Source organism: Phalacrocorax carbo (assembly GCF_963921805.1).
Source record: "Phalacrocorax carbo chromosome W unlocalized genomic scaffold, bPhaCar2.1 SUPER_W_unloc_4, whole genome shotgun sequence".
Lineage (NCBI taxonomy): Eukaryota > Metazoa > Chordata > Aves > Suliformes > Phalacrocoracidae > Phalacrocorax > Phalacrocorax carbo.
The window spans coordinates 341,926-630,283 of NW_026990255.1; the positions used below are offsets into that span (position 1 = coordinate 341,926).

Genomic DNA, 288,358 nt, shown 5'->3' on the forward strand with positions numbered 1-288,358 from the left:
ACAGTCTTGTAACCAGCAATTTTATCATCGGTAATCCAAAGAACCTGTGTATCTGTTGCTTTAATAAATTGCACTATTCATTAATCTAGCCATGATAGTTCTCATTGAACACGAGCAGCCTTATAATGTTAAATTGGGCATCTGCCAACTTAGTTACTACCAACAAATACTCTGATGAGTGGTTACTTTTACAACCCTTAGAAAATAAACCGTTGACCAAGTCTGAGACTAAGACTGGAGTTAGCTGCACCTAGACTCCTCTCAGAGAAGTTTAGAAAGCAAGGGGGTCCTGTCTGAACCTCGTGACTCAATGGTAAGATCTCCCCCAGCCACTCCTCAGACTCTTACTATTAATGCAACACTACGACAGGGAAAGAAACCAAGCTCCTGCTTCCCATATCCCATCATGCACCTGTTCAACATCACCACAGATCAGCTGTTGAGGGAAACCAGTGAATCTCACCTAATACTTCAAGGTGGTATGTGTGCCTAATATTGCCGTATTTGTTCTCCACAGCACAGGTGTCATTTCCTCAGTCTGATGGCACAACATCCTCCATCACCAAGCTCCACCGCTGGTATTGCAACTAGAAGAAATCAAACCATCAAGCCTGTGGTCAAGTGCCATTATCACCAGACCATTCAAACCAGTGAACAATCAGTAAACTTCTACACACTCTTGAATTAATACATAAAGCAATCAACACTAACAAAGATGACTTCAGGATGCATAGCATATGAAAGCGCTCCAAATCTCTGGATATTAATTTGATGCCTTCTACTGCCCAGAGCAGAAAATTTAACTTTATTAAACATTTTGAAGGTGACTCCAATGACACGGAAGCAGGAGTGAGCAGGAGAGAGAAGGGACAATAAGGCTGCACTACAGAATGTCAAGGGCTGATGGAAAAAACAAGGGCATAACTGCTCCTGGAGGTTTCTTGCTGCAGCAGGTGAACTCAAATATGAAGTCATTTAACACATAAATTGCATCCACATGTTTTCCTTTAAAGGGCCAAGTTGCAATTAAAGCCAGAATTTTGCAAAGAGAAGGTTTAAAGTCTTATGATTGTACGAGAACAATCCCTCCTTGGAAAGAACAGGTATTGTATATGTTTAATTAGCATGAATCTAGACTCCTTTAATATTTAACCTAAGCTTAGGGATGGGATATCTTGGCCATCAGCAATTATCCATTTAATCAAGGACAAGCATTCTTTTTAGAAGAAAATTATGGAAAGTTGGCAAGACAAAATAGCCTTAAATTGTCCTTGCGTAACATGTGACCGTATATGGGTAAAAAGGGTTAGGGTACTTCATCTGTAAAGACCACCAAAGACCCCAGAAGAGAGGAAGGCATGAGCAGAAGGATCTGAAGCAGAGCTATAAAAGGCGAAACCAGTGGAGACCAGCAGGAAGGGAAGGGAGGGGGAGGGGGAGGGGGAGGGGGAGGGGGAGGGGGAGGGGGAGGGGGAGGGGGAGGGGGAGGGGGAGGGGGAGGGGGAGGGGGAGGGATGAAGCAGAAAGCTGAATGCTCTTCCACCAGATTCAAAGATACATCAGACTGATGGGATGCTGCAGATCCGTGGTGGTAGCTATCACAGCTCTCTCCCTTTCTCCCTCTTTTCTCTCTTTCTCTCCTTTTCTCTTGCATACTTGTTGTTGGCCAAATAAAGTGACTTGGCACTTGACTCCATTTTGGGTCTTAATTCTGTTTCTGAGAATGTAAAAGAAACCTAGTCACAATAAAACATTTGAGTTAATCAGAAGTTAAGCCCAGCTGCCCCCAACCACCCAGAGCTACCTGAGGTTGGATGGAAAGCAAGGGGGTTTAACCTCTGCCAAATAGTTCAACCCAAGAGTGGGTCATGACAATACCCAGGCTCGTGCAACCCTTAAATAAATTAGCAATGTCTCCACTGAGTGTGTGATTATTGACTCATTGCACACTGGGGAACAAATCCACTTTTTGGATGACATGACTAGACAGCTTAGTTGCAAGATAAGCAAGCGAAAGCCATTTTAACAAAGCCCCTTACTTTGTAGATCTCTGCATCCCCAGGAACAGCACTGTTGAGCACCCTACTTTTCAGAGACTGCTGAATATAGCATTTCCTTTCATTTCAGGTTATAGGTAATAGGAGGCTGTGACTAAACAGTCTGTACAGAAATCTCGGTTGTTGCAGATGTCTGGTCAGGTCTGACTGCACCCTCTGCCCACCCAGGACAGCACAGATGCAGAACCAACACTACACCTTTTGTAAAGCAACATCCCACTCGGTGCATCTCTGTAATAGCGTGGCAATTATAGGTTAAGAGATGCTGTGAGAACAGAGAGCCTGGACCCTGAGTTCACAGCTGAACATACCAGACTGTCAAGGAAATTTCAGTGCGAATTTCTGGCTGCTCAGTGGCTTATTTCCATACTGGCTTGTCTCACAGTTTTGTCTAAAGACTTCATTAAATCCACTTTTCAGCACTGCAAAGCATTTGCCTCTGGAACCCCTCAGAGCTACTTCCAAGGAAATGGGGCTCTAGATACATGGACAACTCCCTAGTCAGACCTATATTATAAAATCAGGTCCAAATTAGGTGTTTTACTTAGGATGTACTTTCAAAGACACTTTCATGACACCTTCAAAGAACTTCTCTTCATCAGGTTTGTGATGGGGACTTTGGACTCTGAACGGAGAGGAAAACCCGGGGGGGCAGAACTCCCAGGGGGAGAACCTCATGGGGCAGAACTTGTTTGGCAACTCTTCTAGAAGCAACAAGATATTTTTTTTAGGTTGAGACCAGTGTCTAGATTTAAAGGATAATAAAAAGGGACATTCCCAAGTTAGGATAGTTACCATACGCAATAAAACGCTAGAAACACAAAGTGACTTAGTGCAGGCATTAATCAAGTGGGTGAGATACTGGAAATCCCTCTGGTTTATTTGGTGTTGTCATTCTTGGCTCCTTGTGAAACAAATATTTGCAGACACACTTGGAACCTCAGTCCATGTTTGCCAGAGTGGTATGCAAGTCAGTGCAACGGTCTGGGGAAGGAATAATCCTCTATCTCCCCTCCCCCTCCATCTTCCCTTCTAAGGTCATTTAACACACACAGGCTTACAATATTAGAGATTCCAACAAGGATTTAACCATTAATGCTCTTTGGGAAATTTCATATGGTAAGTCATATGATTTCCTTTTCTTTACCAGTTAAGGATGAACTGTAACAAAACTAGGTTACCCTGTGACGGAAAACCAGCGGGAGACAGGCACCATCCGATGATGATCATCAAGTCTCGTTTATTGGCAATCAGCAAACATCTTTTATACCGTTCGTTAATTAGCACATACATATTGCAAAAGCACAGCTCATCATTGGCTGGGAGGTAAATGCCAACTCCTCCCATGCTTATGTCTTGTGTTCAGCCTTGCAATTAGCAGTTACTTGTTTCTCACATTCTTTTACCGATCAGCAACAGCTGGGCTCACACTCCTTTGTAAAACACCAGCTGGCCTCACATTCTTCTGTTGACCAACAGCTGGGCCCAAGGTCGCTTCCGACCTGGAGCCTGTTTTTCTACTTCAATGCCCTCTTTCTGCTAGCCATTCCCAGGCTAGAGTTTCCCACAACCCTGGACTTCATGCTTTCAACACTTGCCCTTCCCTCTTGCAAACTTAACACCAGGCAATCACAGGATCTAAATGCCATTTGCAAGAGGCAGAAGTGGAAGAGTGGTCAGCTTTCATCTGCTGACCACAGACCTTTCACAATCAACATTTAAACTCTTCCACATGCTGAAAACAAATGAGAACATTCCCAGCTTAAGGATTTCTGGGTTAAGACCAGATCTCGAGATGAAGTTAGCCAACCAAACTGTGCCAGATCTGGATCTTGCCTGTTCCTTCTTTTCAAGCTGCCTAATCCTGTTATAAAGCTAAGTTGTAACAGGGAATTTAATTCAATACATGAACTACTGAGCAGGTTTTCAGTCTCTTTGTTTTGGTTCAAATCTTAGCTGATATCTATCAGTATATTTATATTGGATGAGATTTACATTAGACTACTTACATCTAACTACGGCTCAAGAGCAAAAGCAAGCAAATATGGGAAGGAAAACTGCAGAGAGAGAAAGATATCTTTACATCAAGAAAGGGACAAAGAAATACACTGTCCTGGTTTCAGCTGGGATAGAGTTAAATTTCTTTGTAGTAGCTAGTATGGGGCTGTGTTTTGGAGTTTTGCTGGAAGCAGTGGTGATCATGTGGAGATGTTTTAGTTGTTGCTAAGTAGCACTTACACTGGTCAAGGAATTTTTCAGCTGCCCATGCTCTGCCGGGTGAACAAGAAGCTGGGAGGGGACACAGCCAGGACAGCAGACCCAAACTGACTGTTATAATTAATTTAGTCTTAAACGGAATTTCAATCAAAGTTTACAATTTATTGAATAGAGACAAGCAAGCAGCGCTGGATGCACGGGGGATCCTTCCGCCTAACGTGCATACCGTCATACAAAATTACAGGGTTTATATTCAGTTACTTAATTAATAACAATTAGTAAAAACACGCCTAAGTTTACACTCATTGGTCAGTGATAAGCATCCCACTTGCCGTTGGTCAGCCGTAGTTAAATTAGTCACGCTTGCCATGTAGATTAGCCCACATGCTCTTTACGGGTGTGGGGGGCAAGTCTTTTTGGTCACTCCCCTTTGCAGCAGGGTGCCTCCACTGGTAGTCCCTGAAGGTCAACTGAATTGTATCTTTTTAGGAGGACGCCCTCCCGACTGGCCCAAGCACCATCTCAGGCGCCAGCCCCCCCCAGTTATCTGATCAATTTTGGGTCACGCTTTTGTCTTCACCATCAACCCAAATCGCCAATCAACATTCCAACCATTAAGACAGTTAACAAGTCAATTGAACGGCCCTCGGTTACACAAGCACAAACAGAACGGTCAAATGCTAGAAGGTCACACTTCACCGTGTGACTCTAGCATTGTTCCATATTGACACGAATCAGATGAACACATTTTACACTGACCAATGGGATACTCCATACCATATGACATCATGCTCAGTATATAAAGCTGGGGAAGAAGAAGGAAGGGGGGGATGACATTGGGAGTAATGGCGTTTGTCTTCCCAAGTAACTGTTATGCGTGATGGAGCCCTGCTTTCCTGGAGATGGCTGAACACCTGCCTGCCCATGGGAAGTAGTGAATGAATTCCTTGTTTTGCTTTGCTTCCACTTGCAGTTTCTGCTTTACCCATTAAACTGTCTTTATCTCAAACCATGAGTTACCTCGCTTTTACTCTTCCGATTCTCTCCCCGTCCCACCACGGGGGAGTGAGAGAGCGGCTGTGTAGTGCTTGGTTGCTGACTGGGGCTAAACCACGACAGTCCATTTTGGCGCCCAATGTGGGGCATGAAAGGTTTGAGATAACGACAGGTTTGATTGGAATGTGCTAGATGGAATTTATAGCGGTTATTGCTGTTAAGCTATTAATTGGCAGGCTTCTGTGCTTGCTATGGGGCTTGCCTGACTTACTGTATGCCTTAAATCTAGTGCTCATTAGTGGTACTTTTTGCTTTCACTGCTTGCTGTACTGCTTATCACCTTACCATGCTGGGCCTGGGAACATTCTGATAACAGCCATGGCAATGCGCCTGGGCTGGCAGATGGCCAGGGCCCAGCTGCTGTTTCTGTGCTGCTGTACTGGACAGGCTGGAACTGCAGTGTGAACTCAAGTCAAAGGGACTGTGACCTGTGGATGAGTCCATGTGGGAGCAGGACACCCCAAAGCATCTGTGGCTGTGTATAAGCCCGTGCCAGAGCAGGTATATCTCAAAGCATCTGTGGCCTTGGTTATGTCTGTGCCACAGCAGGTATACCTCTGAGGCAATTGTGGCCCAAGGATATATCCATCTTGGAAGAGGTACACCTCGAAGTGTCTGTGGCTGTAGATAAGTCTGTGCTGCAGCAGGTACACCTTGAAGCATCAGTGGCTGTGCATGAGGTCATGCCAGAGCACCTCAAAGTGCGTGGCCACGGATAAACCCACAACGGAGCAGGCTTACTTCTGGAGGGACTGAAGCCATGGGGCAAAGCCATGTTGGAGCAGGCTTTGGAGGGACTACAGCCATGGCCAAGTCTGTGTTGGAGAAAGTTTACTTCTGGAGGGACTGCAGCTGTGGGTAAGGCCATGCTGGAGCAGGTATAGCTCGGAAAGCATTGAGGCCCATGCAGATGGCCACGCTGGAACAGGCGCACCTCGAAGCGACTGTGGCTCTGGATAAGTCTACGCTGCAGCAGGTGTGTCCCTGGAGAGACTGTGGCTCCTGGGTAAGGCTCCGCTTGGAGCAGGTACAACCCTAAAGGACTACAGTCTGTGGATAAGTCCAAACCAGAGCAGGGGCAAGGGGAGGAGTTCATTACAATGTTAAACCTGATGGTCTGATCCAAATGGACCAGGGGTGGAGATTGTAATGGAAATACCTTTAAATTGTTGTAACCCAGGATTTGAGTTACATATTATGGAAATTACTATAGCAGAAACACCTTGTTGCTAGCCAGGCTGGGAGCAAGGGGAGGAGTTCATTGCAACGTAATGTTAAAACCTATAACCTGGCCCAGAGGGGCCAGGGGTGGAGATTGTAATGGCTATACCTTTAAATTGTTGTAACCTGTGATTTGAGTTGCATGTTATAGGAATTGCTACAGCAGGAACCACCCGAACCAATGGAGGACAAGCCTTTCAAGAAGCAGTGCAAGTGCATCAGTGACCCGACCTGAGCTGGCTTTGAGGCCCAGTAACTCCACACAACACACCACCTCTCCTGATCTGAGTGACCACAAGAACAGATGGAGACCAAAGCCGTGAACTAAAGGATATCTGCGTAGTTTATCAAAGGATGGGATGGGAAGGAGGGGGTGGAGGTTAATGAGGTAATACTGGATAGTGTGGAACCTGAGCATGATGTAAATGGTATGGAATAAGGGGTGGAGAATGTGCTGGTTTTGGCTGAGAAGGGGTTAATTCTCCTCACTGTGGGGGTCAGCTACCTTTCCAGCTTCCCTCGCTCTGCTGTGTGGGCGGGGGGGGGGGGCTGGGAGGGGCAGAGCCATGGTGGGGGCGGCTGACCCCGACTGGCCAATGGCATGTTCATTCCATACCATGTGACACCATGACCAGTATCTGCGCTTCTACTCCTCTGTCTGGGGACTTGCTCACTGGAAATTGGAGCAGCAGCTTTCCCGGAAGAGCCTCCCTGAGTGACTGTTCTTCCTTGCAGTTCACGTACTCGTGCCTCTAGGGTCGAGGTAGGCTTGCCATCCCACCTCATCATGTCCTCTCCGTGGTCATGCAGGTAGAACCATCGGGTGGCCCGTGGTGTGTATCCCCTTCTTTGAGCCAACGGACGCTTATTCCTAACAGCTGAGACACTACTCTGTAGAGGTGGGGAGCAGGACATATCTTCTTTGAGTTGCTGGACCTCTTGGGATAGTTTCTCCACAGCAGAGACGAGCGAGGAAGAGCTATTTGTTTCGTAATCCCAGAGTCTATCAATCACCTCTGCCACCGTTGGTGTCTCGTCATCTTTCCAGGACATTACTGCCAATGAATTTGCATGCGAAGATGGTGCGCTCCGTACAAACTTCCGCCACATGGGTCGTGTGCACTCGACTTCATCTGGATCTTTGGATGACCGTTGATCGTCCAGGTCACCATTAATCACCTCAAGCACAGCTAATTCCCTTAGATACTGGATGCCTTTCTCCATAGTTGTCCATTTTCCTGGGCGATATGTAACATCTTCTTTAAAGGGATACCTTTCCTTCACTCCAGACAGGAGACGCCTCCAGAGGCTGAGGGCTTGTGGTTTTTTCCCAATTCCTTTGTCAACGCCCCCTTCCCCACAAAAGTATCCCAGTTGTTTGGCTTCTATTCCCTCCAATTCCAGGCTACTGGCCCCATTATCCCAGCATCAGAGCAGCCAGGTGACAATGTGTTCACCTGAAGGAGGGCTATAATCTTTTCGCATATCTTGCAACTCGGTTAAGGACAGGGATCGGGTGGTCTCTATTTCATTTATTACTTCTCCCTCCTCTCCCCATGATGGCCCCGGTTCTTCATCATCCCGTTCTAAACGAGTTGATGTCCGCTTCCAATATTTTGTCTTGTGTATGGGGGCATCTGATACTGGTACGGGTTTATTTTCTGAGCTAGCTCCGGTACTTGTTGTGGGGGTTTGAGTGGCTGCAGTGCCTGTCCTCAGGGCTGGATTGTCTACAGTGCCAGTCACTTTGCATTTCAATCCAGAGACCTTCTCTTCCCCTTGGGGGCATTGAATGCTGTTGAGCAGGGCTCGGTATGCATGGGCCAAGCCCCAGCATGTTGCAGTTATCTGTGTCTCTCTGGAGTTCCCAGCGGAACAACATAATTTCTCCAAATATTCTACTAGTTTTTCAGGATTCTGCACTTGTTCGGGGGTGAAACTCCAAAACACTGGGGGTGCCCACTGCCCTAGGTATTTGCCCATGCTATCCCACATGCCCTGCCACTCATAACTATCAAGCCTTGGGGCAGATTTCTTAGTTGCTTAGTCAAAACCAAAACAACATGCCCAAAAACTAACAATAAGTGCACCTTAACCACCCAAGGATGTTCAAGATACAAAAAGGTTGTTGTAACAAAGGCACAGACATCATAGAACAAAGTTGCAAAGGTACTATTCTGTATTTCCTCCATATAAAATCTCTCAGAGGAGGAGGTATAATTACTAATTGCCTCAACAAGGTGGTATCCGAAGTACAGTAACGGTTTCAGCAAAAACCCCAAATACCAGATAAAGCTGAAAACGAGTGTTTGTATAACAAATCTTGTAGGCAAAACATTACTAATCACAGCAGACTCAACAAACCAACACCGATCTTTAACACCAACTGCAAAAAGGAAAACATGGTGCTGTGACCAGCAGCTGTTATTATCTCCAACCCTTGAGCCCCACGTTGGGCACCAAAAAGACTGTCGTGGTTTAGCGGCAGCTCAGCCCCACACAGTCGCTCACTCACTCCCCCACCGGTAGATGGGGGAGAGAATCAGAAGGGTAACGCTCGTGGGTTGGGATAAGAACAGTTTAATAATGAAGATTAAAAGAAACAACAATAGAAATGCAATGTAAAGGAGAACAAAGAGAGGCGCAAAGCCCCGGGGGAGAGGGGAAGGGAGGGGAGAGGGGAAACGAACCGCTGGAACAAGCCTCATGCGCCGCAGCCGCCCGCCGACTCGACACCGCACCACTCCCAAGCTGCAACCTGCCCCCCCAATATACTGGTCATGGTGTCACATGGTATGGAATGAACCTGCCATTGGCCAGTCGGGGTCAGCCGTCCCCACCACGGCCCTGCCCCTCCCAGCCCTCTGCCACGAGGCAGAGGGAGGGAAGCTGGAAATGTAGCCGACCCCCACAGTGAGGTGAATTAACCCCTTCTCAGCCAAAACCAGCACACCCTATCACTCCAGCAGTACTGATGGGTTCTGCCCCTATATAGTTTGATGGCATTAGGGTACACTGTGCATCAGTGTCCACTAAAGCTTTATACTCCTGTGGGTCGGACGTGCCAGGCCATCGGATCCACACAGTCCAATAAGCCCGGTTATCCCTTTCCTCCACCTGGATGGAGGCAGGTCCCCCCTAGTCCTGATCATAGTATTCGTCACTCACTTCTTGTAAATACAAATCACAAGCGTCTCTGTTATATCAAAAAGAAAATCAGTGCTTCTACTCTTCTTTCTGGGGAATTGCTTACTGGAAACTGGAGCAGCAGCTTTCCTGGAAGAACCTCCCTGAGTTCTTGTTCTTCCTTGCAGCTCACGTACCTGTGCTTCTAGGGCCGAGGTAGGTTTTCCATCCCACTTCCTCATGTCCTCTCTGTGGTCACGCAGGTAAAACCATAGGGGGCCCCATTGTGTGTATCCCTTCTCTTGAGCAAAGGGACGCTTACTCCTAATGGCTAAGATACTGGTCCATACTGGTGGGGAGTAGGACATATCTTCTTTGAGTTGCTAGACCTCTCCGGACAGTTTCTCAAAAAGCCGAGATGAGGGAGGAAGAGAGATTTGCTTTGTAATACTGGAGTCTGTCAATCAATCACCTCTGCCACTGTTGGTGCCTCGTCATCTTTCCAGGACATTACTGCCAATGATTTTCCATGCGTTGATGAGTACGCTCCGTACAAACTTCCACCACATGGGTTGTGTGCACTGGGCTTTGTCTGGATCTTTGGATGGCTGTTGATCGTCCAGGTCACCATAAATCACCTCAAGCACGGCTAATTCCCTCAGGTACTGGATACCTTTCTCCATGGTCATCCATTTTCCTTGGCGAAATACAATATCTTCCTTGAAGGGATACCTTTCTCTCACTGCGGACAGGAGTTGCCTCCAGAGGGTGAGGGCTTGTGTTCCTTTTCCAATTGCTTTATCAATGCCCCCTTCCCTAGAGAGGGATTCCACTTGTTTGGCTTCCTTCCCCTCTAATTCCAGACTACTGGCCCCATTATCCCAGCATCGGAGCAGCCAGGTGATAATGTGCTCACCTGAATGACGCCCGAAATCTTTCCATATATCCCGCTACTCACTCAAGGATAGCGATCGGGTATTTTCCGTTTCTTGTACACATTCTTCCTCTTCCTCCTCCTCTTCTTGTGATGGCCCTGGTTCCTCATAATCTCTTTCTAAATGAGTTGACCTTCAATTCCAAGATTTCTTCCTGCGTATAGGGGTGACTGATACTGGCATGGGTTGGTCCTCTGATTCAGCTGCAATGCTTGTCGTGGGGGTTGGAATAGCTGCAGTGTCTGTCGTGGGTGTTTGAGTGGCCGCAGGGCTTGTCGCTTTCCTTGTCTTTGTCTTTTGAGATCCAGAGGCCTTCTCTTCCCCTTGGGGGTAATGAATAGTGTTAAACAGGGCTCAATAGGCATGGGCCAGGCCCTAGCACATTGCAGTGATTTGTATCTCTCTGGAATTGCCTGGGTGACAACATATTTCCTCCAAATATTCTACTAGCTTTTCAGGATTCTGCACTTGTTCAGGGGTGAAGGCCCACAACACTGGGGGCACCCACCGTCTCAGGCATTTGCCCATACCATCCCACATACCCTGCCACCCATATCTGTCAAGCCTTGGGGCAGATCTCTGGATGATATTCTTTACTTGCTTATTAACCTTAGTCAGAACTGACACCGTCTGCCAAAGCAATATCAACAGATATATCTTACCTACCCAAGGTTGTTCAAGATACTGAAAAGTTGCTGTAATGAAGGAGGAGACATTATAGAAGATGGTAGCTAAGGTGCCATTCTGTATTTCCTCCATAAAAAAAACTCTCAGAGGAGGAGGTATAATTGCTAATTGTATCCATGAGTTGGTACCCAATGTACAGTAACGGCTTCAATATAAACTTCAAATACCAAATAAAACTCAAGGCCAATGTTTTAAAGACAACTCTCCCAGGCAAAATATCACTAATCACTGCAGAGCACAGCAGACCACAAAACCCAGCACCAATCTTTAAAAGACACAGCAAACACAAGAGCATGGTGCAGATTGGGTAAACTAATACTGAGAACAGAGTCTATGCTATGACCAGCAACTGTTATTATCTCAACCCTTCAAGCCCCATGTTGGGTGCCAAAATGGACTGTCATGGTTCAGCCCCAGTCAGCCAACTAAATACAATGCAGCCACTCGCTTACTCCCCCCACCCCTGTGGGATCAGGAGAGAATCTGAAGAGCAAAAGCAGAAATAACTTGTGGGTTGAGATAAGAACAGTTTAATAATTAAAATAAAAATAAAATTAAAATAATATTGATTATGATAATAATACCAATAATGAAAATATAATAAAAAGGAAAATGGAAAAAGGAAAAAAACCAGAAACACAATACAACCACTCACCACCTGCCGACCGACGCTGCCTGTCCCCGAGCCACGATTGCTGCCTCCCTCCCCCGGCCAGCTCCTCCCAGTTAACATAGTGGGCATGATGCTACATGATATGGAATATCCCTTTGGCCAGTTTGAATCCACTCTCTTAGCTGTGCCCCCTCCCCTCCCAGCTTCTTGTGCAGAGCATGGGAAGCTAGAGAAGCCCTTGACTAGTATAAGCACTACCCAGCAACAACCAAAATATCTGTGTGTTATCAACATTGTTTTCATACGAAGTCCAAAGCACAGCACTATGCCAGCTGCAGTGAAGAAAATTAACTCTATCCCAGCTAAAACCATGACAATGTGATATCTTTGTGTACTGGATTTAGGTCCTACGCTAATGGATAGCTCCAGTCAGATTTCTATGGGCAAGTGCTCCTGAAATGCATCTGCCTATGTTTGATGTTGTTCATAGAGACTGTGTAGCAAAATCAAGCCTTAACAGCCTCTTCTTTTTCCAGATTCACATCCTCAAAGTATAGCTATCTTATAACCTTAATAAAGTATTCTGTCTTGCTGTTTCTTACATCATTTAATGTCCCAGTACACTAAGTAAGCACACTGGGGGGACATCAACATTTAGCATAAATATTCCATTATAACTATTTTCCTTTACATTTTTATGCATTGTCAAAAAATCTTCTCCCAAAGGAAATAATTTATGTTTGCTTGATTCCTGCTTTTCTAATAGATTTTAATAAGAAATGGATCTCCTTCCAACCATCCTTGTTTTGTTAAGCACTTCTGCTTTCTGAGTGTATATGTCCTAGTATTAATCATTTCAGGCAGGAGCTAGTTAACAGTACATGTTCACAACTTGTATTCAAAATAACCTTATGATAGCTGTTCTAACATTGTTCTAGATATGTTACCCAATGGGTTTTTTTGATAATTAGAAATAAGATTTGCATCCCATCAGATATATACTGGTATAAAGGAAATTTAATATCTATGTTTTAGTCTCTAGTTTTGTGATTTTAAATTTTTCCTGCAGTATATCAAAGAGGAAAAAAGCATGTGCATAAAATGTGTTTAAAAAAAGCCTTCAAAACCAAGACTTCAGTATTCCCATTGACATTTATACGAGGGTCCTATAGTGCTTAAATGGGAGTTTATTTTTGAAATTTTTTTTTAGCTGCTGTGGTGAGGAAATCTCTCCTCCCTTTTGTGGGACTTTATGATGCCAACCAAGAAGTGCCACTTGACTCACCAGATTTCCATGAGTAAGGAGTGGGAGAGAGTTGCTCATAGGCATCCAGTCAGGGGGTACCCAGCTGTTACCTGAGTAACGCTGATAGGATACAAACCACCTCAAAGTGATGTGCAATGGCAGCTTTGGATTGTACAGATACACTTACTTGGGTGAGTATCTCCAGACAGGCAGCTTTTTGTATTTGCTGCCTGTTTGTGTGCAAGTGCTTACCTACATAAGATCCTGGCCCCAGTTGCTTCTGAACAGAGAGGAGTAAGTGGCTTTGAAAGAGGCTGTTGTTGGGTCCCACCCAGCTGGTGGGAATATGAGGGGAATCTCAATGTAGGGGTCCAGATTTGAGGCTGAAGAGGATATGTCATAGGTAGGGAAACAAGAGCCGGGCCTACAGCTGGGAGATGCTGCTATTTGCTGGTGGTACATGAGGTGGTGCTGTATTGGTGCTGGTCCCTGCGTTTTAGGCCTCCAGGATCAAAACAAGGATTAGACATGAAAGAGAGGTTTTTATGAATGAATGTGAAGTGCATTGAGCCATTGCAAAGATCTGAAGAGCATGTTAAATTGTCCATGATTTGAGCTGAAGAATCTCTGCCCTAGATCGGCCACCTCTATCTTGGCACATAAGGGGCAGCCAGAAGAGAGAGAATCTGCTTCAGGAGCCTTCAATAGATGGTGCAAGTTTTTCTGGGCATCAGCAGTAACTTAAGATATATTTTCCCAGTAGGACATTTTAGTATGATCAATCACTGATCAGGGAGTCTGGTTTTCTTCTTTTTCCCTCTCCAGGGTATGGATTGTGCTTTTTTCTGGAGTCCTGTCTTTGGTGGTGCAAGTACAGTGATGACAGACTCTCTTTAGATCTACTAGATCATTGGCTTTTGCTCCCTTGTTATGTTTTCTTTCGTCATTTCAGGGTTGGTGACACATAATTTTTTTTTCCATTCATATCATGTCTGATGGTTACTAAGTTTGTGAAGATGAGTTCTAGACTCATGCCTGGAGTGCTGCTTAGTTTGAGCATTTTCTTTAAACAGTTGTGAACAGTTAAATTTCTCCTTAATATCTTCAGCAGGGTTTTGATATGTTAATCAACGTGAACGATACAGAAATTGTGATCTAGGGCTCAGAATAGTAGTTCCCATTGCCTTCTAAAGCCCTGCAGCATCTGAGACAGCCCACAGAGGGAATTTTCTTGTGTGTGATGGCTGTCTACCTTCATGGAAAGAGGTTTAGCTCTGACTTGTTTCACATGGGTAACAGTATTGGCTTCACGGATCAGCAAATTGTACTGAGATGAGGTGTAGCAGCATTCAACCTCCTAAGGTTCTGCTGTTTCATTGTTGTTTGAGAAAATGGAGCCCATGGCACTAACCTGTAAGGTTTGCTCATATTCAAGGCTTTGGGAGTTTACCATTGACTACTTGTTGTTTCTTCTTATAGTATAAATAGAGCTAAGCAAATGGAAGTAGATAAATAGTTTTATGGATAGTGCAGTGGTAGCTTTAAAAACAAAAAAGGGCTTTATAGTATGACCTTTCTAGGTCTGAAAATACATTAATATTTTTGCAGAACCACTGTGGGATGTGATCTTTTTGAAGCTACGTTGTCCTTTCCAATTCTACCTCAAATGTCATCTTCCAAAAGGGTCCCCCGAGCCCTCCTCTTACTTCCATGCCACCACCACATCAGCCTTAAACACCCCAGCTTTTAAAAGTTATTTTGTATTAAAGCCAAAAACCTGAAAATCTCCTTTGGATGGGGAAAAATCAAAATCTAGAAATAGTGGCAGCACCTAAGGACATCAAGCATGGACTAGGGCCCATTTGTGCTGGGCAACATCCAGACAAATAGCAGTGGTGCTCTCAGTGGCAATTTGTAGCTACATCTGTTTGCAACTAGAGTTGCAAAAGATTATGGTAATGATTTAGCATGGTGTGCCTGTCCCCAGGAGCTGTTACTTCACTACAGAAATTGATTTCCTTGATCTGCAGGAAGAAAGATTCTTTCTATTGTTTCATGTCCTTTCTTGAAGCAATAGGACCATGAGATCTGTATCTGATTGTGCTTAGGGTGTAGCTCTAATTTCTAAGCAGCCGCAAGCTCAGAATGACACTGGTGTTGGTAAAGTGCCACAGCCTCCTCGCCTTGTGACCTTCTTCGGCTCATTTCTTTCACTGTGATGGGGAAGAACTGAAGGACATTGAGAGCACCACTGCTCGTGGGAGTCTTAGGCCTCATCTTCCATATGCTGGAGGGAGTTGCTGTTTAGTTTCAGGTTTTTAAATCAAGATGTTAGGAAAGGGTTAGTTGCCTTAGTTTCATGGCTATTTATCTTCAATTCCTTCTGGGCTAGAAATCTAGATGGCAGAAACAAGTGGACAAACCATCCCTTGTACACGTGGGCTAAACTGGCTAAGGGGAAATTACCTCAGAGGTAACTGATGTGAAATCTAGAGCAGGCATTGTATTGCAGGGATGACTACAGGTACAGCTACTGCTTACCGAAAAACCCATCGAAAGAAGGCAAGGGAGTAGTCTATAAATCTGGAATGATCAAGAACGTAAGCTGGTCTTTCCTGTTGTAGAAGGGGAAAGAAGTCATAGTCATGTGTCCTGGTTTCAGCTGGGATAGAGTTAATTTTCTTCGTAGTAGCTAGTATGGGGCTATGTTTTAGATTTGTGCAAAAACCAGTGTTGATAATGTGGAGATGTTTTAGTTGTTGCTAAGTAGCACTTACACTGGTCAAGGAATTTTTCAGCTGCCCATGCTCTGCCGGGTGCACAAGAAGCCAGGGAGGGGGCACAGCCAAGACAGCTGACCCAAACTGGCCAAAGGGATATTCCATACCATATGACATCATGCTCAGCATATAAAGCTGGGGGAAGAAGAAGGAAGGGGGGGTGTTCAGAGTGATGGCGTTTGTCTTCCCAAGTAACTGTTACACATGATGGAGCCCTGCTTTCCTGGAGATGGCTGAACACCTGCCTGCCCATGGGAAGTAGTGAATTAATTTCTTGTTTTGCTTTGTTTGCGTGCGCAGCTTTTGCTTTACCTATTAAACTGCCTTTATCTCAACCCATGAGTTTCCTCACTTTTACCCTTCTGATTCTCTCCCCCATCCCACCACAGGGGAGTGGGTGAGCGGCTGTGTGGTGCTTGGTTGCTGGATGGGGTGAAAACACAACATCATGGAAGGCATCAGAACATAGCTGGGTAGACATCAGAGAATAATGATTTAACAAGAAAGCCTTTGTAAGGCACTGGAGGTCATGGCCTGACAATTAAGGAACCTTAATCACTGGAGGCTCTTAGAGGCAGATCAGAAATGCTTTGCTTAAGTGTTTATAATTCTAGGGAGCACTGATCATGCTTTGGGATAGAAAGATAGATTAGATGAGGGCTTGAGGATGCTACCAGCCCTGCTTTTCAATGAGAGCCTCGAGACTTACTTGGCTAACATTAGATGAAGGCTTTTTATTGCTGATAGAGTTAGAGCTGTTGTGACTAAAACATGTTGCTTTGGGAGAGTCAGAAAGGCTTCAAGACAAGAAGCGCCTAAACAAAAATTTACGACGACAACATTTGACCTTAGAAAAGCAGATGTACAGAACCATAAAGATAAGGAACTGCAGAGCAAACACTAAACCAGAACAGACTATCCCTCAAGGACAGTATATACATGATCTCAGAACTGAGTTTGCACAAAAGCAAAAGTTAACTAGCGGACACAGTGAGGAAGAGCATATCCTTCATCCAGAGACCCCTGACGACCACCCGGAGACACCAACAGGCATGTGCAAAGGACATTTGCATATGATAATGAGTTCTTGGAAAATTAATGAATATGTATGTAAAGCTTGTAGAAGTTATGCAACTAACCCTGTGCAGGCATGAACGTTAGGAGGAGTGATCCCCTGTGCATCCAGTGCTGCAATAAAGAATACCTGCTTAATAGTCGTTCAGACTATTGAGTCCTGATTTTGGCTTTTCACGGCATCATTGCACATGTGTAACCATGACTCAAAGCTTGGGAGGATTTCCTGGGATTGTGACACTCCCTTAGTACCACTTCATCACATAACACTGCACCAGTTGTGAAACCTGGGGGGGCGTTCTTCCCCCTGTGCCCACAGGGCAGCCGCCCTGCTCCCATCTGCTGTGTCCCATTCATTGGCAAAGAGTCCGAATATAGATAGCAGGAGGGCCAGACTCTGGCTCAAGGGCTGGCCAAAGATCACCATGTGTTGCTTCCTATCATTGGAAATGCAAGGAGAAAAAAAATACCCAGCAGCTGTATTCAAGCTGTGTGCCACACCTGAGCCATCTGCAACACACACAACATTAAATCAGCAGCCAGTTGTCAGGTCTGACAGTTCAGCTTCTGATATAAATGAGAAAAGTCAAATAAATGAGATTTATGCAGCCAATGGACTGTCAGTAAGATTTCTCAGCTCTTTGGTTATGCGTTTGCACGGGCAGCATGCTTTGCAGGGCAAGCGGAGATGTCCTTCCTTGCTATTGGTATTTTGGGGCGGTCCAGCTTTTCCAGCGTGGGGATGGGATGCTGATGCAGGAATGCCTCACAGAGGTCCTGCCAAGACAGGAGCAGGCCAGCCTGAGTGCTTGGCTGAGAAAATGTTTGATTTTGGGCTTCACCCTCTGCCCTGGCAGCTGTTGAGTGTTTCCATGGAGGTCACAGCAGGTGGTGAGGAGCTGTGCGGCAGCCTGGAAGGAGGCTGCCAGCTGGACCTGTTGTATGACTGGCTGTTGTATGTTATGAAATAATGACCCAACTGAGAATGACACGAATGCCTGGAGAGGCTTCTGCTGCTTCAGCCTCACTTCAGGTTACATCAGGTTACCACCTCTTGCCTTTCCTCCCCCCCTTCCTAATCTTTCAGCCCATCCCCCTGAAAATTCAGAATGAGTCCCCTGGTATTTCTCCTAATCTGGCATTTAAAATCTCAGGCAATAAAGCTTTCACCACTTCCCTTAGGGAGAAAATTTTCCAGCCTATGGTTCTCCATTCAAAAGCTTTCCTCCCTGGTTCTCAGCTTAAACATGCCCTTCCTTAATTTCACCCCATTAAAATCATTAATGTATCACCAGTCTTCTCCCTTCATGCCACTTCACTCAAATATTTACAGATTTACATCAGCTGCTCCACTTTGAACTCCCAGCCTGATTTTTGGAGACACTGGTTGTCATGGTTTCAGCTGGGATAGAGTTAATTTTCTTCACTCTAGCTGGTATAGTGCTGTGCTTTGAAATTAGCATGGAAAAAAAAACCTGTTGAGATAACACACAGATGTTTAGGCTGTTGCTGGGCAGCGCTTATACTAGTCAAGGACATGTCTAGCCTCCCATGCTCTGCTGGGTGCACAAGAAGCTGGGAGGGGAGGGGGCACAGCTAAGAGAGCTGATTCAAACTGACCAAAGGGATATTCCATATCATGTAACGTCATGCCCAGTATGCGACCTGGGAGGGGCTGGCTGGGGGAGGGAGGGAGGAATCGCGGCTCGGGGACGGGCAGCGTCGGTCAGCGGGTGGTGAGCGGTTGTATCATTCGTGTTTCTGCGTTTTTTTTTTCCTGTTTTCCCTTTCCTTCCTTTTCCCTTTTTATTATATTAACATTATTGTCATTATTATCATAATCATTTATCATCATCATTTTATTGTAGTTATTAAACTGTGCTTATCTCAACCCACAAGTTCTTTTGCTCGTCTGATTCTCTTCCCCATCCCACAGTGGTGGGGGGGGTGTGAGCGAGTGGCTGCGTGGTGTTCAGTTGCCAGCTGAGGCTGAACCACAACACCGGTCTATTAACACCTGCAAGCCAAGAGCAGTTGTGCTTGTTGGGAGCTTCGCATGGGGCTCCTGCAGTTCCAGGAAAGCTGCCCACAGTGTGGGATGCTGCGGGGCTGGAGCTGGAGCCAGGCTGAGCTGCGGATCCCTTGGTTTTACAGACGAAGTGCAAAAGATGTGCATGCTTTGTCACCGTGTGCTCAGTTCCTCCTCCTGGAAAATGTGAGGATGCAAATTCCACCGGAAAAAAAAAAATATAAAAAATTATGCACTAGACATGAAAATCAGTGGTCAACCTCAAGTGTAAACTTGCATACATTTTACCACAAAGTGACATGCTGTTCTTTTCAGGCCAATATGCAAAATAATAATTTCTTTAGGAAAAAACCATATAATTAATCCCCAAATTAGATAGGGGATAGGGTTTTATTTAAACGAAAACATTTAGGTACTAAAACAGTAATAACAATAAAATGCTAGAGAAATGCAAAACACATGAGGCAAATTTAAGGCTACTGTGCTGAAACATATATCTATTTACTCAAAATGCATTGAATCAAATGGTGGAATCTCTTTTGGCTATATATTTCAGCTAGTACTACAGAAATACTCTATTTGTTGCAAACATTTCATTGTGGTTGCTTTTCAATCTTCCTTTGAAAGTATTCAAAATTTTTCTTCATTCATATCAATCCTCTACTAGATATAGAATATTAATTTGGGACTTTGTAATTAAATACAATTTAAAAATATTTTAAAATATTAAAATAGTTTCAAGATTTATTTTAGAAGTAAGGTGTTCGCATTTTGTACTGTCCCCAGTAAAATACTCCAAATATTCTTTTGATACTCAATTCTGGTTTGGGTATTTATAAGCAAAAAATGTGATATGTCAAATTGTAAGTGTACTTAAGATTTTTTTAATTACATCTAGTACTGAATAGGCCTTACAGGGCTGGGAAAGATTTTGTATTTCTGAGCTATTTGAATTTTTAAATTACAGGGTCAGCAGTGAAACAATAGTAATCCTGGTCCGTGCGGCCTTGCATGCTGCAGGAAATCCTTTGGTTTGTCTCTGAGTACACAGTTGCTGTTAGTAACTTCAAGCGGCTTTAGAAACATTTTTCATTTTCTTATACGCTCACTTCATTAAAATTTCAGCACCAGGCTGGAAGGATTTCTGCTTCTCCAATTCAGAAATATTTCTTCTGCATAAAAACCCCACCACCGAGTAAGCAGAGGCTTTACTAATAAGCATCTGTTTAAAGTAAAACTTGTGGTTTCTTCTCTCTTCACCAGGTACCAACTACATGGGAGGATACAGCACTGCCTCCATCTGCCTTGAAATCATTCAGCATTACACCACCCTTCCTGAAGCATGTAATCTCTGGTAAAAAAAAACCACAAAAACTCCAAAACTAGGACCTAATCTAATAAATGCTTCCTCTAGCTGCTTGCTAAAGATGCCTTTAATGCTAATTAAGCAGCACAGCTTCTTAATTAGCCAATATTGGCTGGTAAAACCCAGCAGTAATGAAAGATTTTATCTCTCTCCCTTCCCCAGGAGCTGTGGCTCTGAGGTGGGTGAACCCCTAGGTGTCCAGAGGACCTTTCCCGTGTTCCCCATTCGGCTGCCGCTGGTGGCTGAGGAGGAGCCTGGGTGACTTTGAGAAGGAGCAGGAATGCAGTGAGGGTAAAACTTGGCTGGGTTTCAGTGGGGTATTTGTGATTTCAGATGCTTGGCAGCCCACAGCCCAGCTTGGAAAATGGGCATTGTTTAAATGTTACTTGGAAGGTGAAGTTTCTATATGTTCCTTCTGCAGAGGATGCTTTAGTCATGTGCCTATGGATACCACCATCGGATGCATGAGGACAAGCTCTTGAAAAGTCATTCTCCCAGTCTGGAGCTGGAGGGAAACTTTTGGCTTGGGGCTGGTTGCAAGATGGGAGCAGGGACAGAGGAGCTCCACTCCCCCTGCAAAGAGCCGGGTAGAGGGAAACCGGTCTGGAAACCCTCATGAGCCAAAGTACTCTCAGCCAGCTTTTACTTTGACACAGGAGTGTGGCTTGGAGTCATTCCTGCTGTCTGCTCCAGCGCTGAGCTAATTTCCTCCCATTGTCTTTGGGGAAGTGCAAGTGCTGCAGAGGAGAAGTGGCAGTGGTAGTGGTGATGGTCCCCTGGAAGCCCAGGTGCAGGGCTGCACCTCTGGGCCCCTCCGCAGCTGAAGGACCCTCTGACACTCCCTTCCCCTGTGAACCTTTCTAGAGATGTCCCACCAATACTCCCATTTCTCAACAGCATTTCTTCGTGGCAGAGGAGCTCTTATTGCTTCCTCATGGAGGTAACTAATGCTGAAATAATTTCACTCTTGGCAGAGGTGATTGAAGAGGGATAAAACGGAGCCAAAGGAGCATAGAAGAGGTGCTGGGCTGTACTCCCTAAATTCCTGTAGCCAGCACCACCTCTTGCCTTTCCTCCCCCCTTCCTAATCTTTCAGCCCATCCCCCTGAAAATTCAGAATGAGTCCCCTGGTATTTCTCCTAATCTGGCATTTAAAATCTCAGGCAATAAAGCTTTCACCACTTCCCTTAGGGAGAAAATTTTCCAGCCTATGGTTCTCCATTCAAAAGCTTTCCTCCCTGGTTCTCAGCTTAAACATGCCCTTCCTTAATTTCACCCCATTAAAATCATTAATGTATCACCAGTCTTCTCCCTTCATGCCACTTCACTCAAATATTTACAGATCACTAATGTCTCCCTGCTTAGTTTACTAATTCCGTTGTACCTATGATAGTCAGAATTCCTTTTTTCTTTCATAATGCCTCCAGGCTGCCAATTCCTTCAGCCATGGCTCTTTGAGCTCCTTTCTATTTACCACTCTTCTTGCAAATGTGAGGCAGATGCTCACTGCCCTTGCCTGTGTTGTTATGCTTTTCTGTATGCCATCCAAAACTGCATTGCCTGTTCCTTGCTGCTGTGTCCTAACACCTGTGCAACAGTGTGCCATCCTCTGGGTGTCTTTCAGAGTCATACCTCCAAAGCACATCCTTCCCTGTAAATACAGATTCTGGATTATTTTCACAGAAGTAGCTGGCCAGGTTGTGGAGGTTGATTTTAGTTGTTGGCAGGGCAAGGCTAGAACTGTGTAGGAAATCAGAGCAGACTCTGGATTAGAGCCCCCTGCAGCCCCATGCGGGGCAGGTTTTATCTTTTCCTAAGTACGGATTTCGTTAGCGCCCTGCTTGTTCCCTCTTATGCTGACACCACCAATATTGGATGCACCAAGGTGGCTGGTGCTCTTGCAAAGGAAGTTTTTTACATGCTTGGTGAGAAATATCTTGCAAAGTACTGTTTTAAAAGAGAATAAGAAATTCCTGAAGATGTAGCTCTACTTCTACCTGAATCTCTCTCTTATTCTTATTTCTCCTCAATGTGATAAATGCTCCTGAGGTAGTATGTGATATCTGTCTTTGTTTCCCAAGTCCATGTACATGATTTGGGTGGGGGTGGGGGTAGATGCATACACATGTTTCTATACTACCAACCCTATAACTGATTCTGTGCCATGAGCGGTGGCTATGGAGGAGCAGGATCCTCCAAGGGTGCCTCTGCTGTATGATGCATGTTTAACACTTGGATTTCCCAGGTATTTGTAAGCCCTGATCAGGATTTAGGGACTATACTGAAATGATTGCTGCCACATGTTTTCAAGTTGTAGAGCACTACCTACAATGAATTGTGCAGTTGTGCAGCATATATACCCCAGGGCTGCAAAGTTAAATACTCTGCTTAAGAAACATCAGAATGATGTTTAATGTATGCATTATAATGTTGCCCTAATTGCACATCATGCCTCCCCCACCCAGCCCCCAGGTCTCTGACCTCAGAGAGTGCAGAGGCAGGATCACCAGGATCAGCGTTGGAGAGAGAACGAGCATTGGCCAAGAGACTGGTGAGAGGTGCTTGCAGTGCTGGGCTCCTGCTGCCTTTGCCTCTCCCAAGCTTGGGTCTCCTCGTCATCCAGCCCCTGCGCCAGGGAAACACATTTCTTTCTTCTCGTTTCCTGGTTTCCTTCTACTTCCTCATCTGCTCTTTTCCTCCTGTGAGTCAGCTCCAACTGCAGTGCTTGGTTTGCATGCTTCTGCTTCGCTGCTGGGAAACCAAAGCAAACGGTGTACCATTAGCCCGCAGACAGGTCTCCCTCCTGGCTGATTTACCAGCTGTTGGCTGCCTCAGCTTTCCTCTGTAATGGGTGACCCACAGCTCCAGCCAGCGTGAACTGGCTCTGGTGGCGACTGCCTACCACCGTGCCCCTCATGCCGTGTCGGCCACCCACACCTCTGCCCCGCTGCCATGGGCACCTGCACCTTGACATGCCGCAGTCTGACCGAGGCTAGGTGTGTCCCCTCAGGTGATGCCCTGCAGGGGCTTCACTGGGTCTGGGGCTGCTCAGGGGCCTCTCCTGTGGGTGTCGGCGGGGAGAGGTGTGCGTGTCACTGGTAAGCACGCCTGCAGGTGTCAGGCTGCGTGTGACAGCTCGCCCGCCCACCGGCCGCTCTCCTCAGGGCGCCACGGGGGCGGAGGGAGAAGAAGGGGGCGGAGCCTGCCGGCCCTGGCCCTGCCCCCGGCGCCGCTCTGCGCCGCGGGGTGGCGCTGGCGGGCATGGGCCGTTCTGCGCGGCGCTCGGCTGCTCTGGCGGCGGTGGAGGGGGGAAGTGACGCCATGCAGCGGCCGCTCTGCGGCTTCCGGTGGTGTTTTCTCTGGTGTTGGGGGCGGTGGCGTGGCTGAGATCTGGTTCTTCCCGGCCACCCGTGTCCTAGCTGCTGCTCTTCGGCGGGGAGGCCAGGAGGGGCCCTGCGTTCTTCAGGTGAGTGGCTGGGCCGCGCCGCCTCGTCGTAGCCGCGGGGGTGCCGGGCGGGCGGCGGAACCGTTGCCGTTAGCCCAGCTGCGCGTGGGCGGGAGATGGCGGGGCGCTATGGAGGGACGGGTACTGTCGTCCCCCTCCCCCCGGGGCCGGCGATGTTCCGGAGCGGGCGGGCACGGTCCTACGGCGTCTCGGTGGGCCTGGTCCCATCCAGGGTTGCGGAGGCGTCCCTGCCCGCGCCGGCCATCCTCTGCGGCGGCCGAGGAGTTTCAGGAAACGGTGGGTGGCTCTGAGCGCTGACCGTCTCGGTGAGGGGTGATCTCTATCGGGGCCCGACATGGTGCCTGAAACGCAGGAGTTCAGCCTTGCCGCCGCGTTTTTTGTCCTAACCTTGTACGGAGTTAGCGGATGAAAACCTTGCCGCAGCTCCTGGAAGCAACTTCTGTACATCTTGTGTTTCCTACGACTTCTATACTGTGTTGTGGGATCGTCTTAACTGTTTGGAGAAAAACCCTTTGAAAAACAAGGCGTGTAACTGCTGCGGGTTTGTGCTTCTCTAGGTTTTTTTGCGTCTTTGTTTACCTTGGATGATGTGGGAATATATATTTTATGTGGAAAAAAAGTTCAAGTTCAACGCTTATCTAGCCTGAGTTCCCCTTGAGCTCCTAACATTGAATGGGTTGCAGATGTGGCTTTCAGCGACACAGCTATCTGAGAATATAAAATTTAACTGTGCCTTTTTCCTTTTTAAAAACAACAAGTAGCAGTTTGAGCAGACTTGTAATATTTTAACTACTTCCTCAATTCCAGCATTGTACTTTCTTTGCCTTGAGGTTATTGGACAACTACTTAAAAGGTCACTTTTTGAAAGACTTGGTGGGGTTTTTTGGTTTGTGTTTTGGGGTTTTTTGGTTTGTGTTTTGGGGTTTTTTGGTTTGTGTTTTGGGGTTTTTTGGTTTGTGTTTTGGGGTTTTTTGGTTTGTGTTTTGGGGTTTTTTGGTTTGTGTTTTGGGGTTTTTTGGTTTGTGTTTTGGGGTTTTTTGGTTTGTGTTTTGGGGTTTTTTGGTTTGTGTTTTGGGGTTTTTTGGTTTGTGTTTTGGGGTTTTTTGGTTTGTTGTTGTTTTACATTGTGTAGCTGGTAGGGAAAGTTTCCACCTTTGTTAAGTAGCATCTAATTGTATTAGGTTGTTAATAGTGGAACTAGACTACTTGTATTAAAGTTTGTAGGTACCTTTATGAATCCATAACTGCAATAAGTTAGTTACACAAAGTCTTGTTTGTAACTAGTTACATACTTTAAACTAGTACAAAGCACCTAACAGCACTTCGAAGGCTGAAAAAACTTGTGTGTAGAGGTGCTATGTCATAAGTGTAAATCTTGTTTGGTTTTGGTTGTTTTTTTACTGGCAAGTAATTCTAGCTTTTTAAAAATGAATGAGTAGCAAATCTTTGAACCCTTTAGCATCTCTTTAAAACTGTAAAATTTCTCTTAATTCCACCCCCAAAGACTTTATTTGGTTTTAAGTCTTCTCTGGTACTTGTCAAGCATCAGACCAAATAATAGTTTCACTTATAGGCAAGCACTAGCCTTTTTCCTGTTTTCAAGCTAAAATTTTTAAGTACAAACAGTAATAGCTCTCCCCTTAGAACAGCCAACAAATGTTACATTTTAAATGTTTTTCTTCAAGTATCTTATGTTGCTTAAGTCTAATAAAAAACTTAATGTTTGACCTTGAGGTGGAAACTGGGTATGGTGCTCTGAGGTTTTAATCTTGTGGTTCTCCTCCTGCCCTAGTTAACACCTGTAATTGCTGTTTCTGTGACATAAGAGCTGAAAGTCAGGCAGTTGCAACAGTGCAGCTTCTCCTGTTGCCCTGGAGGAGGAAAACATTGCCTTTGCAGAGTGAATAGGTTTGTAATAAGCAACTTAGTCTTCTCAGTACTTGTTATGTGTTTGCTAAACCCAAACGTTCCTCTCATGTGTACAACACAGAAGCAGTGAGATGAAGTATGGAGAACTCAGTTGTCCAACAGAAATCATTAAGAATAATTTTCTGAGTATTTTTTACATCTGGGGATCTAGAGGAATCTGGTGCTGGCAAAAGAAGCTCCAAAGGGGGTGGTTATGTGGCTACTGAAAGCTAATAAAATACTGCTTTCAGTGGTTCTGGTTATACCAGTAATGCTGGTGTTTTGTCTAGGGGATTAGGAGGAGGGAAGGTGGTATGTGGGTGGGCAGCTGGTATTTATGCTCAAGTATGAGGATAGTGGTTCTGACTCATTTTTAAACACTTGAATTTTTAATTATAATGTGTCGGCTATTCCTGTTTACTCTTCAGCCTAATTGTTAGTTGGCATCATGAAGAGGTGTGATGAGAAATTCCTGAGAAATCAGAAAGAGGAAAGGACTGTGTTCTTACACATTCAAGCATGTGATGTGTATTGCAGTACAGCCTGGCTATCTATGCTTGCACTTGATAAGTGCACGAAGGCTGCCTGCCTGGTAGAAATTGAAGTGCAGAAACAAGTTGGGAAATGAGTGGATACATTAAACTGGGTACTGTGGGAGGGTGGGGAAAAGGGAAGGAACCTGAAGCCACCCACAAGGCAGTTGAGAACGGTTCATATGGAGCGGTCACAACACACACAAACCAAGCACTGATCTAACTGATGAGAGAGAGGTAGGAAGGATGTTTGTGTGAGTTTGACAAATCGGCAGATCACGCTGGCAGCAGTGTGGAGGAGGTGGGGATTAATGACGTAAGATAAGATTGGATGAACAAAGAGTAAATATAGAGTATCACAAAGGGTTTTGAACACTAAGCATTAGGGAGATAAGTTGGTGTAACTTGATCAGAGCAATGAGAAATAATTGCCTTGGTTGTCTTGACCCCTCATCTTCTTGATGTGTATTTATCTTTAAAATGCAGGCTTCTTTGCCTTGCCTTGATTTTGTTCACTTTCTTTGCTATCTCTTGTATATTATCACATCAACTCCCTGCTCCACCAAGGATGTATGTGTTATCTATGACCCACCTGTATATCAATATCTCACTTAAACATCTGTTAATGAGATGGGAGTTGCTACGTACCACACTGTGAAAGGGACTTTAGACTGAGCATTCGCAACTGTCTTGTTACTCTCTGACTGAAATGTCACCACTAGATATTTGAAGTTTCCAAAGCTTTAACATGAGTAAATAGTTTCAAACAACCTGTATTTTATTTTCTATAACATTTCAAAGTTAGTGTGTTGAAGGTACTTTTTGACAGAATTGGGTCTATGGTCAGTCTCAGCTTCTGTGTTTTTAACTGTACTTGACTAAATGACTTAGAAAACTGTAGACATTGACAGAAACTGAGCAGCAGATTTAATAACACACTAGATCAGAGTGAAAGATTTAAATACCATAGTTGCAAATGTATAACTTGCACCAGAGAACAAGCACTCTGGAAAAGAAGTACCAAGACTTGAAAATCTTTGCTGGCTTGAACATTATCAGTAGCAATGGGGAACCAAAAATGAAGCAGCAGTGGGAGACAGGTGTAATGCTGGGAAAGAGCTCTGGTATAAAGTTGTGTAGTACACTGTACGTCACTGCACAGTTACAGCTCTAAGAGAACCTGAGGCTTACGTGGCAAGGAAACCACTTTTATCTAGGTTTTCCAGTATGTGAATTGAAGTTCAGCAGAGGACTGGCACTAGTGCCTTTAACTTGAGCACTGTAACTCAGGAGTAGCTGAAATGTTATGACAGCAGAATCTGTGGCAGCAAATATTATTGCAGGGAACTTAGCATGATTTTCATGGTGATTTGTGTTGTCTTTCTGTCACACCTTTGTTCTAGGTTTTTAATGCATAATGCAGTTCTGAGTCTGTGACTTGAGGTCTAGAATGCAACATCTACAAACATGCAATTTTGAGCAAAAAGAAGACTGGATGAAAGAGACTGTAAATGAAAATGTGCATATAGTGTAAATACAAGCCTCTGCAGTTGCTTTATCATAACAGAGTACATCTCTGAGCTAGACTGGAGTGACTGATACCATGTCACTTATTCAGTGTTACTGCTAAGGGTTAGAATTTAAATTTGTGGTTGCCTATTCCCACTTGTTAGTGTTTCCTCTTCACATGTCTGATCAGCATGAATAGAGCCTGTATAGTATAGCGATTTATTCACAGGTATGACTTACTTTCTGTAGTTGGGGCACACATCGATTACTCATTTGGGACTGAAAATGAGATGTGGATCAGTCACTGAGGTATTGCTGTTACAGCATTGCAGATGTATTACTGAATGCACAAGGAGGACAAGTAACATGTCCGTGGTTGTGTGGTGAGTCAGCTTTAGATTCAGAATGATCTGACCTACTGTCCCTTTTTATTTAAGAAGGTATTTCGGGTTTTATATAAATTTGACCATGTAGTCTGTCTCTTGAATGCTCAGAAATTGATTTAAGCAGCAGAACAGTGTACAGGCTTCAGCCATATCATGCCTGACAGCTTTTTAATCATAAACAAAACAGGTAGTCAAGTTTTAGTTAAATGCAAGTATTTAAGGCTCTTTCAAGCTAGCATTTTTGTTAAAAGCTATGTGAATCATGGATTTGACTTTATAGTGAGACTTCTGTAGTGTCTTGCACAATTCTCTTCTGCTTTGATGCTTCAAAATTTCCTGGAAATGAGCAGGAAGAGCCAGACCATGACTGGATAAGTGGGGTTCCTGCTATGTTTCTGCTGTAATATCTTGCTTCACAGTGCTTGGTCATTAGTCTTTCAAGACTTACTTTAGAGAAGGCAGATTTCACTTTCATTCATCCAAAATGGGTAGAGACCAAGTGACTCGCAGTAGCAGAGCTGGGAATAACTAAGAGCCAGACAATACCAGTTGTCTGTCTGATAATGCAGTTATTACCATTTCAGTAATTTGCTTTTCATTGGGAGTTTTACATTTCCATTATACCAGTTTGAGGTTGGTACTGTATGCTTCAATAGTATTGTCAAACTTTCTGAAGTGAAAAGGAGCAACTTAACGTGATAGCCAGGTAAGGTTAAGACAGTACTGTTCTCTTGTACTGTGGCTTTCTCATCAGCTGATAATCTCCTGATTCCTCAGCTCACTGTCCCAGTTCTTGTTCTCTGGGAATGCCAGCTCTTGCTGGAGAGAGAGTTCTAAGTAATCTGGCAAAATAAAAATTTTTGGGGAAAAGGTTGGTAAACAGTAGGTCAGGAAGCTGTCTGCTAATTCCTTGTGGTTGTGGTTGGAAATAGAATGTAAGGTAAGGGGGGTTTAGAGGCTGTCTCCTCATGAAGTAAGTTGGATGAAATGCTGGTAGCCTGAGGCTTCATCATGTTTAATAAGACATCTTTTGAAACTGAAGTTGTCATTGTGGGAAAGAATGGGCTTGTGAGTAGCAGTGCCCATGAGCTGAATTACTGAAAAATACAATTTGAGTTGCCAATAGGTATGGTTCCTCCAGATCTGATAATACCTTTTAGTCAGCACTGTGTAGAATCTGTGAGGAGCTATTAAAAAAAGCATTTCTTTGAATATTGTTTTAAAAAATCCTTTAAGGTGAAGCTTTATTGTCCATTATTACAGTTACTGATATTAATAAGTCATCTTAAAGGCACTTCACAGGCTCTGTAATAAAGAAAATACAGAAAATGTTGAATACAATAAAACTAAGCTAGGGAAATTTAGTGAGTATATTGCCAGAGTTAGCTAATTATTGAGAGCTTATGCAGTTATAGACCTTACCTCAATTTAAAGTTGGTTTGACAACAAACACTTGAGTTCCCTTTTTTGTTTTACAAGATCAAAATGGTTTTTCCACTTTAACACCTGTAGTGGGTTTTACTGTTTGTCTGTATGGAACTCATCAAGCTATGGCAATAATAATACTGTGTTGAATGAACAGAATGGGGTTGAATTAATGCTTCAGACTTGACAGTCTGGATTGTTGGGCCGGAGCCAATGGTATGAGATTCAACAAGGCTAAGTACCGGGTCCTGCACTTGGGTCACAACAACCCCATGCAACGGTACAGGCTTGGGGAGGAGTGGCTGGAGAGCTGCCTGGAGGAAAAGGACCTGGGGGTGTTGGTTGACAGCCAGCTGAACATGAGCCAGCAGTGTGCCCAGGTGGCCAATGGCATCCTGGCTTGTATCAGGAATAGTGTGGCCAGCAGGACCAGGGAAGTGATAGTGCCCCTGTACTCGGCACTGGTGAGGCCACACCTCGAGTACTGTGTGCAGGTTTGGGCCCCTCACTACAAGAAGGACATCGAGGTGCTGGAGTGTGTCCAAAGAAGGGCAACAAATTTGGTGAAGGGTCTAGAGAAAAAGTCTTATGAGGAGTGGCTGAGGGAGCTGGGGTTGTTTAACAAGTCTGGAGAAGAGGAGGCTGAGGGGAGACCTTATCGCTCTCTACAACTACCTGAAAGGAACTTGTAGCGAGGCGGGGGTCGGTCTCTTCTCCCTAGTAACAAGCGATAGGACAAGAGGAAATGGCTTCAAGCTGCGCCGGGGAAGTTTAGTTTGAATATTAGGAAAAACTTCTTCACCGAAAGGGTTGTCAGGCATTGGAACAGGCTGCCCAGGGAGGTGGCTGAGTCTCCGTCCTTGGAGGTATTTAAAAGAAGGGTAGACGTAGTGCTTGAGGATATGGCTTAGTGGTGGACTTGGCAGTGATAGGTTAGCGGTTGGACTCGATGATCTTAAGGGTCTCTTCTAACCGTAACGATTCTTAGATTCGATGATGCTCTTTTTTCTTCTGTCTTCCCTTTTGCTGAGGAAGGTATATACATTAAGTCTCCTGTTGCTAGCCATTAGTTTTATTCTTAAGCTCTGCCAGCTGAGCCTCTTTTTCCTAAATCAAGAACAATAATGCAGCAAATAATTTTGGGGTAAGTTTTTTTGGGGGTTTTGGGTTTGGGGTTCCCCCCCCATCAGTACTTGCATGGTACTGATGAAAACTACCTTTTAATTTTCTTTTGCTCTTTTTATAGCTGGTGACTTGGTATCCTCTTACATGCTGCTGTTTAATTTCTGTAGTCAAATATATGCAAAGTTTTCTGTATGTTGTGGGAAAGAAATGCCTGTTATCCTCTGAAAGTAGAGGTCAAATTTCTTCACCTCTGCCAACTGGGAGTAAATACTGTAGGAAGTATCTGATAGTAAAACCCGTGTTAGAGGCATTATGAATAATGCCTATGTAACTGGCTTTTGCCCTGGTCAATTCTGTTTATTGAAATACCCAGAGTAGCTTTTGTTCATTTGTAGAACCAACCTGTGTTTACTTAATACTATTTTTTCATCTGTTGTTTGTCAAAAGCTTATTCTAAATTAACCATCTCCTGCACTGTCATTTTTCTTTACCAGGCTTCATTCTCCTTCCATAACAGGCTGTGCCACAGTCCCTCTAATTCTACCAGCGTCCACGGACGTTGGTCTATGGCTGTGGCATCCTACAAGAATTTAACTTTTTTTGTTGCATTAGTTTTTTAGGAAAGCTCAACTAAGGAGAGTGTTAGGATTTATAAAGATACAAAATCAAAAGGTTAGCCATCTTGAGTTATCTGTGCTCTTGAGTATTGTTCAGTGGCATGGGTGAGCTTTCTTGGTGAGAATGTAGTAGGTTGTTTCCAGTGAAGCTATACCTGTTGTTTACTGAGTCCTAATTAGGTTATGACAGACCAGTGTCATGAGTGCTCTCTTCTTTAAGAGCACTTGGGACATGTAAAGACTACAGTACCGATTGTTAGCAATCTAGTGGATGCTGAAATCAATTGGCACCTTCTTATTACTGGTCAAAAAAGGATCAAGAGTTTGGTGTCAAAAACAGCCTGACGGTAGTTGGTATCTTACTGCTACTAAAATTTTCATAATTTGAATGCAATGTAATTTTGTCTTTAGTGTAATGATACCATTTATTTTTCAGTAACATATTTACTGAAAGTTCATGTTGCAATATTTAGATTTTATACTATGACTTAATTATTAAAACAACATATGAATAATCTTAGTAGCTTGTGGACAAGAAAATTATTAGAGATTAGGGTTTGGCTTACAGTCCAGTGCAGCTGGTGAATGTTTCTGGAGGCCTGTGTGCAGGCTTGTGAACTAACCTATAGCTGGTAGTTACCTTTCATTTAAAAGAGGTGGAATATGTGCATTAAGCATTACAATGCAAAAAATCTGTATTTAAATGTAAAGCCTTGCTTATTTATGATGAAAAATACTGCTTTTCAAGGCTGCAAAAGATGCTTTGCAAACCTTTGTTTTAACACACATACTTGTAATTTTTTATTGTCTTGGATAATTTGTATATGCAGCCTGTTCAGCGCTCATTAGGAGCAGCCTATTTTTAACCTTCATTTGTTAATGCAAAGCCAGTTGAAATACAGCATTAGTTTAATCCTTTTGTTTCATGCTGAAATTCTTTTACCAATTCTCTTACCATGTGTGTTGCGAAGGGTCCTATTCTTTAGGATCACTACTGGGCCTGAGTTGTGAATCATCTGATAAAGAGCCAGCTCCACTCCCAGAAATGTAGGTGGAGTCGTATGCCAGTGAGTCAGCTTTAGGGCAGCATTTTCAAAGGGACATTATATAAACTACACAGTATCCATGTGGGGGTGGCTCTCGAGCATCATGCACACACATCCACACAGAGCGGAGTCAACTGTCTTGAGTTAAATAGTGCTGGTCACACTTCTTTTGTTTTAAGTGCATGGCTATGTGTGACACTTGTAAGAAAATAAAAAAGAATGTATGGTATCTTGGGGAGATGAACAAGTCCGAAAGACAGCAGTTGGGAAGTGCAGAAAGCACTGGTAGTTCTGTGTTCGTCTAGATGCAGATTAGGTTTTCTGGTGATAGAGGTCTAATTATTTGGATTGATTATTTTTTAGTCACTTAGACATTTTGTTGTTGGGCATGTCCCTATATGGTGTTTGTGCTAGAACGTCACTGGTGAGTTTGCCAAATTAAGCACGTTGGCTTTTAATGGAAAGGAAGGTGATTGGAGTAGAAAAAAAGCATGACCAACATGCAGATACACCTACAAAGGTTTTTGGTGAAGTTTTAGAAGCAGCCAGAGTCACATATTCACGTCTTCAGAGTTATGTGGCTCTCTGTCAGAAGAGGACATAACTTCGGTCTTTGTCAAAAGTTTTGCCTGTATTAGGAAGTAGACTTGTGCACCACAGTCAACTTGTCGGTACCCAGGTCATGTGCTGCTTCTGTCCTTTCCCAACCTTAGACACATAGTCTATCAAGTGTTTGATTCAGAGTTCTTCATGGGCTTGCCTGAGTGTTTACATTAAAAAGTCAACTGTTTTCCATAATTTTATTAGCCTCAGTTATATACGTTTGTCATTACCTCTCTCACACATCTGATTTATTCCATCTATGCTCAGTTACGTTGGGTAAATGTGAGATAATATAATCCACTGGTGATGGAAATAATTGTTTATGTAAGTACGAGCCACTATTAGTCTTTAGTTCTGTATAAATATGAAAATGTATTCAGATTTAGATGAAAATACTGACTTCTGTGACGCTGGGGCTGTAAGATAGTAGATGCTCTGGAAGGATTTCTGTAGTTAGCTATGTATTCTGAACAAGTAACTCCTATGCAGCAGTGCAGTTTAACTCTCCATTTACATATTCACAAAAGCTTAAAGACCATACTGATGTTAATTTTCTGCAAAAATGTAGGTATGGGTGTTTTGGTTTTTTTTTTAAATTACAGCTTGCGAATGAGTGGCTAGTGATGTGAGGAAGTAGGTTATTCAACCTGTTTTCTTTCAGTGCTAAAATGGCATTAAAAGACAGGGTTCTAGATATTTTTTTTTTTTTTTCATTTAAACAATTGCTAGAACTGGCATAAGAAGGTGATACAGTTGTAAGGGAAAAGTAGTGGTCTGTTGGACTCTGAATAAGAGGAAATGTGTCAGTAATAAACTAAAGTGACTTCTAATAGCAAGCTGCTGTGGAAAAACTTTTGAAGTAAGAATCTGCCATATCCACAGCTGCTAAGTAAGAGCTGGTTAGCTTCATGTAAGCTAGGCATTCTTTATCATGAATCAGTTCAATAACACCTAAAATGATAATGTACAGTTACGGTTAAGGGTATTATTATTTCAGGCATTATCGTTTGAGTGAAATTAATTTCCTTCTGACATTGCAGGATATATGTTTACAAAGAACATTTACTGAGAGCAAACCAAACAAAAATGAGTGGCCAGTTATTGATAAAGGGCATGCATTCCATCTTCAATATAACTTTGTGCAGTAGTATTTATTACTTAATAGCATGCATTCCATGAGACGAAACAGCAGATAGCTTTTCATCAGTTGTTTTTTTTTTTCTAAAGGGATGGTTTGTTGCTTGCTCTCCTTCCCCTTGTCTTCCTGCTAGCTCTGGCAGAAAAATTCACTTATTTTCTGATTTTTGTTTTCTGCTGGCTTAGTCAAGTGAATATACTCAAGAAAAGATAAGCCAGTTCTGGTGCAAAGGAGGGAATATAACTGCACAGCCATGATTAGGTGGTAAAAGAGTACGGGGTAAAACCTATCCCTGTTAGTGGCAGTGAGCTGTTAGGCTGGCTGGTTTGTCTCTGATAATTTGACCTTCAGAATCATTCTGGATTTCATCACTAAAGTGCAGGTTTCATAGTGTACAAATTATGTGCCTTTACAAATGAGTCCATAATTTGAAAATATTTCCCAGGTAAAGGTAAACACACCAGTATGCAGAGGCTATTAAATATCTATGCGTGGCTGGAAAATAATTTCTGTTGGAAAAATCTAGCACAGAAGTCCACAGAATTGCCTTTTAAAATCATCAGTGTAGTATCTGTGCATCAGAAAAAGGAGAATGATATTTCTGAGCAATATACCCATCTGTGCCTGTAAGCATCACAGCTTATTCTTCAGTGCTGTGATCTCATTTAAGTAAGAAACTGGTATTTCCATAGCATCACCTTGAGATTACCTTTTCTAGTACTGTTACTAGAAAAGTGGCACGAAAGGAATGAGAATTTTTCACTATAGTCTCTTCCTCTCTCTGATCTATACATTTCTCAAGTAGAATTAAATTGGTACATTTTTTTTCTTCGAGACAAGGAATATACTTTCCCCTGAACTGTCTGTATTCTTTCCTGCAGCAAAGTCTGTTTGAGTCATGACAGAGACTTTTTTTACACTGAGATAAATATCAAGTTCTTTTTTATATACATACTAGTACTAGAATTGTTGACTTCTTAAATAGCCAGTTCAAGGGACCTGGAGAGTACAAATCTCATCAGAGGAAGTATTTCCCCCCCCCCCCCCCCCCCCCCAACAGAAACGCATATCAACGATTACTAGATATACTTCTCATAGAATCATAGAATGTCCTGAGTTGGAAGGGACCCGCAAGGATCATCGAGTCCAGCTCCTGTCCCTGCACAGGACAAACCCAAATTTGCACCATATCTCTGAGGGTGTTGTCCAGGTGCTTCTTGACTATCATCAGGCTTGGTGCTGTGACTGACTTCCCTGGGGAGCCTGTTCCAGCATTCCACCACCTTCCAGGTGAAGAACCTTTTCCTAATATCCAGCCTAAATCTCCCCTGGTGCATCGTCCTGCCATTCCCTCAGGTCCTATCATTGGTCACCAGAGAGAAGAGATCAGCACCTTCCCCTCCTCCTCCCCTTGTGAGGAAGCTGTAGACCGCGATGAGGTCTCCCCTTAGTCTCCTCTTCTCCAGGCTGAATAAACCAAGTGACTTTAGCCACTCCTCATATGGCTTCTCCTCTAAACCCTTCACCAACTTCGTGGCCCTTCTGTGGACACTCTCTAGTAGCTTTATATCCTTAATGTACTGTGGTGCCCCAAACTGCACACAGTACTCGAGGTGAGGCCGCACCAGTGCGGAGTAGAGTGGGACGATCACCTCCCTCTACTAGCTAGCAATGCAGTGCTTGATGCACCCCAGGATATGGTTGCCAGGGCATGCTGTTGGCTCATGTTCAACTTGCCGTCAACCAGAACCCCCAGGTCCCTCTCTGCAGAGCTGCTCTCCAGCCTCTTGTTTCCCAGGCTGTATGTACATCCAGGGTTGCATTGACCCAGGTATAAAATCCAGCACTTGCACTTGTTAAACTTCATATGGTTAGTGATTGCCCAGCTTTCCAGTCTGTCCAGATCTCTCTGCCCTCGAGAGTGTCAACAGCTCCTTGCAATTTTGTGTCATCAGCAAACTTAATTAGTATTCCTTCCAGTCCTGCATCCAAGTCATTAACAAAGAGATTAAAAAGTAGTGGCCCCAAGATGGATCCCTGCAGAATCCTGCTAGTGACTGGCCACCAGCCCGATATAACCCCATTTACCCTTTGAGCCCAACCTGTCAGCCATTCGCTCACCTATTGTATTACGTGTTTATCTGGCTGTATGCTGGACATCTTGTCCAGGAGGATGCTGTCAGAGACAGTATCGAAAGCTTTACTGAAATCCAAAGAGATCACATCGGCTGGCTTCCCTTGGTCAACTAGGTGGGTAACCTTGTCATAGAAGAAAATCAAATTTGTTAAGCAGGACTTTCCCCTCGTGAACCCCTGCTGGCTAGGACCAATGACTGCATTGTCTTTCAGGTGTTTCTCAGTAACTCCCAGAATAATCTTCTCCATAATTTTGCCAGGCACAGAAATGAGACTGATGGGCCTGTAGTTACCAGGGTCATCCCTGTTGCCCTTCTTGAAGATTGGGACAACGTTTGCCAGCTTCCAGTCAACTGGGACCTCTCCAGATTCCCAAGAGCATTGAAAAATCATTGAGAGAGTTCTTGCTATGACATCAGCCAGCTCTTTTAAGTACCCTTGGATGCATCCCATCAGGCCCCATCAACTTATACGGATCTAGCTGGAGCAGCAAGTCCTGCACAAGTTCAGGGTTTATTAGGAGTTTATCATTCCCACAATCATGGTTCTCTAGCCCAGGGCTCTGGGGGTCCCGGAGCCTACCATCAGTGTTGAAGACAAGGCGAAGAAAGCATTGCCTTGTCTATGTCCCTGCTTGTGAGGTGATCGTTCTCATCAAGCAACGGGCCAATGTTATTTCTGGCCTGTCTTTTGCCATTAATATATTTTATAAAAAAAAAAAAAAGCCCTTCTTATTGTGCTTCATGGTACTGGCCAGCTTCAACTCTAATTGAACTTTGGCCGCACATATTTCCTCCCTGCAGTGGCAAACAGCATCCCTAGAGTCCTCCCATGTTGCCTGACCTTGCTTCCACTGGCCATATACTTTCTTTTTTCTTATTATTTCTAGAAGAATATCCCTGGTCAGCCAAGCCAGCATTTTGCCCCGCCTGCTTGACTTCCTACACTTTGGGATTGCCTGCTCCTGTGCTTTTAGGAGGTGGTGCTTAAAAAGCAACCAGCACTGATGGACCCCAGCACCTTCAAAAGCTTTTTCCCAGGGGACCTTACTAAGCAGTTCCCTGAGCAACCTGAAGTCTGCTCTCCTCATGTCCAGAGCTGAGGTCTTGCCAGCAGATTTCTTCCTGTCACCATAGATTTTAAACTTGACTGATTCATGGTCACTGTGGCCAAGGCAGCCCCTGATCTCCGCTCAACCCACGAGGCCCTCTCTGTTAATATGCAACAAGTCAAGGAAGGCACCCTTCCTGGTCGATTCCCTTAGTACCTGTACCAAGAAGTTGTCATCCAGATGGTTTAGGAACCTTCTGGACCTGTTTGTTTCAGCCGTGTGGTATTCCCAGTTGGCATCTGGCAAGTTGAAGTCCCCCATAAGGATAAGGGCAGATGACTTAGAGGCATCCCTTAGTTCCTTAAAGAATAGCTCATCGGTGTCATCCTCCTGGCTGGGTGGCCTATAGTAGACTCCCACAACAGCATCTGCTTTATTTGTCTGTCCCTTAATCCTTAACCAGAGGCTCTCAACTGTGCCATCGCTGACTGCAAGCTCTGTGCATTTCTGCTCCTCCACTACGTACAGTGCCACTCCCCGTCTCGCCTGCTCTGCCTATCCCTCCTAAAGAGCTTTTAACCACCCATCACGGCACACCAGTCACAGGACTTGTCCCACCAGGTTTCACTTATGCCAATGATGTCGTATCTCTGGGATTGGGCCAAGGCTTCCAGCTCCTCTTACTCAGTCCTCATGCTGCACGCATTTGTGTAAAAACACTTCAAGTGTGGCTCCTTGTACCCATTGCCACGTGTAGCAGTCTGAAGAGTCTCACTAGCATGCAGCTCCTCAAACCTTGGCATGCCATCCTGTTGCTGACTAGCCTGGTATTGCCCCTTTCCAATCTATCTTAAAGCTCTGTCAGTCAGCCCTGCTAGCTCTTGAGCAAAAACCCCTTTCTGAGAAAGCTGCATCCCACTGAATGTCAGCAGATCTGCTGTTGAATAGACCATACCGTGATCGGAAAAAGCCAAAGTTGTCAATGATACCAGCCTTGGAGCCACTTGTTGATCAACTGGGCCTGCCTGTTCCATTCAGTATTCTTCCCTGCTACTGAAAGGGTCAAAGAAACTACTATTTGAGCACCTGATCCTTCAACCATCCATCCCAAGGTTCTGAAATCCCTTTTGATAGCCTTTGGGCTTCTCCTTGCTACCTCTTCTCTGCTGACATGGAGAGCAAATAGTGGGTAATAGTCTGAGGACCATACCAGATTAGGGAGTTTCCTAGTGATATCTCTTACCCTGGCCCCAAGGAGGCAGCAGACTTCCCTGTGGGTTGCATCCAGTTGGCATATAGGACTATCTGTTCACCTCAGAAGGGAGTCACCTATGACAACTACCCTTCTTCTTTTCTTAACGTGAGTGGTTATGATGCGGGGGGTGGGCTGCCTAGACGACCCCTCCATCCCAGAAGGACCTTTGTCTACATCATCAGCTGTCTGACCTTCCAATTCCAGGGCCTTATACCTGTTGTGTACAGGCACCTGGGAAGGTGATGAGTGTGGATTTGCCTGCCACCCCGAGCAGTAACCTGCTTCCTTTCTCCCCCGTCTCCTGGGTTTCCTCCTCCTTTCGTGAAGTTACTAGTCCCTGTGCTGCCTTCTCACTGAAAATATAATTCACTGATCCCTGTGTTGAGGGATTAAACCAGCATGGTTTCAGTAGTTAAGGTAAGATCTTACTTAAGAGGAGGGTTTTTTTTTAATAATTAAGTCATTGAATAGACTGTTAGCAAGGTGGTACCATGTAGATGAAACTTTTTTTTTCTGGCAGATAGGCCAGAGAGATGGAAAGGCAAGTACAGGTGATCTTATAGTCTCTTCAGGAGCTGTGAGGTAGATGATGTTCCCAAGTAGGACAGTTGTGAAAAGAGATTCTCTAGTTCAGTTTGGCTGCCCTTTAGCTTTGTGTCAAGCTCTGTCCTTTGTGCTCCCTAGGCTAAAAGGATGAATAGTGCAGGAGCTGTTCTGCAGTTATTAGTATGAACGTTTAAATACATTTCTTTTAGCCAGGCTAATATTCTTCTTGTATTTGTTTGAACAACTAAATTTTTCCTTGCACGTACACTTCAAAACTCTTAGAAAAGATATTTTTCTTTATGAAGTGCATGACCAGAGCAAAGCTGGGAGTTGCACTAGCAGGTACAATACATATCCCACTGTGTATAACTCTTGGCCAGTCATTCAATCATCAAATATGTGTTTTACTTACCTGCATAATAGGAGAATTCATAATGTAGATTTGCAGATGAAATATGTAGAAATACTGATATTATTACATTATTGGGATGTGGTTTTGTCTCATAAGATGTGTAGTCATCATTTGGGTTTGTTGATGCTGTGCTGTGGCCTTGGAAGTAAATTGGTTCTTATGTGATATTTATTGCCTACATTAAATTACCATATACAGAAATTCTTTTAAGTTGCGTTCAAGAGTTTTACTCAGTGCAAGTATTGGCAAACCTTTTTCTTTATATATAATGTTCCTGTGTTTTACAGTATGTTTGGGTTTTTTTTTATAAGTAAAATGCTTGGTTTACTACTTGTTTGGTTTTGGGGGTTTGTTGGGTTGGGTTTTCTTATATTTAGCAGACCTAGAGTTGTCACCTCTGTCTTTCTTGTGTTGCCTGATATTAACTAAGCTTTCTTTCCTTAACTGGTGTTTCTCTCCCATAAATGTTTTAATAACTTCCTTGCACTGTCTAGCATTTCATTCATTAGCCTGAAGGAAGCATGAACTCTATTTTTAATATTATTTGAAAATTAATTTTCAAAGTGGGTTAGGGTAGATAGGACAACACTGAGCTCTTCACAGCACCTTTTAGAAGCAGGGAAGTAGCCTTATTCTGTGCTGCATATGGAGGGGGGTAAGCAACATACATTTGTATACTATTGCATACAAACAAATGCACCTTGGGATGGAGCAGGAAACTGAAGAAGGATTGTCAGGGTACAGAAAAATCTCTGAACCATCTATGCTTTCTCAGGCTACTCAAGTGCTAATTGCTCTTGTCTGCAGAAATGCATTTTTTAAAAAACAGTAGATTACATCTTACTGCTGCTTTTTCTTGTCTCTGCTTTTTTTGAAGGGCCATAAACTTATTGTTTACTATACTTCTAAACTCAGAAATTACTTGTTCCATACCATTCATCTGCAAGCGAATGTGGTAATTGAAAGATCTTTATTCTATGTTGAATTTCAAGTGAAGATTTAGGTACAAGGCAAAGTGTGAATAATGAAGATAAAATGATAAATATTGATATCTAAAAAAATTTCCCTGAAGGTGCTTCAGGTACTTTTGGGTTTATAACATGCAAGTTATCAATCAGATAAATAGCTTGGATTTTGTATTTGCACTGAAGCAACGCAATTTATTAAATCATAACTTGAAGTAAAATGTAGAATGCTGGTGTGGGTGGATACTGTTTCTTGCTTGCAGCCCATACTGTTTGATGCTGTTTACCTGTCAGATTTGAGAGAAACTAGGTCAGCCTGTAGGTTCTCATACAACCAGGACTTGTATGGGAGACACTTGAAGACCACTTGAATGGTGTATGAGATATTACTAAAAAGTCTCTACATGACTAACCAGCATGGTGGCTCTCTACTGAGAACAAATCTGTGTTACACATAGCCAATGTTAGACCCTGTCTGTAGGTGTCGTAGACCCCGTGTCCCTGACAATTTAGTATCACTTCATGGCACTTTTTGTAAATGTGTCTTTTGGTATGTGAGATTTGCTGGCAGAGTGGTTCCACTGGAAAAAGGTGGTGTTTGCAGTCTTGTTCTGTAATGTTCAGCAGCTGCTTGGGTTCTGTTCAAAGTGACTGGATTTCTCCTAGGTCATCTTTGTACTGTAAGCTTGTAAATTACCATAAAAACATTGTAATTTTATAAGGTTGAGGTCCTGTTCAGCTGAAAGTAGATTTCTCATAGCTATGGAAACTGAACTATATTCTGGTCTGTCCAGGTAGATGACCACCAAGTCTGGGAACTTTCAGGCTGGCATTTTTCATAAGGGCTAAAAATCTCCATTAAAATAAGTTTAAAGTTCTAGGTAAAGAAGTTTAGCATGTGTTGCTTATAACATATTGATTTAAATCTTCCAAAGTAAGAGGTCAGAAATATTCTTATTATTTTCTGATCTGGTTTGATTATTCTAGTGAGGTGAGCCAAGTTGTGCTGCTTTTGGCTGAGACAGAGTTAATTTTCTTCACTGTAGCTGGTAAAGTGCCTAGGGCACATTGATGCTTTAGTAGTTAAGTAGCGGCTAAGTATCGCGTTGTAGTGGTTTAGCCGGCAGCTCAGCCCCACACAGTCACTCGCTCACTCCCCCACCGGTAGATGGGGGAGAGAATCAGAAGGGTAACGCTCGTGGGTTGGGATAAGAACAGTTTAGTAATTAAAATTAAAAGAAACAACAACAGAAATGCAATGTAAAGGAGAACAACGAGAGGCGCAAAATCCCGGGGGGGGAGGGAGGGGGGAGGGGAACGAACCGCTGAAACAAACGGCACGCGACGCAGCTGCTCACTACCCGCCGACCCGAAACTGCGCCACTCCCGAGCCGCACACTGCCCTCCCTTAATATACTGGTCACGGTGTCACATGGTATGGAATTAACATGCCATTGGCCAGTTGGGGTCAGCTGCCCCCACCATTGCCCTGCCCCTCCCAGCCCCCCCCCCCCACGGGGCAGAGCGCGGGAAGCTGGAAAGGTAGCCGACCCCCCACAGTGAGGAGAATTAACCCCTTCTCAGCCAAAACCAGCACATGCCTGTAGTAGTTAGGGATCTTTCCAGCTTTCCATCTTTGCCATGTGGGCAAGAGGCTGGGAGGGGCGGGGCCACAGCCAAGACAGCTGACCCCAGCTGGCCAATGGGATATTCCATACCATGTGATGCTATGGCCAGTATATTAACCGGGGGAGTTGGTGTGTGGGTGAGGCGGTTGTGGCTCAGGGACTGGTGGTGTTGGGTTGGTGGATGGTAAGTGGTTGTGTCATGTGTTGTTTGCTTTGGTTCTTCATTCCCCCCCCCGGTTTGTTTTGCCTCTCATTATTCTCCTTTTTGCATCATTATTATTGTTATGGTTATTGTTTTAATTATTAAACTGTTCTTATCTCAACCCATGAGCTTTCTCACTTTTGCCCTTCGGACTCTCTCCCCCATCCTGCTGGTGGGGGAGTGAGTGAGCAGCTGTGTAGGGCTGAGTTGCTGGCTAAACCACAAAACAAGTTTAATGTGATTCCAGTACCATTTTCATGGGTGTGTAAAAGGAATAGTTTGTAACAGGATGAGTTCACTAGGAAAAAGTAAATGAAGAAAACAAATATGATGCTGAACCATACTGTCTGTAATTGAAAGCAACGAGTTCTTTAGGTAATACTGTGAAGAGCAGGACTCAGTTATTTGAGTAAATTATTCCTACTGTTCTGTTCTTGTGCAGGCTGCTGTATTGCTGAAGGCCATCTCTAGTTCACCCAGTCTTCCAGACTGCGTGCTCCATGCTTTGAGACCAGGAGGACCTTGGTGTTCTGAAATGAAAATGGAGGCAGTGGGAAAAGCAGAACAACTTGTTGATTCAGAAGTTCCACCAGAGACTTCTGAAAAGCAGGAGACTGCTCCTGATGAAGACAGACCTATAAAACTGGAGACACAAACTCGGAAAGATAATGTGCCCACTGCAGCAGACTCTGTGGTGCTCTCTTCAATGCCTTGCTTACTGATGGAACTGAGGCGAGACTCCTCAGAGTCTCGACTAGCATCTACAGAGAGCGATAAGCCAACGGGTAGTCGAGTTTATGAGAGTGACTCTTCTAATCATTGCATGCTTTCCCCTTCTTCAAGTGGGCATTTGGCTGACTCAGATACGTTGTCTTCCACAGAAGAGAATGAGCCCTGTCAAGTTGAAGCTGCTGTAGAGGGAGACCCTTCTGTGGTGTCTGGGGCTGCAGTTGGGAGGAAATCCAGGCGATCCAGGTCCGAAAGTGAAACATCAACAATGGCTGCCAAGAAAAACCGACAGTCTAGTGACAAGCAGAATGGTCGAGTTATCAAGGTAAAAGGTCATAGAAGCCAAAAGCACAAAGAAAGAATCCGGCTGTTAAGACAGAAACGGGAGGCAGCTGCTCGCAAGAAGTACAATCTGCTGCAGGACAGCAGTACCAGTGATAGTGATCTGACGTGTGACTCGAGCACGAGTTCATCAGATGATGATGAAGAGGTTTCAGGGAGCAGCAAGACAATCACTGCAGAGATACCAGGTAGAGGATGTTTTTTAAACTGAACTGTAACACATCTGACAGTTTCTCAACTGTCATACTAAGTTAAATGAGTGACACTTGAGAAAAACCAGGAGAACTGCAGTTCTGTGTAAATTTGAAGACTGCAGTATGTTAACAAGACGTGGGCAAATTTTAAAAAATCTGTTCTGAGGTTTCAGTGCACTTTTGCACACCAACAAAGCATAGAAATGTTAAATTGGAGGAAGGATTACCTTTGAATTCTGGAATTTTCAGATCTTTTCCTTTGTAAGCTTATATGAACTCTTGTCAGTGCTGTCAAATCCCATTAGGTTATGATGATCTAAAATACATTAAGATAAGTGGCCAGCTTTGCTTTAATATATTAAGACCACAGCTCAGTAGCCATGTTAGAAATAACATGGCATACCTCTTGCCTCTGTTACAGTAAGGCCCTGTTCATTATTGCACTTATGCTGTGCTTTCAGCTCTTAAGTTTCAGTGCATGACAAACCTACTTAGCCTTATTGTAAACTCTTGGGGATTGCAGCTGGTCACCTATTTTAGGACATAAATATGAATTTGTTTACACAGGTGCCCAAGCTATATCCACAGATAAATTTTCAACATTTTAGACAACACTGTTACCATTTTCCTATGTCATAAGGATCTATAATTTCTATACTTTTAATTTTTCTGACACGTTAGTGTTAAGATTGGAGGCAGCAAATTATAGGGGCCTTCTCATGAATTTATTAGCAAAAGAAAGATGAATTCTTCAAACTTTGTCTGATGAGTCTTTATTTTATTAGCCCAAGTGCTGTGGACAGGATTTTGTGTGAATTATTCTTGCAGCATATTATAGTATAAAACCGTCGTCATATGGCAATCAAAATAAAATCACATCAAAATAAACTTTTTGACTTGCCAAGTTTTACTGGGTTGCATGCCTTTTTGTCTCTTGTGCTAGAAGATTTTTTTGAGATAAATATCGGCGTACATAGGGTAAGAACATTTATAGGAAAACTGCAATAGTCAGTCTGAAGTTGCTAACTAATGTTTGCTAGATGAATTAAAAATATTTGCAATGGATTTTACAAATAACTGTTTTAACTGACTTGATTATGGCGAATGATTCGGTCACCATGAGAACTGGCATTTTCCCCCACATATTGTTAGGAAGCAGGTTGCACAAAGGAAGATAATGTTTTTTATTAGAAAGTCTGGGAGAGGCATAGTCCTTCTGTAATTATTTTGTAGTCAACTTTTAATAGAAATTCCAATATTTTTACCAATTTAGTAGTTAGTCAAACTTCTGGCTTTCATAGTTTTGTGCCTTTTTATTTATATTTATGCTTTGCTGGGCAATTAAAGCCTGATTTATAGTCATCTCTGATGGGCTTTTTCATTGAGTTTTGGGACAGGTTCCTTCCCACCCCTTAAGAAAAGAAAAACCACCCCCAAAAAAACCCAAAACACACACAATAAATCCCCCCCGGTTATATTCTTTTTTACATCATAAAAGTACCTTGTGACCCAGAGAGGTATCACATGGTATCTTCAGATCTGCCTGGATTTCTGATTTCCATTGCAGAGACCTGAAACCACTCTAGGCTACTTTTCCTGTGTCACTAGGCTCTTCTGTATTTGAACTCTCGGTCTTAACCGTGAGATGCTTGCAGTGAAAAGGTCCCATTGCAGTGCACAAAAGAGCTTGTTGATTTAGTGATGATTATCACCAAGGCCCAATTTTACCTGCAAAGCAAAATGTGGGAATACAAAAACCATCCTGAGGAACAGTGACCTTTTTTTATTTCATAGCCTGTATTATCTGCTTGATACTAAATGACATTTAAGATGTTAAAACTTTTGAGCTGTCCTTTTGGAATTAGGTGCAATGCATATCTGCCATGTTGCGGTTTTCTTTTAAATAGACATTACTTTGGTTTGTGGGAAACAGTCTCCAAGTTCAAAAGAAAAATAATCTCTATAGATATAAGGATGAGGTTGGCCAAAAATGTATCCTGTGATACTTGTGGGTTAATGAAACATTGTGGTCTTAACAGATACAGTGTAGCTGTGAGTCCGAATTAGGACTCCCAGCTCTCCATCGCAGTGGTAGGTTCACATGCCATCTGTGATCCCTCTTCTTGGAACTGGCAAAGTGTGTGCTTAACTTGAATTTTTTTATTTTTTTTTTTTTTTCTCAGAAGCCATTTTACTGCACTTACCATTACACTGTGAATATCCTCAAAATTTAGGGAATGAACATGTAGTTAGAAAATAATACAGGGTATCAAAAAGCATTACTGGAAATTCAGGCCATGAGTGTCTTCTGCACACATGCAATAGCTAAGACTTGAACTAAAAGCTTGATACTTGAACTTGAGTGTCAAGAAACTACATGCTTACGCCCTTCTGACAGGTGCACTGGAAAAACTTTTGCCTTACTTTTGAAAAAAAGTCTGTACATATTGATGCAGAAGAGTTACAGGTAGCCTGTGTTCCCCTTACTGTATTTGGACACTTCAGCTGTAGTGTTGGTTACTGTCTCAATATAGCTTATTATTGGGACTTATTTTCAAATGTCTGTCTGAAAAATAGCTTTGCCAGCAGAGAGGCTTTAAAATTTTTAGTGACTGTTATTTTAATATGGTCTTCATGTACAAAGGTTGTACGTACTCTGGCTCTTAACCTTCTATTGACATGTGTAGTGTTACAGAAGACAGTTCACTTGTGTATGGTCTGAAAATTAAGTGCTACGTTTGAGAATACAGTAGCAGTCTTTCATGTCATGTTACTAAACCTCTTCTACTTCGATAATGCAGGTTTTTTCAAACCATCCACATGACTGGCTCTGAAATAAGTTTGTCAAAATTAGTATGGTAAGGAAAATGTTCAGTGAAATACATAATGCTGTGAACATCTGTAGTGTTATTAGCTTCATTTTGTGCATGCACCCAAGTTGTCAACTGAGCAGTTATGCAATAGTCAGTTCTCTCTGCTGAACTCAAATGTAATGTGCATTAAAATAGTGGCAGTCTTGTTTTTCTTCTCCACAAAAATATTGAAGAGTAAAGAATTGAGATCTTACTGGTGATACTTCAATACAAATATTGTGAGCTCATTAGGAGCTAGGCATAATATGATGTGTTATTCTGAATATATTATATAGTGTTAATTTATACATGAAAATACAGGTTCAATGTAAACTTCATGGATGCTACTGAGAGTCCTGTCACTGACCTGAGCAGTCATAAGCTTGGCCTCTTTAATTCAGGGAATGCCATCATTTTTTAATTATTGGAAATGAGGAGCAATTTCTTATCTTTTAATGATTGAGCCTCTCTGTTGGCATTTAGGATTTTACCAGCCTTAAACACTAGATAGCATTCACAGCATAAGAGGATGATCTTTGAGTCCTGAAATAGGTTCTGCTAGACCTGCTGCTGTTGAAAGTTTTTTCTTTTAAATGATTACAAATTTGACCATGCAAATTAACTCTGAATTAAATTGGCAGGAGACAGAGTCTGGGAATCAATATTTATTTCTGTGTAAACACTTTTCTTTGAAAGAAGGAAGGGGGTTTTAAAAATTCAAATATATGAAAAAATTGGCGTTTCACCACTGTTGTGCTTTCTACAACTCAAAAATCTGAATTGAAATAGGGGTGACTCGTTTTAGGATTTTAAAAAAAACTGTTAAAGTTTGAGTATTGATGTTAAAAAAGGTGTTGCAGGTCACCTTTTTAAAAAAAAGGGGGGTTTTAATATGTAGAAATTCAAAGAAAGGAGAGCAATGTGCATGAGGGATACTCAGCCGGGTCACTTCCTCATAGGAATTGTGCATAGACCTTGGATGAAGCATCTTGCAAGAGATGAATTTGGTTGAAGTAACTCAGAATGACAATTATATAAGAATGGGGGGGGAAGGGAATCTGTTAAGAGTGATTTGCAGTAAAATACTCATTTGGAAATGTCGGGTAGCATGACACAGGGGGATCCACCACTGTTAATTAGAATGAAGATGCAGCATATCTTCTTAAATTGTTATGTTGTCAGACTTCCTAAACTAAATAACTGGTTATTATTTAGATAGTACTTAATAGATCCCATAGAGATACAGCATTGGGACATTTCTTAGGTGCTATTTTGCAAGAGGTATTGTCTTGAAAATAAGATACGAGTCTTGGATTCTGACCCCTTCGTGATTGCAAATTTTTTCGCCTTTTAACTTGGTGTAACTTCAAAAACTATAGAGCTGTAAGTTTACAGATAGCAAAGGGACCAATTAAATAAATGCTTGCATTTTTAATAAAAATGCATTTTTAAGCTTGGTTTCCTTTTTAACCCTGAATGCCTCCAGTAAAGAAAAGATTGAATAAGGCTTGTTATAAGAACTGCAAGGGAAGCATTTGAAACATTGATTTGCTGCTATGGTAAATTGTAGATATACTATGAATGGTGCCTTTTAAAAATAGTATTGCAGGGTAATATCTATTTCAATAGTCTCTTTGGTTTATAAAACCATTTTGTCAACTTTGACCATGCTAGTTCATTCTTAATTTTAAAATCCTAGCTACATTGTCTCACATATCACCATATTTTTTATTTAAATGGCAATTAAAACTTACTCAATATTACTTAAAGGTGTCTGATCGTAAGCCTGTGGAGATTGGAAAGACTGCCATTTAGTTACTTGATCTTAGGATAAGATTCCCTGACTAAAGATGAATAAACAGAATCATATTGGATGTTCAACACTAGGAGTATATGAACAGAAGTAATATTTATTTTCAGGGAGGAAAAAGGATATTGACTGTACAAAAGGAGCAACATTTTAGGAAAAAGGTACCATTTTACTTAATTACTTTTAGTTAAAATGCAGTTGGAGGGATGTAAATTAGTTGCTATAAAGTAATTTATTTTTGAGCAGAGGACCTGAATGCTGAATTTCCAGCCTGTCTGATAAGTAAACAGATGGGAGAGAAGACTTTAAAAGTCAGGTTTTTAATAGAATGTTTTTGATCCTTGACAGGTGTCACTGCTACTGCTCAGAAATAAGAGAATAATCCTGGGCTTTATTTAGCTGTTACTGAAGGACTTATACCTCATTTAAATAGCTCCCAAAAAGAATGTATTGATAAAGTAATACTGTAACTTCATGTACACAGTGAAATACCAATAAAGATTTAGTGCCTTATGTTTGTGTAGTAAATATTTGCTTAGGCTGTGCAATGATTTCTCTCATTCTTAGGGTATTTTCTATTATTCTTAAGCTAGAGGATCCCACAAGTTTTACATTTATATATTAAGTTGTCAGGTTCTGTAGCTGCTTTGTGTCGTTTAATGTGATGCTTGTCTTGTTTTGGAATTACCTTTAGGTAATGTTTGTGTGTTCAGACAGTATGCATGTATTATTTATTATTCCTCAAACAGGTACAGAGCTACATTTTCTTAGGGTTTTATTGCTTCCTAGAGGATTCCTGAGTGAACTCTAAACTTACAGATAATGATAGAAAAATTCGCGGATACTATCCTTCAAAGTCCGAACTTCCCCATAAGAGGAAGCGGAGTATCCAGAAAGTTCCCGAAATAAAACTCAATAGCAACAAAGTCACTATTAAGCAGGCATCCTTTATTACAGCACTGGGCAGCACTGGGGATTGATCCACCATGAGTGCTCCAGTGATTCAGTAAACTGCCAAAGATTATATACTATAAAGTCATACATATTAATAAGATTCACGAGGATTCATTAACATATGTAAAAGCTCAAGCTGCATGCATAGTTGTCCTTTTAGTGGTCTTTGGGAGTCCTCCAGTGGTCTCTGATGGTCTTCCTCACCTATCCGCTGGTTGAACTTTGGGTTTCCTTTGCCCATATATAGTCATTGAATTAGCTCACCAGTCCTTTGGCCGTCGACTATCACAAGGGGCTGATTTAAACTAGTTCCTCGAGTGCTTATCTCGGCACTGATGTCCTGAGTCTCTGTTATCAATGAATTTACAAGCTTATGCACCATCTTTTTAATCCCATCTGGCACCAATTTGCATTCTTCAAATCCCTGAAACTATCTTTGCAAGGGAGGAAACCACAAGAGAACAAGGATGTTTACAATAAGGATTAAGTCAAGGACTGTCAGGGGTTTAGTTCTATCATTCCCCCCTTTTCTTTAAGCTTTGTAAATTCCTTTACAAAGGTTCTAAATTTTCATATTTCATTATCTTAGGCAAAGCCCAAACTCTTATGGCCAATTTCTTTAGCTTATACCACAAACAGTAATTGACGACTGTTAGTATAATAACAAATGCTTATATATGCAAATATATTATACTAACAAATGTTAGTATAATAACAAATATCAAAAGCGGGTGAACTAAAATATTCAAAGTTTTCTCTGCAGAGGGTGAGTACCCCGAAAAGATATCCCACCAATGATGGGCAGTATCAGATCCAATTTGACTAGACAGTCCGACAAGCTTGTCTCCAGTTATTATTGTTTTAATAATAGATTCAGCTAATGTTTTGTTTTGTTTTCCTAAATGTTCTTGAAGGTTCTGTGATTGATTCAAGATTTCATTTAATTTCTTCAGAGATAAACTTGCATGACTTAAATTTAAGCTCTCATAATGCCAAAACATTGCTACTTGTTCTTCTGTATATGCAAAAAATGAATAGGTTTGTCCATGCCAAGTTAAATGGGTTATGTTCTTGAGACATCCTATGAATGGGGTAGTTACATTGTATTGTTCAACTACTGATCGATTGTTAGTTACTAAACACACATATCTGGCATTAACTTCTACAAACATTTCGAACACATTAGGAGACAGGATCGTCCATTTACAATTGTTAACAGAGTGTTCTGATAAGCAGGGTTCATATACTCGAGATTGTTGTCCACACAAGATTCCATCAGAGGTGGTTTCACAAAGATCTAAATCGTATGTTTTGTTATTGTTCCCAATATACTTCCCTTGGAATTCTGGTAACCAATATTCTGGGTTCCCTTGACTCAAAAAGAGGGTTGGCAGAATTAAATATTTACACATTACTTCGGGGTCAGTTATATTATAGTATACTAATTTTCCTGCACACCATCTATCATAACACTGCACAAATTGTGAATAGGCTTTTATCCAGTGTCTAGGTAAAACCCATTGTCCAAATAATTTTCTCCACATAAACTCATTATTACTCATCAAGTAGGACTGCACCTTATTCTTTTGTTCCAATTGCCATGTGACTTGTAGGGTACAGACAGTCCAGTTCACAAATTTTGTCAAATTCTTAAGTGATTGTATCTGGGCAATTATACTCTTATTAAAGAGATATAAGGATTCCTTATCATATTTTAAATTCTGTATCTGAGGGTTAAAGGTGGTTGGCATCCATTCAGCCTGAATCTTGATTGCTTGAGCTACATCAAATCCTGTGGTTCCAACTTTACTCCTTAAAGTTTCTAGATCTACTGAATTTAGCAGTCCTAACCCAGTTCCTGCACCTCCAAGTAAAATGTCGTACCAAGCTCGTTTTACTTTGCAGGGAGGGGTGGCTGGAAAGGATATGTTAAAGAACAACATATGCTTTTGCCTTATCTTTGCCACATTCCTACAAGTGGATGATAATCTAATTAGTTGGTCCTGATTCACTGCAGGTCGTGGATTCAACAATGTTAAGGAGGCTGCCACCCCAGCAGTTCTATTAATGCTTCCATTTGGACACATTAGTGTATCCCAGTTACCAGTTTTCCAAGTATGTGTCTCATTTATGGGGGTATCATTTTGAAGAAAGCACTTCTTCATCTGCAGTGGAGGCCCTATCCCTTTGATTGTACAACATTTTAAGGCAACATTTGTTATTAAGGTGACATTTGTCAAATTGGAACATAATACAAAGGTCATTCCATGCCATCCTGTCAATTTATCACTCCTGGTATAGGGTTCCCACAAAGAGCAGTTTTCAGCAAACTGAACTAATGTATTGGTGTTATTTCCCCAAATCCACCATAGACTATCAACAGATTCGCTTTTTTCCTCAGGGGCCAACTGGGAGTAAATGCACTTATTAATTCAAGACAAAAACATAGCAATATTAATGTTAGTTTCGGGTCAGCTTTATAGATGTGGGTCCTACGGGTTGGGACTTCCATGGTCCATCAGGTGCCTTTTTAATTCTTGAGTAGTGGATCCAAGCAGCGTGCCTCTCAAGCTTGACTGCAGTGTAAGTCGTGAGCAGAACTTGAAAAGGGCCACTCCACTTCTCTTCGAGAGGATCACCTGAACTGTTTTTAACATAAACCCAATCTCCAGGTTTGAACAAATGCACTGGGGAATCTAACCCCCATGTTCTGGTAGGCATCACTAATCCATTTACTTCTTGTAATTGTTTTCCCAATGCAATCAGATATTGTTGTAGATTAATCTCTCCTACCTGGGTGGGATCTTGTCCTTGATATCTAGTTTGAAAGGGTCTCCCATATAGAATTTCAAAAGGACTCAGTTTTTCCTTAGTTCTTGGCTTGACTCCGAGCCTTAGTAACGCAATAGGGAGGGCTTGATCCCACCTTAAATTCATCTCCTGGCAGATTTTACTCAATTGTGTCTTTATTAAATGATTCATCTTTTCTACTTGCCCACTTGCTTGCGGGTGATAAGTTGTATGTAATTTCCAATTAATTTCTAAAAATTTACTAACTAGTTGAACTACTTGTGACACAAAGTGTGGTCCCCTATCAGAGGAGGTCACTTCTGGCACGCCAAATCTGGGAATAATTTCTCTCAATAGGACTTTTGTTACTTCTCGGGCTTTATTTGTTCTGCAGGGGAAAGCTTCAGGCCATCCGGAAAAGGTATCAGTTAATACTAATAGATATCTGTAAACCCCTTTTCTAGGGAGTTCCATGAAGTCTATCTGCCAGTTCTGGCTTGGAACATTCCCTTTACCAATACTTCCAAATCTCACCCGATTCTCTACCTTTGGATTATTCTTTAAGCATATTTCACATCTATCAACTATAGTTTTTATAATTTGAAACAAATTACTAGCTATCATTTGCTTGGTGAGGGAATTGTACAAAGCTTCAGTTCCCCAATGAGTTTTGTCATGTTCTGTTTTTATTAATTTCCATAATATTCTAAAGGGAACTACTATTTTGTTATCTTTTAACATTGCCCATCCTGTCGGGCCAATTTCAGCCTTTAAATTGGTAATTAACTTCTGATCTTTTTCATCATATTCAGCTATCTCAGGTAGTGGCAAAGATTTTTCAGGAATTAGGCTCAATACCTCACCTTGTTCCACAGCTTGCCTTGCCTCATGATCAGCCAATTTATTTCCCACTTCCCTGTCAGTGTTACCTTTCTGATGTCCTTTGCAGTGCATAATCGCTACTGCTGACGGGAGTTGTGCAGCATCTAGAAGTCGCAAAGTTATATCAGCATGTTTTATGACTTTCCCTTGAGCGGTTAAAAGTCTTCGCTCTTTCCAAATTGCCCCATGGGCATGAACTACACCAAAGGCATATTTTGAGTCTGTCCAGATATTTACTCGCAAACCTTCAGCAAGCTCTAATGCTCTTATTAAAGCAATTCTTTCGGCCCGTTGTGCAGATGTGCCCTTAGAGAGTGACTTTGCTTCCACTACTTGGTCTGTGGTGGTCACAGCATATCCTGCCATTCGAACTCCATTTTTTACAAAACTGCTCCTATCAATATACCAAGTGTGATCAGCTTCTTCCAGCGGCTCCTCCTTCAAGTCGGGTCTACTCGCATGCACAGTCTCAATGGTTTCTATGCAGTCATGTGCGACAGTCTCCATTTCCGTGGTCGGTTCTGGAGTCCTGCAAATGGCTTCTTTCCGGTCATTCCCGAGTTGTCTCTGTCCCTTAGAAATCACAAATCCCAAGTATATTACTTCTTTCTTCAAGATCTGGGCTTTCTGTAATGAGACTCGATAACCACTTAGTCCAAGAAAGTTTAACAAACTCACAGTCCATTCTTTACATTCTTCATCCTTTTTGGTGGCTATCAAAATATTATCTACATATTGTAAAAGAGTACAGTTTCCTGGAGGTCTTTCCCAGGCCGCTAATTCTTTAGCTAATTGATTTCCAAAGATCGTGGGGCTGTTTTTAAATCCTTGAGGTAACACTGTCCAGGTTAGTTGGGTTTTTCATCCCGAATCAGGGTTTTCCCATTCAAAGGCAAATAAATTGCGGCTTTCAGGGGCCAAGGTGAGGCAAAAGAATGCATCTTTCAGATCTAATACTGTGAACCATTCATAAGTTTCTTTTAAATTAGTTAGTAAGGTGTATGGGTTTGCCACTACCGGGTATAAATCTTCAACTATCTTATTTATTGCCCGGAGGTCTTGTACCAATTGATATATTTTGCCATCAGGCTTTTTGATAGGCAAAATAGGAGTGTTATACTCTGAAGAGCATTCAATCAATAATCCAAATCTTATGAATTCTTCTACAATACTTTTCACTCCTCGCCTATCCTCTAATTTCAGGGGATATTGCTTTACCTTGACAGGCTGTGCCCCTTCTTTGAGTTTAACAACAACCAATTCTGCATTTTTGGCCTTTCCAGGCATTCCTGAGGCCCATACTCCTGGATATACCTGGTCTTTTATTTCTTGTATAATTTCCTCTCCCTTAACCTGTGGTTCAGTGAGGGTCAAACTTAAAATTCCAATGTGGTTTTCTTCTGGTATTTTAAATTCAATTTCCCCTTCATTAAATTTTATTTCAGCATTCAATTGTTCTAGTAAGTCTCTTCCCAAAAGTGGTCTAGGAGCTTCAGGCAGGTAGAGAAATTTGTGAATCCCTACACTTTTCCCAATTTTGAATTTCAAGGGTTTCAAAAAGAAAGCTTTCTCGACCTGTCCGGTTGCTCCCACAATATTAACATTTTGTTTACTTATAGGCAATAACTCCTGATTTAATACTGAAAACGTGGCACCTGTATCTACTAGAAATTCTACAGGTTTTTCTTCTTTCCCTAGCTGTATTTTTACCAAGGGTTCCGCTAGGGAAGATTTCCCTGGTCTCCGTCAACTTTCTTCCGTGCTGGCAACTGTCACCGGTTTGCTCAATCTCGGGCAATCGTTCTTCCAATGCCCCATTTGCTTACAGTAAGAACATTGATCTCTCAAGAGGGGTTGATTTCTTCTGGGTGGGGCACTTACACCACTTCTCATAGCTCCTCTCCCCTCATTAGTGTTGTTTATCTGACCCCCTGTGGTGCGCAAGGCAGCCACTGTAGCATTAGCAATTGTTCTGCCCATCATTCTCTCTTTCTGACTGTCTCTGTTCCAGTATACTTGCCAAGCAGTCTCCAGCATTTTTTCTAAATCTCTTGCATCTGTTCCTTGCACTTTCTGTAACTTTCTCCTGATATCATCCGCCGACTGTCCCAAAAACAGGAATATCAACTGACCCTTTCCCTCCTGGGAGGTAGGGTCTAAAGGAGTATGTTTCTGCATTCCTTCTTTTAACCGATTCAAAAAATCAGTACGAGATTCCTTTTTATCTTGTTTTATCTCGTACAATTTAGACCAATTTACTGGTTTTGGGACAGCATTTCTTATTCCATAAGCGATCCATTCCCTGTACCTCACTAATAAATCCCTGGCTCCTGTTTGGTTGGGGTCCCAGCCAGGATTGGTAACTGGAACATGATTATCCACTGTTCCTGGCAGGGTTCCAGCCAAAACCAGAGCCTGTACCTGGGCTCTGGCTGCTCTCACAACCATCTGCTTCTCTGACTCACTAAACACCACATCCAACATTGCATCCACATCCTCCCAATCAGGGTCCTGAGTTTTCACAATCAATTCAAATCCTTTAGCAACCTTTTCAGGATCGTCCCGATAATTCCCTGCAGTAATTCGCCAGCCGTCCAAGTCTGCTAAAGTAAAAGGCACTTTGATTCTAACAGGTCCTCCCACTCCCATCGCCTGCCTTAGAGGGGCCTGTATAATAGGTCCCATTTTACTCCGAGTTCTGGCAGTGATGGGAGAAAATCCGATATCAGTTTCTTCCCTGACTCCTGCCTCCGATTCTTTAACCCCGACTGCACCAGCATCTCCTTCCCTATCACCTTCTCTCTCTGGCGGAGGCAAATAGTCCTCCAGCCTTTCATTCTGTGAGCCAACTTTTAAACATCTCTGTCCAATGCTACACGCCGAACAACACCTCTTTAATTTTGTCTTTTGCTTATTTTTATCTTTTTCTATCGCCAGAACCATAGGGTCCTGGGGCGTTAAATTGATTCCACATTCTTTTTGTCATTCAGGGTGGTTCCGCAGGGTGAAAAACATATCTGCATAACCCACTTCATCCCATTTTCCTTCGCGGCGTAGAAATGAGTTGTAACAAAGTATTATACTTTAAAGTTCCATTAAAAGGCCATTTCTCTCCTTCATCTAGCTTATATAAAGGCCACCACTGATTACAATATTTTATCAAGGTTTTACGATCCACACTCCCTCCAGGTGTTTCCCCGATATCTTTCCAGTGGGCCAAAATGCAGCCCAAAGGGCTCTTTTTCAGAACTCCACCCTGTTGGTTCCCCATTCTGAAACTTATACAACACAAAGACAAAGACAGGGCATAAACACCACACACAATTTAACAGTTACTAGCACAGACACAATAACCACTACTACCTCCCACTGATAACAAATGCCAGCATAGGCTGATCAGAAACTTTCAAATACGTGTATACCAAACATATAGCGTATATCACATATGCATATGTAAACCAAAATCAGATACAAATGCACAAACAAACGACCATACCAATCAATTGATCAATACAACCATGCAACGTAGTAACCAAGTGATTAATACAAATCGTACATGCAATTGTATGCTACCCTGCGGGGTTCTCATGAACTGCGACTGATGGGTAGCTTCAAATGACCGGTCCCCAAAACCTAAAAGAATGCCTTATTCTTACCAGAGGTCCTTGTCTGCCCCTGCACGGATCCGCCGAATCGGGGAGTCCCTCCAGAGAATTCTCCGGGGCCGGCCAAGGGAGTCTCCGGCTCAGGGGTCCTGCAGCCGGACAGAGATGGTCCCACCTAGGTCGCCAAAACTGATACAAAAATTCGCGGATACTATCCTTCAAAGTCCGAACTTCCCCATAAGAGGAAGCGGAGTATCCAGAAAGTTCCCGAAATAAAACTCAATAGCAACAAAGTCACTATTAAGCAGGCATCCTTTATTACAGCGCTGGGCAGCACTGGGGATTGATCCACCATGAGTGCTCCAGTGATTCAGTAAACTTCCAAAGATTATATACTATAAAGTCATACATATTAATAAGATTCACGAGGATTCATTAACATATGTAAAAGCTCAAGCTGCATGCATAGTTGTCCTTTTAGTGGTCTTTGGGAGTCCTCCAGTGGTCTCTGATGGTCTTCCTCACCTATCTGCTGGTTGAACTTTGGGTTTCCTTTGCCCATATATAGTCATTGAATTAGCTCACCAGTCCTTTGGCCGTCGACTATCACAAGGGGCTGATTTAAACTAGTTCCTCGAGTGCTTATCTCGGCACTGATGTCCTGAGTCTCTGTTATCAATGAATTTACAAGCTTATGCACCATCTTTTTAATCCCATCTGGCACCAATTTGCATTCTTCAAATCCCTGAAACTATCTTTGCAAGGGAGGAAACCACAAGAGAACAAGGATGTTTACAATAAGGATTAAGTCAAGGACTGTCAGGGGTTTAGTTCTATCAATACCACTGCTTTTTGTTATTGTTATGTAGAGGAGAACAATTTCCTTCCAACTGTGCTCTGTTTTCTGCCTTGGCTAGAAGTAATGCTAGAGATGATGTACAGCTGGTGGCTCGTGCGATGAAGGGCATGCTTATAGTTGGTGTGAAGTTGATCCCTCCTACGTGTTATGTAGATTACCCCTGTGATGTAGCTGTGTCCATCAGACCTAACAGAGGTTGATTTCACCTCATGTATTAGCATAGCATTCACATATCATTTTGTGTTTGTATGTATGTGTTTTGTGTATTCCCTTCATTGGTGTTTTGTGTGTTTTCCAAAATTAGACCAAGAGCTTTGGGGTTGGTTACTTTAGACGCTGCAATCACTATATCTGCCTTTAGCTCTGTTGTCTTGTGTACAATTTTGTGTATGTTTAACAGTCCATTATAAAAGGGTTCAAGTATGTAAGTAAAATATGCATAATTATTCAGGTTTATCAGTTAAACCGTAGTATTTTGCATCGCAGCTTAACAGAGCTAAACATGTTACTGTATGATGTTTTTGACACCTTCAGTTAAATTCAAAACAGAAATTGCAAGGGAATTGGACTAACTTGGTTTACTTTAAAAAAAACCAAACCTTTGTGACAACATAGTCTGAGAATTCTAGAATAAAAATTACTTTGAAGCCAAAATTTCTATTATAACCTCAGTGAGTGTAAAATGTGTTGTGTTTTTTTGATGGTAATACTGTTGGTTAATATTTGCTAATTCCTTCTCTGTTGTCATATCCAAGGGACACAATTAGAAAAGCTTGTTTTCTTGAATTAATGTGTCTTAATAAACAATATTATGTTCTTGCTTAATGATGTCTTATCAAATGGCCTCAATGTCTTTAAAGCTGGCTTCAGTCGTGCTGGGGGATCTGGAGGAGCGACCAGGGAAATTCCAGGATTGCTTGACAGGGGCACCGTGTGGGATAGGAACTGCATAGGCAATGTCCTAGAAGAGGCCATGAACTGCTTTGCCAAGATGCAGAGGCAGACAGAGGAGAAATTTCGCATGTGGATAGAAAAGCTAACCCGTCTTGACACAGATGAAGAAAGCAAACAACAACTGGAGCCCAGGGAACCTAAAATTCAACTAGTTGGCCAAAGAATCCCCACTACCACACAGTCAGGGGCTTTCATACAGATGCCTGATAGCCAAGTACTTCCACAGCAGTCATTTAATTCTTATGTGGGCTATCAAAATGTTGATGCTACGCTAGAGTTTCCATCAACTCTTAATAACAGTTTTCCACCTATCTTTCCAGAGAATGGGAATATTGCAGAGCCTGATCTGAATCAATCATAAACGTAAAAAAATCCGATCTTTGCAATCTTAATGTTACTTTGGATTATGCTGAACACAGGGTTTGCTTTTCTTTTGTATAAGTTCTTGTTTTTCTCTTTTGGGTTTTATTACCATGGGTTGTTTTTTAATTTATAGAGAATATATATGTAGCTTAAAAACCCCGCATGTGCCAGCACACACATATGATTACCTTTAAAGATGTGGGGTGGAACCACCCTAAGCTTTCATCACCAAACTTGGGAAAATATAACTTAGAATCCTTGTTTAGATACCCCAAAATCAGTAGAGCTCTTTGTTACAATAGGAGCATTCAGAGTATTAATCCAAATGCTCTTTTTGCATGTTAAAACATTTATATAAGGAAATAAGTTTTATATTTAAAGATGTAAAGTACCCTAGAGAACCAGACCCGTACCATTCTTTATCTGTTTACTCCCAAGTTTTGCAGCTTGAACATGTCACACATTAGTTTTTCTTCTTCCTTTTTAGGCAGAAGTAATAAATAAGTTTATACTAAAGATTTAGCTATATATAACAAATGTGCACAATATTTTTTTTGTCTCCCGTTTAGTACTTTTTCTGTCTGGAGTGTTTATTAATATCACTGCTATGTTGCACATGGCATACTTATGGAAGCAGCTGTCTTACATTTTGTGCACAAATACACACATGTATACATATATGTGTGTTTGGTTTGGGTGGAAGTCATCTCTAATTTTAGGTGTCTAGTTTGCTGTGCTGTGGATCTCCTGAGTCAATGGGAAGAGATAAGCACCTACAGAGGATACCGCCTAGCAGTGTCTTTCTCTTCAATTAGTTGTCTAAACCTCCATTAAACAGTTTAGAATAGATGACCTTTGGCTAAAGTTAAGTGAGATGAATCACACCCAACTGCATGTGCATGCATGACCTGTGCACACAAAGCACTGCTGCTTCCTTCTGTATATATGATCAAACTGCATCCATCATGCTGGAATAAAAATAGTTGTGTCACTCTTAAGATAAGCAGCTGTAGGTGGATGGATTGAGTCTTGGCACAGGAATTTAAAGGAAGGCTTGACAGTCAGATTAGTAAACACTCTGGTGGTCTGAAGGTATGGGTTGCTGATCTGGGTGAGACAGCAAGAACCTCTTCTGAACCATGTCTGAATGCTACTGAAATAATTACTTGTGATGGAGAATGCCAGATCATGAGTTGCATTTAAATAAAACAATAACTTGCTACTGTTTGGATTTTTTTTAATACTGATAGTTATCCTGAATAGGCAGGCTTGAAACGGTTATGATGGAAGTAGGATTAATTTAAACTATATAATAGAAATATATATTTAATTCTTACTATTATCACTATACACAGGGATTTTTTTGTCACCTCTCCATTAAGGCAGTTCTTCATGTGAAGTAACTTCTCTAGCTACCAAAAACGTATATTTATCATCAGTTAGAACTTGCTGAAAGAATTTTAATTTGAATTAGAAACTAATAATAGAAATTGAAAGTCTTTGCATAAACATAGTTTAAGTTAAGAGAACACTATAGGTCTTTAGCTCTGTTATTTTGCTTTTTAAACCAGTCACCTTTTTTTTCTGAATTATTTTAGTGTAATTCCTTTTCTTCCTGTTGGAAAGAACCACTGTATCTTCTGTAGGTCTGATTTTTTTTCTTTTCCTTCCCTGAAGTCAGTGGGAGGTTTTTATCAATTTACATGGGGGATCAAACCTGTAACAGGAACTCAAGAAATGCTTTTTCTTATCAATGTAATACTAACACTGGTGTTTTTTAAAAAAAAAAACAAAAACAAAAAGTAAGCCTGGCCCAAGAATAATGTATGTGATGCCTTCATTAAAGAAAGAAAAATGAGGTTAGAGAGCTGTGTTACTTTCAGAATAATTGTTTGAGAGACTATGCAGGACAGTTCTTAAGTACTGGAATAAATTCTTTACAGAACATCTTCATGCATAATTTTGATACAAAGATTTTGATATGAACTTGCAAGAAAACTCCCTTGTCTGACATTGTGTACATTTTAACTATAGGTAAAAGTTAAATTAGTTATTTTATGTTTGATTACAATTTAATAAACTTGTCCTCATCTGTGTAAAGTTTAAGATCCTTCAGGTAAGATTAAGGTATTAAAAAATTACATCCTTCTGGTGTTCATATATATATAAAACTTTATGATGATAAGAGCAGCATATTTTAAAGCATGACAACTTTACAAGTCTTCCCATGCATGCTGAAGCAGCTTTTTGCAGTGACTGGTTTCTTTTAATGTGTAAGAGTCCCTTAACTCAGTATGTCTGTAAGCATGCTGGATGGCAGTGCAGCCTTCTGGTGTATCAGCCACTCCTCCCAGCTTGGTATCATCAGCAAACTTGCTGAGGTTACACTCTATCCCATCATCCAGGTCATTGATGAATATGTTGAACAGGACTGGACCCAGCACAGACCCCTGGGGAACACCACTAGTGATAGGCCTCCATCCAAACTCTGCCCCGTTGATCAAGACCCTCTGAGTTCTGTTGTTGAGCCAGTTCTCAATCCACCTCACTGTCCTCTCATCCAACCCACGCTTCCTTAGCTTGCCTGTGAGGGTGCTATGGGAGACCATGTCAAATGCCTTACTGAAGTCAAGACAGACAACATCCACTGCTCTCCCTTTGTCGACCCAGCCAGTCATGCCATCATAGAAGGCTATCAGGTTGGTCAAGCATGATCTCCCCTTGGTGCATTCATGTTGACTACTTCTGATAACCTTCTTGTCCTCTACATGCCTGGAGATGACCTCCAGGATGAACTGTTCCATCACCTTTCTGGGGACGGAGGTGAGGCTGACTGGCCTATAGTTTCCCGGGTCCTCCTTCTTGCCCTTTTTGAAGACTGGAGTGACATTGTCTTCCAGTCCTCGGGCACCTCTCCTGTCCTCCACGACCTTTCAAAGATGATGGAGAGTGGCTCAGCAAGAACATCCGCCAACTCCCTCAGCACCCATGGGGGCGCGTCCCATCGGGGCCCAAGGATTTGCGAGGATCCAGTTTGCCTAGGTGATCTCTGACCCGGTCCTTCTCAACCGATGTTAAGTCTTCCTTTGTCTTTGGCCTGAGGGCCAGCCTTAGCAGTAAAGACAGAGGCAAAGAAGGCATTCAGTAACTCTGCCTTCTCTGCATCCTGCTTTACCAGGGCCCCTTCCTTGTTCAGCAGTGGGCCCACTGTGTCTGCAGTCTTCCTTTTACTGCTGATGTATTTAAAGAAGCCATTCTTGTTATCTTTGACATGCATTGCCAGATTTGATTCCAAGTGGGCCTTGGCCTTCCTCGTTGCATCTCTGCATACTCTGACAACATTCCTATATTCCTCCCAAGTGGCCAGTCCCTTTTTCCACATACTGTGTACCTCCCTCTTCCATTTGAGTTTCTCTAGAAGCTCTTTGCTCATCCATGCAGGTCTCCTGGCTCCTCTGCTTGATGACTTCCTCCTGGGGATGCACCGATCTTGAGCTCAGAGGAAGTGGTCCTTGAATAGCCACCAGCTCTCTTGAACCCCCCTGCCTTCCAGAGCCCTAGCCTATGGGATTTCTCCAAGCAGGTCTTTGAAGAGGCCAAAGTTGGCCCTCTTGAAGTCCAAGGTTGTAACTGGACTCATAGCCCTGCTTCTACCTCGCAGTATCCTAAACTTGACCATCTTGTGGTCACTGCAGACAAGGCTACCCCCAACTCTCACACCCTCAACCAGCCCTTCCTTGTTAGGATAAGGTTGAGCAGCACATCTCGCCTCGTTGGCTTCTCCACCACTTGCATCAAAAAAATGTCCTTGATGCTCTGCAGGAACCTCCTGGATCATGCACACCTTGCCATGTTGCTTTTCCAGCAAATATCAGGGTGGTTGAAGTCCCCCAGGAGGACCAGGGCCTGTGATTATGAGGCTACTTCCAGCTGTCTGTAGAAGGCTTCATCAACTTCCTCTTCTTGGTCAGGTGGCCTGTAGCAAACGCCCACAACAGTGACGCCCATATTTGGCTGTCCCTTAATTTTTACCCACAAGCTTTCAACTTGTTCTCCTTCCACTTCAAGGCAGAGCTTGATGCATTCCATATGTTCCATAAAATATTTTCTCTTCCTGTATTCACATACTGTAAATCTTTAAGTAATATTTCAAGGGCATTAAGAAATTAAATCCTAGCCCTATTAAAACCAGTAGAAAATTTCTACTAATTTCAGTGGGGCTAGCATTTCACCTCATTAGAAATTGAACTTATTCTGTAGTTTTTGGTCGGAGAATCGTTCAGCTGACTTTAAGGGGAATCTTTGCCTGATGAGTGTGTGTACATCAGGCCAGTTGAGTAGATGTTTTTAAAATAATCAAGGTCTGCACTGTGACTGCTGCAGTTCCATTTAGAAGTATTAAAATAAATGTGCTGTGTAATTTGTACTGTAGAAGCTAAAATATTCAGGTTGATTGATAGAGATGGATAGTACTTTGCAAAATATGCAGCTAGAAACTGGTCTTTCTCACAAAATTTTATTAGTCTTATAGTGTTAGTTCAGCAAAATGAAGGCACATGGATAATAGGCTTATTAAGTAGAAGCAATTTCAAGTGCTCTGTTAAATCTTGCAGGTTGAAGGAGCAGGGGGTTAGTCTGGACCATCAGAAGTTTTGCATTGAGACTGTACCAGTCTTTCCATGGGAAGATGCAGTTTGTACTTGCAAAAAGTGTGATGTTTTCTGGAGGGGTGTGCATGGGGTGCGTGTTTATCTGCCTTTTCCTAATGTACATTGTATTTATATAGGGATATTTTTTTTTAACTGTGATAGCTATGTAAGAGTAGGGTGTGATGGTTTCTAAAACTCTCCTGATACACTTTTGCAAGTAAAACTGAGGAAGAGATCTAATACATCTGCTTTCATAATTAATGAATCATTAGGTGGCATCAGCAAAAATAAATCCTATAATGAGATATAAAGTGCACAACACCTGATATTTTCAATACTCAGCCATGTTCGATGTGGCTTTGCTTAATGCACAATGAAAAAGACTTTATTATGTCTTAGATATAATTTGGTAAAACAAATCCAAGATATTTTCCATCTAGTCATCAGAGTCTGAAAGAATGCATGTTGATCAGCAAGACTTGAATTTTTGAGATTTCTTTTGATGTGATATATTTAAAATGATCCAGTCTAGAGAACAGGTATTCCTTTGATCATGTTTTGACTTTATTATTTTGTTATGGTAAAAAAAAAAAACGAACACCCAAACACAAAAGCTTTATTGTGTGAAATTAAGGAAAATGTGAGGAAAGTGGATTAATCGATAACATTTTGTTTACTTTATTATTTTTAGAATGTTGTTACATTACTATTGGGTTTTTTATTGTATTTACAATGTATTCTTTGCCTAACCCTGTAAATTTTGAAATGTAAATACTGTAATCTGGAATAAATAAATAAAAATAGTAATGAAGTGTTTCATGTTGCTAAACAACATAAAAAAGCACAGATCTCCTGCCCCCCAGCCCTCTTTGGGAATTATTTTATGGTTCAGCTTGTTTATGCCATTTGATCTGCTCATACTTTGTGAAACTGCAGTTCTGGATCATGTTTTAAATACCAGGTTTGTATTGTTTATGTAAAACAAAGACTGTCACTTCAGCCTGTAGTCTTGTATATGAAGCCTTTCCATTTGAATCAAAGCTACTGATATGTCTACTATAAAACTATTTTGGCAAGTCACTTAAGATGAATATTCTAGGTTTTGGCACACAAAATAAGATTATTTCAAGTACTATAATCATCTGACCTTAAAACTTATATATGTATTGAAGTCTAGTCTATGTTTTGCTTAACCTTGAAGTAAACGGAGTTTGTCTTAAATTTAAGTGTCAAGTGTAAATGAGGGCATTCTAGCATCTTTTATTATTTTAAAATGTCTCACTATTCTCTTTTGTTATATAAAAATAAGTGCAATTTAGTTCAGAGTACTGAGATTGAGGCAAAGCAGTGCCTTTGTTCAAGTGAAGATGCAGAGGTGAGGCTGGAAGAAGTCGTGTCTCCTTGGACTTGCAATTATCTGGGTGCCTCTGTATGTTGCCTTTTTATCTTTTGTATGTTTCATGAAAGAATTCCTAAACACTATTTTTTAACTCCTCAATAATTTACCAGTTAAAAATAGCTCAGTAATTTCAGGGGAGTGTTGTTTTCAGCAAAGCTGAGCTCCTCTACTTGTTAGCCTTGAGCAAGCTGCAAATCTTTGACGACTCCAGAGGGCAATTCAGACCACCAAAATTAGGCTTTTAATTTTGAAATTACTTCAGTCAGGATAGTCCTCTGGAGATTTCAGTCTTTTTCCACTAGTTGTAGAGAAAATATAGTAAAGTTTAAATCCCATCCTGAAGGCTAGAATTCATCTTGCTGAACTTCAGCAGTGTAAAATTTAGGTGCCTTGTCTAAGGTGGTTGTCTAAGCTCTTTCTGTGTGCTGGGGAAAGAGGGGAGATGATGATGCTCCAGGCTGCAATTTCCAGGCTGAAATTCCTCAGTGAACTTGCTGAGGGTACACTGTCCCTTTGTCCAGGTCATTGATGAATATGTTGAACAGGACTTGAGCCAGTACAGACCCCCGGGAACACCACTGGTGACAGGCCTCCAACCAGACTCTGCCCCGTTGATCATGACCCTCTGAGTTCTGTTGTTGTGCCACTTCTCTATCCACCCTACTGTCCAGTCATCTAATCCACGCTTCCAGTCCCCATAATGTTGTCTCCATAATGACCTCTGCTTCTGAATTCTTTAAAAAAAAAAAAAAAAAAAAAAGGCAGTCTCTCTCTCCCCCTGTTAACATTAAATGTCAACAGCTGTATTTTGCTGCTGGTACTTATTAACTTTCAGCCTTGTCTTTTTCAAGCATTTATTGTTTTATAAATGAATTAAAGCTTATCACCAGGGAAATGTAAGTCTTCCAGCTACCTTGGCTTCTCAGAAGATGTGGTTTTTCTTAAATAGATTGTTTAAATTACTGACCAGGGAACCTCCTAATTGTGCTACATTAAATTTTGAGTCTGGCATGGTTTGTGTTGGTGTCTGTTTTTCTATCTGTTGAAATCCTGTTACAGTCAGTAATTACAGGGAGTGGCCCTGTTGTAAAGAAGAGATAAGTTACAGGTATGGTTGTAGTTCATCCTTTTATCTTTTCAATCTGAAAGCATTTTTTCATTTATCTCTTAGCTGAAGCCACATTTACTTTGTATCACATCATTAGATGATCACGTAGTTGGCTAGGGAAGTATTATTTATTTCCAAATTTAACTTCTGTCCTTGTAGCACTGAAAAAGAAACAGGCTTTTGAGAATGAAGGATTTTTAGAGGATTTTTTAAATATGCCTTCACTGCAAATTTCATCTAGTTGTAGTTGTAGACAACTTATATTGGTTTATTGGGTTGGGTTTTGGTTTTGTTTTTTTTTTTTTAAGCACACGTATGCATTTGCTGCTTATTTCTTCTCTTATACATACTGGGAATCCTAGGATTTGTTGCAGCATTGTTGTTATCTTGGCCTCGTTGGTCACTTACTGGTATGGATAACCCTGGTATCGGGGACCTTCCATTTCCAAATCTGATCCTGAAAGGCAAGGCTGAGAAAAACAAAAATAGATCTCTGCTGTGACTGCTTTGTAAAGAGGCAGCTTGGTTTTTCCAGATTGTTAAATTGGTGGCTATTACACTGACAAATATAAATACAGTATGTATTGAAAATATTTTTGTCTGTTTGATGTATACTAAATTTAAGCTAAGTTATAAGGTGTGCTGTTTGGAAGTGTGGAAGATACAAGTGGAGCTACAGATAACAAGTTTATGCTTGTATTTCCTACTGATGAAGACTTTCACACAAGTTATTTCTATGGGTAGGTGATGAGAATATCACTCTGCATGTATATACATTTATTATACATTTTTTGCATGATTATACATGTAGGAGTGGTACAATTTTGACTTGAGACTATTGATGCCTTTTGTCCAAATATAATTTTACTTCTATTTAAATTTTACATCTATTTAAAATCAAATTTTGCTTCTGCTTTTGGAGAGCTTGGTAAGAAGCGAGAGAAACAAAGACCTGAAGGAACAGTACATAGTTCCTGAAACTTTAGATAACCTATTAAAAAAAATGGTCAAATAGTCAATATTGTACTTGACCCTCGTATCTTCTGCACTTGACTAGTTATTTTTATAGATCACATTCTATATGTTCACGCTGAACTCTGATAAGACTGAAAGAAAACATGCCTCTCATAATTCAGTCCAGTTGTAACTTCTGCATGTAATTTAATCATTGGCTTTCACTAATAATTAACTGAACATCAGCCAGCTTAATTTTGAACTTGGTATTCCATTATTTTGTAATTGCCTTTTTAAAAGACAAAGATTGCCTTTCAGTTAATTATCAGGACTTCTTCTCCAGTCATAATCATCAGTGTTTCATGTTGCAAACAGTTTGGTCTTGAATACATTGGCATTTAATTACACATTTACTTTTGTCTGGTCTGCTTTATTGAAATTGTTGTTTTGGAGGCAGTTCTGATTAGAAATATTTTGTGAATATCTTCATACCTTGTTGCAAAACTGATCTTTAGTACGACTTAAGCAATATGGTCACTCTTTAATGAAGTGTGTTGCTAATCACAAAATAGGTGTTTCTTAAAATAGTGGGTTGAATTATATTTCAGGGACCAAGTTACAAAAGAAAAAAATCAACCAAACAAACAAAAAAACCACCCAACCACTAACAAAAAAACCCCACCCTAAAAACCTCAGTAGAAGCAGCTTTTCAGAGAACTAAATTTGAAACTCTTAGTTCATCATGTTCTTTCTGTCTTCAACAGGCACGTAACACTCCTAAAAGAAACCAGTCTCTCCTGAAAAGTCTTTTCATTTTATTCTTTGTAACTTCTAAGGATTTCTTTAGTAATTTTGTAATTCTGAATATCCTCTCTTCCTAAACACATTATTAGTTTATGATTATTTTATATTATCCCATACAAATTATACCCTCTATGTATCATACCCACAACAGAAAAGTCCTGCAGACACTTAGCTGCCAGAACTTCCTTGGAGTTAAAGAACTGCAGTGGCAAAGCAGCTGAGCTTTGGCCCAACCTGTTTTTCTATTTCATACTCGTTTTTGTGGATGAAGTCTTGGTGCAAAGAAAGTTTTGATTCTGCCATTTGGGGAGTAGGAACTCCAGCCACTTTCATCCACTCTGAGTCGATAAGCTATAGCTGAGACAAGGCATTTGAGTTAAAATGTGCATCATTTCAAAATTACAGTATTTATCCATTCTGTCTTGGCTTCCACATTAATCCTTGTCTTGAATTTGACCTTTTTTTTTTTTCTGAGCCTCCTCTGTTTCTAGCATGCTTTCCAACTATAAGTGATTTTCATTCCTCACAAACAAAATAGACTAAAACCAGCTTTTTGTTATTCTTCAAGAATAGATTTCAGAATCATGTAAGCAATTTTCTCTCCCTCTTTCCCCCTTCACTTTGATGGCCAAAAATGCATATGGTGATCATACTGAATTAAAAGCATATTTACCACTGCACATTATAGTTTTGTGTCTTCTTATTCTTGATCTTAAAAAAACAACGCCAAAAACATTGCCATTTTGAAAAATACCCCTGTCCTTGACAGGTAAATGTTATGAAATGAAAGTTGCCTAATGTTAAATTTATTGTCACTGGATCAATAATATAAAAATTTTAGTTCTATTCAATCAACCCTAAAGTAATGTAAGCTGTCACTTGAGTTTTGTAAAGTTTTCTCTAGATAAATGTCTTGCTAAATTTAATGTCCTGTAACTTATTATTTTTTATTTTAAACTGAAGGTTTTATCCTTTCAAGATTGTAAATGTAACATTGTCAGATATGGAGATGTTTGTGTTAATGTAAAAGATAATACACAAATAACTGATACATTGATAAACGTGTTTTTCTTACATTTGTTGTCTGTGTATGTAAAGGTTAAAATGTCTGTAATCTCAGACTGTGTTCGTTAACTGAAGTTTAAGAATTAATATAATTTATAGTTCTTTAAGAGCTTCATGTAGATTACATTAATCCTTAAACAAATTATTTGTACTTTCAAAGGTGTCTTTCACAGTATGCTGACTTCTAATATGTGTTGCTTTTCTTTTCTTCTGCAGATGGACCTCCAGTTGTAGCTCATTATGATATATCAGACACAAATTCAGACCCAGAAGTGGTAAATGTGGACAATCTGTTGGCGGCTGCAGTAGTTCAAGAGCACAATAATTCTTTAGGAAATCAAGACTCGGGATCTACCTGGAGAACCAGAGGGCTGCTAGATGAACTAAATGCTGATACAGGTTTGTTTAAATTATCTTCCTCTGACATTTGTTCCAGCATCTCAGTTGGTGTCTCTCCCTTTCTTGCTTTCAGTATTTTTGTAGTTTATACAGTTAAAAGCTCCCTGTGTGGATTTTGCAATAAAACAGTACAGGTGCTTATTAAAAAGGTCTGATATTTATTCCAAAATACAACTGATAAAAATTGACAGATTCCTGTAATGTATTTTTGACACTAATTTTCTTAATTATTTGTTCTCCTCCTTTTCCCTCTAATTACTTTTTGGAACTTAGGTCTGGGGTTTTGGTGTTTGGTGTTTTTTTTTATTTTTATTTAAAAAAAAAAGTGAGCTAAGCTTGTTACTGAATGGTTGATTATGACACCCCATGCCACCAGCTAGTAAACCCATCATAATCTCATTTTAAGTATTGTAATTGTCTGTGTATGTCTTCTTTGTCTCTATTTCTTTAAAATACAAGCATTAATTCTTCCCATATTCCATCTGCATTTCTAACATACCTTAGAAAATTGGACAGACCAGCATCAGATAAAGACGAAGGGTGAAAAGGTGCTGGTAAGTGGGCTTAGCATCAAGAGACAGCAAAGAAATTTCCTTCAAGAAAGCAAGAGCAGGAATACTGTGGAAGAAATCAGAGTTCATGTAGCTCATAAAAATTGTTTAGCTTCACTAAGTGCTTGCAGCTCTTCACTAACAAGAGAGTTAAACAAATGAAATGCTACTGTGTTGTGGATGCAGAGAGCTAACACGGAATATTTCTTATTGACTTCATCCCATAGCCTTGTATGCCAACATATTGCCTTCCTTTCCACTCATGTTTTCAATGTCTATAAGGCTTAAAGAAATACAAGTATGTGGCAGATTTTGAAAGAAATGTTTCATTATTCTATAGTGGACAAGTCCATTATTTGAATATGAGAATCTCTGTTGCATTGTTTTCATTGTGGTCTGTGGCTGGATGTTGTTCCAGCCTTTTTGCAGCTAGCCAGTGTTTTCCAAGCTTGTTTGTAGGATAGCAGCTGACTGGATAGTTAGCTATTTGACCCTAACAAGCCCCCTCCTTTATAAAAGTGATTTATTAAACAGTTAGAACAGCTGAAATTAACTTTATTATACAGCACTAATGGATTGGTACTTCAAAGGACTGTAAGGAAATAACAAGTAATGTTTCTTACCAAGCTTTCTTCTACTGTCTGCTTATGAATTACCTTCTGTCATGCAGGTAGAAATTTGTCTTCCTTCCTCCACCTATATCCAAGGGGACTTGCAAGGGAGAGGTTGCCAGGCAGAAGAAAACTAGAAAACTTCAAGAAATGTCTTCATTCCTGACCCTATGGGAACGTGTCCAGACAAATTTGCTCCCGGTGCTACAGCCATTTCAACACCTGAAAGGATAAATCTCTTTTTCTTCCCGCATATACCTTGCCCCAGAGCCCTGTAGCCTCCATACACCTCTGACTGCACATTTTTCAGTACTGGCCTTTTCTTACTACGTCTGGGATTGCGCATTTGGAAAGCAGAATTTTCAAATCTTACATCTTGTTCCCAAATTTAATCTTCAGCCTGTATCTAGTTTAACAGACATTAAATGAGGTGTTTCCATGGAAAAATAACAACATAAGCTTTATCTAAGTGAAAAATCTTACTAGGACACGCTATCATATCTTTGTGCATGGGCAAATATTTTGGGCTATTTTGCAAGCCCTGATGTTATAGGGCAAACAAAACATCTCCTTTGTGCGTCATTCTAATGTTCATGCAAAGAAATTAAGTGAGGCATGTTATTAGGCATGAAATTTGTATGGCCAGAGGCTGTAAATCTATCTGTATGCTGTAATCCTGATTTACACTCAGCTACTGTTGCAATATTTACTCTGCTAATCATGGTTTCTCTACTGCTAATTATCTTTTTGTTGTCTGAACTTAAAGCTATGATATACATGAAAGCCCTTTTGGGGTGCTCATTTATACCTCTGGGGATTCATTTGGGGGCTGTTTAAGAGGTGGTCTGCTTTGCCCCTCTGCCAGACATTAACCTGTCTAGCAAAGTGTGCAGGATGGTGGTACGTCATTAACAAATTAATACAAAATATTAAAGCAGGTTGATATCCATACCAGTTTGTGTGAATCAACAACCAAGGATTATGTTGCTGTTCTGCTGCCTGTGCTGTAGCAGCAGTAACGTTCAGGAGCGGGGTGATGTGAATTGCCGGGGCAGTGGTCACATAAAGCTCCTGGTTTGCATCGCCAGCACATGAATCAAAGCCTCTGAGCTCTTCCATTTCATGTTTCACAGTGTGCCCAGCCACTTCTAGTAAAGAAATACCCGTGACCTATTTTGGGACTTTCTGGCAGTCAGTGATGTTTGCCAAGAAATGTTTGGCTGAAGTGTAATGTTAGGAAAAGTCTGCCTGGGCTATTAATTAATTTTAAGTTCAGCTGACAAATCTTTTTTTTCTTGTGAGGTGGAAATTCCTCCTTCGGGTACATAACAGCACACAGGTTTCCTTCCCTTGCTAACCCTGATCAGATGTTGCACCAAGGGTCTTTGCTTTCCAAAAACTGAATATACAGTATGGTCTCTGCCCCTCTATTTGCTTGCATCTTTTCAAAGTACTTTAAGCAGTCATTAGAAGGTTTCCCTAGCACTTGTTTCAAGTTTCATTTCTTCTCTCCGTGTCCTCTTGATCTACCTGGGAGTATAATCAGTTCTGCATGTGCACGCACCTTTGAAATTCAGTGGATTGTTATTGCATCATCCTCCTCTCATCTTTGAAGAGGTGTCCAGTCAGACTAGATATATGTAATATATTCCTCTAATCTCAAATTTCCTGCTTGATAAATGATTCTTCCCCTGTGTAATACAGCTGAGCGAGTGGTTTCCAAGAAGTAGGTAAAGTAGGTACTCTCATCTGCTTCAGGGTTGCCCAGCGCCCCCAGGTTACTGCTGAAGAGAGACAGAAGTAATATTTTTTTTAAGAAAAAAAAAAAAGTAGAAGTTACCTCTTTTTATTGAAATATTTTTAAATTGATTTTTAAAAAACATTTATTTTCTGTAAAACAAATAATAATTTTTGCTGGTTTGTTTTCCATGCAAATATTATTTAATATGTCACAACACAGCGTCACTAATTGTGGTGAAGAACCTTCTTAGCAGTACTTGGCAGAAAAGACAAAACCTGCCACACTTGTGAGTATTTAGAAAGGACTTGTTTGACAGACTGATGAACTGGATAGCATTGAGGAACTGTAATAAAAAAGCAACGCTGCTGTATATGGAACTTATGACAAACAGATTTTTTTTTTTCAAGTAATTGTAATAATGTTAGAGCAGATGTGTGAAGCAGTGCAACCAGAAACTGATGGGTTTGTTGGTTTTTTTCATTGACCAGCTTCTGCTGTTGTTCTATTTTTGTTTGTTGTTTTTTTAAAAAGAAAATTAATTTTCTTTGGTGTACATGATGTTTCTGTCCAGCCTATAGGCTTTGTTTGCCACAATATCATCAAGTTTGATTTATTGACAATAGATTGTTGTGTTTCTTTATTTCAAAGAGGTTTAGGCACAGTCTGACTCTTAGCATTGTTGTAAAATAACAGCTGGAAAGCCTAATTACATCAAGTGTTCTTGATGCAATAGTCAGGCTTTGTTCACATTTGTGTGATAACACCATCACTAGAGCTGTTGAGACTGGATAAATCCAGTGGTCATCCTGTATCAGGTGATGAAGTGAAAGTTGGATAGCTTAATCTAATAAGACTTTTCCAATCTCAGTGTTTTGGTCTTTTGTTAGCTTGGGAAATTCCTTTTCCAGCTGATTTCTGCATTGTGTAAACTGTAAAACATTGGCTGTATTTGCGTTTTCCCCATCTGTAGGTCATTTGGATCCAGGCTTCCTTGCAAGTGACAAAACCTCTTCCGGTAATGCCCAGATCAGTGAAGAAATTAATATTGCCTCTTCTGATAGTGAAGTAGAGATTGTTGGAATTCAGGAACGTGCCAGGTATGAATTCCTTTTTCTTGCTCTAATATTTCTTTCATTTTATCAGAATATCTGTGTTGCCAAAATGAATACAGAAAAAACCTGCTGACTTCCACTTCTGTTGTTATCCATCCATGACTGATGCCCAAAAGGTAGCAAACATTGCACTTGTTTTTTCTATGCTGCTGGTCATGGTGATCTCTGAATGTGTTCTTTTATCAAGTTGGTAACATTCTAGTATTCAGCTTAAGCTTGTGATTCGATATCAAACATTAACAGGCTAAACATATGTAGTATTAAAATACCGAATATTGAGATACCAAATTTGTATACATCAGGAATTCAGATTTTAAGGGTGTAGTGTGAATATGCAAATACATAAACAAAAATATTTATGTGGGTTGTTTCCTTTCAAAATATTCACTTTAAGCATTTAATCAGCTTCCAGTTTATTTCATTAATCAGTAGTTGTAAAAAATACTATCAGTTTTTCAATGGCTAATGTCATAAGATAGCCCCTTTAGATTAAAAATCGGATCCTTATGAATCTTGGTTTTATTTCAAGATACAAGAGACTTCAAATCTCCAAAGTAGATGAGGATAAGGAAGCCAGAGGTTTCTCTCAAGCTCAGATAGAAAGCTGTCCAGCTGTGCTTCAGCTGTTAGTCTTGATAGGCAGTTTTTGATGTTACTCTTCATCTTTAGTCTATGATCTTTCCTTGGCTTGAGGTATTATGAAGTAGTTGAACTGGCATTTTCATATAGTATGGAAGGTTAATTTGGTGGAATAAAAGCAAGTTAAAACGGTATATAGATAAGCTGTTTCTAAAACTAGTCTGCTGCCTGGTGGATGCTTGGAGGCGGAAAAGGGGCATGAGGAACAATGAACAGAGCTGTTCCTCATTGTCCCTTCACTGCATCTTTCTTGAGAAAAGGAAGAAGGAAGGTGTGCAGGACCTGATCTCTCAGGTAGGGAACTGTACAGATAGTGTAGGCATAATCCAGTACTGTTGGATGTGAAAAAATGAAATTTTAAGGTGCTGAAGGAAGAGAGATTTAGTCTTTGCTTTTAGAATACTGAAAGTCCTTGCATGGCTAAATATTTTGGAAGATACTAATTCATTAGGAAATAGCTCTCCTGGCTGTTTATCCAGCAGACCAGGGCTTAGGGGATCTTTGTCCAATGATAAGCAGTGTGGACTTGTCTTCCACTACTAATTCATGTAAATCTGTCTAGCACTATGTGCACATAACCCTTCTGCTTGAGGTCTCCTGTCCAAAAGCATGTACAAGAATGGAAATGGTAAGTAAATATGGAGTTGCTGTTTAAAATCTGTTTATTTGCCATCTCCTGAAGACTAGTTCTTACTGGCTCCATTGAATACTCACACATTTCACTTGTTCGAATCCTATTTAGAGTTTTATTTCTCTTGCAGGTCTAGGCTTGCAGTTATGAAATATTGATGGGCTTCTGACAGCGTGGTTGTTTGGAAAAGGCTTAGGGTTTTGATCAGTATTTTTTCAATGCTTAGTTGGTATGGTGTTTGGATTCAGTTCTTTTGCTCACACTGTATTTTATTATGCTGCATATTCCATGTTGTTATTGGACTGGTGTGAGTCGTGACACCCTAGAGTTTGTCCATCATTTGTAGTTTTTCAGATTGCCAGTGGTGTTACTCATCACTGGAATATTACTTGGCATCTACTTAGGATACCACATCATGTTTTTCAGTTCGTTTAATTTTTGTTCAATAGATGTTTTTTTCAATCATGCATGTTTATATAACAGTCTTCCTCGGGGTTTTTTTCTGTTTTTGGTTTTGGGGGTTTTTTTTTCCTTTTTTTGGTTACCTTTACTTGGTATCTTCCCCTTAGCTACAGACAGGAAAGCATGTTCCCTAAGCTGTTTGATTGAACGTTTTGCTATTGGCTGCTTGTGTGACTTGTCTGAGGATAAACACTTACATTTTTGTGAGGTATCATTTCTATGAAATAATTTATAGCTTGCTTTTTGTCATCTTCAGGGAGAAAAGTTAGTATTGTCTTTGCCTAAGCACTGAGGACTGTTCTGTATCAGAACAATGGACCATAGTCCCCGAGACCGAATATCATATTTAGTTTGCTTTGGCTATGAGCTTTTCTTGTCAGTTATGCTTAAAAATATTTCTTCTTAAAAGAAAGCTTTGTAAAAGAAAAAAAATCCCCTATGTATGTTAGAGTTCCAGTCTCTTATTCCTAATTTTTTGTAGATATGTACTTTAAGTACGTATTTTTAAGACTGAAGTAGTAATAAAAAAGTCATTCTGAACATCACATCCAAAATGAAATTTTTTTCATTCTATTTCATGAAACTCTAACCAAAACTAAGAGAGATGAGTATAACCTAAGTGGTTCATGAGAAAATAAATTGCATTACCTTAAATTAAAACAAATAAAATGTAAATGTCAGGGATGTCACTAGTAAACTTCCTAGTCTGGTACAGCCCTCAGACTATTACCCATTACTGCTCTTCCATGTGGGAGGTGATGAAGCTGCAATGTGTAGTCCAAGGGTCATCAAAAGAGACTTCAGGGCCTTGGGACGGTTGGTGAGAGAATCTGGAGCACGGGTTATTTTTTCTTCTCTCATTCCAGTTACAGGCAGCGAAATTGGAAGAGACAGAGGCACCCAGTCTATTAATACATGGCTCCTGGCTCCATCACTGGTGTCACCGCCACAATTTTGGGTTTTTTGATAATGGGATGGCCTACACGGCACCAGGCTTGCTGGCATCAGATGGGATTCACCTTTCTCAAAGGGGAAAGGGGGTCTTGGCTCACAAGCTACTGGGGTTCATTGACAGAGCTTTAAACTAGGCTTGAAGGAGGAGGGGGATAATATCAGGCTTGCCTGTGACAAGCTGTGGGATAACATGCCAAAGTTAGAGGAACAGGGTGCTAGTGAGGGCGCTCAGCCTGTTGCTCTGAGACATGCTGGCTACAGTGGAGAACACTTGAAGTCTTATGGATATTAGCCAGGGGCTCCTGAGGTAAAAGGAGCCAACAGGGAAACACCAGTGAAATACCTCAAAGGAATTAAGGGGTGTTCCTCTAAGAAGATGACACGGCTGACAGCCCAGCTGAAGTGTCTCTACACCCATGCACACAGAATGGGCAACAAACAGCGGGAGTTGGAAGCCACCATGCTGCTAGAAAGCTACGACCTAGTTGCCATTACTGAAACTTGGTGAGACAAATCCCATGACTGCAGTGGGGCTATCGATGGCTACAGGCTGTTTAGAAGGGACAGGTGAGGAATGGGGCAGAGGGATTGCCCTCTACATCAAGAAATGGATAGAGTGTGAAGAGCTGTCCCTGAAGAATAACCACCAGCAGGTCAAAAGCTTATGGGTAAGAATCGGAGACCAAGGCAACAAAGGGAACCTTGTGGTCGGTGTCTACTACAGGCCGCCTGATCAAGGGGAGCCTACTAACGAAGCCTTCTTCCTCCAACTCCAGGAGGCTTCGCACTCACAGGCTCTCATCCTACTGGGGGACTTCAACCACCCCGACATCTGCTGGAAAAGTAGCATGGTGAGCATTAGGCAATCCAGGAGATTCCTAGAATGCATTGAGGATAACTTCTTGAGCCAGGTAATAGACAGCCCTACCTGAGGGGATGCAATACTAGACCTGATGGTCACCAATGCAAGTGAGCTCATCAGTGACGTCAAGATAGGAGGCAGCCTGGGCTGCAGTGATCACGCATTGGTGGGGTTCACACTCCTGAGGGATATGGGTAAAGCTAGGAATATAGTCAAGACCCTAAATTTTAGGAAAGTGGACTTCCAGCTCTTCAAGGAGTTAGTCAGCAGGACACCGTGGGAAACGGCCCTTAGGGACAAGGGAACAGAACAGAGCTGGCAGATATTTAAGGATGCGTTCCATACAGCGCAAGAGATCTCAGTTCCCAAGTGTAAGAAATTAGGCAAGCGAGGGAAGAGACCAGCATGGCTGAGTTAGGACATGCTGGTCAAACTAAAGAGCAAGAGGGAACTGCACATACCACCTTCTATAGGTATGTCATCCAGAAAAGGAAGGTCAAAAGCATACCCCACATGATGAACAAGACTAGCAAACTGGTAACAAAGGACAAGAAGGCTGAGGTACTCAACAATTTTTTGTCTCAGTCTTCACTGGCAACTTCTCTTCCCGCAGTTCTTGAGCGGATGGACCGCAAGGCAGGGACTGGGGGAGCAAAGTCCCTCCCACTGTAAGGGAAGATCAGGTTTGTGACCACCTGAAGAGCCTGAACATAGACAAGTCTATGGGACCTGAAGAGATGCATCCCAGAGTCCTGAGGGAATTGGCTGAAGTAGTCACTAAGCCTCTCTCCAGGATATTTAAAAAGTCATGGCAGTCAGGTGAAGTCCTTGGGGACTAGAAAAAGGGAAACATTGTGCCCATTTTTAAAAAGGGTAGTAAGAAGGACCCAGGGAACTACCGTCCTGTCAGCCTCACCTCTGTGCTGCGGAAGGTCATGGAACAGATTATCCTAGAAGCTTTGCTAACGCACATAGAGGACAGGGAGGTGATTCGAGGCAGCCAGCATGGCTTCACCAAGGGCAAGTCCTGCCTGATCAACCTAGTAGCCTTCTATGATGGAGTGACTACATCAGTGGGCAAGGGAAGAGCTATGGATGTCATCTCTCTGGACTTCTGTAAGGCCTTTGACACAGTCCCCCACAGCATCCTTCTCTCTAAATAGGGGAGATATGGATTTGATGGGTGGACTGCTTGGTGGATGAGAAATTGGTTGGATTCAGAGGGTAGTGGTCAATGGCTCAATGTCCAGGTGGAAACCAGTGACAAGTAGTGTCCCTCAGAAGTTTGTATTGGGGGACCAGTGCTGTTTAATATCTTCATCAGTGACATAGACAGTGGGATCGAGTACACCCTGAACAAGTTTGCAGGTGACACCAAGCTGAGCGGTGCAGTTGACATGCCAGAAGGACGAGATGTCATCCAAAGAGACCTGGACAAGCTGTAGAGGTGGGCCTGTGAGAACATCATGAGGTTCAACAAAGCCAAGTGCAAGGTTCTGCACCTGGATCAGGGCAACCCCCAATGTCAAGACAGGCTGGGGAGTCACGGGATTGAGGGCAGCCCTGCAGAGAAGGACTTGGGGGTACTGGTGGATGAAAAGCTGGACATGAGCCAACAATGTGCACTTGCAGCCCAGAAGGCCAACCATATCCTGGGCTGCATCTAAAGAAGCATGGACAGCAGGTCAAGGGACATTATTCTGCCCCTCTGCTCTGGTGAGACCCCACCTGGAGTACTGCATCCAGCTCTGGAGCCCTCAGCACAAGAAGGACATGGAACTGTTGGAGTGGGTCCAGAGGAGGGCCACAAAAATGCTGAGAGGGATGGAACACCTCTCCTATGAGGAGAGGCTGAGAGAGTTGGGGTTGTTCAGCCTGGAAAAGAGAAGGCTCCAGGTGAGACCTTACTGTGGCCTTTCAATACTTAAAGGCACTTATAAGATGGGGAAAAACTCTTTAGCAGGGCCTATTGTGATAAGACAAGGGGTAATGGTTTTAAACTAAAAGAGGGTAGATTCAGATTAGATATAAGGAAGAATTTTTTTTTTTTTTTTTTTTTTTTTTTTTTACAATGAGGGTGGTGAAACATTGGAACAGGTTGCCCAGAGGGGTGGTCAATGCCCCATCCCTTGAAACATTCAAGGCCAGGTTGGATGGGTCTCTGAGCAACCTGATCTAGTTGAAGATGTCCCTGCTCACTGAAGAGGGGTTGGACTAGTTGGCCTCTAAAGGTCCCTTCCAATCCAAATCATTCTATGATTTGACCAGTGCAGAAAACCTGGGCTCCTGAAATAAGGTACATGTGCCTTCACAAAGAAATGGGAAGAGGTTACCCCAGCAGTCAAACATCTCCTGCTCAAGTATGCAGCCAGGAGCAGCTACAGCCACCACCAGTGCTTACAAGAGGAAAACCATTTTTGGAGCACTAGGTCTAAAGTTCTACTAGCACTTGTTTAAGATTTACAGCTGGGAATTGAGTTATCATCTTAAAGGCTCCAGTGAGTTCTTGTCATCACTTCATCATATAAAAAAATCAGTGTCTTTCATGTTGGCTTTTTCTAATTATTATTACCTTGTACTTAAATGGTCACACAACTTTTATGAATATAATAGGTAAAAATACCATGCAAATAAGTAGATATGTACCTTAGTTCAGCAAGGCACTTGAGCATGTGCTTATCCTTAAATGTATGATTTAGTCTCATTGACTATAATAACTGAAAGCTTAAATATTTTGCTGAAGTGGGGCTGTGCTGTTATCAGTGAGCATTTCCCAGCATGTTTGTAAGTTTTAGTTAAGAAATTATGAAGACCAAAGAAAAATCAAGTGTAATGGTTGTTATAACATAATTTCAAGATCTCTCTTGTAATGATTGTAATGAAAGTATCATTATGTCCTTACTTTAACATGGCTTTGATTTCATATAGAAAGATAGCTTTTGTCTTTGTTGCATTGTTGTGGTTTAGCCAGCAACTCAGCCCCACACAGTCGCTCACTCACTCCCCTACCGGTGGGACGGGGGAAGATAATCAGAAGGGTAAAGCTCATGGGTTGAGATAAGAACAGTTTAATAATTAAAATAAAATAACAACACCACCACAATGGAAAGGAAAATAATGAGAGGCACAAAACTCAGGGGGGGACAAACAACCAAAACAAACAGCACATGATGCAGCCACTCACCACCAGCCCCTGAGTTGCAACTGCCCCTGTGGACCAACTGCCCCCATTAATATACTAGTCATGGTGTCACATGGTATGGAATGAACATCCCATTGGCCAGTCGGGGTCAGCTGCCTTGACTGTGGCCCTGCCCCTTCTGGCCTCTTGCCCACATGGCAGAGCATGGGAAGCTGGAAAGGTCCCTGACTACTACAGGCACTACAGTGAAGAGAATTAACCCTTTCTCAGCCAAAACCAGCACACTCATCAAGCCTCACTTAAATTTTTTTTCTGTTTAAAAGTCCAGTGGGTAAAACTGCTATCAGTAAACTATGCTTCTGAATAATGCATGCTGCTACACATGATGGGGGAGACTTCTTCAAGATCCTTGGGATCGATGCACATATTTTGTAAGGGATATCAATTTACACCCACTGACAGAATTCAGTTTGTAAAAATAGTTTAATTTCCACCACCACCCCCAAGTTTAAATTTAAGTTTAGTCTCAGCTTTGTTTACTGGGTATTTAAGACATCATGGACTCTACAAATGGAAAATCCACAAGGATATTTTGGAGAGAGACATGTTAACAAGATGCCTAAGTGATAAAACACTGCAGCTAAGAATCTGGTGCCTGAATCCAATAGTAGCTTTAATCCTTTGTGGTTTTTGCCTTGCTTACAGGTGTGTGCATCCCAGGGGAGGTGTGATTCAGAGTGTGTCTTCCTGGAAGCATGGCTCAGGCTCACAGTACATTAATACTCAGCAAATACAGTCATGGACAGCTGTGACTCCCCAGCAGAGTTGGTCTTCACCCTCAGAAGTTGTTGACCTCACTTTGGATGAGGATACCAGACGCAAATATCTACTGTAATGCAGTGTCACTGTATTTGTGTCCCCACCCCTTCTCCCCTTTGTGGCACAGAAGTTCATTGTTAAAGCTTCAGCTTCAGAAGCCCTGTTTCTGGCATTACAAAAATCAAACTAATGAAGTTTTTCATGTACATAAGATGTAGTATAATTTCAATATCGCTTTAAAAGTTTTTGCCTTCTCAAAGGAGGATTCCTCCCAGAATTAAAAGCCAATAGCTCCAAACGTAAAACACATCTACAGTTACTAACTTGTGTGTTAATCTGAAGAAATAATTGTGTGCAAACTTATGTCCTCCTACCCTTTCCCACCTCCAACTTCAGAACATTTTTAATTTATCAGTATATTAAGTTTGTTAGTAGAAGTTAGTGTTTTGCTGTGTGAGCATCAGTGATTTTGAGAAACGCTGTGACCTCGCTAATTTCAGTGGAACTGGGGGTATTCAACGCTTATGAAAACCGGGCCAAGAGTATTTATACCCAAGCTGATTTGGTTATGTTATCAGCAGGAGGAACTGTCTTTAATACAAACAGTCCATAACATATGCACTGAAAAGCTTTTAATTAAAATATTTTTATTTTCAATATAATTTATAGTTTATACTCTTTTCAGTGCTGAGCCTTCTGTCTACTTGACTACTGTGTTTCACTGATCATTTCCGACAGCTTGTTATGGTTTAAAATAGTAATAGTAGTGTCTTACCAGCAGCTGATTATTGCAAAAGCACAACAAAAAGAAAAGTAATAAAAAGACCCAGCATCCCTCTCACTTTTAAATATAGCTGAACTTTTTTACCTATATCAGAGTCTTGTCTGGAGTAGGAGAAGGAGAGGAATTAAACATTTTGCTCATAGTCCTCACTTCTACTGTTGCTTATTTGCTTCATTGACCATCTCAAAAAAAAAACAACAAACAAACAAACAAAAAACCAACAACCTTGCAAAGCCCCAGTCTGGTAAAGCACTTTAGCAGATGTGTAGCATTCAGCTTGGACAGTTTGCTGAAACTTGTGGGGCCATTCAAGTGCTTAAAATTCTGTCCTAAAAGATGCTGCAGGATCAGGGCTTAAGGTTGTGGTTTGTTTTTTTTTTTTTTTTTAACTAGATCTGCACCGTTTTCCTGGCTTTAGGTCATGTCTCTTATCCTAGTTTTGGAATTGTTTTTAGGGTACGATCCAGGAAACGCTTTCTACCAGAATATTTACCAAAATTGGTGGAACTACTTACTTTGGCAGGCTGTAGTTTCTGTAGTGTATACAAAAATTCCTGCCCCTCATCTGTCATTTTGAGCCTTTCTCAAGGCAAAAAACCAAAGATTAGACTTTAACAAGATGATATTCACCTTAAATGTCCACTGTGCAATTAAAATGTTCCTTTGTATTCAAAATGTTTCTAGTAGGAATTTTGTACAGCTCTACCATCAGATTTTTTTGCCATTTAAGTTCTGTTTTCTTTTTGTGTTGGTTGGTTTCTAAATTTATTTGGTTTCCAATAATTTTATCTATGGGCAAAAAAAATAAAATTGCCTATGTTGTCACATAACTTTAAAGGAAAAAAAGAAAAACAGCAGTGGTGGTATAGTTGGTAACAGCTTTTACTTTGATAAGCAGAATGGTTGTGACTGCACTTTAAAGAACAGCTAGGTAAGGGATTGATATTCCGATTTCAAGCTTTCTAAAACATTGAGCATAAGTGTATTGCATGGCCAGAAAAATGTATGTGGTACTTCTAGTGACCGATTTCTTTCTTTGGGGGTGGGAGGGAGGGAGTGGCACGTGGATGGAGCCCATTCATGTTGCAGTAGGGAAAAGCCCTGTGCTATTGGGGCACTATATCAGTAATGGCTGTCGATATTTTCTCCTCATATTTTAGTCACACAACTCAGCTGTTATTTTAGTGGGCTAGCACACATGCTATAAAGGTAACTTTGGAACATTGATTTAGTGTGGCTGCTTTTTCCTGTTTCACAGTCTTTTAAAAATCAGTTTTGAAGAAAGCTGCAGGGACCCATTTGTAGTCCTTCCATGAAAAATGCAAACCAACTCTCTTGTTTTTCAGTTTGTATATGATGTGACTTTCATGTATATATAAAAATGACTGCATCCTAACCAAACTTCCTCCAATTGTGCACTGTGTTTGCTTAAGCAATTCATGTATTGTAGTCTGATGCAGGTTTTCTTTTCTTTTATTTAAAACACTACATATTTTCTCTTATTTTTCACAAATTTGAAGGGGTAGTGATCTGAAAACCACAATCACTGGATAGCTAGGAAGTGGTAGTTTTTTCTTGTTTTGTTTTTTTTGTTTGTTTGTTTTGTGTGGGGTTTGAGTGTTGTTTTGTTTTGGTTTGGTTTTAAGAGAGCAAAAGGTGCCTGGACGGTTTTGCTCTTCTCAGCAGGAAAGAGAAATGCTAGCCATTGTATGGCTAAGAACTGATGCACTTGGAGCCTGATCCAGAACCCACTGGAGTTGATGCGGGGCTTTCCAACGACTTCAGTGTGCATTGGCTCAAGCCCTCCATGGTTTTAGCAGTTCCTGAATTGCTGGAGTGTGAACGTGGAATCTTCTGTACTGAAGACAAATCGTTGCTTAGAATATAAATGTTTAAAACGTGTGACTCTAGTTAAAAAAAAATTATTATTCTCAACACTCATTATTTAGTTCTCATTTTCCATCTAGTATTTAATGGTCTTTGGAGAAAAAATAATAAAAGTGTTTTTTATATATATTTTTTTTTGGTGCAAGATGAGACCTTCTGTTTTTATGAAACAAGTCTGTAGCATAAAGTTTAAACTATTTTAAGACAAAATAAAATAGAGTGTATTATTTAAACAATATCAACTTGTTTGGGATTTTTCACACACACACACACGCTTTCTTTCAATATGCTGCTGTTTGTCACATCTCCAAATGTGACAAACATTTGTCATGCCTTAAACTCTGGGAATGGGTTACAGCTGTCCAATTTCAGCACTGTTCTCTGCTGTAATGCATTTAATTTTGAATGTCTGGGATGTAAAGGTGATTTCCTGACTGCAAAAGCTTGCTTTTATCTCCCAGACCAGGACAGGACCAGCACTTCTTGTAGCACTGGTGGGGGATACCAGGGGATGCGCAGGTAGCGGTAATGAGTGGCTGCTGCCCATCACACTCTGCAGAATCCCTTCTAGGGATGCAGTTTCTGTGCAGCCTCCATCTTCCCACACACTGCAGTCCTTCAGGTGCCTGAGCAACCTTCATACCAGTATTTCTCCAACTGCATCCCCATGTCCCATCCTCACAGATGACTTCTGCTGGTCAGTGAGACTGACTAAGAGACCAATGTTACACTCGGATTTTCTCACGCAGCCGGGTAGTGCTGACAAGCTCAGATCTACTGCCATTTGAAATGGATGTGTAGACCAGCTATGAAGTTCTGAGCAGGTCCTTGCAGGCCATGAGATGGTGCCAGGCTGAACAGCGTTTGGAGAACTGCTAAATTATCCTGGGGAATTTACAGCTGCAAGAGAAGGATGGTAAGTATAACTGCGCTGTGCTAAACTTAGGGTTCCTCTGCCTGCCAGTTTTCTCATAGCCAATATGGAAATAGGAATAATAATAATAAAATTCATTACATTTACAGCTATATAGGGGAGTTTGCTTTAGTTCTGATGTTTTTGTCACATGAGAATGCTCTCAGTGGTGCAAATAAGGAAGGCTGGTTTTCCATGTATTTTAAATGTCAAGGTTGATTATAGTGAAGTGAGTTGGCTTTCCGGCCCCACTGAGTTCTTGGCTTTTGTGAAGCTTGAAAATACAAATTCTAGGCCTGGTTGTGGTTGCGGAGGTGGACACCAGGCTGATTTTATTTCATGTATATCACCAGCTGAGGGAGAACAGCGCTGTGGAGTTTGGTGCAGATGTAGAAAGATGAGAACTGACATCTGAATCTTTTTTTCTCTATCACCAAGAGATACCCAGAGTCTTTGGACTTCAGGATACACTGAATAGAAAGCTTAGAATTTCTCCTGCAGCACTCAGCACACCCCTTGTGGCTCGGGCTGCTTTGCTTTGTGGGATCTGTCATTTCTGGGGCGATACAAGAACTGACAAAAGCTACCCAAACAGGTTAGATTTTTGTCTTGCTTATCCTGTGAAATAGTTTCAATGCAGATTGCTTTTTTTGACTGAGAATTCAGTTTGTCTGCCTTAAAATGGGGACTGAAAGTGTTTAAGTGGATTAGTTCCCCAATTCCCTGGAGAATCTGTAAATGGTGTCCTTTGCTGAGTCCATCACCTCCATTTGCTGAAATACTACTTGGTTTTGCCTCCCCTTTTTAGGGTCATCGTTTGTGAATGGCAGCTGCTGTGACTTTCTTTCCAGAGCATCACAGGGATGCAGTTTCTCTTCTTTCTGCAAAGGAAAGGAGCAGCATGCCTGCCAAATGCAAACTTGCGATGAACAAACCCTGCATTTACTTTCGTCTTTGGTGCAAATAAGGTGAACGCCCTCCTTTTATTGAAACTAAACAGCAGCTGAGGGGTCCAACCCCCCCCAGGTCTATATCTCGATGCCAGGGAGTTTATGAAAGTATAAATACATTCCTAAGAGTCCTTACGACTACTGATTCATAAATGCCCCTTGGAAGTTTTCTCTTGGAGCTGGTTAGTCACACGGATTTGTTTAAAATTAGAATTGAGTGGCAGCTATGGGGAAGGAAGGATCTTTCAGACAGTAAATCTTGGGGCAAAGCTGGAGTGGACAGGGGAAAACTGTCTGAAAGTTTTATTTCAGATAATTTTCTACATTTATTAGCTGCAATTGGCAGCTTTGGGTGAATCCAGGGCAACCACATCAGAGCTGGAAAAAGAAACAAATAAAAGCCTTCTGTCAAATTAATTTTTAATTACTGTAGGTGATGCAAATTGAATGCAGAACTCCTGGAGTCTGACCGGTGCCTTTTCCAGGAGGTTTCCTATGCGTGCCTCTGACAAAATGCCATCTTCTACAGCTGAAGATCACATTTGCTTTGTCCGTGGCTTCAAAGCATTGATAGCTTTTGACTGTCCCATGATCAAGGACACCCACATCTTTCCCATTTCCTTTCTGCCAGGTGCTTGTGTGTCTACCTTATCATTGATGTGACTGAACTCCAATGTCACGTCCATCACTCCAGCTCATCCGACCTCATCCACATCTTCCAGTATTGACAGTGCTGCTGCACAACTCTGTGATCAGCAGTTTTCAGTAGAAATCTCCAACTCTATATGCTAAAGTCACTCATAAAAATAGTGACTTTCCATTGCTTCCTTGGAAATGCATCTTATCTAATGTTACCACCTGCAGATCACAATCATAAAATCATTTAGGTTGGAAAAGACCTTTAAGATCATCAAGTCCAATCAATTTAATTATCTGCATCCTAAAATACTCTTGATTTCCCCCCATCGCTACAACTTCTGCTGGTTTTGGCTGGGATAGAGTTCATTTTCTTCACTGTAGCTGGTATAGTGTGTTTTGGTTTTGGTATGAGAATAGTGTTGATAACACACTGATGTTTTAGTTGTTGTTAAGTAGTGGCTAAGTGTCCCTAAGGAGTGCTTACACTAGTCAAGGACTTTTCCAGCTTCCCATGCTCTGCCAGGGGCACAAGAAGCCAGGAATGGAGGGGGCACAGCCAAGGCAGCTGACCCCAACTGGCCAAAGGTATATTCCATATCATATGACATCATGCTCAGCATATAAAGCCAGGAGTGGGTAGGGGAAGCGGTGTATATACAATATGACCTTCCCCAGGTGCTCGGGGCTGGGTGGAGGTTTGCCCCAGGTTGTACTAAATAACCAGACATTCAACCCCTTCCTTAACACCTAACACAACCTTGTGGCTTTTTGGTGTCTTTTGGTTTCAGGGGAAGTGAGAAGCTGCTCAAATGATCATGCATTACTGAGGCTGGAGCAAGTAAGCAGATGCCTTCCCTTGAATAATTGAAAACTGTGTGTTTACCTGTGCTGATGCACTCAATTGCTATGGGTGTGTTGTAGATGTATTCTTGATGACAAACATCAGACAGTCCCAATACAGCTCTTGGACTCCTTTTGTGCAACCAAGCCCATGCCACCAGCTCTGATACATGATGCCTAGGATGTGATTAAGGGACTGGAGAGCAGTGTGCTGCCCCACAGCTGCTGCAGGGAGGCCAGTCTCAATACCATTCTTCATTCAGCTGGGTTTTTTTTTTTTCCATCTTATTTCCATCGCTCATGGTGGGGTCCCCCCATGGGTTTAACTCTAGATTTGAAGACCACTGTCCCCTGCAGAGGTGGGGAGTTGGGTGCAGGTCACTTTTGGGGTAACCCAGGGCAGACTCAAGCCATTAGAAGTCAACAGTGGGAAGGTGAAGACCAGGCTGGAGGTTTAAGACACCCAGAGCAGAACACAAAACACAGTGAGTAATCCTAATGAAAAAGAGAGGTAACTTCAAAAGGCAGCTCACAGCATGTCTTGGACAAGACTTGGCAAATTGAAAATGCTGTTTAGTTAATATCCGCCATTGCAAAAGGAGGATGAGCCCCTGGTGCACACCTGACCATCCTCTGCACCTCCTGAGAGGGTTTGAGGACCTATTCTATTGTCTGGGATGCTGCTAAAACATAGTCTCAGGCCATTAAAAACCCTATCCTGCTTGGAGCTGCAGAACCACAGGCTCCTTGCACAATCTCTCCTTTCCTCCAGCTGCTTGTTAAGAGGAAGAACTAGGGCAATTTTTAAAGCAGTCCCACCTGGGCATGGCACAAGGCTAGGAACATGCTTTCCAGGAGGGTCTGAACTCCCTGCCAGCCAAATCAGTGTTGTTATAATGCTTTATACCCTAGTAAGCAGCAGCACCACATGCTATGGCCAAGTTTTTGGAGGGGTGATGCTAAGCTCCCTCATCCTTCAATGGCCAATGTGAGGTCTTGCCCTGGACCAGTGCTCCCAGCTTGCACAAGGGTATAGCAAAACTCTAAAATGCTCATAAAATTCTCAAAAATGCTTCAAAATTAGCTTTACACCTACAGCCCCCCCCCATGCCTCAGGGAGGAATCCCCTTAATTCCCAGTGTTCCAGGCTCAGCCCAACTGGCTCCCAGCCACACAGAAAGGCTGGGGGGGGCATGTGAGTGGAGGTGAGGGGTCTCAGCAACACCCAGTTTGCAAAGGAGGTAATTTGGCAAGAAATATTCATTATTTTTAATGCAATTTGGCCACTGACATTTTAGCTCTGAAAGCCCGGGCTGGAAGCAGCCCATGGGAAGGCACTAGATGGCACCAAAGCTGGAGGATATGGGCTCCAGGCTGCCATCGCACCCTCTACTGCATCCCCCAGAATGGGGGGAAGTGCCCCCAAAAACAGGCAAAAGGGCTCGTGGATGTGAAAACACCAAATTTTTTTGGCTTTCCTAACCATGCTGGACTCCATCGCCTTGGCCAGACCCTGCCTGTGCAGCCAGCATCCATCCCACAGCAGGGAAACAGGCCCCAGGAAGCACAGAAGAAATCAAATCATCTGGATGTAATGCCAAAATTAAATCACTCAGCTGTGATTTCAAGGTAATTAATCACTGACAGTTCTGACGGAGGGTCATTTCTCCATGTTTCCAGCCTGGGATCTGGGAATGCGGGCAGGGGTCATTGACCTTGCCTTGGTTAGTGCAAAGCCACCTTGAGAGCAAAGAGCGGATTTCGCAGATAAAATATTGCAATGTCCTTAATGAGTGGCAGAAACCACAGGGTTTTGCAGCAAGGCTGCAGCTGAGCGTGTTGCCAGGAGAGAGTTTTCCTTTTGCCCCAACTCTCACACTGGCTGAGGTTGCATTCCAAAGCTGCTGCCACAGGGAGCCAGCGGGATGCTGGGATGAGGAGAGCATTGGGGGACCACCAAGGAAAACACACCAAACCCCCTGCTCCCCCAAAATATGGGCAGGATGGAGAAGAAAGGATGAGGTTTGGGTCATTCTTCTTGAAATAGGGTGATGTGAAATGTCCTACAGTCCAATCCCTGCCCTCCGTAGGGAGGCACAGGGTCGATGTCAAGGATGTGCAGTTAAAAGTGTAATTCGAAGGAAGCATTTAATCAGCCCCACTATCCCTGCTCTAAACTCACTGCAGCAAAACATCACCAGCTCTCATTTTGCAACAACTATCACATGCCAGAAAAATTATATTCTTTTGTAGGCTTCCATACCCACACAAATGGAGAATGGAATTTCTCAAAGCAAAATAATTCAATTTTAGCAAAATGATGAGCCATAAGTGGGGGCATCACAACCCCTTTGCCACAGTAAATTGCAATCCCTCTTAAATGAGCTCAGGTGGGCACTGGGTCCCTCTGAACAGCTGTGAGCTCCCAAAAATCCCCACTCTCTGTGGAGAGGAAAAACCCTCCTCCTTTCCTCTGAAGAAAGTCCTAGGCTGCGTATTTGAAATCTGCTCTGGCAAAATAGGGGCATGGTGTTTTCTTTCTCATCTCCCAAATGGTTGCTCTTTGGATGTGAGGTTTTTTCCCCATTTTCTTATTTTCTTGCCATAAAACTGGAAAATTGAAATGCTGAAATATTTCATTTTAACTTTAAGTGGATGCATAATGATTTTCTCTACCTCACCTCTCTGTTTTTGGAGAAAAGAAAAAAAAGAAAGGCAGTAAAAGGTAGAAGAGCGAAAATTACAGGGAGGCAGAAAATAAAGGAACCAAATAAGCATAGATTAAACTTCAGTGTAAATAAATCTCAAATAAAGCCCTTCCATGAATCAGGAGCCTTTCTGGCTCCCCACCTGGGTTTGGGTTGCTGTTGTTCCCAGGCATGATACAATGCTATGGTGTTTGCTGGAGAGATTTATTCTCCCTTTTCAGCTTTTCTCTATCCATTCTTCATTTTCTCTGTAATTTTTCCACCTTTGCTTTTCCTTGTAGGTTCTCTTCTTCAGTGCTGGTCTCCCAAGCGGCTTTTTATCTCCCCCGACCTGAGACCCTCAAAACCCCAGACCTGTTCCTTTTAATGGGGTTTGTAAGACCCACCACCCTTGCCCTAGAAGCATCATCAAAGATCCAGCTGTGGCCATGCCATGGCTGTATCACCACTGATGTCAAAACATGCTCCCAAGGAATTATCATTATCCAAAATGTAGCTGAAGATCAGAAAATAATGAAAGGCTCAGACCATTGTCTAGCAAAGAAATCATGCTGCCCATGTACTTCATCCCTACCAGGAGTGAGGCATCAGTTTTTTCATGCTGTCAATCCCGTTGCTCCCCATCCTGCCATAAAATAGCCTCTGGGGGTGTGAGATGTCTGTCTTGAGCAATCCATGGCTTTGAAACTGCCAGAAGTCCTCCACCGGGGTATTTTCTGTTGTCCTGCCAGAGGTCAGCCAAAAAAAGTCTAAGTTTGAAGGATGCTGGTTCATCAGTTTTTGAGCTGGTTGATCCCATCCTGACTTCCCAAAGGATTTCACCCAGCTTGGTTTTGCAGAGGTGAAAAATTCCATATCGCATCAAAACTACCAAGGGCTTTGAGGTGGGCAGAGGGCGAGTGCCAGGTCTGGAAATGAGCTGAGCGTTATGGTCACCCCCAGACCTTCCCAAGGATGGTGGCTGATGTGCCATATGTGCCCCAGGACTTCTCAACTGCTCTGTATCAAATTTATATTTCTTGAATAGCCTCTGTGCCTGCCTGCCTAAGAGGAGAAACCTTCATAGGACTGAGGGGTGAGACAGCCCCAGTGCCCCAATTCTGGTGCTGCATCATCTCCAGAACCTCTACTCCATAAGTACACTGGTGGCACGTGTGACATCCACAAGGCTGGAGAACATCACAATGAAGAAGAATTTAATGTTGTTAATTTTTAAAGAGAACTTGGGGCAGAAGTGGGAGGATGCCCCAAACTGGGGGTGCTGGGACCCCAAAAGTTGCATTGGGGGACACCAACAGGCACTGGCCATGTGGATAGAAGGAAGCCAAGGGCTAATTTTAATGTCAAACTGCCTGCGGCATCTGTGCAGCATGCAAAGCCCCAGCAATGGATCAAGTCCGGGGGGGGTGGGGAGAGTGTGCGTGGATGAAAAGCAACAGCAGTGAGGGCTGAGCCCCACGAAATACCCACAACAACTGCTGTGGCGGGGCCAGGGGCCACAGGAACAGCTGCCCAAGGCAACTGGAGCCGGCAGCGGGGCTGCAGCCCCCAGCCCGGGGCCAGCGGCGGGCTCAGGGGGACTACGGAGGGGACGCCGATGTGCTTTGCAGGGTCCATACACATCCTGCGAGTCCCCAGGGCCCATCCTGTAGCCATCATGGTGGGATGGGCAAGCGGAGGCAAGGTAGAAATCTCTCCTTGGTTGATTCATGCATGGGTTTGGCTATGTTACCCCCTCCAGGCTTTATAAGCGCTTAAAGACGTGTTCCTTTGTAGGGTGTGTTTAATACAGTGTGATCAAGCAGATCACACCTTGCTGCTGGAATCGATTTCTTGCCACTGGTAGAAATAAGTGGAAAGCGGTAATTTTTCTATGCTGCACCACAAATGGGGCACAGGAAGCATTTTGTTACAGCATAAGCATGGAAAAAATGACATGCATGCATGTGCCCAAGTATGTGTGTGCATGTATGCCAGTGCCCATGTATATGCATATGTGCATGTGTGTGCATATGCGTCTGTATGCATGCCTGTGTCTACTTGTGCAGTGCATGTGTCTGCTTATGCGTGTGTACACGCATGCACATGTGTGCCTGTGTGTGCATGCACGCATCTGGGTACGCCTGCGTGCACGCTCTGTGTGCGCACGTGTGTACATGCATGCAGGCGTGCGCGTGCCCGCGGACGAGCGGCCGCACGTGCGGATGCGCGCCCGCCCGCCTGCACCCGCCGCAGGCTTGCGCACGCCCCGCCCTCCTCCCTCGTCTCCCAGGCGGGGGGATGTGGCGGCTGGTGTCCTTGTGTGTCGGCTGAGCAGACACTCATCACTCGCCGCCGCATCAAAGAGGCCGGCGGGACAGCGGCGTGGTACGCCGCTCCGCGTCGCAAAGGCTGCAGCATGGTCCTAGTGCACGTCGGCTACCTGGTGCTGCCCGTCTTCGGCTCCGTGCGCAACAGAGGTACCGCGCCGTGCGCGGGAGCTGCGGGTTCGCGTCCCGGGGCCGCTCCGCGCGGGGTGGGTAGGCGGGCAGGCGAAGGGCCGCCCCGCTCGCCCGGCGGGCTCGGCCCAGGCTCCAGGTCCCCCGGCAGCAGGAAGAAGTGCCCTTCCCCCCCCTCCCCCGTTCAGCGTGCTGTCCAGTCGGCGGTTGGGGCCAGCTCTGCAGGCGCGCGGGGCTCTGCGCCCCCCTTAGGTTCCCCCAGCCTCCAGCAATGCCCGTTGTGGGGGTTCCGAAACCCGCTGCTTGCCCCGCTCCCGCCTGCCCCGCCAGTCTGTGCTTCGGTAGATCCATTTTCCTTTTTTTTTTTTTTATTACAAAATAAATTTCACACACACACCCCCCAGTCTCGCCGTGTAGCCTAGACACTAGGCCATTTAAGCGTAGCTGTAGACGATAACAGCCATTTTTGTATTTTCATCCTGTTTAGCTGAGTACATTGTACTGTAAATTCCTGTTAAGTGGATTCATTTGGCTGTGGTTGTTAGGTGCAGAGTCACCCCGGGAGGCTGGGGGGGGGGGGAACCTCCCAAATTGCGGCCAAACGCCCACCCCTTCCTTCCCCCCCCCCCCCCCCCCCCCCCCCCCCCCCAAAAAAAAACACCCACCTACATTGGTGAGTGGAAATCGGGCAAGGAAATGTAATTGGCTTTAATTCCAAAGATAAAATTGGAAAAGAGTTGGAGAGTAACATCTGTTGTTAAACAGGGGATAAAATACTCCCCAAAAGCTGCTGGCCAGTGCTGGGAGAGTCGCCTGCAAAGGGGTGCAGTGTCCCTGTCCCCAGCAGCAGCAGTGACACTGGGCTGATAGCTGTCTCCCATGGGTGTTCACCCACCCAGCTGCTCGCCTGATCATCCCACACTCCATCCTGCCCATCCCCGTCAGTCACAAGTGTCCAGTCCCATTAGTGAATCTCCAATATGGTGAACACCTTCTCCTTCCCCCCCCCAAAATCTGACTATGAAAACGACTGGCAAAATAGTTTTCCATTAAACAGGGATAACTTTTTTATTTCTGCTGTGCTAAATTAATTCCTGTTCTCGTTTTGTGGGTAATTTTCTGTATTGCATATCTTTTGGTTGTGTATCTTCACCCTTTTCTTGTACTAAAACTAAAGCATGGTCTGTATTTTTTTTACATTACCTAGTTTCTGATGTAAATCTCTCTGTAGAGACATACTCTGCTGAAATGTAATGTGCTGTAGCCTATACATCTGCTCAGTATATGCTGCTTTTGTTCTGTTGCCCTTCCACGGCATGGTGGGCCTTGCCTTTTTGTATTGTGTGCATGATGACATTGTTACACATGAGTCCACTAATACTAATATATGATCTCTCAATAAAGAAAGTAGTTTTCCTGTATTAACCTAGTGTGCTTTTTCTATTGCTCTTTCCCCATTTATTGTCATATCCTGCTGTTCAGATTTTTTCCTTGCCTTTTTCCTCTCATTGTGAGATTTGAGTGAGTGGATTTTTTTCCCCGTAGTGCAAATATGGGGGCTTTTTAATACATTTTTTTCTCCTATCCCATATCTACCCTCAGCATTAGTCTGTGTGTACATACTCCCTAGATGCACAGTCTGTATTACTGTTGTGCCGATGCAGAATTCTGTTTTACCGCGGAATAGCCAAAAAAAGTGTATAAATCCAAGCCCTCATTATTAGTCAAAAAAAGATAATATTTGATGAAGGGTCTGCCGCTTATTTCATTGAACATTACACATTCCTTACCAGACAGATACCAAAATGAGAGGGATGACCTAAGGATGGATGGGGGGATTTTTTTTTTTAAACTTTGGTTAACAAGAGGTAAATGAACCTGGGGGGGGGAATCCCTCTAATCTATTAGCTGTGTGTTTAAACGTATACTGTGTGTTTAAACATAAACATATAGTGCCCTGCTCACTATCTGCTAGGTGAGGAGTTGCTGTGCCCTGGTCCTGCAGTGACTGGCATGCTATAAATATCTTCACTAGACCCCTGCAAGGCAGGGCTCGTAAAACCACCCCAGCTGCTAATGTTGTAACTACATTTTCATGCTTGAAGCCTTCAGGCCCACCATCTTCTGAATAACCTGATTTGGTCAAAAGGTTGGGAGAAAGCCCTGGGAAACCTTAAAATAGTGGAAGCAGGGAGGGATGGACAACCAAATTGTGGTTAGTGAGCAATTTTGCTGCAGCTGTAAAGTGATAATAATACTGGTCGCCTCTCCTTGTTCCTGTGCCAGACCTCCTTTCCCAGTTCTGCAAAATGATCCTGTAAAACCTCCCAATTTTGGCTTGGATGCCACCAGTAACTGAGGAAAGTCAGGGCTCCCAAAAGCAGGAGATGGGGCTGGGTTTGGGGAAAAGGGGGAAGCATCTTGTCTTAATTGTATTTCCACAGAAGGTGGGGAGACACAGGATTGGTTATTTGTCTTTAATGAGGGGAAGACAAATTCAGCAGGTCGGTAGTTCCAACTGCTAAAATTTTGAGAGGAGCTGCTAGCAAACAAAACAAAAGCAAGTGGCTCCAGCAACCCGCCCTGCCTTACCCCAGCATCCCTCGAAGAGATGCATCATTTTGCAAGGCCATGCCTTTCCACCTCCCTCCTAGCTTTATCCTGAGTTTGGTTGGGGTTTTTCAAACATTTATTTATTATTTCCTTCTCCATATTTCCTTTTCCGTGTATCTCAATGTTTGGCCATCCTATCCCCCCCGTATGAGCACAAGCAGGTTCCCTCCCTGCTCCCCCGCTGGATGTAGTGTATGCTGTCACCCTTTGTTCTTGCTCTATCCTCTCCCTGGGCCAGTGCTGAGCTCCATGCCTGACGCATGTCCCCATATGCATCCCAAGGAGGGATGCTGCGCTTCTCGCTTGAAGGGAGACATGCATACCTGTTGGGGCTGATCATTTTCCTGTGTGATTTTTTTTTTTTTTTTTATTTCAACCCCCATGTGAGACAATGAGATTTGGGTTATAGCATGGAAAAAAATGAATTCCTGAAATCCCCAACACAGATAAATCTGGACTCCTCCAAAACATACCTCACGCTACAGATACCTGCCAGCAGCTGCCCCTTTGTTAGGAATGGCAGATTCACTGCAGGGAGTGCAATGACCCCCCAGATCTTCTGCAAATTAGCACTAATACAGAGCAAAACTGTTTGGTCAATATACTCTGAGGATACCCTGTTAATCTAATAATACAGAAAGCTGCTGGGTTAATGGCAACTTGTACTAAGCCAATTTATCATCCACATCATATTTTGACCTGTCTTGTTAGAAACACATTCTTACAAGAGGAAACGTCCCCCCCACACCTCCCAGCCTTATTAGTCAGTAACCACCAGGCTTTCATAGCTCATAATCCATCAAATGCATCCACAATTTAATGACTTCATTCCTTTGACACTCCAAGTCTTGAAAAGCCACCTGGTACAAAGAAAATAATCTTTTTTGATGTTAGCATCACGGGCTGAGGAAATCCAAGATGAGTCACGTGCTGGTGGTGCTGCTGTGGGTGTGGAGGCATGTGCAGTGATTTCTATAAAGCCTATACATCTCTCCAGCACCAACCTGTATTCCTGGGTTGCTTTAAATAACTTCTTTCAGTAACAGGGAAATGGATTATCCCAAACACAAACAGGCTCTGAAATTCATTTATATAAGGGTTGTGTAAAGGTCTTATACACATCTGTGTGCATTTAATAATGCCAAATGGGAGCTGGACCGATCTGTTTCTCACACAGCATTTGGGGTGTTGTCACAATTTCCATCATTTTTAAGAAGGTAAACAAATAGTGGTCACATTTTGCTCATATTGGGAATTATCAGCAAAGTCTAATGATCCAGCCCCGTGGAAATGTGTTATTTAAGAATCGGTGAGTTGGTGCCTGAGCGAGAAAGCAAACGCAGTTGCAAAGCTGGAGGGGGTGGATTGGGGGGTGTTTGCCACAAAACCCAGGAGCTGCCGTGGCCGAGGGGGACACGAGACAGTGGGACATGATGGAGACACAGTCCATCATCACTTGGTACGTCCCAGACAGAGTGAGGGGTGTGCAACAGGGGACCAAGATCCATAGGTGCCACGGCGCTGCTGTAACTGCCTCAGGCCTTGCTGAGTCACCGGTCTCACACCAAGTCCTCCTCCATGAACCTCCTGGAAGGACTGTCCTAGAGTAAGTCTGAGCTTCCTTTTTTGTTGTTGTTGTTGTTTTAAACCCTGCTCGTAATTTGGGGACAACCTTGTTAGCTGAAAGGGGAGGATGGAGCACTGCTGGGGCAGACATGGGAGCCCCGTCTTCCCAAACCTGTAGAAGAGCCCCCCCCAAGTGCCACAGGGAGCACATGTGACATCCAAGACTAGCTCATCCCTCTCCACCAACCAGATGGATGATGGTCACGACCACTGGAGGCACAGGGGTGGCTGGAGAGGGGAGGATGGCTCTTTTGGGGGCCCTGTGGGGCATGACACCAGGTAGCGAGGGCATGGGCATCCCCTCCAGCCTGTTTACATGCTGGTTTAAACCCAAACCATGTGCTGGGGCTTTCTCATGTCAAAACTGGAAGGTCTTTATCTCTAGAGGTGTTCAAAAAGGGACATGTGCTGCAGCAGGTCAGCAGAGAAAAGCCTTTCCCCGCCCTTAACCTGGGGATGCTTGTTTTGGGGAGCATTACATAAATGTTCCCAAAATGCAAGGGGAGACTTTGCAAAAGGTCTTCTCCTACATCTAGATGCATCTTTGATATTTGTAACCTCCAAGACCAGAGCTGGTTTTGCAATTGAGAGAAGTGTGATGGCACCACCAAATGTCGTGTGACTCATGGGCATCTCCCAATATTTGGGTGTTTCTACATAAACCTGCAGCTCCAGGAGTTGGGTGATAGCACAAGGCTTTTTGATTAAAGGGTAGTATATAAAGTAAAGCTTAAAATTGCTGCTTATGGCAAACTTGGTGCTCAGCACTCAGAAGTCAGCTGCAACACCTGGGAGGTTTTTCAGCCAACGCAGTGGTTTAGAAAGGAGAAGGTCAACATGTGGCTGCGGTGGGGCCAGGGCAGGGATCTGCAGGTGGGCAGCAAGAGTAGGGCTCAGTCCCAGCAGGGAAAAGGATAATTTTCTCCCTTTTTGGGTTCAGTTTTGGGAGGAGTGGGTCAGTTAGCAGAGGGGTTGGGGTTTCCCAAGCCGTGCTGTGCCCATGAGCAGCTCTGCACAGGAGCCCATGGGAGACCCCCCAATTTAATCCTTGCATGGTCTTGTCTTACTCCTAAACTTTCTTAAGGAGAAACTTGGGTCTTTTCGGAGTGGCTAAATCCTCCCTGTAAAATAAAATTTTTTTAAAAATCACTTTTCAGCCAGAGAAGCAGATCCTGGTTTTTGCAAGGACTGGGCTTCTGTGCCAGAGAGCTGAGTTTGGCAGAGCCAGGACACAGGGAAAGCAAATCCATGTCTGCTCTGTGCCTCCCCACCACCTTTGCTTAACCCTTCCTGCTCGTCCTCTGCTCGGTTTTGCAGTGTCCTGGGACCTTTTCTCACCCATTTTCCTGCCTGTTGATCCTTTACATTTCCCAGCCCCAGGTGGGGTGGGCTGGTTGGCATGTGCTATGGTGGATCCCTCTTGGTAAGTGTCCTTAACCACTCTTGTTTTCTCTCCCTCCCTTTAAAGACTGTAAAATGTGCCTGCAGGAAAGTTGCACATGTATGGTTTATAGCTCTTTAATGAAGCTTATCGCTTTGGTTCGAGTGAGTAAGGCCAGCAGGGGTCAGGAGCAAAGCAGATGCTGGAAGCAGTGAAGATGCAGGTTATGGGGACAGGCAATAAGGGGCAGCTTGGTCCCTGTGGGCTGGAACCTTTCAAAGTGAGGACAGGCCTGTATGGATGCTGTGATTAGTAACGTTTTGCCTAAGAAAGAGATTTGTTATACAAACACTTGTTTTCAGCTTTATCTGGTATTTGGGTTTTTTGCCGGAACTGTTACCATACTTTGGATACCACCTTGTTGAGGCAATTAGCAATTATACCTCCTCCTCTGAGAGATTTTATATGGAGGAAATACAGAATGGTATCTTTGTAACTTCTATGATATCTCCACGTTTACTGCAACAACCTTTTTGTGTCTTGACCATCCTTGGGTAGTTAAGATATACTTCTTGTTAGTTTTTGGGCATGTTGTTTTGGTTTCGTCTAAGGTTAGAAAGCAACTGAATATCACCCAGAAATCTGCCCCAAGGCTTGATAGTTACAAGTGGCAGGGCATGTGGGATAGTATGGGCAAATACCTAGGGCAGTGGGCACCCTCAGTGTTCTGGAACTTTACCCCTGAACAAGTGAAAAATCCTGAAAAACTAGTAGAATATTTGGTGAAAGTATGCTGTTATGCTGGGAACTCCAGAGAGACACAGATAACTGCAACGAGCTGGGGCTTGGCCCATGTGTACTGAGTGCTGTTCAACAGCATTCAATGGTCCTAAGGGGAAGAGAAGGTCTCTGGATTGAAAGGCAAAGTGACAGACACTGTGGCTACTCAAACCCCCACGACAAGCACTGGAGCTGACTCAGAGAATCATCCCATGCCGGTATCAGTCGCCCCCATACACAAGAAGGAACATTGGAAGCGGACATCAACTCATTTAGAAGGGGATGATGAAGAAGCAGGGCCATCATGAGGAGAGGAGGACGAAGTCATAAATGAAACAGAGACCACCCAATCCCTGTCCTTGAGTGAGTTGCGAGATATGCGTAAAGATTTCAGCCATCGTTCAGGTGAGCACATTGTCACCTGGCTGCTCCGATGCTGAGATAATGGGGCCAGTAGCCTGGAATTGGAGGGAAAAGAAGCCAAACAACTGGGATCCCTTTCTGGGGAAGGGGGCGTTGACAAAGCAATTGGAAAAAGAACACAAGCCCTCAGCCTCTGGAGGCGACTCCTCTCTGGAGTGAAGGAAAGATATCCCTTTAAAGAAGATGTTACATATCGCCCAGGAAAATGGACAACCATGGAGAAAGGCATCTACTATCAAGCTGTGCTTGAGGTGATTGATGGTGACCTGGACGATCAACAGTCATCCAAACATTCATATGAAGCCGAGTGCACACAACCCATGTGGCGGAAATTTGTACAGAGTGCACCATCCTTGTATGCAAACTCATTGGCAGTAATGTCCTGGAGTGGGGACGAGGCACCAACAGTGGCGGAGGTGATTGATAGACTCCGGGATTACAAAGCAAATATCTCTTCCTCACTCGTCTCTGCTGTCGAGAAACTATCCTGAGAGGTCCAGCAACTCAAAGAAGATATGTCCTGCTCCCCACCTCTACAGAGTAGTGTCTCAGCTCTTAGGACTGTTAGGAATAAGCATCCTTTGGCTCAAAGGAGAGGATACACACCACGGGCCATGCTTTGGTTCTACCTGCGTGACCACGAAGAGGACATGATGAGGTGGGATGGCAAGCCTACCTCGACCCTACAGGCACGAGTACGTGAACTGCAAGGAAGAACAGTAACTCAGGGAGGCTCTTCCAGGAAAGCTGCTGCTCCAGTTTCCAGCGAGCAAGTCCCCAGACAGAAGAGTAGAAGTGCTGATTTTATTTCTGAACTTAATAGAGAGACTCCTGACTCACATTTAGAGGAAGTGAGTTGTGACTGCCATGATCAGGACTAGAGGGGCCCTGCCTCCAGCCGGGTGGAGGAAAGGGATAACCGGGCTTACTGGACTGTGTGGATCCGATGGCCTGGCACATCCGACCCACAGGAGTATTGTAGCTGTACGCTTCTACGGGAGAACTTATCTTGGGCCGCATATCTCCGGGACACAGGGCTCTACCCACCCTGGGGACAGTGATGCACAGACACCAATATGATGGATGCAAAATGTCCGTCTATTTGGCTGCGTCACACGCTTATATAGCTCTTGCGGTTCCTGTTCCTGCCACTCCTATGGGGAGGAGTCCATCTTTCCGTCACATCCCGTAATCTTCCGGTCGCCGATCCCTGTCTATTCCCCTACATCTCCCCCTCCCCATGCTACTAAAATTCTACAAAGCTACTTGCAGAAGCGGATACATATTGCGGTCAGGTCTATATTCATGTAATGCTCGCAGGCGCTCTTTGATTTGTCTTATAACACAGCATAACAATGGTAGCCCACAAGTAACCATGGTTACTACACACAACAAGATCCCCCCAATTATTACTATCCGGTTCCAGTTTATATCTCTCTTTTGCCGCCCTTTCCAGTGTCGCTCTTGTTGCAATACTGCTTGCGATCTTGTCAAGGAGCTCATTTCTTTTCCCAATGGTACGGCTAGCATGAGGATCCATGTCAGCAGACCCTGCAAGAGACAACTCAGAAAGGGATTATTCATTGTACATCCTTGCGCAGTTCTGCTTTCACACACTTTGCAGGCACCCATTCTATGCGCCCCTCATTCTCAACCGTGGCGTAGCCCCTCCCCAGGCATCTCAGTTTCCATCCTCTCTCCCATTGCTCACTGCCTGGGAACCTTACTCGTACCTGCGGATAGCGCTCACTTGCTTGAGCTTTGCCAAAGTGCTTCTCCACTGCTGTAACTTGCTCCTGCCCGCGTATAAAATGATTAAGCGAATATAATGCACGCATTAAAATAGTTTGCTGAGCTGCTATGGGTATAGTTCCCTTATACCCCTCCCCCTCCCCAAGCTGTATTATTTTTGCTTTCAAGGTGCGATGAGCGCGTTCTACTATTGCCTGCCCTGTGCTATTGTAAGCAATGCCGTGTTTTAATACAATATTCCAAGTTTTACACCATTCTTGGGTACTTCGAGCCCGAAAGCATGGTCCATTGTCTGTTTTTATCTCGGTAGGCCTTCCAAGCCACGCCATCACCGTGGTCCAATGCGTAGTCAAGTGCGTTGCGGTCTGCTTCCGATGTTGAGTGGCCATGATGACTCCACTATATGTATCAACTGTAATTGCCAGGTGCCATCTGGGGGCCAACTGTGGACATTCAGTAAAGCCAGTCTGCCAGATAGAATTTGCTTCCAGTCCTCGAGGGTTGACTCCTGCCTCCCACAATGGCGAGTGCTGACAGTAAGGACAGGTGGCTACTACTTCTCTTGCTGCTCTTATTGAGATGCCACACTCCTTTGCCAAGGCTTTAGCACCCAGGTGCAGTTGTTCATGTAGTTTCTTTGCCTCCGCCAAGGTCCAGACTCCCGCGGCTGCCTCATCAGCCATGCGATTCCCCTCAATCAGTGGTCCAGGCCCCGTCTGATGACTGCGAATGTGAATTACTGTCACCGTTGCTCCTCGCTGTGATAAAGCAATCTCTAGCATCAAGGCAATTTCCGTGTGTGGTACACCCTCTCGTTTCATGGACATGACTAATTTATACACATATAAGGAGTCTGTGCACACATTTATATGCCGATCTATATCCTTTCGCAGGGCCATCTCTAGCGCTTTCGCCTCCAGCCACTGCACACTTTTACCTTGCTTTCCCGTCGCAGCCGCCAAATCATTCCCGCAGCTACCTTGACTTTTGCGGAGAATGCATCGTTGGGAACCTTCTGATATACCCATCGCAGTGGTTTTTCTTCCCCTGCCCATATTTGATATAGCAATCCTAACCCTCCACTGGCGGTCAGAATCCAACCTGCAATTAATTCCTCCTGGGGGTCCCACCGCCATACTCCTTCCTTTTGCATTCGACGTTCTATCATCTGCAACTGCTGGACTGCCTCAGCGTCTAAACTCCTGGGTTCCCATGGGTTGGTCCCTTTCAGCAACGAATAGAAAGGTTGCATCTCCTCACCGGTGACGCGCACGAATGTCCGCAACCACTGCAGTGCTCCTACCAGCTTCTGGACATCGTCTAAATTTTTTACCTTAGGTGTAAGTTTAATAGGCTGAGCTTGTATGGAATCCCCTTGTATTCTAGCAGCCAGAAATCCACACACTGGTCCTCGCTGTACCTTTGCCTCAGCTACCTTGAGGCCCTGTCCCGCAAGGCCCCTTTGGGTGTCTGAAAAGACTTGTTCACACAACGCCTCGGTGGGCGCAGCTATGAGGACGTCATCCATGTAGTGGATCATGTAGATTTGCTCCTGATACTGCTGCCTTACTTGCCGCAATGCAGAAGCCACATACCTCTGGCAGATTGCTGGAGAATTTTTCATCCCCTGCGGAAGTACTGTCCACTGCCATCTACTACCTGGTTCTGTGCGGTTCACTGCAGGCAGAGTAAAGGCAAATCTCTTTCTATCATCTGGATGTAGCGGAATGCTGAAGAAGCAGTCTTTGATATCTAAAACAATGACTTGCCATCCTCTTGGGACAGCACTCAGATCTGGTAGGCCAGGTTGGAGAGGCCCCATGTCCTCCATTTGCTGATTTACTGCTCTAAGATCATGCAGCATCCTCCATTGGTTTTTATCTTTCTTTTTTATAGCAAATATAGGGGTGTTCCACGGGCTCATCGAGGGCTCTAGGTGCCCTGCTTCGTGCTCTCGTTTTACTATAGCTCTTACAGCCTCTGTTTTCTCTGTTGTCAGGGGCCACTGCTCCACCCAGACGGGCTGTTCGGTTTTCCACACTAACTTGTGCTGATGAAGCCCCTCTGAGGCAGTGGCCCTTATGCTAAATTTTTCAACCCGATCCCCATCTGGGCAAGGGTGTCTCGCCCTAACAAGGGGTTTGCTACCCCATCTGCTACTAGTATGGTCACTACGGCCGTGAGGAGCTTCCCTGCGTCCTCGTCCATGACTTCGAGTTTCACAGGGCAAGTACTTGTTCTCGTCTGTTGTTCTCCTCCTACCCCTATTATACGTTTTCCCATGGCAAGGGGCCAAGTTGGTGGCCACCGTTCGAGTGGCATTATTGTGACATCTGCCCCGGTATCCACTAACATTCCCAGGCATAGCCGTGCCGGGTAACTCGGTTCTTGTGGGGTAATCATCACTGCTGCCATGGGTCTCTCGTCACAGCCTATGACCAAGGCCACGCGGGGGCTGTAACCTGCAAATCTTGCCCCCCTGCGTGACGGTTCACTCCCCCTTGGCTCGCTACGGTGGGCCAAGCTCCTGGCGTTGGCACCGTGATGGGGGTCATTTGACTCACAGGAGGCGCGAATCCCCCTCGCTTCGCCCTCCCTTGGCCGTTTCCCGGCCTCGTAGTTGGACAATCTCTTGCCAGGTGTCCTGGCTTCCCACACACCCAGCACCTCCCTACTGGGCGGACTCCTCCTCCATTACGTCCTCCCCTTTCCGCTAACGGGCACCCAGCTCTAAAGTGCCCTCGCCGGCCACACAAGTGACATATCGGCCCCACCCCGGCTGCTTGCACCATCACCCTTTCTTCGCTTCCACAGTCAGGGTTCTGGCAGACGTGCGCTCCCGCACTGCCATGCTGGTTCAATGCTTCCTGGCGCAAGACATGCCTGATGGTTTCACCCAATGGCGCCCCTACCGCCAGGGTGCGGAGGATATCTTGTGTTTGCGGATTTGCTTGATTTCGGAGGCAATCCATAAGGACTGCCTCCTTGGCTGCTGGTGGCAATTCTGATTCTATAATAGCCTTTTGCAACCTATCACAAAACGTTGTAAATGGCTCTGCTAGACCTTGCTGTATCTTTTGCCAAGGTTCTGCTTTTTTCTCATACCTGCCCACTTCACTATACGCTCTGCGGGAACTCTCCGTTACCGCTTGCAGCTCCCTGCCCCTTAATTCTGCTGCTTGCAACTGCGGGGTTTCCAGTCCTTGACTTCTGCCAGTGAGCCGGTCAAGGGTGGTCCCCCTCAGCGGGTGGCCCGGAACTGCCGCCACTTGCTGTACGAGGGCATGGCAGGCGCTGTGCATTGCCTCCTTCCAAAGTATGTACATTGTGGGAGCTAATATTGCTTTCGCCAACTGCTTAGCATCAGAGGGGGTCAATGGCACTGCATGCGCAGAGTCCAGCAGCAATCCTACTCCTTCGTCTTTCAGCCCCTTTTCTTTAATTTCTCGCCATAAAGATCGCACTAGTTTGGCATCTATCGGCGTCCACTCCACTCCTCCTCCTGGAGCTAGTCGGACAGGGAATATCCCGGGCATCTCTATCCTTACTCCATCGAGGCTACAATCTCTAGCTATCAGCCGCCAGTTAGGTAACTCAACTGACTGTCGCTGGGGTGCACCCTTCGTTAAAAGTCCCGTCTGCCGCCGAGTTACTTCCCCTAGTGCGCGCATAACCTGCTGCAGCTGCCGCAGCACTTCCTCCGGAGACCCCTCCGGAGCTGCAGCGCCCCGGACCTCCCCTTTTGACGGTCCCTTTCCTCCCTCCTTCTGATTGGTCCTCCGAGTCTCTGCTGTTTTGTGCCTCTTTTTTGCGCGCCGCAGGCAAGCTGCTCTCTCTTCCCACATGTGGGCATCGGTTTCTCCCCCAATTTCTGATTCGCTGCTACTCGAAGTTGTTCTATACTCCCCCTGTCCTCCCCTCCAGGCACCCCAATCCCCCTCCTCGTCCGACTCCCATCTCAAGGGTTGCCCCGGGAGCCAGTCTCGAGGGTCGGGCAGAGGCCTGTGCCGCTGCCGGCGCTGCTTCCGGCGCTGGTCATCTTTCTCCTTCTGCTCCATCACTCCCGCTGCGTCCGCTGCCACGTCACTCTCCCCGCACGCGGGCTCCCGCGCCCGTGCCAAATCATCCCAGGGGTATGCGGGGGGGGGGACTCTCTAAAGGCCCTGCTGGCTCAACAGGGAACACCGCCGCTTCCCGATCCACCTCCTTGGGAGCCTCAGACTGAGTCGCTGGCCAGGCTACTCCGTCCGAACTCTCCCCTTCTTTCTCATCCCCCGCGATGCTTGCCCCTGTCTGCGTCCCCACTGCCCCTCCTGGGTCTATTTCCGGGCTACTGTCGCCTGTAGCACCGTGCAGGCACAGCCGCGCCTGCCGCCACGTCTCCTGATCATCCCGAGCTTTCAATAGTAATCGGTGTATCTTTCCCCAGAGCTGTATGTACTGGGGTTTTCCCATCATAGCCCTTTCGGCTAACTCCTCTTTAATCCTCACCCACTTATCTTTATTAAATATGTCTGCGGGACTCCGTATGAGCCCCTGCGTAATCATCCATTGGATGGCCTTTGAGGTAGGCGTCTTCGATATCGAAGTACCATATTCCTTCCCCAATCCCTTCAGTACCTTTACGACTGAATCCATGGCGCCCGCCGACCTGCGGCTCCCCGTCCCGCCCCTGCGTGCCCCAAGCTCTCTTTTCCCCCCGGCGAACCTGCCAAGCCTCCCCGCTAATCACGTCGGGGTCACCACTTCTAGCTGTACGCTTCTACGGGAGAACTTATCTTGGGCCGCATATCTCCGGGACACAGGGCTCTACCCACCCTGGGGACAGTGATGCACAGACACCAGTATGATGGATGCAAAATGTCCGTCTATTTGGCTGCGTCACACGCTTATATAGCTCTTGCGGTTCCTGTTCCTGCCACTCCTATGGGGAGGAGTCTATCTTTCCATCACATCCCGTAATCTTCCGGTCGCCGATCCCTGTCTATTCCCCTACAGAGTATAAAGCTTTAGTGGACACCAGTGCACAGTGCACCTTAATGCCATCAAACTATATAGGGGCAGAACCCATTAGCATTGCTGGAGTGACAGGGGGATCCCAAGAGCTAACTGTATTGGAGGCCGAAGTGAGCCTATCTGGGAATGAGTGGCAGAAGCACCCCATTGTGACTGGCCCCAAGGCTCCATGCATCCTTGGCATAGACTACCTCAGGAGAGGGTATTTCAAGGACCCAAAAGGGTACAGGTGGGCTTTTGGTGTAGCTGCCTTGGAGATGGAGGAAATCAGACAGCTGTCTACCTTGCCTGGCCTCTCGAAGGACCCTTCTGTTGTGGGGTTGCTGAAGGTCAAAGAACAACAGGTGCCGATCGCCACCACAACAGTGCATCGGTGGCAATATCGCACCAACTGAGACTCCCTAATTCCCATCCATGAGCTTGTTCACCAACTGAGGAGCCAAGGAGTCATCAGTAAGACCCGCTCACCCATATGGCCAGTCCGGAAGTCTAATGGCGAGTGGAGGCTAACAGTAGACTACCGTGGCCTGAACGAAGTCACTCCACCGTTGCGTGCTGCTGTGCCAGACATGCTAGAACTTCAATATGAACTGGAGTCCAAGGCAGCCAAGTGGTATGCCACAACTGATACTGCTAATGCATTCTTCTCAATCCCTTTGGAAGCAGAGTACAGGCCACAGTTTGCTTTTACTTGGAGGGGCGTCTAGTACACCGGGAATCGACTGCCCCAGGGGTGGAAACACAGTCCTGTCATTGGCCCTGGACTGATCCAGACTGTACTGGAACAGGGAGAAACTCCAGAACACCTTCAGTACATTGATGACATCATTGTGTGGGGCAGCACAGCGGAAGAAGTTTTTGAGAAAGGCGAGAAAATAGTCCAAATCCTTCTGAAAGCTGGTTTTGCCATAAAACAAAGGAAGGTCAAGGGACCCGCACAAGAGATCCAGTTCTTAGGAATCAAATGGCAAGATGGTCGTCGTCAGATCCCAACGGATGTGACCAACAAAATAGCAGCCATGTCTCCACCAACTAGCAAAAAGGAAACACAAGCTTTCTTGGGCGTTGTGGGTTTTTGGAGAATGCATATTCCACACTACAGTCTGATCGTAAGCCCTCTCTATCAAGTGACCCGGAAGAAGAATTATTTCAAATGGGGCCCTGAGCAACACCAAGCCTTTGAATAGATGAAACAGGAGACACTTCATGCAGTAGCCCTTGGGCCAGTCCGGGCAGGACAAGATGTGAAAAATGTGTGCTCTACACCATGGCTGGGAAGAATGGTCCAACCTGGAGCATCTGGCAGAAAGTATCAGGGGAGACCCAAGGTCGACCCCTAGGGTTTTGGAGTCGGGGATACAGAGGGTCCGACGCCCGCTACACTCCAACTGAAAAAGAGATATTGGCAGCATATGAAGGGGTTCGAGCTGCTTCAGAAGTGGTTGGTACTGAGGCACAGCTGCTCCTGGCACCCTGACTGGCAGTGCTGGTCTGGATGTTTAGAGGAAAAGTCCCCTCTACACACCATGCGACTGATGCTACGTGGAGTAAATGGGTTGCACTGATCACCCAGCAGGCTCGAATAGGAAACCCCAGTCGCCCAGGAATCTTGGAAGTGATTATGGACTGGCCAGAAGGCAAAGATTTTGGAATATCACCAGAGGAGGAGGTGAGACGTGCTGAAGAAGCCCCACTGTATAACAAACTGCCAGAAAATAAGAAGCAATATGCCCTGTTCACTGATGGGTCCTGTCATCTTGTGGGAAAGCACCGGAGATGGAAGGCTGCTCTATGGAGTCCTATAGGACAAGTCGCAGGAATTGCTGAAGGAGAAGGTGAATCAAGCCAGTTTGCAGAGCTAAAGGCCATCCAGCTGGCCTTAGACATTGCTGAATGGGAAAAGTGGCCAGTGCTCTATCTCTATACTGACTCCTGGATGGTGGCAAATGCCCTGTGGGGCTGGCTGCAGCAGTGGAAGCAAAGCAACTGGCAGCGCAGAGGCAAACCCATCTGGGCTGTCACATTGTGGCAAGATATTGCTGCCCGGGTACAGAACCTGGTTGTAAAGGTACGTCATGTGGATGCTCACGTCCCCAAGTGTCGGGCCACTGAAGAACATCAGAACAACCAGCAGGTAGATCAGGCTGCCAAGATTGAAGTGGCTGAGGTGGATCTGGACTAGCAACATAAGGGTGAACTATTTCTAGCTCGGTGGGCCCATGACACCTCAGGCCATCAAGGGAGAGATGCAACATACAGGTGGGCTCATGATCGAGGGGTGGACTTGACCATGGACGTTATTGCACAGGTTAGCCACGAATGTGACACATGCGCTGCAATCAAGCAAGCGAAGCGGGTAAAGCCTCTGTGGTATGGGGGACGATGGCTGAAATATAAATATGGGGAGGCCTGGCAAATTGACTATATCACACTCCCACAAACCCGTCAAGGCAAGAGCCATGTGCTTACAGTGGTGGAAGCAACCACCGGCTGGCTGGAAACATATCCTGTCCCCCACGCCACTGCCCGGAACACTATCCTGGGTCTCGAAAAACAAGTCCTGTGGTGACATGGCACCCCAGAGAGAATTGAGTCAGACAATGGGACTCATTTCCGAAATAACCTCATAGACACCTGGGCCAAAGAGCATGGCATTGAGTGGGTGTATCATATCCCCTATCACGCACCAGCCTCTGGGAAAATTGAACGGTACAATGGACTGTTAAAGACTACGCAGAGAACAATGGCGGGGGGTGGAACCTTTAAACACTGGGATATACATTTAGCAAAGGCCACATGGTTAATCAACACGAGGGGATTTGCCAATCGAGCTGGCCCTGCCCAGTCAGAAATCACAGAATCACAGGTTGGAAGGGACCTCAGGGATCATCTAGTCCGACCTTTCTAGGAGGACCGCAGTCTAGACAAGATGGTCCAGCACCCGGTTCAGCCGACTCCTGAAAGTGTCCAGTGTGGCTGAGTCAACCACTTCCCTGGGGAGATTATTCCAGTAGTTGACTGTTCTCACTGTGAAAAATTTCCCTCTCGTGTCCAATCGGAATCTCCTCAAGAGCAACTTGTGTCCATTCCCCCTTGTCCTCTCCAGGTGATTCCTTGTAAAGAGGGAGTCTCCATCTTCTTTGTAGCTACCCCTTAAGTAGTGCTACATGGTAATGAGATCCCCTCTAAGCCTCCTTTTCTCAAGGCTGAACAATCCCAGTTCTCTCAGCCTAGCCTCATATGGCAGGCTTCCCAGTCCTTTGATCATCTTGGTGGCCCTTGTCTGGACCCCTTCCAGCCTGTCCACATCCTTTTTGTACAGTGGGGACCAGAACTGTACACAGTACTCCAGGTGTGGCCTGACAGGCGCTGAGTAGAGTGGGATAATGACTTCTTTCTCTCTGCTGGCGATGCCCTTTTTGATGCAACCCAGCATCCTATTGGCCTTCTTGGCCGCAGCAGCACACTGTTCACTCTTGTTGAGCTTCCTGTCCACCAGGACCCCCAGGTCCCTTTCCACAGAGCTGCTTTCCAGCCAGGTGGATCCCAGTCTGTGCTGCACTCCCAGATTATGTTTTCCCAGGTACAAGACCTTACACTTGTCCTTGTTGAACGTCATAAGGTTCTTGTTGGCCCACTCTTCCAGCCTATCCAGATCTTCCTGCAGAGCAGCTCTCCCTTCTGGAGTATCTACTTCCCCACTCAACTTGGTGTCATCAGCAAACTTCATCAGGCTACACTTGATGCTGTTATCCAGATCACTTATAAAGATGTTGAATAACTTTGGGCCCAGTATTGATCCCTGGGGACCCCACTTGTGACAGGCTGCCAATTTGAAAAAGAGCTATTTACCACCACCCTTTGGGTGTGGCTTGTCAGCCAATTCCGTACCTGTTGCTGTACGCTTCTATGGGAGAACTTATCTTGGGCCGCATGTCTCTGGGACACAGGGCTCTACCCACCCTGGGGACAGTGATGCACAGACATCAATATGATGGATACAAAATGTCCGTTTATTTAACTGCGTCACACGCTTATATAGCTCTTGCGCTTCCTGTTCCTGCCACTCCTATGGGGAGGAGTCTATCTTTCCGTCACATCCTGTGATCTTCCGGTCGCCGATCCCTGTCTATTCCCCTACATCTCCCCCTCCCCATGCTGCTAAAAGTTCTACAAAGCTACTTGCGTAAGCGGATACATATTGCGGTCAGGTCTATATTCATGTAATGCTCGCAGGCGCGCTCTGATTTGTCTTATAACCCAGCATAACAATGGCAGCCCACAAGTAACCATGGTTACTACACACAACAAGATCCCCCCAATTATTACTATCCAATCCCAGTTCATATCTCTCTTTTGCCGCCCTTTCCCAGTGTCGCTCTTGTTGCAATATTGCTTGCAATCTTGTCAAGGAGCTCATTTCTTTTCCCAATGGCATGGCTACCATGAGGATCCATGTCAGCAGACCCTGCAAAGAGACAACTCAGAGAGGGATTATTCATTGTACATCCTTGCACAGTTCTGCTTTCACACACTTTGCAGGCACCCATTCTATGCGCCCTTCATTCTCAACCGTGGCGTAGCCCCTCCCCAGGCATCTCAGTTTCCATCCTCTCTCCCATTGCTCACTGCCTGGGAACCTTACTCGTACCTGCGGATAGCGCTCGCCTGCTTGAGCTTTGCCAAAGTGCTTCTCCACTGCTGTAACTTGCTCCTGCCCGCGTATAAAATGATTAAGCGAATATAATGCACGCATTAAAATAGTTTGCTGAGCTGCTACAGGTATAGCTCCCTTATACCCCTCCCCCTCCCCAAGCTGTATTATTTTTGCTTTCACGGTGCGATGAGCGCGTTCAACTATTGCCTGCCCCGTGCTATTGTAAGCAATGCCATGTTTTAATACAATATTCCAAGCTTTAGACCATTCTTCGGTACTTCAAGCCCGAAAACATGGTCCATTGTCTGTTTTTATCTCGGTGGGCTTTCCAAGCCACACCATCACCGTGGTCCAATGCGCAGCCAACTGCGTTGCGGTCTGCTTCCGACGTTGAGTAGCCATGATGACGCCACTATATGTATCAATTGTAATTGCCAGGTGCCATCTGGGGGCCAACTGTGGACATTCAGTAAAGTCAGTCTGCCAGATAGCATTTGCTTCCAGTCCTCGAGGGTTGACTCCTGCCCCCCACAATGGCGAGTGCTGACAGGTGGCTACTACTTCTCTTGCTGCTCCTATTGAGATGCCACACTCCTTTGCCAAGGCTTTAGCACCCAGGTGCAGTTGGTCATGCAGTTTCTTCGCCTCCACCAAGGTCCAGACTCCGCGGCTGCCTCATCAGCCATGCGATTCCCCTCAATCAGTGGTCCAGGCCCCGTCTGATGACTGCGAATGTGAATTACTGTCACAGTTGCACCTCGCTGCGATAAAGCAACCTCTAGCATCAAGGCAATTTCCGTGTGTGGTACACCCTCTCATTTCATGGATGTGACCAACTTATACACGTATAAGGAGTCCGTGCACACATTTATATGCCGATCTATATCCTTTCGCAGGGCCATCTCTAGCGCTTTCGCTTCTAGCCACTGCACACTTTTACCCTGCTCCTCATACATCTGGCGCATCCAACTATTCCCTTCTTTCCACGCTACCGCCGCTCTGTTCGTCTTCGAGGAAGCATCTGTGAAATATGTTGGTCCTGGGTGAGGGGTATCCAAAACTCTACTATCCACACTTAAATCCACCACTTTGGCTGTCTTGGCCCACTTCTGTACTGTGCCTGTGACGATTTTTCCTGGGTACGAGTATACCGCCAATTGTATATCCTCTTCACTCTCTACCACCTTCCGCCATTTCTACCCATTCCACAGCACTGTCAGCCTATCTGGCTCCTTCCCAAAGATTCCCTTGCTTTCCCGTCGCAGACGCCAAATCATTCCCCCGGCTACCTTGACTTTTGTGGAGAATGCATCCTTGGGAACCTTCTGATATACCCATCGCAGTGGTTTTTCTTCCCCCGCCCGTATTTGATATAGCAATCCTAGTCCTCCACCGGCGGTCAGAATCCAACCTGCGATTAATTCCTCCTGAGGGTCCCACTGCCATACTCCTTCCTTTTGCATTTGACGTTCTATCATCTGCAACTGCTGGACTGCCTCAGCGTCTAAACTCCTGGGCTCCCATGGGTCGGTCCCTTTCAGCAACGCATAGAAAGGGTACATCTCCTCACCGGTGACGTGCACAAACGTCTGCAACCACTGCAGTGCTCCTACCAGCTTCTGTACATCGTCTAAATTTTTTACCTTAGGTGTAAGTTTAATAGGCTGAGCTTGTATGGAATCCCCTTGTATTCTAGCACCCAGAAATCCACACACTGGTCCTCGCTGTACCTTTGCCTCAGCTACCTTGAGGCCCTGTCCCTCAAGGCCCCTTTGGGTGTCTGAAAAGACTTGTTCACATAATGCCTCAGTGGGCGCAGCTATGAGGACGTCATCCATGTAGTGGATCATGTAGATTTTCTCCTGATACTGCTGCCTTACTTGCTGCAATGCAGAAGCCACATACCTCTGGCAGATCGCTGGAGAATTTTTCATCCCCTGCGGAAGTACTGTCCACTGCCATCTACTACCTGGTTCTGTGCGGTTCACTGCAGGCAGAGTAAAGGCAAATCTCTTTCTATCATCTGGATGTAGCGGAATGCTGAAGAAGCAGTCTTTGATATCTAAAACAATGACTCGCCATCCTTTCGGGACAGCACTCAGGTCTGGTAGGCCGGGTTGGAGAGGCCCCGTGTCCTCCATTTGCTGATTTACTGCTCTAAGGTCATGCAGCATCCTCCATTGGTTTTTATCTTTCTTTTTTATAGCAAATATAGGGGTGTTCCACGGGCTCATCGAGGGCTCTAGGTGCCCTGCTTCGTGCTCTCGTTTTACTATAGCTCTTACAGCCTCTGTTTTCTCTGTTGTCAGGGGCCACTGCTCCACCCAGACGGGCTGTTCGGTTTTCCACACCAACTTGTGCTGACGAAGCCCCTCTGAGGCAGTGGCCCTTATGCTAAATTTTTCAACCCGATCCCCATCTGGGCAAGGGCATCTCGCCCTAACAAGGGGCTTGCTACCCCATCTGCTACTAGTATGGTCACTACGGCCGTGAGGAGCTTCCCTGCCTCCTCGTCCATGACTTCGAGTTTCACAGGGCAAGTACTAGTCCTTGTCTGTTGTTCTCCTCATACCCCTATTATACGTTTTCCCATGGCAAGGGGCCAAGTTGGTGGCCACTGTTCGAGTGGCATCACTGTGACATCCGCCCTGGTATCCACTAACATTCCCAGGCATATCCGTGCCGGGCAACTTGGCTCTTGCGGGGTAATCATCACCGCCGCCATGGGTCTCTCGTTACAGCCTATGACCAAGGCCATGCGGGGGCTGTAACCTGCAAATCTTGCTGGTTCTGCTCCCCTGCCTGAAGGTTCACTCCCCCTTGGCCCGCTACGGTGGGCCAAGCTCCTGGCACTGGCACCATGATGGGGACCATTTGACTCACAGGAGGCGTGAATCCCCCTCGCTTCGCCCTCCTTTGGCCGTTTCCCGGCTTTGTGGTTGGACAATCTCTTGCCAGGTGTCCTGGCTTCCCACACACCCAGCACCTCCCTACTGGGCGCGCTCCTCCTCCATTACATCCTCCCCTTTCCGCTAGCAGGCACCCAGCTTTTAAGTGCCCTAGCCAACCACACAAATGACATCTCAGCCCCGCCCCCGCCGCTTGCACCATCACCCTTTCTTCGCTTCCACAGTCAGGGTTCTGGCAGATGTGCGCTCCCGCACCGCCATGCTGATTCAACGCCTCCTGACGCAAGACATGCCTGATGGTTTGGCCCAATGATGCCCCCACCGCCAGGGTGCGGAGGACGTCTTGTGTCTGTGGATTTGCTTGATTTCGGAGGCAATCCATAAGGACTGCCTCCTTGGCTGCTGGTGGCAATTCTGATTCTATGATAGCCTTCTGCAACCTGTCACAGAACGTTGTAAATGGCTCTGCTAGTCCTTGCTGTATCTTTTGCCAAGGTTCCGCTCTTTTTTCATACCTGCCCACTTCGCTATACGCTCTGTGGGAACTCTCCATTGCCACTTACAGCTCCCTGCCCCTTAATGCTGCCGCTTGTAACTGCGGGGTTTCCAGTCCTTGACCTCTTCCAGTGAGCCGGTCAAGGGTGGTCCCTCTCAGCGGGTGGCCCGAAGCCGCCACCGCTTGCTGTACAAGGGCATGGCAGGCACTGTGCATCACCTCCTTCCAAAGTATGTATATTGTGGGAGCCAATATTGCTTTCGCCAACTGCCTAGCATCAGAGGGGGTCAACGGCGCTGCATGCACAGCGTCTAGCAGCAATCCTACCCCTTCATCCTTTAGCCCCTTTTCCCTAATTTCTTGCCATAAACTCCGCACTAGTTTGGCATCTATTGGCGTCCACTCCACCCCTCCTCCTGGAGCTAGTCAGACAGGGAATATCCGGGGCATCTCTATTCTTACTCCATCGAGGCTACAATCTCTGGCTATCAGCCGCCAGTTAGGTAACTCGACTGACTGTCGCTGGGGCGCACCCCTCGTTAAGAGTCCTGTCTGCCTCCGAGTCACTTCCCCATTTGCGCGCATAGCCTGCTGCAGCTGCCGCAGCACATCCTCAGTGGGCCCCTCCGGAGCTGCAGCGCCCCGGACCTCCCCTTTTGGCGGTCCCTCTTCTCCCTCCTTCTGACTGGTCCTCCGAGTCCCTGCTGCCTTATGCCTCTTTTTTGCGCGCTGCAGGCAATCTGCCCCATCTTCCCACATGTGGACATCGGTTTCTCCCCCAACCTCTGATTCGCTGCCACTCGAGCTTGATCTATACCCATCCTGTCCTCCCCTCCAGGCACCCCAATCCTCCTCCTCAACCGACTCCCATCTCAAGGGTTGCCCCGGGAGCCAGTCTCGAGGGTCGGGCAGAGGGCGGTGCCGCTGCCGGCGCCACTCATCCTTCGCCTTCCACTCCGTCACTCCCGCTGCGCCCGCCGCCACGTCCCCCTCCCCGCACGCAGGTACCCGCGCCTGTGCCAAATCATCCCAGTGGTATGCAGGGGGCATTCCAAAGGTCCTGCTGGCTCAACAGGGAACACCGCCACTTCCCGATCCACCTCTTTGGGAGCCTCAGACTGAGTCGCTGGCCAGGCTACTCCGTCCGAACTCTCCGTTTCTTCCCCATCCCCCGCGATGCTTGCCCCTGTCTGCGTCCCCACTGCCCATCCTGGGTCTATTTCCGGGCTACTGTCGCCTGTAGCATCGTGCAGGCACAGCCGTGCCTGCCGCCACGTCTCCTGATCATCCTGAGCTTTCAATAGTAACTGGTGTATCTTTCCCCAGAGCTGTATGTACTGGGGTTTTCCCATCATAGCCCTTTCGGCTAACTCCTCTTTAATTCTCGCCCAATTATCTTTATTAAATATGTCTGCGGGACTCCGTATGAGCCCCTGCGTAATCATCCATCGGATGGCCTTTGAGGTAGGCGTCTTCGATATCGAAGTACCATATTCCTTCCCCAATCCCTTCAGTACCTTTACGACTGAATCCATGGCGTGCCCACCGTCCTGCGGCTCCCCGTCCCGCCCCTGCGTGCCCCAAGCTATCTTTTCCCCCTGGCGAACTTGCCATGCCGCCCCGCTGATCACGTCGGGGCCACCACTTGTTGCTGTACGCTTCTACGGGAGAACTTATCTTGGGCCGCATGTCTCTGGGACACAGGGCTCTACCCACCCTGGGGACAGTGATGCACAGACATCAATATGATGGATACAAAATGTCCGTTTATTTAACTGCGTCACACGCTTATATAGCTCTTGCGCTTCCTGTTCCTGCCACTCCTATGGGGAGGAGTCTATCTTTCCATCACATCCCGTGATCTTCCGGTCGCCGATCCCTGTCTATTCCCCTACACCTACCCACTGCACAGACCACTTGTCTGGGCCATAACACATTAATTTCTCCAGGAGGAGCCTGTGGGGGACCGTATCAAAGGCCTTGGAGAAGTCCAGGTAGACAATGTCCACTGCCCGCCCCATGTCAACCAGGCAAGTCACTTTGTCATAGAAGGCCACCAGATTTGTCAAGCAAGATTTAGTGAAGCCATGTTGGCTTTTCCCAATCGCGTGCTTCATTTGACTTGTAATGGCCCCCAGGAGGATTCATTCCATAACTTTCCCAGGGATTGAAGTAAGGCTGATGGGCCTATAGTTACCCGGATCCTCTCTCGAGCCCTTCTTGTAGATAGGGGTAACATTTGCCTTCCTCCAGTCCTCTGGGACATCCCCCATTCTCCACGACTTCTCAAAGATTATGGAGAGTGGCCTCGCAATGATGTCAGCCAGCTCTCTCAACATCCTCGGGTGGATGGCATAAGGGCCCATCGATTTGTAGGGGTCAAGCTCCTGTAATAATTCACGTGGATCAACTGGGAATTTTGTTCCCGAAGCCTGGGACCCAACAGTGCTGGTAAAGACAGAGGTGAAGAAAGTGTTGATGACCTCTGCCTTTTCAGCATCATTGGTGACTGACTCTCCTATTCTGTTTAACAGTGGGCCTATGTTTTCCTTCTTTTTCTGCTTGTGGTTGACATACCTGAAGAAACCTTTCTTGTTATTTTTCATGTCTACATCCAGTTTCAGTTCAGGCTGGGCTTTTGCTTTTCTAACTGCATCTCTGCACGCTCTGGCAATGTCGTTGTAGCTCTCGATAGATAATCCTCCACTTCTCCATCTCTGGTATGCTTCCCTTTTGGATTTGAGTAGACCCAGGAGGTCATGGTTGAGCCATGGGGGCTTCTTGCTCTGCTTACTTCCCTTTCCTTTGTAGGGGATAAATTGGCTTTGTGCTTCCAATAGAGAGTTCTTGAAGAACTCCCAGCACTCACTAGCTCCTTTGTCTTCCATGGAAGCTTCCCATCGAATCCCTCCCAACTGAGCCCTGAGTGAACTGAAGTTTGCTCTTCTAAAATCCAGAACCCTTGTCTTAGAACTGACCTTCAGCATGCTCAGCAGGTTCCCGAACTCCACAATATTGTGATCACTGCAGCCAGTTGATGGAAAAGGGCTGCAAAGTGGTTTAGGAGAACAGGGCTGAGATGGGCTCCCCCATCGTTGTTTAAATGTTTCATGGTCACTGCCACGCAACAGCCCTTATTGCAACCTGCCTCTATGGTCCTCTGTGCAGGCACAGCAAAAACAGCTCAGGTTGTCCCAAACAACACATAAACACAGGCCTTGGAGACTGCAGCTCGCCCGTCTGCTTGTACAATCCCCATTCAACATCCTCTCACCCTAATGAAGCCTCTCATTAATTGCTGAGTGACATGAGCTGGCATAGCTGGAGCACAGGCTTGTACACACACCCGTGGTCCCTAACACTGAGCAGAGCATCTCCTCTCATGCACACCACAGGGGGAAAAAACGTGCAGCCCGATGCACCCAAAAAAAGCCAAGGTGGGAATCCTTCCAGAGCCTAGACACAGCATTCAACAGAAAAATACCACTTACAACTGGCAATAACCAGCATTTATCAGCATGTTTACGTCAGGGCTGAAGCAATGCTGAGTGGTGGGGATGGCGAGCAGAGCGAGCTAGTGACAGGATACAGCCAGGCAGCCTGGACCCATCACAGGAGAGAGACAGCTGTTTATACAGCACTGACTGAGGGTTTTTTCCTGCAACCCTTTTCCACTACCTTTGGGGGGAGGGAAAAGTTTTGTTGAAGCTGATGTTTCACAGGAATGTGTTGAATTCAGCAATATTTTCTAAGGAGGAAGGAGAAACACTTTGGCAGTATTGCTACACTTAAATCCGTCTTTTTGCTTTTGTACTTTGCACTATGTCTTAATTATGGCTTTATTCTCATGCACAGCATTCAAGGGTGTATTTATGATTTTTGGATCATCAAACAAACAAAAAGAGCCAAACCATACTGGAAGAAAATGTTTTCTGAGATTTAATGGTCCCAGTTTCACTCCTCCCCTCCCAGGCTCTCATGCACATGGAGGGACGGGTGGCCCCAGCAGCCTGGTGTGATGTTTCCCACCCAGCCCAGCTCTTCCTCCCCAAACCACCCCATTTCTTAGAGTTTTGGGCCTAGCTCTGTGCATGTGCCAGGAAAGGGCACTGGAGGAAACTCAGCTTTGGTCTGAAGGAGTCGGAAAGGATGGAGAATGAATGGCCGACAGGAATAGCTCGCCCTCAAATCCTGCACTAAAAGCAGGGGTTGCATCTCATGTCTCAACAACATTTTTGGGATGCTCAGCCGTTTGCAGGGCTTATGCCTGAGCAAAACCCCTGCACTGCCAAGGGCAGAGAGGGTTTGGCCAGTACCTGAACTTCAAGACAATTATTGTGGTTTTGGCCATCGGCCAGGCACCTTGATTTGCTCACCCATCCCTTCTCCCCCACCATCATCCCAGCCAGCTCCTATTGTTACCGAAAAACGCAGTAAAATCAGAAACAACTCGTTAACACCAATTTAGTATTAAAGAGCAGGCATTCTTTATTCACGGCGCCGGATGCACGGGGGATCGCTCCTCCTAATGTGCATACCTTACACACCTTTCCCATACAATTTATAGATAAAAAATTTACTTATTCATACATATTCATTATTGTCCTTTCTACTGATTGGTACAAACTTGCTCGTTCCACATGCAGATTACTGCGCAAACTCAGTTGTCTTCTTCTATTGTTCTCTTTTGAGTAGGTGGTATTACTTGGGTCGGTGGTCCGTGAGTCGGTGGTCGCGATCTCCCCCTGCCGGAATTACCTTTTACCCATTTGGCTCTCAGTCTCGGCAATCCTGGCCAGTTTTCTCAGTCCACTACACGAAACTACATTTTGTCATCCTTTTCTGACAGAAGCACATTGTCCATTGTTTCTTTCACATTAATGATTACCTAGGGACTAAAATGCAGATCAAAGAATACACTGATTGGTATACTCCATGTCCCCAGACTTAACGTCCAGTTGGATAGGGCTGTACAAGGAGTATAGCAACATCCATGGTTGGTTAATTCTATCGCTCTGGTTACATTTCCCCCCTTTGGAAGTTTTGAAATAATCATCTTTTCAATACTTCCATCTTAGATCTACAATATTCCACTATATCAGTTTAGTGTTTGGTTCATCTTCTTAACTTTTTCATTTGATTGTGGTTTCTAGGGCGTATGCAGGTCTCATTTTATACATAAAATTTTATTAATTTGTTGAACTACATCTGCAAAAAAATGTGGTCCTCTATCAGAGGACATTCCCATTGGCACTCTAAATCTTGGTATTATTTTTTTCAGCAATATTTTATTTCTTTAGCTTTGTTGGTGCAGCAAGAGAAAGATTTTGGCCATCTAGAAAATTTGTCAATCAGCATTAACAAATACTTATATCTATTTTGTCTGGGTAACTTAATTTGTTATTAATTCTTTGAGAGAATTTTTTGTTTTGTTTTGTTATTCTTAAAGGTGGGGTTTTTTTTTGTTTAGGGGATTATTTCTAGGACAGATTAGATAGTTATTATGGATTTAAATATTCTTGTCATGCCTACATACACTATAGATGTTTTTAAACGCAAAACGATAGTATCTACATCCCAGTGTGTTTGCTCATGCTTTTCTTTTGGAAGTTTTGTCATAACTTTTGGGGTTATTATTATCTGGGTGGTTGGGTTTTTTTGTTTGTTTGTTTTTTTGGTGTTATTCACTATCCTTTTGTATTTTGTGAGGCTTCCAATTGTTCTGTTAATTGCTCATCCAGTTTATTATATCTCGGTTTTAACTCTGGAATTTTTATCTGTTTTACTGGTACTAGTGCAAGGATACCTTGCTCTGCAGTCCTCTTTGTAGCTTTATCTGTCAATCGTTTACTTATGTTTACAGCCGTTTGGCCGAATTGATGAGCTTTGCAATGCCTTACCACCACTTCTTTCGGTTTCTGCACATCTTCCAGAAGTTGGAAAATTTCTTCTTTATGTTTTATTGATGATTCTTGGGCTGATAGCAGTTCTTTTTCCTTCGAAAAAGCTCCATGATTATGGATTACACAAAATGCATATTTGGAATCAGTCTAAATATTTATGTTTTGTCCTTTTGCCATTCGCAGAGCTTGCTTCAATGCTACCAATACTGCTTTCTGTGCTGAGGTGTTTGCAGGCAGCACCCCTGACTCCTTTCCCTCGGCGGTGATAACGACAGCATATCCGGCCGTTCACTTCTCTTCTCGCCCAAAGCTTCTTCCATCTGTAAACAATTCCAGATCAGGATTTTCCAGAGGTTTACGTCTCAGGTCCGGTCTGCTGGAATAGACTTGTTCAATAGTTAGCAAGCAATCATGTTCTAAATTGTCCGTAAGATTTTTTGTTGTTAAAAACATAGCAGGATTCACTATAGCAGTAGTCTTCGACTCCACATCATCTTGTTGTAACAAAACAACTTGATATTTCAACATTCTGCTAGGAGATAGCTAATGACCCCCCTTTTGTTCTAGAACAGTCACTATCATGTGCAGGACATATACTGTAATTTTTTTTCTATTGTTAACTTTCGGGCTTCCTGGATCAGTAATGCTGTTGCTGCCACTGCCCATAAACATTCAGGCCATTCTTTATTCACATTATCAAGTTGTTTGGAGAAGTAGCTCACAGGTCTCTTCCAGGTTCCCAGTCGCTGTGTTAGCACTCTAAGTGCTAAATGTGGTCTTTCATAGACAAACAACTCAAAAGGTTTAGTTAAATTAGGTAGGCTTAATGCAGGGGCCATCATCAAGACTCTTTTAAGTTCTTTGAATGCTATTTGGCATTCGGGCATCCAGGTTAAATATTTATCTTTTGATTCTTTCAATGCTTCATATAATGGTTTTACATACAGTCTATAGTTCAGAATCCAGAGCTGACACTATTTAATTATTTTCAGAAAAGCTCTCAGTTCCTTCAGGCTGCTAGGGTCAGGAATTTGACAAATAGTTTTTTTTTCCTTTCATTTTCTAATTGTCTTTGAGATATTTCAAATCTTAAATAAATCATTGCTTTTTTCTTATTTGGGTTTTGTTTCTGGAAACTCTGTATCTTCTTTGGCCCAGAAAATTTAAAAATTTTAAAATTTTTTCTTTATTTTCTGCTGCTATCAGAATGTCATCTACATACTGTAATAATATGCCTCTCTCGGTTCTGTTTTTCTATATCTCTAATTTTTTTAAAATTTTATTTTATTTTTTTTTTTTGCTAGCTCTGAGTCTCAAATATCATAGGACTATTTTTAAATCTTTGTGGAAGTACAGTCCATGTTAGCTGTGTCTTTCGTTCTGTGGTGGGGCTTTTCATTCAAAAGCAAATATGCTTTAGCTTTTTATGTCCAGAGGTATGCAAAAGAAGGCATCTTTTAAATCTAGTACAGTAAACCATTTATGCTCCTCTTTTAAAGAGGTCAGTAAGGTGTATGGATTAGCTACTACTGGATGTATATCTTGGACTATCTGATTTATAGTCTATAAATCTTGAACTAGTTAATTATTATTTTTTTTGCCTCCAGATTCCTTTACTGGTAATATAGGAGTATTATATTCTGATTCACATTCTACTAAAAGCTCATATTTTAAAAAATTTTATAATTAACTTCTCTAATTCTTTTCAAGCCTCTCACTTAATAGGGTATTGTTTTTGTCTTACCGGCTTGGCTCCAGGTTTTAACGTTACTTTTACTGGCTCTGCCAATTTAGATCGCTCCGGAGCTCCGCTCACTCAAACCAAAGGAATGGCTACATTTTCCACTTCTTCGGGAATCTGTTCTTCCCTGGAGGAATCCTGTAACATAAACATTCTCGCCTTTCTGGCTTTTGATTCTGTTATTAGTAATTTAATCTCTCTGTCTTTAAAAGTTATTTGAGCATCTAATTTACTTAATAGGTCTTGTCATAACAGAGGCAGTGGACATTTAGGCATATACAGAAATTGGTGAGTTGCTCATTGCTTCTCCAGTTTAAACTTTAATGGCTCTAAGAAAGACTAATTTTTCTTTACCCTGTCGCGCTAACAACATCTACTGATTTATTACTAAATTCCTCTTTACATGTATTCAATACCAAATAAGTGGCTCCTGTATCTACCAAAAATTCTATTTCTTCATTTCCTAGCTTCAGTGTAACCAGGTGTTCAGCTAGGGTTGATTCCCCTGGTGTCTTTCATGTCAAGCTACTTAAGCATTTTACTCAAATTTCTAGGTTCAGGTTCTTCTAGTTTCTGAAGTTTTTTTACAATATTTGGGGCTGATTGTCCCATGAATATAGAGGCCAATTGAATTGCTTTTTCTGGTTTTTCTGGGTCCAAATTAGTATATTTTCTGACAGTCACCTTCAGTCTTTCTATAGAGGCTGAAGGGGACTCATTTAATTTGTCTTACTTCATAAATTTTGACCAATTTATTGCTTTTGGCATTGCATGTCTTACTCCAAATAAAATCTATCTCTGATATCTAGTCAACATTCCCCTGGGTCCTGGCTGATTAGGGGCCCACTCGGGATTTGTAGATGAAAAATTCTTATTCATTGTTCTCTGTAAATTCCCATTAGCATGTGCTCCTGCACCTGCCTTCTGGCTGTATTCCATGCCATTTTCTTGTCAGTTTCAGCAAGCAAAGTATCCAGTATCACTAGTAGAACAATACTTTGTCTTCCATGGAAGCTTCCCATCGAATCCCTCCCAACTGAGCCCTGAGTGAACTGAAGTTTGCTCTTCTAAAATCCAGAACCCTTGTCTTAGAACTGACCTTCAGCATGCTCAGCAGGGTCCCGAACTCCACAATACTGTGGTCACTGCAGCCAAGGCTATCGCTAACCGAGATATTACAAAGCAGGCTTTCTTGGTTTGTGAATAGCAAGTCCAGCAGTACCTCATTCCTGGTTGGCACATCTAACATTTGTATCAGGAAACAGTCTTCTATACATTCCGGAACTTGGTGGATGAGATGCGAGCTGCCGTATTGTTCTTCCACCAGATGTCTGGGTAGTTGAAGTCCCCAATCAGGACCAGGTTCTGTTGGCCAGAAGCTTGCTTTAGTGCCCCAAATATCGCTTCGTCGGCATTGTCATCGTGGTTAGGAGGTCAATAGCAGATACCCACCATGAGGTCCTGCTTGGAGACGACCCCTCTGACTTTAACCCAGAGGCATTTGATAGAGCAGTCGCAATCACCATAGTTGACTTCGATACATTCGAGGTTTCCCTTAATGTAGAGTGCAACTCCTCCACCTCTTCTACCCTGCCTGTCCTTACGAAAGAGCCTGTAACCGTCCACTGTGATCCCCCAGTTGTTTCAGTTGTCCCACCATGTTTCAGTTACTCCTATGATGTCTTACATACTTTCTTACATACTGTGGAAGGGGATAGAGTACCTGTAGTGCATGTAAAAAATATGATGGGTGTGCTGGTTTTGGCTGAGAAGGGGTTAATTCTCTTCACTGTGGGGGTCAGCTACCTTTCCAGCTTTCCGCGCTCTGCCCCACTGGTGGGAGGCTGGGAGGGGCGGGGCCACGGCCGGGGCAGCTGACCCCGACTAGCCAATGGGATGTTCATTCCATACCATGTGACACCATGACCAGTATATTAAGGGGGGCAGTTTACGGCTTGGGGAGGTGTGGTGTTGGTTTGCTGGGTGGTAAGTGGTTGTGCCGCGTGTGTTTTGTTTCGGTGGTTCATCCCCCTCCCTCCCCCCTCTCCTGGTTTTGCACTTCTCGTTGTTTTCATTTCCGTTGCATTTTTGTTGTTGTGTTTTTATTTATTTAATTATTAAACTGTTCTTATCTCAACCCATGAGTGTTACTCTTCTGATTCTCTCCCCCATCCCACCGGTGGGGGAGTGAGTGAGCATCTGTGTGGGGCTGAGTTGCCGGCTAAACCACAACATGGGGAAAACAGTCTGGGTTCTTCCTGCCTCCGGCAAAGGCAAACCCATTCGTGGGATTACTTTCGCTCGAGGACCTGGGTACACTTGGTGGGTGATGCGGGAGGATGGAGAAGTCTGATGTGTGCCTCAAGGGGATGATTTTGGGCGAAAACAGCCAATGAACTGTGATTCACCACAGCACTAAAAGTCTGCTTGAAGGACCTGCAGAGGAACCAAAATCAAACAAATTTCAGATGATCTCATAAATGTAGCTGAAAGGTCATAATATCAAGGAAGAGGTCATGTGCAGCACTGCAAGCCTTTGCTAAATAGCAGCTGAAGACTAGTCCATCCTCTCCGAAGGGCCAAGAGCTATAAAGGCTCCAAGTCCCTTTTGCCACACATTCAAACTTGTGTCTAAAAATGGTACAAGCTCCCTATGAAAGAGAGATTTAACATCAGGAACAGCAAAATCAAGGGAAAATGGCTGGTCAGTGAGGTATGTGAAAATGAATTTAGATTTTTTTTTAAAAGCCAAAAGAGATTTGTAGATTGTGTGGCTAGCGTTAATTAATTTGGCATTTTGCCAAGTATCATCATCTCGGTTTAATCAGCAGCTGTGAAACAGAACAGAGTCCATCTGCCAGCCTCCTCTCCTGGCTTCCTGTCCTCAATGGATGGACAGCCCTTTTGAAAAATGAGTTTCTGGGGGTGGAGGAAAGCTTGAGCCAGTCTGAGATTGATTAACTGCTTGTTTAGGCCCCCAACAAGGTGCAAACGGTCAGTCAGGCTATGGTCTGCTGTGTGGTTGCATCTGCTTGGCCATTTCTGGATGTCCTTTAGGTACATCACCACATCCTGTATTTGTTTGAAAATCTGGTCTTTTAAAGGCTTCATCTGACATAAAAGTTGCCCATGTAAATTTCATCTGGGAAAAGCAGAGTCAAAGTATCAGTTTAACCGGGGGTTAGACTCTTGTGGAAATAGCTAAAAAAGGCTGCAGGCTTCTCCCCAAGGTCACCAAACTTCTCCTAATAGTATTGTGCTAATTAACTGGCAAATGCCTTGGCTCTTGTGCTGGCATGGATGGCTGGTCTAACTGGGTTCAGTAATTTACCCTAGACCGATTTCTGGTGTCTGACACTTGGTCTCCCACAACCTCCAGAGGTCCAAGAGCAGGAGTTTGAGGAGCAGCTGAACCTCACACCCATTAAAACCACTAAAAGCCCATACATGACACACTGTAAACATAAAATAACCCATCAGCATGAGAGAAAACTCACCTCATATGTGGCAGGCAGTGACTGATCCTGAAAACATGGGTGGATGCATCAGTTAAGTTAAAACGTGCCTGGTGTGCAAAAAGCCCTGGGGACACATGCTTTCCCTGCTACAGCATCCCCCTTTCCTCCCTACAGCTCACCTGACTCCAGTCATTGCCACTATTTGTATTTATGGGGCACTTAACCAGCCCTATAAACAACAATTTACAGGTTGTTCTGCAACCTGTAACTGAAAATAGCTTCTTTGTTTTGTCATCTCTGTGAAGAGCACAGAGGGAGCTGAATTCCCTCTGAATGCCAATTTTTGTTTCTCAGCAGCAAGGCTGGTTTTGGCAAGCAAGATAACAGTGGCAGCCTGGTACTGCTGATGGGCTTCTCAAAGTGCGTTTGCTGGTCCTGCGTAGCCTCCCTACTTGCTGTGTACCTGCTGTGCTTGCTGGTTATGCTGAATGGCAGTGTGTAGGTTTCCAAGGTAGATGTAATAAAAACAACATCCATGTGAGAGAGGAGAAATGTTTCTGTCTGTCTGAGTGGGCTCAGCAAAATCACTGTCAGGAATGGTAAAAATCACAATGGGAGGTCAGCTCATGTCCCAGCTGGGCGGTTTTCTCCTGTGCATGATGGGAGGAGGTAATTCTTTTTGAAAGAAAATAGTGAAGAAAGATCAACTTGACTGCCACTGCCTTGGTAACCCTCCTTTCGGGTGTTTTAAGGTCACATGGTTTGGCTTGTCCCCTCCTGAGGAGCACTTCCTTCTCCCAGCACCTTCCCCAGGTCCCTGATGCTCTCCATCCTGCGAGGTGCCCATCATGTCCAACCAAGGGTTTGATGTTTTGTGAGGACTCTGGACCCAGCCCAGTTTCCTACCCTGTGCTACTCAGTTTAGCTCTGCCTGAACTAGTTTGATGGGAGCAGACTGCTGGAGGTTGTGTTTTGCTTGAAGGAAAGAGCAGGCTTTGCTGCCGGGGTCCCTCTCCTCCTCCCCTGCATCTGTCACTGAAATTGGGAATAAACCTCGTAACACCAATGTAGTGTTAAAAGGCAGGCTTTCTTTATTCACGGCGCCGGATGCACGGGGGATCGTTCCTCCTAACGTGCATACCTTACACACCTTTCCCTTGTGATTTATATAGACCAAAAATATACATATTCATCTTATCCATACATATTCGATATTATTCTCTTCGGTGATTGGCACAAACTTGCTCGCTTCACATGTAAATTACTGCGCAGGCTCAGTTGTCCTCTTCCATTGTACTCTTTTGAGTAGGTGGTATTACTTGGGTCGGTGGTCCGTGAGTCGGTGGTCGCGATCTCCCCCTGCCGGAATTACCTTTTACCTTCTTGGCTCTTAATCTTGGCAGTCTTGGCTAGTTTTCTCAGTCCACTACACGAAACTACATTTTGTCATCCTTTTCTGACAGAAGCACATTGTCTATTGTTTCTTTCACATTAATGATTACCTAGGGACTAAAATGCAGATCAAAGAATACACTGATTGGTATACTCCATGTCCCCAGACTTAATGTCCAGTTGGATAGGGCTGTACAAGGAGTATAGCAACATCCATGGTTGGTTAATTCCATCACTCTGGTTACACATCCTCCTCATCTGCTCAAGCCCCTCATTCCTCCCATGGCAGCTGGAGAAGACATGAAACTAGGGGTTGCAGGTTTGCATATGGGCCTCCCTTATCACCTGGCTTGGTTCATTCTGGATTTGTTGGTAGTTTCTAGTTTTTAATATTCACATGGATTAATCTTTTGGCTCTGCAACAGCTTTTCTGTTTGAGGTAGCTGGGTTTGTGTCTCTAAACTAGTTTAATTACTGACACCCTATTGCCTTTAAATCTAAAGGAAAAAAAAGCCATTCATTGATGGCAAGCACAGGCAGTGCAGACCCACCACTGCCGTCTTTCCTGCAGACAGACTGAAGCCAGTGTATGTGGGTTTGCAGCAGACACAACTGGCACCGGCCTGATGTTAAACAAATGCTTCCCAACCTTGGACCATGCCTCATGTTTTCTCCAGAGACCCAGCTGTGGGAGCTGGATTATGTCTTATGCAAAAGAGAGGTGGGAAGACCTTGTTGGTGGTGGTGGTAGCTTTGGATGCAGTGTTGAAATTTATCCACCTAAAAATTCCTGCAATGGCCTCATTGCAACAGAAGGATGCTTCTTCCTTGGGTGCTGTGCTGGTTCTGGCTGAGAAGGGGTTAATTCTCCTCACTGTGGGGGTCAGCTACCTTTCCAGCTTCCCCCGCTCTGCTGCGTGGTGGCGGGCGGGGCTGGGAGGGGCAGGGCCATGGTGGGGGCGGCTGACCCTGACTGGCCAATGGCATGGTCATTCCATACCATGTGACACCATGACCAGTATATTAAGGGGGGGCAGTTTGCGGCTCGGGGGCGGTGGGCGGCTGCGTTGCATACAGTTTGTTTTGGTGGTTCGTTCCCCCTCTCCCCTCCCTTCCCCCCTCCCCTGGGGCTTTGCGCCTCTCGTTGTTCTCCTTTACATTGCATTTCTGTTGTTGTTTCTTTTAATTTTCATTATTAAACTGTTCTTATCCCAACCCACGAGCGTTACCCTTCTGATTCTCTCCCCCATCTACCGGTGGGGGAGTGAGCGAGCGACTGTGTGGGGCTGAGCGGCCGGCTAAACCACGACAGGTGCAATGCCATATTGTAACCAAAGTGATGAAATTAATCAACCAGAGATGATGTTATATTATGGAAACATGGAGTGTATGAATCAGTGTATCTGTTGTTCTATATTTTAGTCCCTAGGTAATCATTAATGTGAACAAAACAATAGACAATGTGCTTCTGTCAGAAAAGACATCCTACCTGGTTGCTGCTGGGCCACCTGCAGCCCTATTCTTGATAGAATAAGCAGGAACCTGGTTTCCTATTCCCATTGTGGTGGAAAAGCAAGTCTCCAGGGCTAAATGGATGGATCAGATGATCAAACCCTTTGGCCATGGTTCCCAAAACACTTTTATTAACCTTTTCCAATTGTTTTCCTAAGGATATAACATAATTTCATAAGTAATGATCTCCCAACTGGTTTAAATCCTCCCCTTGGTGCCTAATATGGTCTTCCATATAGTATCTCAAAAGGGCTCAAATTTTCTTTAGCCATAGGTTTTACACATATTCAAAGTAGTGCAATAGGTAGCACTTGGTACCAATAGTGGCTTGCTTTCTGGCATATCTTTGCTATTTGTTGTTTTATCATGTGATTCATTTTTTCTACTTGTCCACTGGCTTGTGGTCTGTAAGGTGTATGCAATTGCTTGCTGACTTGCTGCACTACTGCACAAAAATGTGTGTCCCTGCCTGATGAAATTATCGTAGGTACCCCAAAATAGGGGTATTATTTCATTTAATAGTACCTCAGTAACCTCCCTCACTTTATTTGTTCTACAAGAAAATGCTTCTGGCCATCCGGAAAAGGTGTCTGTGAGTACCAATAGGTATCTATACCCTCCTTTTCTTGGAAGTTCTGAGAAATCAATTTGCCAATGGTCCCCGGTATATTTCCTTTCCCAATATTCCCCAATTGTACCCGGTTACCTATATTAGGATTATTTTTCAAACATATTTTGAATTAAGGTTGGACTAGATGATACCTGAGGTCCCTTCTAACCTGTGATTCTGTGATATTTCACATTGCTGAGTCACCTGCTGGAGTGTAGTATATAAATTTCTCCCTATTAATTTCTGATTTAGAAGGGAGTCTGCCCCCCAATGTGTTCTATTATGTTCCTCTTTAACAATTCCCCATATTTGTTTGGCAGGAATTATAATTCAGCTGTCACTCAAATGGGCCCATCCCCTGGAGGGAACCCACCCTCCCATTTCTTTTATTAATTCTTTTTCAGCCTTAGAATATTCAATATTTTCTTGGTCACCTAGGCTCTTAATTCTATTATCTGGAATTAAGGCTAAAATTTCTTGCATTCTTTCCACTGCCTGTTTAGCCTCATAATCAGCCAATCTATTACCTTTTTCCTGTTCAGTGTTACCCTTTGGGTGTCCTCGACAGTGCATGATGGTGACTTTGGTTGGCAATCGGACTGCTTCTAATAAGCGCAGAATTTCCTCAGCATGCTTAATCTGCCTTCCTTGTGTAGTTAGTAGCTCTCATTCTTTCCAAATTGCTCCATGAGCATGGACAACTCCAAAGGCATATTTAGAATCTGTCCATATATTTATGTTTTTCCCTTTTGCCAGCTCCAGGGCCCTCGTCAGGGCAATAATTTCAGCCTTTTGAGCTGATGTTCCAGCAGGTAGTGACTGAGATTCAATTATTTCGTTCGCTGTTGTCACCGCGTATCCAGTCTTTCGAGTACCTTGTCGGACAAAGCTGCTTCTTTCCGTGAACCAGGAATCTTGTCCATCTTCCAGAGGTTCTTCTTTCAAATATGGTCTACTGGAGTACACAGTCTCTATAGTTTCAAGACAATCATGTGTTAATGGTTCAGAAGTCACTCCACTGAGGAAAGAAGCTGGGTTTGTAACACTGGTTACTTCAACAGTAACATCATCTGATTCAATTAAAATGGCCTGGTATTGTAGAAATCGGGATGGGGAAAGACAGTGATTCCCTTTCTGTTCCAACAGTGCTGATACTGTGATCTTTTGGCCTAAGGTGACTTTCTGGGCCTCCTGAATTTTCAAGACCACAGCCGCCACAGCTTGCAGGCACCCTGGCCACCCCTTGCTTACTTTGCCAAGCTGTTTAGAAAAACAGGCCACAGCTCTTCTGTAGGGTCCTAGCCATTGAGCTAGGACTCCCAGAGCTATACCTTGTCTTTCATGGGAAAACAGCCAGAAAGGTTTAGTCACATCAGGTAGGCCCAGGGCTGGGGCCTTCATTAGTTCCTTTTTAAGTGTCTTGAATGCATTTTGAGCTTCTGTGGACCAGACCAATCGAGTGGGGTTGTTTTTCAAAAGTTCATACAAAGGTTTTACTATTATTTCATAATTATAAATACATAACCAGCATCAACCTGTCATTCCCAAAATGGCCCTGAGTTCTTTTACCATCCGAGGGAGGAGGGTTCTGCAGATGGCTTCTTTTCATTCTGTTCCTAATTCCCGTTATCCTCCAGATAATTCATATCCAAGGTAGGTTACTTGTTGCCACGCCATCTGAGCTTTCTATTGAGAGACTTGATACCCATTTAGTCCCAGAAAGTTCAACAAACTGATAGTCCACTGTATACAATCAGGTTTTGTTTCATTTGCTATTAATAAGTCATCCACATACTGTAAAAGGACTCCCTCCCTGGAGGGAGGATCCCACGTTTCAAGTTCTCGTGCTAATTGATTTCCAAAGATTGTTGGACTATTTTTAAAACCTTGGGGTAACACTGTCCAGGTAAGCTGGGTTTTCCTACCAGTGGTAGAGCTTTCCCATTCAAATGCAAATAAATTTTAACTTTCTTTGGCTAAAGGCAAACAAAAGAATGTGTCTTTTAAATCTAATACTGTAAATCATACTTGATTATTTTGCAATTTAGTAAGTAAGGTATAAGGATTAGCTACCACAGGTAGCTTAATAATTTTGTTCACGTCTCTTAAATCTTGTACTACCCGATAAATTCCATCCGGCTTTTTTACCAGTAATATGGGGGTATTATATTATGATTCACATTCTAGTAATAGCCCATGCTGTAAATAGTTATTAATTGGTTTTTCTATTCCCTTCTGGTCTTCTAACTTCATTTTTCCAATGTCCTTCCTGATTCTTTCCTAGTCCCCCTCTATTTCCAAAGGGCCTTCCCCTTCCTTGTCCTCTAAATCCTCCTCTGTTTACCATTCCTCTCTGTTTACCATTCCTCTCTGTTCCAAGGCTGCCACCATAGCTGTTGCCATCACTTTCATCAATTTTCCTCTATCCACATTCTCCTGATTCCTAAAAGCTCTCCATGCCTCCTCAAGTAATTTCTCTAAGTTTCGTATTTCCGGTTCTTTTAACTTCTGTAGCTTCTTTCTTCTTAGATGATTGCCCCAAAAACAGAGAAACAAGTTGTTGTTGTCCCACATCCGAGGAGGGATCTAGGGTAGTGTATTTTTACATGGCATTTCTCAGTTGATCCAAAAAATTCAGTATTGGTCTCTTTCTGCCCCTGTTTGACAGCATATAATGCTGACCAATTTACAGCTTTTGCATTTTCTAATCCCAATTTTATCCAATCTCAGTATCTTTTTAATAATCTATAATCACGCTTGTCATTGGGGTCCCAATGGGGGTCAGTCAGGGGAATGTAATCGTCCACATTCCCTTGTAAGGTTCCCCCAGTAATTTGGGCCTGCACATGAGTTCGTGCAGTTTTAATACTAATTGGTTTTCTGTTTCCGTCATTTCCTCAAGATCAAATCTACATCTGTCCAATCAGGGTCCTGGTTTTTTATTATTAATTCAAATTGTTTTGCCACTCGAGAGGGGTCATCCCGGTATCCCCTAGCTACCTCTTTCCAGGCATCTAAATCAGTAGTGGAGAAGGGTACTTTTACTCTAGCCGGCCCTCCTGCCCCCATTACCTCTCATAATGGAGCCAGGAGTTGTGGAGCTTTCTTTGTTCTACTCCTGGTCCGTGCTGTAACAGGAGTAAAAGCACTTATTGCTCCTTCCTCCTCGCTGTTATCATCCATTTCAGATAACAATGATGGATGTGGGGGAGACAAATTAAGGGGTGGAGGGGGCAATCCCAAATCCTTGGGTTGATCCTCTATGTCCTCCCTTTTCTTTCTGGGGTTTGTTATTTTCAAACATCTCTGCCCAATACTACATGCTGAACAGCACACTCACTTTGCAGCTATGCTGCGTCTCAGTCACTCATTCATTCACCAGTCACACCAGAGTTAACTCAGTTCATTTTACTTAGTTATCACTTTTACAATGCCTGACGGGTATATCCAAATTCAGTGTCAACAAGCCAGTATCCGAGTTCAGTATCAATAAATCCATACCACCAGAAGTACAAAACTTATGCAGGTTACATAACTGTACCAATATCAAAAGTATATTACTGCAAAAGTACAAAGCTTAACCCACGCCCATACGCACGTACTAAATACCAGAGTACACCACTCACAACAAGTGTGCACGAAACCAGAAGTACAAACACTTATAAAGGTTTTGTACCCAGTACAGAACAACCAAAGTACACTACCCACGATGAGTGTGCATGTGCTGGTTTTGGCTGAGCTAGAGTTAATTCTCTTCACTGTAGTGCCTGTAGTAGTCAGGGACCTTTCCAGCTTCCCATGCTCTGCCACATGGGCAAGAGGCTGGGAGGGGTGGGGCCACAGCCAAGACAGCTGACCTCAACTGGCCAATGGGCTATGCATTCCGTACCTTGTGATGCCATGACCAGTATATTAACTGGGGGAGTTGGTGTATGTAGGTGGTTGGTTGTTTGTTCCTGCTTCCCCCTGCTGGGGGAAGCAACAAATTTTAGTCACAACAGTTCTAACTCTATAAGTCCTTGAAATGGACCATAGCTGCTGCTGCAGTGCTGGGAGAGAAAACAGGTCCCTGCATGGCACCTCCAACCAGTGCACAGTGATGGTCTAACCTCTGAAGTCCTTTAGGTTAATTAACTTAAGAGGTCCAGTGGCAACTTGCAGGAGCTCCACAGGTGCAAGCCCCTGTGCTGAGGGCTGCTCTTGGACTAGGTGGTGAGCTTGTGGGCTCAGGATAGGACCTTATAGTGTTGTACAGGGAGCTTGCTAACCTTGTTGCATTTGCTGCATCCCATGGACCCATCTACCAGGAGTGTTCTCTCTCTTAAGAGATAATAATTTTTTGTACCCTAGCATTTGTCAGACATTCCTGTCTTATGTATATTGTCACTTGGAAGAAGTGTCAGCTGCTGAATGGCTTCTGCCTTGTGGGGTGAGGGGCATTTTTTGGTGTGGTTTTTGAGTGGTCTCTGAAAAAATTGAGGGGGACTGTACAGTGTATTGGTTCCCTGGGTGGCAGGTACCACACATGCTGCAGTGTTGCCCTCCTGGCCCTGCTGAGGGTCTCACATGGCCCAGTAAATGCTATGCACGGCACCTGGCATGTTTCTGCAAGGTTTAGGATGAAATCAGGTGACCTGCAACGTGGGATCAACTGATCCCTTTGCAAGCGGATGTCTCATGTCCTGGCTCTCATCCTTGCCCCTCACCTCTACAAATTCTTTTAGCCTTCAGCATCAATAGTGGCAGTAATGACACACCCAGCACTTGCCACCTCCCTTTTCTTTAATAGCTGGCTAACTTCTTGCTGCTCCCAGGGCTGCACTCTCTCCGTGAGGTCAGATGGCTGGTTTTAGTGGCATATTTCTGCAGATGCTAGGAGAAACAAAACTCAGAGCTGTGCTCTGCTGTCAAAAAGTTCTGGATTTTGGGCTGATTTGCCAGAGAGCCAGCAATGAAGAAAGGCTAGACTGTTTATAGTTGGACTCAATGATCTTAAAGGTCTTTTCCAACATAAATGATTCTATGACTGCAAAAATGTCCCCCATCTAACCTGATATGCTGTTCCCAGAAATGGCAAAACACTCCACCCATTTCCCAAACCCACTCCAAAAAATCACTGCTACTCACTCTGGACTTGTACAGACATGTTGGATGAGATCTCCCACCTCTGGGCTTAAGCTGCAGATAAATATATCAAGCAGGAAAACCCAGCTGGTGATTACAGCTCCATTTGAAATAGGGTGGGGGGAAAATCAATGCATGGAAAATGGAGACAGATGGGATTGATGCAAGTAACCCATCCACCCCCACCAGCCTCCTCTCTGTTTTTAGGATAGGTTTCAGTGATCAGTCCCTAGCAGGGAGGTTTAAAGCAGGTCAGGCAAACCGTGCCCCAAAAAGCACCTCTCCCCTCTTTGAGGATAAGGGGAGAGCAGGATGGAAATCCTTGCTGGAAATCCCTATGGATAGGGGAGATAAGGTATGCAGAGAGGAGAGGGCTGACACCAAATGCTGCTGAGAAGGAAGGGGATATTGGGGCTGGTACAGGTTTGGGGTGCTGTTGCTGCATCCCCACAGCTTTGTGGGACAGAGCAGTCCCATCCCCTGGGCTGTGCCAGGACTCTGGCACAGAGCTCTGGTTCCTGAGTGCCCATGGGGTATGGGCATACTGAAGGACTCGGCTCCTGTCTGAGCTGCTGCAGCATGGCATGGGTTGATGCTGAGCAGATGTAGGTTTGAGACCAAGTGGGATCACAAAGTCTTTTGCTTAAAGACAAGAGACATCTGAGAGCATTGGCTCTTCCCATTAATGCCTTCTCCAGAGAAGGGTTAAAGTTGCATTTGGATTTCAGACCCACCAGGTCTGGCAGCATTTGGGTGGAGGGTTTTGGTTTGGGCTGTCTCAGAATTAAAAGCCTCCATGAGCAATGCAGTGCAATGCTCGAGATCCTTCCAGGTCCCTGCAACATCTAGCTGGGGATTTTCCCCCGTGGTTTTGGCTTTTTGCCTGTGTCTGGGTGTCCTGCGTATCATTACTGGTAGGAGGGAGCTGCTGCAAGCCCCCGCCCCCGGCCGGTCATTAGGAGCAGTTAACAGTGTTTTAAGGCAGGTGTTGAGCACTTCCAAATGCCTGGGGAGGGCTTTGGACACTGTGAAAGCAAGGAAGCATTGGAAACCCAAGTACTGAATTTCCCTTTCTAAACAACTGGCTGCAGCATATCGCTGCCCATCAAAGTCGAAGGCTCCTGAGTGCACAACTCAGCATGTTTTTACATTCCCAAGGGCAGGGATAGGGCTCTCTCCAAATGCTTCCCCATTGCTCTCTGCAGACAGAGACAAGCAATAGACCACTGTCAGGATTTTTAATTTTTTTATTTTAAAATTGAGGATTAATTCCTTAGCCTGGTTAATTTTCCTATTTAGAGGTTGGGGGTCTAATTCACATGGATATAACACCCTGCTAGTAATGTATAACCACAGAATTATGAGCTTTCTTGCCTGCTTTGACTAAAGAGGCCCCTGGTACCCTCCAACTTCCTTTTCAACTTTTTTTTTTAATTGGGCTAACAGTCAAAACCCTGGAGAAGAGCCATTGTGCCCAGACTCCTGCTAATAAACTGGGAAAAGCTGCAATTTTGTTTGCATTCCCCACCGTACGGCATGTAAAATAGACTTGGATTACACATAGTGTAACCAGAGCGATAGACTTAACCAACCATGGATGTTGCTATACTCCTTGTACAGCCCTATCCAACTGGACATTAAGTCTGGGGACATGGAGTATACCAATCAGTGTATTCTTTGATCTGTATTTTAGTCCCTAGGTAATCATTAATGTGAAAGAAACAATAGACAATGTGCTTCTGTCAGAAAAGGATGACAAAATGTAGTTTCGTGTAGTGGACTGAGAAAACTGGCCAGGATTGCCGAGACTGAGAGCCAAATGGGTAAAAGGTAATTCCGGCAGGGGGAGATCGCGACCACCGACTCACGGACCACCGACCCAAGTAATACCACCTACTCAAAAGAGTACAATAGAAGAAGACAACTGAGTTTGTGCAGTAATCTGTATGTGGAACGAGCAAGTTTGTACCAATCAGTAGAAAGGACAATAATGAATATGTATGAATAGGTAAATTTTTGATCTATAAATTGTATGGGAAAGGTGTGTAAGGTATGCACGTTAGGAGGAGCACTCCCCCATGCATCCGGCGCCGTGAATAAAGAATGCCTGCTCTTTAATACTAAATTGGTGTTAAAGAGTTGTTTCTGATTTTACTGCGTTTTTCAGTAACAGTTTTGGCGACCCAGATGGGACCCTGCTTTTGAATCTCCACGGATCCATGGGATTGTGAGACCTCCAGCTGGCACCGAGGGATTCTCGGGGAGAGCTTCCGATCCCCGGACCGGAGAATTCTGAGCAAGATCCCCTGGATTGAGGTAAACAAGGCATTCTTTTAAGAAGAAACTTAGGTAGAATAATACGTGGGGTTAGCTTCCCACATAGGATAGGATAGTGGGTTTGAGTCCCACCAAGGATAGGATAGTGGGTTTGAGTCCCACAGGCCTGCCCGTAAGGTGCGGCGAAAGCTACGCAGGGTTGGGGCCAAGAGGTACCTCGGTTGGTAAGTCTCTGCTAGGCGAAAGCCTGTGGAGCAGGGCCCAAGGGTAGGGGAGTCTTCAACAGGGGGTTGAAGTCTCCAGGGATATCTAACAGAGGGTTAGAGATCTCACTGGGGGATTTCCAGTGAGAGTGGAATCCCGGAGGGAGCTCTAACAGGGGTTGGAGTCCCTCTGACTAGTACTTGTGATAGTGCACAATCACAACTACTAGCCGATTGAGAGATGGGAACATTTCCGAGTAAGAAACCTGTCCCACAAAGAACACCTTTGGGATGTATTTTGAAGCATTGGAAAGACATCAGGGGTGGTGACCCACTAACTCAGAAACCATTAATTGAATATTGCAATCATTGGTGGCCAATATATCAGTTGGAAGGTGGAGTAAAATGGCCAGAAAATGAGACATTGCAATATAATACCATCTTGCAATTAATGTTGTTTTGTAAAAAGGGAAGGTAAATGGGAAGAAGTGGCATATGTTGATTTATTCTTTACACTGTGGAATCATCCAGAGCGGCAGAAATAGTGTGAGATATGTCCACAAGATTCTACGGCAATGTTTTTGAAAAGAGGAAAATGTGGTGAGAACTTGAAAAAGTATTGTTCTACTAGTGATACTGGATACTTTGCTTGCTGAAACTGACAAGAAAATGGCATGGAATACAGCCAGAAGGCAGGTGCAGGAGCACATGCTAATGGGAATTTACAGAGAACAATGAATAAGAATTTTTCATCTACAAATCCCGAGTGGGCCCCTAATCAGCCAGGACCCAGGGGAATGTTGACTAGATATCAGAGATAGATTTTATTTGGAGTAAGACATGCAATGCCAAAAGCAATAAATTGGTCAAAATTTATGAAGTAAGACAAATTAAATGAGTCCCCTTCAGCCTCTATAGAAAGACTGAAGGTGACTGTCAGAAAATATACTAATTTGGACCCAGAAAAACCAGAAAAAGCAATTCAATTGGCCTCTATATTCATGGGACAATCAGCCCCAAATATTGTAAAAAAACTTCAGAAACTAGAAGAACCTGAACCTAGAAATTTGAGTAAAATGCTTAAGTAGCTTGACATGAAAGACACCAGGGGAATCAACCCTAGCTGAACACCTGGTTACACTGAAGCTAGGAAATGAAGAAATAGAATTTTTGGTAGATACAGGAGCCACTTATTTGGTATTGAATACATGTAAAGAGGAATTTAGTAATAAATCAGTAGATGTTGTTAGCGCGACAGGGTAAAGAAAAATTAGTCTTTCTTAGAGCCATTAAAGTTTAAACTGGAGAAGCAATGAGCAACTCACCAATTTCTGTATATGCCTAAATGTCCACTGCCTCTGTTATGACAAGACCTATTAAGTAAATTAGATGCTCAAATAACTTTTAAAGACAGAGAGATTAAATTACTAATAACAGAATCAAAAGCCAGAAAGGCGAGAATGTTTATGTTACAGGATTCCTCCAGGGAAGAACAGATTCCCGAAGAAGTGGAAAATGTAGCCATTCCTTTGGTTTGAGTGAGCGGAGCTCCGGAGCGATCTAAATTGGCAGAGCCAGTAAAAGTAACGTTAAAACCTGGAGCCAAGCCGGTAAGACAAAAACAATACCCTATTAAGTGAGAGGCTTGAAAAGAATTAGAGAAGTTAATTATAAAATTTTTTAAAATATGAGCTTTTAGTAGAATGTGAATCAGAATATAATACTCCTATATTACCAGTAAAGGAATCTGGAGGCAAAAAAAATAATAATTAACTAGTTCAAGATTTATAGACTATAAATCAGATAGTCCAAGATATACATCCAGTAGTAGCTAATCCATACACCTTACTGACCTCTTTAAAAGAGGAGCATAAATGGTTTACTGTACTAGATTTAAAAGATGCCTTCTTTTGCATACCTCTGGACATAAAAAGCTAAAGCATATTTGCTTTTGAATGAAAAGCCCCACCACAGAACGAAAGACACAGCTAACATGGACTGTACTTCCACAAAGATTTAAAAATAGTCCTATGATATTTGAGACTCAGAGCTAGCAAAAAAAAAAATGGATTGGTGGATGGATAAATTTGCATGTGCATAGTCAAATCCTGACTGATGCTAAAGGAGAATCCCCAGTGACAGAAATACCCAGTATCAGGCCAGTATTTCTGTGACTCAATTTCATATACCAACCTGCAAAAATATATGAACTTTTCATTATGGGGTTCACCTGGAGGCGTGAAGGAATTGGGAGCATTTCTTTTAGTGAAAAAAGTCCAGGCTGCTTCAGATAATGTATAGAAACAATAAATATAACTGTAGAACTGAGGAAAAAAAAAAAAGAAAAAGCCATGGAAGTGAGAAAGCAGCAGCAAGGAGGACATGGTGAGTTTCCCTGTGGGTTTCTGCTGTGCTCGGAACCTGCATGAGTGACAGGTAGAAACAGCATGGTGGCAAGCAGCCGAACAGATTCAGTTATCCACGTGCCTGCATCATCGGTTTGAGACTGCAGCCTGCAATGCCATCTTCCAGCTAAGCTTCGTAAATATCTGTTAAGCGATCTTCCCCACAGGCTTTTTAGCTGAAGATCATCTTCACAGTGCAGGTAGGGAGATGGGGCCACAGCATCGACGAGCTGCGTAGCTGTGGGAAATACAGCAGACCTAGCTCCATGGTGGGTCCTTGGCATCATGGCGCGAAGCCGCAGCATCTGTCACAGTAGCAGAAGTGAGCCAGACCAGTTGGGGCAGCTACTGATCTGCTCTCATGTTCTGGCAGTGGCAGGAATTAATGAAGTGCCAGTTCCCCCACCCCTTGATCCTTGGCACTGACCTTGGCTTCAGGACGTGATAGAAGCAGCCAAGGGGGACTGGATGCAGCAGCTATCAGAGCATCATGCAAGGCAGGGAGGTGTTGCTGGTGCTCACCCAAAGGCACAAGGTGGATGGGGCACCCATGGCCACATGGTCCTATACCATCATGCCATGCCGTAGTTTCTTTTGGGCCAGGCTTGGCCCCAGGCATGTCAGAGGACCACATACCTCCTCTTTCCCACTCCACAGATAGCCTGGTTTGCCCAAGACCTGATTCACATCTCCACCAGATCCCATCTTTGCCTCCATGTGTTAGGGCAAACATTTAGACTTTTGCAGGGCACTTTTTAGACCTGTATTAACTGGGGTCAGACTTTAGCTGAGGTCAGAGGGATGTAAGGCAACAAGGGTTGTCCAAGCTGGGAGTTGGGTGGGTGGGCAGGCTGAGAAAGACAGCAGACCTTGTGTATGGTCAACAGAAGAGCATGAGGAACTAATATGGAGAGGGAGAGGAAAGGCAAAGAAAGAGGGAAAATACCCCCCTGCTCTGCTGAGTAATAAATCAGTTTAGATGCTTGCATTGAGACAGAAGTCTCTGATCTCAATGACATTTGGCCTCAACCAGTTAATCCGAGACTGCACGAAACTGGAGTAAGTTGTCTGCTTTGCTGATACAGAAGTGTTGCATTGCACATCTCAGAGCTGCTGATCTGATGTTGCTCTGAGCTGTCATCATCTTCCACAGCAGTAGCTTTTAAATGAAAGGAAGAAGCAACAGGACAAGGAAAGAATTTCTGGCAGATGGGCAACCTGACAGTGAGCCCAGAGAAATCAGTCCTCCACAGCTCCAGATATGAGCAGCTGGAGCTATTCATGCCACTGGGAGGAGCACGTCGATGAGCCTCACACAGTGGAGTGGACCCTCTCCTCCTGACCAGCAAGCTGGACACAGGGACATGTATTTCCAGGTTGGCCTCAGGTCAAAAGCCTCTCAGGGCTGGTGAGGACTACATTTCCTCTGCAGCAAGGACACTGGGCTCCCCCCTCCCTCTTCAGCTGGAGGAGACAAGTATTTGCAAAGGCCACTGAAGCCATTGAACCTGTTAGGTGCCTTTGGGGTAGGCCATAAAAAAACATCTAAGATCTGGCTGACCCCTCTTCCTGCAAAATCAGTGTATCCTAATGGAGAAGGAAAATCCTGCTGTAGGATGAGGACCAAAACTCTGGAGCCCATTGAGTGAGGATAGGGTCTCTGCCTTGCCAATCCCAGGGCAACATTGCCTTCCTGCAGCCACTATTGGGACAGGTGGTGGGGAATGTGGCTCTTGGAGGATGCAATTAGCGGCTCTGGAGCTTGATAGGCACAGTTTTCAACCTCATCGTCTTTGCTGAAAAAAATGTCCTCAAAGCTTAGCTAATGAAAATGTCAGCCCTGCCCTTGTTCTGGGGAGTAAAAAAAGCTGGAGTGGGGTATGTGGGGTATCTGGACTGGTTTTTAGTCATGGATTGCTCTCCACTGTGGCAGACATTACTGTCCAGGCAAAAAGCAGATTAAATCCATGAATCATATTTTCTTGAAGCATTTTATGGTCAGCGCTTGCCGGTTTCAATGCAAATGTGATCTAGGACAAAACTGCATCTTAAGAAAGAGAAGGAAGATGTGCTAGTGGAGTAATCATATAATAGACACTGCTAACATGAGATCCTCCATGACACTGAATAGGGGTGAGCGCCTGCGAGCCAGATTCCACTGTTGGTCACGGTGAGTTACTTGGAGCCAGGGTGCTCAGCTGGTGTAAGCAGGGTGACACTGGATTTGCCTTGTGTATGCAAGATCAATGTGTGGACTTGGAAATCAGTCTCCACCAAGGCCCCTTGCAGCTAGATATGATGAACAGAAGAGGGTAAACTTGAAAATAGATAACTCTGAGATTAAATGTTCTGTTGTGCACTGTTATTTGTTTGCCAGGGCTTTCTGGGGCTGATCCTCAGCAAAGAGGCATCTCTAATAGCCTCACTCAAGTCTCATCCTTCACCTCTGAGATGCCTCTCTGCCTAGTTTAAGAGCCAAAAGCTTTGCTGTGATGCCTGTAAATGCTCCGGGAATGTAGGAATTAGTGTGCTGGATTGGGCCAAGGGCCCATCCAAGCAAGGATCTTGAGGAAGGTGCAAGCCAGTCCCAGATGTTTTGCAAAAAGCCTCCACTACAGATATCTTTCACACCTCATTTCTTCCTCATTCCCATTGGTTTCATGGCTGGTCTCGTGTTGTGTTGTGTTGTGTTTCCCACAGCCTCTCTCTCCCTGCATGCAGCTCATGAGGACAGGCTATTGAAGGGTCGCAGCAAAGATGCACGGTGTTAATCCCAGCTCTCAGAGGTGGAAGGTGTCTCATTCACGTCCTACAGTCAGCAAGACAGTTTCTTAGAGCAGAGGTTATTTTTTTGCCTATGAAACATTTTTAGACAGGCAAAGAAATACCTTGAATACCTTGCTGGAAAGAAATACCTTGCTAGAAAGTCAGCAAGCTTTGAAAACTTCAGTGAGCTCATAATCCATGAAAACATATTTTAGAAAACAGACTTTTTTTTCCTTTTCTAAAATGTTGAGGCTTTTTCATAGAATTACAGAATGGTTTGGGTTGGAAAGGACCTTTAAAGGTCATCTAGTCCACCCCCCCTGCAATGAGCAGGGACATCTGCAAATAGATCAGGTTGCTCAGAGCCCAGTCCAACCTGGCTTTGAATGGTTCCAGGGATGGGGCGTCTACCAACTCTCTGGGCAACCTGTTCCAGTGTTTCACCACACTCACTGTAAAAAATTTCTTCCTTACATCTGGTCTGAATCTACCCTCTTTTAATTTAAAACCATTACGCCTTGTCCTATCACTACAGGCCCTATTAAAATTTTTGTTCCTTTTCTCTTTAAGACAGGCAAACCAAAACAAGCTGATGCAGTTTTCGTCAGTATACACTTCAGTTTGGAGCCAAAAAGTCACTTTGAACCCAAACCCATGTTTTGGTTCCAACGTTTTTTGGACAAGAAAAATTTTTAGTCAAAATCAGCATGTAATCAACATTAACTGACCTGTTTTCTCTTTCTTAATCCTTTTGGCAGAGGAGAGAGATAACTGTTTGCTCAAGTCTTGCCCTGGATGGGTGACCACTGGGCTGGGGTGCCCTGGCTGCTGCTGGCCCCTGTGATGGCCATGCTCTTCTCTTCCAGGTGCTCCTTTTCAAAGGTCTCAGCATCCCCATGCTACCTCCTGCTGGCACTTCCACCTGGGTCCCCAGCCTCAGCTCTCCACTGACTTCACCCTGCCTCATGCAGTGCAGCCCCAGCCAGGGCTGTCCACCCACATGGCCCGTGCACACCAGCACAGTGGCCCCCTGCACCAGCCCCTGGCACAGGTGCCAGCCCTGCCCTTCCAGGATGTGGCCGGACCCTCCTTCCTACCTCAGGCGCTTCACCAGCGATATCTCCTCCAGCAGCAGCTCCTCAAGGCACAGCACTGCCGGCTCATGTCCCATCCCAGGTAAGGGGGGCTTACTCTTCCTGAAAGATACTGAGAAGCTACATCAGCCTCACTTCAGCAAAGTGGCTTCTGCAAAGCCCTGGCAGTATGTGATAGTAATGTTGGGTTTTCTTCACAAGTTCATCTGTGTACGCCTAAAATGCATCCACCAGAAGGGAATCTGCAGGGCAGGTTGCACCTGCAGGTATACCTTTCCCATGGGATCCATACCATGCTCATCTAGTATGTCCCAAGGTCACCTATTATTGTCACTCATAGGAGAATCATGGTGGTAACACCTTGGTGTTGCATTGAACCTGTCCTGCATGGCAGAGAGAGCAATAGACTGCATGCACAAGCTACCTCTTCATAGCTGCTGTTTCAAAACCGTGTAAGAGATTGTATCCACCTGTCCCATCAGGTTTTGCACATGAAGAACTTGGTCCTCTGGGTCTAGCTAGGCTTCCCAGATCTATGAGAGAATGATGTCATTGACCTGCAGCACATTCAGTCATGGAGAGCAGCCTAAATTCAGACTGGGCTGATGACTGCAGAGAGAATTACTGTAACTCAGCAGAGGTGAAAATGGATGCCTGGCCTTATCCTGATTGTGTTTCTTGAGAGGGGTTTAGAAAGCATGTACGAGAGGAGTGCTTTTTTTGGAAACATATGGAAGCTATTTGTGGGTTGTACCCATGGAACAAGAATCAGAGGATGAGTCTTTGCAATAATGCTTCATTTGGGAAAAATGCTACAGGCGGAAAATACTTTCTTTCCATACCCTTTCTGTCTGAAAATTGTGTGTTCTTCTCATCCTTGTTTTGTTTTGCATAATCTGGATTTTAGGTGGATTTAATGATTAGTTAATAATTGGGTAGCAAATATGTGTGAGGCTGAGGCATGTATGATACAAGTGTTTATCTCTTAGTCATAAGCTGAATTCAAATAAAAGCATGGAGCACAGTTCCACGCAGAAGCTGCTTTGGTAAATGCTGTCAGTGTTACATTTGCAAATGGGTTGTGGTGTGTAAAAGGGCAGGAACCTCTTGCCTGGTCCCACAGCCTGTTTCTGAAAGCACAGCTGCATTGGAGGAGGGTGTCAGGAATCTTACAGGTGTGGGACATGAGGTCCCAGTAATGGGAATCTGGGTTGTGCCTTCAGAAGTGAAGCCTCTGAGCTGTGGCTGCATGAAAAAATCTTTTTCTAGCAGTTCCCTGCACCATTTACTTTAGTGGTTTCCCATAGATTTACTTTGCAATGGCCCTGCTAGTAAGCAGGGACTCAGCAGGGAGCAAGGGGTATGAGTCTGTCTGTAATGCAAATCCTGCTCGTGCATCTACCTTGTGTCTCTCTCCAAATGTGGACACTAATCAAGCAGCATGTGCTCTTCCCCCAAGTAGTTTAAATAAGCAATGATCACAAGAAGAGATTCAAATCCCTAGAAAAACCTTGCTATATTTTCTACCGCTTTCCTTTCCCTGCTTGCAAAGGCGGCAGAGCTGGGGGAGAAGGAGCTGGATCCCATCCTGGCCTGTCCATCATCCAGAGAAATGTTGGCAAAGGCCAGCAAGAGTAAATTCTGCTTTCAGTTACTCCCGAGTAATCCTATTATGAATGAGGTTCCCCAGGAGTTTATGCTCTGCATGGGGAGGCAAGACAACCTGCAGCTTCTTTATGATGATGGATAATGGCTGAACCAGGGACAAGTTTTATCTTGTCTGTTGTTTATGGGTATGACAGTGGAGAAAAAGAAAATAGTGCAAATGGCACAAAACTGCTAAGGAAGAAGTTGTTTGGTTTCCTCTTTTTCTTTCCATGTCACCACCAAATAGCATCTCTTGTAAACCTGGGTGTATGTGGATGCCACAGGGGGTGAGAGTGGAGGTCTGCATTATCGTTATGTCCATGGTGACCATGAGTAAATGACGTAGCTCTGGGTTCCTCTTCCCATCATCCCTGACACCTTCCTGGACTCTTTTCTCTTGGACACATATTCACGAGCCCAACAGCTTGAGTATTCCCCCAATTTATTGACAGGGGCTTGGAGCAGGAGCTGTACATACACAGTGCCCGTTGTGTGGCTAACTCGCTTGCTGCTCTCCTCCTCCCCACAGGTGGGATCAAGAACGCATGTCTGTTCAGCCTCACTATCTACATCCCAGCTTTGACTTCAGCCACCAACTGCAAACTCTGCAACCCATGGGGCCCCAGCCCAGGTATTTAGCCGAAGGCATGGACTGGTAAGTCTTCCACATTTCACTTGTGCATTGAATGAGGTGTTTAAAAAGTCCTGGGGAAGCTGCAAGGGTTGGTGAATGTCATCATGGATCAATGCTTTCATAAAAGCTAATGGTGCAGCTCAACAGATACAATGTGGGGAGCGTACAATGGGAAAACTCACCTCTGGGAGGGCCATGAGTGCATGCTAAAGCCTTTATGCATGTATATGATAACATTGAGGCATTGATATTGCCCATAATTCTCCATCCATGGATGCAGAGTGCAGCCAAGCATTAATCTTCCTCCAGGGTCTTTTTCCTGTAGACCAATGTCTCTGCCTGAACTAGATCTTCTGCTGTATACCAGGAACTCAAAAAACAGTGGCCACAACATTTTCTGTGGTCTAAATTGGGGAACATGGTGCTGCCCTGCCCCGCAGGGTGGTGTAAATGAATTAACAGTTGTTAATAGTTCTGCCACTGTAGTGCTTGATACCCTGAGCTGAGCAGGTAATTGATCATTTCATTTTCAGAGCTGGTTTTGAGCTCTTGCACAGTTAATAAGGTATGGGGCCCTACTTGGAAGAATAAGAAAATAAAAACATACTTCTGTACTTCTGAGTAGCTGCTTGTTAGCTGAGCAAAGTCTGTTCTGTGCACTGAATGGAAAAAATAGCATGTGAACATGTAATTAGAGATGATCATAATGTATATGCACAAGGGGTCTGAAATAAAATGTCACAGGAAATCTTAATTATGGCATTTCCTAACATCTGAGCACTTTGCTCTGCAAATGGAGAGCCCTTTTAACATTTGGGGGGGTGGGGGGTGTCCCCCTCCAGGGTAATAATATGCAACCTAAAATATGGCCAGATCCTTCTGCCATTTTCTTCTCAGGTGTTCCTATTACTGGCACCACTGTGAGCTGAATTTGTCCGGGATGACATTGTTCAGATCAGTTTGCAAAGTGGTTCACATACCATCTAGATAGATCCATTCTTTCTGCCTCTCTTTTGGTGCAGAGTGTTTAATTATAATCATTAAAAGGATCGCTTTATGTTCCCCTCCTCCTCCCTCCTTCCCCCGCCATGTTGCTCCATAGCCTTATAAAACCTAAGGAGTGGGGATGACAGAAATTATATACTGGGTATATATATTTGGGTGACTCACTTCCCCTTGGGGCACATGTACAGTTTTTCCCAGTGACAGATATAAAACCTTTCCTCTAATGTGTTACCACTGCATGAGCAGCAGTGGCGCTCACTTGGAGGCGGTAGGTGGTAAGCACTGTTGTGGGACATAGGGATGGAAAGAAGAGCTGAAGGTAACCAGTCATCTTGGACAGCCCAACCTCAATTAAAATCATCTGGTGAAGAAGAAATAAACCCCCATTTGGTTCCTTAAATCATCTTCTGCATCCGCATTTAGTGATAACCATCCAACCTGTTATCTGGGTCCTTATCTTTCACATTTTGGTTGTTGGCAGCCTGTGTACCTGTCATGGTTTTAGCTGGGATAAAGTTAATTTTCTTCACTCTAGCTGGTATAGTGCTGTGCTTTGAACTTACCGTGGAAAAAAATGTTGAGGTAACACACAGATGTTTTGGGCTGTTGCTGGGTAGCGCTTGTACTAGTCAAGGACATTTCTAGCTTCCCATGCTCTGCTGGGTGCACAAGAAGCCGGGAGGGGAGGGAGCACAGCTAAGAGAGCGGATTCAAACTGACCAAAGGGATATTCCATATCATGTAACGTCATGCCCAGTATGTTAACTGGGAGGAGCTGGCCGGGGGAGGGAGGAAGCAATCGCGGCTCAGGGACAGGCAGCGTCAGTTGGCGGGTGGTGAGCAGTTGTATCGTTCATGTTTCTGTGTTTTCCCCCCTTTTTTTCCTTTCCCTTCCTTTTCCATTTTATTATATTAACATTATTGTCATTATCATCATAATAATAATTATTATTTTATTGTAATCATTAAACTGTGCTTATCTCAACCCACAAGTTCTTTTGCTCTTCCAATTCTCTTCCCCATCCCACAGGGGTGGGGGGGGAGTGAGCGAGCGGCTGCGTGGTGTTCAGTTGCCAGCTGAGGCTGAACCACGACAGTACCATAGGCATCATAGCTCTCGAACCTCGCATCTCAGCATCAAGATGCTGTACAGTTGTCCATGCAGCACAGGCTAGAAGGTGATGGTTGGTTTTGGTTTTCTTCAGCTAATGTGCTCTGCTAATAAGCACACCTGCAAACCCCGAGAAAACACCGTTCCATGCAGTATTCTGCTTTGGGCCCTTCTGTAGACCCACATCATCACTTCAGGAGCCTCAATATCTGATTTTAAGGATCTAGATGCACCAATGTGTAAACAGTTCAGCAGTGCTGTTATTGCAATTACTTGTGCAAGTTAATAATGGCTGTTCATCTTTGAGAGGTCTCTTCAGTCCTTGATCTCAAAGCACTCTGTGGATTATTGCATCTATTTTGCAGACAGGGAATATGGGAAGGCAGAGAGAAAGTGGTCAAGGTCATGCATCAGGCCAGTGACAGGGCTCGGAATGGACTCAAAGCCTCCTGATTGCCAGTTGAGCCTTCCATCCACCTGGGAACAGTCTTTAATAATTGGATAAATCTCCAAAATTGTGACATGGGAACTGAAAATGCTCAGCCCTGTGGATTCTCACCCTGGTTGTGTTCCTGCCAGTCACTTCCTGTGTTTTATCCTCTGCCAGTTTTGTTTGTCTAGGACATGGCTAGTGTAGGGCCAGCAAAGATAGTACCTCTCTTGCTTCAGCTTGCTGCAGGGAGACTTACTGGGGAGTACTAAAGCACTGGAGTTGCTGCCTGGTACACAGGCTGTTCTGGGTAAAGGGTTTCTGCATTTACTGTCCCCTCACATCTGTTATCTGTTGTTGGGTTCACAGCTGCTGGAGGACACGTCTGCGTTGCTCCTAACAAGCCGTGGTGCTCGCAGCCACTGTCCTCTGTGGAAGGGAAGAGAAGGTCGAGGATGAAATAGGAAGCCACCCCTGTGCTCTAATTAGCTTAGCTTTGGCAAATGTGAAGATAATGGTTATTAGAGCACCGGCTTTTGTAATTATGATAAAGTGAATGACGTTGAAAGTACCTGTTTGCTGAGAGACTCTTTGGCTGGAGAGACAAGGGATCAGCTAATTGGATTATAGATTGAGATGCTGTGTTATGTCTCCTCCCATCCTCTCAATGCAGCGAGGGGATGGGGTTTGCAGTTTGTCTCTGCATGCTTGGATTGGGCAGAGCTGTGGCATTTGCTGGGATCTTGGTCATGTCAAGTCCTGGGATTGTGCTGAGTTGTTTTTCTGGAGGGACAAAGTGCCCAAACTCACCAAGCTGAGCCCCAGCCTGGGTGAAGATCCTGCTTTGTTTGCCTGGGCCAGGCTTTGTGCAGGTGAGTGGGACCATTGGGGATGTCCTGCTTCATTGGTGTTGGCCTGCTGGTCACATGACACCATTTCCTACAGCAGTCTCATCCAGAAATTTCTTAAAACCTTTATATTTTCTGCACAAACAACAGTTCTGGGGTTCTCTGAAGCTGGGTTTGGGTGAGGTGCTCTCTCCCCTGTCTCCCTAGGTCCTCCTGTGGCTTGGGCTGGGAGACCTCCAAGGAAAGCACAGGCACGTCAGAAAGCCCCTGGATGGTGCCTAGCTGGCTCCTAACAACTACCCAGAACAGCTCACTGGTGTATGCCCCAAGGCATTTAGCTGTATTCCTGCAAAATATTCAAGGCAAAATGTAATTGTTTGCAGTGATGGCAGCATGGGGAGGACCTGGTCTGGCCAGGTTGAGTTACTGAGCCTGGGGATCGATCGGAGCCACCAAAATGCTCTTGCTCTTAAATTAGCAGTCTGTTGTGCAGCTCTTCATAGAATCATTAAGGTTGGAAAAGACCTCTAGGATCATCAAGTCCAACTGTCAGTGCAACAATACCACGTCTCCTAAACCATGCCCTGAAGTGCCACATCTCCACAGCTTTTAAATACCTCCAGGGATGGTGACTCCACCACCTCTCTGGGCAGCCTGTTCCAATGCCTGGCCACTCTTTCAGTGAAGAAATTTTTCCTAATATCCAGTTTAAACCTCCCCTGACACAACTTGAGGCTGTTTCCTCTCATCCTATTGCTAGTGACTTGGGAGAAGAGACCAACACCCTCCTTACTACAACCTCCTTTCAGGTAGTTGTAGAGAGCAATAAGGTCTCCCCTCAGCTGCTCCTCATAAGACTTGTTCTCCAGACCCTTCATCAGCTTCATTGCCCTTCTTTGGATACACTCCAGCACCTCAATGTCCTTCTTGTACTGAGGGGCCCAAAACTGAACACAGTACTCGAGCTGCGGCCTCACCAGTGCCGAGTACAGAGGCACTATCACTTCCCTGGTCCTGCTGGCCACACTATTCCTGATACAAGCCAGGATACTGTTGGCCTTCTTGGCCACCTGGGCACACTGCTGGCCCATGTTCAGGAGGCCGTCAACCAGCACCCCCCAAGTCCTTCTCCACTGTGCAGCTTTCCATCCACTCTTCCCCAGTCCTGTAGCATTGCATGGGGTTGTTGTGACCCAAGTGCAAGACCTGGCGCTTGGCCTTGTTAAATCTCATAAAATTGATCTCGGCCCATTGATCCAGCCTGTCCAGATCCCTCTGCAAAGCCTTCCTACCCTCAAGCAGATCGACACTCTTGCCCAACTTGGTGTCATCTGCAGACTTACTCAGGGTGCATTCAATCCCCTGCTCCAGATCATTGATAAAGATATTAAACAAGACTGGCTCCAACACTGAGCCCTGGGGAACCCTGCTTGTGACTGGCCACCAACTGGATTTAACTCCATTCACCACAACTCTCTGGGCCCGGCCATCCAGCCAGTTTTTTACCTAGTGAAGAGTACACCTGTCTAAGCCATGAGCTGACAGCTTCTCTAGGACGATGCTGTAGGAGACAGTGTCAAAGGCTTTGCTAAAGCCCAGGTAGATAACATCCACAGTTTTTTCCTCATCCACTAGTCAGATATCCTGGTCATAGAAGGAGATCAGGTTGGCCAGGCAGGACCTGCCTTTCATGAACCCATGCTGGCTGGGCTTGATCTCCTCTTGACCCCAGCTAACACAAATGCTAACTGGTATAAAAACAACCCCTCGCTCCTTTGTGCTTGCCTTGTGGGCGATTGCCCAAATTGGAGGAAACTCCCTTCCAAGCAGTAGCATCATCCCTGCTTGAGGCACCCACAGCAGCCCAGAGCCCACCAGTGGATGTTGCCCTGCAAGCACAATCTGACTTGCTGTGGGCCATGCAATAAAACTGTGCAGTCAAAGCTGTATATTCATCCTCGTGCCCACAGGGACCTCAGTGTCGCTACGGGACTGACTCACGCCCAGTTCCAGGTCTGGCCAGTCCCTCGGCCCTATCAGCATTACTTAGCTACACCTTGGATGCATCATTTCCCCAGAAGCACATCCTCAACACAGATGGTAAGTGAAATGATTTTACTGAGAAATGTTTTATGCATTGTCTGCCAGAAGGCAGTCAAAATAAAGGCTGCTGTCTTTCTATCACCTGTCTTCTGTGAATTCCACTTATCTCTGGCCGTGGGAGGGAGTGTCTGAAAGGATAATGTTGCATCATTGCACTCCAGATTAGAGAAAGGAAAGAAAAGCTCAGCTGCTCTGGAAAGATTTGGTCCATCACAAGCAGCACCATGTTCACAAGCTGGTCTCCCAGGGCTCCCTGCATTGGCAGCAGATGACTCCCTTCCTCGGGCTCAGCCCCAAGGACCATCCCTCTTCACATCATTGCTCTCTATGCCTATAAAGGTTTTGCATGACCTGTTGCACAGGTGGAGATGGAGTTTGATGAGAAGATGGGCTGACTGGGATCGTTTTCTGGCCCTTCTCCTAGCAGGGTGCTGCATTTGAAGCTGAGCTGTGCTGAGCACTGCTAATCCTTAAAGCATCTTCAGAAATCCCATGAGAGTGTTTTTCCTCATGCCCATAGTCAGACCCTGACACCTGCATACTACAGCAAGGCTTAAAAAAAATCAAAGCTTGGATGAAAAGAAATACACCCATTTAAAAATAAATAAAATATCTTTTTAAGCTAATCCACGTTGAGAGTTTGGAACTGCAATGTTATATATGTAACAGGAATTATTATAATAGATAGTTTATTCAGAAGAAATGCATGTTATTAGTTATCATTTATAGGATATCTATTTAATAAAACCTCATTTTTTGGTTATTAAAAGACTTCCATTGGGGAAAGTGTCAGTCTGCTCTTTCCTTTTGAATTTTTAAAGCACTAAATTTAAATCAGGGTACACAAGGAATTTCTTTGTGCAAGTACAGGTGGCTTTATTTTTTTTCCCTCACTTTTCACAGGTTGTTCACGAAATCAAAAATTACCCTTATCCTCAGCATCAGTTACTTGCTCTTCAGGGACTGAACCCAAATAGGCACACGTCCGCTGTGCGGGAGAGCTATGAAGTACGTATCTTGAGGACTGGTATTATTATTTAATTTTTAAATGCTGGGAATCTATGTAAGCTCTGGCATAAACTTATAAGACTGTTCTGTGGCATGGCAGTTGCATTGAGTCTTGTAGCAATTTTAGTAATAACTGAGAGGTGAAGGGGTTGAGTGGGTTTGGTAAAAGATGGGTGCCTGTGTAGGGGAATAGACAGGGATCGGCGACCGGAAGATTACGGGATGTGATGGAAAGATAGACTCCTCCCCATAGGAGTGGCAGGAACAGGAACCACAAGAGCTATATAAGCGTGTGACGCAGCCAAATAGACGGACATTTTGTATCCATCATATTGGTGTCTGTGCATCACTGTCCCCAGGGTGGGTAGAGCCCTGTGTCCCGGAGGTATGCGGCCCAAGATAAGTTCTCCCGTAGAAGTGTACAGCTACAAGTGGTGACCCCGACGTGATTAGCGGGGAGGCTTGGCAAGTTCGCCAGGGGGAAAAGAGAGCTTGGGGCACGCAGGGGCGGGACGGGGAGCCGCAGGTCGGCGGGCGCGCCATGGAATCAGTCGTAAAGGTACTGAAGGGATTGGGGAAGGAATATGGTACTTCGATATCGAAGACGCCTACCTCAAAGGCCATCCGATGGATGATTACGCAGGGGCTCATACGAAGTCCCGCAGACATATTTAATAAAGATAAGTGGGTGAGGATTAAAGAGGAGTTAGCCGAAAGGGCTATGATGGGAAAAACCCAGTACATACAGCTCTGGGGAAAGATACACCGGTTACTATTGAAAGCTCGGGATGATCAGGAGACGTGGCGGCAGGCGCGGCTGTGCCTGCACGGTGCTACAGGCGACAGTAGCCCGGAAATAGACCCAGGCTGGGCAGTGGGGACGCAGACAGGGGCAAGCATCGCGGGGGATGGGGAAGAAGGGGAGAGTTCGGACGGAGTAGCCTGGCCAGCGACTCAGTCTGAGGCTCCCAAGGAGGTGGATCGGGAAGCGGCGGTGTTCCCTGTTGAGCCAGCAGGGCCTTTAGAGTCCCCCCCCCGCATACCCCTGGGACGATTTGGCACGGGCGCGGGAGCCCGCGCGCGGGGAGAGTGACGTGGCAGCGGACGCAGCGGGAGTGACGGAGCGGAAGGAGAAAGATGACCAGCGCCGGAAGCAGCGCCGGCAGCGGCACAGCCCTCTGCCCGACCCTCGAGACTGGCTCCCGGGGCAACCCTTGAGATGGGAGTCGGACGAGGAGGGGGATTGGGGTGCCTGGAGGGGAGGACAGGGGGAGTACAGAACAACTTCGAGTAGCAGCGAATCAGAAATTGGGGGAGAAACCGATGCCCATATGTGGGAAGAGAGAGCAGCTTGCCTGCGGCGCGCAAAAAAGAGGCACAAAACAGCAGAGACTCGGAGGACCAATCAGAAGGAGGGAGGAAAGGGACCGTCAAAAGGGGAGGTCCAGGGCGCTGCAGCTCCGGAGGGGTCTCCGGAGGACGTGCTGCGGCAGCTGCAGCAGGTTATGCGCGCACTAGGGGAAGTAACTCGGGGGCAGACAGGACTCTTAACGAAGGGGGCGCCCCAGCGACAGTCAGTTGAGTTACCTAACTGGCGGCTGATAGCTAGAGATTGTAGCCTCGATGGAGTAAGGATAGAGATGCCCGGGATCTTCCCTGTCCGATTAGCTCCAGGAGGAGGAGTGGAGTGGACGCCGATAGATGCCAAACTAGTGCGAACTTTATGGCGAGAAATTAAAGAAAAGGGGCTGAAAGATGAAGGGGTAGGATTGCTGCTGGACGCTGTGCATGCAGCGCCGTTGACCCCCTCTGATGCTAGGCAGTTGGCGAAAGCAATATTGGCTCCCACAATATACATACTTTGGAAGGAGGTGATGCACAGTGCCTGCCATGCCCTTGTACAGCAAGCGGTGGCAGTTTCGGGCCACCCGCTGAGGGGGACCACCCTTGACCGGCTCACTGGCAGAAGTCAAGGACTGGAAACCCCGCAGTTGCAAGCAGCAGAATTAAGGGGCAGGGAGCTGCAAGCGGTAACGGAGAGTTCCCGCAAAGCGTATAGTGAAGTGGGCAGGTATGAGAAAAAAGCAGAACCTTGGCAAAAGATACAGCAAGGTCTAGCAGAGCCATTTACAACGTTTTGTGATAGGTTGCAAAAGGCTATTATAGAATCAGAATTGCCACCAGCAGCCAAGGAGGCAGTCCTTATGGATTGCCTCCGAAATCAAGCAAATCCGCAAACACAAGATATCCTCCGCACCCTGGCGGTAGGGGCGCCATTGGGTGAAACCATCAGGCATGTCTTGCGCCAGGAAGCATTGAACCAGCATGGCGGTGCGGGAGCGCACGTCTGCCAGAACCCTGACTGTGGAAGCGAAGAAAGGGTGATGGTGCAAGCAGCCGGGGTGGGGCCGATATGTCACTTGTGTGGCCGGCTAGGGCACTTTAAAGCTGGGTGCCCGCTAGCGGAAAGGGGAGGACGTAATGGAGGAGGAGTCCGCCCAGTAGGGAGGTGCTGGGTGTGTGGGAAGCCAGGACACCTGGCAAGAGATTGTCCAACTACGAGGCCGGGAAACGGCCAAGGGAGGGCGAAGCGAGGGGGATTCGCGCCTCCTATGAGTCAAATGACCCCCATCACGGTGCCAACGCCAGGAGCTTGGCCCACCGTAGCGAGCCAAGGGGGAGTGAACCGTCATGCAGGGGGGGCAAGATTTGCAGGTTACAGCCCCCGCGTGGCCTTGGTCATAGGCTGTGACGAGAGACCCATGGCAGCAGTGATGATTACCCCACAAGAACCGAGTTACCCGGCACGGATATGCCTGGGAATGTTAGTGGATACCGGGGCAGATGTCACAGTGATGCCACTCGAACGGTGGCCACCAACTTGGCCCCTTGCCATGGGAAAACGTATAATAGGGGTAGGAGGAGAACAACAGACGAGAACAAGTACTTGCCCTGTGAAACTCGAAGTCATGGACAAGGACGCAGGGAAGCTCCTCACGGCCGTAGTGACCATACTAGTAGCAGATGGGGTAGCAAGCCCCTTGTTAGGGCGAGACGCCCTTGCCCAGATGGGGATCGGGTTGAAAAATTTAGCATAAGGGCCACTGCCTCAGAGGGGCTTCATCAGCACAAGTTGGTGTGGAAAACCGAACAGCCCGTCTGGGTGGAGCAGTGGCCCCTGACAACAGAGAAAACAGAGGCTGTAAGAGCTATAGTAAAACAAGAGCACGAAGCAGGGCATCTAGAGCCCTCGATGAGCCCGTGGAACACCCCTATATTTGCTATAAAAAAGAAAGATAAAAACCAATGGAGGATGCTGCATGACCTTAGAGCAGTGAATCAGCAAATGGAGGACATGGGGCCTCTCCAACCTGGCCTACCAGATCTGAGTGCTGTCCCGAGAGGATGGCAAGTCATTGTTTTAGATATCAAAGACTGCTTCTTCAGCATTCCGCTACATCCAGATGATAGAAAGAGATTTGCCTTTACTCTGCCTGCAGTGAACCGCACAGAACCAGGTAGTAGATGGCAGTGGACAGTACTTCCGCAGGGGATGAAAAATTCTCCAGCGATCTGCCAGAGGTATGTGGCTTCTGCATTGCGGCAAGTAAGGCAGCAGTATCAGGAGCAAATCTACATGATCCACTACATGGATGACGTCCTCATAGCTGCGCCCACCGAGGCGTTGTGTGAACAAGTCTTTTCAGACACCCAAAGGGGCCTTGCGGGACAGGGCCTCAAGGTAGCTGAGGCAAAGGTACAGCGAGGACCAGTGTGTGGATTTCTGGCTGCTAGAATACAAGGGGATTCCATACAAGCTCAGCCTATTAAACTTACACCTAAGGTAAAAAATTTAGACGATGTCCAGAAGCTGGTAGGAGCACTGCAGTGGTTGCGGACATTCGTGCGCGTCACCGGTGAGGAGATGCAACCTTTCTATGCGTTGCTGAAAGGGACCAACCCATGGGAGCCCAGGAGTTTAGACGCTGAGGCAGTCCAGCAGTTGCAGATGATAGAACGTGGAATGCAAAAGGAAGGAGTATGGCGGTGGGACCCCCAGGAGGAATTAATTGCAGGTTGGATTCTGACCGCCAGTGGAGGGTTAGGATTGCTATATCAAATACGGGCAGGGGAAGAAAAACCACTGCGATGGGTATATCAGAAGGTTCCCAAGGATGCATTCTCCACAAAAGTCAAGGTAGCTGCAGGAATGATTTGGCGGCTGCGACGGGAAAGCAAGGTAATTTTTGGGAAAGAGCCAGATAAGCTGACAGTGCCGTGGAATGGGGAGAAATGGCAGAAGGTGGTAGAGAGTGAAGAGGATATACAATTGGCAGTATACTCATACCCAGGCAAAATCGTCACAGGCACGGTACAGAGGTGGGCCGAGACAGCCAAAGTGGTGGATTTCAGTGTGGATAGTAGAGTTTTGGATACCCCTCACCCAGGACCAACATATTTCACAGACGCTTCCTCGAAGACGAACAGAGCGGCGGTAGTGTGGAAAGAAGAAAATAGTTGGATGCGACAGACGTATGAGGAGCAGGGTAAAAGTGTGCAGTGGCTGGAGGCGAAAGCGCTAGAGATGGCCCTGCGAAAGGATATAGATCGGCATATAAATGTGTGCACAGACTCCTTATATGTGTATAAATTAGTCATGTCCATGAAACGAGAGGGTGTACCACACACGGAAATTGCCTTGATGCTAGAGATTGCTTTATCACAGCGAGGAGCAACGGTGACAGTAATTCACATTCGCAGTCATCAGACGGGGCCTGGACCACTGATTGAGGGGAATCGCACGGCTGATGAGGCAGCCGCGGGAGTCTGGACCTTGGCGGAGGCAAAGAAACTACATGAACAACTGCACCTGGGTGCTAAAGCCTTGGCAAAGGAGTGTGGCATCTCAATAAGAGCAGCAAGAGAAGTAGTAGCCACCTGTCCTTACTGTCAGCACTCGCCATTGTGGGAGGCAGGAGTCAACCCTCGAGGACTGGAAGCAAATTCTATCTGGCAGACTGGCTTTACTGAATGTCCACAGTTGGCCCCCGGAAGGCACCTGGCAATTACAGTTGATACATATAGTGGAGTCATCATGGCCACTCAACATCGGAAGCAGACCGCAACGCACTTGACTACGCATTGGACCACGGTGATGGCGTGGCTTGGAAGGCCTACCGAGATAAAAACAGACAATGGACCATGCTTTCGGGCTCGAAGTACCCAAGAATGGTGTAAAGCTTGGAATATTGTATTAAAACACGGCATTGCTTACAATAGCACAGGGCAGGCAATAGTAGAACGCGCTCATCGCACCTTGAAAGCAAAAATAATACAGCTTGGGGAGGGGGAGGGGTATAAGGGAACTATACCCATAGCAGCTCAGCAAACTATTTTAATGCGTGCATTATATTCGCTTAATCATTTTATACGCGGGCAGGAGCAAGTTACAGCAGTGGAGAAGCACTTTGGCAAAGCTCAAGCAGGCGAGCGCTATCCGCAGGTACGAGTAAGGTTCCCAGGCAGTGAGCAATGGGAGAGAGGATGGAAACTGAGATGCCTGGGGAGGGGCTACGCCACGGTTGAGAATGAGGGGCGCATAGAATGGGTGCCTGCAAAGTGTGTGAAAGCAGAACTGCGCAAGGATGTACAATGAATAATCCCTTTCTGAGTTGTCTCTTGCAGGGTCTGCTGACATGGATCCTCACGCTAGCCGTACCATTGGGAAAAGAAATGAGCTCCTTGACAAGATCGCAAGCAGTATTGCAACGAGAGCGACACTGGGAAAGGGCGGCAAAAGAGAGATATAAACTGGAACTGGATAGTAATAATTGGGGGGATCTTGTTGTGTGTAGTAATCATGGTTACTTGTGGGCTACCATTGTTATGCTGTGTTATAAGACAAATCAAAGAGTGCCTGCGAGCATTACATGAATATAGACCTGACCGCAATATGTATCCGCTTACGCAAGTAGCTTTGTAGAATTTTAGTAGCATGGGGAGGGGGAGATGTAGGGGAATAGACAGGGATCGGCGACCAGAAGATTATGGGATGTGACGGAAAGATAGACTCCTCCCCATAGGAGTGGCAGGAACAGGAACCGCAAGAGCTATATAAGCGTGTGACGCAGCCAAATAGACGGACATTTTGTATCCATCATATTGGTGTCTGTGCATCACTGTCCCCAGGGTGGGTAGAGCCCTGTGTCCCGGAGGTATGCGGCCCAAGATAAGTTCTCCCGTAGAAGCGTACAGCTACATGCCTGGCTCTGGCTCAGGTTGACTCTGGCTCACTTCATGTCTGTGAACAAAGTGCTTCAGTTCTATGGGGTTTTGTTTCCCAACCTGTCAAATGGAGCTCAAATTCCACCCTAATTTCTGAAATATTGGATATCCAGCTCTTTGCCTTGAGCCCTTAATTACTAGCCCAAGATCCAGGGCTCAGATTCATCATTAAAGCATGGCTGATTTGGGTTCGATGGACACTTCCACCAAGGAAAGACAGGGAAGGAGGGAGCCTTGGTCCCCAGCAGGTGGGGTGGTGGGACCTCCTGCCCTGGGAGCAATGCTGATGGTGCTTTGCTGCTGTTCCTGCACCACAGGAGCTGCTGCAGCTGGAGGACAGGCTGGGAAGCATGAGCCAGGGCGCTGTCCAGAACACCATCGAGAGGTTCACCTTCCCCCACAAGTACAAGAAGGTGAGCACCCTGAAACTGTGGCATGGCTGCCAGACTCTCTCAGTTGGCCAAGGGCTATGGGCACAGAGCTGACGGAAGGAAGGACTTTGGTGGGTTGCAATCCCAGGGTTGGCAAACTGGCACTGTCAATATTCCCCGAAATGGGGGAGGAATGTAAAATCCAGAATTGGTGCTTTAATATCTTTTGGGGCTCCTGGGCTGAAGCGGTGGTGTAGTTCAGCTGGCTGTTTCTCACTTCTACGCTAGGAAGCTGCGGGCCAAATTTTCAAAAGGGTCTCAACCTTCTCCCACCCAGCGGGTGCAATTTCCCCCTGTCCATACCTGGTAAGAAAGTGTGCACACCAAGGGGACTTCATGCATGCAAACTCACCCCATTCTGCATGCAAGCAGCGCTGCCTGCACATCCTGCTGTGAGGGTGCTGGCTCCATGGCATGGGGGAGCTTGTCCTCCCCTTGTTTTGCAAGAGGTATCTCCTCTGTTGGAGCTGATCTCCTGCCCATAATGAAATGGGTGCCATGTTTTGGGGTCATGCTAAATAGAAAATGGGAAATGTGCTTGTTTGCATAGTAATTTCACATGTTGGTCATTCTTGGCTGGGCAGTAACAAGTAGTGTGACATTTCATTGCCCAAGTTGGAAGTGAGTCAACTCCTGCTGCACTTATCTCTGATCGCATCTCCAGTGGATCCAGAAAAATTGTATTAATAGGAATGGATGTTGGGGGAAAGAGAAAAGGAGAGAGCTGACAGGCTAAGCACTGCCCCATGGCTCAGTGTGGGGCTGGGCCAGTGGCCAAGCTGGCATGGGGCACAGTGGTTGCCCTTCCTGGCAGTAGTGGCCCCACATGCTTTGGGGTCTCTGGAAGAAGCCTCCAGCAAAGGAGGCTATGGGGCCATCCCCACTGCAAGGAGGAGGTGGCGGGGGGCTGCGTTAGGGCAGCAGAGAACAGGCTGCTCCCTGGGGCACTACCACCAACCCCACTGCCACCGGCACCAGGAGGAGATGTGCTGACCAGCAGCATGTTGGTGTCATCCTCCCCTCACTGGCTGTTTTGGCTGGTCTGGTTTCCCCAAGCTGGAGGATCTGGCTGATAGATGAAGCTCTTATTATTTGCCTTCCTGAAACTACCCAGGCTTGGGAGAGCATTAGAAAGTCAACTCCTAACCAAATTATGTCTTTAACCTTGCTGCAGAGAAGGCCACAGGAGGGCAAAGCTGAGCAAGAGGATGGAGAGGAGTCAGACACTGATGAGGAATGCACAATCTGTCTGTCCATGCTTGAAGGTGGAGAAGACGTCAGGTACGATCCTTCCATCTGCTCCTCTGCCTCTCAATGTCATCTGAGTTGTGTTTATTGGGATTAATGCTGATGTGCACTGGTGGGGTTGTCCCTGTTCTTGTCCTGACAAACTCATTTAGGTTGTTGTCTGGGAAACCAAATGCCATTTAGATGGATATTGGTATGGGCTGTAGGTAGGAAGAGCTCTGCAGCAACAGGAATGCCACATTTTTATAGTATCTCCTGGGTTTGCATCACTTCCTTCAGGACTGTGCAATGGCAAGCATCAGAGACGGATGGGTCCCAGGTCTCAGACAGCCATCTGGAGCTTGGGGACATCAACATCTGAGCTTGACAGATGGCCAAAGTCCGATAAAAGGGAGTGTGTGTGAGAAGTCCAGGGGAGTTTGGCTTGTGGCCAGGAAGGAGCTGCTTTATTGTAGAATAAGTGAGATTACTCCACCCACATTGTCACAAGGAGCCATCTTGAGCCAACAACAAAGCCCCATTTATCCCTCAGAGATATCCCCAGGCTCTTGGCTGGGTCAAATCTCTGCTTGTGACAGAGGATGAGGACATGGCTGACCATGGCTGAAGGAACTGCAGGTGGGCAGTGCAGCTGCACTACCTGGTCCTGCTTCTCACCCTTTACTTGCCTTAAACCATCAAGAAAAACTCTGATCCTCTTGCTGTGGGTCCTTGTCATTCATGGTCCCTCTGGCTCACGGGAGTGAGTGAAGAGATGGCAAAGGTGATGTAGGTGAAAAGCAACCATATTCCCTGGGGCACACCAGACACCCACACTGGAGCGGTGGAGGGGACCCACTTGACTGCTAATGAGTCACAATGATGAAGAACCAAGAGGCTTTGGAGTATAACCTAATACTCCTGAACGGTTGAAAAGCAGCAGCCAGCATAATTAATAACTGGAACAACTCAGTTCAGGAGGGTGTGGGGTTTTCTAAAAGTCTTTTAGCCAAGAAGGACACCATCTCTGACCTGCTGCCCTATGTGAACTGGTATGGCTGGGGGAGGGTGTAGGACCTAGGCAGCACTGGTGTCACTACATTGGTGCTTCCCCATGTTTGAAGCAGCCCCGGCTGCTGCTTTCTGGGTCTTCTTGGTCCCCTGGACCTCCTCCATCCTAATGGTGTGGTACTTCTCTCTCTGCAGGCATTTGCCCTGTATGCATCTCTTCCACCAAGTGTGCGTGGACCAGTGGCTGGCCACCAGCAAGAAGTGCCCAATCTGCAGGGTGGACATTGAAACACAGCTCGGCTTGGACAGCTGAAAGGACTGGCTGGACACACCATTTTCCTTACCAGGTCATATGGCCATAAACCCTTGCAGCAAAATTTTGCCTTCTGAGCCATTTGATTGAGAGGAAAAGTCTGCAGGCATGTTAGTGAGGAGGAGGAGGTGGCGGTACAATATCTAGTGGTAGGAGATATTGCACATACACAGGGTACAGGCCCAGTGAAAGGGAGCTGGCATTCCCAGAGCTCAGAGACATCATGCTGCAGAAGATTTAGTGTTGAACATGAAGGAACTAGTTGTGGTAGTCTGGCCTGTTGTCGTGGTTTAGCCGGCAGCTCAGCCCCACACAGTCGCTCGCTGACTCCCCCACCGGTAGATGGGGGAGAGAATCAGAAGGGTAACACTCGTGGGTTGGGATAAGAACAGTTTAATAATGAAAATTAAAAGAAACAACAATAGAAATGCAATGTAAAGGAGAACAACGAGAGGCGCAAAGCCCCGGGGGAGGGGGAAGGGAGGGGAGAGGGGGAACGAACCACCGAAACAAACCGCGCGCACCGCAGCCGCTCACCGCCCGCCGACCCGACACCGCGCCGCCTCCGTGCTGCCACTGCCCCCCCCCATTATACTGGTCATGGTGTCACATTGTATGGAATGACCATGCCATTGGCCAGTCGGGGTCAGCCGCCCCCACCATGGCCCTGCCCCTCCCAGCCCCCCCGCCACGCGGCAGAGCGCGGGAAGCTGGAAAGGTAGCCGACCCCCACAGTGAGGAGAATTAACCCCTTCTCAGCCAAAACCAGCACATTCTCCACCCCTTATTCCATACCATTTACACCATGCCCAGGTCCCATACGATGCAATACAACCGTACCAACCACCACCCCTCCCCTTCCCATCCTTTAACATAATACACAGGCATCATTCCCTTAGTTCATGGACCTTCCCTGTAAAATGTCCATTAAAATGTCCATTGAGTTCACCCAGTCCATGACTCTGGGCTCCATCTGTTGTATCAGTCTTTCAGGGTGGGAGAGATGGTGTGTGGCGTTGGGTTGCTGCATACCGAGTCAGTCATCGTTCCATCACTGCTGCACGGCTTGTTTCATAGTTGATCTTCCATGGGTTGGGAGGCTTGTACTCTGATATTATTGATACAACACAGAGGTGTGTGCTGGTTTTGGCTGAGAAGGGGTTAATTCTCCTCACTGTGGGGGTCGGCTACCTTTCCAGCTTCCCCCCCGCTCTGCCGCGTGGCAGGGGGGGCTGGGAGGGGCAGGGCCATGGTGGGGACGGCTGACCCCGACTGGCCAATGGCAGGTTCATTCCATACCATGTGACACCATGACCAATATATTGAGGGGGGGGCAGTTGCAGCGCCAGCGCGGAGGCGGCGCGGCATCGGGTCGGCAAGCGGCTGCGGCACGGGCAGTTTGTTCCGGCGGTTCGTTCCCCCTCTCCCCTCCCTTCCCCCCTCCCCCGGGGCTTTGCGCCTCTCGTTGTTCTCCTTTACATTGCATTTCTACTGTTGTTTCTTTTAATTTTAATTATTAAACTGTTCTTATCCCAACCCACGAGCGTTACCCTTCTGATTCTCTCCCCCATCTACCGGTGGGGGAGTGAGCGAGCGACTGTGTGGGGCTGAGCTGCCGCTAAACCACGACAGTCTTTTTGGCGCCCAACGTGGGGCTCAAGGGTTGGAGATAACAACAGCTGCTGGTCACAGCACCATGTTGTCCTTTTTGCAGTTGGTGTTACAGATTGGTGTTGGTTTGTTGAGTCTGCTGTGTTCTGCTGTGATTAGTAATGTTTTGCCTACAAGATTTGTTATACAAACACTCGTTTTCAGCTTTATCTGGTATTTGGGGTTTTTGCTGAAACCGTTACTGTACTTCGGATACTACCTTGTTGAGGCAATTAGCAATTATACCTCCTCCTCTGAGAGATTTTATATGGAGGAAATACAGAATAATACCTTTGCAACTTTGTTCTATGATGTCTGTGCCTTTGTTACAACAACGTCTTTGTATCTTGACCATCCTTGGGTGGTTAAGGTGCACTTATTGTTAGTTTTTGGGCATGTTGTTTTGGTTTTGACTAAGCAACTTAAGAATATTACCCAGAAGTCTGCCCCAAGGCTTGATAGTTAGGAGTGGCAGGGCATGTGGGATAGCATGGGCAAATACCTAGGGCAGTGGGCACCCCCAGTGTTTTGGAGTTTCACCCCCGAACAAGTGCAGAATCCTAAAAAACTAGTAGAATATTTGGAGAAAGTATGTTGTTCCGCTGGGAACTCCAGAGAGACACAGATAACTGCAACATGCTGGGGTCTGGCCCATGCATACAGAGCCCTGCTCAACAGCATTCAATGCCCCCAGGGGGAAGAGAATGTCTCTGGATTGAAAGGCAAAGTGACTGGCACTGTAGACAATCCAGCCCTGAGGACAGGCACTGCAGCCACTCAAACCCCCACAACAAGTACCAGAGCTAGCTCAGAAAATAAACCCGTACCAGTATCAGATGCCCCCATACACAAGACGAAATATTGGAAGCGGACATCAACTCGTTTAGAACGGGATGATGAAGAACCAGGGCCATCGCGGGGAGAGGAGGGAGAAGTAATAAATGAAATAGAGACCACCCGATCCCTGTCCTTGAGCGAGTTGCGAGATATGCGAAAAGATTATAGCCCTTGTTCAGGTGAGCACATTGTCACCTGGCTGCTCCGATGCTGGGGTAATGGGGCCAGTAGCCTGGAACTAGAGGGAAAAGAAGCCAAACAATTGGGATCCCTTTCTGGGGAAGGGGGCGTTGACAAAGCAATTGGAAAAAAACCACAAGCCCTCAGCCTCTGGAGGCAACTCCTGTCTGGAGTGAAGGAAAGGTATCCCTTTAAAGAAGATGTTACATATCGCCCAGGAAAATGGACAACTATGGAGAAAGGCATCCAGTATCTAAGGGAATTAGCTGTGTTTGAGGTGATTTATGGTGACCTGGACGATCAACGGTCATCCAAAGATCCAGATGAAGCCGAGTGCACACGACCCATGTGGCGGAAGTTTGTACGGAGCGCACCATCTTCGCATGCAAACTCATTGGCAGTGATGTCCTGGAAAGATGACGAGACACCAACGGTGGCAGAGGTGATAGATAGACTCCGAGATTACGACACAAATATCTCTTCCTCGCTTGTCTCTGCTGTGGAGAAACTATCCCAAGAGGTCCATCAACTCAAAGAAGATATGTCCTACTCCCCACCTCGACATAGCAGTGTCTCAGCTGTTAGGAATAAGCGTCCTTTGGCTCAAAGAAGGGGATACACACCACGGGTCACCCTATGGTTCTACCTGCGCGACCACGGAGAGGACATGATGAGGTGGGATGGCAAGCCTACCTCGACCCTACAGGCACGAGTGCATGAACTGCAAGGAAGAACAGTCACTCAGGGAGGCTCTTCCAGGAAAGCTGCTGCTCCAATTTCCAGTGAACAAGTCCCCAGACAGAGGAGTAGAAGCGCAGATTTTATTTCTAAGTGTAATAGAGGGACTCCTGATTCACATTTACAGGAAGTGAGTTGTGACTGCCATGATCAGGACTAGAGGGGCCCTGCCTCCAGCCGGGTGGAGGAAAGGGATAACCGGGCTTACTGGACTGTGTGGATCCGATGGCCTGGCACGTCCGACCCACAGGAGTATAAAGCTTTAGTGGACACCGGCGCACAGTGCACCTTAATGCCATCAAACTATATAGGGGCAGAACCCATTAGCATTGCTGGAGTGACAGGGGGATCCCAAGAGCTAACTGTATTGGAGGCCGAAGTGAGCCTAACTGGCAATGAGTGGCAGAAGCACCCCATTGTGACTGGCCCAGAGGCTCCGTGCATCCTTGGCATAGACTACCTCAGGAAAGGGTATTTCAAGGACCCAAAAGGTTACAAGTGGGCTTTTGGTGTAGCTGCCTTGGAGACGGAGGAAACTGAACAGCTGTCTACCTTGCCCGGTCTCTCAAAGGACCCTTCTGTGGTGGGGTTGCTGAAGGTCAAAGAACAACAGGTGACAATCGCCACCACAACAGTGCACCGGCGGCAATATCGCACCAACAGAGACTCTCTGATCCCCATCCATAAACTCATTCACCAACTGAGGAGCCAAGGAGTCATCAGTAAGACCCACTCACCCTTTAACAGTCCCATATGGCCAGTCCGGAAGTCTAATGGAGAGTGGAGACTAACAGTAGACTATCGTGGCCTGAATGAAGTCACTCCACCGTTGAGTGCTGCTGTGCCAGACATGATAGAACTTCAATACGAACTGGAGTCAAAGGCGGCCAAGTGGTATGCCACAATTGATATTGCTAATGCATTCTTCTCAATCCCTCTGGCAGCAGAGTGCAGGCCACAGTTTGCTTTTACTTGGAAGGGCGTCCAGTATACCTGGAATCGACTGCCCCAGGGGTGGAAACACAGCCCTACCATTTGCCATGGACTGATTCAGACTGTACTGGAACAGGGAGAAGCTCCAGAACACCTTCAATACATTGATGACATCATTGTGTGGGGCAACACAGCAGAAGAAGTTTTTGAGAAAGGAGAGAAAATAGTCCAAATCCTTCTGAAAGCTGTTTTTGCCATAAAACAAAGTAAGGTGAAGGGACCTGCATGAGAAATCCAGTTCTTAGGAATCAAATGGCAAGATGGATGTCGTCAGATTCCAATGGATGTGATCAACAAAATAACAGCCATGTCTCCACCAACTAGCAAAAAGGAAACACAAGCTTTCTTGGGCATTGTGGGTTTTTGGAGAATGCATATTCCAAATTACAGTCTGATCGTAAGCCCTCTCTATCAAGTGACCCGGAAGAAGAATGATTTCAAATGGGGCCCTGAGCAACAACAAGCCTTTGAACAGATTAAACAGGAGATAGTTCATGCAGTAGCTCTTGGGCCAGTCCGGGCAGGACAAGATGTAAAAAATGTGCTCTACACTGCAGCCGGGGAGAATGGCCCTACCTGGAGCCTCTGGCAGAAAGCACCAGGGGAGACCCGGGGTCGACCCCTAGGGTTTTGGAGTCGGGGATACAGAGGGTCCGAAGCCCGCTATACTCCAACTGAAAAAGAGATATTGGCAGCATATGAAGGGGTCCGAGCTGCTTCAGAAGTGGTTGGTACTGAAGCACAGTTGCTCCTGGCACCCCGATTGCCAGTGCTGGGCTGGATGTTCAAAGGAAACATCCCCTCTACACACCATGCAACTGATGCTACGTGGAGTAAATGGGTTGCACTGATTACCCAGCGGGCTCGAGTAGGAAACCCCAGTCGCCCAGGAATCTTGGAAGTGATTATGGACTGGCCAGAAGGCAAAGATTTTGGAATATCACCAGAGGAGGAGGTGACACGTGCTGAAGAAGACCCACTGTATAACCAACTGCCAGAAGATGAAAAGCAATATGCCCTGTTTAGTGATGGGTCCTGTCGCCTTGTGGGAAAGCACCAGAGATGGAAGGCTGCTGTATGGAGTCCTACACGACAAGTAGCAGAAACTGCTGAAGGAGAAGGTGAATCGAGCCAGTTTGAAGAGGTAAAGGCCATCCAGCTGGCCTTAGACATTGCTGAATGGGAAAAGTGGCCAGTGCTCTATCTCTATACTGACTCCTGGATGGTGGCAAATGCCCTGTGGGGCTGGCTGCAGCAATGGAAGCAAAGCAACTGGCAGCGCAGAGGCAAACCCATCTGGGCTGCCACACTGTGGCAAGATATTGCTGCCCGGGTACAGAACCTGGTTGTAAAGGTATGTCATGTGGATGCTCACGTCCCCAAGAGTCGGGCCACTGAAGAACATCGGAACAACCAGCAGGTAGATCAGGCTGCCAAGATTGAAGTGGCTGAGGTGGATCTGGACTGGCAGCATAAGGGTGAACTATTTCTAGCTCGGTGGGCCCATGACACCTCAGGCCATCAAGGGAGAGATGCAACATACAGGTGGGCTCGTGATCGAGGGGTGGACTTGACCATGGATATTATTGCACAGGTTATCCACGAATGTGACACATGCGCTGCAATCAAGCAAGCGAAGCGGGTAAAGCCTCTGTGGTATGGGGGACGATGGCTGAAATATAAATATGGGGAGGCCTGGCAAATTGACTATATCACACTCCCACAGACCCGCTAAGGCAAGCGCCATGTGCTTACAATGGTAGAAACAACGACTGGCTGGCTGGAAACATATCCTGTCCCCCACGCCACTGCCCCGAACACTATCCTGGGTCTTGAGAAACAAGTCCTGTGGCGACATGGCACCCCAGAGAGAACTGAGTCAGACAACGGGACTCATTTCCGAAATAACCTCATAGACACCTGGGCCAAAGAGCATGGCATTGAGTGGGTGTATCACATCCCCTATCACGCACCAGCCTCTGGGAAAATTGAACAGTACAATGGACTGTTAAAAACTACACTGAGAGCAATGAGGGGTGGAACATTCAAGCACTGGGATACACATTTAGCAAAGGCCACGTGGTTAGTCAACACGAGGGTGACGGAAAACCAGCGGAAGACAGGCACCATCCGATGATGATCAGCAAGTCTCGTTTATTGGCAATTAGCAAATATCTTTTATACCGTTCGTAAATTAGCTCATACCTATTTGCAAAAGCATAGCTCATCCTTGGCTGGGAGGTAGATGCCAACTCCTCCCATGCTTATCTGTTGTCTTCAGCCTTGCAATTAGCAGTTACTTGTTTCTCACACTCCTTTACCGGTCAACAGCAGCTGGGCTCACACTCCCTTGTAAAACACCAGCTGGACTCACATTCCTCTGTCGACCAACAGCTGGGCCCAAGGTTGCTCTAACTCTGAGCCTGCTTTTCTACTTCAATGCCCTCTTTCTGCTAGCCATTCCCGGGCTAGGCTCCCCACACTTCCCCCGTTTTTACTTTGCACGACATAAGCTTGGTTAACAATTTTCATTAAAAGGGTTCTGATACAAGAAAACACACAGCTCAAGCAAAGCAGTACTACAACTATTATGATTAGTAACAACAACCCTGACTGTAACACACTTTTGAGCCATCCACGCACCCCCAACCAGCCCCCCAAGGCCTCCAGACCAAAGAGGCCAGTATCTTGTTGCCCCTTCTGGGTGTGTTCTATGAGGTCCTGGATTTCCTTATGAATAGATCGAGAGTGGTCAGCCAGATCCATACAACACATTCCCTCAAAATCTTCGCAGCCATGCCCGTGGGCCAGTAAAAGGAAATCTATTGCGGCTCTATTTTGTAACACGGCATGCTGCACTGTGGATAGATCCTCAGATACCTCTGAGAGGACTCTACTTGTGCCATTGGCTTGTTTCAGCACCCAGCATGCGAGACTCTCAAGATTTTTATGAGCTCGAGCTGCGGAGACCCCTGGTGTAAAGAGGGATGCAAAAAAGACTTCCCATCTATTCCATAGGCTGACTCCGTCACTGCACTCTGACGTTAGCGACTGAGACGTACCTCTTTTAAACTGATACCTATGGGTTGCGTTGGGGTGGTGGTGTGGTGCACCGAAATTAAGTTGGCCTACCGTGCATGGCCCCCCTCGAGGGTAGGAGGGAATGCCTGCCCAGGCACGGTTGCCACAAATTAAGAAGAACCCCTTGGGAAGGCGCCTGGGCCACATCGTGCCCGGGGCCGAGTGGGTCTTGTTGCGGGCCAGTCGCTGGCACCAAACCGTTTCCCAGAGACTGAGGTCCCCTAATGGGGTAACGTTAGTGGGGGGTGAGATATTGACGTGGCGCCCCTCCCTCTGATCCCCGGTCCAATTGGACAGGCCGATGTAAACACAGCTAGTAGCATTAAGAGAGCCCACAAGGGCAAGCTCCTGTGGTTCTGGGCCCACGGGGAGTACATCATCCCAGATGTCATACTCAGCAAACACCGAAGGGGCGTCACGCCACTTAAAGGGACGCTTCCGAGTTATATTATGCTGCTGTCGCAGCTCTGCTACGGACTGGGTAAAGGTCAGAAAGGTTGCATTACTTAAAGGCACCCCAATAAGACATGTGATAAATGGGGAGTCGGGCGTTGCTAGGCTGGCACAAAAGCTAGTCGTATTCAATGATCTAGCTAGCGTGACCCAGATATTTTCTCATGGGTCAAAAACGTTAGGTACAAAGGCAGTGCTACATACACTTAAAAGGGCTAATGCCCATAATTTCTGTTCGGCAGAGTTCATTATCAGTCCGCCTTGAATTCTCAGTAGAAAACAGACCAGATCTCGGGCGCTATGCACCCTCTGGGACCTTTGTTCCTCTTGGACCGTGGTTATTCACTGGTGAGTGCTGCACAGCGCTCCTCTGGGGTTCCTTCCGCTGATCCCAGCCGTTCAGGTGCCGCTTCGGCTGGTGCCGCGGTGGGCAGCTGTTTTGCGTCGCACTGTGTGGGGGAGGTGGCGGGTCTGGCACATCTAGCTGGAATCCATTGCAGCCCTGTAGGGGTAGAGACACAGAGATACCCCCTCCCCCAATATAAAACCTCCACAGGCCCTGACCATAGACCCGTACGCGGGTCTTTGTATTTGACCCAAATGCGGGGTAACTCCCGCTCGTCCTTTTTCTGTCTATAGTGAACAATGACAGCAGGCACTCCCTCAGAGCCAAATACACACAAATAGTTTAGCACAAACAGTGCTTTTACCAGCCGCTCTTGCGGGTCTTTTATATCTGCATACTTTTGAACATAGGTTTTCAGCAACCCATTAGCTCGTTCCACTATTGCTTGACCCGTTGGGTTGTGAGGGATACCTGCAATGTGTTGTACTGACCACTGTCCCAAGAAGGACTGTACTCGTTTGCTGACATAGGCTGGTCCCCGATCTGTCTTTAAGCGCTTACACACTCCCATCACCGCGAAACACGTCGTTAAGTGTCTGACTACATGAGAGGCCCTTTCTCCTGTCTGCAGCGTGGCCCAAATATATTTGCTATACGTATCAACGGTAACATGTACATATCTGAGACGCCCAAAGCTGCTTATATGAGTAACATCCATTTGCCACACCTCGTTGCTCTCCAACCCCCTGGCATTCACCCCCACACCTATGCCTAGACCCCCATTATGATGACTGCAAACAGGGCACGTCCTCACTAGGTTGGTGGCTTCGATATGCGATATACGAAAGTCTCTTTGAAGGCCCTTAGCATTCTGGTGAAAGATCGCGTGCGACTCTCTGGCCAGCACAAGTTGGGGTACCGGGGCGGTCTGCATTGCTGACACTAGCTTGTCAGCTCTAGCGTTTCCTTCTCCAAGACCCACGTCCCATTTGTGGCTTCTGATGTGGATGATGGAATACGGATGCCTCCTTGTTTTGATCGTGCGCTGTAGCTTCGTGAACAGTTCAAACAGTCTCTGATTCTGTAGCTGTTTGATAGCTGCATCTTCTATTCGCTGAACAACTCCCGTTACATATAATGAATCGGTTACAATGTTCAGGGGGGCGTCAAAATGTCCCAGGGCCCAGCTCACAGCCAAAAGCTCTAAGGTCTGGAGGCTGTCTGTCGCAGCAGCCTGCAGGATTTGATGCTGCCAAGAGCCGTGTTGATGCCACGTAACTGCCGCTGTTCTAGACTTCTTTCCAGCGTCCGTATACGCCGTTATCGCCCCTGCTATGGGCGAGTCCTCCCGCAATGGCTTGACGATCCAGTTCTGGGTGTCGAACCATCTCATCACTGGAGACAGGGATTTAGTTGTGGCGATGTCACTGTCGGATTCTAACAATGCTTCCTGTAACTCTGGGCTATTACTAATATACCATTGTAACGCTTCTTTTTGGATGGGGAGATGAATCACTGCTGGTTCAGCCCCAGTAACCTGAATCACGCGCTCCCGCCCCTTTTTGACCAGCGCGCTCAGAGCTTCAATTTTCTGCACTAGTGTTTTTCGCTGGTGCATAGGCGGGGCTATCCACTCTAGCACCCATTCCTCCCCCGTTTCTGTTGTAGACTGAGTGAGGGCGCCGAGTAGATGCTCTGACCCAAACCAGATCGTGAGGTGGATAGGGAGGTCGGGGTGTCGTCGGCGGACGTGTCCGTTCGTGATGCAGTCAAGGAGCTGGGACAGGGCTGAGCGTTGTTCCTCCGTGAGAGATACTGTCTGCGCGGGGTCGGTGCCCCAAAGGAGGGGCCGCAGGGGAGTTAGCAACTCATTGGGAAAACCGACGATGGGGCGCAGCCATTGTAGGTCCCCTAAAAGACGCTGGGCATCATAGAGGGTGCATATCTTCATGTCTAAACACAGCTTTTGCGGTGTGATCAACTTTTCAGTGATTGTCCATCCTAAATACTTCTATGGCGCAGTACGTTGAATTTTCTCTGGGGCGACGACGAGAGCGTGGTGTTTTAGCGTCCGCTCAATCATTTGTATCTGGCGCGCACTAAATGGACGGTCTTGTGCAAACAGAATGTCGTCCATATAGTGATAAATTACTGTGTGGGGCCATGCCTTTCTGAGAGGTTGCAAGGCCACATCTACAAAGAGTTGACACAAGGTGGGGCTATTTTTCATACCTTGCGGCAAAACAGTCCATTCAAACCGCTTATCGGGGCCTTCTCGGTTCAAAGCAGGTAGCGTAAATGCAAATCGTTGCATGTCTTGCGGGTGCAATTTAATGGTAAAAAAGCAATCCTTTAAGTCGATTATCAGCAAAGGCCAATGCTGGGGCAACATTGCAGGATTTGGCAGTCCGGGTTGCAACGCGCCCATGGGCTCCATTTGCTTGTTAACAGCACGGAGGTCGTGTAAAAGGCGAAATTTTCCAGATTTTTTTTTGATCACAAATATAGGGGTATTCCAAGGGCTTGTAGACAACTTCAAGTGCCCTTGCTGGAGCTGCTCATTAACGAGATGGTGGGCTTGTTGCAAGCTTTCCCCTTTTAATGGCCATTGCTTAACCCACACTGGTTCCGATGATCTCCAGTTGAGGGAGAGGGGGAAAGTCCAAGCAACGGCCCTTACGCCAAAGGGGACTCGTTAGTGAGCACAACCCCCATCTGTGCGAGGATATCGCGGCCAATGAGACATTGTACGGCTGGCGGCAGTGAAATTATTGAAAACACGGCAGTCATTATTCGATCATCAATCTCGACGGTGACTGTCGGCGAGCGGCTTGCTAATGTCATGCCCCCAACCCCAGTGATTGCGTTAGTAGCAGCATACAATGGCCAATTCGAGGGCCATTGCTCCGGGGCAATTACGCTGGTGTCAGCTCCGGTGTCTAACAGACCGGCAAGGGTAACCTTTTGGTTCTTATAGGAGAGACGAATGGTCTTTCTCGGTCGCTTGGAAAGGTCAACCGTTAACAGCATCAGTCCCCCGGTTGACCCGAACCCTTTCTGTCCTCTTTCTTCGGGGTTAACAGGAACAATGTCCCTGGCAATCTGCGGAAGGGGGACCACTTGTGCGATGCGTTGTCCCTTAGATATTTTTACGGGTGGAAACGGGGTGTATACCATTGCCATTAGCTCGCCAGAAAAGTCCGCATCAATAACTCCCGGCAGTACAAAAAGTCCCATCATAGAGGCAGATGATCGCCCCAACAAAAGACCACCTACTGCGCCGCTGTTAATGACGAGGGGTCCTCTCACTCCAGTAGGTACTTTCGTCGGCGCAGTAGACATAAGCATCACGTCTATTGAGGCTGCCAAGTTCAACCCGAGGCTTCCTCGTGTGGCAGGTTGGAGCGAACTGGCTGAGCTGCAGCAGCTACTTGTGTCGTCGCGCGGCTGCTGCGGCTCGCGCTGGGTCCCGAGTTTCCCGGCCTTCGACGACATGCGGAGGTGTTGTGATTATCGGAGCGGCATTTCGTACACCAAACGCCAGTCGCGGTACACTGTCGGCGCACATGCCCTTCCCTTCCGCAGCGAAAACACTTGATCCGCGGATTGGAATAAGGGTTACTAACGGCAGCCGATTGGAGAGGTGCAAGGGCGGCCATCACTTGAGCACGAGAGGCTTCAGCTTGTTTTTGTAGCCCTAGCCCTAGCTGCTGAATGGCATCGACTAAGAATACCTGGTCTCCGGTGGGGGTGTTGGCTGCCTTTTCTAACAAATCAGCTACTCCCCAATCTACTCCTAATGAACTGATCAAATTTTTCGTCCGTGAGTTACCATTTTGTAACAGACACTGTTTTAGTAGTACCCCTTTCATCCAATCTTGCACCCCAGCCTTCTCTATAGCCCCTGCTATTTTATCAACAAACCCTCCAAGCAGTTCCTCTCTCCCTTGTTTTATTCCCATATAAAAGGGGATCCCTCCTGTATCCTTAACCTTAGTCATAGCTGCTCGAGCAACCCTCATCGCTTCTCTACACTTCTCTGGTCCCAATAAAACCTGTGCCTCCGTTCTAAAGAATGCTCCCAGCCCTAGCAGCTCATCCAAGGTGACGCCCTGAAGGGGGTCTCCCGGTGCCCTCTGGGTTGCAGCTGACGCCTGTGCCTCAGCTTGCCAGTGAGCCTCCCACAGCAATCTTTGGTGTGGCGAAAAAATCAACTTGGCGAGCCCTTTAATATCGGCAGGCAACAAGACATGTGCAGTGAACAGATAGTCCAGCATTTGTCTTACAGGCTCACTCGATACTCCGAACTGACTAACAGTAGACCGTAATTGGGACAACAATTTCCAGTCTAACGCAGTAATCTCCGCCTGCAGTCCTCCCCCGGGATTCGGTCTATAAATTACCGGAAAAGCAAGAGTACCACCGGCTTCAACTAATTCAGGATCACCCTTTTCTGCCCCCTCCCGTGCTAATGCTGCCCATGCCTCTCGCCGCTCCCGTACAACAGCTTCCGCTAAGTCAGATTCCGCTCCAAGAATCGGCTCATGGCCTAGGCCGGGAGCCGGTACCGCTGCGGGCTGGTTATTCGCAGTAGCGGGAGTTGCGGGTGACGAGGGCAAGTTTGAGGGGTCTGCCGGCCCAGGGGGCAGGTAGACAGTTGAAACCGCAGGCGGGCCCGGGGTGCTAAGTCCCCAGCCTGAGCCGTAGCTCCGATTTCGCTCTTGAGCTGAGACAGCTTGCTGCACAGCTCGCTTTTCTGCTTGTATCTGCAATAACTCATTATGTACTACTTTCCATAGCTTACTCATTTTCTTGGCAGTTTTATCTTTATCATCCTCCAACACCGCCTCCCACAAACTATCCCCCACCTTTCTCCACTCTGACAGCTCATGCACCGTATGCGGGTTTACAAAGTGCCCCTTCTCGCATCCCCAGCTTATCAACAACGGTAGTTCTTTACGTAAATCTATACCCTTAATGTTACGCCTCTCTAAAAGAGATGTAAAGAAATCATATGCTGCTTGCCTCTCCATTGTGCTCGTCGGCGCCGTTGCAGCTCCCAAGGTCTCGGCAGCACGTATCGGCTGAGCCCACCTATGTGGTCGCCCAGGGCACGCAGACTGAGCCCACCTATGTGGTCGCCCAGGGTACGCAGACCAGCTGCGCTGTCTGTTTTGCCGTCCCTCTGCTTGCAGGACCCGAACCCTACGCTGGACCGTCCGTGGTATCACGTCGGGGTCACCATTTGACGGAAAACCAGCGGAAGACAGGCACCATCCGATGATGATCAGCAAGTCTCGTTTATTGGCAATTAGCAAATATCTTTTATACCGTTCGTAAATTAGCTCATACCTATTTGCAAAAGCATAGCTCATCCTTGGCTGGGAGGTAGATGCCAACTCCTCCCATGCTTATCTGTTGTGTTCAGCCTTGCAATTAGCAGTTACTTGTTTCTCACACTCCTTTACTGGTCAACAGCAGCTGGGCTCACACTCCCTTGTAAAACACCAGCTGGCCTCATATTCCTCTGTCGACCAACAGCTGGGCCCAAGGTTGCTCTAACTCTGAGCCTGCTTTTCTACTTCAATGCCCTCTTTCTGCTAGCCATTCCCGGGCTAGGCTCCCCACACGAGGGGATCTGCCAACCGAGCTGGCCCTGCCCAGTCAGAAATCCTACATACTGTGGAAGGGGATAAAGTCCCTGTAGTGCACACAAAAAGTATGCTGGGCAAAACAGTCTGGGTTCTTCCTGCCTCCGGCAAAGGCAAACCCATTCGTGGGATTGCTTTTGCTCGAGGACCTGGGTGCACTTGGTGGGTGATGCGGGAGGATGGAGAAATCCGATGTGTGCCTCAAGGGGATTTGATTTTGGGTGAAAACAGTCAATGAACTGCATGGCACAATGTGAACTGCTATATAATACTGTGTGTCACCTCTGTGTTGTACCAATGATATCAGAGTATGAGCCTCCCAACCCATGGAAGATCAACTATGAAACAAGCCGTGCAGCAGTGATGGAACGATGACTGACTCGGTATGCAGCAACCCAACGCCACACACCATCTCTCCCACCCGGAAAGATGATACAACAGATGGAGCCCAGAGTCGTGGACTGGATGAACTCAATGGACATTTTTAATGGACATTGTACAGGGAAGGTCCATGAACTAAGGGAATGATGTCTGTGTATTATGTTAAAGGATGGGAAGGGTAGGGGTGGTGGTTGGTATGGTTGTATTGCATCATATGGGACCTGGGCATGGTGTAAATGGTATGGAATAAGGGGTAGAGAATGTGCTGGTTTTGGCTGAGAAAGGGTTAATTCTCCTCACTGTGGGGGTCGGCTACCTTTCCAGCTTCCCGCGCTCTGCCTCGTGGTGGGGGGGGCTGGGAGGGGCAGGGCCATGGTGGGGGCGGCTGACCCCGACTGGCCAATGGCAGGTTCATTCCATACCATGTGACACCATGACCAATATACTGAGGGGGGGCAGTTGCAGCGCCAGCGCGGAGGCGGCGCGGCGTCGGGTCGGCAAGCGGCTGCGGCGCGGGCAGTTTGTTCCGGCGGTTCGTTCCCCCTCTCCCCTCCCTTCCCCCCTCCCCCGGGGCTTTGCGCCTCTCGTTGTTCTCCTTTACATTGCATTTCTACTGTTGTTTTCTTTTAATTTTAATTATTAAACTGTTCTTATCCCAACCCACGAGCGTTACCCTCCTGATTCTCTCCCCCATCTACCGGTGGGGGAGTGAGCGAGCGACTGTGTGGGGCTGAGCTGCCGCTAAACCACGACAAGGTGACACACAGTATTATATAGCAGTTCAGATTGTGCCATTCAGTTCATTGACTTTTTTCACCCAAAATCAAATCCCCTTGAGGCACACATCAGACTCCTCCATCCTCCCGCATTACCCACCGAGTGCACCCAGGTCCTTGAGGAAAAGCAATCCCACGAATGGGTTTGCCTTTGCCGGAGGCAGGAAGAACCCAGACTGTTTTGCCCAGCATATTTTTTGCGTGCACTACAGGGACTCTATCCCCTTCCACAGTATGAGGATTTCTGACTGGGCAGGGCCAGCTCGGTTGGAAGATGCCCTTGTGTTGACTAACCACGTGGCTTTTGCTAAATGTGTATCCCAGTGCTTCAATGTTCCACCCCCCATTGCTCTCACTGTAGTTTTTAACAGTCCATTGTACCGTTCAATTTATCCAGAGGCTGGTGCGTGATAGGGGATGTGATACACCTACTCAATGCCATGCTCTTTGGCCTAGGTGTCTATGAGGCTATTTCAGAAGTGAATCCCGTTGTCTGAATCAGTTCTCTCTGGTGTGCTATGTCACCACAGGACTTGTTTTTCCAGGCCCAGGATAGTGTTCCGGGCAGTAACGTGGGGGACAGAATATGTTTCCAGCCAGCCAGTCGTCGTTTCTACCATTGTAAGCACATGGTGCTTGCCTTAGCGGGTCTGTGGGAGTGTGATATAGTCAATTTGCCAGGCCTCCCCATATTTATATTTCAGCCATCGTCCCCCATACCACAGAGGCTTTACCCGCTTCGCTTGCTTGATTGCAGCGCATGTGTCACATTCGTGGATAACCTGCGCAATAACATCCATGGTCAAGTCCACCCCTCGATCACGAGCCCACCTGTATGTTGCATCTCTCCCTTGATGGCCTGAGGTGTCATGGGCCCACCGAGCTAGAAATAGTTCACCCTTATGCTGCCAGTCCAGATCCACCTCAGCCACTTCAATCTTGGCAGCCTGATCTACCTGCTGGTTGTTCCGATGTTCTTCAGTGGCCCGACTCTTGGGGATGTGAGCATCCACATGCCGTACCTTTACAACCAGGTTCTGTACCTGGGCAGCAATATCTTGCCACAGTGCGGCAGCCCAGATGGGTTTGCCTCTGCGCTGCCAGTTGCTTTGCTTCCACTGCTGCAGCCAGCCCCACAGGGCATTTGCCACCATCCAGGAGTCAGTATAGAGATAGAGCACTGGCCACTTTTCCCGTTCAGCAATGTCTAAGGCCAGCTGGATGGCCTTTACCTCTGCAAACTGGCTCGATTCACCTTCTCCTTCAGCAGTTTCTGCTACTTGTTGTGTAGGACTCCATACAGCAGCCTTCCATCTCCGGTGCTTTCCCACAAGGCGACAGGACCCATCACTAAACAGGGCATATTGCTTTTCATCTTCTGGCAGTTGGTTATACAGTGGGGCTTCTTCAGCACGTGTCACCTCCTCCTCTGGTGATATTCCAAAATCTTTGCCTTCTGGCCAGTCCATAATCACTTCCAAGATTCCTGGGCGACTGGGGTTTCCTACTCGAGCCCGCTGGGTAATCAGTGCAACCCATTTACTCCACGTAGCATCAGTTGCATGGTGTGTAGAGGGGATGTTTCCTTTGAACATCCAGCCCAGCACTGGCAATCGGGGTGCCAGGAGCAACTGTGCTTCAGTACCAACCACTTCTGAAGCAGCTCGGACCCCTTCATATGCTGCCAATATCTCTTTTTCAGTTGGAGTATAGCGGGCTTCGGACCCTCTGTATCCCCGACTCCAAAACCCTAGGGGTCGACCCCGGGTCTCCCCTGGTGCTTTCTGCCAGAGGCTCCAGGTAGGGCCATTCTCCCCGGCTGCAGTGTAGAGCACATTTTTTACATCTTGTCCTGCCCGGACTGGCCCAAGAGCTACTGCATGAACTATCTCCTGTTTAATCTGTTCAAAGGCTTGTTGTTGCTCAGGGCCCCATTTGAAATCATTCTTCTTCCGGGTCACTTGATAGAGAGGGCTTATGATCAGACTGTAATTTGGAATATGCATTCTCCAAAAACCCACAACGCCCAAGAAAGCTTGTGTTTCCTTTTTGCTAGTTGGTGGAGACATGGCTGTTATTTTGTTGATCACATCCATTGGAATCTGACGACATCCATCTTGCCATTTGATTCCTAAGAACTGGATTTCTCATGCAGGTCCCTTCACCTTACTTTGTTTTATGGCAAAACCAGCTTTCAGAAGGATTTGGACTATTTTCTCTCCTTTCTCAAAAACTTCTTCTGCTGTGTTGCCCCACACAATGATGTCATCAATGTATTGAAGGTGTTCTGGAGCTTCTCCCTGTTCCAGTACAGTCTGAATCAGTCCATGGCAAATGGTAGGGCTGTGTTTCCACCCCTGGGGCAGTCGATTCCAGGTATACTGGACGCCCTTCCAAGTAAAAGCAAACTGTGGCCTGCACTCTGCTGCCAGAGGGATTGAGAAGAATGCATTAGCAATATCAATTGTGGCATACCACTTGGCTGCCTTTGACTCCAGTTCATATTGAAGTTCTAGCATGTCTGGCACAGCAGCACTCAACGGTGGAGTGACTTCATTCAGGCCACGGTAGTCTACTGTTAGCCTCCACTCTCCATTAGACTTCCGCACTGGCCATATGGGACTGTTAAAGGGTGAGTGGGTCTTACTGATGACTCCTTGCCTCCTCAGTTGGTGAATGAGTTTATGGATGGGGATCAGAGAGTCTCTGTTGGTGCGATATTGCTGCCAGTGCACTGTTGTGGTGGGAATCGGCACCTGTTGTTCTTCGACCTTCAGCAACCCCACAACAAGAAGGGTCCTTTGAGAGACCAGGCAAGGTAGACAGCTGTTCAGTTTCCTCCGTCTCCAAGGCAGCTACACCAAAAGCCCACCTGTACCCTTTTGGGTCCTTAAAATACCCTCTCCTGAGGTAGTCTATGCCAAGGATGCACGGAGCCTCTGGGCCAGTCACAATGGGGTGCTTCTGCCACTCATTGCCAGTTAGGCTCACTTCGGCCTCCAATACAGTTAGCTCTTGGGATCCCCCTGTCACTCCAGCAATGCTGATGGGTTCTGCCCCTATATAGTTTGATGGCATTAAGTTGCACTGTGCGCCGGTGTTCACTAAAGCTTTATTCTCCTGTCAGTCGGACGTGCCAGGCCATCGGATCCACACAGTCCAGTAAGCCCGGTTATCCCTTTCCTCCACCTGGCTGGAGGTAGGGCCCCTCTAGTCCTGATCATGGCAGTCACAACTCACTTCCTGTAAATGTGAATCAGGAGTCCCTCTATTACACTTAGAAATAAAATCTGCGCTTCTACTCCTCTGTCTGGGGACTTGCTCGCTGGAAACTGGAGCAGCAGCTTTCCTGGAAGAGCCTCCCTGAGTGACTGTTCTTCCTTGCAGTTCACGTACTCGTGCCTGTAGGGTTGAAGTAGGCTTGCCATCCCACCTCATCATGTCCTCTCCGTGGTCACGCAGGTAGAACCATAGGGTGGCCCGTGGTGTGTATCCTCTCCTTTGAGCCAAAGGACGCTTATTCCTAACAGCTGAGACACTACTCTGTCGAGGTGGGGAGTAGGACAGATATTCTTTGAGTTGCTGGACCTCTTGGGACAATTTCTCCACAGCAGAGACAAGCGAGGAAGAGATATTTGTGTCATAACCCTGGAGTCTATCTATCACCTCTGCCACCGTTGGTGTCTCGTCATCTTTCCAGGACATCACTGCCAATGAGTTTGCATGCGAAGATGGTGCGCTCCGTACAAACTTCCGCCACATGGGTCGTGTGCACTCGGCTTCATCTGGATCTTTGGATGACCGTTGATCGTCCAGGTCACCATAAATCACCTCAAGCACAGCTAATTCCCTTAGATACTGGATGCCTTTCTCCATAGTTGTCCATTTTCCTGGGCGATTTGTAACATCATCTTTAAAGGGATACCTTTCCTTCACTCCAGACAGGAGTTGCCTCCAGAGGCTGAGGGCTTGTGGTTTTTTTCCAATTGCTTTGTCAACGCCCCCTTCCCCAGAAAGGGATCCCAATTGTTTGGCTTCTTTTCCCTCTAGTTCCAGGCTACTGGCCCCATTATCTCAGCATCGGAGCAGCCAGGTGACAATGTGCTCACCTGAACAAGGGCTATAATCTTTTCGCATATCTCGCAACTCGCTCAAGGACAGGGATCGGGTGGTCTCTATTTCATTTATTACTTCTCCCTCCTCTCCCCGTGATGGCCCTGGTTCTTCATCATCCCGTTCTAAACGAGTTGATGTCCGCTTCCAATATTTCGTCTTGTGTATGGGGGCATCTGATACTGGTACGGGTTTATTTTCTGAGCCAGCTCCAGAACTTGTTGTGGGGGTTTGAGTGGCTGCACTACCTGTCCTCGGGGCTGGATTGTCTACAGTGCCAGTCACTTTGCATTTCAATCCAGAGACATTCTCTTCCCCTTGGGGGCACTGAATACTGTTGAGCAGGGCTCTGTATGCATGGGCCAGACCCCAGCATGTTGCAGTTATCTGTGTCTCTCTGGAGTTCCCAGCATAACAACATACTTTCTCCAAATATTCTACTAGTTTTTTAGGATTCTGCTCTTGTTCGGGGGTGAAACTCCAAAACACTGGGGGTGCCCACTGCCCTAGGTATTTGCCCATGCTATCCCACATGCCCTGCCACTCCTAACTATCAAGCCTTGGGGCAGATTTCTGGGTGATATTCTTAAGTTGCTTAGTCAAAACCAAAACAACATGCCCAAAAACTAACAATAAGTGCACCTTAACCACCCAAGGATGGTCAAGATACAAAAAGGTTGTTGTATTAGAGGCAGAGACATCATAGAACAAAGTTGCAAAGGTACTATTCTGTATTTCCTCCATATAAAATCTCTCAGAGGAGGAGGTATAATTGCTAATTGCCTCAACAAGGTGGTATCCGAAGTACAGTAAGGGTTTCAGCAAAAACCCCAAATACCAGATAAAGCTGAAAATGAGTGTTTGTATAACAAATTTTGTAGGCAAAACATTACTAATCACAGCAGAACACAGCAGACTCAACAAACCAACACCGATTTTTAACACCAACTGCAAAAAGGACAACATGGTGCTGTGACCAGCAGCTGTTGTTATCTCCAACCCTTGAGCCCCACGTTGGGCGCCAAAAAGACTGTCGTGGTTTAGCGGCAGCTCAGCCCCACACAGTCGCTCGCTCACTCCCCCACCGATAGATGGGGGAGAGAATCAGAAGGGTAACGCTCGTGGGTTGGGATAAGAACAGTTTAATAATTAAAATTAAAAGAAACAACAACAGAAATGCAATGTAAAGGAGAACAACGAGAGGCGCAAAGCCCCGGGGGAGGGGGAAGGGAGGGGAGGGGAGAGGGGGAACGAACCGCCGAAACAAACCGCACGCGCCGCAGCCGCTCACCACCCGCTAACCCGACACCGCGCCGCCTCTGTGCTGCCACTGCCCCCCCCCCATTATACTGGTCATGGTGTCACATTGTATGGAATGAACCTGCCATTGGCCAGTCAGGGTCAGCCGCCCCCACCATGACCCTGCCCCTCCCAGCCCCCCCCCCCCGCCACGCGGCAGAGCGGGGGGGGGAAGCTGGAAAGGTAGCCGCCCCCTCACATGTGAGGAGAATTAACCCCTTCTCAGCCAAAACCAGCACACCTGTCAATCCTGCATTTCATGAGGATTGTATATCTACCTCTTGAATATGTAGAAACATGTTACGGGTCCTTTAGCTATTTCTACAGATGGCAGCTGGATCGTGTCAGCTTAAAAAATGTTGTGTTTGATGCCCTACTCATCTTGTTGTGGATATATTGCTGTTACCTAATTTGCACCAAATATTTTATCATAGATTCCTTATTTTGGTGCCTGATTAATACATTGCAGAGGGGGAATGAAGAGGTCAAGCTTTCCCACCCTTTAGGCGGGAAGAGGCGAAAAAGCAAAATCCTGTTTACAGTCAGAAGGGTTGCACTCTTTGCCTCAGCTGCGTGTGCTTCCTTTCCTTGCATTTAGTGTATTGCAAATTTAAAGAAGCTTAAAAAAATAAAAATTGGGAATGAAATTAATGAAGCAATAGGGAGGAGCTTCATTCCTGCTTATCTGCTGGTGCTGGACACTTTGTGTCAGGGCACGATATTGGAGTAGATGCTGTTTCTTTGCTTTCTGTATCTTAATGAAGTAGCTTGGTATATTGAAATCCAAGGAAGGGCTGTCTTCATGATTGCCATTGTCCATGATGCTTTCTCCTGTGAGCTGTGAGGCTGGTTGGCTTCATCAGCTGCTGCCAGCACTGGTCCAAAATGATGGTTACTGGAGTCGGTGTCTATAGCTGTGCTTTGGGGTATAAAAATGCCAGAGAAGCATTGAGAGATGTATGCTGCCGACTCCTATCCCATGCAGAAGCATCTTGGATAACAGGATGGGAGAAAACTTGATGCTCACAAGGCACTGCTGAAGCCATGAGCGTTTTGGTGCAGGAGGGGAAGGCAGGTTGGAAGGGGGGGTTTGGTGCTTTCTGGAGGGGCTGGGTTGTAACCCCACCTCAAAGCATGTGCATCTGCACCCACATGCATTTGTATACACGTTTCAGGCCTTATCCATACGGAGAATGGAGTAGTTGTTCAAATGAAACCTAATTGCATTAACACTCCAAGCAGAAGTAGGAGGTAGTCCCCGAAGGACTGAGCTGCTGCAATCCAAGCTCCCCCTGAAATAAAGACCTCAGCACACCAACTGTAAAGACCAAAAGCCCTCTAGAGAACCGGCATTCACAACCAAAAATCTTTTAAAATACGTTGGGTTTTGGGTTTTTTTTTGCATAGTAGGGGAGCAAAAGAAAGATGCTGAGGAGCAAGGGGAATTAGTTGGGAACATTATATATTGAAAATGCTGATGTGGCGGGGATGATTTCTGGCTCCCCTGAGCATGTTTTCCTGGAGCCAAGCAATGCTCTCCAAGTAGAAACAATCATAAATTACCGTTGGAGAGAGCGTGGGATTCCTGTGAGCTGTAATTGGAAAACACCAACCTCAGAGGCACCCCAGAGTTTTTTTTCCCCAACTGGAGAGGGGAGGAGAAGAGGGGAGCCCTGCAGGGTGCAAGGATGTAAGAGCCTCTTTTTTTCTGTGCCCATGCAGGTAGGAGGCAGTGGAGGGGGACATATGGTGGCATATAAAGAAGAAATTTTTTATTATGAGGGTGGTGAAACACTGGAACAGGTTGCCCAGAGAGGTGGTAGATGCCCCACCCCCGGAAACATTCAAGGCCAGGTTGGACGGGGCTCTGAGCAACCTGATCTAGTTGCAGATGTCCCTGCTCGTTGCAGGGGGGGTGGACTAGATGACCTTTAAAGGTCCTTCCCACCCAAACTGTTCAATGATTCTATGATATATTTGCCACCCAGCTCAAGTGATGGCTTTTTAGGGGGTGCAGCAGTCCCAGCCCTGACCAGAGGGCTGCAGACTCCAAGGAGTGGTCCATCAGTACCTATGGGGCTTGCTCCAGCAGCAGCAGATTGAAGCAGCGTTAAAAATAATACTATTGCTAATAATATGCACAAGCAAAGCAAGGCTTTGCTGGTAAAATACACCATAAGATGGTCTGGTCTGTCCAGGCATGAGCTGGGGGCAAAGCAGGGGGAGGAATGGGGCAACTGGGACCCTGGCTGGGCGGGAAGGGAAGGAGGAGTGCTTCCGAACCATGTGTTTTCTTAAAGCCTATGCAAAAGTATTGCTATTTGCCTAATGATCAAGCACAGTTTTTTTAAAAATACAAAAAACCCCAAACCTTGGTGAAAAAAAGCACCAAACTCGTGTGAATGACTGATCCCAAGGTGCATGCGAATTTACAGCATCTGGAGTTGCATTAGTGTGTCAGGTTCCTTTGCGTTTAAATAATTTTTACGAGTAGGTTGCAATAATAGGGTGAGTCTAAAACCAAAATGAAACAAACAAAAAATCTCTAGGAACAAAACATTGATAGTTTACAGGGCTTTGTGAGTTTAAATGCCTTATATTTAACAATCATAATTTATTACTAACGTGTAGATATTGTGGGTTCTTATTTAATTATTTTTATAGTTTTTTTATTTTTAATTATTATTTATTTATTTAGAAATTAATACTAAATTTTTTATTACTCCTATTACCTCATTTTTGCATTGTTTCTGGGAATGAAATGCTTTGCATGTGTCAGTACTTCAAAAATGAAAAACCACGGGATGTGGGGGGTAATGCTTATCTTGTCCAAAAAAAAAAAAGAGAAAAAAAATCAGGGTGTGTCATTACAAACTGTATTACTGTGGTGCAGTTACCTTGGATACATTCCATTAAAATGCAAACCTTTGATTCTGTATGATGTGACATAGCGGAAAACTGCAATATAGTGACTGTGTTTAGCACATATATATGAATATTATTTGCACTCATAATCAAACTCTGGTGATCCTTTCACTTGTGCCCTTATGCATTGAAGGTGATTGACAGCGCTCTGCAAAACCAAAACATTTCAGTTGATTCCTGTTACTACCCTATCCCTGATGCTGCTGGTGATGCTACTGTTCTTACTGCATGTGTTACCCTGCAATAACACCCAGTAGGCCCCTGCTACAAGGCTGTGCTTGGGGCAATGCATGCATTTAGTGCAAGACACTGCCAATTGCTTCAAAAGTCAAGAAGGAAGCCCAGAAGTGGTGGCTCTGTTCAATTTTTGGTGCCTATCGGTGCTCAGTCTGGCTCTTTTCACCCTCTGTGCATGCACCCAGCTGGGAGCTGCAGGAAGGTGAAGGAAGCAATCGATTGAGCCTGAGCTTGTGTTACCGAAAAACGCGGTAAAATCAGAAACAACTCTTTAACACCAATTTAGTATTAAAGAGCAGGCATTCTTTATTCACGGCGCCGTATGCACGGGGGATCGTTCCTCCTAACGTGCATACCTTACACACCTTTCCCATACAATTTATAGATCAAAAATTTACTTATTCATACATATTCATTATTGTCCTTTCTACTGATTGGTACAAACTTGCTCGTTCCACATGTAGATTACTGCGCAAACTCAGTTGTCGTCTTCTATTGTTCTCTTTTGAGTAGGTGGTATTACTTGGGTCGGTGGTCCGTGAGTCGGTGGTCGCGATCTCCCCCTGCCGGAATTACCTTTTTACCCATTTGGCTCTCAGTCTCAGCAATCCTGGCCAGTTTTCTCAGTCCACTACACGAAACTACATTTTGTCATCCTTTTCTGACAGAAACACATTGTCTATTGTTTCTTTCACATTAATGATTACCTAGGGACTAAAATACAGATCAAAGAATACACTGATTGGTATACTCCATGTCCCCAGACTTAATGTCCAGTTGGATAGGGCTGTACAAGGAGTATAGCAACATCCATGGTTGGTTAAGTCTATCGCTCTGGTTACACTTGGGGGCAACAAAAGACCCCCAAGGAGGGGGTCAGCCCCATGCTGATGTCCCACTCCTGCAGCGGTGGCCAAGCATCCCCAGCCATGTCCGTGCTCCTCTCGTAACACACTGCCCTTTCCCCAAAGGCTCCTGAATATCAAGTGCTCAAGCCTCGCAAGAAGGTTAGAGCATCTTTGACAGTATTTTAAGCTTTAAGCCATAACCGCTCTTGGGTCAGCACAGATGCTTGGCCATGTATGGACAGAAGCGGGGCTTGATGCACGTGCTCAGCCAGTAGCCACCCCCCCACCCCCAAAAGTCTTTGGATACAATTCTTTTTTGGGTTAGAAAGGCATGAAATGACTGTACCTTATTTTTTTTTCTCTCTGTCCCTTCAGGGTGCTGCTCTGCTTTGTTGACTTTGCCTTATCCTGGGTTTAAAACTTGTCTGTGTTTTTTTTCCTTGCTGCTCTATAACACTCCTCCCTTGTAGCCTGGAGCTGTGTTTTTGAGCCATATGGGGACCAGGGGGTTGGTTGTTCCACCCTGCAAGGACACTGTAAAAGGGATAAGTAAAACAAGGAGCAAGCAAACAAAAATCCTCTCCTTTAATGACCCGAGCTGTTGAAAGGATCACCCACATTTTTGTACTCCTGCTGCTGTTCTGTTGTGCTGTGCAACATTTTACTACATAGACTATTTTATAGAAGAAAACTAGAAAAATATTTATTATTATTAAAGCAATAGTGCGCTGAAGAAATAAAAAGACATTAGAAATTGTGTAAATGCTTAGATTCACTTTTAGTGGATTCTTTTGTACTTTATTTATAACTAATAAACTGCATTGCTAGCTATAAACCTGTGCCACACAGAAGTCAGTTGGCAGGGTGATCGCTTGGTCTTTACTGCTTGTTTCTTGGTTTTTTGGGTCGGAGTCAATTCTTTCACTGCTTATGCCTCTGGACTTTGATGTGGAAAAGAGATGCTGCTGGAGTATAAAATACTCTGCCCAGCTGGTTTGCAGAGACTGTTGGTGCTTGAGCTCCATGGCAGAGGCAAGGTGAGGCTCTCCACACCGGGCACACCACCATGCGTGATGTCCTGTGGCACCAGTTTTGTGATTAGGTACCAAAATCACTTTCTCGAACCAGGCTGAAAATAGCCTGTTAAAGATAGATTTCTCCTCTAAACACATCCCACGGTGCCTGTAGGATATCTCTAGCAAGTCCTGCAAGATGCCAATAAGTCTTTCATCCTCCCAGTGGAGAAGCATCTCTCTCCCTGGGGATCTCCTGTTTAATAACTAAGGAAAGAGAAACTTATTGGGGAAAAAAAACATCCTCCAAATGAATACAGTTATATTTGAGATTATTTTCAATCCTTTTGTTACCTGTTGGAGAATCCAATGGGCCATACACCTAATTTGGCATCCTGCACAGCTCATTTCATAGGTCCTCTTGAACTTTCAGTTTTTCCCCACAATGAATGGTGCCAGTCTCTCCTCCTACCTGCTCTAAGTTCGATTCGGCTGTTCCTCCTCATGTATTTCATGTAGAAAGGCTGAGACCAGTCCCCAGCACTGACTATACTATGTGATTAGACTAAATAAGCCTTGGAGACAGGCGGCTGCTGATTGCTGATAGTAGAGATTTGGTTCCCATAGCCAAGGGGAATTGCCAGCTCCTCCAGCATCCAGCAAAGGCTGCATAAATGATGCACCATATTCAGGCAATATGAAGCTCCTGTTATAGGAAGCTTTTACAAATTCAGAAAACAGGTTAAAAATTACCTGCTGGTCCAGCTGGGGAAATCTCAGTTGCTTGCTGAGATCTTGCTGATGTCCTTTGAACTGCACTGAGAGAGTTGCTTGAGATGGCAATCAGTTTTGCTTCAAAGCTGCCACAGCAAACACACCACCACGATCTGATAGCAGCCCAGCCCAGCAAGGTGAGCAGTAACCGGTGGCTGTGCTGGGGAGGGAGAGGGGTTGTGTCCATTAATGTATAATGCACGGGCCAAGATGCAATGTCTTTATTCACTGTGAGCATCTGCTCTCGCAGCAGCTGCCTGGGGTTGGGAAGCTTAGCACTTATTTGTGTTTTGTAGTATCTAAATCCTTGGCTAGCCCACAGGTTGCAGTTCAGAGCTGTACAACCCCATCAGTAAATATAATTTTTTTAAAATGAGGCTTTTTTCTATGTCAAAATGGTCCTCTACACATAAGAATGGAGCCTGCGAGGTTGTAAGATGGATACTTCACAGAACTCAGTTATTCTGCCTTCATGCATGTAAGGTTGGTGTAGGCATATGATGCTATTAAAAATGTTTCACAACAATTTCATAGAGGTTTTTTTAAAATAAATCTCTGTGTCCTGCAGCAAGAGACAACCAGTCCCTGTTAGCATCCAGCACTGCAAAGGACTCCTTGGTTATATTTTTTTTTCTCACTGGCAGCGTTATGCCGAAAGGCAGGTTTGTTCGCCCAGTGTGCAAAACACCAAACTCCACACAGAGCGAAGGTATTTTATTTAATTCATTTTTGCACAAAGATGGGTGCTAGGTGGTAACTCCACAAAGCTAGCACACTGCACGGAGAAACTACAAGGCATTTATACAGTTAAATGTGCCAGTCACAGCTAATATTCACACCCCCCAGCTAATCACTGGTTAGTTTCTTTCTCATCTCAACTTAAAGGTACAGCTCCCTTTAAATTTACTACGCCTGCTCAGAGAGTAAGGGGCTTATTGGGGGGGGTTTCCTGGCCTATGGGCATGATTTTTAGTATTATAATGAGGATAGTTCACCTAATGGGCACTTAGTTTTAGTTCTTATCAATACCCCAATTAGTTGTTCTCCTTGACTATACACTTTATCACCCCTTTCTCAGCATCTTCTGAGGCCAGATGTTTGCTTTGATCAGTCTCTCAGCTCTCCTCAAGGATATAGTGTAAAACAAGTGCTTCCCTATCTCTCAGTTCCCTTCTTTAGCTGTCAACTTCTGTTTTGCCAAGCTCACATAGTTCATTGCTATGGCTTAGCAGAAAATTCCAAAAATTCCACCGAAGTGCTTTCATAAACACAGCACTTCATTGTGCTCCTGAAATGATGGGGACCATAGAGACAATGAGACATCCTGGTTTTGAAGACTAGTGCTGGGTGTCACCATCCTTGTCCTTTGCTCTTGGTTCTCACCTACATTAATGGTTTTAGCTGAAGGCATGTTCACTAAAACCACACCAATTAAGAAACAAAGTTAAAAAAAGGTAAGTTGTGGACGGGGATGCAAGAGCTGTGCATCTACCCAACAGAGCCCGGGAGCTCTGTCCCAGCAGGCAGAGATTGCCTGAGCCCTGCAAAAGGCACAGCCCTAGGACAGTTTTGGCTTTTCCCCTCCTCAGTTCTCCACTTGGCCAAGAACTTGTTGGTTTTAGCAGCTTAATGCAAATCCAGCCCTTGGGAAAACTCCACTCTTGCCTTATTACTTTTGTAGCATTAGTTGTTGTAGCAAGAGAATGACTCCCCAGAGCCAGGGTGGAGGTTTTCAGCAGAGGTTTTTCATGCTTTGCCAAGGTTGCCTTCCTGGGAGGCAGTGAGGTTGCTGACCCAATATCAGCAAACTCCCCCCTTGGCCCTTTTAAGGGCGGCATTGCCTGGAGGTCAGCACAGCATTTGTGTTGAACATGCCTGTCCAGGGATGGCAGGTGGTTTTGATGGCAACCCAGGTATCTGCAATCCCATCTTTCATCTACGCAGTGATTTGGTGACTCCAAAAGTGTTCATTCCTGCTTTAACAGGACCTCAATCCATGGCTGTAGCTACTTGCTATGTGTGATTGCTCCCAGATGTGAGCACATCTTGTATGCAAGCTAAGGATTTCTCTTTCCTCCTTGCCCCATGCAGGGATGGTGTGTGGATCAGGAGCTGCCTCACTGCTCCCAAGGGCTGGAAACATGGAGCAGTACAGGTCCCATGTGCGTCATGGTGAATTTGCTCAGGGGCTGGCAAGGGTTAAACTGCTGTGATGCAGCAATGTTGCAAAACCAGCATCTCTGGCATCTTCACACCAAGTGGGTGCTGACTGCAGCTAACTGAAACGCTGGGACTACAGCATTTTAATGGGAAAAACTCCTATTTTACTGAAGCACACATTTGTCTAAAAATGGGTCAGGGAGGTTTTTTTCATAGCCCTAGTAGACTGAGGTGGGAGAGAAAGCAGAGATATCAAAAGCCTGACCATTTTTTTGTTTCAAAACACCCACTGGGGAACTGCTGCTTTGCAATGACACTGCCCAAGTGCAGCAAAAGCAAATGCTCCACTCTGCTCATGGGACCTGCTGGCTGTCTGGGGAGCCCAAGCCCCATCCCAGAAGGGATGCAACATGCTTGCTGACCCCAGCACCTGCCTTCAGCCTTCCTGAGGTCTGTTCTGTGCCTCCTGTGAGCTCCCTGGAGAGGCAGACAGAGCTCCAGAAGTAAAGATTTGTAAATGGCTTTTCTTGTTTGTACCTGTAGAGATGCAAGTGGCTGAGAAGAGCTCATCTACAGGAGCACTGGCCCTTATTGCAGCTAGGAAATCCCTTCTCCACCACAGAAAGAAATAAAACAGCAATCCTTATTAAAAGAAAAAAATTTAAATGAATGGCAGCTGCTCTGAAACAGAGTTGGTATTCAGGCTATATAGGGTAAGAATATTCCTGAGACAGCTTTGAATATAGTTAGCACAGCTGTTGTAAGGGGCCTCAAGCAAGAATGCAGTCAAGGACATAATCTTCACAAGTGTGATGGGGACATCCTGGAGGGGTGCAAACAATCTAGCAGCAGATGTCAGTTGAAACCAAAATAAAAGGAACTAAGGACATCTACACCTAGATAAGAGTAAAAAAAAAAGCCAGTTGAAACTTACACCTCTTGCAACACATTGTGAATGAATATGTATAAGTATTCCTGGAAAGCTATTGCATAGGTATATAACTGAACAAGATAAGCTTTGTCTGTTGCAACTTGTGGCATGCACGTTAGGAGGAATTATCCCCTGTGCATCCGGCACCGTAATAAGGACTGACTGCTTTTTAATACTACACTGGTGTTAAGGAGTTTTATTCCCGATTTTGGTGACTGTTTTGGCGACCTAGGTGGGACTCTGCTCCTGAACCTTGATGGATCCATGGGATCACAATCCCTCCAGCCAGCACCAAGGGATTCTTGGGAAGAACCTCCAATCCCAATCCCTGGACTGAAGAGCTCTGAGCAAGGCCCCTGAGAAGATAAAGGCATTCTTTTCTTAAAGGAGTTAAAGGAATATTAAAGGTAAAGGTTGTCTGCCTGTTAAGGTGCGGCGAAAGCCTCACAGGGTTGGGCTATAAAGGTACCTAAGGGAAGGATTTGATCCTATTGGATGAAAGTCTGTAGGACACCCGGGTTTGGAGTTTGGTATTTGGTTTGGCACAATTAAATCTTCGATAGAAGGGGTGGGTTAGAGTTCCACTGAAAGTGGTATAAGGGGTTTGAGACCACAAAACATCTTGACCAGTCAAAGATTTGCCCACACAGGAAGGGTAAGGGAAAGCTAGTTTGCATGCTATTAAAGGGACACCCACAGTGCCAGCCATAAGGGATCTATGTTTCAGTCCTGTCAGAGTAAGGCTTGTCTGCACAAAGTGCCAGCTATAAGGGCTTGCTTGAACACAGTGCCAGCTATATGGTATGTGTGGTGGTGTGCGTGTCCTGTGACTGGTGTGCCATGACGGGTGGTTAAAAGCTCTATAGGAAGGATAGGCAGAGCAGGCGAGACGGGGATTGTACGTAGTGGAGGAGCAGAAATGCACAGAGCTTGCAGTCAGCGATGGCACAGTTGAGAGCCTCTGGTTAAGGATTAAGGGACAGACAAATAAAGCAGATGCTGTTGTGGGAGTCTACTATAGGCCACCCAGCCAGGAGGATGACACTGATGAGCTATTCTTTAAGGAACTAAGGGATGCCTCTAAGTCATCTGCCCTTATCCTTATGGGGGACTTCAACTTGCCAGATGCCAACTGGGAATACCACACGGCTGAAACAAACAGGTCCAGAAGGTTCCTAAACCATCTGGATGACAACTTCTTGGTACAGGTACTAAGGGAATCGACCAGGAAGGGTGCCTTCCTTGACTTGTTGCATATTAACAGAGAGGGCCTCGTGGGTTGAGCGGAGATCAGGGGCTGCCTTGGCCACAGTGACCATGAATCAGTCAAGTTTAAAATCTATGGTGACAGGAAGAAATCTGCCGGCAAGACCTCAGCTCTGGACATGAGGAGAGCAGACTTCAGGTTGCTCAGGGAACTGCTTAGTAAGGTCCCCTGGGAAAAAGCTTTTGAAGGTGCTGGGGTCCATCAGTGCTGGTTGCTTTTTAAACACCACCTACTAAAAGCACAGGAGCAGGCAATCCCAAAGCGCAGGAAGTCAAGCAGGCGGGGCAAAAGGCTGACTTGGCTGACCAGGGATATTCTTCTAGAAATAATAAGAAAAAAGAAAGTATATGGCCAGTGGAAGCAAGGTGTCATGGTTTCAGCTGGGATAGAGTTAATTTTCTTCACTCTAGCTGGTATAGTGCTGTGCTTTGAAATTAGCATGGAAAAAAAACCCAACAAAACCTGTTGAGATAACACACAGATGTTTAGGCTGTTGCTGGGTAGCGCTTATACTAGTCAAGGACATGTCTAGACTCCCATGCTCTGCTGGGTGCACAAGAAGCCGGGAGGGGAGGGGGCACAGCTAAGAGAGCTGATTCAAACTGACCAAAGGGATATTCCATATCATGTAACGTCATGCCCAGTATGCTAGCTGGGAGGGGCTGGCCGGGTGAGGGAGGAAGCAATCACGGCTCGCGGATGGGCAGCGTTGGTCGGCGGGTGGTGAGTGGTTGTATCGTTCCTGTTTCTGCAGTTTTTTTTTCCTGTTTTCCCTTTCCCTTCCTTTTCCCTTTTATTATATTAACATTATTGTCATTATTATCATAATCATTTATCATTATCATTTTATTGTAATCATTAAACTGTGCTTATCTCAACCCACAAGTTCTTTTGCTCGTCCGATTCTCTTCCCCATCCCACAGTGGTGGAGGGGTGTGAGCGAGCGGCTGCGTGGTGTTCAGTTGCCAGCTGAGGCTGAACCACGACACTCTATTTTTGGCGCCCAACGTGGGGCACGAAGGGTTTGAGATAATAACAGTTGCTGGTCACAGCATTGATTCATCTGCTCGCAGTATTAGTTTGTCCAGTCTTTACCATGCTGATTGTAAAGTACATGTTAAAACTTGCTGTTGGTTCTGTCAGTTGGCTGTGCTCTGCAGTGATTAGAGATATTTTGCCTAGGAGACTTGTTATTAAAACACTGGCCTTGACTGTTATCGGTTATTTAGGTTTTGCATGGAAGCCATTACTGTACTACAGCTACCACCTCATGGAGGCAATTAGCAATTATACCTCCTCCTCTGAGGAGTTTTTTATGGAGGAAATACAGAATGGCACCGTAGCTACTATCTTATGTAATGTCTCCTCCCTCATTACAACAACTTTTCAGTATCTTGAACATCCTTGTGTAGTTAAGATACATCTGTTGATATTGCTTTGGCAGGTGGTATCAGATCTGTCTAAGGTTAGTAAGCAAGTTAAGAATATAATCCAGAGATCTGTCCCAAGGCTCGATAGCTATGCGTGGCAGGGTATGTGGTATAGTATGGGCAAATGCTTAAGACGGTGGGCACCCCCCGTGGTGTGGGACTTCACCCCTGAACAAGTGCAGAATCCTGAAAAATTAGTAGAACATTTGGAGGAAGTATGTTGTCACCCTGGCAATTCCAGAGAGATACAGATCACTGCCATGTGCTGGGGTCTGGCTTATGCCTATCGAGCCCTATTTAACATTATTCAGTACCCCCAAGGGAAAGAGAAGAGAGCTACTCCAACCCCCGTGACAAGTGCTGCAGCCACTCAAACCCCCACGACAGACACTGCAGCTACTCCAACCCCAGCAACAAGCACTGTGGCCACCCAACCCCCTACGACAGATACTGCAGCTACTCCAACCCCAGAGACAAGCACTGCGGCTGCCCAACCCGCCACGACAGATACTGCAGCAGCTCCAACCCCGGTGACGAGCACGGCGGCCTCTCAAACCCCCACGACAGGCACTGCAGCTACTCAAAACACAGTGCCAAGCATTGCAGCTAAACCAGAGGTCCAACCTGTGCCAGTATCAGTCGCCCCTATACGCAAGAAGAAATCATGGAAGAGAAGGTCAACTCATTTAGAAAGAGATTACGAGGAACCAGGGCCATCACGAGAAGAGGAGGAGGAGGAGGAAGCATGTGTACAAGAAACGGAAACTACCCGATCTCTATCCTTGAGTGAGTTGTGGGATATACGGAAAGATTTCGGGCGTCATTCAGGTGAGCACGTTATCACCTGGCTGCTCCGATGCTGGGATAATGGGGCCAGTAGTTTGGAATTAGAGGGGAAGGAAGCCAAACAACTGGGATCCCTCTCTAGGGAAGGGGGCATTAATATGCTGTTAATTGCTATATGATGTTGTATGTCATCACTACTATGGTTGCATCAATGGAATGTTATCATGGTGGGAATCTCCCAATTAATAATAATAGCAAATGAACTTTCAATGGAACTGAGCAAAGTGCAGCAGTGAGAGAACAAGAACTACCAGTGCAGCGGTGATGGAACAAGGACTGACATGCAACAATCTGACCCCACGCACACCGCCTTTCTGAAGGACCCTTACAAGAGATGAAATCCAAAGTCATGGACTAAATGAACTCAATGGACATTTCACAGGCATTTTACAGGGGTGGTCCATAGACTAGGGGAATGATAAATGAAAAATCTGTATAGATAGATATATATATTGTTAAAGGATGAGAAGATGGATAGGGATTATTGAATTTGTACTGAATAGTATGGGACCTGAGCATGATGTCAATGATATGGAATAAGGGGTGGATACTGTCATGGTTTCAGCTGGGATAGAGTTAATTTTCTTCACTCTAGCTGGTATAGTGCTGTGCTTTGAAATTAGCATGGAAAAAAAACCAACCACAAAACCTGTTGAGATAACACACAGATGTTTAGGCTGTTGCTGGGCAGCGCTTATACTAGTCCAGGACATGTCTAGCCTCCCATGCTCTGCTGGGTGCACAAGAAGCCGGGAGGGGAGGGGGCACAGCTAAGAGAGCTGATTCAAACTGACCAAAGGGATATTCCATATCATGTAACGTCATGCCCAGTATGCTAGCTGGGAGGGGCTGGCCGGGTGAGGGAGGAAGCAATTGCGGCTCGGGGACGGGCAGCGTTGGTCGGCGGGTAGTGAGCAGTTGTATCGTTCGTGTTTCTGCGCTTTTTTTCCCTGTTTTCCCTTTCCTTCCTTTTCCCTTTTATTATATTAACATTATTGTCATTATTATCATAATCATTTATCATTATCATTTTATTGTAATCATTAAACTGTGCTTATCTCAACCCACAAGTTCTTTTGCTCGTCCGATTCTCTTCCCCATCCCACAGTGGTGGGGGGGTGTGAGCGAGCGGCTGCGTGGTGTTCAGTTGCCAGCTGAGGCTGAACCACGACACAAGGTCAGGCAACATGGGAGGACTCTAGGGATGCTGTTTGCCACTGCAGGGAGGAAATACGTGCGGCCAAAGTTCAATTAGGGTTGAAGCTGGCCAGTACCATGAAGCACAATAAGAAGGGCTTTTTTTTTTTTTTTTAATATATTAATGGCAAAAGACAGGCCAGAAATAACATTGGCCCATTGCTTGATGAGAATGGTCACCTCACAAGCAGGGACATAGACAAGGCAATGCTTTCTTCGCCTTGGTCTTCAACACTGATGGTAGGCTCCGGGACCCCCAGAGCCCTGGGCTAGAGAACCATGATTGTGGGAATGATAAACTCCTAATAAACCCTGAACTTGTGCAGGACTTGCTGCTCCAGCTAGATCCGTATAAGTTGATGGGGCCTGATGGGATGCATCCAAGGGTACTTAAAAGAGCTGGCTGATGTCATAGCAAGAACTCTCTCAATGATTTTTCAATGCTCTTGGGAATCTGGAGAGGTCCCAGTTGACTGGAAGCTGGCAAACGTTGTCCCAATCTTCAAGAAGGGCAACAGGGATGACCCTGGTAACTACAGGCCCATCAGTCTCATTTCTGTGCCTGGCAAAATTATGGAGAAGATTATTCTGGGAGTTACTGAGAAACACCTGAAAGACAATGCAGTCATTGGTCCTAGCCAGCAGGGGTTCACGAGGGGAAAGTCCTGCTTAACAAATTTGATTTTCTTCTATGACAAGGTTACCCACCTAGTTGACCAAGGGAAGCCAGCCGATGTGATCTCTTTGGATTTCAGTAAAGCTTTCGATACTGTCTCTGACAGCATCCTCCTGGACAAGATGTCCAGCATACAGCCAGATAAACACGTAATACAATAGGTGAGCGAATGGCTGACAGGTTGGGCTCAAAGGGTAAATGGGGTTATATCGGGCTGGTGGCCAGTCACTAGCAGGATTCTGCAGGGATCCATCTTGGGGCCACTACTTTTTAATCTCTTTGTTAATGACTTGGATGCAGGACTGGAAGGAATACTAATTAAGTTTGCTGATGACACAAAATTGCAAGGAGCTGTTGACACTCTCGAGGGCAGAGAGATCTGGACAGACTGGAAAGCTGGGCAATCACTAACCATATGAAGTTTAACAAGTGCAAGTGCTGGATTTTATACCTGGGTCAATGCAACCCTGGATGTACATACAGCCTGGGAAACAAGAGGCTGGAGAGCAGCTCTGCAGAGAGGGACCTGGGGGTTCTGGTTGACGGCAAGTTGAACATGAGCCAACAGCATGCCCTGGCAACCATATCCTGGGGTGCATCAAGCACTGCATTGCTAGCTAGTAGAGGGAGGTGATCGTCCCACTCTACTCCGCACTGGTGCGGCCTCACCTCGAGTACTGTGTGCAGTTTGGGGCACCACAGTACATTAAGGATATAAAGCTACTAGAGAGTGTCCACAGAAGGGCCACGAAGCTGGTGAAGGGTTTAGAGGAGAAGCCATATGAGGAGTGGCTAAAGTCACTTGGTTTATTCAGCCTGGAGAAGAGGAGACTAAGGGGAGACCTCATCGCGGTCTACAGCTTCCTCACAAGGGGAGGAGGAGGGGAAGGTGCTGATCTCTTCTCTCTGGTGACCAATGATAGGACCTGAGGGAATGGCAGGACGATGCACCAGGGGAGATTTAGGCTGGATATTAGGAAAAGGTTCTTCACCTGGAAGGTGGTGGAATGCTGGAACAGGCTCCCCAGGGAAGTCAGTCACGGCACCAAGCCTGATGATAGTCAAGAAGCACTTGGACAACGCCCTCAGAGATATGGTGCAAATTTGGGTTTGTCCTGTGCAGGGACAGGAGTTGGACTCGATGATCCTTGCGGGTCCCTTCCAACTCAGGACATTCTATGATTCTATGCGTGATTTGAGTGTTTTGTGTTAATCAAGCAATCAAGGGGGTTATTCTGTTGTAATATGGGTTCTGGACAGTCATCGGAGGGAAGAATTTAAAAAAGAAAAAAAGAGAAAAAATAACCTTTGGGATGTTTATTGAAATACTGGAGGTATGTGGGGGGTGACTCCCTTATGAGGAAGCAATTAATCAAATATTGTAATCATTGGTGGTCTATGTACACTTTGGAAGATCAAGCGAAATGTCCGAAGAATGGAACTTTGAAGTATAATATTATAATAATTCTATATTAATATAATATACTATATATAATATATAAAATATATTATTATAATATAATAATACTACGTTACAGTTAATGTTGTTTTGTAAAAGAGAAGGAAAATGGGATGAGATACCATATGTGGATTTTTTTTTTCACATTGTGGAATGGTTGGAAAAGTAGAAAATAATGTGGATTGATTACCAGGAATGCAAATGTTTCGGCTTTAGAACAAATTCTGGACAATCACCTAAATGATCTTGTTCTGCATGTAGTATTGGTAAAAGGTGTAAAAATATAAGGAGCTGGTGGAAGAGGAAGATGATGTTGGATTATTAGTGGCTCTGGGTCAGGGAAATCTACAGGGAGGTGATGATCAGGGTGGAAACAGGGAAGTTGGACAAGTGTATAATGGGGATGTGAACAGTGATGTTGAAGAACTAAGAGACGGGGGGCAGTGCTACAAGTGCCCTTAAGGCAGGCTGTTAGTCTGACAGGATAACCAGTGTGGGTTAAAGTATCCTCAGTAGTAAGTAGCAGACTTAAGGGCTTGGAAAGAGATGGCTGGAATGTATAGGGAAGACCCAGAAAAGGTGGCAAAGGTATTGGAAACTCTTGTGGAAAATCATGATCTAGAGTGGAAGGATATACAGGTGGTGTTGAATATATTGTTGACATATGAGGAGTGGAAGGCTGTTGTGGTTAAGGCTAGGGAAGAAGCAGAGAGGGTTCATGCTCAGGATGCACAGGCAGGAAGACTGGAGGATTATTTTTCCCACCACCAATCCCAATTGGGACCCTAACATTCAGGCACAAATGTTGTTAACTGAATATCAGAGGTTGATATTGTTTGGTGTAAAGAATGCAATTCCAAACCTGAAAAACTTATCAAAATTATATCAGGTGGTACAAGGGAAAGATGAAACACCGTCAGCTTTCTTTGAATGACTACGTGATGTGCCTAGGAAATGGATGGATTTGCATCCGGAGAGAGACTGATGCACTAATGTTTGTGACTGACTTTGTGGGGCAGTCAAATCCTGATATTGGGAGAAAACTGGAAAAGCTAGAAAGAACAGAAGCAAGATCTATGGATAAGTTGTTAGAAGTGGCATGGAAAGTGTATATTAATAGGGAGGAGGAGGAGAAGAAGCAACAGGAAAAGGAGCAAGTTAAGAAAGAATCACAAGGCTCAATTGCTGGCTGCAGCAGTAGCGGAAGGCAACTGAAATAGTAAAAGGCAAAATGATGGGTATAGGTTAGATCCCCTCCTATGGGAAGAAGTATGAGAGTATGAGGAACCCCCCCTTTTAGACCTAGGGAGAGTAAACATTTAAATAAGGATCAATGCATTTTTTTTGTAAACAAAAGGGGCAGTAGGAGAGGGAATGCCCTCAGAAGCATTTTCAGAGAAATTTTCCAAGAAAACAGGAAAATCCCAATGTGGAAGAGCTGCTTACTTTGGGTCAAGACTCAGATTGATGGGGACCAGGGGATGAATCGAAAGTCTCCCAAAAGAACCCCTGGTTATGTTAAAGCTGGGGAACGATGAGGTGGGTAGAATTCTTAGTTGATATGGGAGCCACTTATTCTGTACTTAATACGTGTAAGGGAAATTTCAGCCATGAAAATGTAAGCTTTGTTGGTGTTACAGGGAAATGAGAAAACCAGCCCTTTTTACAGCCCTTAAAATTTAAATTAGGAAAACAATGGGTAACTCAAAAATTTTTATATATGCCTGAATGCCCAGTGCCCTTGATGGGAAGGGATTTATTGGGCAAATAACACACAGATAACTTTTAAGAATGGAGAAGTGCAATTATTAATACCTGAATCAAAAGCTGTGGAAGTGAGAATTTTTATATTACAGAACACACAAAGACCGGAGGAGGAAATTCTTGCAGGAGTAGAGGATGCAGTAACACCCTTGGTAAGGGCTGATGGAATCCCAGGTCGGTCTAAATTAGCAGAACCAGTAAAAGTTGTCTTAAAACCTGGAACTAAGCCAGTAAGGCAAAAACAGTACCCTATCAAGTGGGAGGCTAGGAAGGGTCTGGAAAGATTAATAATGAAATTCTTGGATTATGGATTATTAATAGAGTATGGATCAGAATATAACACTCAGATATTGCCAGTGAAAAAACCAAAATGGCAAGGAATATAGATTAGTTCAAGACCTAAGAGAATCAAATAGTTCAAGGTATTCACCCAGTAGTGGCTAATCCATATACCTTACTGACAGCCTTGAAGGAAAAGCATAAGTACTTTACTGTGCTTGATCTCAAGGGTGCCTTCATCTGTACACCTCTAGACAAAGATAGCCAGGCGATATTTGCATTTGAATGGGAAAGCCCTGCCACTGGGTGTAAAGCACAACTTACCTGGACAGTGCTGCATCAGGTGTTTAAGAATAGTCCTACAATATTTGGCAACCAGCTGGCAAAGGAGCTGGAATTATGGAAGAAGGAAAGCCCAGAGGGAACAATACTGCAATATGTAGATGACTTTTTGTTGGCTGCAGAGACTCAAAGAGAATGTCTACAAATGACTATAAGCCTGTTGAATTTCTTAGGAGAAGGAGGATATTGTGTATCAAAGAACAAAGCTCAGGTGGGAAAAGAGACTGTGATTTATTTAGGTTTTGAGATTTCACAAGGACAACGGAGACTGGGATCCAACAGAAAAGAAGCAATCTGCCAAACTCCAGAACCAAGAACTGTATGAGAGCTGAGGGTATTTCTGGGTATGGTTGGGTGGTACAGGCTGTGGATCCTCAATTATGGACTATTGGTAAAACCCCTTTATGAAACCTTGAGGGGGTCAACAGAGAACCACCTACTACAGACCCCTGAATGCCAAGTAGCTTTTAAGGACTTAAAAAGGTTTTGATGTCAGCACCTGCATTGGGACTGCCCGATTTGTCTAAACCTTTTGAGTTAGTTATACATGAAAGACAACATCTTGCTTTGGGCATGCTGACTCAAAGACTGGGAACCTGGAGAAGAGCTGTAGGGTATTTCTCTAAACAAATTGGATAATGTGAGTAAAGGATGGCCAGGATGTTTGCGTGCTGTAGCTGCAACTGTTCTTCTAATCCAAGAAGTTAGAAAATTAACAATAGGACAAAGAATCACGGTGTACATCCCCCATATGGTGGTTTCTGTCTTAGAGCAAAAGGGGGGACATTGGTTGTCTCCAAGCCGTATGCTCAAATATCAAGTTATCTTGTTGGAACAGGATGATGTGGAACTTAAAATCACCACAGCAATCAACCCTTGCACCATGACTGTCTGCAAAGCATCAGACATGTATATTCCAGCAGACAGGATTTAAAAGATGAACTGTTAACTAATCCTGATTTGGAGCTGTTTACAGATGGTAGCAGCTTTGTATGGGAAGTGGATGGTCGGATATGCAGTGGTTACAACTACACAGATAATAGAGGCCGGGGCCCTACCTATCAATACATCGGCCCAGAAGGCGGAACTAGTGGCATTGAGACAAGCATTGAAGGTAGCTGAAGGAAAAAAGTAAATATATGTACTGATTCAAAATATGCATTTGGGATAGTCCATGCACATGGGGCTATTTGTAAAGAAAGAGGACTGTTGTCATCTCAAGGATCACCTATTAAATACAAGGAAGAAATTCTCCAGCTTCTACAGGATAGTCAAAAACCTAAGGAAGTGGCAATAATTCATTAGAAAGCACATCAGTTCGGATAAAGTGCAGTAAACATGGGTAATCAACTGGCTGATAAAACTGCTAAAGAGGTGGCTGAACAAGGCATCCTTGCATTGGTACCAGTAAAACAGGTGAAGCTCCCAAGTTTGAAACCTAACTATAGTAAGAAAGACCAACAACTGGCATCATTGCTGAAAGCAACCACAGAGAGGGTTGGTTGATAACTCCTACAGGACAAGGCGTTGTTACACCGCAGGTAATGACTGAAATAGTTGTGCTGGTTTTGGCTGAGAAGGGGTTAATTCTCCTCAGTGTGGGAGTCGGCTACCTTTTCCAGGCGCTCTGCCGCACTGGTAGGAGGCTGGGAGGGGCAGGGCCATGGTGGGGGCAGCTGACCCCGACTGGCCAATGGCATGTTCATTCCATACCATGGGACACCATGACCAGTATATTAAGGGGGGGCAGGTTGCGGCTTGGGAGCAGCGTGGCATCAGGTTGGCGGGCGGTGAGCGGCTGCTTCGCATGCGGTTTGTTTCGGCGGTTCGTTCCCCCTCTCCCCTCCCTTCCCGCCTCCCCCGGGGCTTTGCGCCTCTCGTTGTTCTCCTTTACATTGCATTTCTGTTGTTGTTTCTTTTAATTTTCATTATTAAACTGTTCTTATCCCAACCCACGAGCTTTACCCTTCTGATTCTCTCCCCCATCCCACCAGTGGGGGAGTGAGCGAGTGACTGTGTGGGGCTGAGCCGCCAGCTAAACCGCGACAGTCTTTTTGGCACCCAACGTGGGGCTCAAGGGTTGGAGATAATAACAGTTGCTGGTCACAGCACCATGTTGTCCTTTTTGCAGTTGGTTTGTCCTTTTTGCAGATCGGTGTTGGTTTGTTTATTCTGCTGTGTTCTACTGTAATTAGTGATGTTTTGCCTAAGAGATTTGTTATGCAAACACTGGTTTTCAGCTTTATCTGGTATTTGGGTTTTTGCTGAAACCGTTACTGTACTTCGGATACCACCTTGTTGAGGCAATTAGCAATTATACCTCCTCCTCTGAGAGATTTTATATGGAGGAAATACAGAATAGTACCTTTGCAACTTTGTTCTATGATGTCTCTGCCTTTGTTACAACAACGTCTTTGTATCTTGAACATCCTTGGGTGGTTAAGGTGCACTTATTGTTAGTTTTTGGGCATGTTGTTTTGGTTTTGACTAAGCAACTTAAGAATATCACCCAGAAATCTGCCCCGAGGCTTGATAGTTATGAGTGGCAGGGCATGTGGGATAGCATGGGCAAATACCTAGGGCAGTGGGCACCCCCAGTGATTTGGAGTTTCACCCCCGAACAAGAGCAGAATCCTAAAAAACTAGTAGAATATTTGGAGAAAGTATGTTGTTCCGCTGGGAACTCCAGAGAGACACAGATAACTGCAACATGCTGGGGTCTGGCCCATGCATACTGAGCCCTGCTCAACAGTATTCAGTGCCCCCAAGGGGAAGAGAAGGTCTCTGGATTGAAATGCAAAGTGACAGGCACTGCAGCCACTCAAACCCCCAGGACAAGTACTGGAGCTGACTCAGAGAATCAACCCTTGCCAGTATCAGTTGCCCCCATACACAAGACAAAATATTGGAAACGGACATCAACTCGTTTAGAATGGGATGATGAAAAAGCAGGGCCATCACGGGGAGAGGAGGAAGAAGTCATAAATGAAATAGAGACCACCCGATCCCTGTCCTTGAGCAAGTTGCGAGATATGCGAAAAGATTATAGCCCTTGTTCAGGTGAGCACATTGTCACCTGGCTGCTCCGATGCTGGGATAATGGGGCCAGTAGCCTGGAACTAGAGGGAAAAGAAGCCAAACAACTGGGATCCCTTTCTGGGGAAGGGGGCGTTGACAAAGCAATTGGGAAAAAACCACAAGCCCTCAGCCTCTGGAGGCGACTCCTGTTTGGAGTGAAGGAAAGTTATCCCTTTAAAGAAGATGTTGCATTATCGCCCAGGAAAATGGACAACTATGGAGAAAGGCATCCAGTATCTAAGGGAATTAGCTGTGCTTGAGGTGATTTATGGTGACCTGGATGATCAACGGTCATCCAAAGATCCAGATGAAGCCGAGTGCACACGACCCATGTGGCGGAGGTTTGTACAGAGCGCACCATCCTCACATGCAAACTCATTGGCAATAATGTCCTGGAAAGATGACGAGACACCAACGGTGGCAGAGGTGATTGATAGACTCTGGGATTACGAAAGAAATATCTCTTCCTCCCTCGTCTCTGCTGTGGAGAAACTATCCCAAGATGTCCATCAACTCAAAGAAGATATGTCCTGCTCCCCACCTCGACAGAGTAGTGTCTCAGCTGTTAGGAATAAGCATCCTTTGGCTCAAAGGAGGGGATACACACCACGGGCCACCCTATGGTTCTACCTGCGTGACCACGGAGAGGACATGATGAGGTGGGATGGCAAGCCTACCTCGACCCTACAGGCACGAGTGCATGAACTGCAAGGAAGAACAGTCACTCAGGGAGGCTCTTCCAGGAAAGCTGCTGCTCCAGTTTCCAGTGAGCAAGTCCCCAGACAGAAGAGTAGAAGCGCTGATTTTATTTCTAAGTGTAATAGAGGGACTCCTGACTCACATTTACAGGAAGTGAGTTGTGACTGCCATGATCAGGACTAGAGGGGCCCTGCCTCCAGCCGGGTGGAGGAAAGGGATAACCGGGCTTACTGGACTGTGTGGATCCGATGGCCTGGCACATCCGACCCACAGGAGAATAAAGCTTTAGTGAACACCGGCGCACAGTGCACCTTAATGCCATCAAACTATATAGGGACAGAACCCATCAGCATTGATGGAGTGACAGGGGGATCCCAAGAGCTAACTGTATTGGAGGCCGAAGTGAGCCTAACTGGCAATGAGTGGCAGAAGCACCCCATTGTGACTGGCCCCGAGGCTCCGTGCATCCTTGGCACAGACTACCTCAGGAGAGGGTATTTCAAGGACCCAGAAGGGTACAAGTGGGCTTTTGGTGTAGCTGCCTTGGAGACAGAGGAATTAAACAGCTGTCTACCTTGCCTGGCCTCTAGAAGGACCCTTCTGTTGTGGGGTTTCTGCGGGTCAAAGAACAACAACAGGCTGTCGTGGCCTGAATGAAGTCACTCCACCATCGAGTGCTGCTCTGTTAGACGTGCTAGAACTTAAATACAAACTGGAGTCAAAGGCAGCCAAGTGGTATGCCACAACTGATATTGCTAATGCATTCTTCTCAGTCCCTCTGGCAGCAGAGTGCAGGCCACAGTTTGCTTTCACATGGAGGGGCGTCCAGTACACCTGGAATTGACTGCCTCAGGGGTGGAAACACTGCTATGATTTGCCATGGACTGATTCAGACTGTACTGGAACAGGGAGAAGCTCCAGAACACCTTCAATACATTGATGACATCATCTTGTGAGGCAACACAGCGCAGCAGTTTTTGAGAAAGGAGAGAAAATAGTCGAAATCCGTCTGAAAGCTGGTTTTGCCATAAATCAAAGAAAGGTGAAGGGACCTGCACAAGGGATCCAGTTCTTAGGAATCAAATGGCAAGATGGACTTCGTCAGATTCCAATGGATATGATCAAAAAAACAGCAGCCATGTCTCCACCAACCAGCAAAAAGGAAACACAAGCTTTCTTGGGTGTTGTGGGTTTTTGGAGAATGCATATTCCACACTACAGTCTGATCGTAAGCCCTCTCTATCAAGTGACCCGGAAAAAGAATGATTTCAAATGGGGCCCTGAGCAATGAGAAGCCTTTGAACAGATTAAACAGTAAATAGCTCATGCAATAGGCCTTGGGCCAGTCTGGGCAGGACAAGATGTAAAAAATGTGCTCTACACTGCAGAAGAGGTAGAATGGCCCTACCTGGAGCCTCTGGCAGAAAGCGACAGGGGAGACCCGGGATCGACCCCTAGGGTTTTGGAGTCGGGGATACAGACTGTCCGAAGCCCGCTATACTCCAACTGAAAAAGAGATATTGGCAGCATATGAAGGGTTTCGAGCTGCTTCAGAAGTGGTTGGTACTGAGGCACAGCTGCTCCTGGCACCCTGGCTGGCAGTGCTGGGCTGGATGTTCAGAGGGAACGTCCCCTCTACACACCATGCAACTGATGCTACATGGAGTAAATGGGTTGCACTGATCACCCAGCGGGCTCGAGTAGGAAACCCCAGTCGCCCAGGAATCTTGGAAGTGATTATGGACTGGCCAGAAGGCAAAGACTTTGGAATATCACCAGAGGAGGAGGTGACACGTGCTGAAGAAGCCCCACTCTATAACAACCTGCCAGAAGATGAAAAGCAGTATGCCCTGTTCACTGATGGGTCCTGTCGCCTTGTGGGAAAGCACCGGAGATGGAAGGCTGCTGTATGGAGTCCTACACGACAAGTAGCAGAAACTGCTGAAGGAGAAGGTGAATCGAGCCAGTTTGCAGAGGTAAAGGCCATCCAGCTGGCCTTAGACATTGCTGAACGGGAAAAGTGGCCAGTGCTCTATCTTTATACTGACTCCTGGATGGTGGCAAATGCCCTGTGGGGCTGGCTGCAGCAGTGGAAGCAAAGCAACTGGCAGCGCAGAGGCAAACCCATCTGGGCTGCCGCACTGTGGCAAGATATTGCTGCCCGGGTAGAGAACCTGGTTGTAAAGGTACGGCATGTGGATGCTCACATCCCCAAGAGTCGGGCCACTGAAGGACATTGAAATAACCAGCAGGTAGATCAGGCTGCCAAGATTGAAGTGGCTGAGGTGGATCTGGACTGGCAACATAAAGGTGAACTATTTCTAGCTCGGTGGGCCCATGACACCTCAGGGTATCAAGGGAGAGATGCAACATACAGGTGGGCTCATGATCGAGGGGTGGACTTGACCACGGATGCTATTGCACAGGCTATCCACGAATGTGAAACAGGTGCTGCAATCAAGAAAGTCGTCGTGGTTTAGCTGGCAGCTCAGCCCCACACAGTCGCTCACTCACCGCCCCACCAGTAGATGGGGGAGAGAATCAGAAGGGTAACGCTCGTGGGTTGGGATAAGAACAGTTTAATAATGAAAATTAAAAGAAACAACAACAGAAATGCAATGTAAAGGAGAACAACGAGAGGCACAAAGCCCCGGGGGAGGGGGGAAGGGAGGGGAGAGAGGGAACGAACCGCCAAAACAAACCGCACACGCCGCAGCTGCTCGCCGCCTGCCGACCCGGCGCCGCGCCGCCTCCGCGCTGCCGCCGCCCCCCCCTCAATATACTGGTCATGGTGTCACATGGTATGGAATGAACCTGCCATTGGCCAGTCAGGGTCAGCCGCCCCCACCATGGCCCTGCCCCTCCCAGCCCCCCCCCGCCACGCGGCAGAGCGGGGGAAGCTGGAAAGGTAGCTGACCCCCACAGTGAGGAGAATTAACCCCTTCTCAGCCAAAACCAGCACACAAGCGAAGCAGGTAAAGCCTCTCTGGTATGAGGGACGATGGCTGAAATATAAATATGGGGAGGCCTGGCAAATTGACTATATCACACTCCCACAGACCCGCCAAGGCAAGCGCCATGTGCTTACAATGGTAGAAACAATGACTGGCTGGCTGGAAACATATCCTGTCCCCCACGCCACTGCCCGGAACACTCTCCTGGGTCTCGAAAAACAAGTCCTGTGGCGACATGGCACCCCAGAGAGAATGGAGTCAGACAATGGGACTCATTTCCGAAATAACCTCATAGACAGCTGGGCCAAAGAGCATGGCATTGAGTGGGTATATCACATCCCCATCACGCACCAGCCTCTGGGAGAATTGAATGGTACAATGGACTATTAAAAACTACACTGAGAGCAATGCGGGGTGGGACATTGAAGCACTGGGATACACATTTAGCAAAAGCCACGTGGTTAGTCAACATGAGGGGATCTGCCAACTGGGCTGGCCCTGCCCAGTCAGAAATCCTACATACTGTGGAAGGGGATAGAGTCCCTTTAGTACACGTGAAAAATATGCTGGGCAAAACAGTCTGGGTTCTTCCTGCCTCACGCAAAGGCAAACCCATTCGTGGGATTGCTTTTTCTCAAGGACCTGGGTGCACTTGGTGGGTGACGCGGGAGAATGGAGAAATCCGATGTGTGCCTCAAAGGGATTTGATTTGGGGCGAAAACAGTCAATGAACTGAATGGCACAATGCGAACTGCTATATAATATTGTGTGTCACCTCTGTGATGTATCAATGATATCAGAGTACAAGCCTCCCAACCCATGGAAGATAAACTGTGAAACAAGCAAAGTGCAGCAGTGAGGACTGATGACTGACTCAGTATGCAGCAACCCAACACCACACACACCATCTCTCCCACCCTGAAAGACTGATATGACAGATGGAGCCCAGAGTCATGGACTGGGTGAACTCAATGGACATTTTACAGGGAAGGTCCATGAACTAAGGGAATGATGTCTGTGTATTATGTTAAAGGATGGGAAGGGGAGGGGTGGTGGTTGGTAAGGTTGTATTGTATGATATGGGACCTGGGCATGGTGTAAATGGTATGGAATAAGGGGTGGAGAATGTGCTGGTTTTGGCTGAGAAGGGGTTAATTCTCCTCACCATGGGGAGTCGGCTACCTTCCAGCTTCTTGCGCTCTGCTGCATTGGTGGGAGGCTGGGAGGGGTGGGGCCACAGCCGGGGCAGCTGTCCCCGACTGGCCAATGGGTTGTTAATTCCATACCATTTGACACCATGACCAGTATATTAAGGGGGGCAGTTGTGGCTGGGGGCTGTGTGGTGTCGGGTTGGCGGGCGGTGAGCGGCTGCATTGTGGGTGGTTTGTTTTGGTGGTTTATCCCCCCCCAGGGTTTCACGCCTCTCATTGTTTTCCTTTCCATTGCATTTTTGTTGTTGGGGTTTTTAAATTTTAATTATTAAACTGTTCTTATCTCAACCCACGAGCTTTACCTTTCTGATTCTCTACCCCATCTCACTGGTGGGGGAGTGAGCAAGCAACTTTGTGGGCCTTAGTTGCCGGCTAAACCACGACACAGGAGATTGGCAAGAAGTGAATGACTGCACAAGGTCAACGCTAGAGTCTTCACCTTCTTACCAAATCTGCTTTTTTATTTGCTTACATGGTTTTTTTTCTACTTTATGTCAACTCTGGACTGTGATATCTTTGCAGTGTCTTCTGTTTGCACTGTAATGCCTGTAGGACATCTATGTGATAGGACTGTTGAGCATAAGGAAAAAGCTACCATTGAAGAGAGAGGAAGGTGTATGTCATGTGATGAGGGCTCTGCATGTCAGTGCTGGGGTCTCCCGAGGGGCTGAATCCAGGTTTGGGAAATCTGAAGGAATAAGCAGCCATGGCATGGTTGCTGGTGTGCTACGCAGGTCTGCAGCTTGCATGCCCATTTGTGTCTTGTCTAAGGTGTTGACTTCAATCCATCTAGAAAGATGCAGGAGTTGATGTTTTCTTCCTCTGCACTGAGCCAGCAACAAAACAGGGGGGATGATGGACTCTCCTCTCCTTGGGCAGTTTTACACATCTATTTCTCTTCCTCACATTTCTTATTGAAAGCAGAAACTATTCAACAAATCTGCCTCATGGATCAACAGTTTATGAGGCAACAGTCAAGTGCCGAGAAGAGGGCTTAGAAAAGCCCTTCTCAGGTCTGATAGCTGAGCAAATCCTTACAAAGGGCTAAAAAGGCAGATCTTTAGGTTTCTTTTAATAATTTATGGCCTTTAAGTGCCCAAAAGGCTTGGAATCATGTCTGTGAATTGCAGAAACTTATATCTGGAAAAGCAGTATGCTGCGAGTTCAAGGTCTGGCCAATTTAAGATCTGATCCAAGATACTGCTCCTTAAAAAGGTAGTTCCTTCAGAGGAAGAAAAGGAAAAACAAGGGCATACTAATGTTTCTGAATTTGGTCCAGATCAAGAAAGGGGAATAAGATACATTCTCCTTTGGATGAGTCACCCAAAAGGAGTCATTGGGGCAGTTCGGCTACTTAAATCTCAGATGTCATAGCAGTTGATGTAATTGAGAGAAGGGCCCTGTTGGGGCAAAGAAGAAATTGGGCTGCGTAACCCAGTTATTTACTTTTGCCTTTGCTCCTATAATAACACAGAGAAGTCTGGTTTATCCATAATTAGACTCTTCCTGGCTCCTCTTGGCTGATGGCAACTGAGATAATCAAGAACCTGAAATTCAACCTGGATTCAAATCTACTCAGGCAAATGAGGGAGCTAAATCCAGATTTCCCATATCTCCTTGTTGCAATTGAGAAAAAGACAACAACAAAAAGCTTTTTCTAGGTAAATAATTCCATTACTGAGATACTGAGAAACTTTAAGCCATTCTTCCAGAATGGTGATTTAGTCCTGAAATCAGAGAAAAAACCTCAGGCCTATATTTAGAAAGCTAGCATTTCTACAGACCTACAGATACTGATCTTGCATAAATGTAGAAGTAAATGAACACTGAGATATGAGCAAATACATAGTGCCTATCTGAGATCAGGAGATGGGGAGTCTGGAAATGATTAAATTTGTTCAGGGAGTCTAAATATATATCAGTATCTGAAAGTAAACAGGGGCAAGATAAAAAGACATGGAGCAAAACTTAAAACTAAATTTAATTCACAGCAATTCATTGTTACCAGACTCTTGCTGGTGAGCTCTAAACATCTAAAAAAATCAGGAACAAGTTCCTTGAAATTACAGTTGTGAAGTCTCTAAACTGCCTATTTTCAAATGAGCACCAACTTCCTCCTTAATCAATTTTACTGAAGTCAGAGGAATTAGATGGAGGCTTAATTCCTCCTTTATATCTCGTACAGAGATGCTACTCAGCAGTTTTTGTGGGGAAAACAGCATTTAAAAGCATTAAAGTGGGACCATAAAACTGACCTGCTTTTCCAGAGGAAGCAAACGCAGTGTTTGCAATTTAAAGACCTTCTGACAGTCTTTGCCATTGCAATTACTGCCTCTTCAACTCTGAACACCCCACTGCAGTCAAATCTCAGTGAAATGATAAAAATGGGGTGTGAACTGGAAGCAAAACCACTGCAGCAAAACTTTGCTGATGGAAACAGATGTTCAACTGGGCTTCATGGCAAAGTAACCACCTTGGGCAAGAGAAGGTAGGTTGAATTCTTGCTGGGGCCAGGTGATGTCTGAAAGAAAAATAAGCCTTTTTCTGATGGTTAGTAGTTCCCTTAACTAGCCCATAGGTGCTAAAGGCTGATGCTGTCATTGAGGCTGATTATTAAGAAAATTAGGAAAAGAACATCATCCATGTTCCAAATATTCAGCGTGTGAGGAGCAATGGGGTAGGCCAGTGTGAGGCTGTCTTCCACAGACCATTGGCAAAGAATCATATAGTCCAAAAAAGAAAAAAAAAAAGCCCTAAGGAAAGAATAATCAACATCTGATGCCTCAAAGTAATGGTAAATACAAGCACATTTTTGTTTAATATCCCAAGTTCTCCAAGCATCTGACAAAAAACATACATGACCCTAGACCCCTGACCCCACTACTTTCCAAAAACCAGAGCCAGAAATTTCTTACCAATGGCACAGCCAATTTATATAAATTCTATATAGAGAGCAGGTATATATGCAAAGGATAGCTATAGCCTGAGATCCTAGCAGTAATAAATATTCTACCCACCCAACAAACTGTTATGCTGCATTGTGAGAAGGATAGGATATGCCTTTCACATGACTAATGCAAGACCAATGAAGACAACATATGTTATGATTTAAACTACAGTTGTCCTTCTTTCTGGGGTGAAAATCAAGTATATTTTTTCTGAACAAAACCTGAGCATGTTGTTTGTCCAAGGCTTAACCCTGCAGTTAGCTAGGTCTGGTAAAAGCCCTGTTAACTATTATTTATAAATAGAAGCCAGTGATAAGAGGGAAATAAGGAAAGAGAATATGAGGTTGCAATGTGTATCAATATTAATAAATATTAAGTATTTTTTCAGGTTCTAGACACATGGTTTACTATTTTAGCTGACTTGTAGTGGCTATCAGGGTACATGCTTTTAGCTCACAGCAAATTTAAACTAACTGAGCCTATTTACTGCTTAGCCTAAGGCTAAACTCTGTTACTTTCCTTTGCCACTAACTAAGAGCATGCCGATAGCAATTACCATAGCTCAAATGCAGTGTGGTAACTCCCCAACCTGTATCAACAATATCAGTGGTAGGGAGAAGGTGAACCATGATCACTCGTGCAAGAAGGAAAAGGCAGCAAAAATGCCTGGTTTAACAGGATTTGCTTGTCATGCAGCAGAGAGCAGACCCATGGGACTCATTGCCATGGGATGCCATGTGTACTAAATGTCTCCTGGAGAGTCTGGACAAGCACTTGAATTAGAAAATTCACTGAAAGTTACAAAAATTATATCCAGTTCAAGAGACACCCTGAGCATAGTAAGATGCAGAGGACTGGAGAAGTATTACACACGCTTGCTCAGTTCCTCCTCTTCCTTAGGCAGCCAATGATGCTTCTGTTGGAAACAGCTGCTGGGCTTGACAAACCCTTGGTCTGACCCAGTTCTTATCTTCCTACATCCCAGCCTGTGTGCCTGAGCCCTAAGGATCAGCTCTGATCTTGTGGGTGTATTTCATTCTGTTAGCATGACCAATCACTGGGGAGCTACAATGCCTCTTGAGGAAAATGGTCTCTTTGTAGACATTTTAGCTGGTAATATATTTGAAAACAAATCTGCAAGTCCATGTTGATTTCTTTCTGCTCTCCAAAGGGCATCCAAACTAGCCTTGCAAGTGCAGAGATGCCTATTTGCTGAGCTAAAACTCCAGTGGGTATTTTGATAGCCCTTTCCATTTCAGCATCTAAACCACAGATTCAAGGAATAAGTGTTTTGGCAACTAAAATCAGGTAAAATGGTCTCCTTCATTCAGCACCAGCTATATAACATGATGCTACAGAGCTTAAACAACTAAATTGTCCTGTGTTGTGGGAGTGATAAATATGAGCCTGAAGCTTGCAATGGCTGGGAATAAACAATCACGAAGCCACATTAGGTGGATGGTCATATTTCACAACAGATTTTTTTTTTTTTTTTTTTAAATAACAATACAGAGGCAAACTTACAGTGGGAGAGTCTGACCCAGAGGTAGCATCTTTTAATATTGAATGAGATGCAGCTTTCCCCAGCTGCCACAACTTGGAGGAGTCAAGATGATGGCCAGGATGAGCTCATACTGACATATAACCCCAGCCCAGCCATAAACCAGCTGCCTCTGTACAACAAGGTAACAACTGGGTAGTCCTGCTGCTATTCCTCCCAGGACTTCCATAAATACTACTGCCCAAACAGCCTTGTTAATACCCTCCCAGGTGGGTCTATGGGAATCATCAAGCTTCACCTTTGAGCTGCAGCAAGGGTTTGCCATTAGCGAGCAAGTAATTGTTAACATAAGATCATCTCTTTTATATGAAGATGGGATGGGATGAGATGTCATCACAGCAGTGTGAGTGATGCATTTGTTACAAGAGGCTGCTTGGTACCTGAATAACGCCACAAATTACTATGACAGTGCTGCTCTGATGCTTGTGAAACCAGTTCAGTTGTCCAGCAGCAGGGAAATGTCAGAATCTCTCTCAGCAGGGCACAGCACACTCACAATCTGATGTAGTGATTTTAATAAAGACAGACACAAATCTTTATTTCTGTCTTTTAAAGCTCATTATGTTATGCCAAGCTGCATTACCCTGTGTGTTGTTGTCAGGCTGATAGCATTAAATTGCTAGGAAAGTGCCATACTAGTCTGTGAAAAAGGTAGTGCGTTAATAGAGCTGGTGTGTTGGGATAACAGGATGGATGTCTTTGCTTTGGAGGAGCTGTCATTATCTGTGCTGCAGTGGTGGCTGTAAGCTCTGACTGAAGTTGGGGACCCATTAGAGCAGATACTGCACCAGCACATGGGAAGACGGTCTGCATGAAGGGGGCATGTCTAGACAGGCATGCTGGGACACAGGAGCCAGGTAAAATCCCTGAGATTACCCAGCCTGCAGTAGAGCTGGGAACAGTGCTCTCAGCCTGCCCCATGTCTACAGAGGAGGATGTGTTTCCTTGAGTGAAAACATCATCCTGACCTCTCCCTCACACCCCCAAATCAGTGCCCTGACCTTTGTTCTCATGTCAGATCTGCACTTTGCAGAGATCTCCCAGGCTCAGCATGTCTGAGAAGTTAAATTAATCCATCTGGTTCCTCTCAAACTTTTTAGACTTGCTGGACTCCTTCAGAGCCAGGGACCCGCTGTCCCTGTTCTCCCCAAACAGGATCAATGACACATTGTCATCGGTGCCTACTCCTGGAAGGAGAGAGCAAGGCACATCATTATGAGCTAGCCTGCCGCGTAGGGCTGACACCCAGCCTCCAATGGCATGGAAATGGAGGCAGCAAAGGCAGGGTGGAAGAGGCTGAAGTGATGATCAGGTTTCTCTGGGCACAGACAACAAATTTCAGTGAATTTGTACAGTATCCTGCAAGGAGGACACCCCATGGTAACTAACAAACCAGCCCGACCCCCAGATGCAGCTGGAACACTTCGCCCTTGCATTCAGGGTATGGTGACCATGATGACAGCAGTACTAAGAGGAAGCAGGAGTCCTTTTTCCACACTGTGGTCTCATTATTCAGTCCCACAACTGCCTCCAAGCTGACCCAGGACACTTCAGCTGGGGTCCGTCTTATGCTGCTCTCCCTGTGTTGTATGGCACAGGGATTTGAAAGAAAAGTGCAGAGCAACCAAACCACTATGGCATCTTGTGGCCCATTTTCCCCTCCCATAAGTCTTCTTTCTATATTCCTGTTTCTCAAAATATTGTCCACATTGCATTAATGGAAGCCAGTATGGTATTAGGTCTAAAGAAGAAGTAACAGGGAGTTACTGAAAACCTCACTACCTGTCCTTGAAGTACAGAGTATCTTTCTTTTGCCTGCCTCCTCTGTGTAAACACACAGCAATCATTGTAGAGATATGCAAACCAACCCCAAACAAGTTAAAGCAATGCACAAGATAAAATTAGGCCAGCAAAACTTAGTGCTTCACACTTAATGCTTCACCCTCTGAGAAAATGTGACAGAACAAACAGTATGCAACAGATATTAGTCACACTGTCTAATGTGTCACAGGAAGGAGCTCGGAGCTGTGGTGATAAGAACAGAACAGGAAACTATTTAGAACAAGCCAGTCAGTTACTCCAACACCTAATGAAATACCCACCTTTATGTGTCCTGTTGAATGTGGGCTATGTGGAGCATCAGTTTACTGGGAGAAAGGCATTATGCTTGCCTACAGCAAAAACCTAGCAGTAAATTCTCACTAAATTGGGAGAGTTGGAGGGAAGGGAGGAGACAGGACTGCAAATAACCATTTTTGTTACCATCTAACAGAAACAGAGACCATACCTGAGTGAAGCAGTGCATGAAGAAACAGTGTCTTGCAAGGCACATCACTGCAAAGGCCATGGAAACATGAGCCCAGACGCATCAGAGGAGTGACATGATATTAGGAAGAAACAAGTCATGGAGTTGTGGAAAATGTTAAGTTAAAAGGGACACCTGGAGGTGCCAATTCCACCTCCTGCTCCAAACAGGGCTAACTGCAAGGCCATGTCTGACTGAATTTTTAAAATCTTCAGGGGTGGAGATTCCCCCAGCACTGTGGGCCTCCATCCTAGGGATGCATCACTCTCACTGGGAAGAATTTTTTTCCTTATATCCAATCAGGATTTTCCTTGTTGCAAATTGTGTCTGTTGCCTCATGCCCTTTCAATGTTCACCTCTGAGAAGAGATGGAACGATGGTCTCTGTAACCTCCCTTTAAGCAGCAGAAGACTGCAACTAGATTGCCCCTTAGCCTTTTCTTCTCGAGGCTTAAAAACCCCATTTACCTTAGCCTTTCCTAGTATGCCATATGCTTCAACCCCCAACTATCTTAGTGATCTTCCACTGCAATCTTGTATATCAGCCTAAGAAACATCTTGAGATAAGTGCTCAAATTCTGTCCTCAAACTGCACGTGTCCCAGCCCATGCACTTCTGTTGACCCCAACCAAGCTTTGCTGAAGCCTTTAGCAGTTCAAAAGAAGAACATTGCTACAGGTTGTAAAAAATGATTTTAAAGAGGGCAGTAGCTACACTGAAGCTGAAGCAGTAGCTGTGCTATTTGTGCATTGTACTGTTCCTTGGGTAGGACACTCATCTGGGGCTTTCTCTCTGCCTGATGCTAAACAGGGATCTGTAAGACAGCGCCTTCATCCCAGAGGTACAGGACATCTTGGGCTGTTGACGCTGTCCCACTTTTCCTCTTGGTGCATAAACTCTTTGCTGGAAAAGGTTCAGCCAGCATTACCTCTGCCCTGCTTCGGAATGACAGTGACACTATTAGCAGCAAAATGTCCTGAGCAAAGCTTGCAGGGTGTCCTGGTTTCAGCTGGGATAGAGTTAATCTTCTTCATAGTAGCTAGTATGGGGCTATGTTTTGGATTTGTGCTGGAAACAGTGGTGATAATGTGGAGATGTTTTAGTTGTTGCTAAGTAGCGCTTATACTGGTCAAGGACTTTTTCAGCTCCCCGTGCTCTGCCGGGTGCACAAGAAGCTGGGAGGGGACACAGCCAGGACAGCTGACCCAAACTGACCAATGGGATATTCCATACCATATGACATCATGCTCAGCATATAAAGCTGGGGGAAGAAGGAGGAAGGGGGGGGATGTTTGGCATGATGGTGCTTGTCTTACCAAGTAACTGTTACTCTTGATGGAGCCCTGCTTTCCTGGAGATGGCTGAACACCTACCTGCCCATGGGAAGTAGTGAATGAATTCCTTGTTTTCCTTTGCTTCTGCGCGCAGTTTTTGCTCTACCTATTAAACTGTCTTTATCTCAACCCATGAGTTGTCTCCCTTTTACTCTTCCAATTCTCTCCCCCATCCCACCAGGGGGGGAATGAGCGAGTGGCTGCGTGGTGCTTGGTTGCTGACTGGGGCTAAACCATGACACAGGGAAATGTCAGGATAGCAGCATGGAGTAGAAGCAGATTAGAGTTGCCAGCTGGAGTGCACTTGCAGAGAGATCAGACCTCTCACAAATAACCAGCCCATGCCCAGTGCTCCAGATGCTGTCTGGGGAAAAATGTCTGGCTACTAAAAGAACTGGAGCAAAATGCCCTCTCTTTACATCCCCAGCCCCTCACCTAGGGTGAGTTATTTCATCCATATACAGCTTCATGTAGGCAGTTAGTACAGACAGGGCAAGAAGTCTCTGCTATCTCATTCTGGGATGGTGCTCTAGAGGGGAGCAGACAGGACCAAGAGATTCATTTTACGAGCTTTGTTTGCTCAGGGGAGATCACAGCAAAGGACATGGAGGCAGCAGGATACCTGTGGCAGGCTGACTGCTCAATCACAGTGTGGGTACATTGCCTACCTTACCTAGCATGAACCACCTAAACACCGGGCATCCAGCCCAAGCACATTGTGTTGGCCCTCCCTATGGTCAGTGGTCAGAGCTGGGTATTACCAGGGAAGCAATGCATCCCACCCAAGTTGGGGGCAGGTAAACGGCCATTCAGGGCATCTCTCCCTCTCTCAGATCTCTCTCTCTGCTAACTACAGAGGAGGCCTAAATAGTTTGGTAGAAGAGGTGAAAGCTGAACATAGTTTTTTCCAAAGGCTAAAATAGCACAAAATTAATCCCAACCTACAAGGAGCTGTTTGTGGGTGTTGCACGCACAGAAGATGATGCAGGATTTTGATTTGGATCATAAGGGTCAAGAAAATTGTCTCAGGGAGCTAAGCTGAGGCTATTTTTATTTTCTGTCTGTTCCTCAGAAAAATTAGCTACTCCTTGGCAATGAGACTAATGCTTTACATTGCATCTAAACTAATTTTTAGGATACCTGGAACTTGCTGTGGACATCCTGCATGCTTTAAAGATCAAACGTTATCACTAATTATGCATAGGTTTTAACTGGGCTGTAGAACACCTATAGAAATTAAATGGAAGCAGGAGTGGTATGTATGAATAAAATGTTGATAATTTGCCTTGTATCTGAGCAAATATCGTAGCTGACAGGAACTTTAAACCAGCAACTTGAAATTAATGGTGCACTGTATGCTGTAACAGAAAGGTTTGACACATTCTCATGGTTTTGGCTGGGATAGAGTTAATTTTCTTCACTGTAGCTGGCATGGTGCTGTGTTTTGGATTTGGTATGAGAATAGTGCTGATGGCACATTGATGCTTTAGTTGTTAAGTAGGGGCTGGGGCAAGAAGCAAGGGGGGACATTCAAAGTAATGGTGTTTGTCTTCCCAAGTAACCATTATGTGTGATGGAGCCCTGCTTTCCTGGAGGTGGCTGAACACCTGCCTGCCAATGGTAAGTAGTGAATGAATTCCTTGTTTTGTTTTGCTTGCGTGCACAGCTTTTGCTTTCCCTTTTTATTATATTATTATTGTTATTATTATTACTATTACTGGTTTGCTTTACCTGTTAAACTGTCTTTATCTCAACCCATGAGTTTTCTTACTTTCACTCTTCTGATTCTCTCCCCATCACACCAGGTGCTTAGTTGCTGGCTGGGGCTAAACCACAACACACATCCAAACATTTGATTTACCTCAACCCAGCCTTCTCCCAGCTGCAGTGTAAAACACACTCCGCAGGGGCTCACACCCTATTAACATCGAAATACATAGGTCCTGGGTTTCATCTTTAAAGACTCAACCACACATTTTTATAGTTCTGTTGCATGCCATTAGTCTTCCCTTAAAAACAGGGTCCTCTGTAAACCAAAAAGGCTTTGCTCTGTTGCAAAGAACAAGTCAGCTTCAGCTGTAATGAATTGTCTCAAATTCTGTTAATCTCCTTTATATAAAGGAAAAAGAACTGAATAAAGACCAAGTCCCACATTCAGGATTACTTGTGATGTTTGAATGCAATGCAATTAGTGCTTCATTAAGACAGCTTCTTATCTGCCTGGCTTTGACAGCACAAAATAACATTAAAATTCTGAGGGAAGCCACTCTGCAGAATTCAACAGTCTTTCTTACTATTCCTGTTATTTCACTCAGAGAGCTCTCATCCCTTCTTATTTCTAGCTTTTCAACTTCCTATGTAAGACACCGGGCAGCAGGTGAAATCATCATGTGGGCTGAGGAACTGGTATCCCAGAAGGAGGTTTCCAAAGCATCCATTTAGATAAGTTTCCTAATTAGAATTCACAAATTTTTTACAGTGAGGGTGATGAAACACTGGAACAGGTTGCCCAGAGAAGTGGCAGATGCCCCATCCTTGGAAACATTCAAGGCCAGGTTGGATGGGGCTCTGAGCAACCTGACCTAGATGAAGATATCCCTGCTCATTGCAGGGGGGTTGCACTAGATGATCTTTAAAGGTCCCTTCCAATGCAAAACATTCTAAGATCCTATGATTCTATGATTCTATTATGTTTTTTCAGAAACACAGAGCAGTGTCGTGGTAGCTTGATGTGGAAGAACATGAGATTCAGCATTAGGTCAGAGGAAAATATCCAAACTCTGTGTCTCTCCCAGCAGCAGTGAGATCAGAAAGTGTTGCTCAGCTTTAGAGAGTTTTCTGTATGTCTTTCTGTGCATAGAAATAATCAATAATATTCATTCTGGCCCAACACATCACTAATCAAATTTTGTTCCCTCTAGAGGATTAAATATCAGTGTTAAAAACTTATTTCCACTTTTGGTGCAATTTGAATCTTTGGCACCAAGTTCATTGCTTTGCTGAGATTCTGAATGAAATTTCAATGTATTTTATCTAGACAGAAAGAAAAAAGACTACTTCCCTGCTTGTAAATTGAATCTTTTGGTTGTGTACAACATCACTGATAATTCATGCATTTTAATTGGTATTTATGCACTTCTATTTCTGGTAAACTAAAAGCAGTATAAATTATGACCAGCAACGTTTTACAAAAAGACTAAAGAGAATTAAAAAGATTATTTATTGTTATTTTAACAGAACAAGAAAACTGAGAATATCCTGTAGATAAATGGAGCAACAAATGGTTATTTACAGGGTTGATGGCTTAATCTAGCTTCTCATTTCACTGCGCTAGTTAGCACTAACTGTGAAACATCTGTTTGAGAGTTTAGCACTACCCTCACAAGTATTTCATTATGCAGTTTTTATATGCACTTTTGACAGAAATGGAAATGGGGTCAGATCAGTTTTCATGTCACACCAGGCTACATAAGTTTTCAAGGCTGGAATACAAATCAGAGAACACAAGTCCTTCTTCCCCTCTTGCAGAGCACGCCTGTCCTCACTCTCTGCCTGGGAATGCAAATGCTATGTTTACCTTTGCAGGGAAGGTGGGAAAGAAAACTAATAAATAAAGTTCTCTACATATCAGCAGAGCTAGAAGATCCTCCATGCTCTGTTTCTCTAAGAAAAATATAAATTATGGGTACAATTTTCAAAAGATTCTGAAACCCTGGTCTCAAAGTTGCATGCACGGTCTGCCTATTGCTTCTGTGGAACTGTAAGAGGGCTATAAGCCCATCGGGTGGGTCTACATGAGAGTCCTTTTTGCCTACTTCTCTGGGAAAGTCTTGCTTTGGGTGGGACAGTTAAGCAGGCTGGCTGACTGGACAGAGCTGGCAACAGGAACATGTGAAGGTGCTACCTGCCATTAAAGATGCCACTGTCCCTTGCCTTTGAGCTATTGTTAATTCACGACTGCAAGATCTGGAATGTTTCTGGATGAATAAGCTTTATTTGATTTCATTTTATATGAATATGATTTATAAAACTTGGGAAGGTATCGGAACTGGCAAAGGGAGTTTGACCAAAACAGATTGAGTTATTCCTTAGGCACAGAGAGAAAAATTGTGTCTGTGGCATATATTCAGAAGATATATGCTGGAGGTCTAATGCTTTGGAAATCTACACAAGAGCTGCTCAGAAAAAACTTAGAGGTGACAGTGCTCAAGTACAAAAAGGTACTGTGCCACAGAAACACTTTTTAGACCATGCTAATGGAAGTGAAGAGCAGTTCATCACTTCACTGGAAACTGGTGGCCACCTAGGACCAGTGTTTAGAAACACATTATTTATGGGAAAATGAAGGCCAGCTTCAGACTAGTTGAAAAGGATAAAGGACCCAATAAAAAATCCTGCACTATTCTTTCTGACCATGGATTAAGATACTGGGTCTTAACCTATTCTCATAAAAAAGTCAAGATACAGGAATCCAGCAGGATACCTACTGCAGAAAAAGCATGCTAAATAAACATGGCAGAGATGTTCCTCCCTTAATGACATCTGAGGGTGTGGGATCAGCACATTGCTCCATCTTTATCTTAGAAATATAATTATAGGGACCCATAACAAGCAAACTACATTTTACTGCCCAAATATAAGTGATGTTTACATGGGCTTGTGTTTTGGTAGAAAACATAAAGACAAGCACTGTGTTTTCTTGTGAGATAGGACACCAGGGGAAAATACAGCCATTTTGCATGCTGTATTCAAAATGCAAGAAGAAAATGACACTTTACTTGTGTGAAGAAAAAAAGAAAGAAATTTGCCTGTTTGCTAGAGGGAGAAGGGAAGGGGAGAGATGTGATGCTTCACCTGAAAGGATAGATTATTTGGAAATGTCCCACCCAGCCCAGGCCCACACTAGCTGTCCTTACCTGGCAGAGGGTCAGAGCATGGCAGGGGTCTGCAGGAGCTAAGGGTACATCCCAGGAACCAAAAAATATTGCAGGTGCCCTGGTGGCAAGCCAAGGCTCTTTTGCAGGGAGCGAGAGCAAGATCTAACAGCAGAGACTGTGGTAAAGCTTTATAGCACAGCTTTTGCCCTTGCTCTCTTCTTTTTTGACTCAATTCCTGCAGGAAAAAATAATGAGAAACCAAATGGAAAGAGGCAGGAAATGAATAAAAGTGAGTCACTTGCTGCCTTTCTCCTCTTTCTCAAGGGCTGAGAGGCTTCAGCAGAAGCAGGTTGCAAAGTGACATGCAATGTGAAGTGCATTACCCTTTCCAGGAACCAGTGTGGGCGAGTCCCCTTCCCATCTGTCCAGATCCTCATCTTCCTGAGGGGTGCGATATTGGTGATCTCCATAATGAAACTGTCCTCTTGGCCTCGCTCAAACCTGGAGGGATTGAAAGACTGAGGAGGTTTCCCACTGCTTTACAGCGTTGTTGCGTCTCGATCCCATGTCCATGCTGCGACTCACACCTTGCCAAAAGCCTCACATTAAAAGTTTATGAGTGCACTTTATTGGACTTGAGCTTTTCTGTCCTGCAATCACTAGCTACTGTGTATTTGGCAAGAAACCTCAGTGCAGATTTGACAGAGATTCCTCCTCCCCTGGAAAATCAAGCCTATGTGAGGCACCTGGAGTCATTCCAGGCAGCCTGTAGCATACATTGTCACTCTGTAACCAGAACAACAGAGACTCACAGTCAGGTTTCTGCACATTGCCTTCCTCCTGGCATCTGCCCACGTGCCTGCCCATCCCAGCTAGAAGGCAAAGCAATTTTGCTTAATCTTCTTTCACTAAGACGCAGCACATAACTTTGCATTTGCCATGGTGACAGAGAGTTGCTGCAGCTCAGCTAAATACAGCAACCTGATTTCACGTCAGAGCCCAACATCTAAGTTTAGTAAGGACAAGCATATTGTGTTAGAGAGGAGCCCAAACTGACCATCCCGCACTCCCCTCCTGAATTTGGGGAATTTTAATTTGCAAACTATCACTGTCTTTGGTAAGAACCAGGGTGGGTTTGTGTAACATTGCATGAAAGATCTTACCCTATGCTTGGCTACTCTATATGGGCACAATGTTGCGTAGGAACTGCTCATCCACAGCAATCAGCAGGAAAAAGGGAAAACCAGCTAACATGTGCTTCTTGAAGATATTACACTGGCTAGGAGTGCAGCAACCTTACCTCCCTCTTAGCATCAATGATGCTAGGAAGAAAGCCTTGCTCCAGTGAAAGTGCTGCCTCAGGATCGATATTACTCTCTTAGAGCCAGTGTATCTTCTAGATTTGCCCCCCAAATACTCTGGCAGACCTGCTGTGGGCTTGGAGATGGAAATCCAACCCTTGCTAAGTAGAAGAGCAGCCAAATCCAGGGGGTCTACCAAGCACCACCATGACCACACTGCTGCTGAGGTTCCTCCTTCATGCAAACTTTTGTGAATGAGTTACCCGAGTCTGCTGAAAGATTTGGAGAGGCTCTGCAAACTGTGGACACTACCATAATATAGACAATCCATAATGATAATATCTCATTCATGGCAATGTACTCAGACTCCTACAGCTGTGCAGTGCCAGGCTATGGAGAAAAAAACCCACATTTCTTTGCCAACCTCTGCTCAGATTACACCCTGCAGCATGAATGTGATTATCCTCACACCATTATCTGAGCCTGCATAGCTGCAGATGTTAGCAATAGCGATTGGTTCCAACCTCTCAGTTTTCATCCAGGCATTGCTTTCCCTGCACTCCCAGACACATTTGGAAAGGGCGTTTTGGTCCCAGTCCATTTCTAGTTATTAAGGGTTACATCTGCTCTGTGAAAATCTCCTCTCTTGTTATTTGTCTTTCTGCGGTACCAGATACCAAGACAGCCTGTCTCACTGTGAGAAAGAATGTGCTTTTGTGCCTGGGCTGGATTGATTTCCACTTCTATTTAAAAAAATGATGTGACCCTTCCAGCTTGAATTATCCCATGATCCTATGATCAGTTTTCATTACAATCACTGTTACCTGCAAAGCTTCATAGAAGTCTCTCACTCTGGTCCTTTCCAGGCTGAGCAACTTGAAGCTAAACGGTTTGTTAGCAAAATAAACCATTATTTATCTTCAGTAAATGCCCTGTTTACAGTTTGTGAGGCTGATACTCACCTGCTACTTCCAAGAAGTCATTGTACTAGAGGGAACCAATTTATATGAACATAAGCCTGAAAAAATTGAGAAGGGAAGAAGGAGCCACACAGGCTGACTGCCACTATTCCTTTTCCAGGACACTGAAGCATTTATCTAAGGGATTTCATTAAGCTTTCCTACCCATGCCTGCACTTGTAAATATTTCTATTGCCCAGAGGTCTTGGCAATAACAGTAATGTAGGTAAAATTGCCTTAAATCTCTGGCAGGTTAGACAGACCTTTGTAATGCACTAAGCTGCTGTGAGTGTATTGGCACTGGATAACTCCAATAAAGATGAAGTGCCTTTTACCATTTGGTTGCAGTGGCTCTCACCCATCCCTCACTGCTGGTGCAGTCTGGTGAGATTTCCATGTGAAACAAGAGCTAGGAAAGCCTGTGTTGTTAACAGCTGGATGAAGACTGGTGGGAGTGGTGTGGAAACAGGCAGTATTTGTATTTGGGGACACACATGCCCTCTGCAGAGGGTGCTAATGAGATGATGAGAGCTCTGTACATTTGGGGGTGTGATACAGAGCACTTCCAGCTAGCAGAGATGTGCCGGTACATCCCCAAAGAATAGCACGGCATCCTGGGGATATTAACATATTAATAGCTGTGTTTTACATGTCCTCTTTCTTTATACAGCCCCAATGAGTTTTCATCACCTTTTGCAGATCTACTGGCAGAAGACAACCCAAGCAACTAATAACATACAAACTGTGTGGCCCTCTTTTATTGCATTCTCATATCCTTATAGCAGAGGTTATCCATTCCACATGTATAGACAAATGTAATGGTTTTTTTTTTTATAGGCCACATAGTTTAGGGATATCACTTGCCTGGACAGCTGGAGAGAAACTGCAATCCCTCTCTTGAGGAACCCGAGATGTCTTGGCCCCCTTTAGAGATTTTTGGTTGATGTACTCTGATGTGAATTTTGCTTTACTTTTAAATACAGTCATAGTTCATCTTCCCACCTTGGGAAGGAGGATGTCACCGATAGCCAGACACAGTGGTAACCCAGGTAAATTGCCCCGCATGTTGTCTCTCTGCGATGGGGAGCAGGGCCAAGAGCTATGTCCTTCTGCATGACTCAGCAGTGTTTCTCATGGAGCATGTAGTCAGCAGCACCTCTGCTACATTTTTCAGAGCAAACAAGACTCATGCTTGTTACTAACTAAACACATGAAGGTTTCAAGCTTAGTTGAACACACTTGCCCAGATACCCACTCTGCTATGACAGCTACAAATAAAACATCCTCTGAGCAAGCACCTCTATGCAAGGAGCCTTATCTTCAATTATCCAGCCCACATGTGATACGCAAAGCTGTGGCAGAGGGACTGCATCACCAGGAGGCTGGGGAAAGAGTCCAGCAGAACCTCAGCAAGCTGAGCTAGAACCATGTGGCCAAACACTCCAGCCCTCCTAATGCTCTGTAGATGCTTTGCTGAATAAGATCAGAGGTTAATTGATTGATTAATTAAATTTAAGGCTGACAAAGACCATCCCTAAAAGCTGGTTAGTGCCATGCTCGTTGTTGCCAAAGCTTTCAGTACTGAGGGAGGTGCTAGAAAAGAACAGGAAAGCTTGAGGACAAGGATCAGTGGTATGTGAGGTTTTTTGGCTTACAGAATTGCTGGTGTCAGACTAGGATTACACTGTTTTTTAGCTGTCTCTGCTAAAAAACCCACAAGATTTCACCTTTTTAGTAAAATCAGAGCATGCAGTGTGGCAGTCCGTGTGGCTCACAGCCTGTTTCTTTCCATCTCTGCACCATAAGGCCACGTCTGGGCAGGCAGATGTCATTGCATGTCCTTTTTGTGCCAGCTGCAGACAAGCCAGCTCCAGTTCTAAAACCGCAGTTACAGTGGCATGGCACAGAGCCCACGCTAAGAAGCCCACTACTCAGCAGGGCCCTCAGCTTACCAGCTCAGGCCCTGGCATCCCTCACACAGCTTCTGTTCCAAGCTGGCTGACACCTGGCCAGCAAAACAAATAGCAGGAGCAGATGAAGGAGAGTCAGCACCTTCCCATCACAGGCACTTCCCAACGCAGGTATGTTTGTGTTGGTTTGTCTTTCATTATGTAGTTACTCATGCATTCCCATTAAATAATATTTAAATTAAATCACAAAAATAATATTTTTCTTCTCAATGTCACCGAAATCGGGAATAAACCTTGTAACACCAATGTAGTGTTAAAAGGCAGGTATTCTTTATTTACAGCACTGGATGCATGGGGGATCGCTCCACCTAACATGTATACCTTACACACCTTTCCCATGTGATTTATATAGACCAAAAATAGATATTAATTTTATCCATGCATATTCAACATTATTCTCTTTGGTGATTGGTACAAACTTGCTCGCTTCACATGTAAATTATTGCCCAGACTCAGTTGTCCTTTCCCATTGTTCTCTTTTGAGTAGGTGGTATTACTTGGGTAGGTGGTCCATGAGTCGGTGGTCACGATCTCCCCCTGCCGGAATTACCTTTTTCCTACTTGGTTCTTAATCTTGGCAGTCCTGGCCAGTTTTCTCAGTCCACTACATGAAACCACATTTTGTCATCCTCTTCTGACAGGAACACATTGTCTATTGTTTTGTTCACATTAATGATTACCTAGAGACTAAAATACAGATCAACGAATACACTGCTTTGTATACTCCATGTCCCCAGACTTAATGTCCAGTTGGATAGGGATGTACAAGGAGTATAGCAACATCCCTGGTTGGTTAATTCCATCATCCTGGTTACATCAATGCTCATCTCTAAAACCATGAGGTCAAACAAAACTTCTGCAAATAACAAAGGATGGTTCCACTAGCTACACAGTGCTCTCCTTTCCTCCACTCTGCTAAATACATTATAATAACACTTACAAGGGGCCCAGTTCTGAATCTATAAAGTCAACAGGACTTTATCTTTGTGTTTCAGTGGGAGCATGATCAAAGTCCCAAGTGCTTCTTGACTTGCCACCAGAATCTATTATGACTCCACTTCTAACCAGAAAAAATGGCAGTTACTGTACCTGTCTCCATTTTTTTCCAGCTGCATCTCTTCAGTGTTTCCATTGGATCCAAAGACAGTCATGAAAATACTGGTATCGGTACTGCCGCTTTCAATGTCTCCAGTCACAACCGTGACTTCATAGAGGATCTGGTGAGGATTTGAAACAATCAGAAGGTCTCATTTGAACAGCTGTCCTTAACCCATGCAAAAGCCTGGGCAAAATACTAGACAGGCTCTGCAGGAGATATGCTTTTTTGCCAGAAATGGTTACAACATAGCTTGGTTTTTCTCCACACCACACTAACTTTGTTCCCAGGGACAAAGTTAGAGATGGCAACTTGCTACAAGACCTTCCTCTTTGTATAATCTGTGACTTTTTCTGCAGATTTTCTCAGCCTAGATAGACTCAGCTAGAGACACATTCATTTTGACAACCATATTCTTGGGGAGTGATGAAGACCTGGTAAACTGCTTCTCCATGGGAGTCACAACCCTCAAGTCAGTGTGTGGGTCTCCAACCCTCTGCTACTGCCACCTCCTCCCAGCTACCTCCCAGTGCACCAGACATCTGTACTGGTATTTTCCCCTTTGAAAATACTCTGACATGCAAGCAAGGATTTTCAACTCGTGTCTGTATGCATGTGTATGTAGATGCAGACCTGAAACAGTATATAGAAATACATTTCCTGCAGAAAGAGGACATCTGAGGGCTCTGAGAAGAAGCACTGAACGTATAGCAGAGAACAGTATTCCCAATGGCTGCGTGAGGCTGGCTGTATGATCCAGTAGATCTCTGCCCGTCCCAGTTTTTGATCTTGCGAATTCCTAATCAGGACTGCACCATTCACATTGAAGATGTGTTTTACTGAGACTCTAATCCTTCTTTGATCTTTAGTCAGGGAGCATTCTCTTTAAAGTCAGTAGGGGTTTTTTTTTTTTGAGTCAATACTTCAAGATTTTGCCCTATAATTTTGTGACTCAAGCTGATTTCCAGGCAATTCCCATACGTGCATTAAGAGGAGAAAAAACGGTGATTTAATTTTTGATATTTTGTTTTGACTTCACTTTGGTGGAAACAAATATGATTTCTATCATCAGACAAACAAAACCAATAGAACATATGTTTTCCACTTTGTAAACAAAATCAGTCCCAGACCACTCATTAAGAACAGACTCCTGTAAGGCCTCCAAGATGGTAAGAGGCAGGCAGCTTTCTGTGTGCTGGACACCCCAGGCTATGTCACCATAAAGAGAGGGGTGAGAGCCATCATGCAACTTGCAGAGCCCACAAGTCTGAACAGAAAAAAGTTACTTTTAATCTCACAGTAGCTAAATAAAGGAAGAAAAAATGGCTCTTTCCTTACTGACAACTTCAGCATTTCTCTCCTAAGCAGCACAGGGGCTTTCTGCTGTTTGCAGTACTCTCTGTGCCACCACTTTCATATATAACATACATATAAATACTGTCCACCTTACTTTCATGTAATTATTTACCAAACCAACACAGGGTCCTTTCTTAGCTCTCTTTAGTATTTAAACACTAAAAAAATTAATATATAGTAAAAGGAGGGAATAGTTCTCACTGTAGCAATATTGAATATTGCTATCGCTGTGTTGTACTGCTTTAAGCTGCAAGATCCTGCCCTCCCTGACACAGTCACTGGGGAGGAATAGGCTGTGCACCTAAGAAGAGAGACCCACTCCAGTCACTGCTAACATGGTATCGACTGTATGAACAGTACCACTGTGCACAAACTAACTCCAGACAAGTTGACTTGCAGGAGCTGAACCCCTCCAAGGGACTTGTGTGACTGAATGTCTTGAGTCTGCAGCAGAACCATCCTTTGAACCCTGTGTGAGGGATTTTAGATGATCATCTGTGTAGGGCCACAACAGAAAAATTACAAGCTGAACACAGCTGTAAGAATGCAACCTTGAAGAAGGGAACTGGGAGGATTGTTATTGGACAATATGTTGTTGCAATCCAGGAGCCACTGTTAGCCAGCAGAGCACGCACCTGGCAGGCCTTGTTGCATGCGCTGGCCAGGCATGCAGCAACGTCTAGTCAGTACTTTTCCACTGAATCTGATGAGGGTATAAAAAGGGGCAGCTCAAAGTGGAGAGAGGAGAGAAGACACAGACCACACTCTATGACCCACAGGGGACACCCTGAAGGTGCTGCACCTACCTCCCTTCTCTGTGATGACCCCGCTGATGGTCACCCTCCTGCTCAGTGGTGTCTCAGGCATAGTCGGGTTAGTAAGACTCATAAAGGGAAAACAATATGCTAGTAACTGCTTATGCAAGACTATAATAGAGCAATAAATACAGTTGTGCTTTTTAAATATGGTGTGTTGGGTGAACTTTGTGCATAGGAATCCTGCAAACCTGTTACAAACCCACACAGCCCAAACCTTCTGCTGTCAATAAAACACCATTTCTCCTCCTCTCTGCTGCTCCCTGCAGTGCTGCTGTTTAACCCCAGGTTTGCAATGTTTATAAGGTGGTTTTGAGCATGACTTGTAGAAAATGGTGTCAAATGAAACTGGCAGCACTTTAGATTATATAAAAAAATTTATTTTCAAGTGTTATTTGTGCTATATAAGCAAAATACAGCACCTAATGACTGCCTATACCACTACTTCTGCCTCCTAATTTCTGCTCTGGCTGTCTGACCACATAATCTGTATTATCTCACTGTATGCTGAGACAATGAACAGTGCTTATCTCCCCACCTACAATCTGGGAAGAAAGGGCTTTCTAGAACAATTCTTCAATGCTGGAACTCTCTCCTCCCAAAAGAGATCCCACTTCAGTCATGTCTTTTGCTCCTAAACATTCATAATGTTGGCTGTACATGCCATTGATACAAACACTGTTTATTTGGTAATAGGATATCTAAGGGCTTGAGTGCCTGCACAGTGGGGCATTTACTGCAAAAGTTAATCGTACCATTATTGTTAATATCCATGTCATTGGCACAGTTTTTATTGGAGTTTCCTTGTTAGTGATTGCATTAATATTTAAGTGACATAAAGTGCACTGTTTTATGTTACCCTCAGTAAAATCCTCTTGCAGCTCTGAAAAGAATTTGTTTCATTAGAGTCTGACCTTAAGCTAGAAGCAGGGTATGACAGTATGCTAAAAGTCAGTGCTTTGTCCTTCTCCAAATTGTAACAAATGAAATATAATTATCAGATATAATCGGCATGCCAAGACAGAGCTTTATTGGCATGCAACAATCCTAGTTTCCTACCCAAGTGCTTTCAATTTAATCTAAAACATTACTGACCTCATTTTCTTTTGCAGCTTTACAGATACATCTAGGCACATCTTAGCAATCTAATCAGGCAGCACAGCTTTTAGGAGCATTGGCAGTATATTGCTATCCTGTGGCAGGTCATAATATCCTGCAGCTGATCAGCAGCATCATGCAGTACTCTACTTTCTTCTTTTTTTACCGTGCCATAATCAAAAGATCAGCAGAATTGTAGATATCTTAATTTTTAAGTTGTTCATAGTTTTCCTCCCTACCTCCACCTTCCTTGGTTTCTTGCTGTCTATCCTTCAATGACTGCAGACCTGCACAGCCTTGAGACCCTTTCTGGGCTAATGGAGGAGCACCCCACACAGAGTTCTCGGGAGCTTCCCAAAGTGCTTAGATAATGGTAGGTGTAGAAAGAAGCAGCCCAAGAATCTCTTTTCCCTTGGTTTCCATACCTTTGTGCATCACCCTCTTCATCTTCCCTAGTCTATGACTGTCATGGTTTTAGCTGGGATAGAGTTAATTTTTCTTCACTGTAGCTGGTATAGTGCTGTGTTTTGGACTTAGCAACAACTAAAATATCAGTGTGTTATCAACATTATTTTCATACTAGGTAGTGCTTATACTTGTCAAGGACTTTTCCAGCTTCCCATGCTCTGCCAGGTACACAAGAAGCCAGGAGGGGAGGGGCCACAGCTAAGAGAGCTGATCCAAACTGGACAAAGAGATATTCAATATCATATGACGTCATGCCCAGTATATTAACTGGGGGGAGTTGGTTGGGGGAAGAAGCAATCGCAGCTCGGGGACTGGCAGCATCAATCGGCTGGTGGTGAACGGTTGTATCACTTGTGGGTTTGTTTTTTCTCTTTTTTTTCCCTGAGTTTCATTTTTCTCTCCTGTTATTTTCCTTTTAAATTCTATTATTATTCTAATAAAAATAATGGTAATAATAATGATTACTATACTATTTTATTTTAATTATTAAACTGTTCTTATCTCAACCCATGAGTTTTCTTGCTTTTGCTCTTCTGATTCTCTCTCCCATCCCACTGGGGTGGGGAGAGTGAGCGAGCGGCTGTGTGGTGCTCTAGTTGCTGACTGGGGATGAACCATGACAATGACCAATAACAATATATCCAAAAACAATGTCATCTTGTTCATTAACCTAATGAAGCTATACAAGGCAAGGGTTAGTCAATACACAGATAGAGAGTCTGATATAGCAGACTAGCAAAAAGGTGATTATGAGAATCAAAGGGTATTGGCTTGTGAAGAATCTTATACAGGAGGATACAGGCCTGAGCATGATAAGGAAAGTTATCATATCATATATTGAGTTGATTGTGAGACAAAGAGTAAAACATATCCTGGAAATTTTGAAGGAGGAAGCAAGATGAGAAGTAGGTTTACCATGACTTAGCAAGCCACGTTTACACTAACACTTGATATGAGAAGTCACTTCAGGAGGGGGCAGACCTGAGCATTGAGGTGGAGATGAAAGCTGACATCCCTTTGGAATAAGGGGAGAAAGGACAAGAAGGAGGAGAGAGCCCAGGTGTTCCCAAACACAGCTACTGCTCCAATTCTGAACTGGTCCTGAAGAGGTGATTTTCTTTGAACTTCCCTGAAGCCAGATCCATTCCTGTTCCTACAGCCAGCATCTGAAAGCTTGGCCAAGGAACAGTTTCTTATGTGGACAAGATCAAGATGACCAATCTGGCTGCACTGCAACCAAAAGTCCTAGGACCTAACTTGATATTTTTTATATGAGTGATTCAGGAAGTTGCACTGACATGCATTTTGCTTTTTTAAATTGTACTGGCTCCCTGCATTTATTCTTCCAGAATTAAGGGACTGATGAAATTATTTCTTGTCCATGTTTAGCAACAATAATTTTTATTTTAAAATAGTACACCCACTTCCCATTTCCTCCCCTGTGATTGTTCAAAACAAAACTACACATGACAATATGAAGCTTTGGCCTCTCATGTCACCCAAACCCACCATTATCTAAGTTAGCCTTGGGCACTCTGGGATGTCCAGTGACATTGGTGCAGTGCAGCACAGGGACATCTGCTCAGTCCTGTAATTCTTTAGCTGTATTTTGCACAGCAGTGGGTACAAACTCAGGAATGTCCCCTCTCAGTCCAGCAAGCAAGTCATGATGTTGCCTCCAAAACCAGCAGGCAGATCACTCATTCACACAAAAAAATAGAGAGTAGCAAAGACCTCCAAAAGGTTGAGAAGCAACATCACTGCTTTGCTCCCATCCACTGCTAGGAGGAAATAACTATTGTAGTCAAAAGGTATGAGAACAGCATTTTTTAAAAAAGCAATGATTGCAGGGTCTTATAATCAACATTTGAAGAATAAAACATGCTAATACATGTTTGCTGTCCCCAGATCCTCAAGCTCTAGCAAGTTCATTAGTGTGCATTGTTCTTTAGGGAGTAATTTTTCACTGTTAACCACGCTTTGTATACAGAAGATGCACTTTGGAAAATGGAAGCGGCTGATAATGGAAATGTATTACAGAGTTCTGGGATTCACAGCCTACCGTTCCATTTGGCAGTCACCAAATTGCGACATGGTCCAAATGCCATCTGGAGTTCAGTCCTCCACCCTTATGTTCTATGCGAATGCTTTCAATAATGTCACCAACATCCTCCACCTACAGAAAAAAGAAAAAAAAAGAGAAAGATTATGGCATGAACAACAGGTGACTGTTGAGATGCTACTTCTTTAGTTCATTTCCTATTTTTCCAGTCTGTATGAAGTCCCAGGGGAGCAAATATTAGCGTTGATGCCAGTTATGCCCTAACTTGCATTTAAGCTAAACGGTTTCCCTGAACTTCTGTTCCAAAAATGGAGAGAATCTTGCTCTACACATATTACCCACTGTATGAGATAGGTTTGGTTGCACAGCACCACTCCTGCATCTCAGGCTTCTCTGTATGAGTGGGAATGAAGTTAATTTTTTAGAAATTGCAATGCTGCTGCATCTTAAATTTTTCTTTTTATATCCCTTTCATTTTTAAACACTTATGTGCACTCTTATAACACTGGAAGAATACCTTTGAGGTCAAAGTACAATATTAACAGCTTGGCATTTTATATTCTCTCTCTCCTGTTTGGCCACAGAATCCCAATACCACTCTGAGCAAGTCAACAGGATTACTGTCTTATGAAGTGGCTACTGGTTTTTTGTGCCTCACCCTATTACTTGAGTAGTTTGTTACTAGTTCATTACTTTTAAGTCACCTCCTTTCCAAAGGCTTGAATGGGAAAAATTATATTTGCTAAGTAATAGCTTTTGGTTATTTCAGTGCAAACTTTTGTATAGTTGGCCTTTAAAACAAAAAAAAAGGCTGGCTGCAAACCTCCTTTGCATGCAGGAGAAGCACATTGAGCTGTCTTTCTGTCCATAGGGACTTGGAGTCTTTTTGTCTTGAAAACATGAGAAAACTGAACATCTCAATTTGCACCACTGGAGACTACTCCCTTCTTCTATTCCCATCTGACAGAATTGCCCCATACTGAAGAAAAGACATGAGTGATTTTAGGAGACTCCTCAACTCAATAAGACTTCACACTCCAGACGAACTGGATTTGACTTCACCAGCCCTGCCCTGACTTTAGACAGCATAAGCATCAATTGCAAAATAATTAAATGATCCATACTAATTTCTAAAACTCATGCATGCACACAAGTATACACTAGAGGAAATTAATTTTCTTCCTCCTTTGTTCTGTCCAAATACTCGACTTTCAATGAGGCTTTTAATCAATACATAGCAATAAAGTGATGCTTGACTAGTAAAGATTCATGCTAAAGAAGAAGTAGTCTTTACTCTGCTGCATGCATCTCCAACAAATCATCACTTGGGCGCTGTCATGGTTTCAGCTGGGATAGAGTTAATTTTCTTCACTCTAGCTGGTATAGTGCTGTGTTTTGAAATTAGCATGGAAAAAAAACCTGTTGAGATAACACACAGATGTTTAGGCTGTTGCTGGGCAGCGCTTATACTAGTCAAGGACATGTCTAGCCTCCCATGCTCTGCTGGGTGCACAAGAAGCTGGGAGGGGAGGGGGCACAGCTAAGAGAGCGGATTCAAACTGACCAAAGGAATATTCCATATCATGTAACGTCATGCCCAGTATGCTACCTGGGAGGGGCTGGCCGGGGGAGGGAGGGAGGAATCGCGGCTCGGGGACGGGCAGCGTTGGTCGGCGGGTGGTGAGCAGTTGTATCGTTCGTGTTTCTGCGTTTTTTCCCTGTTTTCCCTTTCCTTCCTTTTCCCTTTTATTATATTAACATTACTGTCATTATTACCATAATCATTTATCATCATCATTCTATTGTAATTATTAAACTGTGCTTATCTCAACCCACAAGTTCTTTTGTTTGTCCGATTCTCTTCCCCATCCCACAGGGGTGGGGTGGGGGGGGGGTGAGCGAGCGGCTGCGTGGTGTTCAGTTGCCAGCTGAGGCTGAACCACGACAGTCTATTTTTGGCGCCCAACGTGGGGCACGAAGGGTTTGAGATAATAACAGTTGCTGGTCACAGCATTGATTCATCTGCTCGCAGTATTAGTTTGTCCAGTCTTTACCATGCTGATTGTAAAGTACATGTTAAAACTTGCTGTTGGTTTTGTCAGTTGGCTGTGCTCTGCAGTGATTAGAGATATTTTGCCTAGGAGACTTGTTATTAAAACACTGGCCTCGACTGTTATCAGTTATTTAGGTTTTGCATGGAAGCCGTTACTGTACTACAGCTACCACCTCATGGAGGCAATTAGCAATTATACCTCCTCCTCTGAGGAGTTTTTTATGGAGGAAATACAGAATGGCACCGTAGCTACTATCTTATGTAATGTCTCCTCCCTCATTACAACAACTTTTCAGTATCTTGAACATCCTTGTGTAGTTAAGATACATCTGTTGATATTGCTTTGGCAGGTGGTATCAGATCTGTCTAAGGTTAGTAAGCAAGTTAAGAATATAATCCAGAGATCTGTCCCAAGGCTCGATAGCTATGCGTGGCAGGGTATGTGGGAAAGTATGGGCAAATGCCTAAGACGGTGGGCACCCCCCATGGTGTGGGACTTCACCCCTGAACAAGTGCAGAATCCTGAAAAATTAGTAGAACATTTGGAGGAAGTATGTTGTCACCCTGGCAATTCCAGAGAGATACAGATCACTGCCATGTGCTGGGGTCTGGCTTATGCCTATCGAGCCCTATTTAACACTATTCAGTACCCCCAAGGGAAAGAGAAGGGAGCTACTCCAACCCCCGTGACAAGCACTGCGGCCACTCAAACCCCCACGATAGAGACTGCAGCTACTCCAACCCCAGCAACAAGCACTGTGGCCACCCAACCCCCTACGACAGATACTGCAGCTACTCCAACCCCAGTGACAAGCACTGCGGCCACCCAACCCGCCGCGACAGATACTGCAGCTACTCCAACCCCAGTGACAAGCACTGTGGCCACCCAACCCGCCGTGACAGAGACTGCAGCTACTCCAACCCCGGTGATGAGCACGGCGGCCACCCAACCCGTTGCGACAGATACTGCAGCTGCTCCAACCCCGGTGATGAGCACGGCGGCCACTCAAATCCCCACGACAGGCACTGCAGCTACTTAAACCCCAGCGCCAAGCGTTGCAGCTGAACCAGAGGACCAACCTGTGCCAGTATCAGTCGCCCCTACACGCAAGAAGAAATCATGGAAGAGAAGGTCAACTCGTTTAGAAAGAGATTACGAGGAACCAGGGCCATCACGAGAAGAGGAGGAGGAGGAGGAAGCATGTGTACAAGAAACGGAAACTACCCGATCTCTATCCTTGAGTGAGTTGTGGGATATACGGAAAGATTTCGGGCGTCATTCAGGTGAGCACGTTATCACCTGGCTGCTCCGATGCTGGGATAATGGGGCCAGTAGTTTGGAATTAGAGGGGAAGGAAGCCAAACAACTGGGATCCCTCTCTAGGGAAGGGGGCATTGATAAAGCAATTGGAAAAGGAACACAAGCCCTCAGCCTCTGGAGGCGGCTCCTGTCCGTGGTGAGAGAGAGGTATCCCTTCAAAGAAGATATTTTATTTCGCCTAGGAAAATGGATGACCATGGAGAAAGGCATTCAGCATCTAAGGGAATTAGCCGTGCTTGAGGTGGTTTATGGTGACCTGGACGATCAACGGTCCTCCAAAGATCCAGATGAAGCTGAGTGCACACAACCCATGTGGCGGAAGTTTGTATGGAGCGCACCATCCTCGTATGCAAACTCATTGGCAGTGATGTCCTGGAAAGATGATGAGACACCAACGGTGGCAGAGGTGATTGATAGACTCCGGGAATATGAAGCGAATCTCTCTTCCTCGCTTGTCTCTGCTGTTGAGAAACTGTCCCGAGAGTTCCAGCAACTCAAAGAAAATATGTCCTACTCCCCACCAGTACGGACCCGTATCTCAGCCATTAGGAGTAATCGTCCCTTGGCTCAAGAGAAGGGATACACACGACGGGGCACCCTATGGTTTTACCTGCGTGATCACGGAGAGGACATGAAGAAGTGGGATGGAAAACCTACCTCAGCCTTAGAGGCACGGGTACGTGAGCTGCAAGGGAGAACAATTACTCAGGGGAGTTTCTCCAGGAGAGCTGCTGCCCCAGTTTCCAGAAAGCAATTCTCCAGACAGAGGAGCAGAAGTGCTGATGGCCTGACTGATCTTAACAGAGACACCCGTGATTCATATCTACCGGAAGTGATTGATGAATACTATGATCAGGACTGGGGGGCCCTGCCTCCAGCCAGGTGGAGGAAAGGGATAACCGGGTTTACTGGACTGTGTGGATCCGATGGCCTGGCACATTTGACCCACAGGAATATAGAGCTTTAGTGGACACCGGCGCACAGTGTACCTTAATGCCATCAAACTATATAGGGGCAGAACCCATCAGCATTGCTGGAGTGACAGGGGGATTGCAAGAGCTAACTGTATTGGAGGCCGAAGTGAGCCTCACTGGCAATGAGTGGCAGAAGCACCCCATTGTGACTGGCCCAGAGGCTCCGTGCATCCTTGGCATAGACTATCTCAGGAGAGGGTATTTCAAGGACCCAAAAGGTTACAAGTGGGCTTTTGGTGTAGCCGCCTTGGAGACGGCAGAAATTAAACAGCTGTCTACCTTGCCTGGTCTCTCGAAGGACCCTTCTGTTGTAGGGTTGCTGAATGTCAAAGAACAACAGGTGCCGATCGCCACCACAACAGTGCACCGGCGGCAATATCGCACCAACCGAGACTCTCTCATCCCCATCCATGGGCTCATTCGTCGACTGGAGAGCCAAGGAGTCATCAGTAAGACCCACTCACCCTTTAACAGTCCCATATGGCCAGTCCGGAAGTCTAATGGAGAGTGGAGGCTAACAGTAGACTACTGTGGCCTGAACGAAGTCACTCCACCGTTGAGTGCTGCTGTGCCAGACATGCTAGAACTTCAATACGAACTGGAGTCAAAGGCAGCCACGTGGTATGCCACAATCGATATCGCTAATGCATTCTTCTCAATCCCTCTGGCAGCAGAGTGCAGGCCACAGTTTGCTTTTACTTGGAGGGGGGTCCAGTACACCTGGAATCGACTGCCCCAGGGGTGGAAACACAGCCCTACCATTTGCCATGGACTGATCCATAATGCTTTGGAACAAGGTGGAGCTCCCGAACACCTACAATACATTGATGACATCATTGTGTGGGGCAATACAGCAGCAGAAGTTTTTGAGAAAGGAAAGGAAATAGTTCAAATCCTCCTAAAAGCTGGTTTCGCCATAAAACAAAGTAAAGTTAAGGGACCTGCACGAGAAATCCAGTTCTTGGGAATAAAATGGCAAGATGGTCGTCGTCAGATCCCCATGGATGTGATCAACAAAATAACAGCCATGTCTCCACCAACCAGCAAAAAGGAAACACAAGCTTTCTTGGGCGTTGTGGGTTTTTGGAGAATGCATATTCCACACTACAGCCTGATCGTAAGCCCTCTCTATCAAGTGACCCGGAAAAAGAATGATTTCAAATGGGGCCCTGAACAACAACAAGCCTTTGAACAGATTAAATAGGAAATAGTTCATGCAGTAGCTCTTGGGCCAGTCCGGGCAGGACAAGATATAAAGAATATGCTCTACACTGCAGCCGGGGAGAATGGCCCTACCTGGAGCCTCTGGCAGAAAGCGCCAGGGGAGACCCGAGGTCGACCCCTAGGGTTTTGGAGTCGGGGATACAGAGGGTCCGAAGCCCGCTATACTCCAACTGAAAAAGAGATATTGGCAGCATATGAAGGGGTCCGAGCTGCTTCAGAAGTGGTTGGTACTGAGGCACAGTTGCTCCTGGCACCCCGACTGCCGGTGCTGGGCTGGATGTTCAGAGGGAACGTCCCCTCCACACACCATGCAACTGATGCTACGTGGAGTAAATGGGTTGCACTGATCACCCAGCGGGCTCGAGTAGGAAACCCCAGTCGCCCAGGAATCTTGGAAGTGATTATGGACTGGCCAGAAGGCAAAGACTTCGGAATATCACCAGAGGAGGAGGTGACACGTGCTGAAGAAGCCCCACTCTATAACACACTGCCAGAAAAGGAGAAGCAATATGCCCTGTTTACTGATGGGTCCTGTCGCCTTGTGGGAAAGCACCGGAGATGGAAGGCTGCTGTATGGAGTCCTACACGACAAGTAGCAGAAACTGCTGAAGGAGAAGGTGAATCGAGCCAGTTTGCAGAAGTAAAGGCCATCCAGCTGGCCTTAGACATCGCTGAATGGGAAAAGTGGCCAGTGCTCTATCTTTATACTGACTCCTGGATGGTGGCAAATGCCCTGTGGGGCTGGCTACAGCAGTGGAAGCAAAGCAACTGGCAGCGCAGAGGCAAACCCATCTGGGCTGCCGCACTGTGGCAAGATATTGCTGCCCGGGTAGAGAACCTGGTTGTAAAGGTACGGCATGTGGATGCTCATGTCCCCAAGAGTCGGGCCACTGAAGAACATCAGAACAACCAGCAGGTAGATCAGGCTGCCAAGATTGAAGTGGCTGAGGTGGATCTGGACTGGCAACATAAGGGTGAACTATTTCTAGCTCGGTGGGCCCATGACACCTCAGGCCATCAAGGGAGAGATGCCACATACAGGTGGGCTCATGATCGAGGGGTGGACTTGACCATGGACGTTATTGCGCAGGTTATCCACAAATGTGAAACATGTGCTGCAATCAAGCAAGCGAAGCGGGTAAAGCCTCTATGGTATGGAGGACGATAGCTGAAATATAAATATGGGGAGGCCTGGCAAATTGACTATATCACACTCCCACAGACCCGCCAAGGCAAGCGCCATCTTCTCAGCATGGTAGAAGCAACCACCGGCTGGCTGGAAACATATCCTGTCCCCCACGCCACTGCCCGGAACACTATCCTGGGTCTCGAAAAACAAGTCCTGTGGTGACATGGCACCCCAGAGAGGATTGAGTCAGACAATGGGACTCATTTCCGAAATAACCTCATAGACACCTGGGCCAAAGAGCATGGCATTGAGTGGGTGTATCACATCCCCTATCACGCACCAGCCTCTGGGAAAATCGAAAGATACAATGGACTATTAAAGATGACACTGAGAGCAATGGGGGGTGGAACATTTAAACACTGGGATACACATTTAGCAAAAGCCACCTGGTTAGTCAACACAAGGGGATCTGCCAGGCGAGCTGGCCCTGCCCAGTCAGAAATCCTACATACTGTGGAAGGGGATAGAGTCCCTGTAGTGCACATAAAAAATATGCTGGGCAAGACAGTCTGGGTTATTCCTGCTTCCAGCAGAGGCAAACCCACTCGTGGGATTGCGTTTGCTCGAGGACCTGGGTGCACTTGGTGGGTGATGCGGGAGGATGGAGGAGTCCGGTGTGTACCTCAGGGGGATTTAATTTTGGGTGAAAACAGCCAATGAACTGAATAATATGCTGTTAATTTCTATATGATGTTGTATGTCATCACTACTATGGTTGCATCAATGGAATGTTATCATGGTGGGAATCTCCCAATTAATAATAATAGCAAATGAACTTTCAATGGAACCGAGCAAAGTGCAGCAGTGAGAGAACAAGAACTACCAGTGCAGCGGTGATGGAACAAGGACTGACATGCAACAATCTGACCCCACGCACACCGCCTTTCTGAAGGACCCTTACAAGAGATGAAATCCAAAGTCATGGACTAAATGAACTCAATGGACATTTCACAGGCATTCTACAGGGGTGTTCCATAAACTAGTGGAATGATAAATTAAAATCTGTATATATATATATATTGTTAAAGGATGAGAAGGTGGATAGGGATTATTGAATTTGTACTGAATAGTATGGGACCTGAGCATGATGTCAATGATATGGAATAAGGGGTGGATACTGTCATGGTTTCAGCTGGGATAGAGTTAATTTTCTTCACTCTAGCTGGTATAGTGCTGTGTTTTGAAATTAGCATGGAAAAAAAACCTGTTGAGATAACACACAGATGTTTAGGCTGTTGCTGGGCAGCGCTTATACTAGTCAAGGACCTATCTAGCCTCCCATGCTCTGCTGGGTGCACAAGAAGCCGGGAGGGGAGGGGGCACAGCTAAGAGAGTGGATTCAAACTGACCAAAGGAATATTCCATATCATGTAACGTCATGCCCAGTATGCTACCTGGGAGGAGCTGGCCGGGGGAGGGAGGGAGCAATCGCGGCTCGGGGACGGGCAGCGTCGGTCGGCGGGTGGTGAGCAGTTGTATCGTTCGTGTTTCTGCATTTTTTTCCCTGTTTTCCCTTTCCTTCCTTTTCCCTTTTATTATATTAACATTAATGTCATTATTATCATAATCATTTATCATCATCATTCTATTGTAGTTATTAAACTGTGCTTATCTCAACCCACAAGTTCTTTTGCTCGTCCGATTCTCTTCCCCATCCTACAGTGGGGGGTGGGGGGGGGGGTGAGCGAGCGGCTGCGTGGTGTTCAGTTGCCAGCTGAGGCCGAACCACGACAGGAGCATAGCTGAGGCCATTCTCTAATCTTTTTTCTCTCTTTTTTAAAATACAAAATGGTAGGGGCAGTTAAAAACACTAAACCAAACAGGCAATTCTCAGTTTGTGTTTCCTGAGATCCCCAAATAGTTTTTCACGTCTGTTGAACTCCAAATTATGGCTCTACACAAGTAAGTAAAAGAGGAATATATTTTGCTTCATCCCGATCTTCTGCAGCAAGAGTTGCTGGTGAAGAGAGAATGAAGTTTGGGGACAGGTTAAAATGATGTTGTAAATCTGAAGAACAAACTGCATTTTCATTCACTTCATCTAAGAAAAGTACTGATGTTTCAGATTCTACCAAACCTAAAATAAATCTTATGGAATAAAGACATAGCAATAATGCTCAGTTTAAGATTTATACCTATGGATTAATGCAACCTCTATTATGAAAAACTGTGTGGAAACTCCACTGAAATAAGTCTTAGTCTTTGTTTTTAAGGAATCACACTGGGGATTTATTTTGATTCGTGCCATATAACAACGAGGGCTGGAAACATTTTAACTTGTTAAAAAGTTTGGTTTAAGATTTGCCTTCAATTATTTTACAAAACCAAACTAAATTTGAAACACAGAGAAGTTGTGTGGTCCTCTACAAAAGTCAGTGTTGATGGTGCATCCAGGGAGGGAAGCTGAGGACATGAAGCAGTACCAAAAGGATAGGCCAAAGCTTATATTTTTGCCTCTCACAAATTCTCAGCAATAACGATATTATGGAATAATATATTCAGGAATTGCTGAATACTGTAGATGTAAATGAGCTAACTCATACAGTTGTGCAAACACTTCAGGAAATATTTTATAAGATCTTTCAAAAAGTTAGCATCGGGTATTCAAAAATCATGGTGTCTGCAGCAAAGTAACAGTCTCTCTGCCTGAAGATACAGAGAAACAGAGCATAATGCTTAGGTTGCCATAGAGTTAGAAAAAATGAACAGATCATCCACCCGAAATGAAGTTCTATGTAAGTAGTGAGCACCACGGACCAGATCCTTCAATATAATCTGCTGAAACAGGAACATGAAAGGATGCATAGGGACCTTAAACACAAGGCAGCTAGTTTCAGCAATACTGCAAGCATTTGATTCCTGTTACCTTTCAAAGTATTGCAACCTGCAAGAGAAAGCAAATATGCAAGAAAATAAGAGCGATAAGGAGAGGTACACATATTAGATCTGGCATGCATGGAGACTGATACCCTCTCCTTACCAAGTATGATCTAGGAAATGGAAGATATAAAGACCTTCCAAAGTGGCTCTCAACTTTACCTGGAAGGGCAAGCCTCCATATCCATGTATTGGTACATATCAATTCCATGATAAAATTGTACCAGCCTTTACAAGGCTTAACATGGCATTAGGCCACAGGGACACTACATGTTGATACCTTTGAGTTGCTACTAACTGGAGGTCAGTGAGAAAATATTTGATCCACTACACAGTATGCCTTTTGCAGAACAGAGTTTTGAACCCACATTCTTCGAGTAAAAGAGCTGAATAGCTTTCCCTAAAAGGGGAAAAGTTCCCACTTCACTCCATTTTCTCTTCTTAATCCCCTTAGGATAACCTAAGATGAGAGTGAGCATCTCTGATCTTACCTCCACAATGAACTGATTCACTGAGTTCCTTTCAAAAAGACATCCTTTTCTCTATCTTGTTGAGGGACAGGGATTTCTGCTGAGTGCAGATCCCATCACTTCCATAAAGAACAATGAAGACATCTGCATCTATGCCAGCTCAAAGATGTCGCTGGTGTAGACCATGATCTCATAAGGAACAACTGATTTAGGAAATGGCAGAAAATTAAAACAAACCAACAGAAGTTAGTAAGCAGTATACCAGTGCTCCTAAGAACATTTTAATGAAACAAAATCTGGATTAGAATACTCAACAGTTAAAAGAGGACAGGGTAGGAATCACACACTTGTGGTCATTTAGTTATCAAGCTGGTTGATACTATGAGAACCCAGAGGAATTTCCTTTAACCTTATAAGGCCAATTGACCTTGATGCATGTTCATTTACTGAGATTTTTGGGTTAATCACAAGATCAGAAAGCACTCATTATATTTATACCTGTCATCTAAAATTATTGAAGCAGGATTTATTTCAACAGCTCAAGTCTTAAAACAAAACATGAATTCACAAATTTTTGAGCAACTAGGCAGATGGATGACGTTAAGCCAACTGGAGGCAGCATATAAATATTCAAGATAGCCTTATTGATAAAAATTCTCCTATTATTTTCATTACTAAACAAGTGACAAAAATCAATCGTAAGGAAAAGAAAGAAAACCCTCCGCTGTCCACTCTGATCTAGTTTTCTCTTAGTACCACCTTCTCCTTAACACCAAGGCAAACAGGTTAAATTGCTACCAGATCAATGGTGAATGCAGAACAGTAAGGAACAAGCCCCTAAATACTTCCGTATTCTGTTCCCTTGGATTCTCCAGATGTCCCATGACCCCAAAATCTGATGCCTCTTTTTTCTATCTTCACAGCTTTTCAGTCCCGAGTCCTGCTGGAGCATGCCTCAGACTTGCTCAGGAATAAGACTGACCCAGGAATAAGACTGGGGCTCTGTTCCTGGTCCTGCTACAGATTTGCTGAATATCCTTAGTCAAGTCACTTCCCACCTCAGTTTCCAAGTTGAGATGGTGTTTATCTCCCAGAGTAAGAGACCTATGCCCAGATGTCTGCACGTCAAATAGGTATGCACATCTCCAGATGTAATCACTAGTCATTGGAGTTTGGAGAAAGAGTCAGACAAGTAAATGCAGGCATCTTCCTCAGGGTTAGCTGTATCATTTTCCAAATCCACTGTCTGTGAATGGCCAAACATCTATTGATGATAACAGGAATCAGACACTCCACTCTCATGAGAACATGCAAATTCAGGTGTGCCATCTGGCAAACTGAATCCCATCCCTATCTCCTTTATATCCTTTCTGAAATCTATAGATGAAAAATGCCAGGTCAGACTTGGGCACCACTGACTAGCTGCAGGGACTTCTGCCGCAAGCAGACACAATCCCTGTAGTCCACGTTACTACCCATAAGCATAGCCTTTGACACCCAGCACTATCACCAGGACCTGCTCCTGGCCATCCCTCTCCCATACACCACCTACCCAGCTTCCACACCATTTCCCATCCCTCACTACAATCTTCTCAGCTGCTTGTCATCTGCATCCTCCTACACTGCATCAACTTCAGTCATCTTTGCTATTTACACTACAGTACTTTGTGCTATATTTCAGATTCAGCATCTCTGTTAGGGTAGAAAGAAGGTTTCTGGCACCATATCTGTTACTGTTGGAGTAACTCTGATTATGCATATCGGAAACTAATCCTTCATTAAAAACCCAGGCTCTCTAAATACAGCTCTCAGGAGAACAGAGATGAAGTTGTTTTCTTCTACAGGGAGACAGCCTGGATGTACTTAATATTCTTTCTGCCAAATCACATGCTACGCATTATGACTTAAAAATTACCTTCTCTGCTGAAGCCCATGGCACTTGCTCTTGTTGCTTGAATATTAATGTCAGCTTGTTGATTGTGTCCTTTTGTTTACTTTGAACTTCACTCTACAAACATCATTTGATGCCCTGTATTTCTTGTAGCAGAAGAGTGAAGAGTTGACACACACACCCACACCTTCTCCATGCCACCTGTGATTTTGTAGACTTTTGTCATACCCTCCCTTCACCTGGTTTTCCAGCCATCTGCAGAGCCCCGCCTTATTTGCTCATTACTCCTTTGGAAGCTACTGCAGATCTTTGATCATTCTTGTTGCCATTTTCTGAGTGTTTTCTAAACATGCCATGCACTGGGTTTGAGCTGCGGAGACCAGCAGTGCAAGAGCCATCCATGGTTTGCTCTGTGGATTTATACAGTTGCATATAACAGTATCCATCAAAACTTTCACAACACCGTGGAGTGATTGGAGAAAGGAGGAATGAAAAGCCACCAGCTATGACAGACTTTACTCCATGCATTGCTGCGGTGTGCAAATCTGGATGACAGTCTCATTATTAATGTGTGTTATATCTCTGCTGCTACCTACTCTTGCTTCTCAGGCAAAAAAACCTACCAGGAGCTTGTTGCTTTTTTGACTTTAAGCCTCTGAACTCACACAGTGTTTTGGTTTAATGAAGGTAACAGCTGAAAATGCTGACAAAAGAAAAATACTCATTCAACTGCAGCTGCTGGCTAGATTTAAATGAAGATAACAATGAGATCATGTGGGAGCTTCCTGTGGAGGAATCTTTAGTGACTGAAGTCATGCCAGGTGAGAGCCAAGGGCCCCGTGCAGGGGCTTGCTTAGGACCTGAACAGAAAGAAACCCTCTTTGTGTAAGGGATGTGCAGGCAGACTGATGCAATTCAATTAGCTTCTCTTTCTGCCACTTTCTCTCTGCAGTATTTTCAGTAAGCATCATTAGCTGCATGAAGCCTCAGAAATCCCAGGCTCTTACTCTGAGCAGATTTCTCTGTGGTGGGAGATGGGAGAGATCTGGCTAGAGCACAATTGTTTCCAAAGCTATATTTTTTTCAAACTTGTATTTTTTCCAGTATCCCTTAAAATGTGAAATGCCGTGTTTGAAGGGATGTTCATGGATTGCTGAAATGCAATCTAAAATTTAAAAATAATTTTTGGGCTTTAAAGTTTTATTTACTTATATACACATTTATGCAGCTATATGTATAAATGTATAGGAAGTTGCACAGAACAGTTGTGCAAAAGCATAGTCACCTTTCAGTACGTGTGAGCAATCCAAACAGTTTATTAGGTTAACTATGCTTGCACTAGAGATTTAATTAAGGAAAACAGCAGAACTTTGTCTTAGCTTCACGAAGTGGTTGCTTCTGTCTTGGCCTTGTGTCACAAGAACTAAATGTACTTGGAGGGAATATTTTGGAGAGCAGAATATCTCAAGGTGCCCAATGGGTTTTCTCTTATTTCTACCAAAGCACCTAATGGGGGTCCACACTCTGTAGAAAACAAGTCCTGTTTTCTGAAATTTCTGATGAAGTCAGTGATCTGCTGTCATGTTTTTACATGGGATAGAGTTAATTTTCTTCACTCTAGCTGGCATAGTGCTGTGCTTTGAAATTAGCATGAAAAAATGTTGAGATAACACACAGATGTTTTGGTTGTTGCTGGGTAGCGCTTGTACTAGTCAAGGACTCTTCTAGCTTCCCATGCTCTGCTGGGTGCACAAGAAGCCGGGAGGGGAGGGGGCACAGCTAAGAGAGCGGATTCAAACTGACCAAAGGGATATTCCATATCATGTAACGTCATGCCCAGTATGTTAACTGGGAGGGGGCGGCTGGGGGAGGGAGGCAGCAATTGCATCTCGGGGACGGGCAGCATCGGTCGGCGGGTGGTAAGCAGTTGTATCGTCTGTGTTTCTGTTTTATTCCACTTTTCCCTTTTCCATTTTATTATATTATCATTATTGTTATTATTATTAATTATTATTATAATTACTGGGTTTTTTTGTAATTATTAAACTGTTCTTATCTCAACCCAGAAGTTTGGGGTTTTTTTTGTGCTTTTTGCTCTTCTGATTCTCTCCCCCATCCCACAGGGATGGGGGGAGTGAGCGAGCAGCTGCGTGGTGTTTAGTTGCTGACTGGGGCTGAAGCACGACAGTCCTTTTTGGCGCCCAACGTGGGGCACGAAGGGTTTGAGATAATAACAGTTGCTGGTCACAGCATCGATTCATCTGCTCTCAGTATTAGTTTGTCCGGTCTATACCATGCTGATTTTGAAGTACACGTTAAGAATTGCTGTTGGTTTTTGTAGTTTGCTGTGCTCTGCAGTGATTAGAGATGTTTTGCCTAGGAGATTTGTTATTAAAACACTGGCCTTGAGCGTTATCGGTTGAGTCTTGCATGGAAGCCGTTACTATACTTCGGCTACCACCTCATGGAGACAATTAGCAGTTATACCTCCTCCTCTGAGAGGTTTTTTATGGAGGAAATACAGAATGGCACCTTAGCTACCATCTTCTATAATGTCTCCTCCTTCATTACAACAACTTTTCAGTATCCTGAACATCCTTGGGTAGTTAAGATATATCTGTTGGTATTCCTTTGGCAGACAGTGTCAGTTCTGTCTAAGGTTAATAAGCAAGTTAAGAATATAATCCAGAGATCTGCCCCAAGGCTCAATAGCTATGGGTGGCAGGGTATGTGGGAAAGTATGGGCAAATGCCTAAGACGGTGGGCACCCCCAGTGTTGTGGGACTTCACCCCTGAACAAGTACAGAATCCTGAAAAATTAGTAGAATATTTGGAGGAAGTATGTTGTCACCCTGGCAACCCCAGAGAGATACAAATCACTGCAATGTGCTGGGACCTGGCTCATGCCTATTAAACCCTGTTTAACACTATTCAGTACCCCCAAGGAGAAGAGAAGGCCTCTGGATCTAAAAAGACAAAGACAAGGAAAGCAAGAAGCACAGCGGCCACTCAAACCCCCACGATAGACACTGCAGCTACTCCAACCCCAGTGATAAGCGTTGCGGATGAATCAGAGGATCAACCCGTGCCAGTATCATTTGCCCCTATACTCAAGAAGAAATCTTGCAAGAAAAAGTCAACTTGTTTAGTAAGAAATGATGAAGAAGCAGGGCCATCATGAGGAGATGAGGAGAAAGAGGAAGAACTCATAAAAGAAATGGAAACTACTCAATCCCTACCCTTGACTGAGTTGCGGGATATGCAAATAGATTTTGGCCATCGTTCAGGTGGGCACATTGCCACCTGGCTGCTCTGACGCTGGGATAATGGGGCCAGTAGTCTGGAATTAGAGGGGAAGGAAGGCAAAAAGCTGGGATCCCTCTCTAGGGAAGGGGGCCTTGGCAAGCAATTGGAAAAGGGACACAAGCTTTCAGCCTTTGGAGGCGAATCCTGTCAGGTGTCAGAGAAAGGTACCCCTTCAAAGACGATATTGTATTTCTTCTAGGAAAATGGATGACCATGGAGAAAGGCATCCAGTACCTGAGGGAACTAGCCATGCTTGAGGTGATTTATAGTCACCTAGACAATCAACAGTCACCCAAAGAACCAGATGAAGCCCAGTGCACGTGACCCATGTGGCGGAAGTTTGTATGGAGTGCACCATCGATGCATGGGAACTCATTGGCAATAATGTCCTGGAAAGATGGAGAGGCACCAGTGGTGGCAGAGTTGATTGATAAACTCCGGAAGTATGAAGCAAATCTCTCTTCCTCCCTCATCTCAGCTGTCAATAAACTGTCCCGGGAGGTCCAGCAACTGAAATAATATATTTCCTACTCCCCACTGGTAGGGACAAGTGTCTCAGCCATTACTATTAAGCATCCCTTCACTCAAGAGAAAGGATAGACACGATGAGGCACCCTGTGGTTTTACTTACATAACCACAGAGAGGACATGAAGAAGTGGGATGGAAAACCTACCTTGACCCTAGAGGCACGGGTATGTGAATTGCAAGAAAAAACAAACATTCAGGGAGCTTTCTACAGGAAAGCTGCTGCTCCAATTTCCAGTAAGCAATTCCCCAGACAGAGGAGAAAAAATGCTGATTTTCCTTCTGCTCCTAATAGAGCCATCTGTGATTCATATTTACAGGAAGTGAGTAGTGAATACTATGATCAGGACTAGGGGGGCCCTGCCTCCATCCAGGTGGAGGAAAGGGATAACTGGATTTATTGGACTGTGTGGATCCAATGGCCTGGCACGTCCGACCCACAAGAGTATAAAGCTTTAGTGGACACCACCGGTGCACAGTGCACCCTAATGCCATCAAACTATATAGGGGAAGAACCGATCAGCATTGCTGGAGTGACAGGGGGATCCCAAGTGCTAACTGTATTGGAGGCCGAAGTGAGCCTAACCAGGAAAGAGTGGCAAAAGCACCCCATTGTGACTGGCCCAGAGGCTCCGTGCATCCTTGGCACAGACTACCTCAGGAGAGGGTATTTCAAGGACCCAGAAGGGTACAAGTGGGCTTTTGGTGTAGCTGCCTTGGAGACAGAGGAATTAAACAGCTGTCTACCTTGCCTGGGCTCTCGAAGGACCCTTCTGTTGTGGGGTTGCTGAAGGTCAAAGAACAACAACAGGCTGTCGTGGCCTGAATGAAGTCACTCCACCATCGAGTGCTGCTCTGTTAGATGTGCTAGAACTTAAATACAAACTGGAGTCAAAGGCAGCCAAGTGGTATGCCACAATTGATATTGCTAATGCGTTCTTCTCAGTCCCTCTGGCAGCAGAGTGCAGGCCACAGTTTGCTTTCAGTTGGAGGGGCATCCAGTACACCTGGAATCGACTGCCCCGGGGGTGGAAACACAGCACTACCATTTGCCATGGATTGATTCAGACTGTATTGGAACAGGGAGAAGCTCCAGAACACCTTCAATAGATTGATGACATCATCGTGTGGGGCAACGCAGCAGAAGAAGTTTTTGAGAAAGGAGAGGAAATAGTCCAAATCCTTCTGAAGGCCGGTTTTGCCATAAAACAAAGTAAGGTGAAGGGACCTGCACAAGGGATCCAGTACTTAGGAATCAAATGGCAAGATGGTCATCATCATTTTCCAATCGATGTAATCAACGAAATAACAGCCATATCTCCACCAACTAGCAAAAAGGAAACACAAGCTTTCTTGGGCGTTGTGGGTTTTTGGAGAATGCATATTCCAGTCTGATCGTAAGCCCTCTCTATGAAGTGACCCAGAAAAAGAATGAGTTCAAATGGGGCCCTGAACAATGATAAGCCTTTGAACAGATTAAACAGGAGATAGTTCATGCAGTAGCCCTTGGGCCAGTCCAGGCAGGACAAGATGTAAAATACGTGCTCTACACTGCAGCTGGGGAGAATGGCCCTACCTGGAGCCTCTGGCAGAAAGCACATGGGGAGACCCAAGGTTGACCCCTAGGGTTTTGGAGTCGGGGATACAGAGGGTCCGAAGCCCGATGTACTCCAACTGAAAAAGAGATATTGGCAGCATATGAAGGGGTTCGAGCTGCTTCAGAAGTAGTTGGTACTGAAGCACAGCTGCTCCTGGCACCCCGACTGCCGGTGCTGGGCTGGATGTTCAACGGAAACGTCCCCCCTACACAACGTGCACGTGATGCTACATGGAGTAAATGGGTTGCAATGATCACCCAGTGGGATCGAACAGAGCACACCCGTTGTCCAAGAATCTTGGAAGTGATTATGGACTGGCCAGAAGGCAAAGACTTTGGAATATCACCAGAGGAGGAGGTGACATGTGCTGAAGAAGACCCACTCTATAACAAACTGCCAGAAAATAAGAAGCGATATGCCTTGTTCACTGATTGGTCCTGTCGCCTTGTGGGAAAGCACCGGAGATGGAAGGTTGCTGTATGGAGTCCTATACAACAAGGAGCAGAAACTGCTGAAGGAGAAGGTGAATCGAGCCAGTTTGCAGAGGTAAAGGCCATCCAGCTGGCCTTAGACATTGCTGAATGGGAAAAGTGGCCAGTGCTCTATCTTTATACTGACTCCTGGACGGTGGCAAATGCCCTGTGGGGCTGGCTACAGCAGTGGAAGCAAAGCAACTGGCAACACAGAGGCAAACCCATCTGGGCTGCCGCACTGTGGCAAGATATTGCTGCCCGGGTAGAGAACCTGGTTGTAAAGGTACGGCATGTGGATGCTCACGTCCCCAAGAGTCGAGCCACTGAAGAACATCGAAACAACCAGCAGGTAGATCAGGCTGCCAAGATTGAAGTGGCTGAGGTGGATCTGGACTGGCAGCATAAGGGTGAACTATTTCTAGCTCGGTGGGCCCATGACACCTCAGGCCATCAAGGGAGAGATGCAACATACAGATGGGCTCATGATCGAGGGGTGGACTTGACCATGGACACTATTGCACCGGCTATCCATGAATGTGAAACATGCACCGCAATGAACAAGCGAAGCGTGTAAAGCCTATGTGGTATGGGGGACGATGTCTGAAATATACATATGGGAAGCCCTGTCAAATTGACTATATTACACTCCATCAAACCCGCCAAGGCAAGTGCCATGTGCTTACAATGGTGGAAGCAACCACTGTCTTGCTAGAGACCTATCCCGTGCCCCATGCCACCACCAGGAGCAGTATCTTGGGCCTGGAAAAACAAGTCCTGTGGCGACATGGCACCCCAGAGTGAATTGAGTCAGACAACAGCACTCATTTCCGAAACAACCTCATAGACACCTGGTCCAAAGAGCACGGCATTGAGTGGGTGTATCACATCCCCTATCATGCACCAGTGTCGTGGTTTAGCTGGCAGCTCAGCCCCACACAGTCACTCGCTCACTGCCCCACCGGTAGATGGGGGAGAGAATCAGAAGGGTAACGCTCGTGGGTTGAGATAAGAACAGTTTGATAATTAAAATTAAAAGAAACAGCAACAGAAATACAATGTAAAGGAGAACAACGAGAGGCACAAAGCCCCGGGGGAGGGGGGAAGGGAGGGGAGAGGGGGAACGAACCGCCAAAACAAACCGCACGCGCCGCAGCCGATCGCCGCCCCGACGCCGCGCCGCTCCCGAGCTGCAGCTGCCCCCCCTCAATATACTGGTCATGGTGTCCCATGGTATGGAATGAACATGCCATTGGCCAGTCGGGGACAGCCGCCCCTACCATGGCCCTGCCCCTCCCAGCCTCCCACTAATTCGGCAGAGGGAAAGAAGCTGGAAGGTAGCCGACCCCCCACGGTGAGGAGAATTAACCCCTTCTCAGCCAAAACCAGCACAATCAGCCTCTGGGAAAATCGAAAGATAAAATGGACTACTAAAGACTACACTGAGAGCAATGCGGGGGTGGAACATTTGAACACTGGGATACACATTTAGGAAAAGCTACCTGGTTAGTCAACACAAGGGGGTCTGCCAATCAAGCTGGCCCTGCACAATCAAAAAACTTACATACTGTGGAAGGGGATAGAGTCCTTGTAGTGCATGCAAAAATTATGCTGGGCAAAACAGTCTGGGTTCTTCCTGCCTCAGGGAAAGGCAAACCCATTCGTGGGATTGCTTTTGCTCGAGGACCTGAGTGCACTTGGTGGGTGATGCGGGAGGATGGAGGAGTCCGATGTGTGCCTCAAGGGGATTTGATTTTGGGCGAAAACAGCCAATGAACTGAATAATATGCTGTTAATTGCTATATAATGTTGTATGTCATCACTACTATGGTTCCTATATGCCATATCAAATGTATCATGGTGAGAATCTCCCAATTAATAAAAAAATGAACTTTCATTGAACCAAGCAAAGTGCAGCAGTGATAGAGGAAGGACTAACAGTTTAGCGGTGATGGAACGAGGACTGACTTCTGTATGTGACAATGCAACACCACACACAGCACCTCTCTGAAAGACTCTTACAATAGATGGAACCCAAAGTCATGGACTAAATGAACTCAATGGACATTTCACAGACATTTTACAGGGGTGGTTCATATACGAGGGGAACGATAAATGAAATCTGTATATTCTGTTAAAGGATGAGAAGGCGGATAGGGATTATTGAAATTGTATTGTATAGTATGGGACCTGAACATGATGTAAATTATATGAAATAAGGGGTGGATACTGTCATGGTTTTAGCTGGGATAGAGTTATTTTTCTTCACTGGAGCTGGCATAGTGCTGTGCTTTGGATTTAGTATGAAAACAATGTTGATAACACACCAATGTTTTGGTTGTTGCTGGGTAGTGCTTGGTATAATTATTATTTTATTTTAATTATTAAATTGTTCTTATCTCAAGCCACAAGGTTTGGGGTTTTTTTTGTGCTTTTGTTATTCCAATTGTGTCTCCCATCCCACAGGAGTGGGGGAGTGAGCGAGCGGCTGCATGGTGTTTAGTTGCTGACTGAGGCTGAACCACAACATCTGCATGCGGCTGAGCAGTTCCTCAGAAGAGGAAGAGTAATTGTAATTGTAGATGTTATTAAAATGTAAATACACCTGGTTTTGAAATGTATTTTTAATCACCTGTGGAGAGGGCTGCTTGAGTTCAAATGCAGGCACTTTCCCATGAGGAACAGTTGAGCTGAATAGAGGCGAGATGCAGCACCCACATGTTGGGTTTTGAAGGGAGGGTGGGAGCAATTCTTGTCTCTTCCCAATGCTAGAGAAAAAGGTCTCTCTCAAAGGTTGGTCTGTGAGCTGGTTCTTTGTTGTGAAATTTCTTCTGGAAATCGTTCACCCATGGAGATGGGAGGGCACAGATGAGGGCAGGGTAGTGGGGACGAAGGCGGCAGCTCAAAATCAGTCTAACAAAATCATAAATAAAGATCTCAAAGGTGACGAGGAGGCAAGACACAATCCAAGCTCCTGTACTATGAGGGTCCCAAGGAGATGGGGCCAACTGGGCTTGTCCTGTTCCATAAAGCCAACATGAAGAGCCCATTCCTCAGGTCCCTGAGTGCTCAGCCCTTTTTAACTCTTTTTGTGTGCTTGGCATGCCCCTGGATGCTGAAAATGATGTTTTTCCCAAACACGTTGTTACAAGGTCCCCTGTTGCCAGGACCCCCTTGAGAAGGCAGGAGGGGAGGTAGGAGGGCTAGGGCCCCGAGGAGGCTATGCACTCCAATTCATGAGGTTTTACCTGAAGAGTTCAGCATTTTTGTGTCCTTCTTTGGAGGGGTTTTATGGGTTTTCTTAACATTTCAGGCCTTCCTATTTTAGCTTTTTTTTATTTTCCTATTGATAACATGGAAGTGTAAAAGTCATTACATCAGCAGAAGTACCAACTGGAAGTATTAACACTTAAAATTAATTGCAAGTCTGTGGAAAATACAGTCAATTTAAATGGCAATTAATTGTGTTGCTGAAATTGTTTTATTAATTTATGTCTCCACAGTGATAAAATACCATGTGATGGTTTGCACTGGGATGGTAAGTGCCGACGTCTTTGCCTCATTGGCAACCAGGGAGATACAGGAGAATGCATTCTTTACAACTGCATCAACACTATCAATAAATTTGAAAATGGCAACATAAGTTCGCACAGCAGCTCCTTAAGGTGGGTTTTAAAGTGTGTGATGGTTTGTTTTGTTTTTTTTTTTTTTGAGATGTGTATTTGTAAACTTGGCTGATTTCCTTGCCAGTTTGAGCTAGGGCGTTAGGGAGAAATAAATCATGTCACACAGCATCATAATAGGTTGCAGTTGGAGGGAAGTTTATGGCAGGGACAGTGTTCCCTTGCTTGACATCAGTATGTTCATAAAAGCGTCTCCTGGTTTGCTCCCCAGCTAAGTACTGACTGTTGAAATTGCATCTTCAGGTGGGGAAGGGTTTCAGAAAATCTGTTCATCTTCCAAGAACAAGAGGAAGCCTTTCCCCTCCATCTAATATGGCAAAAAATTGGGTCCCAGAGCAAAGGAAGAAAAAGCATCTTATTTAATGTGAAAATTAGAACCAAAAGCCTAACATGTTTCCTTTATATTTCCTCCCGTCTCCCCTCAACCATGCTGCACTCAATTTTTGTGTCTTATTTTCAATCTGGTTTTCAACATGTTTTTGAAATGTCCTGAACTGAAGACAGAGCTTGCTCCCCTGAAAGCTGGAGATAATGAAGAGGTCAAACCGTAGTTAAAGCCGTTGCGGCATTAACAAGCAAATAGTGTGCTGATCTGATCTATGGAGTCAATCTACTTAATATATATTCAATTATATGGCACATTTTGGATCTCTAGGGTCCAACTTAGACTGGTAAAATGTAATCAGTATCTCCTGGAGGAGATTTTGAGAATCTGATCACAGAACTCTGCAGATTTCCTGCCTTTTGAGTCATTATTTGATAGAAGATTTGGAATGCAAATAAAATATGGATAAAAGGAGGTCATGTTTTCAAAACTGACCATTGAATGTAGGCTTCTGAAATATGCATTAATATGTTGGATTTGCCTTTGACTATCCAGAATCTCCAATTCTTCACTGAAATCACTGAATTTTTTTAGAGTTTAAAAGAACTTCCATCAAGGTTTTCTTGTGCCTGTAAGATCTGTCCGTGGAAACATGTGGCATTTACATATCGTGGCAGTTCATTCTGCTTCTAAATGATATGCAGGTTTTCAGACATGGACATTGCAAACATCATATTTTTGCCTATGCACTTACATTATAGATTTTTTATTTTTAAAAGCTAAGTCCAAGCTGTAAAGGACAGCATTTTGTCATTTGGCAAAGTCTAGCTTTGTCAAAATAGTAGCAAAATGAGTCATGTTTTGGTGATGGTTTGTTTGAAGACTGTTTCAATGGACTTCCAAAGAAAGATGCTTGGTTCACAGAAGATACAAATATTTTAAACACATATGATGACTATTTTATTTTTACTCCCCCAAATGAGTTATAGGGTAACTTGCATGAATGGGGAAAAAAAAGGAAAAATAACTTTAGAAATCAATTCATGTGATTATTTGGAAATCAATTCATGGAAGGGGTCCAGAGAAGGGCCACCAAGATGATCAGAGGACTGGGAAGCCTGCCATACGAGGATAGGCTGGGAGAACTGGGTTTGTTCAGCCTTGAGAAAAGGAGGCTCAGAGGGGAGCTCATCACTGTGTACCACTACTTAAGGGGTAGCTACAAAGAAGATGGAGACTCCCTTTTTACAAGGATTCACAAGGAGAGGGTAAGGGGGAATGGACACAAGTTGCTCTTGGGGAGATTCCGATTGGACACAAGAGGGAAATCTTTCACAGTGAGGACAGTCAACCATTGGAATAATCTCCCCAGGGAAGTGGTTGACTCGGCCACGTTGGACGACTTCAAGAGTCATCTGGACAGGGCACTGGGCCATCTTGTCTAGACTGTGCTCTTCCTAGAAAGGTTGGACTAGATGATCCCTGAGGTCCCTTCCATCCTGTGATTCTGTGATTCTGTGATTAATAGTATACAGATGATTTAAACCAAACTGGAATCTGTTAATGGAAAACTCTCTTGGCATGAAGAGCTGAAAGCTGGTGAATGAATTGGAATCTGTTTAAGGATTGACCCTGACAAACTTAGAGCTCATATATTCAAGAGACTGAATTAGTATATCTACACTGATTAACTCAGATAGATACCCTGTTAAAAAGAAATGTAGCTAAGTTAGTGTGGTCTCTAATCTACAGCCACTTAAACCAATAGTACCTTGATTACCAATTTAAACTGAAAATTTTGCTTGCAGATGCATACTAATGGCCTGTTTAAAAGGTAAAATTTAAAGATGCCTCTAAATTAGGTGTTTGCCCTGCTGCAGTTCCATTTAGTTACTTACAAATTAATTTATATCAGCTGTTAATAAATAAGATTAACAACAGGCCTAATGAATTAGATTTCATTGACTTAGACGGACTCAGTGAGGTTTTGATACCTTAAATCCCCAGTTCAGCAGTTCTGAGTATGTAAGTAACACTTCTTCATCTATGTAAGCCCATCATTAACACTTAAACCAGTGACAGTATGTTTAGTTGTGTTGTGGTTTAGCCGGCAACTCAGCCCCACACAGCCGCTCGCTCACTCCCCCACCGGCAGGATGGGGGAAAGAATCAGAAGGGTAAAGCTCGTGGGTTGAGATAAGAACAGTTTAATAATTAAAATAAAACAATAACAGCAACAATAATGCAACAGAAAAGAAAATGAGAGAAGTGTGAAACCTGTGCCTGGGGGAAGGGGGAATGAACAACCAAAACAAAACACACGTGACTCAAGTGCTCACCACCTGCTGACCGAACACCTCCAGTCCCCAAACCACAACCACCCCACTGCACGCCATCTGTCATATCAGTCTTTCAGGGCAGGAGAGGTGTGTGTGGTGTTGGGGTGTTGCATTCCAAGTCAGTATTCATTCCATCACTGTTGCACTTTGCTTCCACTGCTGTAACCAGCCCCACAGGGCATTTGCCACCATCCAGGAGTCAGTATAGAGATAGAGCACTGGCCACTTTTCCTGTTCGGTGATGTCTATGGCCAGCTGGATGGCCTTTACCCCTGCAAACTGACTCGATTCACCTTCTCCTTCAGCAGTTTCTGCTACTTGTCGTGTAGGACTCCATACAGCAGCCTTCCATCCCCTCTAATTCCAGACTACTGGCCCCATTATCCCATCATCGGAGCAGCCAGGTGACAATGTGCTCACCTGAACAATGGCCAAAATCTTTTTGCATGTCTTTCAGCTCACTCAAGGCTAGGGATCAGGTAGTTTCCATCTCTTGTACAAGTTCTTCCTCTTCCTCCTTCTCTCCTCGTGATGGCCCTGCTCTTCCATCATCTCTTTCTAACCGACTTGACTTTCTCTTCCAAGATTTCTGCTTGTGTATAGCGGCGATTGATACTGGCACGGGTTGATCCTGTAGTTCAGCTACAGTGCCTGTCACAGGGGTTGGAGTAGCCGCAGGGCCTGTTGCTGGAGTTGGAGTGGCTGCGGTATGTGTCACCAGGCTTGGAGAAGCTGCGGTGCCTATCGCCAGATTTGGAGTGGCCGTGGTACATGTCACCGGGGTTGGAGTGGCCGCGGCACTTGTTGCCAGAGCTGGAACAGCCTCAGTGCCTGTTGCTTTCCTTTTCTTTGTCTTCTTAGGTTCAGAGGCCTTCTCTTCCCCTTGGGAGCACTGAATACTGTTGAACAGGGCTTGGTAAGCATGGGCCAGGCCCCAGCATGTTGCAGTGATCTGTGTCTCTCTGGAGTTGCTGGGGTGACAACATACTTTCTCCAAATATTTTACTAGTTTTTCTGGATTCTGCACTTGTTCAGTGGTGAAGTCCCACAACACTGGGGGTGCCTACCATGCTAGGTATTTGCTCATACTGTCCCATGTGCCCTGCCACTCATAACTACCGAGCTTTGGGGCAGATCCCTGGATGATATTCTTAAATTGCTTATTAAACTTAGAGAAAAATGAAACAATCTGCCAAAGGAATACCAACAGATATATCTTAACTACCCAAGGATGTTCAAGATGCTGAATAGTTGTTGTAATGAAAGAGGAGGCATTATAAAAGATGGTAGCTAAGGTGCCATTCTGTATTTCCTCCATTAAAAACTGTCAGAGGAGGAGGTATAATTGCTAATTGTATCCATGAGGTGGTACCCGACGTACAATAAGAGTTTCAGTATAAACTTCAATTACCAAATAAAACTCAAGGCCAATGTTTTAATAACAACTCTCCCAGGCAAAACATCACTAATCACTGCAGAGCACAGCAGACCAGAAAACCCAACACCTATCTTTAACAGGCACAGCAAACACAAGAGCATGGTGCAGATCAGATAAACTAATACTGAGAAGAGCGTCTATGCTGTAACCAGCAACTGTTATTATCTCAAACCCTTACTGCCCCACACTGGGCGCCAAAAAGGACTGTCGTGGTTCAGCGCCAGTCAGCAACTAAACACCACGCAGCTGCTCGTTCACTCCCCTCACCTCTGTGGGATGGGGGAGAGAATCAGAAGAGCAAAATGAAGAAAACTCGTGGGTTGAGACAAGAACAGTTTAATAATTAAAATAAAATAGTAATGTTAATAATAATGATTATGATAATAATAATGATGATAATATAAAAAGGGAAATAACGAGAGAAATGAAACCTGAAAAAAGAAAAAGAAAAAAAAACCACAAGCGAGCAACTGCTCACCACCCGCCGACCAACACTGCCAGTGCCCAAGCCGCAATCGCTGCCTGCCCCCAGCCAGCTCCTCCCAGTTAATATACTTGGCATGACGTTACATGATATGGAATATCCCTTTGGCCAGTTTGAATCCACTCTCTTAGCTGTGACACCTGCCCTCCCGGCTTCTTGTGCACCTGGCAGAGCATGGGAAGCTAGAAAAGTCCTTGACTAGTACAAGCACTACCCAGCAACAACCAAAACATCTGTGTGTTATCAACATTGTTTTCACACTAAGTCCAAAGCACAGCACTATGCCAGCTAGAGTGAAGAAAATTAACTCTATCCCAGCTATAACCATGACAACATTCATAATAAGGGATAGGGGGGAATAAAAAAAGGCTGAGAATAAATACATGCTACACTTTGACCTGCAATCCCCTGGGTGTGCAAACACTGTGCAGGGAGCTCTTTCACCATGGATACTCAAAGTGAGGTTGAACCAGGCTTTGATCAGCTCTACGGAAAGTGATAGTCCTGTATGCACAGTGAGATAGGTGAGATGACATAATAGGTCTTTTCTAACTCCATGTTTTACACTTCTATAATCTGTCAGCTAAAGGTCACAGATTTCTCAAGGCTAATGCTCTCTATCTATCTCCTGCACTGCGGCAGCAGGGGAATTAGCCTGTCAGTAACAATTGGAGCTGATAATAGAGAGTTAAAGGTTGCAGATGCTTTAGCTAAATGGACAGAGTCAGAGGCACAGTATGATCATAACACTGACTAACATTTAGATAAAGCTTATTTAGATGAACTGCTGTTTAAGCAGGAGCCTACCCGAAGCATTTGGATTAAACTGTATCTATTATCCTAATTAAAACATTCCGTTTACACATATGCAAGTGGAGGAGGCAAGATGGCAGTGATCCATTTTGCTTGGTGCAAAACCTACCAGCGAGACTGCGTGCTGGAGCTGTGTTTGGATGGATGAACATGCCAGTATGCTGCCCTGCATGGCATAGAGCAGAACCTCCCAGCAAATGTGTGCCATTACCTCCCTCTAGAGAAGAGGTTTCATATGCAGCGTTTGTGTGCCTCAGGAGGCACATTTGGCAGCTGGACAGGACTAAGAGCTGTTTTTTCTCTAAGGCCAAGAGTAAAAAAGTTGAAGTTAGTGGGAAGAGTTTTGTTTTTCTTCCTGTTTTCCCCCAGGTTTGTCTTTTTCAGGTTTTATTTAGGTTTTGTTTCCATCTGGAACATGAAAGCTTTGCTTTTGTAGTGATAAGAAACGTAGCTTGCCTTGTCTGCAAAGGTGAGCTGGCGGCTGAGGCAGCCCTAAGCTCAGTGAACCTTGGAAGGCTGCCAGATACAATTTCTTCCCTTAAGAAAATGAGTGCAGTTCTTCAAAATATTTTAAAAGTTTCATTTTAAACGCCCCAAACCAGAATGGTCAAAGCTGAAATTCATGCAGGACTCAATTCACTTGAGCCTCTACTTGACCATGGATCTAAGCATGTCATGTTGCATGGGTGACACTCGGGGTGCTGTTGCGTGGGTGGGGTCACAGGAGGCTCCTCGGCACTGTTACCTACTTTTCAGTCTTCTCTGGTGCAGGGAGACCATTGTGTAGAGCTCCTGTTCTGAGACCATCTCCTCCATCTTCATCCAGCCATTTTCCACACAGGAAGGTTTGCTCGATACCAGTGAATGGGCAGTAAACTACCACCTAGAAAAAGAGACTGGGAAGGTGAGTTTGAATATTCTGTTCCTGGCAACACACAGGACCTTGATACTGAAAACTTCAGTAACTGAAGCAAAGACAGAGCTGGAGATCTTCGTCCTGCTCTCAAAATCAGGTTTTCTGGACCAACATGAACTGGACTGGTTGCACGATTCCCAATTTGGAGTATAGCTAGGACCCATCTGTCCTGTTATTCCCACTCTTCCAGAAGTACATCAGAAAGGCTCAACCAAGAACAGGTAAAGCACCACAAGGGGAAAGGAATGGGAACGGGCAGTGTGGCTGCAGGAGTCTGTGTCGTGTCAGCGTGCAGCACATGCCCTGCACCACACCAGTGTGCAGTAGGGTTTTGCAGGAAACACAAGATACAAAAAGCCTTCAAACACATCCTAAGCTGATTTTGCTTTCCAGGAAAACTATATTTCCTCCCAGCTTCAGAGCAGGCAGCTGCCTCCCTCTCCACCCTCCCATTAGCTCCTGCTGCTACAATCTCACACAATCTCACACCACATATTGCTCCACTACTTCCCAGTAACAGCTGTGGTCAGCCACTTTTTTTTCTGAGCTCCAAAGCAGCATCAAAAACTTCAAGAAAGTCTGAGTAAAGATGATAACTTTGAAATGCTCAGCAGAATCATAGAATCATAGAAACGTTAAGGTTGGAAAAGACCCTTAAGATTGTGTCCAACCGCTAACCTATCACTGCCAAGTCCACCGCTAAACCATATCCTCAAGCACCACATCTACCCTTCTTTTAAATACCTCCAGGGATGGAGACTCCACCACCTCCCTGGGCAGCCTGTTCCAATGCCTGACAACCCTTTTGGTGAAGACGCTTTTCCTAATATCCAACCTAAACTTCCCCTGGTGCAGCTTGAAGCCATTTCCTCTCGTCCTATCGCTTGTTACTAGGGAGAAGAGACCGACCGCCGCCTCACTACAAGTTCCTTTCAGGTAGTTGTAGAGATCGATAAGGTCTCCCCTCAGCCTCCTCTTCTTCAGACTAAACAACCCCAGCTCCCTCAGCCGCTCCTCATAAGACTTGTTCTCTCTAGTCCCTTCACCAACTTCATTACCCTTCTCTGGACACGCTCCAGCACCTCAATGTCCTTCTTGTAGTGAGGGGCCCAAAACTGAACATAGTACTCGACGTGTGGCCTCACCAGTGCCAAGTACAGGGGCACAATCACCTCCCTGCTCCTGCTGGCCACACTATTCCTGATACAAGCCAGGATGCCATTGGCCTTCTTGGCCGCCTGAGCACAATGCTGGCTCGTGTTCAGCTGGCTGTCAACCAAGACACACAGGTCCTTTTCCTCCAGGCAGCTCTCCAGCCACTCCTCCCCAAGCCTGTAGCGTTGCATGGGGTTGTTGTGACCCAAGTGCAGGACCCGGCACTTGGCCTTGTTGAATCTCATACCGTTGGCTCCGGCCCAACGATCCAGCCTGTCCAGGTCCCTCTGTAGGGCCTTCCTGCCCTCCATCAGATCGACACTTCCACCCAGCTTGGTGTCATCTGCAAACTTACTGAGGGTGCACTCAATCCCCTCGTCCAGATCATCAATGAAGATATTGAACAGGACCGGCCCCAACGCTGAGCCCTGAGGAACACCACTCGTGACTGGCCACCAACCAGATTTGTCTCCATTCACCACCACTCTCTGGGCTCGGCCATCCAGCCAGTTTTTAACCCAGTGCAGAGTGCTCTTGTCCAAGTTGTGAGCAGCCAGCTTCTCCAGGAGAATGCTGTGGGAGACAGTGTCAAAGGCCTTACTAAAGTCCAAGTAGACAACGTCCACAGCCTTTCCCTCATCCACTAAGCAGGTCACCTTATCATAGAAGGAGACCAGGTTAGTGAGGCAGGACCTCCCTTTCATAAACCCATGCTGGCTGAGCCCAATCCCCTAGGTGTCCTGCATGTGCTGCATAATGGCATTCAAGATGATCTGCTCCATGACCTTTCCCGGCACCGAGGTCAGGCTGACAGGCATGTAGTTCCCCGCATCCTACTTCCGACCCTTCTTGTAGAGTGGCGTCACATTTGCTAGCTTCCAGTCATCTGGGACCTCCCCAGTTGACCAGGAATGCTGATAAATGATGGACAGTGGCTTGGCGAGCTCCTCTGTCAGCTCCCTCAGTATCTAAGACTGCATTTCTGTTGGGCCCCTTGGGCGAACATCTGAAGGTGCTTTTGGCCCTGGGCAAATAATAATCTCTATATTTGTGACTGAAAAGGGGCAATCAACCCAATAAGCCAGTGACTGAGTTATGCATTTAATGTGCCTTCGAAGCAATCAGTTACTACCATGCATTCTGTATAATATTGACTTGTTAAACTGGGGATATTGTCACCCAAATAAAAGCATTTTTTTAGCTGTATTTGGTTGTTGGGGTCAGGTTATGAATAGGAAATGGTCTGACAGATGCCTACAGACAAACAACTTAGTCTCACCTTTTCACAAAACCAGCCAGAACTACCGCCACAGTTATCATGCCCAATGGTGACTCTGCTGAGAGGGCTGAGAAGAGCAGCTATATGCACATTGAAGAAATCTATTCTGCCACACTCAAATTCACTTCCTTCCAAGAAAATCTTCCCACTGTTCTTCAAGCCTTTGGAGCCGTGGAGGATTACGTGGATCTTGGAGTTTGTTCCAGTTCCTCTGATATCTCCTGTCACTACAGCAATGTTGTACAAAATACATAAAGGAAGGAGAAATAAAGTTAGGGAGAAAAAAGGCTGAGAGTAATAACTTTTAACTGGTTTTACATTGGGCTCTACTGGTTTCCCACTGGTATTTTTAGCTTTTGACTTACACACAGTGCAATGCTTCATTTGTTTTCGTTCCACTGTTGTGGTTTAGCCAGCAACTCAGCCCCACACAGCTGCTCGCTCACTCCCCCACTGGTGAGATGGGGAGAGAATCAGAAGGGTAAAAGTGAGAATGGGTTTGCCTTTGCCTGAGGCAGGAAGAACCCAGACTGTCTTGCCCAGCATAATTTTTGCATGCACTACAAGGACTCTATCCCCTTCCACAGTATGTAAGACTTCTGACTGGGCAGGGCCAGCTTGATTGGCAGATCCCCTCGTGTTGACTAACCAGGTAGCTTTTCCTAAATGTGTATCCCAGTGTTTAAATGTTCCACCCCCGCATTGCTCTCAGTGTAGTCTTTAATAGTCCATTGTATCTTTCAATGTTCCCCAGAGGCTGCTGCATAACAGAGGATGTGATATACCCACTCAATGCCGGGCTCTTTGGCCCAGGTGTCTATGAGGTTGTTCCGGAAATGAGTCCTGTTGTCTGACTCAATTCTCTCTGGGGTGCCTTGTCGCCACAGGAATTGTTTTTCCAGGCCCAGGATAGTGCTCCTGGTGGTGGCATAGGGCATGAGTTATGTCTCTAGCAAGCCAGTGGTTGCTTCCACCATTGTAAGCACATGGCGCTTGCCTTGGCGGGTTTGATGGAGTGTAATATAGTCAATTTGCCAGGCCTCCCCATATTTATATTTCAGCCATAGTCCCCCATACCACAGAGGCTTGACCCGCTTCGCTTGCTTGATTGCAGCATGTTTCACATTCATGGATAGCTGGTGCAATAGTGTCCACCCCTTGATCACGAGCCCATCTGTATGTTGCATCTCTCCCTTGATGGCCTGAGGTGTCATGGGCCCACCAAGCTAGAAATAGTTCACCCTTATGCTGCCAGTCCAGATCCACCTCAGCCACTTCAATCTTGGCAGCCTGATCTACCTGCTGGTTGTTTCGATGTTCTTCAGTGGCCCGACTCTTGGGGACGTGAGCATCCACATGCCGTACCTTTACTGACAGAAAACCAGCGGGAGACAGGCACCATCCGATGATGATCATCAAGTCTCATTTATTGGCAATCAGCAAACATCTTTTATACCGTTCGTTAATTAGCACATACATATTGCAAAAGCACAGCTCATCATTGGCTGGGAGGTAAATGCCAACTCCTCCCATGCTTATCTCTTGTGTTCAGCCTTGCAATTAGCAGTTACTTGCTTCTCACATTCTTTTACCGATCAGCAACAGCTGGGCTCACACTCCTTTGTAAAACACCAGCTGGCCTCACATTCTTCTGTTGACCAACAGCTGGGCCCAAGGTCGCTTCCGACCTGGAGCCTGTTTTCCTACTTCAATGCCCGCTTTCTGCTAGCCATTCCCGGGCTAGAGTCTCCCACATTTCCCCCTTTTTCTTTTGTTCCTTGAGAAAGGAACACGGCACTCATACTTCTTTCCATCATTTGTTGCATACATTGCGATATACAAGGGACACACATTAATATAATAATAAACAGTATAAATATTATTAATCCCATCTGCAAAATACTCTTGATCCCATTGCCAATGCCCCATCCATTAAACAAGCTGTTAAACCAATGCCATGGATCATCCTGTCTTACAGAGTCTACATCTAGTAATAAGTCAGATAATGCCTTTGATGTGGCATTTGTTTGCTTAGCTAGCCAACACCCTAGCTTGTTTAATGTCGTGAGGCTTTGAGCAACACCAACTCCAGGAGCCAAGAAGGAAACAGCTATGATCTTTGTAGGATTCCAAAATTCAGCTGTAGAGTCACAGTTATCCTCAAACTTATGAGTGCTCCTTTCGCTTCTCATCTTTCTATGATGTTGATAAATCATTGAAGTGTTAGCGGTAAGAAACGTTAGGCGACCTATAGAGCAAGGCCCTCCCTTTATATGTGACGGGATGCCAGGCCAAGCCCGATCTCCACAACTTAAAAACAAACCTGCAGGTAGCGCAATAGGCATATTGTTAGAGCGTGATATATTTACAGAGGTATAGTTACACCAAGCAGTAGCATTTTTATATATACTTAGGGTAGCATTCACAGACCAAGAAAGAAACTGGTTCTTTCCCGTGTAATTAAAATATAAACAAGCATCCATTGACAAAGAACCCAATAGCTCAAGCTCTTGTGGCTCAAGATTAGTTTGAGGGCGATGGACTGCCCAACCGTCCCAATTATTCACACAATTCTGGGGAGTATCACAAAGGCTCCCTAAGTGTGGTGTATTTTGTGGTATCACTAGTGTCCAATTATCACCTGGCACTCCAACCAAACAGGTGGAGAAGGGATTTCCTGGTGATGACAATGATAGGCAGATGGAATCTTGGCCTATTAGATTTGCCAGGGTAACCCATACATTCTGTTTGGGCTGGGGCGGTATGTATATGCCCTCGGTGATTCTTATCACGATACTTACGATGACTAATGGGAGTACTCTCGTGTACATTTTTTCTTTCTTTTCCCAGTGCCTTGGTGTTACTTCCCATATTTCAGGTATATCGTCTAGAACCCTCTACCTCGTGGCCTGTGATGATTAAAGCCTTATGTGTCTGTAAGTGGTGATAGTAGCAACTGTCACACCACCTCCTAGCTCGATGGGTTTTTACCCACCTACGCTATTGACAGTTATGACATTCTCTTAGTGCCCGGGGTCGGCACTTATTGCATTGGGGACATTCTATCCGTATCGTGTCTACCTCTACCGGTGTAGTCATACGTCTTCACCGTCTACTTCGCAGATTTCGTTCGTCTGTTCACTAGGCATAGCCTTTACCCACCTACTGGGTATCCACCTCAGACCTGTGGGGGTAAGCACACACATGTAACCTCGACCAAAATACTTGACTTCTACAGGCCCTTGCCATAGACCAGTGGAAGGGTCTCGATACTTCACCATTACTGCCTGTCTTGACTCTTTCCTATCGTCATTTCCATGCACCCACGCAGGAGGGTTATCGTGTTCTGCAAATATACACAAGTGATTTAATACAAACAAAACTTTTGCACAAACAAAACTTTTGCCATTCCAACACCCTTATCTTCTCCCCCTTTTTCTTTTTGCACTGAGTAAGTGCACCCAAAATGTGAGTAGAACCATGGAGTATGGTGAGATCGATGGTGAGATCGGGGTCCAGGCGGTCTACTGCTTTCTGGACGATCTCGGAGCTAAGACGTTGTATCATAGTGTGTTGTTCAGCAGTCGGTCGGACCGGCGCGGCAGGGTCAGTGCCCTTTAACATTGGGTGAAAAACTGAGAGTCACTGATGCGCCACCCAAGGTATTTCCATACCGGTGAACGTTGAACCTTCTCTGCTGCTATTACTAGGTCGTGTAGCTGGAGCTGTTGCTGTAAATATAATTCTTGCTGTGCTGAGAAAGGTTGTACTTGCGCAAACAAGATGTCATCCATGTAATGGTAAATTATAGTGTCCGGCCATTGCTGCCTCGCTTCTTTCAATGCAGCATCTACGAAGAGTTGACACAGAGTAGGGCTATTCTGCATGCCTTGTGGCAATACTGTCCATCCAAAGCGTAAGTCAGGACCCTCTCTGTTGATTGCCGGTAATGTAAATGGAAACCGCTGGGTATCCTGAGGATGCAGCTTTGTAGTAAAAAAGCAGTCCTTTAAGTCGATAATTAGTAAATGCCAGTCAGTTGGTAGCATGGCTGGATTTGGAAGGCTAGGCTGTAAAGCCCCCATCGCTTGCATTTGCTGATTTACTGCCCGTAGATCATGTAACAGCTTGAGATGTCCTTGATCTAATTGTTGTTTTATTAATATACGGGCTTGTTGTAGACTTTCCCGTTTGAGCGGTCACTGCCCGACCCGTACTGGCTCTTCTGTGAGCCATGTCAGTGGGATTGGGAAAGTCCATGTGGCAGTGACCGTCTTTGGTTACTGTTGAGAGTTTTTGGCTGGACCCAATGGGGCGAGAGCGGCACAAACTTGTTGCTGAACGTGTACCATTCCCTGCCCAACTTCCCTCAATGCTTCAACTAACATAGCTCGGGGGCCGGGAGGTACCCGACTCATGCGTTCAAGCATCACCTCAATGCCTGCGTCTAGGGGAAGTGTAATTAAAATGCTTTTAGTAGCATGGTTGGAGTTTTCCATAACACATTGATGCAGCAATGGGCCCTTCATAAAAATTCTCCAATCAAGAGGATTATGGTGTGCTAATAAATTTTGATTGTTAGCAGGGTCCGGTTGATAGATGACAGGGAAAGCCTGAGCTAACAAATCGGCGGTCTCTAGGTCCCCGTTCTGTAATGCCTCTAACCCGATTTTTCGCCAGTCAACCTGGCTACACACAGCAGGCACAGAACGGTGACTAGACAGCGTGCTCGGCTTATTTTCCTTCACCGGAGAGACTACATCACATAAATTTTCAATATCTTCACCTCCCTTTCCCAAGCTTATTCCTCCTCCGCTAGTTTCTACAGATGTAGATTTATCAGGGGCGGAGGGGGGGGAATAAGGGGTTTTCGAGGTACGACAACTGGGATCCCCGAGAAGGGAGGAGAGAGGTTGTCTAAGCCAATTCCAATCTTTCCAGCATTGGGGTCACAGCTGTCTAGCCGATCAGAGGCGGCTGTTGCTAATCTTTTTTCAGTTTTATATTTTTTCATACAGTTAATCACTTCCCGCCAAGGTTTCATTAACTTTTCCGCTGTCTTATCGTCATCTATCACCCAATCCCACAAACAATCATCATAGGCTCCCCACTCCTCTACTTCAAAAATCGACTCCGGTTCTTTAAAAAACCCTTTCGCTTTACCCACTGCAACTAATCCTGACAAGTCTTTTAACTGACTTACTCCCCGCTTTTCTAAAAAGCACTTTAATAATTCGAAAGCTACCTCGACCTCCATCGCCCGATGTGAGGAAAATCAGCGTCTTTGTACGGCTCTCGCTCCCGGGTTAGCTTCAACTGCGGAAAGCGGATCCCCTCTTGAATCCCGAGGTTGGATCCAGGCCGGAGGGTCGGGACGTATCAAAAATGATGCATAAATCGACTCCTCTTTGCCCCCTGGCCGCCGTCTGCCAGTGCATCTCTGTCTCTCGCTGCTGTATCCGAAATAATCCTTTTCAGGTGTGGGTTACTAAAGTGTCCCTTCTCGCATCCCCAGCTTATCAGCAACGGTAGTTCTTTGCGTAGATCTATACCCTTAATGCTACGCCTTTCTAAGAGGGATGTAAAGAAATCATATGCTGCTTGCCTCTGCGTTGTGTTCGTCGGCGCCGTTGCAGCTCCCAAGGTCTCGGCAGCACGTATCGGCTGAGCCCACCTATGTGGTCGCCCAGGGCACGCAGACTGAGCCCACCTATGTGGTCGCCCAGGGTACGCAGACCAGCTGCGCTGTCTGTTTTGCCGTCCCTCTGCTTGCAGGACCCGAACCCTACACTGGACCGTCCGTGGTATCACGTCGGGGTCACCATTTGACGGAAAACCAGCGGGAGACAAGCACCATCCGATGATGATCATCAAGTCTCATTTATTGGCAATCAGCAAACATCTTTTATACCGTTCGTTAATTAGCACATACATATTGCAAAAGCACAGCTCATCATTGGCTGGGAGGTAAATGCCAACTCCTCCCATGCTTATCTCTTGTGTTCAGCCTTGCAATTAGCAGTTACTTGCTTCTCACATTCTTTTACCGATCAGCAACAGCTGGGCTCACACTCCTTTGTAAAACACCAGCTGGCCTCACATTCTTCTGTTGACCAACAGCTGGGCCCAAGGTCGCTTCCGACCTGGAGCCTGTTTTCCTACTTCAATGCCCTCTTTCTGCTAGCCATTCCCGGGCTAGAGTCTCCCACACTTTACAACCAGTTTCTCTACCTGGGCAGCAATATCTTGCCACAGTATGGCATCCCAGATGGGTTTGCCTCTGTGTTGCCAGTTGTTCTGCTTCCACTGCTGTAGCCAGCCCCACAGGGCATTTGCCACCATCCAGGTGTCAGTATAAAGATAGAGCACTGGCCACTTTTCCCATTGAGCGATGTCTAAGGCCAGCTGGATGGCCTTTACCTCTTCAAACTGGCTCGATTCACCTTCTCCTTCAGCAGTTTCTGCGACTTGTCATATAGGACTCCATACAGCAGCCTTTCATCTCCGGTGCTTCCCCACAAGACGAAGGGACCAATCAGTGAACAAGGCATACTGCTTCTCCTTTTCTGGCAGTTTGTTATAGAGTGGGTCTTCTTCAGCACATGTCACCTCCTGCTCTGGTGATATTCCAAAATCTTTGCCTTCTGGCCAGTCCATAATCACTTCCAAGATTCCTGGACAATGGGTGTGCTCTGTTTGATCCCACTGGGTGATCATTGCAACCCATTTACTCCATGTAGCATCAGTTGCATGGTGTGTAGGGGGGATGTTTCCTTTGAACATCCAGCCCAGCACTGGCAGTCGGGGTGCCAGGATCAGCTGTGCTTCAGTACCAACCACTCCTGAAGCAGCTCGGACCCCTTCATATGCTGCCAATATCTCTTTTTCAGTTGGAGTACATCGGGCTTCGGACCCTCTGTATCCATGACTCCAAAACCCTAGGGGTGAAAATTGGATCTCCCCTGGCGCTTTCGGCCAAGGCTCCAGGTAGGGCCATTCTACCTCTTCTGCAGTGTAAAGCACATTCTTTACATCTTGTCCTGCCTGGACTGGCCCAAGGGCTACTATCTCCTATTTAATCTGTTCAAAGGCTTGTCATTGTTCAGGGCCCCATTTGAAATCATTCTTCTTCCGGGTCACTTGACAGAGAGGGCTTACAATCAGACTGTAATTTGGAATAGGCATTCTCTAAAAACCCACAACGCCCAAGAAAGCTTGTGTTTCCTTTTTGCTAGTTGGTGGAGACATGGCTGCTATTTTGTTGATCATGTCCATGGGGATCTGACGACGACCATCTTGCCATTTGATTCCTAAGAACTGGATCCGTTGTGTGGGTCCCTTGACCTTGCTTTGTTTTATGGCAAAACCAGCCTTCAGAAGGATTTGGACTATTATCTGTCCTTTCTCAAAAACTTCTTCTGCTGTGTTGCCCCACACAATGGTGTCATCAGTGTACTGTAGTTGTTCGGGAGCTTCTCCCTGTTCCAGTGCAGTCTGAACCCGTCCATGTCAAATGGTAGGACTGTGTTTCCACCCCTGGGGCAGTCGATTCCAGGTGTACTGATGCCCCTCCAAGTAAAAGCAAACTGTGGCCTGCACTCTGCTGCCAGAGGGATTGAGAAAAATGCATGAGCAATATCAATTGTGGCATACCACTTGGCTGCCTTGGACTCCAGTTCGTATTGAAGTTCTAGCATGTCTGGCATAGCAGCACTCAACGGTGGAGTGACTTCATTCAGGCCACGATAGTCTACTGTTAGCCTCCACTCTCCATTAGATTTCCACACTGGCCATATGGGACTGTTAAAGGGTGAGTGGGTCTTACTGATGACTCCTTGGCTCCTCAGTTGGTGAATGAGCTCATGGATGGGAATCAGTGAGTCTCTGTTGGTGCGATATTGCCGCTGGTGCACTGTTGTGGTGGCAATTGGCACCTGTTGTTCTTTGACCTTCAGCAACCCCACAACAAGAAGGGTCCTTCGAGAAGCCAGGCAAGGTAGACAGTTGTTTGATTTCCTCCGTCTCCAAGGCAGCTATACCAAAAGCCCACCTGTACCCTTTTGGGTCCTTGAAATACCCTCTCCTGAGGTAGTCTAGGCCAAGGATGCACGGAGCCTCGGGGCCAGTCACAATGGGGTGCTTTTGCCACTCATTCCTGGTTAGGCTCACTTCGGCCTCCAATAGAGTTAGCTCTTGGGATCCCCCTGTCACTCCAGCAATGCTGATGGGTTCTGCCCCTATATAGTTTGATGGCATTAGGGTGCACTGTGCACTGGTGTCCACTAAAGCTTTATACTCCTGTGGGTCGGACGTGCCAGGCCATCGGATCCACACAGCCCAGCAAGCCTGGTTATCCCTTTCCTCTACCTGGCTGGAGGCAGGGGCCCTCTAGTCTTCATCATGGCAGTCACAACTCACTTCCTGCAAATGTGAATCAAGAGTCTCTCTATTAAGCTCTGAAATAATATCAGCGCTTCTACTCCTCTGTCTGGCGACTTGCTCACTGGAAACTGGAGCAGCAGCTTTCCTGGAAGAGCCTCACTGAGTGACTGTTCTTCCTTGCAGTTCATGCAATCGTGCCTGTAGGGTCAAGGTAGGCTTGCCATCCCACCTCATCATGTCCTCTCCGTGGTCATGCAGGTAGAACCATAGGGTGGCCCGTGGTGTGTATCCCCTCCTTTGAGCCAAAGGACACTTATTCCTAACAGCTGAGACACTACTCTGTAGAGGTGGGGAGTAGGACATATCTTCTTTGAGTTGATGGACATCTTGGGAGAGTTTCTCCACAGCAGAGACGAGCGAGAAAGAGAGATTTGTTTCGTAATCCCGGAGTCTATCAATCACCTCTGCCACCGTTGGTGTCTCGTCATCTTTCCAGGACATTACTGCCAATGAGTTTGCATGCGAAGATGGTGCGCTCCGTACAATCTTCCACCACATGGGTCGTGTGCACTCGGCTTCATCTGGATCTTTGGATGACCGTTGATCGTCCAGGTCACCATAAATCACCTCAAGCACAGCTAATTCCCTTAGATACTGGATGCCTTTCTCCATGGTTGTCCATTTTCCTAGGTGATATGTAACATCATCTTTAAAGGGATATGTTTCCTTCACTCCAGACAGGAGTCGCCTCCAGATGCTGAGGGCTTGTGTTGTTTTCCCAATTGCTTTGTCAACGCCCCCTTCCCCAGAAAGGGATCCCAGTTGTTTGGCTTCTTTTCCCTCTAGTTCCAGGATACTGGCCCCATTATCCCAGCATCGGAGCAGCCAGGTGACAATGTGCTCACCTGAACGACAGCTGAAATTTTTTCCCATATCTCGTAACTAAGTCAAGGACAGGGATCAGGTGGTCTCTGTTTCATTTGTGACTTCTTCTTCCTCTCCTCGTGATGGCCCTGCTTTTTTATCATCCCATTCCAAACAAGTTAATTTCCTCTTCCAATATTTCATGTTGTGTATAGGGGCAACTGATACTGGTACGGGTTTATTTTCTGAGCTAGCTCTGGTACTTGTTGTGGGGGTTTGAGTGACCACAGTGCCAGTCACTTTGCCTTTCAATCCAGAGACCTTCTCTTCCCCTTGGGAGCACTGAATACTGTTGAGCAGGGCTCTGTACGCATGGGCCAGGCCCCAGCATGTTGCAGTTTTCTGTATCTCTCTGGAGTTCCCAGCATAACAACATACTTCCTCCAACTAATCTACTAGTTTTTCAGGATTCTGCGCTTGTTCGGGGGTGAAACTCCAGAACACTGGGGGTGCCCACTGCCCTAGGTATTTGCCCATGCTATCCCAAATGCCCTGCCACTCATAACTATCAAGCCTTGGGGCAGATTTCTGGGTAATGTTCCTAAGTTGCTTAGTCAAAACCAAAACAACATGCCCAAAAACTAAAAATAAGTGCACCTTAACCACCCAAGGATGTTCAAGATACAAAAAGGTTGTTGTAACAAAGGCACAGACATCATAGAACAAAGTTGCAAAGGTACTATTCTGTATTTCCTCCATATAAAATCTCTCAGAGGAGGAGGTATAATTGCTAATTGCCTCAACAAGGTGGTATCCAAAGTAGAGCCCCGTGCCCTCTTCTGCCTCTCTGTGCCCCCTGAGCAAACCCAGCTTCACCCAAGGCATGGGCTGCAGAGCTTAGGAAGCAATGGGGTGTTTTGCAGGAGGAGGACGTCTGAATAAATGCATACAGAAGCTTATTAAAAACACAGGGATATTTCCCTTCACCTTGGATCTCCACCAGCCAGGAATTCCTCTGCATTCAGAAAATTATGGTTTCTTTATATTACAAGAAAAAGCAAGCTGTGTCAGAGCTGTGAATTGGGTACTCCAACTTCATCAGCATAATTTGTTGGATAAATAATGTGGTCTGGCAGCTAGGGAAAGGCCTGGGAGATACATCTCCTGGGTTATGTGCCCACTTTTGCTACCAGCATACTTTATGAACATTCAGTAATCCCATAACTTTCCTGTGCCTCTGTCTCCTGCTTTATGAATAAGGCCAATGATAAGTTCACCTTTGTAAGGAGTTTGGGGAGCAATGGGTAAAAGGTATGATCTTCAGCGTATAGCTTATAATTTTTAACATTACTGGGAAAAAATGGTTGTACTATATGCAGGAAGGAAACTAGCTAAATAAAAGTTTTAGTAGATTATGTGTTCTGGATCACATGGCAGAGGAGGTTTTTCACAGTGACAGTTTAATTGACATAAAATCATAGAAAAGTAAAACTGGAAAGGGTTTAAATTACATTCCCATGCTATAAGGTCATATCAAGCATAACCACACCATCCCAGACAGTATCTATACAGGGACAGGGACATAGGGATAGGGAAGACAGGATTGCTACAATGTTCCTAAGCAACCTATTCAGTCACTACCTCAGTAGTTAGGAAAGTTTTCCTCCTATCTAACTTTGCTGACATTTAATTAACTTAATTAAATCTTATCTCACTCTTACTGAATTTGGCAAGCAACTGATTCTTGTCTTTTGTTCCAGGTATAGCTAATATGTCCCTTTTCAGTCCTCTTTTTTCTGTTCAGAGTAAATCCAGCTCCTCACAAGGTGTGTTTTCACTCATTGTTATCTCTGAGCTTCTTTGGACTTTCTCTTATTTGTTTACAGCTTTAAGTGCTGAGTCCAAGTGTAGAAACTTCACTCCATCTGAGAGGCCTCACCCAAGCAAATGCAGCAGTTGCCTGCCATGACTTTCACATGATGCTCTTGTTAATATTTAATGGCATAACATTTGCCATTTTTGCAACAGCCTCACACTGTTGGCTACACGACAACCCTGATGTCCTGTAGCAGGACCACCGCCTGCCCATTTTGCATTTTACACTGACCTCTGCTTCCTAACTATAGTATGTCACATCTGTCTTTATTAAATGTCATTTGCTCATTTTCAGTCCTTTTCCCGGTCTAGAAAGGCCTTCTTTTTTCTTATCCTGTCCTCCAAAGTCCTGGCAATCTTTTTCAGCCAGTTTTGTAGATGTACCCTTTATTCCCTCATCAAAATTATAACTGAAAATACTGAACATAGTACTCGAGTACAGACCACTGTAGGCATCAACAGAACATCAAATTATTGCTGGCACCTTTCTGAATACAAATCAAACATAATGCATATCATATGTCCTTAATTTGCTCATCATGAGGAAGAAAGTTATATTGGCATGAGACAGAGAACACAGAATAATAGTTCTTTAAATTAAAGCCTATTGCAACTTTGAAAATAAGGACTATTTTAGTTATATTTTCATCATATTTTAACCTTAAAGAAAGAGAGAAATAAACTGAGTTGAAGTTATCCATTACTGTTTATATACCAAAGCGCTCACACTGGGGCAGACAGTACTTCCACAGCCACTGAATTTTTAACTTCGTTTTCATGAATGTGAGTGTATTCCTGTGAATTTTAAATATAACATGTCACTGGGTTTGGACTGGCCCCAGTTCAGTGATGACTGTGTCTTTAACCTCCCTCACTCTCTCCTGGGACATTTAGGTGACTAGGCTCCCATTTCCACCACCTTATAGCAAAACCTCATAGCTCAGTAGCTCATCCCTCATTCTCAGGGCAGCAGCCTCTCCCCTGCTGACTGCATTTGCCTCACGGGCTCAGCCTGATGCAGCTGCCTTGCAAGACATCCCTTTGGGAGCACTGATTGTGGAGCTGCTGAAATCTTCGCAGGTTGGAGCCTGAGCCTCCCCACGCCACAAGGGTCTCCTACACTTAGGCAGTATGTTAAAGAAAAGACTGCTCTCAAAGACCCCATCCGCTCTGCAGATGTTTCCTCTCAGATGCTGCTGCAGATCAAAGATCTCGCAGGGACCAGGGAAGCGGCAAAACAGCATTTTCAGGTGGCTTGCTAGTTGTGGATGTGCACAATTTGCCTTTAGTACAAGAAAAACCTACATGCAAGCCAGCCAGCCAACTGAGGAAGTGCCAGTTGGTAGGTGCAAACATTTTGCCATATGCAAAGCCCACTGTTACGTTGCTCCAAAACCCTCTCTCTAACATGTTTTCTCCTCTAGCCCTATTGCTGTATAGAGCACCTTGTACATTTCTTTAGCTTTCAGTCGAACATGGCAGTTAAGCCTGTAATGTGCAATTAATTTCACTAAGAGGCATCTATGAAAGCTGACAGCTCAATATGCCCTATACATAGTTTATTATAAGGACAACAAGCTTTTGGTTTGCTACTTGTGCTTCTTGCAAACCTGCCCTCATTTTCTGACATTTTAGTTATTATAGCCATTTAATCAAGGTACAGGAAAATAAAAACCATTTTGTCATTGATCACAGGGTAAAAGTAAAAAAGTAATTTTAAGCCAATTTTTTTTTTTGCCATTGATGGAGAGGGGTCAGAAGCTTGATCCTTTGAAAATGTTGAGATGGCTCTGGCAGAGAGGGAGAGCAGATGATCTCCCAGGCTTCTTCCAGCCACATGGTTCTCTGATTCTGTGAATAATGAAGTAACTTCCTAAAGCCAGTTGTGCTGCCTGCATTTATAGATATGGTTAATTCATGAGATTGTCCATTAATAATAAAGCAGAACATCGCTATGGAGAGAATAGTGTACCAACAACTCTCCAGAGATCTGAGGGGTGCAGGATTCTGCTTCTTTTAATAAATAATATATAACTGTTATTTCTATAATATTATGCCATTAAAGAAGATCTCGTTTAACCAGATCTGCTCATCATCTTTCACCTGCTCTATAATTGTTGTGGTTTGTTTAAAGAGGATTACTCATCTCCCCTTGCTTCCTCCATAAAACAAAGACAGTCTCTTTTCTCGACTGTTATATTGCTCCTTTTTCCAAGGGGACAACGTTTATATTGCACATGATATATTATCCAATATCCAAATGCAAGGCTGAACTTGGCCAACACATCTCCACAGATCATGGTCCTGAATGCTTGTACATGTCCATACTGAAACGCATAGTTTAAGTTGCTTTGTAGTAACACACTGTAATGTTTCCTCTCTCCCATAAGAGAACCTGAAGGTACACAAGTCCATGGGACCTGATGAGATGCATCCAAGGGTCCTGAGAGAACTGGCAGATGAAGTTGCTAAGCCACTATCCATCATATTTGAAAAGTTGTGGCAGACTGGTGAAGCTCCTAGTGACTGGAAAAGGGGAAGCATAACCCCCATTTTTAAAAAGAGAAAAAAGGAAGTCCTAGAAACTATAGGCTGGTCAGTCTCACCTCTGTGCCTGGCAAGATCATGGAGCAGATTCTCCTGGAAATTGTGCTAAGGCACATAGAAAACAGAGAGGTGATTGGTGACAGCCAACATGGCTTCATGAAGAGCAAATCATGCCTGACAAACTTGGTGGCCTTCTATGATGGGGTTACAGCATTGGTGGATAAGGGAAAAGTGACTGATGTCATCTACCTGTATTTGTGCAAAGCATTTAGTACTGTTCCACACAACATCCTTGTCTCTAAAACAGATGGGTGATGGGTGGACTACTTGGTGCCTAAGGAATTGGCTGGATGGTTGCACTCAAAGATTTGTGGTCAACGGCTAAATGTCTGGGTGGACACCAGTGATGAGTGATGTCCCCCAAGGGTCTGTACTGGGACCAGTATTATTTAATATCTTTGTTGGGGACATGTACAGAGGCACTGAGTGCACCCTCATCAGGTTTGCAGATGACACCAAGCTGAGTGGTGCAGTTGATACTCTAGACACAAGGGATGCCATCCAGAGGGACCTTGACAGGCTAGAGAGGTGGACCTGTGCAAATCTCATGAAGTTCAACAAGGCCAAGTGCAAGATCCTGCACCTGGGTCAAGGCAATCCCCAATATCGATACAGACTGGCTGCTGAACTGATTGAGAGCAGCCCTGTGGAGAAGGACTTGGGGGTACTGGTGGATGAAAAACTGAATGTGAGCCGGCAACATGCACTTGCAGCCCAGAAAGCCAATTGTACCCTGGGCATACAATGTAAGGTAAAAATAGGAAATTTCAGAAAGCTAAATTCTCTTCTGCTTTAACCCTGCACAACCTTTCTTGATTTGAGGTCAGGAAGGCAGAGGTGTATGAGATGTGTTCAGAGAATAATTTGGTCCATGCCATATAGTGCAATCTCATTTGGATATGGATATCTGGGAATGCAAGACCACTATGTTGCCATGCAAAAAACAGTGGCAACTCTTATCTTACGACACTTATCTGATGTAAATAGGATAAAGACGTGTCTGGAGTAGGAACCTCATAATGTGCTTTTCTGAAAAATGAGTATTTTTTTAAAACTACTGATATGCTCTGACATGGTGTCAGATCGTATCATGGCATTTTCCATAAACCTATTCTGCATATGTGCGAGATGCTGTCCACAACAGGCTCACAACTGAACTTGATAAATATTAACAGTATTTAAATATTTAATTTATGGGCTATTCAAAAATATTAATTTCAATTCTCTCAGCTTTTTTGCATCTGTCTCTGAGCATGTGTTTCTTCTTGCTTCTCTGAGTAGATCAGCCCCAAAACCCAGTCTGCAGGGAGGAGAACAGACTCTAGGACAGCCGATATGGCCAAATCACCAGGGAGGTTTGTGCTACATGGGCCTGAACTTAAAAGGTGGTAAGGGCTCTCATCTCCTGGTTGCAGCTCCAGTAGGTACCACTGCTCTGCAGGATCAGGCCGCTGCCTGGGACTGGCCTCACCAGAACTGGAGCCACACGTTTTGAAAGGGATAGACGACATTCCCCCGAGAGCCATGTGCCTATGTGGCGAGTGAGCGATGTGGCATTACTAAGAGTATTTGCAAGTCACTTTTTTTTTTATACAGAACTCTAAATCACAAAACAGGCCCCAAAATTTTAGGTGAATTAGGCCATGAAGTGGCCTGGCATTTCTAGAATAGACTGCCTCCATTCCCTCGCATACTGAGAGCCTTACTCCCTGAGGACTTACATACCCTCAAATGAATACATCTAGATATATGTGTCAGTATAGCCGCTGCTCTGAAATAGCCTTCAGAGCACATAGTCACCAGACATAAAATTTGAGCTACTCTAAAAATTACTCCCCTTTGTCAGCTAGCTCTATGCTTTATTGATGTGTCACATTATATATAAAAAATGGAATGTAGTTAAGCAGACTGTCGTGGTTCAGCCTCAGCTGGCAACTGAACACCACGCAGCCGCTCGCTCACACACCCCCCACCCCTGTGGGATGGGGAAGAGAATCGGACGAGCGAAAGAACTTGTGGGTTGAGATAAGCACAGTTTAATAACTACAATAGAATGATGATGATAAATGATTATGATAATAATGACAGTAATGTTAATATAATAAAAGGGAAAAGGAAGGAAAGGGAAAACAGGGAACAAAAACGCAGAAACACGAACGATACAACCGCTCACCACCCGCCGACCGACGCTGCCCGTCCCCGAGCCACAATTGCTCCCTCCCTCCCCCGGCCAGCCCCTCCCAGGTAGCATACTGGGCATGACGTTACATGATATGGAATATCCCTTTGGTCAGTTTGAATCCACTCTCTTAGCTGTGCCCCCTCCCCTCCCGGCTTCTTGTGCACCCAGCAGAGCATGGGAGGCTAGACATGTCCTTGACTAGTATCAGCGCTGCCCAGCAACAGCCTAAACATCTGTGTGTTATCTCAACAGGTTTTTTTCCATGCTAATTTCAAAGCACAGCACTATACCAGCTAGAGTGAAGAAAATTAACTCTATCCCAGCTGAAACCATGACAGTATCCACCCCTTATTCCATATCATTGACATCATGCTCAGGTCCCATACTATTCAGTACAACTTCAATAATCCTTATCCATCTTCTTATCCTTTAACAATATATATATATATATATACAGATTTTCATTTATTATTCCACTAGTTTATGGAACACCCCTGTAGAATGCCTGTGAAATGTCCATTGAGTTCATTTAGTCCATGACTTCGGATTTCATCTCTTGTAAGGGTCCTTCGGAGCGGCGGTGTGCGTGGGGTCAGATTGTTGCATGTCAGTCCTTGTTCCATCACCGCTGCACTGGTAGTTCTTGTTCTCTCACTGCTGCACTTTGCTCGGTTCCATTGAAAGTTCATTTGCTATTATCATTAATTGGGAGATTCCCACCATGATAACATTCCACTGATGCAACCATAGTAGTGATGACATACAACATCATATAGAAATTAACAGCATATTATTCAGTTCATTGGCTGTTTTCACCCAAAATTAAATCCCCCTGGGGTACACACCGAACTCCTTCATCCTCCCGCATCACCCACCAAGTGCACCCAGGTCCTCGAGCAAACGCAATCCCACGAGTGGGTTTGCCTCTGCTGGAAGCAGGAATAACCCAGACTGTCTTGCCCAGCATATTTTTTATGTGCACTACAGGGACTCTATCCCCTTCCACAGTACGTAAGGATTCTGATTGGGCAGGGCCAGCTCGCCTGGCAGATCCCCTTGTGTTGACTAACCAGGTGGCCTTTGCTAAATGTGTATCCCAGTGTTTAAATGTTCCACCCCCCATTGCTCTCAGTGTCATCTTTAATAGTCCATTGTATCTTTCGATTTTCCCAGAGGCTGGTGCGTGATAGGGGATGTGATACACCCACTCAATGCCATGCTCTTTGGCCCAGGCGTCTATAAGGTTATTTCGGAAATGAGTCCCATTATCTGACTCAATTCTCTCTGGGGTGCCATGTCGCCACAGGACTTGTTTTTCGAGACCCAGGATAGTGTTCCGGGCACTGGCGTGGGGGACAGGATATGTTTCCAGCCAGCCGGTGGTTGCTTCTACCATGCTGAGAACATGGCGCTTGCCTTGGCGGGTCTGTGGGAGTGTGATATAGTCAATTTGCCAGGCCTCCCCATATTTATATTTCAGCCATCGTCCCCCATACCACAGAGGCTTTACCCGCTTCGCTTGCTTGATTGCAGCACATGTTTCACATTTGTGGATAACCTGCGAAATAACGTCCATGGTCAAGTCCACCCCTCGATCACGAGCCCACCTGTATGTTGCATCTCTCCCTTGATGGCCTGAGGTGTCATGGGCCCACCGAGCTAGAAATAGTTCACCCTTATGCTGCCAGTCCAGATCCACCTCAGCCACTTCAATCTTGGCAGCCTGATCTACCTGCTGGTTGTTTCGATGTTCTTCAGTGGCCCGACTCTTGGGGACGTGAGCATCCACATGCCGTACCTTTACAACCAGGTTCTCTACCTGGGCAGCAATATCTTGCCACAATGCGGCAGCCCAGATGGGTTTGCCTCTGCGCTGCCAGTTGCTTTGCTTCCACTGCTGTAGCCAGCCCCACAGGGCATTTGCCACCATCCAGGAATCAGTATAGAGATAGAGCACTGGCCACTTTTCCCGTTCAGCGATGTCTAAGGCCAGCTGGATGGCCTTTACTTCTGCAAACTGGCTCGATTCACCTTCTCCTTCAGCAGTTTCTGCTACTTGTCGTGTAGGACTCCATACAGCAGCCTTCCATCTCCGGTGCTTTCCCACAAGGCGACAGGACCCATCAGTAAACAGGGCATATTGCTTCTCCTTTTCTGGCAGTGTGTTATAGAGTGGGGCTTCTTCAGCACGTGTCACCTCCTCCTCTGGTGATATTCCAAAGTCTTTGCCTTCTGGCCAGTCCATAATCACTTCCAAGATTCCTGGGCGACTGGGGTTTCCTACTCGAGCCCGCTGGGTTATCAGTGCAACCCATTTACTCCACGTAGCATCAGTTGCATGGTGTGTGGAGGGGACGTTCCCTCTGAACATCCAGCCCAGCACCGGCAGTCGGGGTGCCAGGAGCAACTGTGCCTCAGTACCAACCACTTCTGAAGCAGCTCGGACCCCTTCATATGCTGCCAATATCTCTTTTTCAGTTGGAGTATAGCGGGCTTCGGACCCTCTGTATCCCCGACTCCAAAACCCTAGGGGTCGACCTCGGGTCTCCCCTGGCGCTTTCTGCCAGAGGCTCCAGGTAGGGCCATTCTCCCTGGCTGCGGTGTAGAGCACATTTTTAATATCTTGTCCTGCCCGGACTGGCCCAAGAGCTACTGCATGAACTATTTCCTATTTAATCTGTTCAAAGGCTTGTTGTTGTTCAGGGCCCCATTTGAAATCATTCTTTTTCCGGGTCACTTGATAGAGAGGGCTTACGATCAGGCTGTAGTGTGGAATATGCATTCTCCAAAAACCCACAACGCCCAAGAAAGCTTGTGTTTCCTTTTTGCTGGTTGGTGGAGACATGGCTGTTATTTTGTTGATCACATCCATGGGGATCTGACGACGACCATCTTGCCATTTTATTCCCAAGAACTGGATTTCTCGTGCAGGTCCCTTAACTTTACTTTGTTTTATGGCGAAACCAGCTTTCAGGAGGATTTGAACTATTTCCTTTCCTTTCTCAAAAACTTCTGCTGCTGTATTGCCCCACACGATGATGTCATCAATGTATTGTAGGTGTTCGGGAGCTCCACCTTGTTCCAAAGCATTATGGATCAGTCCATGGCAAATGGTAGGGCTGTGTTTCCACCCCTGGGGCAGTCGATTCCAGGTGTACTGGACCCCCCTCCAAGTAAAAGCAAACTGTGGCCTGCACTCTGCTGCCAGAGGGATTGAGAAGAATGCATTAGCGATATTGATTGTGGCATACCACTTGGCTGCCTTGGACTCCAGTTCATATTGAAGTTCTAGCATGTCTGGCACAGCAGCACTCAACGGTGGAGTGACTTCATTCAGGCCACGATAGTCTACCGTTAGCCTCCACTCTCCATTAGACTTCCGGACTGGCCATATGGGACTGTTAAAGGGTGAGTGGGTTTTACTGATGACTCCTTGGCTCTCCAGTCGACGAATGAGCCCGTGGATAGGGATCAGAGAGTCTCTGTTGGTGCGATATTGCTGCCGGTGCACTGTTGTGGTGGCGATCGGCACCTGTTGTTCTTTGACCTTCAGCAACCCTACAACAGAAGGGTCCTTCGAGAGGCCAGGCAAGGTAGACAGCTGTTTAATTTCCTCCGTCTCCAAGGCGGCTACACCAAAAGCCCACTTGTAACCTTTTGGGTCCTTGAAATACCCTCTCCTGAGATAGTCTATGCCAAGGATGCACGGAGCCTCGGGGCCAGTCACAATGGGGTGCTTCTGCCACTCATTGCCAGTTAGGCTTACTTCGGCCTCCAATAGAGTTAGCTCTTGGGATCCCCCTGTCACTCCAGCAATGCTGATGGGTTCTGCCCCTATATAGTTTGATGGCATTAAGGTACACTGTGCACCGGTGTCCACTAAAGCTCTATATTCCTGTGGGTCAGATGTGCCAGGCCATCGGATCCACACAGTCCAGTAAACCCGGTTATCCCTTTCCTCCACCTGGCTGGAGGCAGGGCCCCCCTAGTCCTGATCATAGTATTCATCACTCACTTCCGGTAGATATGAATCACGGGTGTCTCTGTTAAGATCAGTCAGGCCATCAGCACTTCTGCTCCTCTGTCTAGAGAATTGCTTACGGGAAACTGGGGCAGCAGCTCTCCTGGAGAAACTCCCCTGAGTAATTGTTCTCCCTTGCAGCTCACGTACCCGTGCCTCTAAGGCTGAGGTAGGTTTTCCATCCCACTTCTTCATGTCCTCTCCGTGATCACGCAGGTAAAACCATAGGGTGCCCCGTCGTGTGTATCCCTTCTCTTGAGCCAAGGGACGATTACTCCTAATGGCTGAGATACGGGTCCGTACTGGTGGGGAGTAGGACATATCTTCTTTGAGTTGTTGGACCTCTCGGGACAGTTTCTCAACAGCAGAGACGAGCGAGGAAGAGAGATTCGCTTCATATTCCCGGAGTCTATCAATCAACTCAGCCACCGTTGGTGTCTCATCATCTTTCCAGGACATCACTGCCAATGAGTTTGCATACGAGGATGGTGCGCTCCGTACAAACTTCCGCCACATGGGTCGTGTGCACTCAGCTTCATCTGGATCTTTGGAGGACCGTTGATCGTCCAGGTCACCATAAACCACCTCAAGCACGGCTAATTCCCTTAGATGCTGAATGCCTTTCTCCATGGTCATCCATTTTCCTAGGCGAAATACAATATCTTCTTTGAAGGGATACCTCTCTCTCACCGCGGACAGGAGCCGCCTCCAGAGGCTGAGGGCTTGTGTTCCTTTTCCAATTGCTTTATCAATGCCCCCTTCCCTAGAGAGGGATCCCAGTTGTTTGGCTTCCTTCCCCTCTAATTCCAAACTACTGGCCCCATTATCCCAGCATCGGAGCAGCCAGGTGATAACGTGCTCACCTGAATGACGCCCGAAATCTTTCCGTATATCCCGCAACTCACTCAAGGATAGAGATCGGGTAGTTTCCGTTTCTTGTACACATGGTTCCTCCTCCTCCTCCTCTTCTCGTGATGGCCCTGGTTCATCGTAATCTCTTTCTAAACGAGTTGACTTTCTCTTCCATGATTTCTTCTTGCATATAGGGGCGACTGATACTGGCACAGGTTGGTCCTCTGGTTCAGCTGCAACGCTTGGCACTGGGGTTTGAGTAGATGCAGTGCCTGTCGTGGGGGTTTGAGTGGCCGCCGTGCTCATCACCGGGGTTGGAGTAGCTGCATTCTCTGTCACGGCAGGTTGGGTGGCCGCCGTGCTCATCACCGGGGTTGGAGTAGCTGCAGTCTCTGTCGCAGCGGGTTGGGTGGCCGCAGTGTTTGTCACCGGGGTTGGAGTAACTGCAGTCTCTGTCGCGGCGGGTTGGGTGGCCGCAGTGCTTGATGCTGGGGTTGGAGTAGCTGCAGTCTCTGTCACGGCGGGTTGGGTGGCCGCAGTGTTTGTCACCGGGGTTGGAGTAACTGCAGTCTCTGTCGCGGCGGGTTGGGTGGCCGCAGTGCTTGTCGCTGGGGTTGGAGGAGCTGCAGTCTCTGTCACGGCGGTTTGGGTGGCCGCAGTGCTTGTCGCTGGGGTTGGAGTAGCTGCAGTGTCTGTCGTGAGGGTTTGGGTGGCCGCAGTACTTGTCACGGGGGTCGGAGTAGTTCCCTTCTCTTTCCCTTGGGGGTACTGAATAGTGTTAAATAGGGCTCAATAGGCATAAGCCAGACCCCAGCACATGGCAGTGATCTGTATCTCTCTGGAATTGCCAGGGTGACAACATATTTCCTCCAAATGTTCTACTAATTTTTCAGGATTCTGCACTTGTTCAGGGGTGAAGTCCCACACCACAGGGGGTGCTCACCGTCTTAGGCATTTGCCCATACTTTCCCACATACCCTGCCACGCATAGCTATCAAGCCTTGGGACAGATCTCTGGATTATATTCTTAACTTGCTTACTAACCTTAGACAGATCTGATACCACTTGCCAAAGCAATATCAACAGATGTATCTTAACTACACAAGGATGTTCAAGATACTGAGAAGTTGTTGTAATGAGGGAGGAGACATTACATAAGATAGTAGCTACGGTGCCATTCTGTATTTCCTCCATAAAAAACTCCTCAGAGGAGGAGGTATAATTGCTAATTGCCTCCATGAGGTGGTAGCTGTAGTACAGTAACGGCTTCCATGCAAAACCTAAATAACTGATAACAGTCGAGGCCAGTGTTTTAATAACAAGTCTCCTAGGCAAAATATCTCTAATCACTGCAGAGCACAGCCAACTGACAGAACCAACAGCAAGTTTTAACATGTACTTTACAATCAGCATGGTAAAGACTGGACAAACTAATACTGCGAGCAGATTAATCAATGCTGTGACCAGCAACTGTTATTATCTCAAACCCTTCGAGCCCCACGTTGGGCGCCAAAAATAGACTGTCGTGGTTCAGCCTCAGCTGGCAACTGAACACCACGCAGCCGCTCGCTCACACACCCCCCACCCCTGTGGGATGGGGAAGAGAATCGGACGAGCGAAAGAACTTGTGGGTTGAGATAAGCACAGTTTAATAACTACAATAGAATGATTATGATAAATGATTATGATAATAATGACAGTAATGTTAATATAATAAAAGGGAAAAGGAAGGAAAGGGAAAACAGGGAACAAAAACGCAGAAACACGAACGATACAACCGCTCACCACCCACCGACCGACGCTGCCCGTCCCCGAGCCGCGATTGCTCCCTCCCTCCCCCGGCCAGCCCCTCCCAGGTAGCATACTGGGCATGACGTTACATGATATGGAATATCCCTTTGGTCAGTTTGAATCCACTCTCTTAGCTGTGCCCCCTCCCCTCCCGGCTTCTTGTGCACCCAGCAGAGCATGGGAGGCTAGACATGTCCTTGACTAGTATAAGCGCTGCCCAGCAACAGCCTAAACATCTGTGTGTTATCTCAACAGGTTTTTTTCCATGCTAATTTCAAAGCACAGCACTATACCAGCTAGAGTGAAGAAAATTAACTCTATCCCAGCTGAAACCATGACACAGATTAATGAGAACAATCTTTTTTCTTCCATCCTTTGGGACATTCCACTGTCACAATCACATTATCCCTGTTTGCCAGTTGCCAAGTCCTCTGTATCATGTGCTGCTGAACCTCATTTCCTCTTGTCTTGGCCACAGCCACGCACTCCAATTTGGTCACATCAAATCAGTGTTAATGCAGGTCAGCTGAGGTACCAGTGGCTCTGCACAGTGCAGCTTTCTGCGCAGCATTTCAGGGAAGCAGTGTCACCCCAGTATGCTGGAAGCCTTGTCGAGGCAGGTGATATGAGCACATTGTTTAAGAGTTATAGGTTCTTCTGGTGAACTAAGGATTTTCCTGGAGGTCTTTATTGCACAATTCACAGTGAATAAGGCTTCCATGTTCTCAAAAGGAAATGAATATTCTGCAGGCTACATAAGGAGGAATTTGGAAACTTAGAAGGCTAAGAGGAAAGAATACACCAGAATGTAATTGGGTGAAAGATTAAACACTTCAAAATTGCTTCAAATATAAGAGAATGAGAGGGGTGAAATCGTTTCAGTTAACAGCAAATTCACTGAAAGTTGTATCATCAGGAAGAAACAATTTGCAAATTTTAGCTGGGTTCACCAATCACCTTCATTTAGAAAACAGAAGGGGATTTTATTAAAAAGTTAAAATATTTTGAAGGTTTTGAATTGTCATGATTCATTCTGAAAAAGTCAAATGCTGCTTGACTGGAAGCTTTGGTTTTCCACTTTTTATTTGGTACAGACCCTTTTAAAACAGACTTATGCATTAAGAAAAAGATCAAGGAAGAAGTATGTAACTTGAAACTAAATGAAACGTTTTGGGGTGAAAAGAAACACAGCATTTTGTGGAGATTATTTTTTCAAGAAAAGTGAAAAATTCCATTTCGAGTTCACCTGCCTTGCATCTATTCCTCTCCATTTATCAGTATGATCAGCAAGGCAAAAACTCATAATACACATAGCTCTAATGAGTTGTTATAGTGAGGTCCAATTCCTTCTCAGGAATAGCCTATATAAAAGACGGGTCTGTTGTGTGAACCCCCATTACTGCTGTGAAGTGTGCTCAGTACCAAGGTATTTAGCATACCTTATAATCCTTGGCAGTTCTGGTGCACATTATTATGCCACTAACGTTATCGAAAACAAAGAGAAGGCAACTTGGCCGATTATTTGATAAGAAAAACTAATTGCTAAGATTTGAGCCCAATAGCAGGGTATAGGAAAGCTTCCCATGATGTTAATTCTTAAGAAAATATTTGTCATTCTTTTTTTTTAACAAACTATAGTTGAAATATAGCTTAATTTCATAAGATTTTGAGAACATGTGCACTGCTTGCAATGTTTCAACAGGTCATTTATCACGTCACGTTAAAAACACATACTGAAAATCCTATTCGTCATCCTTTTGTTCCCTTTGTAAATCAGTGGAGTCTGGGAACACAACACACGTAATTCAGATGAGGATTGGGCCTTGTATCCTCTTTCTGACTGTGCTGCAGAGGTAGTTTAGGCACAGTAACAGCTCCCTTCTTAAAATAGTCCATAATACTTTGACTAGAAAAACTAAGGAGGAGGAGCTCAAGCATTTGCTTCAACTTCTTCATAAGAAGTACCATTGTACTGCTCAAAGTTTAATGAGTTTTAATAATATCACTTGAAGGAAGGGCATTTCCTCCCTCCACAGAAACTGCCTTGTGAATCTGTACAAAAGTGTCCTATTCTTCCTTCAATGAACTAAGGCTTTGTTTAGGATCAGTTTCAGTGGTGAACTTCAGGAATGAAAAATGTATCTTTTTATGCTGCTGAACACACTGGGAAAATTTTGTTGAAAGATTTCCTTCTGTGATGGTACTTCTGTAGCTGCACATGAAAATCTTATTAAAATATATTTTATTTATTAACTCCTATTTTGAAATAGAGGACATTTGAGACCAACAAACTAATTTAAATTATAGAGGGAGGGAGTGCTTGCTCTTAGATAGTCTCATAGTGCTTTTAATTTTGGTTATATGGTAAATAATGTAAAAATGGGAGCAATATACATAATACAGTAATGGGTACACTGAAACTGCATTTAAATTAATATCTAATTCATCAGAAATATTATTCAGAGAGAACAGAGACAGTATACTGAAAACAAAAGAAATCTTCAAAGTGGGAGTTTAAGGCATGTGAGACATCCGAAAGATTACAGACAGTTAATTTAAAGGTGAGAAACTGGAAATGTATATAAATAGCTGCCTGTTGACATTTCTTATAATGGAAGTCATACCTAAGAAATGAAAGAATGGAAGGGCAACGAATTTTAAATGCAGGAATGGGAAATGGTCTGTTTCCTTAGTGTTATCCTGTGAAACTCACAGCTGGAAGATAATATTGTGGTCAAGAGCTAGCAGGAATTTAGTACTAGATAAATAATCTAGGAAAAAAATAAAGAGAGGCAAACTACCTAGATTCATGGTATAAATCATCAGCTAAGAATACAAGGGGTGGTTATTTCATAGACATATTTTTTGTTTGCAAGGTTGCTTGCTCCTTCCTCTGAAGTACTTACCCTAGCCAATCTCAGAGGCAGGATGCTGGACACGAAAGAACATCTGACTGACTCTGTGTCAGTTCCTATTGCCCTCCCCCCTGGAAAGAGCCAGTACGTACAGAGCACTTTTGGGTGGGGAAAAGAGCCGAGATAACTTAGAAATTGTTGGCCTGCTGTACGTGCGAGATATAAATATTGCCTTGTCATGTCTGGAGGTTTGGGAGGCCTCATACTGACTGGAGACATTTTGTTGTCACATGCCAGCCCATTGGAAAATAGCTGGGAAGTCACCATGGAACAAATTACTATTCACAAGGCAAAACCCTAAAACAAAGCCTGTCCTTCAAATCCTGGTGGTCCAGTACGATGCAGCACAGTTTAGGACACTGGGGCATCAACTGCACAGCCAGACGACCTCAGTGATGTATTGCCAAGAACACGATGTCTGTGTCTCATTTGCAAGTGCAAGGTCAGATTTTAAGCAGAGTTCAATGCACACAGAGTCCTACAAGTAAACACAGCACTTCTTCAAACCCATAGAAAGAAAGGGTGTGCACAGTGGTTTGAGAAGTAGGGGGACAAGACGTCTGAAATGAGAGACAGGCACGGCACCCACTCTCTGAAACCATGGCCAGATTTATTTCTGACACAATGCACTGTGGTTTCAAACTGTTGGGTGATTATGTTCCTTGGGCTTGTTCAGACCTGTAATAGGAAATGCCTGCTCACAAATATATCAGTATTTCCAAAGAGCCTTGTACAAACAGCAGCCCTCACATTTAACCATCACCAACTAGGCAGCTTTACAAATTCATCATGCTTTCTTGACAAAGTCTGTGCTACAGCACCATTATGTAATCAATTCTACCTCAGCTTTCATCTCAGCTTCTTCTAGGGTCTTTCCAAGACGGGCTGTAGAGGAGTTGGACCTGGGAATGGTGAGGGTACATGCATTCCTCACACCCTTCCCTTCTTAAAACCAGGGCAGCAGACAAGAGAAGAATGGGGTCATGGATCCCTCTTTCCTTCCCAGGGTAGGAAAGGTCTAACTGAGAAATGCACTGGGCTCTCCCACCTGCTCGTCCTGCAACTAGACAACAGGAATTAGGCATGCTCAAACAGTCCTGACTGTGGAGCCAAGAAAACCCACGACTTCCTGTTGTTGCTTTGGAGCTATTTGGGCTTGCTTTCTGCACAGAGTACCTGAGCCTTCCTAGCCAGGGGCTAGCGAATCAGTGAAGCAACATAAATGAGATATCAGGCATGCTGTTTCTACTGGCAGCTCACGTGCAAGGCTTAATGAAGATGGCAACAGGCATAGGAAGGTTAGTAACAGGAATCTGGCTTAAAGAAATAGGAAGGTGAGTCCCTGCTTTAGCATCCCCAGTTCTGCACATTCACAAACCAAAGCAGAGAGGTCCCTTCAAGCAGACATCTGCAAGTGTGGGCTCAGTGTTAGCACTGAGAGAGCACAGAGGATCCCGGCCCAGCCCTCTGCCTCCTATGCAAAAAGATGTGACATGTGCTGGGGAATAAATCATTATATGCCCATGGGAGGATTATATAGGCATAATGAAAAGGGTCACACAGGGCCTTAAGGATGTTGTCTATATTTCCTTGGAGTCATCTGATCAAAGATACTCCCAAGTCAAGAAGAATTGCCAGACTAACTACTGAGGATAGAAGTAGGAGTTAGCATGCATGTTGCTGCAGCAGAGGATTCAATGGTTGTCTTCAATAAATAAACACTCTAGGAATATTTAAACAAAGACATCCTAGGATCAGATAAGTATATCTTGGAGCAGGGAGGGATTTCTTCTATGCTCTGCTGGGGAAGACTAGATACTGAAGAGACTGATGCTCTTGCAGTGGGTGGGTTAAGGA

At 45.3% G+C, this 288,358-nt stretch overlaps 2 protein-coding genes across 5 annotated transcripts; both read left to right on the forward strand.

The window, feature by feature from the left end:
* The first annotated feature begins 23,758 nt into the window (after nt 1-23,758).
* Nucleotides 23,759-86,641, forward strand: LOC135310870 (protein ARK2N-like). Of its 4 annotated transcripts, XR_010370830.1 has the most exons (6): nt 23,759-23,873; nt 42,801-43,617; nt 68,888-69,070; nt 72,944-73,070; nt 75,684-78,529; nt 80,481-80,619. XR_010370830.1 is itself a non-coding variant. In XM_064439945.1 (5 exons), the coding sequence occupies exons 2-5, from the start codon at nt 42,894-42,896 to the stop codon at nt 86,578-86,580; spliced, it is 1,059 nt and encodes a 352-aa protein (XP_064296015.1). In that variant the 5' UTR covers nt 23,759-23,873; nt 42,801-42,893; the 3' UTR covers nt 86,581-86,641. The 4 variants fall into 4 exon arrangements, 3 of the variants coding, with proteins under 3 accessions (XP_064296015.1, XP_064296012.1, XP_064296013.1); XM_064439945.1 differs by lacking the exons at nt 75,684-78,529; nt 80,481-80,619 and adding an exon at nt 86,556-86,641; XM_064439942.1 differs by lacking the exon at nt 75,684-78,529 and having other exon boundaries at nt 80,481-83,501.
* A 4,802-nt stretch (nt 86,642-91,443) lies between these two features.
* LOC135310871 (E3 ubiquitin-protein ligase ARK2C-like) lies at nt 91,444-160,170 on the forward strand. The gene is made up of 8 exons (XM_064439946.1): nt 91,444-91,774; nt 141,664-141,973; nt 144,068-144,193; nt 149,537-149,666; nt 150,573-150,677; nt 157,280-157,375; nt 158,568-158,674; nt 159,827-160,170. The coding sequence occupies exons 1-8, from the start codon at nt 91,714-91,716 to the stop codon at nt 159,942-159,944; spliced, it is 1,053 nt and encodes a 350-aa protein (XP_064296016.1). The 5' UTR covers nt 91,444-91,713; the 3' UTR covers nt 159,945-160,170.
* Nucleotides 160,171-288,358: the final 128,188 nt, after the last annotated feature.

Coding starts and splice junctions, on each gene's coding strand:
- LOC135310870 (XM_064439942.1), top strand. CDS start 42,894: ATGAAAATGGAGGCAGTGGGAAAAGCAGAACAACTTGTTGATTCAGAA. Junction 69,071..72,943: donor TGAACTAAATGCTGATACAG/GTTTGTTTAAAT, acceptor CCCCATCTGTAG/GTCATTTGGATCCAGGCTTC. Junction 73,071..80,480: donor GGAATTCAGGAACGTGCCAG/GTATGAATTCCT, acceptor CCTTGCTTACAG/GTGTGTGCATCCCAGGGGAG.
- LOC135310871 (XM_064439946.1), top strand. CDS start 91,714: ATGGTCCTAGTGCACGTCGGCTACCTGGTGCTGCCCGTCTTCGGCTCC. Junction 91,775..141,663: donor CGGCTCCGTGCGCAACAGAG/GTACCGCGCCGT, acceptor CTTCTCTTCCAG/GTGCTCCTTTTCAAAGGTCT. Junction 144,194..149,536: donor TTAGCCGAAGGCATGGACTG/GTAAGTCTTCCA, acceptor TCGTGCCCACAG/GGACCTCAGTGTCGCTACGG.